Source organism: Pelophylax lessonae (genome assembly GCF_965119305.1).
Source record: "Pelophylax lessonae genome assembly, chromosome: 3".
In the NCBI taxonomy this organism is placed as follows: Eukaryota; Metazoa; Chordata; class Amphibia; order Anura; family Ranidae; genus Pelophylax; species Pelophylax lessonae.
In genome coordinates this window covers 604,831,666-605,054,579 of record NC_138770.1, presented here as the reverse complement: position 1 = coordinate 605,054,579, position 222,914 = coordinate 604,831,666, and the positions used below count along the sequence as shown (strand labels likewise).

At 43.6% G+C, this 222,914-nt stretch overlaps 1 protein-coding gene across 1 annotated transcript; it reads right to left on the bottom strand.

Annotated features, from left to right (window-relative positions):
• Window positions 1-51,675: 51,675 nt before the first annotated feature.
• On the bottom strand, window positions 51,676-180,976 carry TMEM63A (transmembrane protein 63A). Its single transcript, XM_082252075.1, has 23 exons — window positions 180,920-180,976; window positions 145,234-145,441; window positions 139,282-139,361; window positions 133,414-133,462; window positions 123,881-123,918; window positions 121,153-121,295; window positions 115,080-115,131; window positions 111,993-112,101; window positions 108,440-108,510; window positions 107,148-107,228; window positions 102,520-102,643; window positions 85,553-85,686; window positions 84,128-84,265; window positions 80,621-80,774; window positions 79,210-79,316; window positions 75,867-75,953; window positions 72,975-73,034; window positions 71,749-71,911; window positions 68,520-68,625; window positions 64,929-65,096; window positions 63,487-63,599; window positions 58,890-58,955; window positions 51,676-51,851 (listed from the first exon to the last, which is right to left on the bottom strand). The coding sequence occupies exons 2-23, from the start codon at window positions 145,423-145,425 to the stop codon at window positions 51,729-51,731; spliced, it is 2,358 nt and encodes a 785-aa protein (XP_082108201.1). The 5' UTR covers window positions 145,426-145,441; window positions 180,920-180,976; the 3' UTR covers window positions 51,676-51,728.
• Window positions 180,977-222,914: the final 41,938 nt, after the last annotated feature.

Sequence of the window (222,914 nt, the reverse complement as noted above, 5' to 3'; positions counted from 1 at the left end):
GCTTGTAGGAGGAGCTTTCATTCTCCTCTGGACTGTCCTTAGAGGCTGCATGACCCCTAACCCTCTGTCTGGACAGTGTTGATTGGCTAAGTGCTGATCACATGCACCCTCCCAAAAAAAAACTCACTGAGCATGTGCAGAGTGCCTCCTAGGGCTCTGTGCTATCAGCAGATGGATTACGGACAGTAGAAGAATGGGAGGATAAGAGAAGACAGGATCCACAGGTTGCAGGAAATAAGATCGCTGACTGTGTTGATGGGAGAATCCCTCCTGCAGCGCTGTTGTGTTCTGTCGGCGGCAGTAATCACATGCAAAAAAATCAGACAAACTGGCTGTGCTGAAGTTGATCGACTAGATCAACTTCAGTACAACTAACCTGCCCATACACAGATCGAACCTGCTAAGCCGGCAGAAATTAGATCCATCTATGGCTGGCTTAATGCCCCTTTCACAAAGGGTGGATTCAATTCCGATCAGCATAAGATCAGCTCACAGATCTCCTGCTGATCGGAGCAGAGCGGGCCGATGACACATCTGTGTCTGCTCAGTATCTGCAAAGCAGACATGGATAGAGCTCTAGACAGAGAATGAATTGGAGAAGTTAGGTGTAAAGAGACTCCGCTGTCAGTTTACACCCAATTACCTTACGTTAGACTTAAAGATGACGGATTCCCTTTGGGTTTTTTTTGTTTTTTTTTTTTTTAGAGGACCCAATCAGACCCAGAGGTAGGTGGGTGTAAACAGACACAAGTACGTTTGCACCTGCCTGTCCATAGGAATGCATGGACCTTTCGATCAGGTCTGCATGAAAAATTGACAGACGGACCTACTCAGATCACCTGTGTAAAAGGGGCCTTAAGCTGGCCATACACCAGTAGATTTTCCAACAAATGTCCATACAAAAGAATTCTCAGTACATTTGATGACTTGCAGCAGGCAGGTAGGTGTATTTTATTTCTGAAGAGAGTTTGCATGTCTGCTCTCTCTCCGCTCACATTCTTCTGTAGAATGTACATTGCACTGCACATGCCAACATAGTGCCTGTGTGCCAGGGTGACTTCACTCCTGAGCATGTGCAAGAGTCCCATCATCTTGCGCCAGCCAATCAAGAGCAGCACCTGGAAGAAGTCAAGGAGAAGATGTTGGCGCTGGCAAGGGACCTTGCATGCGTTGGACCGTTGAAAAATTTGTAGGTAAGGCTTTCAGGAATTCTCATGCTCCTGCAGTGCATTTACTTCCTCTCCTAAAGTGTTCTCTAAACCCCAGAACAAAGATAGAAGATATTCCTGCTTAGCAATTTTCATGTGTGGGGGCTGCATTCGTTTTTTTTTTTATTTTATTTATTTCAGATTATTATATAGCGCTGTCAATTTACGCAGCGCTTTACATCTATATTATACATTCACATCAGTCCCTGCCCTCAAGCAATCTAAGGTCCCTAAATCACATTCTTACATACACATAGTAAGGCCAATTTATACAGGATCCAATTTTTTTGTGATACGGCACTGTGTTACTTTAACTGACAATTGCGCGGTTGTGCGACTCTGTACCCAAAAAAAAAAGAATGTCTTTTTTCCCACAAATAGAGCTTTCTTTTGGTGGTATTTGATTACCTCGGTGGTTTTTATTTTTTGCGCTAGAAACAAAGAATGACTGACAATTTTGAAAAAATTATTAATAATAAATATTTTTTCTTTCTGCTATAAAACACATTAAATAAAAAAAAAAATCAAATTTCTTCATCAATTTAGGCCAATATGTATTCTGCCTCATAGAATTGGTAAAAAAAAAAAAAACCTCCAAAAAGCGTATATTGATTGGTTTGCACAAAAGTTATAGCATCTACAAACTATGAGATATTTTTATTTATTTTTTTATTTTTTACTAGAAATGGCAGTGATCAGCCACTTATAGCAGGACTGCGATATTGCAGCAGACAAACCGGACACCTGACACTTTTTTGGGGACCAGTAACATTATTACCGTGATTAGTGCTAAAAATATGCACTGTCATTGTACTGACACTGGCTGGGAATGGGGTAAACATCAGGAGCAATCAAAGGGGTAACTGTGTGCCTAGCTACTGATTTAGTGTAGTGAAGGAGGTGCTTTTACTAGTGGAATGCATGGATCGGTGTTTCAGAAACACAGGATCCATGCCTTCTGTACTGACAAAATGGCAATCTGCCTTGTTTACATAGGACCGAACGATCCGCTGATCAGCTCTCACTGTGTAAAATTACAGCTGGAGCTAGCCAGCGGCTGCGCACGCTCATGCCCAAAACGCGTAAGTGAGGCATCATGTATATATCCATGGTTCTGCACAGTGTGCCCGCCCTGTAGCAGTTGGCAAGTGGTTAAGCAGCCCATAGATTATGCGATTTTCTTTCCTTCCACCATGGAAATTGCTTGATTCCCCCTTCAACAGAGTCAGCGCCAGGGCCGCTGATAGGGGGGGGGGGCCACCAGCCCTCTTGTAGGGGGCCCCCAGCACACAGGGGGGCCCACACAGAGAGGAGGATTAGTGATGGACAACAAATACAGAAATCTTCCTCCAGCACCTGAATCTGATCTGTCCCTCTCCCTGCTATCAGCTTTTATCTGTTGAGAAAGAGACAGTTGTCCCTCCCTAATCCCCCTCCCTTGTGTGCCCCTCCCCCTCCCAGCACTTATCTCTGCTCAGGAGTTTATTTGTAAATTGTAACTTTGTTTCTCTCTCTCTCTGTCTCTCTGATCACTGAGCTCCAACTGCCCAGCCTGTATATTTTTCTCATCTTATCTTCTTTTTAATTTAACCACTTTACCACCGGAGCATTTTGCCGTCTTACGTCCAGGCCACTTTTTGCGATTCAGCACTGTGCAAATTTAACTGAAAATTGCGCGGTCGTGCGAAGCCGTACCCAAACGAAATTTAGGTCTTTTTTTTACCACAAATAGAGCTTTCTTTTGGTGGTATTTGATCACCTGTGCGATTTTTACTTTTTGCGCTATAAACAAAAAAATAGCGTTTATTTTGAAAAAATAACAATATTTTTCACATTTTTTTATATGAAATTCCCCCCAAAAAATATGTAAAAATCAAATCTTTTTTAAATTTTTGGCCAATTTGTTTTCTGCTACATATGTTTGGTAAAAAAAAATCACAACAAGCGTATTTTGATTGGTTTGCGCAAAAGTTATTGCGTTTACTAACTAAGGGAAAGATTTCTGTCATTTTTGGTGTTTTTTTTTTAACGAGTAATGGCGGCGATCTGCAATTTTTTTTGCGGGACCGCGACATTGCGGCGGACAGATCGGACCCTTGACTGACATTTTTGACACTTTTGGGGGTACCAGTGACATTACTGCAGTAATCAGTGCTATATATATATGCACTGTTACTGTAAAAATGACACTGGCAGGGAAGGGGTTAATTTTATTGGAGAGGGAGGGGTTAATGTATGCCTGGTGCTTACTGACGTGTGTGGGGGGAGGTGACTGAATGAGCCAGGGACAGATCGCATGTTCAGCTAAGCTGAACACTCCGATCTGTCACTCCCTGTCACTTAGGAGATCCGCCCGCTCTGTTTACACAGGCGGGCGGATCTCCAAACTAGATTCCCCAACGATCGCCGCCGCTCCTCCCCTGGCCCGACTCCCGCTGTGAATGAGAACAGCGGGAGCGCGCCTCCGGCGGCGCGCGAGCGCCGCCTACAGGGGGAGGAGTCCAGCGACGTAGGTCTACGTCACTGGACGATAACGAGCCACTGTGCCGCAGTAGCAGCACAGTGGCCAGAGGTAAAGTGGTTAACATCGTTTTTTATTTTTAGATATAGCAGGAATTATGCGAGTTATGTTATATTTGTGTCTGATAATAGTGATTTTGTTGTAATTTTAGCTAAATATATCTTTAATATTTTCTTGGGGGGGCCCTGCCAGGTAGTCTGTACGGGGCCCCGCGATTTCTAACAGCAGCCCTGGTCAGCGCTATTATGTTATGCCAATGGGGAGCCTTCACTGCCGGCAGAATACAATGATTGCTGCAGGTACTGCAGCTATAGCTGCCAGCAGTAATTGCATGTAAAAAAATCTGACAGGCTGGTTCTACTCAAGTCGATGGATGGATTAAATCTCGGCTGAACTGGTTGAGATTCAATCTATCTATGGCCGACTTTATGCCTCTTACACACAATCAGCTAATTGGACAACTTATCGTTCGCATTTTGCTGCATAATACTGGTATCGAATTCAACAATGCGTACTAAACTTATGATTTTTATTGTACGATTGTGGAAAAGCTTCCTGATTGCATAGCTACGTATCAGAAAACAATCGCAGCCAGGCTTTTTCCGGGCTATTTTCGTGTTTCTGATCATGCATGATCTTTGTCGATTGATTTTTAGCGAACCCATACTGTACTGATTAAACGATTGTCGTTCGCTAGGCTATCATACTACAAAAGTTTTCGTGTTTGTCCCTTCGGATTTTGTTGGACGAATTGTCGTGATCAGCTGTGTACTAACGATCAGATTATCGTGCGATCAATTTGAAAGCAATTTTTTTTTTTGTACGATTATCTGATCGTGTGTATGAGGCATTACACTCTTTTTCTCCATATTATAGGGGGATAGGGGGAGATGTCCTGTTGTCCACAAAGGGAACTGTAATGGATAAGAGTACAGCAGAGGCAGCATTTACGGAAGTTATCGGCTCACTGATTTTGCAATTATCAAACAGATACAACAAAATGCTTTCAATTATATTTTTAATAGACAAAAATATAGCAACGAAGAAAAGTTCATTGTTGGGGATTATACACACTCATACACTTTACCAGTCCCTGAGATATCAGCCACACAGGGGTACATTGTTCTCATTGCATTGCCTGACTTATATGTTAAACGTAGAAGGAAAGTTAAACACAATAAATACAATACCACTCATTGATAACATTCTTCACATTACGGTAATCTCTTTTTATATGCTTATGTAAAAAAAAAAAAAACACAATTAAAAGGACTGTACACTCCCTTTATTGTAATCCCCTAAGGGCTAATTTATACTTGTGGTTTGGGGAAGAGGGAAGGTAGGAATTGGTAGGAATACACAGTTGAGCCATGTTTTTACCACTCACTCTTAAGCTGGAAAGGAATCGGACAGAGGTGTATATATGACATGTCATGGGTGTGAAGTTTTGCTTCATGGCCATGGCAGGAATTAATCACCCTGTCACATTTGGCGAGGACCACTGCAGAGCACAGACAATTCAAGTAAATGGAGCCATCTGCGAAATAGTGCAGCATTTAGAGGGTTAAAACAGATGACTATAGCCTCCTTACCATCTGTAAAACACCTCTGAAAAGCACTTCAAGTGCAGAATGCGTTTCAGAGGAGCCGCAGTCCTTGCCACATGTGTAAAGGAGCCCTAAAATTAACTTTTAACTTTTGCCAAATATTCGATTATTAAAGCGATTCTTCACTGAATATGAACACCACAAACCAAATTATATTCATTTTTAAAATTCAAAGCAAACTCCCCCATCCATCCATGTCTCTATGTTTTATTTGTTGAGAAATCACTTTGAAAAACACCCCCCTAGCCTTTCTGGCTGTGGCCATCTTAAGTAAGGGCAAATTATTCCTGTAGCATTTACTTCCTGGAATCCATTTGCTCTCAGCTCAGGCATACATGCAGGAGAGTGTGGTTAGCTCAGAAAACCCTTCCTCCCCTCCTAAAGACTCCTGAAATGTATGACATCACTTGCCTATGCAAGAAACCAGGAAGTAACTGAAGAAATGTAAAAAAAAAAAAAGAAAAAGAAAAAAGTTTAAATCAAGTAAATATGATATACTTTAATTTCTATTTACCAATGCTAGCAGCATGAGGATTAGAAATAATCAATGTTGATTGAGAAAGTGAAGTTCCACTTAGCCCTGAAACCTAAAGCATATCTAATTCTTCAACTATTAATGGTTAAAACTACTGTCAGTTTTTTTTTTTTTTTGGGAGGAGATTTTCCATTGTTTTCTATCCTAGAGAGAAAACAGGAAGTGAGAAGAGATCGCTCCATAGTGAGGAAAATCCCCTATATGAGGCTCGATTTACATCTATGCATGTTGCTTTTGAGCGTTCCAGCAGTGCTGTTTGCTGTGCTTTCTGCTGTTTTTAACCAAGTTTTTACTGCGATTTTTGCAGCGAATTGCGTTTAGCTTTTTTTTTTTCCTTTACCTTGACTGTATATATCCGGTTGCAAAGAAGCGGGCCGGGAAGCCGGCTACCGTGTCCTTAACAACCGATGAGTCATCAACTGTCAGCAGGTCCCCTTGACAGTTGAATGTAAAAAAAAAACCAAACATCGGCTGCAAAAAAAAATTATGAAAAACACGACATGGAGTCCTCCCCCAGGTCCATACCAGGCCCTTTGGGTCTGGTATGGATTCAGAGGGGACAACCCCACGGCAAAATTAAAAAAAAAAAATGACGTGGGGTCCCTTACCAAAATCTACACCAGACCCTTTTCTGAGCATTCAGCCCAGCAGGTCAGGAAAGGGAGGGCACGAGCGAGTGCCTCCCCCCAAACCATACCAGACCACATTAAAAAGGTCTTCTTCCACCGCTCTTCTTCTTCCCACGCTTCTTCCTCCCCAGATTTTTCCTCCGGTCTTCTTCTTTCTCCAGGTGTTCTTCTTCCTTCGTCGCTGCTTTCTGGTATTTTTAAACTTCCTATAACAGACCAAGCTGTCCAGACAAAGTGGCAGCTATAGGGTCAAGAAAAAACATTTAGCACCAACAGGGGTGATTACAATGGTCAGTTTTTATTCATTAATGTAAAACCTTTATCCCAATTGGAAAAAGAACTGCTGTAAGTGCTAATAAAGTGTTCAGCTTCAATTTGTTAGTCAAGTTTGTGTAAATCTGACAGTCAGAAGCAGCCCTATGCTTGCTGTTACCCAGCCCTTGGGGCATTAATCTCCCCACTGTCAGCAACAGTGGGGCATAGCTCCTGCCACTGACACGGACGATGGGGCATTATTCCTCCCACTGACACCAATGATGAAGCACCATTCCTCCCACTGACACCAATGATGAAGCACCATTCCTCCCACTGACACCAATGATGAAGCACCATTCCTCCCACTGACACCAATGATGGGACACCATTCCTCCCACTGACCCCAATGATGAAGCACCATTCCTCCCACTGACACCAACAATTGTTTACTGCCACCAGGGCTCTTTCTTCTCCCACTGGCCACATTTCGGCCCTCCTATAGTTTAAAGGACAGTAAAATGGTCCTTTGTTTACAAAGTTTGGAGAACCCTAAACTGGATGGTTGGAGGAATCCACCTCACTGAGAAATTGTATTCTGATGGCAGGGACGCTCCACTGTCAGAGTAAACCGATCAGCAGCTGCAGTTAGCTGTTAAAGAAAATTTTTACAACATGCTAATTCGACAAACGTCCATCTGACAATCAACTTCTGTCGAGCAGGCATGCCTATCCTCTTGTTTATTACAAATAAGTCAGTGTATTTTAACCACTTGCCGTCCAGCCACCGTATTTATACTGCGGCAGGTCGACTCAGTCCTGCGAAACAACGTACCTGTACGTCGCTTCATGAGACAGCTAGTGGGGGGCGAGTGCACGCCTCGATTGGCCACAGGGGGAGACAATCAGCAGGTTGGGCAGATGCGATGTCCACTGGGCACCCGTGATCGCTCCCTGTGGAGACAGAACAGCGGTCTGCCAATGTAAAAACAGCTGTCAGTGATGAACTCAGGGATCCTGTGTGCCTCCTAATTAGGAACACCGGTCTCTGTATTCACCCAGCAAGTCCATACCCCACACAGTTAGAAAGCACCCCCTAGGGACACATTTAACCCTTTGCTCGCCCCTGGTGTTAACCCCCTTCCTGCCAGTGTCATTATTATAGTAACAGTGTATATTTTTAGCACTGATTACTGTAGTAATGTCACTGGTCCACCCAAAAGTGTCACAAATGTCAGTTAGATGTCCGATCTGTCCGCCGCAATGTCGCAGTCCCGCTGAAAATCGCTGATCATTGCCATTACTAGTAAAATAAATAAATAATAAAGATGACATAAATCTTTCCCCTAGTTTGTAGATGCGATAACTTTTGAGCATACCAATCAATATACACTTACTGGGATTTTTTTTTACCAAAAATATGTAGTAGAATACAAATTGGCCTAAATTATGAAAAAATTTGATTTTAATTTAATTGTTTGTTTTTTTTCAGAATTGTTTATAGCGCAAAAAATAAAAAAATCTGGCAGGTGATCAGATACCAAAGGAAATTTCTATTTTTAGTAAAAAAAGGACATCAATTTTATTAGGGTACAGCGTCACACGACTGCGCAGTTGTCAGTTAAAGTAACGCAGTGCCGTATTGCAAAAAATGGCCTGGTCATTAAGGGGGTAAAACCTTCCGGTCCAGAAATGGTTAAAGACAAGAACATATATACTGAATGCAGTTCATTTTTCAGTGCAGTGGTTTGCAACGCAAATTATCGCATTGCAGTGTACTTGTGTAAATAGAACTGTCACTTATAACATTTCAATAAAGTTCTAACAAAAAAAAAAAGTAAATAGTGTGATACGCTAACGTTAGCACTGTTTACTTCCAACGCACACCAACAGCATCGTGATCAGTGCAGCTTGTGGGTGTGAACCAATCCTAAAAATTCTACAGTACATTACATATATACAATATATCTACTAAACTTACTTTACTTGTCTTTTTGATACTGATTATAGTGACCTCTTCTGGATTTCATTTCAGGAGAGCCAGAATAATAATGGCTAAAAGAAAAAAAAAAAGAAAAAAAAAAAAAAAGACTATTCTATGTAGCACCACCCCCGCAGGAGCTGCTGATTAGATTATTGGGTCTACGTCCTGCCTAACAACCCACAGAATTGGCTCGAACCCTCCCTAGGCACAACTGACCCAGAATAGGACTGGAATACCAAATGGCTACACAGATTGGAATATAACACTTCAATAAATAATAATGACCTGTTACCTCTCTCCAGCTGCAGTCCTTCTGGGTAATACAAGGTGACCACACACAAGCTTGCTTTTAAACAGGAAAGTTATTTACTGTGAATCAAATAAACAGTTTCGATACAGTAAAATATGACTTTGTAAAAGGATATACTAATTAATTAATCAAAGATAAGATAAATACTGTGATATCACTCCTCAAGGGCACATTAATTGTTTCAGGAAATGTCTCAGAGCCTATAGGACCGCCATCTTAATCACTATTATACTTTTGGAGATAAGGCTCAGCATTCAGTTAGACACAGTATCAGAATGTCAGACCTATCTGAGTCCGCTGTTTCTTCTCTATATCTTCGCTAGCAACGTTGGTGCACTCGCAATTTGTAATCCACATTGAGGATGGGTGATCAATAGAGAGAATGGCAGCAAACAGTTAGTAATCACCGCGGGGTGTCTGTGCAGGATTGCCGGTAAAACTTCTGTGAGAGATGTACTGGGCCACCTGGTATATTGCCTTCTACTACTCTAAGGCTAATCCTGACTAAAGTTACTTCTTTGATAGATATAGTCAGTTTTTGGGCAGGTGCCCTCTCACCAACAGGACTGTCTCCCAGGAAGCCTCCGCTGCTGTCTCAGTCTCCGGCCTCTGTCACCAGCCGCGCTAGGTATTTGGGGTGGATGAGTCTGGTCTCTGTAGAACATCGATGGGACCTCCAGGAGGGATCCTCTACTGGAGATGAAACACTGCAACTTAGTCACTTAAGGCCCAGGAGTTTCGGCCTAGCATACAGCATCAGCCCACAGCACTGGCATCCTGCTTGTCTCACTGTGTCTTTCCCAAGAGAGTGAGCCTGGCTCCTCCCTTCCTTTATAAAGCTTCCCCCAGAAGGCTGTGCGGTGCAGCAGTGCACCCTGGTATTCTCAAAGCACTATGGGCGATGAAGACTGCTCAACTTCCTGAAAGGAAAATAACATCAAAAGACATTCCATAGCCGCTGCAATGTGTCCTTTTGGCCACTAGATGGAGCCGAGTTCCTCTCAAATGTCAAGCAGCAGTCTTTTAGAACTTGTATAATGGAAGACCCCGCTACACACTCCCCCCACTTGAGAAACTTTGGTCCCCAAAGAGGACAACAGCATGTACTCCAGTGCATATGTTGGCAGTACACAAAAAAAACATTAACATATGCATAACAGGGAATCATCTTCCTTTTCAGAAGCAGAGTTCAAACTTAACAACTGCATATTACAACACAGGTTCGACATAGGAACCTCCCACCAATTGTCAGGGGAGGGAAGGTAATTCTGTTCACAGACCCCTGACACTTGAGTGGCTTGTACAGATGTGCCTGGGGGTGAGCTAGGGTTGTCCTCCACCAAATCTGCGGTGGAAGAACTAGGCTGATCAAGAGTTCGTTTGGAAGTAAAGATAGCCTCTTCTGAGCATTCACCCAATTGGTCATAGGTCAGTCTTTTGGGCGGGTGAATGACTCTTCTTTCCCTCTGTTCTTTGGGATGCACGATCTCAGAGGTACTAGGACCAGCCACTTCTGGGGATTCTTCAATGTCCTCCTCCTCATGTTCCAACACACAGGAATCTGATGCTTCAAGAGCGGTCAGTTCTTCTTCAGAGGGAGGTGCAACCTCCTCCTCAGGATCTTCATCATCAACTACTTCTTCTGGAAGCATGTGGAAAGGTATGAATTCGGGGGCTTCCGCCCGAAGGGTTCCTCTGTCAGCCAATTCGGATGAAGACAGGGAGGCAGGTGTGGGTTCTGGTAACTGAGACGACCACATCCAGTCAGGTACCTCCTCTTCATCTTCCAGATCTTCAGATGGAGAATTTCCCTCCCTCGCATCTGGGAGTGTCGACTGAGATCTGGTGACTGGTCTGGACAGGCGAGAGGTCGAAGGGGTCTCTGGCGAATCTACGACAGGAGGCATGCGAACTGCTTCAGAGAGAGGCAGTAAATGGTTCCTATGCCAAGTCTTCAATGGACCCACACTTCCTTCAGGCCGAATTTGATACACAGGGAGGTTTGGTAGTTGCTTGCAGATAACATAAGGTTGGGACTTCCAGCGGTCTGCCAACTTGTGTTTTCCTGGGACACCCAAGTTCCTCAACAATACCCTGTCCCCTGGTTGCAAGTCTTGGATCCGAACTTTTAAGTCGAAATTCCTTTTATTCCTCAGTCCACGTTGATCAGATGTGGCCTGAGCTTTATCATAGGCCGATTTCAGACTCTTCCGCAGTCGGTCCACATATCCCTTGTGCGATGCTGAAGAGGTGTGATCGGGCGAGATGCCAAAGGCCAAATCCACTGGCAATCGAGCCTCTCGTCCAAACATTAGACGATAAGGGGAATATCCAGTAGCATCACTGACAGTACTGTTGTAGGCATGCACAATGGCAGCTACATGTTTGCCCCAATGCTGTTTCTTCTCTGAGCTTAAAGTCCCCAACATGTCCAAAAGAGTCCTGTTAAATCGTTCCGGCTGGGCATCCCCTTGTGGATGGTAGGGAGTAGTTCTAGTCTTTTGGATGCCTAACAGATCTAACAGTCTCTTGATCAGTCTGCTTTCAAAGTCTCTTCCCTGATCTGAATGGAGGCGTTGTGGTAACCCATAGTGTACAAAGAACTTTTCTACAAGAACTTTGGCTACTGTAGAGGCCTTCTGATCCCTTGTTGGGAATGCTTGGGCGTATCTGGTAAAATGGTCTGTTACCACAAGGACATTCCCTTGGCCACTCAGATCAGGCTCTAGGCAAAGGAAATCAATGCACACCAGTTCCATGGGTCCCTGGCTTTGCAGATGTCCCATTGGGGCTGCTTGACGTGGCAGAGTCTTCCTTTGTATACATCGGACACAAGAATGACAGTATCCTTCAACTTCGGCCCTCATACAGGGCCAGTAGAACCTGTCTCTGACAAGCTGAAAAGTTCTTTCAGGTCCCAGATGGCCATGATTATCATGAAGAGCAGCCAGAACTCTCTCCCTGTATTTAGCTGGTAAGAACAGTTGCCACTTCTCCTCCAGATCTTCAGATGGGCCTCTTCGGTAGGCCACCCCTTCTCGGATCTGTAACCGGGTCCACTCTCTATGCAACAGACGGGCCCCCTGAGGAGAGTCGGTGAGAAGCAACTCAGGGCGCTGGATCTCCAAGGCTTCCAAAAGAAGTTTTCCCAGAGGGTCTTCCAGCTGCTCCTTCCTCAAGTCCCTTTTGGACAGCCGGGGTAAATCTTCCCCTTCAACCTGGGTCACCCTGCAATAGTATTTGGGTACTCCGACAGCCGAAACCCCAATCTCTTCGGCTCTTGATCCTCCTCTGGATCGAAGTTCAGTTCCCTGATATAGGGCACGCACCCCTTCTGGAGCCAAATGGGTCCATTCTTCATCAGGTTCGTGTGGTGCATGCAACCTTCTGGATAGGGCATCTGCATCCCTGTTCCCGATTCCTGGCCGATACTTCAGGCTGAAGTTGAAGCTAGAGAGGGCAGCCAACCATCTGTGTCCTGTTGCATCCAGCTTAGCTGTAGTCAACAGATAGGTAAGGGGATTATTATCCGTCTTGACAATGAATTCAGCTCCGTACAGGTAATCTTTCAGTTTGTCGACCACTGCCCACTTTAAGGCCAGGAATTCAAGTTTGTGGGTAGGATAATTCCTTTCAGCAGGTAGTAGACTCCTGCTCACGTAGGCTACGGGTCGCAGGTGGCCCCCATGTTCCTGGTAGAGTACCCCACCCAGCCCATCTCGGCTGGCATCGACATGTAGTTCATATGGTTTCGTGGGGTCTGCGTAGGCCAACACAGGGGCAGTGGTTAGATTCTTTTTCAACTGAATGAAAGCCCCTTCACATTCTGGGGTCCACTGATCCTGGATGGACTCCTTGGCCTTCCGGGGTCCCATGGTGGACTTCATTGGCTTGACCAGTTCAGGAACGTCATCTTCTTCGTTCTTTAGTAACTCATTGAGGGGTCGGGCAATCTTGGCGAACCCCTCTACAAACCTCCTGTAATAGGAGCAAAAACCCAGGAACGACCGAAGTTCGGTCACATTTGTAGGTCTCGGCCAGGAGGCGACAGCATCCAGCTTGTCCGGGTCGGTGGCCACCCCTTCTTCAGACACGATGTGGCCCAGGTAATGGACCGAGGACTGATAGAATTGGCACTTCTCAGGAGAAAGTTTCAGGCCTTCTTCATGTAGCCTCTTCAGGACCTTTTCCAACCTCTCCTCGTGTTCTTCCAAAGTTCTGCCAAACACGATAACATCATCCAAGTATACCAGTACCTCTATCAAATTCATATCTCCAACGGTCCTTTCCATCAGCCTTTGGAAGGTAGCAGGGGCCCCTGACAATCCCTGAGGCATGCGATTGAACTCAAAGAACCCCACAGGGGTGATGAAGGCTGTCTTCTCCCGATCTTCAGGGTGCATGGGGATCTGATAATACCCACTCTTTAAGTCCATCACACTGAACCACTTCGCCCCTGACAGGCTCTGTAGGGCGTCTTCGATTCGAGGAGTGGTATACTGGTCTGGGATGGTTCTTCTGTTCAGTGTTCGGTAGTCGATACAAAGCCTCAGAGATCCGTTTTTCTTCCGGACTACCACTATCGGAGAAGCATATGGGCTCCTGGATTCTCGAATAACCCCAGTCTTCTTGAGTTCCGCCAGCTGCTGACGTAGATCTTCTAAGTCACCTAAGGGAACTCGCCGGACTCTTTCTCGGAAAGGTTTGTCCTCACTCAGGCGGATCTTATGAGTGGCACTCCTGGCGCATCCCACGTCGAACTCATTCCTAGAAAATATTCCTCGCCATCCAGCAAGTTGTGCCTTGGCCCTCTTCACCCATTCTGGTGGGAGGGCAGCGTTTCCAGAGCAGAGCTCTTCTATAACATCTTCACCCCTTCCCTCCTCTTTAAGATCAGATGGGACAACTGGGGTAGCCGGGTTAACTTGGCCCAACAGCACTCTGGCCGGTACCTTCACCGGTGTAGTAGAGGTGTTTCTGACACTCACTAAAACCCTTCCATGGTTTTTCTGTAACACCTTCAAAGGGATCACTTCAGGGATTACTTCTATCCCTCTCTCCTCTTCCCGTGGACCTGATTCAAAGATGATAAAAGGGCCCGGCTGTTTCCATGTGAGTTTAACGGAAGCTTTCAGACAAGCCACCTCTCCTGGCTGCAAGACCTTTTCCGTTCTGTCCAACTTCCAGAGTCTTCCAACTCCTTCTGCAGGAGTCTCTTGCTCCAATACTAATCGTTGATAGGCCTGCCGTAGCATGGGGTGAATCCTTGGCGCTGGAGCATCCTGTCCCTGGACCAGTTGTGTCAGGAGGCGCCTTACTAGGTCAGTGTTGGTCCCTACGATGAGAGAGCTTTTGTTGGCCCCTGGCGGACGAGGACAGACCACCGCTAGGGTGTCGAAGGTTTCAGCTTCACCAGCCACTGATGGGTCAAAGGTCAACTTGATTGGCAGATACCCGTCATAGGGAAAACTTTGAGTCCCGATACCCCATATCTCCAGATCTTCCAACTTCTGCAGAGGTAGATGGGTAAGGTGTTTATCATAGAAGTCTCTATACAGAAGAGTCACTTGGGCCCCAGTGTCAAGGAGGGCTCTTGTGTAAATTCCTTCTACCTGGACAGAGACTACAGGGGAAGGCCCGACCAAGTTAGTTGGGAATTCTCTTGAAGTGGCCTTGTTGTCTGATTCAGTTCTCTGCACCCAGGCTCTTTTCTTTTTTTTTCTTCTGGACTTCAGTCCCCTCTGGGCCCGGTGTGCATTGATTTTCCTTCTCTCAGTAGCCTGGAGTATAGAACTAGGGGCGTTGTACCTGGATCTGACTCCCTGACTCAGATTCCCTGAATCATTGAGTCTCTTGGATTCCCTTGAAACTGGCGGGCACCCGGTCGACTCCTTCACGGGTGCCCTCTGAAGTTTCTCCGCTGGCTTGCGAGGTTCTGAGGCGACATTTCCTGGGCTGGGACATACTCCTCTAACATGTCCTACTCCCCCACAGTTGAAACAAGTTAGCGATCTCCTAGGTCTCGGTTCCGGGTCTACTCTAAGGTTAGAAGGTTTATCCGGCTTCTCTGACACGTTCCCATCAGGTAGAGTAGATGCCTGACTAGTCAGGATGGACACCATTTCTATCAACTGGGACACCTGGGTCTTTAGGAGTTCAACTTGCGAGTCACTTTCTTTTGCACTTATCACTCTGACACGAGCAGTTGAGTCAAACTGCCGACTCTTCCTTTTGTTGTCTAACATGACCTCTTCTTCTCTGACCATTCGGATCAGGTCAGGGTATTCCAGAATGCCACCATCTTGGCGAGTTCGCAACAGTATGGCAATGGGATCTAAGGGTTGAGCCCCTCTCAGCACCTGCCGTGCACGAGTCTCATCTACCTTCCGGGGGTCTATCCCTTTCTTTATCAAGATCTGGTGGATGATCTTATCTAGGCGTCTAATAAATTCGGACAACTTCTCTTCCTCTTCTTGGTAACAGTGGTCTAACTGGTAAAGAAGTTCAGCCACGTTCTCCGTCCGACCAAATACATCTTGTAGAATGTCTAGATAATCCTGTGCAGTACAGTTCTTTTTGCTTAGCTTGAGATTACGTACGGCCTCTAGTGCAGGTCCCTTTAAACTTTCTGTGATTCTCTGTTTCTTGTGCTGTTCTGGTACCTCCCACTCTTCCAAAGCCTGAGTGGCGGTATCTAACCACTCTTCAAACCCATCTTCTGTCGAAGGCACAGGCTGTTTCCCAGAGAATGTCCTGAGCTTCCTATATTCAGTCATCAGATAGTTTGGGGAGTCCTTACTACATTTTGCTACGATTTCCCCGAGAACAGCACACAGTTCTGAGCTAAAGGTAGACAAAGGTGGTGACTCTGGACTCCCTTCTTGGACACCTTTTTCTTTGCTGGATCCCCCAGGAGTGGTGGATGAGGGACCTTCAGTAAGGACTTCTGGATGTATTAAGAAAAGTTCTGTTTGGTCAGTAGTCTTTACACTGGTTCCCTTAAAGTAATCAGGGACCCCCTTCCTCCACTCACACAATGCATACGTGTGTGGAACGGTGGTGTCTGTCTTTATGTCAGTCACCCAGAATTTCCTGTCTGTGGACAGTGCCCTTAAAACTGGGAGGAGTTTTTCCTCAGTCCAGACCTCTCCCTTGATTTCAACCACCAGGCCATTTTCCACTACGACATTCTCTTCCCTGCACCACTCGGCTGCAGCGGTAGGATCCATTTCTGCGTTGAGGGGGATTCTGTGGCTGAGAGGGTTGTGTTGCAGGACTGTAGATCATCCCGGACGAGCCCCCACGTGTAGCACCACCCCCGCAGGAGCTGCTGATTAGATTATTGGGTCTACGTCCTGCCTAACAACCCACAGAATTGGCTCGAACCCTCCCTAGGCACAACTGACCCAGAATAGGACTGGAATACCAAATGGCTACACAGATTGGAATATAACACTTCAATAAATAATAATGACCTGTTACCTCTCTCCAGCTGCAGTCCTTCTGGGTAATACAAGGTGACCACACACAAGCTTGCTTTTAAACAGGAAAGTTATTTACTGTGAATCAAATAAACAGTTTCGATACAGTAAAATATGACTTTGTAAAAGGATATACTAATTAATTAATCAAAGATAAGATAAATACTGTGATATCACTCCTCAAGGGCACATTAATTGTTTCAGGAAATGTCTCAGAGCCTATAGGACCGCCATCTTAATCACTATTATACTTTTGGAGATAAGGCTCAGCATTCAGTTAGACACAGTATCAGAATGTCAGACCTATCTGAGTCCGCTGTTTCTTCTCTATATCTTCGCTAGCAACGTTGGTGCACTCGCAATTTGTAATCCACATTGAGGATGGGTGATCAATAGAGAGAATGGCAGCAAACAGTTAGTAATCACCGCGGGGTGTCTGTGCAGGATTGCCGGTAAAACTTCTGTGAGAGATGTACTGGGCCACCTGGTATATTGCCTTCTACTACTCTAAGGCTAATCCTGACTAAAGTTACTTCTTTGATAGATATAGTCAGTTTTTGGGCAGGTGCCCTCTCACCAACAGGACTGTCTCCCAGGAAGCCTCCGCTGCTGTCTCAGTCTCCGGCCTCTGTCACCAGCCGCGCTAGGTATTTGGGGTGGATGAGTCTGGTCTCTGTAGAACATCGATGGGACCTCCAGGAGGGATCCTCTACTGGAGATGAAACACTGCAACTTAGTCACTTAAGGCCCAGGAGTTTCGGCCTAGCATACAGCATCAGCCCACAGCACTGGCATCCTGCTTGTCTCACTGTGTCTTTCCCAAGAGAGTGAGCCTGGCTCCTCCCTTCCTTTATAAAGCTTCCCCCAGAAGGCTGTGCGGTGCAGCAGTGCACCCTGGTATTCTCAAAGCACTATGGGCGATGAAGACTGCTCAACTTCCTGAAAGGAAAATAACATCAAAAGACATTCCATAGCCGCTGCAATGTGTCCTTTTGGCCACTAGATGGAGCCGAGTTCCTCTCAAATGTCAAGCAGCAGTCTTTTAGAACTTGTATAATGGAAGACCCCGCTACATCTATATACACATAATTGCATTTCTGTGTACTGTGGGAGACCAGATATGGTGAATGCAGGGTTATGGGTTTAACAGTATAAAACTAGGGCACCCATGTGCCCTGTGTCCACATGTACAATCATTCCTTCCCTCACTCATCCCTGCTACTATTGACGAGGTTGCTAAAATTTTTTCTAATGCCTACCTAACTACCTGCGCTCTGTTCCCTTGCTACAGTCACCCTCGGGCTCTATTCTACATCCTTAAAAAGCCCTCACTGGACCCCACCAACCTTAACCTACACCCATCTTCTTACTCCCCTTTTTCTCTAAACTCCTTGAACATCTGGTCTACAACCGACTGAGCGACCATCTGAATTAGAACAAACTTCTTGATCCCCTTCAGTCTGAATTTTGCCTTCAACACTCCACGGAAACTGCTCTCCTTAAACTCATAAACGATCTACTAACAGCTAAAACCAATGGACACTATTTTGTACTCCTGGACCTCTCTGCTGCCTTTGACTCAGTGGACCACCTCCTCCTCAAAAAACTCTACTCCTTTGGTCTCCGTGACTGTACTTCACTGGTTCTCATCCTACCTATCCCGCCACACCTTCAGTGTCACTTATAATTCTACTTCCTCCTTTCCTCTTCTCCGTTGGTGTTCCCTAAGGTTCTGTTCCTGGACTTCTCCTATTCTAAATCTCATGGGTCAGTTAATAATCTCCCATGGCTTTCAATACCATTTCTATGTTGATGGCACCCAGATCTTTCTCTCTACCCCTCAGCTCAGGCCATTTGTCTCCCCACACAGCTATTTTACTAACAGACATATCAGCCTGGATGTCACACAACTTCCTCAGACTCAATCTATCCAAAACTAAGCTCGTAATACAGTGCATTGCAAAAGTATTTGGCCCCCTTGAACTTTTCGACCTTTTGCCACATTTCAGGCTTCAAACATAAAGATATAAAACTGTAATTTTTTGTGAAGAATCAACAACAAGTGGGACACAATCATGAAGTGGAACGTAATTTATTGGATATTTCAAACTTTTTTAACAAATAAAAAACTGAAAAATTGGGCGTGCAAAATTATTCAGCCCCCTTAAGTTAATACTTTGTAGCGCCACCTTTTGCTGCGATTACAGTGTAAGTTGCTTGGGGTATGTCTCTATCAGTTTTGCACATCAAGAGTAGGGTTGAGCGGACACCTAGATGTCCGTGTTCGACGGGTTCGGCCGAACTTTAAAAAAAAGTCCGGGTCCGTGTCCCGGACTTTTACCGAACTTTTCCCGGACACCGAACCCCATTGAAGTCAATGGGGACCCGAACTTTAAGGCACTAAAATGGCTCTAAAACACCAAAGGAAAGGGCTAGAGTGCTGCAAATGGCAGCAAAACGTAATTAAGAGCATGGCAAGTGCTCTGCAAACAAATGTGGATAGGGAAATAACTTAAAACAACAAAAAAAAACAGAAAAATAAAACAATGTTCTTCTTCATCTCTGAAGGACGAGGCCCATATGGAGTAGGAGGGAGGTTGAGGTGGTGGTGGATGTGGCGGTGACATAGGCATGCGCACAGGGTGTGCCGGGTGTGCCTGGGCACACCCTAATCACCTAGGGCACATAGCATTGCCAGTGAGGAGATGGGAAAGATCTCCCTCGGACCTGCTCTGCTCTATTTCTCTTTGCCTACAGGTACATGGCCCCGATACATTACTCTCCCTGCTGGCAAACACATGCATGTGTATTTCAACTTTGGGGTGCACACCTTTATGCAATAGGCTGCGCACACCTATGGGCGGTGTAGGTGGAAGCGGCGGTGGAGGAGGACCAGGGCCGGATTAAGAGCATCATGGGCTTGGTGCTGAGGATTTTGAAGGGCCTTAAGGGCCGTGCCTTGCCATGCACCCAGAGGAGGAAGGGTGCAGCCATGCATGCCTAATTCAACATGGGATGCTGTCTCTGAAGCCCATAAACACATCCATGCATCGGCAACTGTCCCTCCTTGTCCGGCCTTCGCGCTGTGTGGGGAGGTTCTGAGGGTGTTGCCTGGGGAAGCGAGCATAGAAGCCAGACTTCTGTGTTTACAAGTGACAGAAGAGCGGTAACAGTGAATATGGCCAACCCGGGGCCTATATAAAAGGTAGGGGCCTGGAGCTGCAGCTCCAATAGCCCCTACGTTAATCTGGCCCTGAGGAGGAGGACGAGGTAGCCAACACTGCTTCTTTTCACAAATTTTAAATGAGGGTACACCCCAAAAGAGTGAGAAAGAGCAAATATGGAACAATGGGTGGGTAAGGTCGGTATCCATTGCTATTCTGCATAAGGTACGGAAAAGTCCCGTGGGATCCATGCCTGGTTCATTTTAATGAACGTGAGCTTGTCCACATTGTCTCTGGACAGGCGGCTGCGCTTGTCTGTTATAACGCCCCCAGCCGTGCTAAATACCCGTTCAGATAATACACTGGCTGCAGGGCACGCCAGCACCTCCAAGGCGTAAAGGGCAAGCTCAGGCCATGTGCCCAATTTGGAGACCCAGAAGTTGAAGGGGGCAGACCCCTCATTCACTACATGTAGGCGTGTGCACACATACTTCTCCACCATGTTGGTAAAATGCTGCCTCCTGCTAAGACGTTCCATCTGAGCTGCTGGTGCTGCTGTTTGTTGTGGCGTGCTGACAAAGCTTTTCCACATTTCGGCCATGCTAACCCTGCCTTCTGAGGTGCTGGCGGTGCCCTGGTTGCGTTGGCGACCTCCTCCTCCTCCTCCTCCTCCTCTGCCTTGTGCTTCCACTGCGGCCCCGCTGTCAGATGGGAATGCCAGCAGCATGGCGTCTACCAGCGTGCGCTTGTACTCGCGCATCTTGCGATCGCGCTCCAGTGAGTGAATTAAGGACGGTACGTTGTCCTTGTAACGGGGATCCAGCAGCGTGGCCACCCAGTAATCAGCACAAGTTAGAATATGGGCAACTCGGCGGTCGTTGTGGAGACACTGCAGCATGTAATCGCTCATGTGTGCCAGGCTGCCCAGAGGCAACGAAAGGCTGTCCTCTGTGGGAGGTGTATCGTCCGTGTCCTCTGTATCCCCCGAGCCACGCACCAGTGATGGCCATGAGCTGGCCTGGGTGCCACCCTGCTGTGAACATGGTTCCATCTCCTCCTCCAGCTCCTCCTCATCCTCCTCATCCTCCAGAACTGTGCCCCTGCTGGACAAATGTGTCCCTGGCGTTTGTGTGTGCAGGAACCCACCCTCGGAGCCCCTTGCGAATGACTGCCCTGAAAGCCTTGGAAATGTTACCTCTTCATCCTCCTCCTCCTCCTCATCCTGTGCCACATCCTCTTCCATCATCGCCCGAATTGTTTTTTCAAGGAGGCATAGAAGCGGGATAGTTAAGCTGAGAACGGCGTCATTGCCACTGGCCATGTTGGTGGAGTACTCAAAACAGCGCAACAAGGCACACAGGTCTCGCATGGAGGCCCAGTTATTGGTGGTGAAGTGGTGCTGTTCCGCAGAGCGACTCACGCGTGCGTGCTGCAGCTGAAACTCCACTATGGCCTGCTGCTGCTTGCACAGTCTTTCCAGCATGTGCAAGGTGGAGTTCCACCTTGTGGGCACGTCACATATGAGGCGGTGAGCGGGAAGGCCGAAGTTACGCTGCAGCGCTGCCAGGCGAGCAGCAGCAGGGTGAGAACGCCGAAAGTGCGCACAAACGGCCCGCACTTTCTGCAGCAGCTCTGACATATCGGGGTAGTTTTTAAGGAACCTCTGCACCACCAAATTCAGCACATGCGCCAGGCAAGGGATGTGCGTCAAATCGGCTAGGCCCAGAGCTGCTATGAGATTTCGCCCGTTATCGCACACCACCAGGCCGGGCTTGAGGCTCGCTGGCAGCAACCACTCATTTGTCTGCTGTTCCATGCTCCTCCACAACTCCTGCAGGAGTTGTAAAACTGCCTGCTGTCGTTTACCCCTGGCCGTGCTGAAGTTGGTGGTGAAGGTGTTACGCTGTCCGGATGAGGAGGCGGTAGAGGATGAGGAAGCGGAGTAGGAGGAGTTAGGAACAGGAGGCAAACTGAAGCGCCCTGCAATCCTCGGTGGTGGAAGGACATGCGCCAAATTGCTATCCGCCTCAGGCCCATCCGCCACTGCATTTACCCAGTGTGCCGTTAGGGAGATATAACGCCCCTGACCGTGCTTACTGGTCCACGTATTGGTAGTTAGGTGGACCTTGGCACAGATGGCGTTGCGCAGTGCACACCTGATTTTTTCCCCCACTTGGTTGTGCAGGGAAGGGATGGCTTGCCTGGAAAAGTAGTGGCGGCTGGGCACGGCGTACTGTGGGACAGCCACCGACATAAGGTTTTTAAAACTGTGCGTCTCCACCAGACGGAATGACAGCATTTCAAAGGCCAATAATTTTGAAATGCTGGCATTCAGGGCCAGGGATCGCGGGTGGGTAGGGGGTACTTCCTCTTCCTCTCAAGTGTTTGGGAGATGGAAAGCTGAACGCTTCCACGGGACATTGTGGAGATGGTTGTTGGTGACCCAGGTGGTGGTGTTGCTGACAGATCGTCTGTTTGCGGGGTGGCAGGTGCCGGTATCACTACAGATGTGGCTGGAGCGGCCGAGACTGCAGCAGAAGAGGAAGCAGGATGAGCCAGAGACGTTTCTTGGTTTTGAAGGTGTGTACTCCACTGCAGCTCGTGCTTTGCACTTAGATGCCTGATCATGCAGGTTGTGCTCAGGTTGAGAAGGTTTATGCCTCGCTTCAAGCTCTGATTGCACAGGGTGCAAACCACTCGTGTCCTGTCATCAGCACATTTTCTAAAGAACTTCCACGCTAGAGAACTCCTTTGAGCTGACTTTGGTGCGCTCGTTCCCTTGCTGCGTTGGGCAGTAGCGGGCGTAGTGTCTAGGGCACGGCCGCTCCGCTTCTGCACCCTGCTCCCTCTTCTGCTGTGCTGGTGGCTCTGTGCGACCACCGCCTCTTCCTCCAAACTACTCAGGTCACCTCAATCGGTCGGTCTCCACAATGCTGAACGCCGCAGCAGTTGGCACCTGCGTTTCGTCATCATCGGAGACGTGCTGCGATGATCCTTGCATGTACTCATCTTGAGAAATAAGTGGTTGGGCATCGCTGCACTCAATCTCTTCCACTTCTGGGGCAGGGCTAGGTGGATGGCCCTGGGAAACCCTGCTGACAGAGTCATCAAAAAGAAGAAGAGACTGCTGTATGGCTTGGGGCTCAGACTGCTTGCCTGATTTGCAAGGGGGTGAGGTGAAAGACGGTTGGACATCGGCTGCAGGTGCCAACTGTGACCTTTCTGCAGTAGACTGGGTGGAAGACAATGTGAAGGAACTGGAGGCACTGTCAGCAGCAAACCAATCTACTATCGCCTCCACTTGTTCTGGCCTCATCACTTCTAGGGGCGTATGATGCCCTACCAAATACTGATGCAGGTTCTGTCGCCTACTCACACTTGAGGAAGGTGTTTCACTTGTGCGTGTAGCTGGCACAGATCGACCACGTCCTCTCCTTGCAACAGGAGCTCTACCAGCAGCACCACGACCCAGGCCACGGCCCTTATTTGACGGTCTCCTCATATTTCTGTAATTTAAGATCTTGCCCTAGAAAGGTTTTTATTGAATAGCGGAATAGGAAATATGATCCAAAAAAGTGTATGTATCTTGCACGTACAAAACCACACTAGGCCCCAATTACTATTGTTTCTACCCCTAAAAGGATGGATGAGGAGTAAGAGGAGTATGGAACAGACAGCACCCTCAAATCTTCAGAAGTATGAGATGAACCTCAAAAACTTGGAAAGGTGGATCTCACACGTACCGACACAGACTATCCCGCAATTCAATTGATCCTCAAAGGTTTTTATTGAATAGCGGAATAGGAAATATGATCAAAAAGAAAGTGTATGTATCTCACACGTACACCACCACACTAGGCCCCAATTACTATTGTTTGTACCCCTAAAAGGATGGTTGAGCAGTAGGAGGAGGAGTATGGAACAGGCAGCACCCTCAAATCTTCAGAAGTATGAGATGAACCCCAAAAACTTGGAAAGGTGGATCTCACACGTACCGACACAGACTATCACGCAATTTAATTGATCCCCAAAGGTTTTAATTGAATAGCGGAATAGAAAATATGATCAAAAAGAAAGTGTATGTATCTCACACGTACACCACCACACTAGGCCCCAATTACTATTGTTTGTACCCCTAAAAGGATGGTTGAGCAGTAGGAGGAGGAGTATGGAACAGGCAGCACCCTCAAATCTTCAGAAGTATGAGATGAACCCCAAAAACTTGGAAAGGTGGATCTCACACGTACCGACACAGACTATCACGCAATTTAATTGATCCCCAAAGGTTTTAATTGAATAGCGGAATAGAAAATATGATCAAAAAGAAAGTGTATGTATCTCACACGTACACCACCACACTAGGCCCCAATTACTATTGTTTGTACCCCTAAAAGGATGGTTGAGCAGTAGGAGGAGGAGTATGGAACAGGCAGCACCCTCAAATCTTCAGAAGTATGAGATGAACCCCAAAAACTTGGAAAGGTGGATCTCACACGTACCGACACAGACTATCACGCAATTTAATTGATCCCCAAAGGTTTTAATTGAATAGCGGAATAGAAAATATGATCAAAAAGAAAGTGTATGTATCTCACACGTACACCACCACACTAGGCCCCAATTACTATTGTTTGTACCCCTAAAAGGATGGTTGAGGAGTAGGAGGAGGAGTATGGAACAGGCAGCACCCTCAAATCTTCAGAAGTATGAGATGAACCCCAAAAACTTGGAAAGGTGGATCTCACACGTACCGACACAGACTATCACGCAATTTAATTGATCCCCAAAGGTTTTAATTGAATAGCGGAATAGAAAATATGATCAAAAAGAAAGTGTATGTATCTCACACGTACACCACCACACTAGGCCCCAATTACTATTGTTTGTACCCCTAAAAGGATGGTTGAGCAGTAGGAGGAGGAGTATGGAACAGGCAGCACCCTCAAATCTTCAGAAGTATGAGATGAACCCCAAAAACTTGGAAAGGTGGATCTCACACGTACCGACACAGACTATCAGGCAATTGAATTGATCCCCAAAGGATTTAATTGAATAGCGGAATAGAAAATATGATCAAAAAGAAAGTGTATGTATCTCACACGTACACCACCACACTAGGCCCCAATTACTATTGTTTGTACCCCTAAAAGGATGGTTGAGCAGTAGGAGGAGGAGTATGGAACAGGCAGCACCCTCAAATCTTCAGAAGTATGAGATGAACCCCAAAAACTTGGAAAGGTGGATCTCACACGTACCGACACAGACTATCACGCAATTTAATTGATCCCCAAAGGATTTAATTGAATAGCGGAATAGAAAATATGATCAAAAAGAAAGTGTATGTATCTCACACGTACACCACCACACTAGGCCCCAATTACTATTGTTTGTACCCCTAAAAGGATGGTTGAGCAGTAGGAGGAGGAGTATGGAACAGGCAGCACCCTCAAATGTTCAGAAGTATGAGATTGTGTTCACTGTACCCCACAAAGATTGTGTTCACTGCACCCCACAAAGATTGTGTTCACTGCACCTCAAAAAGGATTTTGTTCACTGCACCCCACAAAGATTGTGTTCACTGCACCCTAAAAGGATTTTGTTCACTGCACCCCAAAAAGATTGTGTTCACTGTACCCCCCAAAGATTGTGTTCACTGCACCCCACAAAGATTCTGTTCCCTGTACCCCACAAAGATTGTGTTCACTGCACCCCACAAAGGATTTTGTTCACTGCACCCCAAAAAGATTGTGTTCACTGCACCCCAAAAAGGATGTTGTTCACTGCACCCCAAAAAGGATTTTGTTCACTGCACCCCAAAAAGATTGTGTTCACTGCACCCCACAAAGATTGTGTTCACTGCACCCCACAAAGGATTTTGTTCACTGCACCCCAAAAAGATTGTGTTCACTGTACCCCCCAAAGATTGTGTTCACTGCACCCCACAAAGGATTTTGTTCACTGCACCCCAAAAAGATGGTGTTCACTGTACCCCCCAAAGATTGTGTTCACTGCACCCCACAAAGATTCTGTTCACTGTACCCCACAAAGATTGTGTTCACTGCACCCTAAAAGGATTTTGTTCACTGCACCCCAAAAAGGATTTTGTTCACTGCATCCCAAAAAGGATGTTGTTCACTGCACCCCAAAAAGGATTTTGTTCACTGCACCCCAAAAAGATTGTGTTCACTGCACCCCACAAAGATTGTGTTCACTGCACCCCACAAAGGATTTTGTTCACTGCACCCCAAAAAGATTGTGTTCACTGCACCCCAAAAAGGATGTTGTTCACTGCACCCCAAAAAGGATGTTGTTCACTGCACCCCAAAAAGATTGTGTTCACTGCACCCCACAAAGATTGTGTTCACTGCACCCCACAAAGGATTTTGTTCACTGCACCCCAAAAAGATTGTGTTCACTGCACCCCAAAAAGGATTTTGTTCACTGCACCCCAAAAAGATTGTGTTCACTGCACCCCAAAAAGGACGTTGTTCACTGCACCCCAAAAAGATTGTGTTCACTGCAGCCCAAAAAGATTGTGTTCACTGCAGCTCACACACAGAAAAATGGATGTGAATCACTGACACCTGCCTATCTCCTATCCCACACCACACAGCAATATCGATTGTAGTTTGTAGAACACAGTTTCCCTAAAATTCAGCAGCAGCAGCCTCTCCCTAACAGGATTGAGAAGAGATCGTAGATCAGGATTGAGTGCAGAGTCACCCCACCCCCCACACAGCAATATCGATTGTACTTTGTAGAAGACACTGACCCTATAATTCAGCAGACTCTATCCCTAAAATGCCTACAACTCGCCCTGCCTAAACACTCCGACCTGTCCCTCAATTCTATCCGGACACAAATGGTTTTTTCCTGCCTGTCTTTCCCTAATCAGCAGCCAGCACGTTGATGTGTGCTCTGTCCCTGATCTAAGCAGCAGAATGAAGACGCTGCGGCTGCCTGGAACTTATAAAGACTTGGTCACATGCTTCAGACGGCCAATCACAGCTACTGAGACATTTGCAGGCATGGCTGGGATGGCTTAAGGCACACCAGTTAAACGATTGTTGATTGGCTGTTGAAAGCCCGCCATGAAAAGAGCGCCAAAGCATGCAAAACCCGGAAATAAAACGACCGAACACGGATTTTTACCCGAACATACAGTAAAGTGTCCGTGTTCGGGTACAAAAAATCCAATTATTCGGTACGAACACGAATAATACAGTCCGTGTTCGCTCAACACTAATCAAGAGACTGAAATTTTTGCCCATTCCTCCTTGCAAAACAGCTCAAGCTCAGTGAGGTTGGATGGAGAGCGTTTGTGAACAGCAGTTTTCAGTTCTTTCCACAGATTCTCGATTAAATTCAGGTCTGGACTTTGACTTGGCCATTCTAACACCTGGATATGTTTATTTGTGAACCATTCCATTGTAGATTTTGCTTTATGTTTTGGATCATTGTCTTGTTGGAAAACAAATATCCGTCCCAGTCTCAGGTCTTTTGCAGACTCCATCAGGTTTTCTTCCAGAATGGTCCTGTATTTGGCTCCATCCATCTTCCCTGTCCCTGCTGAAGAAAAGCAGGCCAAAACCATGATGCTGCCACCGCCATATTTGACAGTGGGGATGGTGAGTTCAGGGTGATGAGCTGTGTTGCTTTCATGCCAAACATAACGTTTTGCATTGTTGCCAAAAAGTTTGATTTTGGTTTCATCTGACCAGAGCACCTTCTTCCACATGTTTGGCGTGTCTCCCAGGTGGCTTGTGACAAACTTTAAACAACACTTTTTATGGATATCTTTAAGAAATGGCTTTCTTCTTGCCACTCTTCCATAAAGGCCAGATTTGTGCAGTATACGACTGATTGTTGTCCTATGGACAGAGTCTCCCACCTCAGCTGTAGATCTCTGCAGTTCATCCAGAGTGATCATGGGCCTCTTGGCTGCATCTCTGATCAGTCTTCTCCTTGTATAAGCTGAAATTTTAGAGGGACGGTCAGGTCTTCGTAGATTTGCAGTGGTCTGATACTCCTTCCATTTCAATATTATCGCTTGCACAGTGCTCCTTGGGATGTTTAAAGCTTGGGAAATCTTTTTGTATCCAAATCCGACTTTAAACTTCTCCACAACAGTATCTCAGCCCTGCCTGGTGTTTTCCTTGTTCTTCACGATGCTCTCTGCACTTTAAACCAGTGTTAATTTTGGCAGCAAATTTCAATTTAGTTTTAGTCTTAGTCTTAGGACTAAAATGGCATTTTAGTTTTAGTCCTATTTTAGTCTTCTGCAAGTGTTTTAGTTTTTGTCGTATTTAGCCGACTAAAACTCCAGTATATTTTAGTCGACTAAAACGCCCTACATTTTGGCCGACTAAAACTCATTTTAGTCATCTATAATCGAATGGGTGTAGTTCAATTGTAATTTGTAATGCATTATTTAAGCATTTCTCTACAATTTCCAAACTCATTATATACTACTGCTGGTCCTGGAGTGAAAAATCTAATATGTTATTATTTATGCTTTGAGCATGCACCAGTGTTAATTTTTGGCAGCAAATTTCGATTTAGTTTTAGTTTTAGTCTTTTGACTAAAATGCCATTTTAGTTTTAGTCGTATTTTAGTCTTAAGACTAAAATGCCATTTTAGTTTTAGTCGTATTTTAGTCATCTGAATTGTGTTAGTCGACGAAAACGTTTTAGTCGGTTTTAGTCGACGAAATTAACACTGCTTTAAACGGACCTCTGAGACTATCACAGTGCAGGTGCATTTATACAGAGACTTGATTACAGACAGGTGGATTCTATTTATCATCATTAGTAATTTAGGTCAACATTGGATCATTCAGAGATCTTCACTGAACTTCTGGAGAGAGTTTGCTGCACTGAAAGTAAAGGGGCTGAATAATTTTGCACGCCCACTTTTTCAGTTTTTTATTTGTTAAAGTTTGAAATATCCAATAAATTTCGTTCCACTTCATGATTGTGTCCCACTTGTTGTTGATTCTTCACAAAAAATTATAGTTTTATATCTTTCTGTTGGAAGCCTGAAATGTGGCAAAAGGTCGAAAAGTTCAAGGGGGCCGAATACCTTCACAATGCACTGTACTTCCTCCCCCACTAGACAATGAAGTAAATTTTTTGTTTATTGCGCATGGTACTTTGGGCCATATGAATGGAGCACTACTCAGAGAAAGGAGAGAGTCTGGAAAGGAGTTTGCAGTTTGATGCCCACTACCAGTGTCCACTTCACCCATAGCGCTGTTTAAAATCCAGTTGGCGGTGAGTGCGCATTGCATGGGGGTGGAAACTGATGATCGGTGATTGCACACTTATCTACCTGTATTGTCACCATACTCGCCTGGGTGCGATTATCGCTTATATAAAGCAGTATTACACTATATTCATTTATTTTTTGGATTCATTTTTTGAGTTCTATTATTGAAGATTAGTAAGAAGAAACATCTGCCCCCTGAGGGTGATGCTGTTTATGTGTGTTTGCTGCACTTTATTGAGCAGCCAATATTTCTGGTAAGCCTCTGATCTTAATCACTGCAAGAATATGCTTACTCTTCACGTTTGTCAACTTGAACCACAGCAGGATATTTTCTGTTTAACACAGGACACAGAGGGACTGTTTATACTTTTATATGTGGACCAGGCCCAGACTGGGACATAAAATAGGCCCGGGCATTTTAGGCTGAGCAGCCCATTTTTTTCTTTTTTTAACCACTTTACGTCTGCTCACAGTAATACTACTGCGGCAGAGTGTCTCGTTATCATCTGACGACGTAGTATTAACGTCGTCAGACACTCCCCCTTCTGGGCGGCGCTTGCGCGCCGCCGGAGGCTCGCTCCCGCTGTTTTCATTCACAGCGGGAGTCGGGCCAGGGGAGGAGCAGCGGCGATCGCCGCTGCTCTGCCCCGATCGCCGGGGATCTAGTGTGGAGATCCGCCCGCCTGTGTAAACACAAGCGGACGGATCTCCATAGTGACAGGGAGTGACAGATCGGACTGTTCAGCATAGCTGCACATCCCATCTGTCCATGACTCACTCAGTCACCTCCCCCCCTACACGTCAGTAAGCACCAGGCATACATTAACCCCTCCCTCTCCAATAAAATTAACCCCTTCCCTGCCAGTGTCATTTTTACAGTAACAGTGCATACATATAGCACTGATTACTGCAGTAATGTCACTGGTACCCCCAAAAGTGTCAAAAATGTCATTCAAGGGTCCGATCTGTCCGCCGCAATGTCGCAGTCCCACAAAAAAATCGCAGATCGCCGCCATTACGCGTTAAAAAAAAAAACACCAAAAATTACAGAAATCTTTCCCTTTGTTAGTAAACGCAATAACTTTTGCGCAAACCAATCAAAATACGCTTATTGCGATTTTTTTTACCAAACATAGGTAGCAGAAAACAAATTGGCCAAAAATTTTTTAAAAAATTGGTTTTTACATCTTTTTTGGGGGGAATTTCATATAAAAAAATGTTAAAAATATTGTTATTTTTTCAAAATAAACGCTCTTTTTTTGTTTATAGCGCAAAAAGTAAAAATCGCACAGGTGATCAAATACCACCAAAAGAAAGCTCTGTTTGTGGGAAAAAAAGGACGTAAATTTCGTTTGGGTACGGTGTCGCACGACCGCGCAATTGTCAGTTGAAGTCGCACAGCGCCGAATCGCAAAAAGTGGCCTGGACGGAAGACAGCAAAATCCTCCGGTGGTAAAGTGGTTAAAACAAAATGACCAATGATGAACAACTACCGGTTTCTCTATGTTTTTTAGTTATATTTAGCCTGCACACCCATGCGATCCGATTCTGCAAATCGCACTGTGTTTTGAAAAACGATTGCGGGGTGTCGTTAACCTAACATACACTCCGCAATCTGTTTGCATGGACGGGTTGCTATTTAGATGCAGTCCGCATTTAGTGTGAACCCAGGCTAAGAGATAACAGGTAATTTTAGGTTACATTAAAAATATATTACCCAATTTTTGGGTAAAATATAAAAGATGAGTTTGTGTCAAACCTTAAGACTATGCATGCCCGAAAATAGCAACACATTTCAGTACCCTATATTTTCCATAGGCAAAGCTATTAAAGATCATAGAGGTCATCAGTTCAGAGTTAACCATGAATAATGATCCTATAATTATTGCTCTCATTCCAATGTGCAGGGTCATATATTACACGTGTAGTAAAATCAAGGTTTTTGTTCACAGGCACCCCCAAAATGTGTATGTAGTTTCTTATGGTATTGGTGGGATAGGGATGACATCAGTAGCAGTGGTGGTAGTGGGGATAGGGATGACATCAGTAGTGGTGGTAGGATAGAGATGACATCAGTAGCAGTGGTGGTAGTGGGGATAGGGATGACATCAGTAGCAGTGGTGGTAGTGGGGATAGGGATGACATCAGTAGCAGTGGTGGTAGTGGGGATAGGGATGACATCAGTAGCAGTGGTGGTAGTGGGGATAGGGATGACATCAGTAGTGGTGGTAGGATAGGTATGACATCAGTGCCAGTGGTAGTGGGGATTGGGATGACATCAGTGGCAGTGGTAGTGGGGATTGGGATGACATCAGTGGCAGTGGTGGTGGGGATAGCGGTGACATCAGTGGTGGTGGGGGATAGGGGTGACATCAGTGGCAGTCGTGGTGGGGATAGGGGTGACATCAGTGGTGGTGGGGATAGGGGTGACAGCAGTGGCAGTGGTGGTGGGGATAGGGGTTACATCAGTGGCAGTGGGAATAGGAATGACATCAGTGGTAGTGGGGATTGGGATGACATCAGTGGCAGTGGTGGGGATAGGGATGACATCAGTGGTGGTTGGGATAGGGATAACATCAGTGGCGGTGTTAAGGATAGGGATGACATCAGTGGCGGTGGTGGTGGGGATAGCGATAACATCAGTGGTGGTTGGGATAGGGATAACATCAGTGACGGTGTTGAGGATAGGGATGACATCAGTGGGAATGATGAGGATAGGGGTGACATCAGTGGGAGTGGTGGTAAGGATAGGAATAACATCAGTGGCAGTGGTGGTGGGGATAAGGATGACATCAGTGGCAGTGGTGGTGGGGATAGGAATGACATCAGTGGCAGTGGTGGTGGGGATAGGAATGACAATGTCCACTGCCACTGATGTCATCCCTATCCTCATCACCACTGCCACTAATATCATCCCTATCCCCACCACCACCGCTACTGATGTCATCCCTATCCCCCCCATCACCACTGCCTCATGGGAGGGGGGGGATCAGACAGAGGGATGGCGGTGGGAGGGATGGTGGGATCCAGCAGAGGGATGGTGGTATCCAGAGGGATGGCGGTGGGAGGGATGATGGGATCCAGCAGAGGGATGGCGGTGAGAGGGATGGTGGGATCCAGGAGAGGGATGGCGGTGGGAGGGTGGGATCCAGGAGAGGGATGGCGGTGGGAGGGATGGTGGGATCCAGCAGAGGGATGGCGGTGGGAGGGATGGTGGGATCCAGCAGAGGGATGGCGGTGGGAGGGATGGTGGGATCCAGCAGAGGGATGGCGGTGGGAGGAATGGTGGGATCCAGCAGAGGGATGGCGGTGGGAGGGATGGTGGGATGCAGCAGAGGGATGGCGGTGGGAGGCATGGTGGGATCCAGCAGAGGGATGGCGGTGGGAGGGATGGTGGGATCCAGCAGAGGGATGGCGGTGGGAGGGATGGTGGGATCCAGCAGAAGGATGGCAGTGGGAGGGATGGTGGGATGCAGCAGAGGGATGGCAGTGGGAGGGATGGTGGGATCCAGCAGAGGGATGGCAGTGGGAGGGATGGTGGGATCCAGCAGAGGGATGGCAGTGGGAGGGATGGGATGCTCTTTCCTTACCTTGCAGCCGGCCTTGGCTTGGGTGGTGTGTTGTTGTCTGCGGTGCGTGCGTCTGCAGAGCCAGAGACACCGTTCCCCCTTCTTCCCATCCCGACAAGAAGAAGGGGTCCCCTCTAGCTCCACCCCCTTCACAGTGAGTCACGGTCACCTGGTCCACCCCTCCTGAGCTACGCTGGATGGCTGCGGAGCCGGCCGCAGTGAGCGGCCAGCCCAGAGACACAGTGCCTTAGGAGTGGGGAGTGGCGGGGAGTCGGGGACATACCTGTAACCCGGGGCGGGCGGCCAGAAGAATATGCGGTATCGGCCAGTAATGCGGCGGCCGGCCCTCTCCGCGGAATCGGCCACGGAGAGGCCAGCGGCAACCGGCATCAGAGCGGAGGGACACTACACTAGTGACAATCATGTGCCCGGAACGGAGGCCTCGGCCCACCGGGCATATGCCCGGTCTGCCCTATGGCCAGTCCGGGCCTGCTGTGGACCATTTTTTTTTTTGCACATATACAGTGCTGCATATATTTTATGCTTCCCCTACCCACATGCCTCTTCCTCAGATTTCTCTGTCAAAATCAATGGCTCAACTATCAATCCGTACCCACACGCCAAGGTTCTAGGTGTGATCCTGGATTCTGAACTATCCTTTCGGCCTCACATCTACTCACTGTCAAAAGCTTGCTGTCTCAACCTTCGCAACATCTCCAGGATACGCCCCTTCCTAACCAGTGACACCACAAAGCTTCTAATTTACTCCATGGTCATCTTCCGCCCTGACTACTGCTACTCCCTCCTCATTAGCTTTCCTTAACATAGGCTAGCCCCCATTCAGTCCATTATGAATGCTGCTGCCAGGCTCATCCACCTTTACAAACCGCTCAGTGTCTGCTACTCCTTTGTGCCCACTCTCCACTGGCTTCCGCTAAGAAATTAATCTCAAGATACTAATAAAATCTTACAAAGCCATCCACAACTCTGCCCCCAGCTACATCACTAACCTAGTCTCAAAATACCAACCAAATAGTTCTCTTTATTCCTCCCAAGACCTCCTGCTCTCTAGCTCCCTTGTCACCTCCTCCCATATGCCCCTCCATGACTTCTCCAAAGCCTCCCCCACCCTCTGGAACTCCCTACCCCAATCTATAAATCTATCTCCTACTCTGTCCACTTTCAGATGATCTCTGAAAACTCCTATCCAGCCCCCACCTAACAACTGTACATCTATTTCTCCATCAGCCCATCCTTCAGTTATTAACTTTTGTATCTCTTGACCCTCTCTCTTAGACTGTAAGCTCTAACAAGCGGGGCCACCTGATTCCTACTGTATTAAACTGTATTGTAGTTGTACTGTCTGCCCTTTTGTTGTAAAGCGCTGCCTAAACAGTCATCACTATATAAATCCTGTATAACAAGAATAATAACCCCCAGCATTGGTGTCCGTTTTAGCAATAATAACCCACAGCATTAGTGCCAGTTTCAGCAATTATATTCCCCAGCATTGGTGCCAGTTTTAGTGATAATAACCCCCAGCATTGGTGCCTGTTTCAGCAATGATAACCCCCACCATTGGTGCCAGTTTTAGCAATAATAACCCCCAGCATTGGTGCCAGTTTATGTAAAAATAACTGAAAAAACTGTTGCCAGTTTCTGCAATAACCCCCTAGCAATATATGTCAGTTTACAGAATAATAACCCCCTGCATTGGGGCAATTTTACACATTAATAACACATACATTGGTGGTCAATGGTGCGATGCTATTTAAATCCCCCTTTATTGTCAATGAAAATGGTATTAAAAATATGCCTCCCCTTTGGGGGTCAGTGGTGGTATTAACCCCTTCATGCAGTAAAGGCCAGTGGCAGTGTTAACCCCTTCATGGTGCAGCATGAAGGAGTTCATTAACACTGCAAATGTCAGTGTTAAATAAATCCTCCATGCTGCATTAGTGGCCAGTGGCAGTGTTAATTAACCCCTTCCTAATGCAGAATAAAGAAGTTAATTAGCACTGACAATGGCCACTGATGCAGCACGAAGGGGTTAATCAACACCATTGCTGGTCACTAATGCAAATTAACCATTTAAATTAACCACTTTGTATTGCAACATGAAGAGATAACTTTACACTGGCCCTGGCTACTAATGCAGCTCGATTGGCTTTTATTAACACTAATTGCTAATGCAGCACAATGGGGTTAACACTGCCATTGATGCAGCATGAAGGAGTCAATTAACTTCCACTAGTTACTAATGAATTAGTTGCCAGTGGCAGTGCTCTTTTACTCCTTCATGCTGCATTAGTGGACAGTGTTAATAGACAATGCCACTGGCTACCAATGCATTAGTGACCAGTGGCAGTTAGTTGACCCCTTCATGGTGCATTACTTGCCAGTGGCAGTGTTAATTAAGTAGCCCCTTCCCCCATCACAATGCATAAGGAGCTAATCAGTTTACAGCAAATGCATGAATGACTGCATCAATGTTGATCTGCATTTTATTGACTTGCCTGATCCAACAAACACTCCCACGCAGTGCTGCTCTAGCTCTCTTCTTGGCCTTGGAATAATGTCATTCAGAGGCTAGGACCAGCAGTTTTTCTGGTGGAGATCACTCTGCCTGCCAGAGAACTGCGGCTTCTTCTAGTGCTGAGTACTGGAATGCCAGTAGCGCTCCAGCACTAGACAGCCCGCTGTCACTCTGCAAACATAAGGTCTCTGTTCTGGATCATCCTCAGGTTTAGCAACTTTACTGTCACAGCCTCACTCCACTCTTCTTGCACCTTCCACCCTTCCTCATTGAACTGTTCTGCCCAGGGCTCTTTCCCCTTCTGCCCCTCTATCCTCCTCCTCCCCTCGGCCCTGGTGGCCATCTTAAAATATCAGATTTTTATATGCGATTATTGCCAGCGGGGCAATAATCGAATATAAAAATCTGACATTCTGGTTGTACCCAAGTTGATTGATCAACTTGGGTATAATCAGCCCGCCCTTACATGGTTCAAATCTCGGTCGGACAGGACGCGTGTTACTGGGAGGATCACTTGGTGAAATAAGGGGAAAAAAAAACCTATAGGATGGAAACCAAAGTATCCATAACATCTAAGGACTGGTAAGATGCAATATTTTACTATTCTTGTTTTCTGGGTTCAATATTGCTTTAAGCCAACAATACCACGGCATTCCCTGCACACATTTTAGAGCTCCATATATTGGATAGGACAAGACAGAGGTGTTTTTAACACTTAACAATTAACTCTGTCCTCTCTAGTTATATTTCCTGAAGTCTTCCATCAACCTGATCCTGTTTATTTTGCCCAGTAAAGCTGCCAGTAACACACTTCCTGTCCTAGGGTGACAACAAGCACTCTATAGAGGAGCTGCGTTGTCACTGTAAGAAAGGAAGTGTGTTAGTACTACAGAACACCTTACCTTCATCTCATTTCCTTAATTCTAGTATGGTCAACGGGTACTTTACACTTATATAACAAATATAACAATGCACTTTCAATGGTAAATTTAACAAATAAAATAAAAGATATTAATTATTGGGGTTACATACACTTTAACTGTAAAACTGGACCCAACACTAAATCCTAAACCTATAACTCCAACCTTATCCTATTCTTAGCAATAAAGCTGGCCATACAGTAACCCTTTTTTTTTTTTGTGCAACCAGCAGGTTGAATGAAAAAAAAAATGACCCCAGATGAATCCATCCACACATTTGAGGCCGATATGTCGGTGCATCCCTAATCGCAACACACTGATCAGTGTATTGCCGGCTATAGCCCGAGAGTGTGATCCATCAGAAAAAAATGGATAGGCTGGTATCATACAAGTTGATCGGTGGATCGACTTGTGGACAACCAGCCTGCCCATACATGGACTGAAATTTGCCCAGTCCCTGCTGAACCAGCTGACTTTTGATCCATGCTTAAGCCACCTGAAAAATCTGTAGCTACCTCTTAAACTGAAAGCTCCTGGTCCTCCAATGGCCTGTGCCAATATTACCAAACAAATAACCATCAGGATACATGTAGTTGATGGATCAGTAACTCTCCTGAAGGATGATCCTATTACATATTGATGATTGGTGATACAAATTTAAATTTTTTGGACTTGTAAACAGCAACATAGAAAATTAGAAGCCTTTCTCATTCTTTGGAGCCACATGGTGCCGTCATTTCCCTGCCAGCCAGACTCTACTTCTGTGAAAGATTAAAGAAACGAGAAGGTGGGGGCAAGGCATGGTTGGCAAAAAAGAGGATCGATTTGGTTGGATTGTCAGCCAAGAAACAGGCTGGTATGACACCTATTGGTCTCCATTTTTATGTATTTTATTGCTTTGGGTAGGTGCATTGGCAAAACAAATAACAGATGGGAAAAATGAACATTGAATTTTCTTGGCAATGGCATGTCAACACACCGCATATATGTGAATTACGTAGCATAATTTTGAATTTGCAAAAGCGTTTGCCACAGTTCCCCACGCACGGCTAATGTGTAAGGTAAAGTCTACTGGCTTGGAAAGATCAGTTTGTAAATGGATAGAAAACTGGCTAAAAGGTAGAATTCAGAGAGTAGTGGTTAATGATTCTTGCTCTGAATGGTCTAAGGTTATCAGTGGCGTAACCCAAGTTTCAGTATTGGGAACCTTACTTTTTTATATCTTTATAAACTATATAGAGTCTGGGATTAAAAGTATCATTTCAATCTTTGTAGATAACACCAAGCTATGCAGTGGAATAACTTCCATTACAGGAGGTCTCCAACTTACAAGCCGATCTCAATCCACTGTTTCATTGGGCAACTATCTGGTAAATGAGGTTTAATGTTGATAAATGTAAAGTTATGCACTTGGAGGCTAAGAATATGCATGCATCATACATACTGGGGGGGGGGGGGGGTACAACTGAGGGAATCAATGGTGGAGAAGGATCTGGGTGTTCTGGTAGATCAAAAGCCAAATAATAGCATTCATTGCCAAGCTGCGGTTTCCAAAGCAAGCAAAGTCCTTTCTTGGAGAGAGAGAGAGGAGAGAGAGAAGAGAGGAGAAGAGAAGAGAGGAGAGGAGAGAGAGAGAGAGAGAGAAGAGAGAGAGAGAGAGAGAAGAGAGACAAGAGAGAGAAGAGGAGAGGAGAGAGAGAGATCGATCATGTTGCCCCTGTACAAATATATTAGTAAGGCCTTATCTGGAATATACAGTTCAGTTTTGGGCACCAGTTCTCAAAAAAGGATATCGGGGAGCTGGAGAAAGTACAGAGAAGGGCAACCAAACTGATAAGAGGCATTGAGAAAAGATTAGAGGAACTGAATCTATTCTCTCTTGATAAGGAGATTAAGGAGGGATATAATCAAGATGTATAAATACATAAGGGGTGCATATAATGAACTTGGTGTTGAGGTATTCACTTTAGGGGACAAGGTGGCACTCTTTACGCCTAGAGGAAAACAGATTTCTTCTCCAAATACAGAAAGGTTTCTTCACAGTAAGAGATGAGAAAATGTGGAATAGACTCCCTCCAGACGTGGTTCTGGCCAGCTCAGTAGATTGCTTTATAAAAGGCCTGGATTCTTTCCTAGGTGTACATAATATAACTGGGTACTAATATTTATAGGCAAAATTGATCCAGGGAATATCAGATTGCCTCTCGGGGGATCAGGAAGGAATTTTTCCCTCTGCTGTAGCAAATTGGATCATCCTTTGCTGGGGTTTTTCACCTTCCTCTGTATCAACTGTGGGTATAGGATTGTGTATATGGGATTGTATGGTTGTTTTCTTTTTTGTTTTGTACTGGTTGAGCTAGCTTGTGTCTTTTTTTCAACCTATGTAACAACGTATGAATTAGGTACATAAAAAAAATGTCAAACAATTGCACATACAGTGATGTGCGTGTGACCTTATAGTTCCTTTTCAACAAGGACTATTGGTTATTAACCACTTCAGCTCTAGAAGGTTTACCCCCCTTCATAACCAGGCCTTTTTTTTTTTTTCGATATGGCACCTCAATATTTTATTCAAGCAACACAGGGAAAGCCGCTCAGGTGAGGCACAGATATCCAGGTGCTGGTCGGATCCGCCGTCCAGTGATCAAACTTCCAAAGAGAAAAAGTGACCGCACTCAGAGATGAATGAACTTGAAGTGTTTATTCCCATTCATAAAAGACAACGGTGCATCGAACAGACATGGACACGGTTGACATGTTTCACGACTCTATAGGTCGCTTACTCAGAACCTCAATATTTTAACTGACAATTGTGTGTCCTTTTTTCCCCCCACAAATAGAGCTTTCTTTTGATCACCTCTTTAGTTTTTATCTTTTGCACTATAAACAAAAAAAAAAAAACATTTTGAAAAAAAAACAATATTTTTTACTTTTTGCTATAAAACATATCCAATAAAAATAAAAATCAAATTTCTTCATTACTTTAGGCCAATATGTATTCTGCTACGTTTTTGGGAAAAATATCCCCATAAGCGTATACAGTAATCCCCCGCTACATTGCGGTTCCGTTTTTGCGGTCCCGGTAATTCGCGTTTTTTTTTGTAATGTTATTTTACTATATAAATCATTAAAAATGAAAGATTTTTGTGTTTTTCATAGCTCTTGCTCTGTCTCTAAGTATCTTTTATGTGTTTAAATGAGTTTCTATTGTTTTAAAAGTGTGTTTAAAGACCTTAAAATGCTTCTACACGTACAGTGACAGTAAAAAAATCATGCCTACAATGCATTTTAATAGGGTTTTTCTATTTCGCGGAATTTCACTTTTCGCGGCTGGGTCCGGAACGTAACCCCCGCAATGGAGGGGGGTTTACTGTATACTGATTGGTTTGCGCAAAAGTTATAGCATCTACAAACTATGGGATAGTTTTATGGAATTTTTCTTTCTTTTACTAGTAATGGTGGCAATCAGCCTTTTTTATCGAGACTGTGACATTGTGGCGGACAAATCTGACACTAAGTGACACTTTTGGGGACCAGTGACACCAATACAGTGATCAGTGCTAAAAAAAAATGCACTGTCACTGTACAAGTGACACTGGTAGGGAAAGGGCTAACATTAGGGGTGATCAAAGGGTTAAATATGTTCCCTATGAGTGCATGCTGTGTGGGAGGTGCTTTGACTGGAGGAAGACAGAGATCCGTGTTCCTGTTTAGCAGAAACACAAGATCTCCATCTTCCCCTCTGACAGAACAGCGATCTGCCTTGTTTACATAGGCTGACCGCTGTCCTGCCTCTCTTGGAAATGTTTTCCGGGTGCCAGACCCACTGATTGGCTCCCGTTGTGTCCACCCCAGACTGGGAAAAAAAGAAAAAGACCTACAGGTACTGGATTTCCCGCAGTATATGTGCGTGGGGCAGACCGGAAGCAGTTAAACCGCTTGATTAGTTAATCTTTTTCTGGTAGGTAGATAGAATTCTTTCATCAAAATAAACATAATGAAAGATTATGACATGATCAGCGTTAGAGGCATCCTCAAGGGTCAATTTATTTATTTATTTTAAAAGCAGTCACATCACAAGTAGAAAAGCCTGTCTCCTGCCAGCATGCTGCAGAAATCGACCCTTGCTCTCTGTAGAAGCAGTGGTCTCTCTGCAAAGGTCCAACATGCGCCCTGCAGAGTAAAAGAAAGAGATCTTCAATGAGCTAGGAATATGAGCTTTGCCAATTGCAAAGCTATAGGTCTGACTCAGCAGGGTATGGAAGAAAGTAACTCTCCTGCGCTGAGGTGTTATGCTTGAGGGAAGAACGTAGGTCTTATTCTTTGTTGACAATATCTTGCTGCCCTCTCAGGACCATGGGTATCCAAAGGTGCTACAAAACAACAAAAATAAGAGAAGGGAGCACCGATCGAGTGCAGTTCCATTATAAACATTTATTGAAAGATAAAAGATATCATACATAATACTCACAAAAGCATGTAGTACACATGCAAGTCAAAGCAGGCTAGGCTGACACGTTTCAAGGGAGAACCCTCTTCCTCAGAGACCAGACCAGATGTCATCTGCCTTGACAGCTAGGCTGACTGAGGGCTCTGAGGAAATGGGTTCTCCCTAGAAACGTGTCAGCCTAGCCATCACAGACACCATTTCGTCTCCTTGCATGACTGAAGTAGTCCAGCAGTCCTAGAGGCAACCTGTGTTATTGTGCTTTGACATGCGTGTGTACTACATACTTATGTGTAGCGGACCCCCAAAACCCCCTAGTGCCTAGTGATGACCCTCAGAGGCAGAGAGGGCCTACATACCTCCTGTGGGTGTGGATTGTCAGGCATGGTGGGTAGTGATGCAGTTAAAAGAAACGATGGGCGCCAGTCACTTTTATGCTGAAGTAACAAAATAGTTTATTTCTTTTCACAGGACAATAATAAACTGGGGGAGAGAGGGGTAGGGCTCAGGACACCCTTAGCGAACAGTCAATTAGGCAGACTCCGATTACAAGAACAGGTACTCAGACAGCGGTACAGGATAACAGACCTTGAGATTCATTCAGTATCCATAAAGCTTCAGATTGATCTGGGAGGCAACTCCTCTCCACCAGATTCAATCTCTTTTGTGGTCTGTACTGGCTGGACAGCTGTCTTCCATATGAAACAGGCAGGTTACTCACACAGGTTACTGGATGTTTGTGGATGTTCTTTTCCATGTGGGTCGCTGGTTCTCCTCAGCAGAATCCTAGGCATGTGACTAGGCCCCAGGCTTCAGGCCTAGTCAGCAGCAGCACAATAGCACACAGCCTCCCCGAAGGGGGTCCGGGCGGGAAGAGAACGATTATTGGACCTCCCCTCGCTTAAATAAGGTCTCCCAGAATGCCGCAGTAACACTGTAATTGGCTGAGAGAGACATGTGCATTAACAGTTTGTTTAACTAGAATTCTCACTCTAGTGTCAGAGGCAACAGTGCCACCTAATGACAGAAGGGAGAAATGCAGTCAAACCCAGATTAAGAGAGGAAGTTCAATTGACCACAGTATAATTACAGCCAGGCTAGTTACTGCCCAGCAACTAAATTTAACAGCAACCTTTCATTAAAACAAGATTCAAGGAGATGGGTGTTGGGCGCTAGTTACCAAAGAAGTGTCCACCAATGCACAGACAGATGACCAATGGGTGCTTGCAGACTTTCCAATTATAGCCAACATTCAGGGCAGCACTGGCAGGCAAAGGACAGGAAATCCCGCTGGCAGCAAATAGAAAGGAGAAGGAGCCGAGTACGCATGCTCCGAAACGCGTTACGTCACTTCCGGTTAGCCTGCGCTCCATCGCGGCTTCCGACTTAACCAGCTATGTGGTTTAGCTTCCTGGATCGTCACTTCCTGGCTGCAGGACGGCCGGAACACCGGAGACTACATCCGAGGAACTACCACCATACGGAACATGGACTAGAGTAATCCCCCATGTAAGTTACTACATTATGTTTGTTATGCAATAAAGCCTTGGCTAACTTCAGCGGCGCCTGTTCTTTTCTATTTGCATTAAAACAAGGGTGCTACATATGTATTAGTGTATTATGTATGATATCTTATCTTTCAAGAAATGTTTATAATGGAATTGCAATAGGTCGGTGCGCCCTTCTCTTGTTTTCATTGTTTTTCAGCAGGGTACGTGTTAGACTTATGCAGAGAAATTGCAGTTTCCATATAAAGAGCAAGGGTCTCTCTCTAAAGCATTCTGGTAGTGTACAGGATTTTCTACTCAAGCTGTGACAGCTTTCTAAAATCCTGTACACACAGACCGAATGTCGAGAGACAATGGCTAGTTCAAAAACAAAAATGGTTGCCATTAAGCCCGTGCGTACAGCACCCTGTCCGACAGAAGCTGCCTAAACGAGCATGCTGGAAGACAAGCAGCCGGCCGACTCCTGAACGGCGCTCTCCATCATCCATTGTGCAGAACACAATAGCTCAGCGGGGAAGATTGCAATACTAACGTCGCATAGTTAGTACAGCGGCTCCAACCGGAGCGGTCAGACACTTTCTTCCTTCAACGAAAAAAAACTCAGTGTGTGTACCAAGCTTAAAGGAAGCATACTTTGAAAAACTTTTGCATGTTTTGATGCACCTAGAATTTATTTAGTAGATTGTAACTAAAAGTTTTACTGGGTTTATAAAAAAAAAAAAGTATGAGCCAGTTAATAGGTTAATCCAGTTAGTCCAGAAAGCATATTTTTCATCAAAATCCAATTCAATGTATTTGGTGCCATGGCTACTCCAGATTGCATCTCCTTAAGCTGCATGTCTCACCGGTGTCCGGTAACCCTGGCAAATGGGACGTGCATGCAAAGGAAGGCCATAACAATCTGTGGGGACAGCAAAACTCACACATATGTAAAGGATATAAAGTGTATCAAAATAGAATGTAAACCTAACCAGAATATATACAATATTAATAATGGATATTCATCTCTGGGAAAATCTCTGTAAACCAAAGATATGTTTTTTGACCCTTAGAGTCTGTAACTTCAGAACATTTCCCTTTGTTATACATCTTATTACCCGTATCTTGCTTGTTTTATTACAAAGGGAAACATTGTGGGGTTATGAACGTAATACTGCTCATCTCAGATGAGGAACGACATTTCTATTCAAATTTATTTCTTGAAAAATTAACCTCGGTTAATAATATTGAGGGATTTCCTATGGCAGTTTTACACTGTATTTTGATCCACTTTGTAATCTTGCACTGCTTTGTATTTTTTTGTGCGCCTTTCAAGTCCATTATTTGTTATTTGGTCAATTGTTTAAAACCTTGTCACCAAGCACCAGCACTAAAGCTATTAGTTTCAGGACATCATATATCATCTTGCTCATGATTTTCTCAGGGTTATGTCTGCCCATGTATGGTAGCTAAAGTCGAATTGAACATTCAGTTTACAGAAGTTAAATACATTTTAGGTACATCAAAACAGGTGTGCAAAGTCTTAGAGTTTGCTTTCTTTAGAAATTAGCCTCAGACTGAAGTGCCTCTCCTCTACCAGCATGCTGCAAGAAGCATGTGCTCTGTATGGAAGCAGTGATCTCTCCGCAGAGGTTCCAACATGCCCTATTCTGAATAAGACCTATAGCTCTGCAATCAGCAAAGCTCCTCATGTACCTGGCTGATTGAAAAACTATCTCTGACCCAGCAGGGTTGTTTCAGACTTCTGATGAGAGACCACTGCTTCCTGAAAGTGAAAGGTTCCTTCACTAAAACATTCTTAGTTCTTGGTCAGGCCCAAACATTGGGGTTAATTTCCTATAAGGAGTAAAAAAAAAAAAAAAGGTAAAGCCGCGTTTACTTCAAGCAACAATATACAATATCATCCTAGCAAAATTCCACTTCGTTTTTCATTTCCCCCTATATGATTGGGTTTTCAAAGTTGAGCACAGGTTCACTTTATTTACTATCATTCACTTTGCAGAGAGAACTTACACTTTACAAATTTAAAAATCCCCCTTTCCTTTTGCAAAGCATCCCCAATGTATTTTGTTCTCTAATTTTATCTTGATCTATAATATTTTATGTAAACACTAACAGGGGTGTGTGGGTTGTTACATACCATTGCATTAGCCATCCATGAACTCTGTCCAGCAGCCTGTGTCTCCTGCCTTTCCTGCATTCCAAAATTGCAGCATCTAAAAGACTTTTTAGCATTCGTCACATCCAGGAGTGTTGGATGCCATTGTTTATTATGGTATGACTATTTTTTTTTTTTTTTACTGGCTCAAATTGTTTTAGAGCTGAACCCCAGACAAATGTAAAGGGCACAAATAGTGAACCTCTAAAAATTAACACATCATTAGGCTTCATTCACACAGGGTGTATGAGTCCGTACCCCACGGAAGGGTTGTTTACCTACATGGGGATGCACAGATGTCTGTGTGGGTGCACAGCCCTGTCCGCACTCATTTGGTCCAGCTCTGGAGAAGAGGGGACACCCTCGAAACACGTCCGCTATTTTTGGAGATCTTCATTCCAGGACTGTCTTTAAACATTAGACCATGCTGAATGGAAAACTTGGTGGACTTTTTACCTCGCTTGTAATTTCTTCATGGTTTGTGAGTATGATGTACATATTTTTTTGATAATAAATAGTTGCAAAGGATAATGCGCTAGGCTGGTGTGCCCTCTATATTCTTTTAAGAGCTTTACCTAGGTTATCTCTGACCTGTTGAGAGTGGCAGCACAGTCATTAAGAAGACTATACCGTCAAGAGTCACCATGTAAAAGATCAAGACGTACATCACTTCTCAAGCACAGGAGCATAAATTTCCTTTTCCACGCTTATTTGGGGCCATACACCATGGGTGTCACAATAGGAGCACAGCTGCTGCATCCCAACGGATGGCCATAGGACTGCCTGCAGGGGGCCTCCCAACTGACGGCAATGGGACTGACTGCAGAGGGGTGGCACGGAACACCTGTGCATTCCCTCAATGGGTAAACACAGGCCTCACATAGGGTCCGAAGTCATACTCCCTATGTGAATGAGCCCATCTATGTAGGCGGGCAGTGTACATGAATTTGACCTGGTATCAGCCTATTGCCATCTATGTACAGCAGAGCTGGAGCGTGAGAAAAAGCAGCACAAGGAGCCAATCAGTTAATATGCCGACAGCACCCATGCTAATAGGAGAGAGCAGAGTGACAGATAAGGAGAGGGCAGAGTGACAGATAAGTTCATCATGATTTTGCTTCTCCTCAGAGGAATTAGGTAAAATTATTCTGGCAAACAGCCTGAGGACATCTAGCAGCAGAAAAAAGTACTGTGGGGAAAATCCCTGCATTAAAAAGTGAATATTGCAGCAAAAGCAGTTTTTTTTTTCCATACCAATGCAATGCATTAGTACAATACAATGGATGCTGATGGCCACTAGGTTCAGGTATTTACTTCACAGATGCCTTAGACCTCCTATAAACTATATATACGGATAATCTGTTTATTAATCAGTCCACTATATGTTTAGTCACAGTCCAGCTATTATGGTCTAATCTTAATATTTATAGGAAGGTAATCATGGCTTTGTTTATCTCCTCTCAACCACAATGAGCAGATTCTCTCTATAGGGTACTCCTCTATCCTTTTGTTTTGAAAAGTGATCTTTGTGATTCTGAATATCTTACATATACATACATGATGTGGGGACTGGTATCTTGTTTTACACATACCATTCTCTTTTTAGAACACCCTCATAGGAATATACAGTATCTCACAAAAGGTAGTACACCCCTCACATTTTTGTAAATATTTTATTATTTCTTTCCATGTGAAAACACTGAAGAAATTACACTTTGTTACAATGTAAAGTAGTGAGTGTACAGCTTGTATAACAGTGTAAATGTGCTGTCCCCTCAGAATAACTCAACACGCAGCCATTATTGTCTAAACCGCTGGAAACAAAAGTGAGTACACCCTTATGTGAAAATGTCCAAATTGGGCCCAATTAGCCAGTTTCCCTCCCCGGTGTCATGTGACTCGTTAGTGAGAGGTGTACTCACTTTTGTGAGATACTGTATTTACCACTGAATGTGTGGAAAGAGAAGTGAGATAACTTCATCCTTTTATTTAACCTTTATCTATATACTCCAGGAGCCATCCCAGTTTCATGAACCCCACCGCCCACCCAGACTATGATGATTTTTTTCTATTTTACCATGATGGTTATGTATACTATGTTGATCATGTCATTGTATCTGTCAACAATTAACTGGAATCTCCTATTACCATCAAATATTATAATATACTGCATTATATTCAGCATTCATAAGGATGGATTTGCTTCCATGCTCGCCGGGGACGGTAACCTTGGTGCTCCTTCGGGTCTATTGCTTGGGTTCACTAGTCTTTTGAGGTAAATGTCCTAATGTACATATTTTGCAAAAACTGTAGAAACAATGATTAACTGTTATTAATACATTATGTTCTTATGTTTTTCATTGCCATTTATAGTATGTGGTCCCACTATTTTGCTGTCTTACTCTACTAAGGAAGCGGGTCCCTCAAAACATGTCGGGAGTTTGTACATCTACACTCACAACCTTTTGGGAGGTAGTTTTTGGTCAGCACCCTCTTGTAAGGGACTACATAGACGATCCCTTTTATATACACTCTGTATGTGCTTCTGTGATTTTTAAATTGGAAGTTTGTATTGTATATTTTCATAAAAAATCTTTTGGATTTTTATCTAAACTGTGTAATGTCTGAGGATGGTACCGTTAAAATCCCTTTGCCCCAACCTTCCAAACACATATTTCAAATACTAATGCAATAATAATATTGACAGGAGAATCCTTACCTAATTCTTTACTACCACTATACTGATAAATGTATCTGAACCCAATTTCTCTGGTAGAGCACTAGCTAATCTCATGCACTTTGATATCATTATGTCTTGTATCCTTTTTGTACAAAATGTACTTTTTCTCCAGTACAACTCAATATGTATTTACTGAATGATTTGCTGCACCTTCAGGCCCTTGCCTTTATAAAAAAAAAAAATTGGAGTTTTGTCCTTTTCTCTGATGGACACAGCTCCAGAATCTTCTTAACCATTGGGTTATGCTGCCCTCTACAGGAGTAAGACACTAGGCAGGAAAAAGCTTTACCACACCAATAGGGCCAGTCCCAGGGGATATACTCCCACTTCCTGCTATAGGCACTCAGTTTTGTTGTAAGCAGTGTCAGAAGAAATATAACCCAACTCAATAGAGGGGTGGGTGCTGTGTCCGTCAATGAACAACAGAAGAAAAGGATTTTACGGTAAGACAAAAATCTAATTTTCTCTTTCGTTCATTGACAGACACTGCTCCAGAATCTTCTTAACCATTGGGACATTCCAAAGCAGTGTCAAACATGTGGGAAAAAAACACAGCAGAAATTTTTTTTCCCAAGGCTAAACCTAGCTAGCCAGGTAACATGGAGCTCAACCAGGTACAACTGGAGCTCACCTGAAACATACACCCTCAAAAGAGGACTAGTCCACTCAAACAGCAGCCTGCAAGACCTTGCAGCTAAAAGCAGCATCCGCAGATGCCAGCACATCTAATTTATAAAAATGTGAAAGTGTGCACAAACAGCCAGGTGGCCGCCTTGTAAACTGCATCACTGACGTCTAATGGCGGAAGGCCCTAGAGGCACTAAGTGCCCGCGTAGAATGCGCCGTAACAGGGAAAGGAGGAACCTGATCCTTGATTGAATAGGCCTGCACCACCATCTGTCTGAACCATCTTGAAATGGTCATGGCAGATGCGGCCAACCCCTTGCGAGGTACATCCGTAAGGACAAATAGTGAGTCTATTTCCTAAACGACACTGTTGCCGCCAAGTACACCGTGAAAGCCCAAACCACATCCAGAGAATGCAAGGCAATCTCCTTAGGATGCCTAGGCTTAGGACACAGGGAAGGCAACACAATATCTTCATTCAGTTGGAAACCAGAGACAACCTTAGGAAGGAACGAATGACAAGGGCGAAGCACCACTTTATCTCAGTGAACCACCAAGTAATGTGAACGACAAGACAAGCTGCCAGCTCAGACACCCTATGAGCAGAAGAAATAGCCACCAAGAAGGCTACCTTCTGGGACAACGTAAGCAGAGGAATCTCGCAAATATTTTCGAACTGCAGTTACTGAAGAACCGACAGCACCAAGTTGAGATCCCACAGGGGCAACGGAGACCGCACTGGGGGAGCCAAGTGGTGAACCCCCTGAACAAAAGTGCGAACCAAAGAATACGTAGCCAAAGGACGTTGAAAGAAAACTGCCAAGGCTGAAGCCTGGCCTTTGAGGGAACCCAAGGCCAGACGCTGCTGAACACCCCGTTGGAAGAAAGCCAAACTCCGAGCCACCGAAAATTAGCAAGAGCCCCAAGAGATTCACACAACGCAAAGTACGCTCCTCAACAGCGATGGCAAATCTTCCTGGGAGTAGATTTGCTAGCTTTCAGCAGAGTGGGAATCACCGATTCAGACAATCCTCTATCCTTCAGCACCTGGCTTTTGACAGCCAAGCCGTTAAAGCCAGCGACTGTAAGGCAAGATGGAGGATTGGCCCTGGGCCAACAGATCTCCTCTGAGAGAAAGTCTCCAAGAAGCACTGGCGACCAACCATATCAGATCTGCGTACTAAGACCGGCAAGGCCAGCCTGGAGCCAATTCTGCCTCTTACGCAGAAGTCTTGGCAGAAGTTCTAGAGGAGGAAAGGCGTATATCAGATGATACTGGCCCCAAGGAGCCACCAGTGCATCTGTGGCGTCGGCCAGAGGATCCCGAGAGACTGTGCCACAAACCTAAGCACCTTCCTGTTGAGACAAGAGGTCAACAGGACCGCCTCAGGAGTTCCCCACCGGAGACATAACTGATGAAACACCTCTAGAGGAAATGTCCAGTATATTGATCGGTAGTCTGGATTCTTCCAGAGTCCAGACCCCCTGCCATCTGTGGTGACCACCGTCCAGTACAGTGAAGGAAACATTTTCCCTGTTGAAGCGCCGGAGAGCGAAGCCAGCGAATCAGGAACCCTCTTGTACCCCGGCTCAACAGGATCAGATTGTCTAGAGACTTTGGATTCCTGTCCCACATGGTAAGAACCTCTCTTTTGCAGAGGTCTCGTGTGGAACTGTGTAGACACGAAGGTAGACACCATCAGACCCAGCACCCGCATACAAGTCCTGAGAGAGGACCGACTGCTGGACAACAGAAGCCGAATTGCATCCTGCAGCTTCTGGAGCTTGTCCCATGGGAGGAACACCCTGGCTGAGGCCAAGTCCAAAGCAGACCCAAATAGTCCAACTTGGTGGAAGGAACCAGAGGTGATTCCTGGAAATTTGATTTCTAACCAAACTCCTGCACAGTAATCTCCCAGTTTTCCATCACAGCAGTCAGAGACTCTGCTCGCAGAAGATGATCATCCAGGTACTACAGTATCGCATTCCCCGCTGCCACAACAATGGCAACACCAGGGGCAACACTTTGTGAAGACCGGAGAAGCTGAGGCGAGACCAAAGGGTAATGACACGAATTGATAATGCTCCTCGCCCACAGCAAAAGCGGAGGAAGCATGGATGACCAACATATATCGGAATATGAATGTAAGCATCCTTGATATCGATAGAAGACAGAAGATCCCCTTGATGTAGGGATGCCACTACCGTATGAAAGGACTCCATTCAGAACATCTGTACCCACACAAAGCGGTTCAGAGCTTTGAGGTTCAAGATTGGACTTACCTTGCCTTCCTTTCCGGGGAACTGTAAACAGGTTTGAAGAAAACCCATGTAAAAAACGTTCCGATTCTGAAAATGTAACAATCACCCCTTGTAGTAGCAAGTCTTGCACCTCTCCGAAAAGACCTCCCAGGCGGTCTGGAGATAAACGCAGGTTGGAAGGAAAGAACCTCTCTGAAGGATAAGAACGAAAGTTGATCTTGTAGCCGGAGTGAATCAGCTCATTCACCCACTTGCCTTGAATCAGGGAGGTCCACGAGACCAGAAAGAAGCAAAGACATCCCCCCACCCCAGATACGGATGAGGGCACCCCTTCAGGCAGAGGGGGGCTTGTCTGCAGGTCTGGAAGGACTCGCTCTCAACATACCAGACCAGGTCCTCCTGGAACCTCCAAAGGAGGTCCTGATAGACCCTTTGTCTTGAGATCCTGCGGGACAAAAAGGCCACATATGAGCCGAGAAAAAAAGGCTCTGCGAAGAGACTCCTTGCCCCTGGCAGCCTGTGGAAGAAGAGTACTCTTCCCCCCTGTAAAACCCTTGATGATATCATCCAGGAAATATCCAGACAGGCAATCCCCCACAAAAGGGAGAAAAGATAAGGCCTTGTTGGAAGACATTTCCGCCATATCATGCGCCAAAGGACAACTGCTGTCACTGACAGCCTAGAAACTAAGGGAGCCACATCCAGAGAGGCATCACAAACTGCAACCCCTTGACCAACTGGTCCTCCAGCTCCACAAAGGCAGGGGGGAGCTGTTCCCCCTCCAGATCCTGGCGCAAAAGCCTTGCCCACTCCGTTAAAGTCTGGGACACCAAAGCTATGGTGAACACCGGCCTAAGAACCAAACCGGCCACAGTAACAAGTGGCGGACCAGTCTCGGCTCTCCTGTCAAAGGGATCTTTAGAGGTGGAAGACTCCTCCTCCGTGAATTAGAGGGGATTTATTCAGCCTGGAAACCTGAGAGTCCACCACAGGTGGGACTGTCCACTTATGCAACAGAGACTCCTCAAAGGGATACAGTCTATCGAAATGCTTAGGCACCTCCATATTGCATTTAAGACAACCCCACTGACAATTTTGTCCTAAACATAACAAGCAGGGGAAGCCGCCAGCAGTTGATTGTAGTTCACACGGGAACAGAAAATAAAAGAAGAAAAAATTCCATTTAAAAAGGAAAAAATGCTAGGACCAGAGATCCCAGCAAGGAACTAGGTCCTTACTCCTGACTAGGCAGAAAAAAAAACTGAGTGCCTATAGCGGGAAGTGGGAGTATATCCCCTGGGACTGCCACAAAGGCGTGGAAAAGCTTTTTCCTGCCATGTGCTACTTCAGGGGGCAGCATAACCCAATGGGTAAGAAGATTCTGGAGCTGTGTCCGTCAATGAACGAAAAAGAAAACTACATTTGCTCTTTCATGGGCTAATCATTTTACACTTGTAAATCTTTTGCCTGAAAATTTGCTTTTAATAGCTGGAAAATAAATAAAAGCAAGAACAAATATTCAACATTTTTAACAATAATAAAATATATTGACATATTTAATACACAGAGAAAAATATTAAATCTTCATTTCAAAAAATTATAGTATCTCCCAACGTCAACTGTGCTGCTCAATTTTTAGTGCGTTTGGTGAAATGGTCATACAAAAAATAAAAAAAAAAAAAATCCCTCATTTAAGTGTTACCAGTCTCTATTAATCCCAAAAAAGTAGTAATGTGCATGGACAGCTGGGAACACTGCTTGCTCCAGATGTATATACTTACGTATCAGCCTGGTCCTTACAAATTATCTTTGTGTAACAATAACAGATCCTAAAGACATTTCAACACTTATGCTGTTTGTGACCGAACTGGCTCAGAAAGGGCTGCAAAGCTCTTTCATGAATTATTTCGCCATCTCTAAACACAATTTCCTACTGCGTAGATTTATAGGAGCAATGTCTCCCTCCTGTGGCAATTCCTGCTTAATACATCATGTCTCAGAGTTACTCAGTAAAAAATGCTTGCTGGTCGTCTGTAACAGGTGCTGTTGACTCTTCCATGGTTCCATAGTTTCGTTGGGTCTCCTTTTCCGTATCCACAGGAAGTAATACACTGGGGACATACATCTGAAATGACATTTAATCACAAAAAACTGATGTGATGGAAATATAAAACATGAAGTGAAGGGACTTAAATCCCTGATAACATGAAACTATCTCAGAAACTTGCAGCAACTAAAAGGCTTAAAGTGGAACGTTAGTTTGAAACATTAAAAATAAGTTTCTATATGGTTTAAAATCCAGTAATACACTGTCTCACCCTGCTCTGCACATGCTCAGTTGCTCTCCATTTTTAGGCACTGCCAAGTTTGTAGAGGCCGATCTGCTGACAGCCTTAAAGCATAGTTAAACCCTCCTGTATACAGCATTAAGCCGCATTAAGCTGTATGAATTGGATTTGGGGGAGGAAAATAGAAGCAGGCAGGGAAACGCTGCAAAATGCAGCTAAACGCTCATTAACGCCAATGCAAAATGCTTCTTAAAATGCGTTTTTACAGCTGCTTTTTCCTGGCATCAGTACTGACTCGTTTTTTTTTTTTTTTGTTTCATTCGTTTTTATTAAAAGATAAGTATAATATCACATACTACAAGTAGTTGAGTATGTAGTACCCCAAGGGGGTAAACACAGCACAAAACATCAAGGAACCAGAAATTGGTTCCAGTTACTCAGGTATGAGGTACATGTTGCACAGGACATATAAACAGCAGACCAAGGGAAGGATGCCAAGAGAAAAGAACAGACAGTAAAACAATAAAACAATAAAGCAATAAAACAGTAGGACAGTAGAGCATTGAAACAGTATGTCGGTAGCAAAATGTGGTCTGACCAGGTACAATAGACAAGGAGCAAAGGAATAGTTAGCATATCATACAAAGCACAGTTAACGGTTAGCGGTTTTAGCCCATAGAATGCATAGACTCCAGTGATGATCAAAGAGTCATTTGTTTCCATGTCTTTATGCCAGTAGGCTTTCAAAAGCAAAATTTTGCTTCACAATATCAATCACTTCAGATAGGTTAGGTGATAAATTGGATTTCCATTTTCTACTAATAAGCATCCTAGCAGCTAGCAAGATATGAGTAACAGCTCTACGACAATCAGGAGGGGAAGAGATCTACAGTGCCATGAAAAAGTATTCACACCCCTTAAAATTTTCTACATTTTGTCATGTTCCAACCAAAATTTTTAATCTATTTTATTTATTTTTTTGTGATAGACAAACACAAAGTGGCACATAATTGTGAAGTGGAAGGAAAATGATAAATGGTTTTCATTTTTTTTTTACAAATAAATGTCTGAAAAGTGTGGCGTGCATTTGTATTCAGCCCCCTTTACTCTGATACCCCTAACTAAAATCTAGTGGAACCAATTGCCTTCAGATGTCACCTAATTAGTAACTAGAGTCCACCTATGTATATATGTAGAATATATGTATATATGTAGAATATATGTATATATGTAGAATATATATATATATATATATATATATATATATATATATATATATATATATATATATATATATATATATATATATATAAATGCAGCTGTTCTGCAAAGCCCTCAGAGGTTTGCTAGAGAACCTTAGAGAACAAACAGCATCATGAAGGCCAGGGGACACACCAGACATGTCAGGGATAAAGTTGTGGAGAAATTTAAAGCAGGGTTAGGTTATAAAAAATATCCCAAGCTTTGAACATCTCACAGAGCACTGTTCAATCCTTCATCCAAAAATGGAAAGAGTATGGCACAACAGCAAACCCACCAGGACATGGCCGTCCCCTAAATTGAAAGGCAGGGAAAGGAGCGTATTAATCAGAGAAGCAGTCAAGAGACTCATAGTAACATTAGCAGTGCACTCCACAAATCTGGCCATTTTGGAAGAATGGCAAAAAGAAAGCCATTGTTGAAAGGAAGCCTTAAGAATTCCAGTTTGCGAGAAGCCATGTGGGGGACACAGCAAACATGTGGAAGAAGGTGCTCTGGTAAGATGAGACCAAAAGTGAACTTTTTGGCCTAAAATCAAAACGCTATCTGTGACGGAAAACTAACACTGCACATCACCCTGAACACACTATCCCCACTGTGAAACATGGTGGTGGGCCTGGTGGCAGCATCATGTTGTGGGGATTCTTTTCGTCAGCAGGGACAGGGAAGATGGTCAGAGTTGATAGGAAGATGGATGGAGCAAAACACAGGGCAATCTTAGAAGAAAACCTGTTTCTGAGTTCTGAAAAGACTTGAGACTGGGGCAGAGGTTCACCTTCCAGCAGGACAACGACCCTAAACATACAGCCAGAGCTACATTGGAATGGTTTAGATGAAAGCATATTCACGTGTTAGAATGGCCCAGTCAAAGTCCAGACCTAAATCCAATTGAGAATCTGTGACTAGACTTGAAAATTGCTGTTCACAGATGCGCGCCATCTTGAGCTTTTTTGCAAAGACAAATGGGCAAAATTGTCACTCTCTAGATGTGCGAAGCTGGTGAAGACATACCCAAAAAGACTTGCAACTGTATTTGCAGTGAAAGGTGGTTCTACAAAGTATTGACTCAGGGGGCTGAATACAAATGCATGCCGCACTTTTCACATATTTGTATAAAATTCTGAAAACTATTTATCATTTTCCTGCCACTTCACAATTATGTGCCACTTTGTGTTGTTCCATCACATAAAATCCCAATAAATACCATTTATGTTTTTGGTTGTAACATTACAAAATGTGGAGAATTTTAAGGGGTATGAAAAACTATGAATACTTTTTCAAGGCACTGTATACCTATGTTAAGAATCGCCAAGCCAGGAGAGGGTGAGGTGATGATCCCAGTGATCTCAGAGATCGTGCAGAGTATCTTATTCCAGAAGCTGGTTAGATGTTTACTTGACCAGAAGATGGGCATGAGCTGCCCCACCATTCGGCAGCTTCTCCAGCATTATGGGGATTGTGACACAAGGTATTTAGAGATTCTGTATGGGGTAAGTTACCATCTTAGAGAATTTTTTTTGGGACAATTCCCAATGGTTAGCACATTGGGAGGCCTGGTAGACAGATTTGAAAGTGGATTGCCGCAACTCGCTTTTTTTTAAATGCCCTGTGTGCATGATGCCTAACTGCTGTTCAGGGGCTCTGGCTACAGCAAAATAGCAGCCTCCAGCAAGAAGAAAGACAAAGCCAGAGAAAATTCCCAGCTCAACTCACCAATCAGTCTGCTTACCAACCAAATTAACCTGTCCAACCGTATGTGTTACAAACAGGGGTTTAGTTAGCACACATTTGCAAACGTATGCGTAAGTTGCAAGGCCCCTTTATGGCAACCTGTATTACTTGCAGTCCTAACCCTTCTAAATGTATGAGTCTCCACAGTGGGAGCACAGGCATTCTAATGGATAGATGAGTTTGCAAATGTGTGCTAATTTAACCCCTGTTTTTAACGAATACTGTTGGACAGGTTCATTCGGTTGGTAAGCAGACGGGTTGGGGAGTTGAGCTGGAAATTTTCTCTGGTTTTGTCTTTCATGCATTTGCCCTTCCATGTGCTCCTTGCTGTAAAGGCCAGTTGTAGACGGGGGCAAGGACCATCTCTTTGTTACTAGTGTAAATATAATTGAGGGGACACACTGGACACCCTTGCTGTCATCGTGCTATGTGCAGGGTGTCCAGGGTGACCCTGAGCCTTTAAGGAGGACTGGGCTACCTCCAGGCCCACCTGCCCGTTACCTATCCATTCGAATGCATGTGCCCCCACTGTGGAGACCCTCATAAATTTAGAAGGGTTAGGACTACAAGTAATACAAGGTGCCGTGAGGGGGCCTTGCAGCTTACGCATGCGCTTGCAAATGTGTGCTAACTAAACCCCTGTTTTTAACGCATACTGTTGGACAGGTTAATTCACTTGGTAAGTTGAGCTGGGAATTTTCCTTGGTTTTGTGTTTCATGCGTTTGCCCTTCCATGTGCTCCTTGCTGTGAAGGCCAGTTATAGATGAAGGCAGATGCCATCTTTTTACTACAGCAAGGAGAAACAGGAGCAATGCTGGAGACAATTTACAGCATACACTAATTTTGGCAGCATCATTTCTTAATGTGGAATGTATGTTCCTTGCTAAAGAACATTATTTTTTTATGATATGGGTTTATTTGATTTAGATAAAAAATATGAAATTCTGTAACCAGCTGTGTACGATTTTATCAAAATTTATATAATAGGATGAGGTTGTGAATTTCATGTTTTTTTTTTTTTTGTTTTTTTTTAGGCAGGAGGGTGAGTTTTGATCGTTGATCAACTTTCAACTAATTCTAATAACTAAAAATGATAACTGAGCATATTGTTCATGAAATCAACTGCATTGAAATCAACTGCTTGTGTATACAAACAATCAGTTACAAATTTCTGCACGTATGGCCTACATTACTCGTGATGTCATCTATACAGTGCATTGCGAAAGTATTCGGCCCCCTTGAACTTTGACCTTTTGCCACATTTCAGGCTTCAAACATAAAGATATAAAACTGTAATTTTTTTTTGAAGAATCAACAAGTGGGACACAATCATGAAGTGGAACGAAATGTTTTGGATATTTCAAACTTTGTTAACAAATAAAAAACTGAAAAATTGTGCGTGCAAAATTATTCAGCCCCTTTACTTTCAGTGCAGAAAACTCTCTCCAGAAGTTCAGTGAGGATCTCTGAATGATCCAATGTTGACCTAAATGACTAATGATGATAAATAGAATCCACCTGTGTGTAATCAAGTCTCCGTATAAATGCACCTGCACTGTGATAGTCTCAGAGGTCCGTTTAAAGCGCAGAGAGCATCATGAAGAACAAAGAACACAGCAGGCAGGTTCGAGATACTGTTGTGGAGAAGTTTAAAGCCGGATTTGGATACAAAAAGATTTCCCAAGCTTTAAACATCCCAAGGAGCACTGTGCAAGCGATAATATTGAAATGGAAGGAGTATCAGACCACTGCAAATCTACGAAGACCTTGCCATCCCTCTAAACTTTCAGCTCATACAAGGAGAAGACTGATCAGAGATGCAGCCAAGAGGCCCATGATCACTCTGGATGAACTGCAGAGATCTACAGCTGAGGTGGGAGACTCTGTCCATAGGACAACAATCAGTTGTATACTGCACAAATCTGGCCTTTATGGAAGAGTGGCAAGAAGAAAGCCATTTCTTAAAGATATCCATAAAAATTGTTGTTTAAAGTTTGCCACGAGCCACCTGGGAGACACACCAAACATGTGGAAGAAGGTGCTCTGGTCAGACTGGGACGGAGATTTGTCTTCCAACAAGACAATAATCCAAAACAAAGCAAAATCTACAATGGAATGAATCACAAATAAACATATCCAGGTGTTAGAATGGCCAAGTCAAAGTCCAGACCTGAATCCAATCGAGAATCTGTGGAAAGAACTGAAAACTGCTGTTCACAAACGCTCTCCATCCAACCTCACTGAGCTCGAGCTGTTTTGCAAGGAGGAATGGGCAAAAATTTCAGTCTCTCAATGTGCAAAACTGGTAGAGACATACCCCAAGCGATTTACAGCTGTAATCGCAGCAAAGGGTGGCGCTACAAAGTATTAACTTAAGGGGGCTGAATAATTTGGCACGCCCAATTTTTCAGTTTTTTATTTGTTAAAAAAGTTTGAAATATCCAATAAATTTCGTTCCACTTCATGATTGTGTCCCACTTGTTGATTCTTCAAAAAAAATTACAGTTTTATATCTTTATGTTTGAAGCCTGAAATGTGGCAAAAGGTCGCAAAGTTCAAGGGGGCCGAATACTTTCGCAATGCACTGTATAACTTCCCATATCATGGACTGTATACTGTAGGGAAAATGTGCCATTTTATTTTTTGTGCTGATGTGGCTCTCTTTCAGAAAGGCTTGAACAACATTGGTGTATGCTTTATATAATTTAGGCCCAATTCACAAAGCTTTGCAAAAGAAATAGGATCCTTATTTTCAACTTTTTATCATTTTTAGTTTTAAATCGGACTTGACTGAAGATAACTGGCACAAAAAGAGCTCCTTATCCTGATATGTTAATAGAGATGGGCTCAGGCATGTTCGGAATCCTAGTCCCAACCCACATGCCCGATCCCGCCAGGAAGCCGACACTACACACCGCTATTTACAGGCAGTAAGACATTTTCTGGTTCGCAGCTGCCAAGACCGGGAAACATCTCAATGTTTGTGATTAGCGGTGTGCAGTGTTGGGTTCCTGGTGGGATCAGGCAGGTGGGTTGGGACTAGGATCCTGAACACGCCTGAGCCCATCTCTACATATTAACTTTGTAAACTGAGCCTGTTGAGTGCAGGGAGGGAGAAGGGGTTTGGTAGCTTTTCTTTGCCTCTCTGGCTGTCTTTTAATTTGGACCAATGCCCACTGTATTTTTTTTTATGAAGCATTTGAGGTGCTTCAATCATTTAAAACCGAATCTAAAGTTAATAAAAAAAGTAACTTACAAAATTGCTTGCCTAGCAATTGTATATGTTATAGTAAAGCTGAACTCCGGGAATATTCTATATTGTATACTTAACATTGATTCAGTTTTCCATGTTGTAAGTATACATATCTCATAACTGATGGATCCCTGGAGAAGCTGAGAAATCACTGCATTAGTTGGTGCTACTACAGTGACAGCAGCATTCTTCTAGGTCTTGCTCAGGTTCTGTGCATGCAGCTTCCTCACTGCACATTGACCTCCAGGGGTCGCTCACTCAGAACTGCCACCACTCATAGGATGTCTTAAATTTTTTTGGATGTGGTTGGGATGGTAAACGTCACTGACCCTCCTTTTCAGTTTGTCTAATCAGGGAATACCTTGGATTTAAAGGAAATATTTCAAGATGTCCTATAAATGATGGGGGGTGCCGACTACTCTAATGACTTTCAGCTTTCCCAGCAGCCCATCAGGTATGAGATATGCATACTCATATTGTGCCAAGCTGGACTAATGTAAGTATGTAATGCAGATAAATGCTGGAGTTCCACTCTAATTGTTTTTACAGACAATGCATACAACGTGGTACACAAAATGAATCGCCACTCTGTTGTATAAATATTAATTCTACTTTTATCTAGTGACTCACAGGTGACTGCCGGGGAATATCCTCTTCCTCTATGGGGGCCTCTCTGCCAATCTGCGATTCCACTATCTACAGATAGAAGAAAAAAAATACATAAATAAAAGATAATAGGATCACATACAAATAAGCCACAAAAATGTAGAGGGTTGCTTCTGATCAATAATATGCTATGACATGACAGCTAAGTCCTGGAGGTTAAAGTACATCCAAATGCAAGAACAAATATGTAATAAAATTGCAGCTTACCAAACCTTCGATGCAGTGGCTGCATTCGTTTTTTTGTTAAGGCTTTTTTTCCTGTGGTTTCACCTGCTCATTCTGCCATTAACACATAGTGGGGGAGATTTATTAAAACTGGTGTAGCGGTGCATAGTAATCAATCAGCTTCTAACTACAGCTTGTTCAACTTGACAATAAAACTTAGAAGCTTGCTTATTATGCACAGTTGCACCATATTGTTTGTGCTTCAGTTTTAGTAAATCTCACCCTTTATGTCCCAGCCCTCACTGACTATCGATGGGGGAACAGCATTGTCGCTGACAAGAAGTGTGTTAGGACTACAGAACACTTCTCATCTTATTACAAAGAGGGGAGATATTCTGTAGGTCACAAAGAAGACCTGGGCAAGGCTAATAACAATGCTATAGAGAACATAGAAAATGTGTACAGGACAAAACTGTATGTCTGCCAGGATCAACAAGCATTTGTTTTTTGTGCACTTATTAAACAGATTTACCAAACACTTTCAGTTATATAGACTAAAAGGTAGTAAATAAAAGATCACAGTTCGTATTAATATACACTTTAACTATAGTTTAGTTTCTTGCACACTGTGATGAGACCTATTTATGGTATATAGTTTTGTGTTTTATTTTCTTGTTGTTTGGAAAACGAAGAAAACTTTCAATAAAAAAGTGTTTTGGGAAAAAAAAATAGTTTAGGTATGGATTTCTTTTTAGGTACCTAATAACCCTCCTAAACTTGAGTTTTTATGGGGATCAAAACCTCCAGGGTGTCCCTTAACATATTACAATTATCGGTGATAAGAGGCGGATTTACGATTGTACTGCCTCGCTTCACAGTTGGTGTATGTGCATTGGAGAATGTTTTCTTAGCTCACAGGTGTCAAACACAAGCCCCGTGCGGCGAATATGGCCCTCCAGGCCATTTCATGTGGCCCTTACACCTCTCCTGCAGCTGCTGCATCTCCCTCATCTCTGCCCCCACCTTGTCTCAGCAGATGGCAACAGAGAGGACAGATCTCCTCTGCCAGATCCTGTGCTTCCCCCTATAGCTGCAGAGAGGACCCCCCAACTTAGCAGTTGGCAGCAGAGAGGAGGACACAACTCCTCCTACAGATCCTGCACCTCTCTGTGCAGCTGCAGCACCCCCTCCTCTCCACCTCCACTGGTCTTAGCATTCAGCAGGCTCCGGCAGCTGACTCCAGCCCTCCTCCAGACACTGCAGTTGCTGTTCCCAGCTCTGCCTCCAGCTTCTTCCCAGCAGCAGCAAATGGTAAAGGGGATACACTGTGATGCAAGGGATGAGAGGGTGGGGGCTGTTGACTTCTGATAGTGGTGGGCTACAGATAGAACTGGCCCTCTGAGGGCGCCCATAATGGGGATGCGGCCCGCGATGAAATTGAGTTGGACACCTGCTAAATAACACAGCATTGGCTGTTGAAGCAGCTGTGGCCAAATCATACGGGGTAGAGCCTTCAGAAGGGGGGTATGGAAGTATTGGCAGTCTCCAAAAGGACTCTTAAAATATGCAGCAGGTCACTAATACTACCATGCCTCTATCTCCAAATGCTCCACTCTAGATTAATCCTAATTTAGGGGAATTCTATAAAGATACTTGACGGGCCTCAGTGGGCACAATATGGAGTAAAATATGCTCATTAGTTATTTGAGGCAGGCAAACTTAAATCCTTCGCTCAACTGCAGGTGGAATGGCGTATACCGGGCTCCTGGCACTTTCAGTATGCGCAACCTAAACATGCTGCACTGGCCCAATATGATTCAGGTACCTTGTCTCTTAATAATTCTAAACTGGAAGTGCTTTTGTTGCGGCCAGAGCATACCAAGCTGGTTTTTCTAATTATAATTCAATACTAGCTTCCAAGGATAATAGGTAATGTCAGAAAGCACAGGAACAGTGGTTGGATATAGTGCCTGATCTGACCGAGGAGGTCCTTGATAGTTATGTAAGCATGGTTATTCCTTCCAGGGACAAAATGATAGTACATGAAATGTACTATACACCACAGCGCCTCTTTAAGATAAGGAAAAGGAATACAGATAGGTGTCGTAAATGTCAAACCGGTAGGGGATCATTTATACATATGGTATGGGAGTGTTCTAAAATTAGACCCTTGTGGTCAAAAGTTACTGAATTTATCTATGATACCTTTGATTTGCCAAATATATGCAGTTCTTTGGTTTGTCTTTTAGGGTTTCTGGAAGATGAAACAATGGATACGGCAACCAAGCTTTTCTTGAGGCTCTTACACTTTTATGTCAGAAAAGTTATAGCAATAAACTGGATACGTACGTACTACTCTTGAATTGCTAGCTTGGAAAAAAACTGGATAACTATGATATGACACTTTATGAGATGACATATCAAGCTAGAGGATGCCCAAAGAAATTTAGGAAGATATGGTATAGGTGGGTGGACTCTCCTGATACAGTTGCCGAAAACTCGTAAATAGAACATGGGAAGATTCTAAACTCTTAAGCAGTTGGGCAATGTGGTCCTATTCTATCAGCATTGGTTTGATAGGAGGTGCTATTAAAACAGGAAATTTAAGGTCGGCTGGGGGAGGGGGCTTCATCACTCTGGTACAGTTTTTGGCTTTATTTTATCTGTGGTTAATTTTTTTTTTTTTTTGTGTTTAGTGGATATTTTTCCACTTGTGTTATACAAATATGTTAATTGGTGGTTATATGCAGAAGTTTTGATACTCTATTTCCTCTGGTATATTGAACGTATGTACAACTATGTAAATTTTCGTATGTTACTGTATAATTTTTCGCATGTGACAATAAAAAAAGTTAAAAAAAAAAAAAAAACTTGAGTCATAGGAATTCTTCTGTTTAAGAATTATTACCATTTTACCTGAATATAATACACTATCCAAGCCTTTCTAGTTCCCTTCAGAAACAAGAAAGCTTTGCCCACTGAGTGTAGCATACAAAGTTTAGGGGTAAGAAGAAATAGTACACTCACAGAGGTCAACAATATGCCGGCATGGTGGGTATAACAGGTCATCTGCAAAGTCTCTCAACTGGTGAGGGATGGATGCTGCTGGGACAGTGTGCTGATGGCTGTCAGCGTCTTCGGTCAGCGTTGATGTTTGCAGAGGCACGGGTGACGTCACATCCGACAGCTGAGGCGGCAAAAAAATGCGCGTTCGGAGCAGGTGAGCCTGATGAAGGAGCATGCATGCTCTGAACGTGCGCTTTTCCTGCCTCCTCAGCCGTCCGATGTGATGTCACCCGCGCCTCTGCACAGACCTGGGTGCCGTGGAACAGCCGGTTCAGACTCGTTGCCATCCAGTTTTGTGGCTGCCTTTTGTTGTGATGACCTAAAAAAAGGACCCCCCTACCATACAGTTCAGATCATAGAAGGCTTGGGGAGCTGGCACATCATCTGACCATGGATTTGGATAAGTAAATAGGGCATTTTGCTTTTTTTTAAACTATTATCTTTTAAATCTAGTTGGGGGGAAGTACTTAGAGCAGCCTTTCTGAACCTTTTCAACAGTAAGGAACCCCTGAAATAACTTATAGGACTATATCAATAATGGTAAGATGTAGATATAATAAATAAATGAAAGAACAAAGAATGTGGTGTACTTCATGGAGTTGACACTCAGGGCTACCCTATGGAGCAAACAACAATGAACAGAAAAGATGTGCAAACCAGGAAAATTAGTAGTGCTTCCTCAAATTAGAGGTCAATGGAAAAGTGAACCCTTATATTGGTGGTCAGGGAAGTGCTTATTCACACTGGTAGTGAGTGACATGCCCATTAGATTGCTTGCTAGTGAAAAATGGCTCTTTTGGATTTATGACCAGTGAAGAATGGTACCCTTAGATGGTGGTCAGTAGAGAGGACTTCCTTACATTGGTGGTCAGTGAGAAGAATGCTCCTTACATTAGTGGTCAGTAAGCCCTTCTTACAGATAGCTAAAAAGATCATTGTGTCAGACGCAACATACCTGAGAGACCGATATCGCTCATTGCATAAGGGAACCCTAGCAACCTTTGGAGGAAGCCTATGGTTCCACTAAATTCTGGTTGAGAAAGACCAAGCTAGAGGGACATATGGGTGGAGTACTTTAGTGGGGGGAGAGAGGGGAATTTGTCTGAAGTTCAGCTTTAATAAATACTATTTCTTTGTATCTATCACACTGGTGTTCTTTCATACTCCGCTGAGAAGGTTGCAGGAAAGAGGATCGCTGTTGATAGGGGAATCCCTCCCGTGAAGGCATGGGGGGGGGGGGGGGGGGGGCTGTGCCCGCTGGGAGAAAACAGTGATTCCTGCCAGTGGCTATAACAACAAATTTTATCAGTATACTCTGAGATGTCCTCACCTTGTAATTGTGTGGGCTGAGATGTTTGAAGCAGCCAAAACAAGAATATAAGATGGAGACCAGAATGGTCAGGAGGAGGATGACCAGTGTGAACAGAGTGTGGGCATTCAAACCTGAAAAGAACAAAAAGACATAACTATAGAAAACACTGGTATGATAAACTACTGTACATAGACAATTTCAGGATGACTACATGAAAAAGGCAACCAGTGAGATAGATGGATGAATGTAATTCTGTTGATTTTTTAGGTTTGATCTGCAACAACTAAAGAAAAGCTTCAACCTAAGCAAAAGCTTGTCTATAATATATACTGACACACTGCTTTGTTCTCAATATATAAACAATTCCCAATCTTGTTTCCTAGTTTCTGAGGGCCGCTAATATGCAAACTAGCTTATCTCATACAGCAACACCCAGAATAACTTGTCACCTGTGTGCCCCTCTCCCCCTTTTTTTTTTTATCATCATTGGTAGTCAATGGTAGTCTTCACCCACATCACTGACAGCTATAATAAAGCTGAGTGAAGGAAGTGTTTTATTTACTGGCTGTTAGAGGGAAGTCCATAAACCATAGGTATCTTTATTCTCAGATAGGATTGCAATCACATTGTAATGTGTCTGTTTGTATATGAATTAGTGATCGACCAATATCGGTATTTCGTTGCCGATACCGATATTTTGGCCATTGCATATCGGTATCGGCTGATATTTTCATACACTTTTTTTTTTTTTTAACCTGACAGGTACTGTTGTGGAGGGACCTGGGGGTCTAAAAGACCCCAAACCCCTCCTCTGCACTTAAAAGCATTCAAAACGCCAAGTTTGGCTGTTTTGAATGCTGTTAATATTTTTAATCTGGCGCCAGTACCTGGAAGTGATGTCATGACATCACTTCATTGCTTATATCTTTCATTTGTACATATGTGAGTGGCATATTCAATAACATTTCTAAATGGAATTATGCCATGTGACATCATTTTACCCTTACATGAGCAATATTTAGAATATCGGCAATATCGGCCAGTTCCGGGGCCGATACAGATATATCGGCAAAAGTCAATATTGGCCCTCGATATATCAGCCTTGCCAATGATCGGTCGATCCCTAATATGAATAGTGCTCAGCAAAGTGCTTCTGTCCTGAACCAAAATGCCTGTGTGAAAAACATCAGATGGAAGCTGTAATTCGGTGCCTCCATGCACTAGATTGGAGCCAGTGAGGGTGACTAAGTTCTGCAGTTCTTCCTCAATCTGCTGTGATAGTTCTGGAACTAGTAAGCTGTCCAAGTAATCGAGGAGTGGTCTTTGCTCTCAGAAACATCTTACAGATGTTTTGCTGCAGGGAAGAGTGCTTTTAGGACATGCAATCGCAATTGATCAGCTGTGTTTGCATATTACCTTAGTGACACAACCAAATAAACTCTTGTCAGAATGCCACTTACCCATCCGAAGGAGAGAGAAGAAAAACAACCACATGATACACAATATGGGGGCAGCCAGGGACTGATTGACAGCTGCGAAGTGGATCTTCCTGTCCAGTTTGGTGGGCAGATAGGCATAGAATAGATTGTATCGATCCACCAGATGTTTAAGCAGCATGTATATTAGACCTGGTCACACCAAAAAAGGAATGTTAGAGAAGCACTATCTGAAAAACACTGCTGCAGTATATGTAAAGCCAATAAACTAAATCCCATATAAGCTTTACCATGTTAATGTCATTTCTAAAGTAGTTTTCAGTAAATTTAAATCTGCAGCTTTCATTAAAAGAATCTGTGGTGAACCTGCCATGAAGGTCTTTGTTTAGGCACTTTCTAGTATAGGGAGACAATGATCTTTCCCTTTCTCCTAAACATGCTCTTGCACCTGGGTAACAGCATGGCTACAAGTGAGCTATTTCCATCCACATTAGGCAGGCCATACCAACCACAGGTTGCAGGAAAGAAAATTGTTCAACTGTGTTGATGGGGGATTCCTTCCCGCAGCACTATTGTTTTCTGCTGGCAGGGAGCCTTCCATGTCGGCAGAATACCCTGATCACTGCTAGCGGCAACAGCCAACAGCAGCAGTCTTGCCAACCATCAGCATTTTTACTGGCAGCCAGTAAAAAAAGGGCACTTTTCTCCTGCCAGTAACAGGAAAAGGTTGCTAGTAAAAAATATGTCTGTGACGCTCGGCTCGGAAATGCGCATGGGCAGTTCTGGTCCTGGGGCCAGCCAAGACCATCAGAGTGCTTGCTACACTGTGTTCAAATGGTGATGGCTGGGGTGGGTCTGGCAGAAGTGGTGCGTGAGCAGGTTGTGTGAGGTCATGGTGCAAAGGTACCGAGCTGAGAGGCCGGAGCCTCGTGTGCGGGTCTGCAGGATGGGAGTAAGGCAAGCCGGAAGTGGGATGTCAGTGCTGTTTGGACTGGAGTGGACTATCTGGCATGGAGAGTGACTGTCACTGTGACTCAGGAGGGAATATGTCAGTGAGGTGTCATCATCATCCAAGCTGCTGCACACCAGACATGGGAGTAAGTCACACATGTGCAAGTCACAAGCAAGTCTCAAGTCTTAACCTTCAAGTCTCAAGCAAGTCCCAAGTTACAGTGGCGAAAAGCAAGCTAATCAAGTCAAGTCCCTGCTAGAAATCAAGCAATCAAGTCATTTATTTTGGTCAAGTCACAAATCAAGTCAAAATCCTGATCTACCCCAATTTTCACCTTTAAATCAGTTAAAAGTCAGTGGTCAGGAAAGGTTTTGTTTTATTTTATTTTCAACATTAACAAAACTGCTTAGTGCTTTTTTCTTGGCATATTAAAGAAACACTTTGAATGCCCAAACAGCTCAAAATCCTTCATCCGGTCATGTTTCAACACCACAGTCACTAAAAAATGTTAAGTATTTCCACTGTTAAACAGCCAGTGTCCTAAAAATCAGAACACACTGAGGTGTTTAAAGTGACTGTGGTGTCAGAAACATAACAGGCACATTCATTTTGCTTTAACACATCTTGAGAAAATGCAAATATTTAATATCTTAAAAAAGTAAAGTCATTTCGAGTCATATGTCTCAAGTCAAAGTCAAGTCTCAAGTCATGAATACCAAGTCAAAGTCAAGTCGAGTCTTTTATTAATTTTAGTCAAGCGAGGGGCGTGGCCTGGCGCGACATGCTGTAGGCTGTGAGTAGCGGGAGCTCCGTCGGCTTTGTATCCTTTCTCTAATATCCTGCAACCCGATAACAGCGAAAGTCACCCTAGTCTGCAACGGGGATCCGCGGGCACCCATTGGCCATGTCACCACCGAAAAATCCATCCACTGCGGCAAAAAATTGACAAATTCCGCCGCCAGGCGGGGGAAGCCTCCACCCAAGATGGCGCCGCTCCTCACACGCCGGCGAGCGATGTGGCGGGAGCAGATACAGCGACGGTACTCAAAGCCATTTCAGCCTGCCAAGCAACACTCACCTCTAAGATAGACGAGGTGAAGGTGGACATCTCCCTTATTCGTCAAGATCTGCGCCATTTGCGGGAGCGGGTGACGGAGACGGAGCGCAGAATCAGTGATATGGAGGACTCTCTGCCGCCCTTACAACACTCCACGGACGGCCTGCAGCGGCAAGTGGCTCTCATGCTGCAGAAGCAGGACGACATGGAAAACCGCCTGCGCCGCTGTAACCTGCGCTTTATAGGTCTTCCTGAGGGCTCTGAAGGTAATGACCCCACCACCTACCTTGAACAACTCCTGATCCGCACTTATGGTAGGGAGTCCTTCTCTCCCACGTTTGTGGTGGAACGAGCACATAGACTGGCAGGCCGTCCGCCTCCCCAGGGGGCACCTCCTAGAACCTTCATTGCTAAGTTTCTAAACTTCCGTGACAGTGATGCCATCCTCCGTCTGGCGAAAGTAAAAGGCAATATCCCTATAGGTAATGGCACTGTGGCAATTTTCCCGGATTTCTCCGCTGAAGTCCAGCGGAGGCGTAAAAGTTTTACTGAGGCGAAACGCAGACTACGTGTCAAACACCTGATATACGCTATGATGTATCCCGCCAGGCTCCCAGTAGAGGGGGAAGACCGGGTTCACTTCTTTGATTACCCTGAAGCACTAATTGCCTGGTTGGAGCTTCAGGAAGCCTGTGGATGATCCCCCCTGATGTGCTCCCAGAGGATACCGCACTGCCTGACGGCACCGCAGATGAGTACTGTATGCTGCTATCCCATCCTGCCCCCCCCCCCTGTTGCAAGTGCCTTATCCCCCCTTTTTTTTTTTTTTTTTAAAAAACAAATTTTTTTTTCTTTTTTCTCTCCCTTATGACTCCTTGTCCCATGTTGCTATGTGAATTTTAGTCAAGCAAGTCTCAAGTCCTCAAACTGGTCACTTAAGTCAAGTCCGTGACTTGAGTCCCCCACCTCTGCTGCACACTGCTGACAGTGACACTGTGGGAGTCAGTTTCATGTGTTTGTGCTGCCCATTCTAATTTCTTGCCCTCCTGAGTCCTGTCCCTGAGCTTACTATACTGACTATATTGAAAATAAAATAAAAATCTTTTTTGCCTTAACATTTACCTTAAATCACATGGCTAAGTGCATAACGTACTTGTTTGTAGCCTAAATACTGAAATTTGCACTTAAACTGTAATTTTGTAACTTGAAAACGGCAGTAAAAACTTGGCTGTGCTAGTAAATTTTGGTTCTTATGGCAGTAAATTTCAATCTGGTAGGTTGGCAACACTAAACGGCAATAAACATTTGGAAAACCCCCAACAGGCTGGTTGTACTACAATCGATCGATTGACTTCAATACAACCAGCCTGCCCCATAGATAGATTGAATCTCGGTTGGTCCCTGCTGAACTGACTGATATTCAAAAAAAATCTATGGTGGCTTTATACAGCAGGTGCAGCAAGACAGTGCACATTGGAATCCACACCTAGGAGATTGGCTCATCTAGGAACCAGGGAACAAAGAGCATTTAAATATTTGCTGTGATTTGACTACTTGAGTCATGGGATTCATCCAGCCCTAAAGACCTCTAAAAACTGTTACTTACCAAAAGGCATAATAATGGGGCACGTGATGCTGTAAGCCATGACAACTGTGAAAACACAAAGCATCCCAGCGTACATCGCACCGAACTGAAATTCATAAGCCTGGTTCTAAGAGAGAAGATGTGTCAATCACACTCACAAGCAATGAAATATCAAACTAAGAAAAAACAGAAACCTTTCCATTGTGTTCAACCAGCAGAAAAACAAATGATGGAAAAAACAACACTAAGAGAAGATCACACAGGAACCATTTTATTATTTCCACTCTCCCAAAAAGCAGGGTAAACCATGAGGTCTAATGGCTTTCTGTGGGGAACAAGAACTATTCCTCACGGGCTTAAAATGTGTATGTTAAGCCAAAAACATTTTTCTAGTTTTTGGATAGAGTAAGAAAAAATTAGAACCCCTGTCTGTTTTTTTTTTTATAATTGTATATTAAGCAATACAAGAAAAGATCAAAAAACGGTAACACACAATGACGTACAGCATCAGATAAAACATGTGAGACATAAAAACAAAGTATAGCTTGTGAATATTGTGTGGGTGGCCAACAATAGAGCAGGCTTTGCAAATGTTTTCTTTGGTCCTTTGTATTAAGGGCTGATTGACAGTCTGTGGGTTTCAGTAGCTAAGGCAGTGCTTGCCTGTCCATGCAGCTTCCGGGTTACTTCCCCTTGTTTTTCCTCTCTAGACAAATACCAGATATGACGCAGCATCGTCGCGTCACTTTCGGTTTTTCGTCACTTACGGTTCCTTGGCCGGAAGTGAACAGGTTGTGTCCTGGTTTCTGGCCAGGGGCCATAGTCCACGCTGAAACACCCTCAGCCTAGGACAGAGGAGGTGGGGAGGAACCCGCCCACACATTTCGTGCCCCCCCTATCGATTAACCTGAACCCAGAGTGTGTGATTGGCGTCACTGTGTAGGTGGAGCTTCCACCCAGATGGTATTTATTCTTGTGTGTAGCCTGGCCACAGTCTCTTTGGTGGTCTTGGAGACAGAACACGCGACGCATTAGGTAGCACAACAAGGCTAAATAAGGTAACTTGCGTAAAAAGTTTTCTTCCCCCTTGTCTTATCTTAAAGCAACTACTGTATCTTTAAGACATTTTTATATGATAAGTGCAGTGTTCTTCATGGATGTTTTTTACATCTGTTTTTACTCATTGAGCTACAACATTGGAGGGGTATGAGCTTATAGCCCCCCCCCCCCTTCCATCTTTCCCCTTTTTTAACACTTCAGGGTCTCTATGTTATTCATCAGTGTGGTTAATGCTCCTGGTGGAGCGGCCATCTAATCCTCCTGTCTTTGTATGTGCACTAATGCTGGTTGTGCGTCTCAAAGAATAATTAAAGGTAATTATCAGGCATAATCTTTGACCACATACCTAGCCCATAAACATGATGTATGGGCTTATGTACATAGGTATATATGTAGATTCTATTATAAAAACCATTCTAATTAACTATTATTCCCCTTCTTCCAAAGTCAGCAGTTTATTCACTGACTGGATGGTTATCCATCGTCTGTGAGGGTGGTGTGCTTCGCCTTCCCCCACGGGCCACCCAGGACCATACATCAGAGTAAACAGCATTGCCCTTCATTACATATCATGTGATATGTATAGTTATATTAAGGTATATTTAATGCTTTATTATGTGTTTGCTGCTCCTCTGTTACTTGAACTTATATCTTTTTTTATTGTAATCGTGTAAATTTGTGTTGTTTATGATCACTAATTACAACATTTTGTTCAATTACAGCTTTAATGATGTTTTGTTTTGTGTCATATGTGAGATATAAGAAAAGCTAAAGAGGTCCTGAGGAAGCGGTATTCCCGCGGAAAGCGTCAACCTCACCCCTTAGGCATCTAGGACACCTCCAGTGGCAAATCCTAGGAAGAATCTCTAGATGATTGTTTTTGAATACATGTATGAACATGTGACCAACAACTGGGTTGTTTTTAGAAATAATGTTTGAGTGTATTTGTTGTCTTCTTGATATTTGAATAAATTTAGAATTGTTATAAACATTTGTGTTATTACTTTTAGAGGTATATAGATATAAAGTCCCACAAATGTACTTTTTGTTTCAGGTTTTGCAAATGAGCATGTAATATTCCATAAACCTAGTACAGCTCAAACATTGGTCCATAAACAAATGTCTCAATACTACATCGACGAGAGGATACACATAAGAGGAGTAAAAAGAAAAAAAAAGGGGGGGGGGGCGGGACACACCATGGAACATAGATATAAAATAGATATACGAGGGTAGCTAATATAATAAGGAGGGAGGCAGCCATCCAGGGACTTTATGATAATGATTCTGGATTAAGCTTAGAACTTCCCTCAAATCCCAAACTTTGGAAAATTGGGGTAGACCCTGTCTGGTTTTTAACTGCTACCTGGGGGGCATAGTAAAGCTGGACATGGATGGCTAGCTTTTTTTTTTTTTCATTCAGCCAGTGGACTGAATCTTAAAAACTAACAGATTGCTCGATCCACACAGATGAGGTGGATGGAGGTATACCACCCCCCACCCCCAACAGCCCCCTCCCCCCAGAAACATGGACATTGTATTCAGGATAGACTGATCAGCTGCTGATCGAAAAAAGTTTTTTAGATACAAATCAAATCTCAGCTGGTTGAATTGTCAACTGTCTGTGGCCAGCTTTATAGGGATTCACCCTTACATCCTGTTCTACTAACAATGGTTTCACCAGACAGGAAGAAAAATCTTCAACAGGGACACGTAAATAAAAATCTGCAACGGGGACACGTAAATAAAAATCTGCAACAGGGACACGTAAATAAAAATCTAACAGGTTCTAGCCTTCCCTTAAGCTACTAAAGAAAATCATTTTTATTTTAATCCAAAACTAGAAAAGAAAAGTATTAATATGTATTGGGTATTTGATTTCTCAAACCAGCAGATACAGATTTAGGCGCCTTTTCACAGTGTTTTAGTTTCCTCCTTACCCTCCTGTTGAAAAAATCGCCCATCTTCAAAATATTCAGCACTGACTGAGATTTCAATCAGATGTAAAAACATCAGTTGCCATGCCCTTACAAACTTTACAAACTTTTGAACCCCAAACCATTAAAATTTCCTATTAAAAACTATTGTTTTTACAAAAGAGATATTTTTGTGGCAGATTAATGGATAATGCCCAATTTTTCTCTCATATTTGGTTTATCCTGTGTCTTTCACATCGGATACTATGTTGTACCTCTTTAATGTTCTGCCTTTCCGCAGCAGATTTGGCCATAATCATGCGTATGGTGTACAAGATCAGCCCTGGAAGCCTCATTAACTCCAGCCCGTTCCCGATAAAGGCCGATGCGATAACGTAGTTGACAAAGAAAGCCCCCTGGTCAGGAAGAAATACACACCTGAAATGGAAAAATAATTATTGGGAAACATTTTGCTTGCTAAAAATATATGCAAAAGGTTCACATACCTGTACAGAATGTTATATATCATAGCAACATAGCTGTGTAGCCAGGTGATTTTTTTTAGGATCCATTCCAGGATCTATAGGAGTCTGTATGTAAAGACAACTTTTTTTTTTTTTTTGGGGGGGATTTGGTTTTGGATAGAGTGGGGATGGGTTACAACTCCTATCAGTTTATTTTTTGCTCGTCTTGGATGCAACAGCAAACTCAACAGAATTCACACCTTAGAGAGCAGTCACAGAACAGGTCTACCTTTTGGAAGACTTTCCCTTATCTTTTGAAACTCCACTTGTGTTGAGAAAAATAAAACCTCTCTGGGTGAACAATGTACATTGCAGAGATTTTATGAACCATGTTGCAGATTCCTACCTGTTTCTGCTCAGAAGAAATAGCTGTTTGTTTTGTGCAAAGTGAATCTGAATGGGAGTGACTTTGTCGTTACTAATCAGCTGATGCACTTGCTGTTCTAATGAGGAAAATTGCATGGTCTGCATTCCTTTATAAGAAATTAGGCAATTAGTATTGCAACCAAAAATTATATTTTTGTTGCAGAGGATGCCTTTTATCTGACATGTATCTCTCCTGTAGAACACCGCTGGCAAGGACAGAGCTCATTCCAACTCCAATGATGCAAGAGACAAAGGGGTCCTATGCGCCACACATCACTAAGATCCTGTGGATAGGTTTCCACTCCACCCCCAATGCTTAATCATATCCCTAGGGTCTTGCAGTGATGTGCGGCACATAGGACCTTTTTTTGTCTCTTACCACCTCTTATGTTATGTGGATTAGGAGAAGGGGTTATTCTGTAGTCCTTCCTGTCCAAGGGTGACAATACTGCTCCTTTAAAAATACAATACAGTGAGTGATTGTATTTACCAGAGAACACAAAGCGTGTTACTGGCAGGATAATAGCTCTCAGTCTCATTCTGTAATATATTGAATAGAACGGAAAGGCTATATACAAAATGCTGGAAATGTTGGCGTAGCTCATACTTACTCCAGCCTGAAGGGACCATCCAGGGTCTTGTCAAATATCCATCGGAAGAAAACATCTAAGCTGCAAATAGACATTGTGGAAAAAATCTCTGAATGTTCTGTATATACATTGACCATAGAGGAATAGGAACCTGAAGCATTGCAGACAGAGTAAGGAACACAAATGAAAGGAAAAGCAGAGTACTTATACTGTGAACAGGTTGGGAGGGGGCTCAAGAAAAGGAAACAAGTACAATCAAACAGAAATGCAGACTACAAACAGGCCTATCTCCAAAGATTACAAAACCCAAGAGAATGAGCGCCAATGGCCTCCAAGGCAAATCAGAACTGGAGAATTACATCAGGACATACAGAATACAAGCCCAGACTGTGCCAATGGTGTGACCAGGGGAAAAGGGAAAGGGAGGCCCCCTTCCATCTACCTAGCCCCCAATATTCAGCAGTGACTGGCACTCATTTGCTCAGATTCTCCGCTCCGATATCACCTCCACAGAGAGGAGGGAACATCATATTCTACTGGAACAGAGCAGCCAAAAACATCTGTTCAGCATTTCATAGTCTGAGAGGTAGAAGTACACCGAAAGGAAAATTTGGTGGCGAAACCGAAAATTCAGGATGCACTTGGTCGAAACCGAAAATGACAGTTTCTAAAAAATGTATATATTTTTATATATAAAACTGTATTATATTCGACTTTTTATTTATTATCATGAATTTAAATGAATATGAATAGATTGTCGGCCATTATCAGCACTTTTAGCGCAAGAAAAGCTCAAGAAAAAATGCATTCCTTTAAGTTCTATGTATGTCTACACACTGGTCCGTTGCACTTCCGTTGTGGTGTTGAAAATCTTGCTTGCTGCGTTTTTAGTCAGTTGAAAATACCGCACCAAAAACGCGCACCTCCCCGTTGAAATGTATTAAAAACGCAGCAAGAACGCATCAATAATGCACCCGTGTTACGTTTTTTTATGTGGTTTTTGAGTCACATGATCTATGAAAAAACACACCAGTTTAAAACCACAGCAAAAAAGAGTGCGCTTTCAGCGCCATTATTGGCACCTTTTTCTCTATCGGCAAAGTGCCGAAATGATATAATTAGGCCCGCAATTTCGGTGCATCTCTACTGGGAGGTACAAGAAACATTATCTATTCCTTGCCCTGATAATGTAATGGCTCGAATGTCAGCAGATTCAACAGGAATCAACCCAAATTTGAGCCATGGGTGCCCCTGCAAATACCACCGTGTTTGAAAAACGTCAATTTAATCAATCAACGGAGCTGGGTGGAAAATTACCAGCCAAATGGCTACAGCATCCTACCAGTTACAATCGCTGTTCGGGTATTCAGGAAGCACCAGGTGCTGTGGCTGCTAAATACAGTGGACGGCAGTAAAGATACCTCCATTTACACTGTTTAGCATGAATGGGAGACTTAATTGATTTTTTCTTATTCAGCCTGCAGGCTGAAAAGGAAAATATAGCAGTGTACAGCTAGCGGTCTAAATGAAAAAAACAAAAACAAAAACAAAATTGGATTCCTCAATCCACATTAACAAGGTGGATGGAGGAATCCCCCCCCCCAATTGGGACATTGGCACAGTCAGAATACATTAATCAGCAGCTGTAGCCCCTGATTGACAAAAGCTTTCAACTTGTCTGTTGTTGTCTAAAGATCGACTTCTGTCAAACATGCTGCAGGCAATGAGTACAGGGCAGGCAATGAGTACAGGGCAGGCAATGAGTACAGGGCAAGCAATGAGTACAGGGCAAGCAATGAGTACAGGGCAAGCAATGAGTACAGGGCAAGCAATGAGTACAGGGCAAGCAATGAGTACAGGGCAAGCAATGAGTACAGGGCAAGCAATGAGTACAGGGCAAGCAATGAGTACAGGGCAAGCAATGAGTACAGGGCAAGCAATGAGTACAGGGCAAGCAATGAGTACAGGGCAAGCAATGAGTACAGGGCAAGCAATGAGTACAGGGCAAGCAATGAGTACAGGGCAAGCAATGAGTACAGGGCAGGCAATGAGTACAGGGCAGGCAATGAGTACAGGGCAAGCAATGAGTACAGGGCAAGCAATGAGTACAGGGCAAGCAATGAGTACAGGGCAAGCAATGAGTACAGGGCAAGCAATGAGTACAGGGCAAGCAATGAGTACAGGGCAAGCAAGCAGGCAGACTGAGGCAAATCAGGAGGTTTGGTAATCTGAAAGGACAGAACATGCAGAGATTTGGTGATCGGACTTAAAGGCAGCCATAAAGACAAACCTAAAGCCCAGATGAAGGGAGGCAGAGGAAAGGAGGGGAAGTGGAGATGCAAGACAAGTGAGCAAGCAGAGAAGCAGAGGAGACAGGTAGAAATAATAGGACAGGGCAGACAGGAAGTAGAGAGGCAGGACAAGAGAATAAAGCCAGCTATAGATGGTTCAAATCCTGATGAACAGGCCGAGATTTGAACCATGTATGGGCAGGCTGATTGTACCCAAGTTGATCAATCAATCAGCTTGGGTACAACCAGCATGTCAGGTTTTTCATGTGATTATTGCCAGAGGCTAATGCTGCTAGCAATAATCACTGCATGTTCTCCTGACCGGGATGGCTCCCTGCGTTCCCCCAGCTGGAAGAACACAATAGCTCAGAGCGATTTTTGCACTCTCTATGGCCAATTTAGGAGTAAAGATAAACAAGGGAAAGAAGGCAGGCACAGGACGGAGAGAGACATGACAAGTAATCAGGCAAAGTACAAAACAAAAGCACAGGCAGACAGTCACAAAGACTGCAGACCAGGCAGGCACAATAGGACAGAAAGCAGGACAGAAAGAAACATGCGTCACTCACGGAAAATTAGACAGATGCACATACCCCAGGAAGACATGACAGATAATCCTAACCTGGTGAGGCCAAGCGATGGCAAAATTAGGACCATGAATATCAGGAAGATGTATACTTTGTGCATCATAATTCTGTTTTCTGCAGATCTGTAACGCACATTGGTCAATTGTAAGTAGAACAAGAAATTACATTGTCACCAAAACAGTGTTTGACCTCGGTTATTTGGGCTCACACACCATTTTAAGCTCTTGCAGATGCATCTCATGTCTGGAAGAGCTAAAAATACATAATTAGTGTGTGTGCACTTTCAGGTGCCAGTTTAAACCAAAAGGTGTTATCAGATCTAGTACTAAATTTAGTTTTCATCAGTACAGATTTATAAGGGGATAGTATGTTCTGCCCGAGTTAAGCTAGGTACACACTATCACTTTTATTTTTGTTCAACCCAATGGGAACCTCAAGAGGAGCTTGCTGTACTAACTATACGATGTTAGTACAGCGATCTACCTGCTGAGCTATTGTGTTCTGACAGGGGGACTTACCACCATGCCAGCACACACAGGTCAGCGCTCTCAGCCAATGTTCAGAAGTCGTTCGCCAGATCTTTTTGGTCATGCCCCTTTGAAAGAAGCTGGACAGGCTGCAGTACACACGGTCCAAATGTCGGCCGGTTTCTGATGAACTGGCCGATATTAAGCCCATGTGAACTGGAGTCGGTCCAAAAGAAACCGGCCATGTAGCCAGCTTCTGTCAAAGGGACAGATTCAAAAAAGGTCTACCGATCGGCTCCTGATCAGAACTTTCAGCCAATGGCTGAGAGTGCTGATCGGAGTGTTCTGGTGGGGGGGGGGGGGGGGCATCCCCCTTTCAGAACACAATAGAACAGCTGCGGAAATCGTTACAATAATTGCGGATAGTTAGTACAGCGGCTCCGCCCTAAACTGCTGGGTTGATCAAAAAAAAATACTAGTGTGTACGAGGCTTTAGTCTTCCGATTTCTACTGGCTACCAAAAAATACTGATAAGTTAATTACCTTCTACCAAAAGATGATCACATCCCCTTGTCCCCCACCCTGTGAGCAGCCAGCCACAGACATAAGAGGGTGACCAGACAAACAGACACAAACCAACTGTCATGCTACAAGTGTATCAGCTGGCCTTTTCATAAAAAGGAACATTTGGCTTGGCAGAGTTTTCAAGTTTATGCCTATATTGGGAGGCAACAGCAGACAGCCGTTGCTGGCCTGCCTTAACTGGAACTGAAAGCAGTCACATTTTTTTTTTTATGCTGCCCAATGAAAAACGTTGTTCCCAAAAGTGACTAGCATATAAGACTTTGGTATTCAACCCAAAGCTCATGTCTATAAGAGCCCTGTAACTGGAGCCAGGACCTTTGCGGGTAGGGACTGTGAATAATACAATGCTTTCTGTACCTGCTGAAATGTCTGTATAGCAAAATATTTTTAGATAGAATGGGCAAGAGTAAAAGCCAATGTAAATGTATTTTTCTCAATCTGTGTCCCATTGCAAAGGTGTACAGTTTGATGGCTGCCATATGCCTGTTATCTCTTTAAAGAAATTAAACTGGAGACATAAACAACATTCAGTCATAGTAGTATACAGTAGTCATACATAGTAGTAGGGGAGGTTAAATAAAGACAATAGTCCATCCAGTTCAACTTTGTCATCTCTTTCTGAATGTAAATCTTTGCATGAACACCCCAGAGAACCCCGGAACCCAGGGCAATCTTATGCAAATTATGCTGGTAAGGTTGGGCGTGGGCCCACCCCCTCCCACTTTGCAACCCCCACTATTGGTAGAACTACCCATTATAGTAATAGGTTAACATTAAAAGTAAAACATTAAAAAATAAGTTCACCTTTAAAAAAAAAATAAAAATAATAATAATAATAAATGCACATTTTATAGCAGGTAAAAAATGTGCATTTATTTATTTTTTTAGTAGCCTGGAAAGCATTGCACCAGGGATCAGCAGGTTGCTGGAGCCATGCAGGACTCCTTCAGACTCTGAGTGTGAGCTACCTGCCTGTACATCGTACATCATGCGGCCAGGCAGTTTCACACTGACAGGAAGACTCCATGAACTATCAAAGCGCTCCACAGCACCGAGAACTACAAGCCGACATCTGCAAAGAATATCGGCACTTGTAGTTCAGAACTCTGTAAATGAATGATGTGGCCGTGTGGGCGGAGCCCCCGCACAGCTGAGCTCGTTTCAAAAAGTGACAGCTTGCATGGGGAACTTCTCCCCGTACTGCTGTCACAGGGAGAGAGGGAATTGACAATTGGCTGCAGCAGTGGGAACATGTTACATGTTTCACCCTAAAAATGTGTGGAACCAGGGCTGGGACAAGGGGTGGGCAGAAGGAGGCGGCTGCCCTAGGCACTGTGGTACCATGTGAGGTGGGGGGGCACTACAAGGCAGTTGGGGGGAGGGGATTTGCTTTGGGAGGGTGAATTTGAGGGGGCAACAGAGGATAATAATTGTTCTAGGAGGGGAAATTTGGGGAGGTGTGCGGATTTGAGATTTGTGTTGGGAGGCAGGATGGGGAAGATTTGTGCTAGGAGGGGGAATTTTTTGGGGGTTTCTGCAAGAAAAGGGGGGGGGATTGGGCGGTATTTATGCTGGGAGGGGAGGATTTAGAGTGGGGGAGAGAATTTATGCTCATAGGGGTAATTTGAGAGGTAGAGGATTTGTACTAGAAGGAGGAATTATTTTTAGTGGGTAGGCGACTGGATTTGTGCTGGTGGCATATGGGGAATGAGAAGATTTAAGCTGGGGGGGCAAGGATTCCTGCTGGGAAGGAGATTTCAGCATGAGGTGGATTTGTACTGGGAGGAGGAAGAATTTATGCTTAGTGGGTAAGCATGCAGATTTGCTAACACTTAGGCTCGGTTCACACTGAGGCGATTTCGTTGCCTGACAAGTCGCACTCCCAATTAGTGCAATGGAACCGTTCTAATCGGTTGCTTCAACTTAGAAAAAGGTTCCTGCACTACTTGTGGGCGACTTCGGAGCGGCTTGCGTTGACTTCTTTTAAAGAAGTCGTTTGCAAGCCACGCTGAAGTCGTGCTGTAAGAGGCCGCCTCAGAGCCAGGCGACTTTGAAGCCGCCTAAGTGTGTACTGCGCCTTATCCTTTAAGTCAAAATGGTCATCAAAGAGTGTTTAAGTTTGGAGAATTTCATGATCCTCATGAAAAGGTCTAAAAAGATACCTGCATGTACCTCTGAAGCCACATTTTCTTTTTCATGTTACCTGCTTAATTACATTTTACAGGTCTACTTGAAAAGCTTGAAATCTGACAGCAACCCCCTAAAACTGAAAATTAAGGTTTTGGTGGACACAGCCTTGAAAAGACACAGAAGTGGATCATCTTACTTTGTCCAGTGGGCCTCAAAGAGAGTGGAGTAGTAGACGACTGTGGGCAGCAGCGCAGAGAAAGACCACAGCAGCAAGGTTGGGAAGAACTGACTGATGATCGGATTCTGCAGAAATACAATGAAATGGAGGTTATGCTAACTGAGGTTTATCAATGGCAAGCAATGTGGGCACCATCCTCCCTCCGTGCCAATCACTTCTCTAAAGATCTAATAAAAAGTCACCAGTTCCTGTTTGGAGTTTTAGTAACAATACATAACTGCCGGAGGAGAGTCACACTTCAAGATAGTCTAATGTCATCATGTGATGGGGGTAATGAAAACATGTTGCCAGAACAGAAATTTCCAGGCATTTGGGCATAGTGGAGAGACTGCAAGCTGATGCAGTCAGGGGCCTACACTCTGTATTTGTTACCAGTTTTTTTCTTTTTTGTGACAGTCACTTTAAAGCGTAACTACACTCTTGTTGAGAAAAAAACATTCCCCTCTGGGTGATCTCTGTACATTACAACGGTTTTAACAAAATTTGTTGCAGATTCCTACCTTTTGTTATTCTGAAGAAATCATTGTTTGTTCCTCTGTGCACCTGTGCTCAGTGGGTCAAATGGGAGTGGTTTCACAATTATCTATCGGCTGTGGCAGCTGCAGAGCTCTAATGAGGAAAGCTACTGAGCCTGCATCCCTTTAGATGTGTTCCTATTGGGAATATCTCACCAAACAGGACATTTTTGTTGCAGAAATCTGACTTGTATCTTAGTACAGACTTCTGGGAAAATTGGTGAGCCAATCACACAAGCAGGAAATGATGTTTCTGGGGTGTGGTCAGTATACATTCTGTGTACAGGACAGCTACAGGTAGCCATATTGCATTGCAATTTTAGAACATTACAACAGCTGCAAATTGAAAAGGAAAGGTCATTTTTAATAACATTCAATTACAATATGATTTGTGTCGCAATTGTAAAATTTGCTATTTTTTACCCCACAAAAGTGGAGATACCCTTTAAAGCCCAACTCCACCCTAACAGTATACATCAAAAGGTTCTCCTTATTGCAGACCTTAACAGATGCAAACACTCGATTTAATCCACCTCCAATCCCCCCCAGTTCTGTACAGACCCAAACGCTAAGAAAAGTCCTATGTAAACAACAGGTGCGGCTTATAGCTTATAATTGGCCCAGTGCTGTCAAGTGGAGTTTGTCACATGCTTCTCCATACCCCGAAGTACTGTGAATTTTTTTCCATAACCAGCACTAAAAAGAATGGCAAGAAAGTTAAGGAAAGGTTTGCTGCTGGGGAGGCCGAGGAAGAGCGGGGGTGGTTAAAGCTAAAAAAAAGTATTGAATGAAGACTTTTTTATTTTATGGAATGTATTAAATCCCAGGCTGAGCTGCTGTTAGCCATTACTTACATTCAGGTAATAGATGGGTTTTGTGACGTTGAACTTGTCAATTGTAGTAATAATAATTGATGGCGTTGTTAGGAAGAACAGAACAATAAAGAGGATAAAATTGATGCTAATGAAACGGGCCCACCACTTTACTCCACTCACGGACAAATTCTCCCTAAAAAAGAAACAGCAAGGATGAAAAGATTTAAACTGCAGGCCTCAATTCCACAATGACTATTACACTTTATTGTAAAACTATTAGGAGGCGCTAAGCATCATACACATGAATACAACTTTCTAGCTCTTTCGACCTTGAAGAGGTCATATTTTTGATGAAGCAGACCAGGATTAACGGCTGGTTGTTTTTAAATATACTGGTTAACACAGTGTTGATATTTCACTATTTTCTGGTTTGGTTGTTGGGAATTCACTCTAGTGAGTGAATCACCAAAGGCGGAGAGGCAGAGGTGGGAAGCAGAGCGGCAATCAATCAGCTGAGTTGTGGAGTGTCAGACAAAAGTCTGGTTATGACACTGGAAGAATGGTTCAGGCCCGAGGAGTGCAACCAATACCACAGATCATCCGCAAGGCAGAGCTCAGATGGGCCTTTGTTTACAAGCTCTCCTAAAGGACAAATGTACCTTTGGTACAAGCTGCCTTTTAAGGCATGGTCCCACTCCCCATCAGCCCACCTGGTCTGATTCTTACCACTTCTCCTTATTTTCATCCTATGCATGCACGTTGCAGCCCTATTCATTCCTACAAGTTGTCACAACAGCCTCCAGAAGTCCTGCCAAGTACAGCTCTCCTGTACTGTGGTGGGCACGTAGAGTATGGAGAAGACTGAAGACAGGTTGTGCAGCTCTCATCAGGCAAATTTAACAAAGTACAATGAAGATCACTGAAACGAGGCCAGAGATATGTTTCAAACCAGGTGAGTTGCAGAGGGTTGGTGCCATACCCTGAAGGACGGTTGTCAAAGGTAAAGTTGTTCTTTGAGACCTGGCTCCTTTGCGGTCTATTGGATTAGGAGATTTTTTAAGATCCCAGTAAAAAAAGGAATCTCTTGAATTGCATGCGGGATGCTAAGAGGTGCTTCGTTGTTTTACGGTCTTCACAAGCTGTAAAGTGGAACTCCAGTTAAACAGCCAAATACATGCAAGGTAGTTTTCTTACTTGCCAAAAGGTTTTGTATTTATATTTACCCAGTCCTGAGATTTACACAACACTGCTAGACAGAAGAGCAGGTTGGTGATCGGATTTATTTTTCTTCTTTAGTATTTTTCTTCTTTAGTTAAAGTGATTGTAAACGATCACCTTGTAAAACAACCCATTCCAAGGCAATACATTTGTGTATGGATACAAAAAAAACATTACAAATTCCTTTTTCCATTTTTTAACTGATCACATTCCATCTGTTCTCAGCCACATATGAGCTGGGAGGAAGTGAAGCAGCAGCAGACTGAGCTTACCAGTGAATGGCTGAGCAGCAGGGGCGTGTCAGACCAAGTCTGATCATTGGAGGAGAGTACACCAAGTTTCCAGCATACCTAGAGAACTGACCATGGTGTGCTCCCCTGCTTAGTGTAGTCAGTATTTAATAGGAAAGCAGGGGGACTAACAGGAACACCAGAGATTTCACATATAGGAAGCATACAAAGAGAACAGGATACTTTCTCATACAAGTGCATGGCACAGCAGGCACATATCAGGAATATTATGTGTTGGGGTAACAAACGCTTTAAGCAATAGAGCCAGATGGCGTCACCGTCCCCAGCCCGTCATTAGACATTGAAGGAGCAATAGCAGACCTTATGATGTTCTACCTCCACACAATAATCCTTTTAAACATATTTCCACAATGCACGCTTGATTGCCAACTTTCCCCCCACATCCAATCAGAACACCTGATCCCATCGCTAGGGGGTTTCTCTTACCTTAGAAATATTTCCTTAAGTTTGCTGCTATATCTATGGGACAGGAACTGGAGGTAATTCTCTATGATGGGACACAGATGAAAAATAATAACCATGGCCAACACTTTTCAAAATGTATAGAAAAAAAGAGAGTTTGGCTTAAGATACACTTTAATTGGGGTTTATTTTATATCGGTCTTTGAATTGGTTGTAAACCCTTCACCCAGTGAAGTGACTGGCATTTGAGATGAAACCAATCCTTCTATATAAATTGCCAGTCACTCTACAGCCAACAATCCCCAACACCTATTCAAAGTGCAAAGTTTACACAGGATCTCTCAGTTCTGAAAAGCAGGGGGTGGAGAGCTGAAGGCACATTAGTGAGAAGAGCTCTGAGATCTGATTAGAGGGAAGGGGCACACCTCCGTTCACACAGCACACAGAACAGAGCTGAGGTCCCTCCCTTGTCACCTTTTTACTCTTGGTGTCAAAACTTGAAGAAGTGACTCATGCTTATAGAAGAAGAATGAGGCAGTGGCCAAAAATGACACTTAGTGCTCTAGAGTGACACTGTATGCCCTATAGAGGGATATGTTTTGTTCATATTTCATATCTGAGGTTTAAACCATTTTAAAGCGGAATCGATTTTGTGCCATCCGCTTGCTGAGTGTCACCTGAAAAACAAATGGATAATCACGATTTTTTTTTTTTTGTTTATTTGCCTTGTTATTGAAGATAATATACTCACCTTTCTTCCACTTCCTCCCTCTGCGGCCTCAGCCCTCGCCGTCACTTCCTCCTTGCATTGACTCCTGGGAGCTGAACGTCATCGCTCCCAGGAATCAATGCGCCTGCACCGGCCCCGCTCGTCACTTCCAGTGCAGGCGCGTCATTCCCTGCTAAACAGCTTCTGGGCGTGCCCAGAAGCTGTGCAGGGATGATGCGCATGCACCGGAAGTGACGGCGGGGCCGGTGCAGTGCATTGTGGGACCGAAGAGGACACGGAAGAGGAGGCAGAAGAGGACGTGCTGGCTTCAGCTGCCCAAACCTGAGATGGCAACGCTGGAGAAGAAATGTTCAAGGTAAGTATTTCTTCTAAAAGGTAAGTGCGACCCGGGACAGTTCAGAGGCTATTCACTGTGGAATGCACTAGCCCTGACTGCACTAGCCCTGACCGGTGGGGGGGGGGGGGGTATTTTTATTAAAAAATCATGTCCAAGGCCTGAACTCTGCTTTAAGGTATACAAACTTTGTCAGCATGTCCAACTGCCCTCACAGGTCTATAGTTTTAATTAACATAAAATGTTTCCAGGTAGCAGTAAAGCACACCAGCAAGAAGACAACCAAGAAGCTGAATTGTATGCTCATATTCCAAGGATTACAATTGTTTCTCGATCTCATATAATACAACAGAATTGTCTGTGCCATTTATTAAAACAAGCAATTTTTGAGATGAAGGAGCGCTGAACCTTATGCGGATGTGTTTCCATGGGATAGGTGGTTTGTGGTCCTAGAGGCTGCTCACCAAAATGTTTTAAAAGTTTGTACAAGGAGCTCCAAACGCTCCCCTCCTTTTTTAAAACTTCATTTATTAAAACACAACATAACATACCAGGAGATATTTTCTGGGTAGGTGGCGTAGGAGACAGACCACTGCAAGGCAGAAAGCTGACTGCTGAGACTCGATGGTTGGGGCTGGGTGGAACACTTGCATCCTTGACACTTGATGGCGTTGAAATCTTTCAGGATACTGAGGATACAAAACCAGGTCTCAGTAATCACTGCATCACATTAACAATATAGGTACAAAATGCATCATTGTGAGGAATTGAAAATTGTTAGGAAGTAACTAAAGCAAGCAGACAATTATTTTTAACCACTTGCTGACCGCCCAATAGCAGATTTACTACTACAGGGCGGCTGCACTGTGCAGAATCACACACACACACACACATATATATATATATATATATATATATATATATATATATATATATATATATATATATATATATATATATATATATGTGTGTGTGTGTGTGTGTGATTCTGCACTTCTGGGTTTTGGATGCGAGTGCCGTCGGCTCGCTCCCACTGTGATCTTACACTGCGTGAACTGATCAGCGGGTCCCGCGGACCCGATGTCCGCTGGCACCTGCTTGATTGTTCAGTACACTGACAGAATGCCAGTCTGCCTATGTAAACAAGGCAGATTGCCGGTCTGTCAGTACAGAAGACATGGATCCAATGTTCCTGTAAATCAGAAACACCAATCCATGCCTTCCACTAGTAAAAGCTCCTCCCCCACTACACTGAAACATTAGCGAGACACACAGTTAACCCTTTGATCACCCCTGACGTTAACCCCTTCCGAGCCAGTGTCATTAGTACAGTGACAGTGTATATTTTTAGCACTTATCGCTGTAATAATGTCACTGGTCCCCAAAAAAGTGTCAGTTAGGTGTCTGATTTGTCCGCCGCAATATCGCAGTCCCGCTATAAGTCGCTGATCGCCGCCATTACTAGTGCAAAAAAATAATATCCCATAGTTTGTAGACCTTATAACTTTTGCGCAAACCAATCAATATACGCTTAATGGGATTTTTTTTATCAAAAATATGTAGAAGAATACATATTGGCCTAAATTGATGAATAAATTCAAATTTTTACATTTTTTTTGGAATATATTCTTTAGCAGAAAGTAAAAAATATTATGTTTTTTCAAAATTGTGGGTCATTCTTTCTTTGTAGCGCAAAAAATAAAAAACGCAAAGGTGATTAAATACCACTAAAATCTCTATTTGTGGGAAAAAGGGACATACATTTTAATTGGGTACAGTGCCGCAAGACCACGCAACTGTCAGTTAAAGTAACGCAGTACCGTATCGCAAAATACGGCCTGGTCAGGAAAGGGGGTAAACCTTCTGGAGGTCAAGTGGTTAAAGGCAGAAACAGAACTTTTCAAATTTAGTAGAATTTGTTGCAACACCGCTTTTTATTTCCTCCAGGTTTTGCTTGCAATAGATAAAATACTTACAATGTTGCCATTGACTTGTCAGAGAATGTGATGAAGGCCATACCGAGTGGTGCATTTCGAACTATCTCCATATTTTCTGTATAATCTTCCAGCAGCTTATCTCTCATTCTTGTGTAATACTCAATAGCGTCCTCCTGTGTGGAAAATGCATAGTGAAATAGAAATCAATTGTTTCAAAGCAAAGATTAAAAAATGTGCTTGGCTATAGACGCAAAGCTGAATGGTGCGCAATCTTTATTTTACAAATAAACATATAATATGAGGATAAACCAAGACACAGGTACACCTTTATTGCCATAAATATGTGAGTACCTTTCCTGATTACTGAGTTCAGTGTACAAAACCAACTCCATAAAGACATAGTTTGAGGAGTTTGGTGTGGAAGAACTTGAATAGCCTGCACAGAGCACTGACCTCAACTCTACTGAACACCTTTGGGATGAACTGGAATGCTGATTGAGAGCCATGTCTTTTTATCCAACCAGTATCTGACTTCACAAATGCTCTTTTGGCTAAATGGCGACAAATTCCCAAAAGTACACTTTAAAATCTTGTGAAAAGCCTTTCCATAGCAGTGGTGGCTGTTATAGCTGCATTTGGTCACTCCATATTAATGTCCAGGGATTTTAAATGAGATGTCCAACAAGCTCAAATTGGTGTTATGGTCTGGCAATCAAAGACTGTTAACTATATAGTATATTACAAAGTAGTATGGATTTTCTAAAGAGAGAGATTAAAGCAGAAACTGTTATCTCTCAGACTTTTATTTAATGCAAAATCCACACAGACCTGTCTGAATAGAGCAGAAAGAGAAAGCTAAGGATGGGGCGTTCTACTGTTCTTCAAATTTCAACGTGACCTGGGAAATGTATGTGTGCCGCTCAGGCTCGATAGAGAGATAGTATATAGACAGTGCATCCCCAGCCGCTGCTAGAGTGCTGGCAGGGGATGGAGCCCATGCTGGCTCCTGCAATGATTCAAGCGAAGGAGAGTGGCCCCTGGAAGCCGCACATCTATGGTGTCTTGCAGAGATGAGTAGAGTGGCAACCTCAGCCAGGACTCTGAACCGGCGACACCCCCAATACATTTTGCTCCGCCACCCGAAGCTTAGCCATGGGAATGTCAGGGTACTTGGAAGGTTAAAGTACAGTATATCTGAAATTAAATGCTGTTCAGCAAATTTAAACTTTAGCTGTTGAGCTATGTAAACACCAGATGCTGAAAGAAGCCTAAAGCCTTTCTTGCTGGATGATCTTGAATTACAGTACAGGACACAGGCTTGATATTCAGAGACACTGGGTTATAGGCTATAACCCTACCACAATCTGTGAAACCTCAGTTTTGGAGCAGGTAATGCAGAACAAAAGATGAACAGAGGAGAGGGTCACCTATGTTCTGTACTGTACTTAATTTACAGGCAAGTCAAAATTCAGTATCATAAATAAGTACTGGACACAGGTTTGATATTCCTAGACCCTGGGATATCCCAAGGCAAAGAATAAAAAATGTGGGCAACAACAAGGCAAACAGAACTGTGCCAACAAATCAAAATAGAACAAAAGTCAACAACCCAACTCAGAGTGATATTGCAAGAACCTGTAGGGGGGTATGTTTGATCTCGGGAAAGCTGTAGTTTATGTCTGCCTCCGTCCCTGTATATCTGTAGTAGGGTTTTTTTTTTTGGTGCCTCAGGCCAAGTTGTGGGACTTTGTGGGCAAGTGATTAATACACAATTGTATATGTAAAATCTAGGATGATTTATTATATAAACGTATATTCAATAAAAATTATAACAGACAGTCATAGTGTGTATAGGTGTTGGGTTATAGACCCAAGGTGCATAGAGGAAAAGTAAGTTCGGAAACATATACAATTGTGTATTAATCACTTGCCCACAAAGTCCCACATATTGCAAGAACCTTGTAGAAGAAGAGGCTCACTGTTAGTTTCTCATTGATAGAGTCAGTGCGCCCTGTATGCTGCCTTTTACTTCGGCAAGTGTCAGTGATTTCCACACATGAGCGACTGTCTGTTTCATGGTCATAAAGATATGAGCGACAAGCAAGCAAGCAAGATGTTCTCTATTGGTTTGGGTAATAGGACTTCCCAGGGGTCTTTGTGTAGATACATTTGAAGAAAAATATTGACCAAGGTGTACACTCTAATCCATAAACATTTGACTTTGGGGAATGTCCACCATATGCGTTTCGTGTCCCAGTGCTTGACTGAGACTCAGATAGTGATGTATGTACCAGTATGGAGGCATCCAAAGGACAGAGAGAGGGGAACAGGATCGGTGTTAAGCATGGTTTGCTGATAGTTTTAACATATAAACGCATACTATTAAGGGTACACATAAATAGTTTAGTTTAAAGAAAGTAACCTATATTTTGTCTCATACTTGATGTGGGACTACAGTAATGGTCAAAGGCTACAGGGTGAGTTGTCCATGTTGCTGGACTTTATAAAGGGTATGGGCTTTGCCTGTCAACGTGGGCATACCCCCCAAGGAGTCTTCAGGGTCTGGGTTCCATATGGATGGACCATGGCCCTGAACCTGTATAGCGCCCTGGAGTCAACGACACATGTAGCACCAAGTGCCGAGGTGAGCGCTCATAAAAGATTCAGTGCCCAAAGCAACATTACAGGCCATCCATGCAATGTGTAGTCTGAGTATGGCTCCCGAAGTTTTGCACCAATTCAGATGCACTGCTTGTATTTGAAGACAAAGATGTGTTGATTGAAAAGTTAATTAAAGAATTTGAAGTAAAATTCTAAACTAGTGAATCTAGAAATTAAGAAAATATTAAAAAAGTTAATTTTTTAGTTCTGAATCCACCGTATAGAAATAAACTATATACAAAAACATCATGCATTCCATTTTATAAACGTACCTATAATACAAGGTGTGCAAAAAATGAAAAAGGCACAGATAAGCCCACCAAAGTCAGCAGAGCTGTGCCCTTCAAAGGGGGATTTGAGTGTGCCTCTAGAAAATAACTATATATGCATATACCTGTAGGTATCACACACAGAAAAGGATGTAAAAAATGATATAAATTTTATTTAAACATATAATGTAAAAAAGATACACATCAATACATCTACAAAAATCAACAGGGTAGACAGATTTGTACAAAATTATCAAATACGAAAGGTTGCTGGAGCTACGCGTTTCGCAATGGGCGCTTCCTCAGGGTCCAGCATTTGATGTATATAATTTAGAAAATGTATCAATTTTGATTATCTAAGGATACATAATGCATTTATTAAATATATGAACATTGTACTTTTCAACAATAAAAATATCTTTAATATAATCAAACATAGTATTTTTACTCTATTTATTCATTTTTTAGTCGTTGATAAAAGGTTATTACATCATATATTGTTATGAATTGCATCTCTTATTAAAGAGAAATTCTTTAATTAAGACATAGACGACATAAATTATAATTCATTCTATCATTCAAATTTCCTATATGTTATCTTAACAGTATATTACAAGGTCAAAAAGGAGACTGAAAGAGTCTCTTAGAAATTGTATGCAGATCTACAAAGAGGATAGAAAACAAAACAAAACAAAACAGACAAAAAAAAAAAAAAAAAAAAGGGAGAAAAAAGGGGGAATTGATCCATTAGGTTGTCCAAAAATGGTGTAGAAAATGAATCATCAGGTAGCTCAAAGGGGGGGCAGGAGAAAGGTGGACCAGTCCGCTGGGCCAAAAATTAGACCAGGGAGTAGTCAACCAACATCAGGGATAGGGCAGGAAGCCAGACAGATGAAAGGTCCTTATCAAAAATATTCAAAATCAAGGAGAAAATGAGGGAATATTTTTACCCTAGTTTGAAGATATAAGTAGATGATGTAGATGCTACTTGTTAGGTTTAAAATCAGATAAGAACGGGGAGTAAATCATAGAGCCTTTGGATTAAAAAATAAAGGAAAGGATCTTTAAATATTTATTCAAATGTGTTGGGATGTATCAGATAAGGGCAAAAAGGAAAGCCATAAGATATGTACTTACCCAAGAGTCCTTTCTAGTGAACTTATTTAAAGTGATGTGTGCAGTATGAAGTAACCAAATTAGTGAGAATAATGTCAATGTTAATATAAAATCCACATATCATTCATAGAATGTAGATAGTAGATCGTGATATGTGCAATGACATATATCAATGGGGCCAGGTATGATATATGAATTCAAGGGTTAAATATAGCAGAGTGCCCAGTGTCCAATGGATATTTATTCCGGATATAATTAAGAGGTGCATAGTTACTAGTGAGGTATTTCAAAAGAAAACGGTGTGTAAAGGGTCAATTAGGGATAAATGGATTTTTGTAAGATCTTACCGTAAAATCCTTTTCTCTTAAGCTCATTGACAGACGTAGTCTTCTTGATTCTCAAGAGCTGGGTTATGTTGTCTCCGCAGGAGTAGGACTAGGCAGAAAGACAAAACGTTCTGGCTCCACCTTAGGGGCAGTCCCTGAGGGTATATCCTCCCTCTCTCTGCTACAGGGAATCAGTTCTGTTCTAAAGCAGTAACAGAGAATTTAACCCAACCCAACTCAATGATAGAGGGGCGGGTACTACGTCTGTCAATGAGCTTAAGAGAAAAGGATTTTACGGTAAGATCTTACAAAAATCCATTTTTCTCTATCGCTCATTGACAGACGTAGTCTTCTTGATTCTCAAGAGCTGGGACATCCAGAAGCAGTGCCACAAATGAGGGGTGGGATTGACAAAAATCAAATCCAATCTAGAAGGCCCAACCGGTGCCAAACTAGAAGTTTTAAAGGCTCATTATAAACAAAGAATGAGACTCAAAAGAAAAATTTCCAACGGAAAAAAACCCTCGAGGCAGACCACTGGTCTCCTCAAATGGCGGCCTGCAAAACCTTGCGGCCAAACACGGCATCAGATGATGCCATTACATCAACTTTATGTTTTGTAAAGGTATGCACCGACGACCAGGTAGCCGCCTTGCACACCTGGACCACTGACGCCTGATGGCGAAAGGCCCATGACGCACTAAGCGCCCGAGTGGAGTGCGCCTTAACAGGGAACGGGGGCTTCCGACCCTTAATAGAATAAGCCTGTACTACCGTCTGTCTGATCCATCTGGAAATGGTCGCGGCAGATGCAGGCAGCCCCTTTTTGGGTCCGTCCGGGATCACAAAAAGTGAATCCGTCTTGCGAAACGAGTCTGTCGTTTTCAAGTATACCCTGATCGCCCGGACCACATCCAAGGAGTGTAAAGCAAACTCCCGAGGATGACTGGGCTTAGGACACAGAGAAGGTAACACAATTTCTTCATTCAGATGAAATTCTGAAACCACTTTTGGTAGGAAGGATGGATTCGGACGAAGAACCACCTTATCTCTATGAACCACCAGATATGGTGAACGACAAGATAATGCGGCCAGTTCTGACACCCTGCGTGCAGAAGTAATAGCCACCAAGAAGGCCACCTTCTGGGACAACGTAGGTAGAGGAATCTCCCTAATATCTTCAAAGGGAGGTTTCTGAAGAACCGACAACACTAAATTAAGATCCCAGGGTGGTAACGGCGCGCGCACTGGCGGAGCCAGATGTCGCACCCCCTGGATGAAATTCCTCACCAAGGAATGAGTAGCCAAAGGCTTCTGAAAGAAGATAGCTAATGCTGAGACCTGACCCTTGATAGTACTCAAGGCCAGTTTCTGCTCAACCCCTTGTTGAAGAAAAGCTAATATTCGACTAATCGAATAAGACCGTGGACGGAACCCCAGAGGTTCACACCATGCAATGTAGGACTTCCATGTACGATGATAAATCTTTCTGGAAGTCGCTTTCCTTGCTTCAACTAGAGTAGGAATAACTGAAGCTGACAAACCTTTGTCCTTCAGCTGACTAGACAGAAAAAAACTGATTCCCTGTAGCAGAGAGAGGGAGGATATACCCTCAGGGACTGCCCCTAAGGTGGAGCCAGAACGTTTTGTCTTTCTGCCTAGTCCTACTCCTGTGGAGACAACATAACCCAGCTCTTGAGAATCAAGAAGACTACGTCTGTCAATGAGCGATAGAGAAAAGTTGCTTACCAGTTACTCCAACCGTATATATCTGCAAAAGTTCGACAGTCTAGGTGTAGCCCTGCTTGATCTTGTTCCAAAAAACTTACCTTATATACTGTTTTCGTATGGGTAACATCCTCCCCCTCCCCTATGTCTCCCGCCCCCCACATCCGTCCGCCAAAAGCGTCCACGTGTGGACGCCGCGGGAGGATGTTCCCGCAAACCGGAAGTAGTCGTCACTTCCGGTTCTTAAACCGGAAGTGACGACGCATCAACGGAGACCGCACATGGCCAATACCACCAGACTTGCAGGGAGATCCCTAGCGACATCTAGTGGAAAACAAAGGTTAACACATGCAATTATTGCACAGATAAGAGGCATAGATAAAAAAGATCTGTCTCTAATGATGCTCATTCTGACAGAGATGAAAAAAATAGCAAATAATATGTAATGGCAACCTCTTAAATATAATCACTGATTTTCACACTATTATCCTTTATATTGAGACAAGATGCTAATTATTTCCCATCAGACAAAGGCTAAATTGATAAAATAGCTCAGCCATGTTATAAGATTTGATTTATGGCCATGTGGATCTCGGTATGCGGGACAATGAACCACATGATGGCTATATCTACATCAATTGGGAAAAAAAAAAAAAAAAAAACACAAACAAAAAAATAGTATATATTTTAAAGGGAAAAGGGAGGGGAGGGAAGGGGAAGAGGGGGGAATTGAAAAATTCTATTCTGGGTTTAAATAATATTAATCCTCCAGAAAGGGAGCAAAGCTCAAATGTTCATTTAATCCAGGGATCACACAAGCATTTAGGGGAAAGATCCAGCGTGCCTCTCTCTGTAGGATTATGTTATCAAAGGGTCCACCTCTGGGTCCAGGGTGGATTCTTTCTAGAGCAAAGAATTTAAATTTCGGACATTTGTATCTATGTGTTTGAGCTATATGCCTTGCTATTGGGCTTTCCAAATCTCCGCCCCGTGTATATGACACATGGTCCTTGATCCTTTCCCAGAAATGCCGCTTTGTCTTTCCTACATAAAAAGCAGGACATTCACACTTCCAAAGGTAAACAATACCGATGGTTTGACATGTTACAAAATGTTTCAATACAAAGGGGCGACCATTTGGAAGGGTTTGTTGACTTTTATTGGCGATAAATTTACAATATTTACATAGTCCACAGGGAAAAGTCCCATGAGGTAACTTAATACAAGGGTCCGTCTTTCTGTCTCTCTGATAGTGACTAGCTGTCACCATGTCTTTAATGGATTTGTTTCTCCTGAATATCATGTTCGGTTTGGTATCTACAAACTTGCTGAGGATATTATCCTCCGCCAACAGATGCCAATGTTTGGCTATGATATTTCTCAATTGTTTCGATTGTGAACAGTATCTAGTGATCATTCTGGTTTTATTTGGGGAACTGGTAGGTTCTCCCTGAAAGAGGAGGAGATCTCTCGGACTATCCCTTGCCTTTTTATATGCTCTCTTTGTACCTTTTCTACTATATCCTCTCTGTAGGAATCTTTCTTGCAATTGTAAAGCTTCATGTTCAAATTTAGTATCTTCCGAACAGTTCCTACGAATCTTGTAATATTGACCTACTGGTATTCCTTGAATTACATGTCTGGGGTGACTACTATTGGCATGTAGTAATGCGTTTGTAGCGGTTGGTTTCCTATAAAGTGTGGTGGCTAATATATTTTCCGGATTTCTATAAATCTCAAGATCTAAAAATGAGATCTTAAACTTATCGTAAACGTATGTAAAGTGCAAGTTAAAGTCATTTATGTTTGGCCTTTCCACAAATTCTTTTAGGGTGTCAAGAGGACCCGACCACAAGACGAAGATATCGTCAATGTATCTTTTCCATATTTCTATGTGTTCAAGAAAACAAGACATAGATTCCCGAGAGAAAAATGGATTTTTGTAAGATCTTACCGTAAAATCCTTTTCTCTTAAGCTCATTGACAGACGTAGTCTTCTTGATTCTCAAGAGCTGGGTTATGTTGTCTCCGCAGGAGTAGGACTAGGCAGAAAGACAAAACGTTCTGGCTCCACCCTAGGGGCAGTCCCTGAGGGTATATCCTCCCTCTCTCTGCTACAGGGAATCAGTTCTGTTTTAAAGCAGTACAGAGAATTTAACCCAACCCAACTCAATGATAGAGGGGCGGGTACTACGTCTGTCAATGAGCTTAAGAGAAAAGGATTTTACGGTAAGATCTTACAAAAATCCATTTTTCTCTATCGCTCATTGACAGACGTAGTCTTCTTGATTCTCAAGAGCTGGGACATCCAGAAGCAGTGCCACAAAAATGAGGGGTGGGATTGACAGAATCAAAATCCAATCTAGAAGGCCCAACCGGAGCCAACCAGAAGTATCAAAGGACTCATCGAGTAAACAGATGAGACCTACCCCACAAATCCTCGAGGTAGACCAACAGTCTCCTCAAACAGTGGCCTGCAGGAACCTTGCAGCCAGAAGAGGCATCCGACGATGCCATCACATAAACCTTATACAATATTGTAAAGGTATGAACCGACTACTAAACAGTCGCCTTGAAAGCCTGAACCACTGACGCCTGATGGCGGAAGGTCCAGGAAACTCTAAGCGCCCGAGTAGAATGCGCCTTAACAGGGAACGGGGGATCCCGACCCTTAGATAAAATAAGCCTATACCACCGTCTGTCTGATCCATCTAAAGATGGTCGCAGCAGAACAGGCAACCCCTTCTTAGGGCCATCCGTGATCACAAACAGTGAATCCGTCTTACAAATTGAATCCGTAGTATTCAAGTATATCCTGATCGCCCGAACTACATCCAAGGAATGCCATGCAAATTCTCGAGGATGATTGGGCTAAGGACATAGGAAGGACAATACACTGTCCTTAATCAATGAAACTTTGAAACCACCTTAGAAGGAAGGATGGATTCGGATGAAGAACAACCTTATCCCTATGAACCACCAGATCTGGGGAACAACAGGATAATGCAGCCAGTTCTGACACCCTGCGTGCAGAAGTGATAGCCACCAAGAAGACCACCTTCTGGGATAAAGTAAGCAAGGGAATCTCCCTGATATTTTCAAAGGGAGGTGTCTGAAGAACCGACAGCACCAAATTAAGATCCCAGGATGGTAACGGCGCGTGCACTGGCAGAGCCAGGTGTCGCACCCCCTGGATGAAATTCCCTGTAGCAGAGAGAGGGAGGATATACCCTCAGGGACTGCCCCTAGGGTGGAGCCAGAACGTTTTGTCTTTCTGCCTAGTCCTACTCCTGCGGAGACAACATAACCCAGCTCTTGAGAATCAAGAAGACTACGTCTGTCAATGAGCGATAGAGAAAAGCCAACGTTCCCACCCCCCCAGGTACAGGTTTGCGTAGGATGGGGCACACTTGGTCCCCATCGCTACTCCCTGTACCTGGAGGTAGTGGGAACCGTCGAATACAAACACATTATGTGTTAAGATGAAAAAAAGTAAATCTAGGACAAATTTATTTAGTCGTCTGTGGTCGAGTCCTCTTTCGTTTAGAAATAGTTCCACGATTTCCACACCCCGAATGTGCGGTATATTCGAGTACAATGACTCGACGTCTATTGACACTAAATATGTGTCTTCTTGAATCTGGACTCCTTCAATTGTTAGCAACATATGCATAGTGTCTTTTAAATATGAAGGTAAGGACTCCACATGTGGGTGCAAATATGCATCCACATATGAGCTTGCATTCTGTGTGAGACTATTTATGCCTGATACTATGGGACGGCCGGGAGGGTCTGTATGATTTTTATGCATTTTTGGAAGTGCATAAAATGTAGGTGTTGTAGGTTCTTTAATGATCAAAAATTCCATCAGATCTTTGGTTATAATTCCCCATTGGTGATATTGGTTTAGGAGTTTCAAAAATTCTCTTTGATTTTTTAGTAATTCTAAACTGCTTACTCTTGAATACCAGGCTCTATTATCAAGGATTTTAATGCACATTTCTGTGTATTGTATTTGATTCAAAATTACAACATTTCCGCCTTTATCTGCGGCCTTGATTACAATTCTTTGCGTTGTTGCAGATCTCGTAGAGCCTGGTATTCAGTTTCAGACAGGTTACTAGGGTTCTTTTGTATGTTCAATTGTTTAATGTCCCTTGTTACCATATCAATGAAAAGGTCAACTTTTGGATTTGTTTGACTAGGGAACCGTTTTGACTTTTTTTTGAACATTTGTGGCAGTTGTTGTTCTGTGACTTCTTCCGAGGTCGAGGGTGGGTCGGGTCCAGTGTCGATTGGGCCCGACTCATCCTCAAGCTCGGTCAGAATTTTAAGCATCTTGTAATCCTTTTTAGACCAGTCCCGCCACGTTTGAAGGAGACCTCCCAGTGGGGCCTCTTTTTGCTTAATCTCAGGGCCTTCAATAAGGCTCCTGAAATTAAGTTTTCGTGCGAAAAGATTAATGTCTTTTACAAATTCAAAACGATCCAGATCTTTTGATGGACAAAAGTTTAATCCTAGTTCAAGTAATTTGATCTCCTCCTCTTTCAGTTGGACACCAGAAATATTAATAACCTGCAAAGAGTTTATATCTTGGTTTGATTTGCTTCGTCTATTGTGGGTATTTTGAGGGGGCCTAGCAGGCCTAATGTCATTTGTTCTAAAAAAGCACTATCTTGGATATTGGACTGATTTTTCTTTGGAATGGTGCCACAGTGTGTCCCCTGAGCACTTGATGATAATGTGCCCAGTGGTCCAACTGTTGGACTAGCTACTGTTTGATTAGAGATTTTGGGTCCTAATTTTGGGGCCTTCGCTGTATGTACAGTTTGTGAACTTTGTTGTGTTCCTATCGTAATATCTCTTTCCTAATCTTTTCTTTTATCCTGTCTTATGCGGCTCGATCTATCCTGACGAGCGCTCCAAAAGTTTGAAGAGGTGGAAGATGTCGCTGATGAATCTGACCAGTTGCCATCTTCTCTATTTTGTTCAGGTTGTGGTCTAGGTCTATAAGTTTTATTCATATTTCTTTCCCATTTATAGGCTCTCCCTGTCCTAAAGGCAACCTGATCTCGATTCATCTTTTTATCTTTTCTTTTAATAATTTCTCCACTGTATTTTTCTACAGCAAGTTTGATTTCAAGATTTTTCTCTTTAAAGATAGGTTTATTTTGAAATGTTGCTAGTTGATTGACTATTTCTACTATTTCTTTATCCAATATCAGTGCCTCTGCCTCATAATATTCTTTTAAGATTTTCATCATTTCAATTGAACATCGTGTTAGATTATCTTCCCATTTGTTTTTTAGCTTAGAAGATACTGAGTGAATGGTTGGGAATATCTGAATACGAAGCCCAATCGGGATGATTTTTGTTTCTATATACTGTTGGAAATAGGCGGTATGCCAAAAAAAGGTTGTCTTACGGATCAAAAGTTGTCTTAGGCGGGTTGTTATTTGCGATATTTCGGAGTCTTCCTTATTTGAACCACGAATTTCTGTTTGTATTTGTAACATGTAGTTTGACCAGAGATTTCCCAGGTAGTCAGCCATTGGTCACTATCAGAGAGACAAAAAGACAGACCCAAAGAGAAAAAAAAAAAAAAAAAAGGGGGGGAGAGGGGAGGGGAGGGGGGAAGAGAGAAAGAAAAGAAATTGGAAAGCACACAGGAAATTTATCTGAACATACAATTTCTACTTGATCTCTATAGCAAATTCAGAATTTTTTATAATCTATTCTTTGCAATAGAGGAAAGAGATATTACAATAAAGGAAAGAGATATTACGATAGGAACACAACAAAGTTCACAAACTGTACATACAGCGAAGGCCCCAAAATTAGGACCCAAAATCTCTAATCAAACAGTAGCTAGTCCAACAGTTGGACCACTGGGCACGTTATCATCAAGTGCTCAGGGGACACACTGTGGCACCATTCCAAAGAAAAATCAGTCCAATATCCAAGATAGTGCTTTTTTAGAACAAATGACATTAGGCCTGCTAGGCCCCCTCAAAATACCCACAATAGACGAAGCAAATCAAACCAAGATATAAACTCTTTGCAGGTTATTAATATTTCTGGTGTCCAACTGAAAGAGGAGGAGATCAAATTACTTGAACTAGGATTAAACTTTTGTCCATCAAAAGATCTGGATCGTTTTGAATTTGTAAAAGACATTAATCTTTTCGCACAAAAACTTAATTTCAGGAGCCTTATTGAAGGCCCTGAGATTAAGCAAAAAGAGGCCCCACTGGGAGGTCTCCTTCAAACGTGGCGGGACTGGTCTAAAAAGGATTACAAGATGCTTAAAATTCTGACCGAGCTTGAGGATGAGTCGGGCCCAATCGACACTGGACCCGACCCACCCTCGACCTCGGAAGAAGTCACAGAACAACAACTGCCACAAATGTTCAAAAAAAAGTCAAAACGGTTCCCTAGTCAAACAAATCCAAAAGTTGACCTTTTCATTGATATGGTAACAAGGGACATTAAACAATTGAACATACAAAAGAACCCTAGTAACCTGTCTGAAACTGAATACCAGGCTCTACGAGATCTGCAACAACGCAAAGAAATTGTAATCAAGGCCGCAGATAAAGGCGGAAATGTTGTAATTTTGAATCAAATACAATACACAGAAATGTGCATTAAAATCCTTGATAATAGAGCCTGGTATTCAAGAGTAAGCAGTTTAGAATTACTAAAAAAATCAAAGAGAATTTTTGAAACTCCTAAACCAATATCACCAATGGGGAATTATAACCAAAGATCTGATGGAATTTTTGATCATTAAAGAACCTACAACACCTACATTTTATGCACTTCCAAAAATGCATAAAAATCATACAGACCCTCCCGGCCATCCCATAGTATCAGGCATAAATAGTCTCACACAGAATGCAAGCTCATATGTGGATGCATATTTGCGCCCACATGTGGAGTCCTTACCTTCATATTTAAAAGACACTATGCATATGTTGCTAACAATTGAAGGAGTCCAGATTCAAGAAGACACATTTTTAGTGTCAATAGACGTCGAGTCATTGTACTCGAATATACCGCACATTCGGGGTGTGGAAATCGTGGAACTATTTCTAAACGAAAGAGGACTCGACCACAGACGACTAAATAAATTTGTCCTAGATTTACTTTTTTTCATCTTAACACATAATGTGTTTGTATTCGACGGTTCCCACTACCTCCAGGTACAGGGAGCAGCGATGGGGACCAAGTGTGCCCCATCCTACGCAAACCTGTACCTGGGGGGGTGGGAACGTTGGCTTTTCTCTCGGGAATCTATGTCTTGTTTTCTTGAACACATAGAAATATGGAAAAGATACATTGACGATATCTTCGTCTTGTGGTCGGGTCCTCTTGACACCCTAAAAGAATTTGTGGAAAGGCTAAACATAAATGACTTTAACTTGCACTTTACATACGTTTACGATAAGTTTAAGATCTCATTTTTAGATCTTGAGATTTATAGAAATCCGGAAAATATATTAGCCACCACACTTTATAGGAAACCAACCGCTACAAACGCATTACTACATGCCAATAGTAGTCACCCCAGACATGTAATTCAAGGAATACCAGTAGGTCAATATTACAGGATTCGTAGGAACTGTTCGGAAGATACTAAATTTGAACATGAAGCTTTACAATTGCAAGAAAGATTCCTACAGAGAGGATATAGTAGAAAAAGTACAAAGAGAGCATATAAAAAGGCAAGGGATAGTCCGAGAGATCTCCTCCTCTTTCAGGGAGAACCTACCAGTTCCCCAAATAAAACCAGAATGATCACTAGATACTGTTCACAATCGAAACAATTGAGAAATATCATAGCCAAACATTGGCATCTGTTGGCGGAGGATAATATCCTCAGCAAGTTTGTAGATACCAAACCGAACATGATATTCAGGAGAAACAAATCCATTAAAGACATGAAGACAGCTAGTCACTATCAGAGAGACAGAAAGACGGACCCTTGTATTAAGTTACCTCATGGGACTTTTCCCTGTGGACTATGTAAATATTGTAAATTTATCGCCAATAAAAGTCAACAAACCCTTCCAAATGGTCGCCCCTTTGTATTGAAACATTTTGTAACATGTCAAACCATCGGTATTGTTTACCTTTGGAAGTGTGAATGTCCTGCTTTTTATGTAGGAAAGACAAAGCGGCATTTCTGGGAAAGGATCAAGGACCATGTGTCATATACACAGGGCGGAGATTTGGAAAGCCCAATAGCAAGGCATATAGCTCAAACACATAGATACAAATGTCCGAAATTTAAATTCTTTGCTCTAGAAAGAATCCACCCTGGACCCAGAGGTGGACCCTTTGATAACATAATCCTACAGAGAGAGGCACGCTGGATCTTTCCCCTAAATGCTTGTGTGATCCCTGGATTAAATGAACATTTGAGCTTTGCTCCCTTTCTGGAGGATTAATATTATTTAAACCCAGAATAGAATTTTTCAATTCCCCCCCTCTTCCCCCCCTCTTCCCCTTCCCTCCCCTCCCTTTTCCCTTTAAAATATATACTATTTTTTTGTTTGTGTTTTTTTTTTTTTTCCCAATTGATGTAGATATAGCCATCATGTGGTTCATTGTCCCGCATACCGAGATCCACATGGCCATAAATCAAATCTTATAACATGGCTGAGCTATTTTATCAATTTAGCCTTTGTCTGATAATAATAATAATAATAATAATAATTAGCATCTTGTCTCAATATAAAGGATAATAGTGTGAAAATCAGTGATTATATTTAAGAGGTTGCCATTACATATTATTTGCTATTTTTTTCATCTCTGTCAGAATGAGCATCATTAGAGACAGATCTTTTTTATCTATGCCTCTTATCTGTGCAATAATTGCATGTGTTAACCTTTGTTTTCCACTAGATGTCGCTAGGGATCTCCCTGCAAGTCTGGTGGTATTGGCCATGTGCGGTCTCCGTTGATGTGTCGCCACTTCCGGTTTAAGAACCGGAAGTGACGACTACTTCCGGTTTGCGGGAACATCCTCCCGCGGCGTCCACACGTGGACGCTTTTGGCGGACGGATGTGGGGGGCGGGAGACATAGGGGAGGGGGAGGATGTTACCCATACGAAAACAGTATATAAGGTAAGTTTTTTGGAACAAGATCAAGCAGGGCTACACCTAGACTGTCGAACTTTTGCAGATATATACGGTTAGAGTAACTGGTAAGCAACTTATCCCTAATTGACCCTTTACACACCGTTTTCTTTTGAAATACCTCACTAGTAACTATGCACCTCTTAATATTTATCCCTATAGATCTTATATCCGGAATAAATATCCATTGGACACTGGGCACTCTGCTATATTTAACCCTTGAATTCATATATCATACCTGGCCCCATTGATATATGTCATTGCACATATCACGATCTACTATCTACATTCTATGAATGATATGTGGATTTTATATTAACATTGACATTATTCTCACTAATTTGGTTACTTCATACTGCACACATCACTTTAAATAAGTTCACTAGAAAGGACTCTTGGGTAAGTACATATCTTATGGCTTTCCTTTTTGCCCTTATCTGATACATCCCAACACATTTGAATAAATATTTAAAGATCCTTTCCTTTATTTTTTAATCCAAAGGCTCTATGATTTACTCCCCGTTCTTATCTGAATTTAAACCTAACAAGTAGCATCTACATCATCTACTTATATCTTCAAACTAGGGTAAGAATATTCCCTCATTTTCTCCTTGATTTTGAATATTTTTGATAAGGACCTTTCATCTGTCTGGCTTCCTGCCCTATCCCTGATGTTGGTTGACTACTCCCTGGTCTAATTTTTGGCCCAGCGGACTGGTCCACCTTTCTCCTGCCCCCCCCTTTGAGCTACCTGATGATTCATTTTCTTTACCATTTTTGGACAACCTAATGGATCAATTCCCCCTTTTTTCTCCCTTTTTTTTTTTTTTGTCTGTTTTGTTTTGTTTTCTATCCTCTTTGTAGATCTGCATACAATTTCTAAGAGACTCTTTCAGTCTCCTTTTTGACCTTGTAATATACTGTTAAGATAACATATAGGAAATTTGAATGATAGAATGAATTATAATTTCTGTCGTCTATGTCTTAATTAAAGAATTTCTCTTTAATAAGAGATGCAATTCATAACAATATATGATGTAATAACCTTTTATCAACGACTAAAAAAATGAATAAATAGAGTAAAAATACTATGTTTGATTATATTAAAGATATTTTTATTGTTGAAAAGTACAATGTTCATATATTTAATAAATGCATTATGTATCCTTAGATAATCAAAATTGATACATTTTCTAAATTATATACATCAAATGCTGGACCCTGAGGAAGCGCCCATTGCGAAACGCGTAGCTCCAGCAACCTTTCGTATTTGATAATTTTGTACAAATCTGTCTACCCTGTTGATTTTTGTAGATGTATTGATGTGTATCTTTTTTACATTATATGTTTAAATAAAATTTATATCATTTTTTACATCCTTTTCTGTGTGTGATACCTACAGATATATGCATATATAGTTATTTTCTAGAGGCACACTCAAATCCCCCTTTGAAGGGCACAGCTCTGCTGACTTTGGTGGGCTTATCTGTGCCTTTTTCATTTTTTGCACACTTTCTACATATGGGGGAAGGTGCCACTATATCCTTTGTATCAATAGGCCCATAACTCCCCTTCCACAATCTTACCTATAATACAAGTAAAAATTATATGCAGCATAAAGAAGTAGGTAAAAAGGATAAAGCTTGATCTTTTTTCCAGAAATAAAATAGAATAAGTCAGTAGGCAGTTCAACTTTCCAGGTTCTATCCATATCTAAAACATTAATTTCTTAATAAAAAAAAATAAAAGCTCTGTACGTACCCTCTCACACCCGGGCGTCACACAGCAGCAGAACTGCCCACAGGGTTTCGGGTTTATTAATGCATGCACTCCAGTTTTGTTGAGGAGATCGTTGTAATAACCCAGACTCTTTTCAGCTTTCCTCCTGAGAATGAAATGGGAAAAATCCTTTAAAGTCCAAGTAAACCTTTTGTTAAAATCAGGCAAACAAAAGTGTACGTCTCAGTTTGTTTCTTTTAGAAAGCAGCGCCAACTTTGAGTGGAGAAGCCTATCCCCTGCCAGAATGCGGCAGAGGACTCTTGCTCTCTCTGTAGAGGTCTGACAACTTCTGCTGAGTCAGATCCAAAACTCTCAAATCAGCAGCGAGGATGAGCTTTGCTGGCTTGAGTTATGGGTCCAATTCAGCAGGGTGAGTGTCAGACTTCTGCTTCCCTACAAAGAACAGGGGTTCTTCTCTGCAGTATGCTAGCAGGGAAGAAGCCTTTCAATGGCTTCTTGAACTTTACCCGCCTTTTATTTTTATGCATTGGAAATGCAATTAGCTGATATAAACTGAACAATTAATTGGGCTTTAATTATACAGTGGGTGGTCAGTTGTTCATGCTACAAATCACTCTATTAGTTTGTGAGTTTAGCCTCCACTACTAAGGCCGATGAAGAGCAATCTTGAAGCTGGCAACAAATCACCAGCAATAGGATTGCAAAAAACTGCTCCCTTGCTAATAGGGCCAGCAAGATGTCACTCACGCGCTCCCCTGTCCTTAGAGAGCGGGATTCAGCACAGAAAGGGAGCAATTGCACTGGAGTAAGTGAAGGGCTCCCTTAGGTGACTTTGCCACTGCTGATGTGTCGGTAGCACTATAGTTGCCTAAAGTAGTGCAACCATGTTGGATGCAGTCTGTGCCTTGTTGTTGCTAGTAATAACCCAGCAGTTTTTTTTTTTTTTTAGTACCCCCCTATAACAATAACTACCTGTTGATCCTGCCAGATCTGTTTATGTAATATTTTAGGTTTGCCTGTGAGCTGCATTAGTACGACTAGTACGCTAGGTTGTGAGCTTTATCAGTACCACTAGTACTAGGGATGCACCGAATATTCGGCGGCCGAACATTATTCGGCCGAAAATAGAAAAAATAGCACTTTCGGTGTTCGGCCGAATAAGTCAAAAGGCCGAATAATTTTGTGCCGAACAATAGGGCTGAACGATAGTCGATATGATATAGACTATCGTTCTGTGGCCGTAGGCGATATTCATATCGCCGAGGTCACGATATTTACAGGGGGAAGGGACTCGGAGGAGGACTCACAGACTTCCGTGTTAGGCAGGGGAAGCCGGGACACTTCAGCGGTGAGCATACATACATTACTCACTCGTGCACTGCAGCCCGCCCCACACATTCAGTGAGTCTTACTCTCTTCCCTAGTTTTTTTAATGGCACATTCAGGAAGCCAATCACGCCGTGATTAGCTGCACAGCGAACCAATCACGCGTGCCTGCACACCTGATTGGTTCCGCTGTGCCGCTACTCACGGCGTGATTGGCTTCCTGAATGTGCCATTGAAAAAACTAGGGAGGAGAGTAAGACTCACTGAATGTGTGGGGCGGGCTGCAGTGCACGAGTGAGTAATGTATGTATGCGGCTGTGCTCCTTTCCAGGCTCCTACTAGTCCACCTCCAGCCTCCTACTACCACCACTATGAGAGACTGTCTGTCACTGTATAATCTGATCGAGTCCACACTGACACTGACTGACTTTCACTGAGTAATTGATGTTACCACATTAACCCTGACCTGCCCAGTGCCCTGTATCTGCAATTAAAATTTACAAGGCTGCCTGCATGCTTCCTGATTTCCATTCCCAGCATCCTTCCCAATCCCTACAGTGTCACTAACATTAACCCTATGGTACAAGGCTGCAGTGTGCACTGAATCCCATTCCCTACAGTAACATTTAGGGAGAGAGATATGAGAGGACAAGAGAGAGAGAGAGAGACATGAGAGGACAAGAGAGAGAGAGAGAGACATGAGAGGACAAGAGAGAGGACAAAAAATTGGCAAAATAAATGGAAAAAATGCGAAACACCGCGTTCGGTATTCGGCCAAACATTTCATTATTATTCGGCTTCGGCCAAGAATTTCATTTCGGTGCATCCCTAACTAGTACACTATGCTGTGAGCTCCATCAGTATACTGGATTGCATCAGTACACTAGGTTGTGAGCTGCATCAGTACCACTAGTATACTAGGCTGTGAAATGCATCAGCACCACTAGTACATTAGTATGTGAGTTGCATCAGTATCACCAGTATACTAGGCTGTGAGCTCCATCAGTACCACTAGTACACTAGAGTGTGAGATGCATCAGTACACCAGTCTGAATTGTATCAGTACCACTAGTACACTAGGCTGTGATTTGCGTAAGTACCACTAGTACACTAGTCTGTGAGTTGCATCAGTACTACCAGTACTGTACATTAGTCTGTGAGTTACATCAGTACCACCAGTACACTAGGTTGTGAGTTGCATCAGTACCACCAGTAAAAAAGGTTGTGAGTTGGATCAGTATCACCAGTACATTAGTCTGTGAGCTGCATCAGTGCCACCAGTACATTAGCTTGTCAGTTGCATCAGTACCACTAGTACAGTGGGGATAATTATTTGATTCCCTGCAGATTTTGTAAGTTTGCCGACTTACAAAGAAAAGAAGGGTCTATCATTTCTTATCATAGGTGTATTTTAAATGATAGAGACAGAATATCAACCAAAGTTCAGTGCGTAAAATAAGTATTTGTTCCCAAGCAAAAAACATGATTTGGAGGAGAAACCCTTGTTGGCAAGAACAGAGGTAAGACGTTTCTTGTAGTTGGTTACCAGGTTTGCAAACATCTCAGGAGGAATTTTGGTCAACTCTTCCTTACAGATCTTCTCTAAATCCTTAGGGTTTCTTGGCTGTCGCTTGGCAACTCAAAGTTTCAGCTCCCTCGTTAAATTTTCAATAGGATTAAGGTCTGGAGACTGGCTAGGCCACTCCATGACCTTAATGTGCTTCTTCTTGAGCCACTCCTTTGTTTCCTTGGCGTTATGTTTTGGGTCATTGTCATGCTGGAAGACCCATCCACGATACATCTCCAGTGTTCTGCCTGAGGGAAGAAGGTTCTCACTCAAGGTTTTACAATACATCCCCTCCATTGGCCCCTCAATGAGGCAAAGTCATCCTGTACGTTTAGCAGAGAAACAGCCCCAAAGCATAATGTTTCCACCTCGGTGCTTGACTGTGTTCTTAGGGTCATATTCAGTATTTCCTTCCTCCAAACACAGCAGCAAGTCGAGTTAATGCCAAAGAGCTAAATTTTGGTCTCATCTGACCACAGCACTTTCTCCCAGTCCTTCTCTGAATCATTTAGATGTTCATTTGCAAACTTCAGACGGCCCTGTACATGTGATTTCTTGAAGAGGAGAATTTTGCTGGCTCTGCAGGATTTTTAATCCATTGTGTTATCAATGGTTTGTTTGGGGACTGTGTTCCCAACTGCCTTGAGATCATTCACAAGCTCCTCCTGTGTAGTTCTGGGCTGATCCCTCACTTTTCCCATGATCATCCCTACACCAAGACGCAGAATTCTGTACGGAGCTCCAGACCGAGGACAATAGATAGTTATTCTGTATTTCTTCTATTTGTGAACAATTGCTCTAACAGTTGTCTCCTTCTCACCAAGCTTCTTGCTGATGGTCTTGTAGCCCATTCCAGCCTTGAGCAGGTCTACAATCTTGTCCCTGATGTCCTTTGACAGCTCTGTGGTCTTGCCCATGATGGGGAGGTTTGAAGAGAGGAAAGAAACTGTGGACCGGTGTCTTTTATACACAACAAGTTGTCGTTAGGAGCACCTTCTTAAATTGACAGGACTAATCTGTGTACTACATGATCACATACTGTAGCCAGTCCGCGGGAGCCAAAATTATTGTTGGTTGGTAGGGAAATTAAATACTTTTTTTACTCACTGAACTGCAACTCAATTTATAAAATTTGTATCATGTGTTTTTTTTATTGGATTTTTAGTTGATATTCTGTCTCAATCATTTAAAATACACTTATGATAACAATTATAGAACCTTCATTTCTTTGTAACTGGGCAAGCTTACAAAATCTGCAGGGGAATCAAATAATTAATTTTCCCCCACTGTATACTAGTCTGTGATTTGCATCAGTACCACTGGTACACTAGACTGTGAGCTGCATCAGTACCACTGGTACACTAGACTGTGAGCTGCATCAGTACCACTGGTACACTAGACTGTGAGCTGCATCAGTACCACTGGTACACTAGACTGTGAGCTGCATCAGTACCACTGGTACACTAGACTGTGAGCTGCATCAGTACCAGAAATGCTTACACATGATTACAGCAGTTTAAATCAGTCAAAAATATTATTAAAGAAGTGTGTGAATCAAACTGCATTGTGTGCAATGGCTATCTGGGCTCAGAACTACACAAGGCTAGCATGATGAGACCCTTTGTGGGTGTGTGGGCAGAGCAGAGAATTGAGATGCAGAGGTATTAATTCATTTTTAAAAGACATAAGCATTTGATTAGGAAAAAAAGTAATCCATGAAATAGGGATTTATAGTATATTTCTTATATACATTACCTCTCTCCGTTGATCCAGATTAGTTTGGAGACATTGTAGCACAAGTAGACATCGATCACTCGACAACTGGGATACGCCTCACTAAAATAGAGACAAATAGGGTAACCAGTTTTAAACTGAAGCAGGACTATAGCACCATGCTCCCAATTCATAATTCAAAATGTGCATAGAATTAATTCTAATATTGTCTGTACAAGGATAGGTCTGCAATTTGACCACATTGCTGCTTTAACTCTTTAACCTCACTAAATTTATTAAACTGGGCCGCCCCTGGGGGAACTCCTGGTAAGAGGGCGAGGGTCCAGGCCAGGTAGGTACCATAGGGCACCACTGTCAGTCTATGGTACTGCTTCTAGCAGCAACTAGGGGCCTGCGTGATTTTACTGCACAAGCTGTATGCAGTCTGTAGCCAAGCATAGCAAGAGCTGAATGAGTAAGTAGGTGTACATTACATTGTAACAGGATGACATTTAGCTTTTGGCAACACTTGGCATTTTTTGTGTTTGCAATTTTTTATCCTCTTTTGCAACTCTGCTGCATAAAGCATAACTCCAGCCCAAAATAACAAGATAAAAATGAACAGCACAAAACCAGCTCTGGCTGTAATATTTACCTTTAATTCATGGATTTGTGGGATACAATCTGTAGATGTTGCTTAATTTCAGAAGAGAACAATCAGGTTTCCTTCCCTGCCAGACTTGGTGGCAGTGCTGGATGGCAGAGCTGTGTAAAACCCAGGGCAGGATGGACAGAAATACATATGGAAGATAAAATTTCCCCTCATAAGTATTTAATCCGCGTATTTAGCAGCTTGTTGAAGTTTAGCTTTAAAAAGTTGTATCTGCAACTTTTATTAGAAGTAATTTTTTATTAATGGTAAGAACCCCAAATACATTTTGTAGTCCTTACCAATAATGAAACATGAGAGGGGGAAGTAAGGTGCAACCTCCAAGTTCAATCAAAATGTCCTTAGGATGCTTAAAGTGGTCTTAAAGTTAAAACATTTTTAGCCCTAATCCGCCCTCCTCCCCATTTACCTGGCTCCTCTCACAATCCAGTACTGCTCTCAGGAGACACAGGCAGCAGTAGGAGCATAGGTTCCTGCTGCGGTCAGTCAAATCCTGTGTAGAGGGTGCGTGGCCGTTCTGCGCTGTGTGTGTCTTTGGACACACACAGCCTGGCCTGGGAGCATGCCTGCATGGGTGCCCCCCTAGCATAAACCTCCTCTTTTTTTTTATTTTTTTTATAATATGGTTTAGCTTTACTTTACATAAACACAATTCCTCACATACGTAAAGTGTTCCTTGATAGAGTCCCTTTTGGCATCGTGTGGCAGTCCTGTGACAAACAACGTCTGTTTCACCTGTCAAAAAAAAAAAAAATTTAAGTCTAGGCACATGCATCTTTTTTTAGAAGTCAAATTATTTTTTATAGTCTTGGTGTCACACCCAACCCTCTTGATGCGCCAAATCACTAAGAATGAGACACTGAGGTCTGTGGATAGGGAGTAATCATTGTTAATATAAATAATTGTTGTATAATTAAATCTGAACTACTTTCCTTCTGTCTTGCATAGTTGTACAGGTGCCGCTCCTGTACTGAAATTGCTTACTCTGATTTCCCTGCACACTGAGAACCTCTCACAATGTGCATTAGAATCTGCAGCAAGTCATACAGAGCTCATCTCATTTCTCGGCTGGGGGGACATCCAGCATCATCCAATATTTCCCTCCCCAGCCTGACTTGTTCCTGGCCTGCCCCCTTAGTTCTTTCAATCATGGAGGCTGAGAATCACATGTGGGCATTACCTAACCTGCCTTGGAATGCTCACTTCTGCAGACTGAAACCAACCCATGAAGGCATTTTGAGATTTTAAATTCCTTCCAAGATTAAGCTCAATACATTAGGACTGGGGGCTCTTGAGTGGAGTACTATGGCAGCATGCTGTGATGTTTTCAGGAAGCCATGTACCGCACCCTGCAACTTCTCCCACTATCTATGATAGATCTAAAGTACATAGAGAAGCAAAGAGACCCAGTGATGACATTTAAAAAGGGGGGGAGAGAGGAACCAGGGAAGGCAAAATATAAAAAAAATCAACTTCAGGCTTAAACTTTAACGGAGAAGTAGAACCAAAGCTCCTTTGGCTATACTTCTTCTGAGGATTTAGCTTTAGCCTGTTGGCGACTGAAAATGGGTCACAGGAGTGCTAAAGCCTGCTGTCAGCTGACATCACAGAGCCGGTCCAGGCTCTAAAAAGTAGTCCGCTGAGAGACTTTGCCAGCCACTCCTATCCCCCTCCACAGCTCAGCTCTCCAGTGAGCACTGGAGGGGCAGGGCAAAGAGCCAGCGACTGACAGTCACTAACTCTCTGCTCATGAAACACTGAGGACTGAGCAATCAGCGGTCTTTAATCGCTTAGTTCTCAGTGTCGGCGGGGGACAAGAGGAACATCGGATCAATGCTGCATCCACCTAGGTATGATTTTTTTTGCTTGCTATGGGGGCACTGGGCAGGAGGGAAGAGCCAGAAGCAAAGGTGGGGGACCTGAGAAGAGGAGGATCAGGGTTGCTCTGTGCAAAACCATTACACTGAGCAGAGAAGTATGACATGTGAGTTAAAAAAAAAAAAACGCTTTATTATCATTTTTAAATAGTCATGGAGGATGATTTGCAGACTAATGAAGAATTAAACTAATGGAGATTCAACAACAAGAGCTTTTCTTCCTGTGCACTCCCACAAATTCAATCCACAATAAGTTAAATCTCTAGTAGTCTGAATTTCATCTAATCTAAAGTCCTGATTAAGGGATACCAGTATACACACTGGCTGATTAATGGATAATGATACACTATATTTGGCTTTACCAATGGCTTGGTACTTTACTTTTTGATCCAACAGGCATTCAATGACTCTTGGGTGCCATTTTAAGTGTCTGCATTGGTGTGGGGACATTCTGGGGGAGGGGGGTCAATTTGACACCAAGCCACACCTTAATATGGGTGTAACACGTAACCTGGTGTAATAGATACAGCTAGCCTCCCTCTTAGATTGTAAGCTCTAGCGAGCAGGACTCCCTGATTCCTACTGTACTAAATTGTATTGTATTTGTATTGTCTGCCTTTATGTTGTAAAGCGCTGCGTAAACTGTCACCACTACATAAATCCTGTATAATAAGAATAATAGTCCTTAATCCAGTTCTGCACTAAATGGCATAACCTGCAGCACCAACACAACCTTCTGTAAGACCCAGGGCCGTCTTTAATACTGATTGGACCCTGGGCAAATATTTTCTTGAGCCATCCCAAATCCACTAATCAACTATTTGCAGGCAGTGCAGGCTCAAGGGGCAGCTGCTTTGGGCCCCACAACAACGATTAGGCCCAGGGCAGCTGCCCATTTTGCCCTGTGTTAAAGACGGCCCTGGAAACACCTAGCCACTACACTGGCACCTGATCTCTCTACTGAACCTTCTGCACCGCCAATTACCCCCCTTATGAACTTTTCTGTTTCTGGGAAGCAGCACAAACAATATGTGAAATTCATAAAGTGTATCATAGATACTCATTAGAATAATGTCTCACAGAAGTGTGACAAATTGAACAACATGCAAAAGATTCAAGCACATCAGCAAGGTTTACATGAATCTGGTGCAGAATAGTCCCAGATGTATTTTGTCTCAAGCAGAAATTTGTCTGTGACACAATACTAACACACGAGACACAATTAACTCCGACCTAGAAGAGGTCTATTTCACCTCTGCTTTCCATATCACCGAAATGCTAGAATTTGTCACAACAGCGCAAATAAAAACTGCACAAATGTGTCGCATACAGTGGTACTAATATTAAATGTCACACAGGTTTCCTGAAATTGGCACAAAGCTTCCAACTTCATACACACCGCCAGAAATATATCATAAATGCCTTATTGAATCCCATCCAAATATGTTCCGTCCATTTTTCTATGGTTCAAAAATGTAAAAAAAAAATAAAAATAATGGAAACTTATGTTGGCAATACACTAGCCGAAATATCAGGCAAACTCATTTTTGAAAAACGAAAAATCGGCCGTGAGAGCGGACGATGGTGTCATCATGTAATGACCGAATTTCAAAAGATAAATTGTTCAATGGACATGAATGAATCCATTTTTTGTTCAGTTTGTCACAGATACCTAGCACAAAGAGGTCAGCCGAGAAACACATTAACCTTTAAATTTATCGTTCGTTTATCGTTCAGCTGGCAGATTTTCAAAACTGTTCATTTGATTTTTCGGCTCTGAAAAGTTAAAAAAGACTATTTGTGTCCATTAACTGGACGAAAAACGAACAATTGGAACAATCTTTCGGCTAGTGTATGGCCAGCATTAGAGTAGAACTCCAAGATTTTCCTATATGGAAAATATTTAAATTAGATCATTTTCTACAGCTTTCTATAAACTTGAATGCTTTTTTTTTTTTTTTTTTACTACTGCTTGTGTATCGATCATGAAAATTTCACCTCACTTCCTGTCCCACAGATAAAACAAGAAAGACGGGAGGAACTATTAAAATTTAGAGTAAATCACTTTAATCCCCTAAATTAAAATGAACATGTGTCCCCAACTGAAAGATTCCCTTTCACCTCCTGTTCTGGTGACAACTAAAAAATTTTGTCCAGCAAACATGAGATGCACAGAGGTCTTAATAGAAATAAAAAAGTAGCTCTTTTATGGCATGACTTTTTCTAAAGCTCATATACTCCAAGTGTGATTCACACTGCTGGAAGTTAATATTGATGAATAAAAATCTGGAGGTCATAAATTGGTGGAAAACTATTGCCCAGCACCGATTCTGTACATACCGTATCTTCATTTTTGTACTTGATGGCAGATGTATGGTGTCTCATGAGGAAGACTATGATAATCAGAAAGATCAATCCGACGACCGTATGAACCCACAGAAGGTTGTCACTGCAACAGGAGCACAACAAGTGATCAACAATTTATTTATAAAAAAAAAAAAAAAGTGAGCTATGGAAACACACATTTCTGTCTTGACATAAAACACAATGCTTATATGAGGTTAAATTCCTCTAAAGTGGACCAACAAGCAAAAAAGCAATAACACAGATAAAATACATGTGTGTGGATTGTTTTACCTGCAAATAGATGTGTAATTCTGTTCAGTTAGTCTTGTGATCTAGACTCCTGTTCCACACCTACCATTTGATCACTTCCTAATTCATATTACTCCATGATAACCTACCTGCTTATTGGGCAGAAGAGATTATTCAAATTCTCCCTCTCCCATGTGACAGCGCTAGGTGTCTCATGATTGGCCCAGTACAATTACAGGGGGCCAGGGAAGGAGCCAATAACCTTTCTATAAATTATGTTTTATTCAGTTGCAATGTGCCTAGCTAATTTGACTTTTACAGAAAAAGTAAATTCCCTAATACAGCCCCCTCTACCCCCTTGCATGTCATAGCCCTCTCCTCTCCTCAGGGTCTCTAATTTCTATCTGTGCTGGCACAGCTCCCCTGCCACACCCCTCACCTTCCTGCATAACAGTAACTGCTGGGGGAGGAGCGAATGGGAATAAAATAAAGTGTAACTTTAGTGACAGCACTGAGCCTGTTTGGGATACTGACATCACATTCAAGATGGTGGTGCTCAGCATCTTTTTTGGGGCTGACAAATATCCACACAAAGAATGTTTTTTACCAGAAAATAATATGCATAAAATATGTTATAGCGGTATGAATCCAAAAAAATAGATTTTATTGCAGCTTAGCAATCATTAGATGTGGTGGCTTCATCAAGTTTTTTTTTTTATTTTTTTTTAGGCTTTTTTTCCTCCTCTGTTTTTACCTGGTGATCTGACCAGAACATACCTCCGGTATTAGGATGCCTACACTCTGAATGAGGGAGCAATAGAGACACCTTTGGACAGCAGCATGGTCAACCATGGGGTGGAGGGGAGTGTTCGGTATACTAGCACATTTAAATACACTAACAAATTGAAGCCAAACTATTGCTAACCCTTTTTAAAATTATAAAATAAGCAAATCCCGTGAGCAGTTTTGTCTTGATAGATTTAATTGCTGCAGGCACTGATCACTTCCCTTTAGGTAGGTGCTAATAATCAAATGTTTTGTTGAAGTGCTGCGCATACAATTATAAGTGCTAAAAATCAAAATGATAAAAAAAAAAAAAAATATATATATATATATATATATATATATATATATATATATATATATATATATATATATATATATATATATAAAAATAATCCGTTACTAATATTATAAAAATATTCTTCAATATTGTGCGTAGTGTGTAATCAATGTGATGTGGGCCATATAAGTGCAAACAAATTCCTAATTGTGCTTAATTAAAAATCAGTGATATTTATAAACCAATAATAAAACCAATTGCCACTTGCTGAATAAAATAGATGTGTCATAACTCATAAACACTTGATTAAACAAGTGTATCTACTATAGTGATTTAAACAATGTTGCAAAGACTGTGCCTTTTTAAATATAGAAACACTGTGCAATGTGCAAGTTCACAGTTCTGTGTAGAGTCTGTGATGGTGATAAATCACCCTTGTTTGATTAATACTCCAGTTAGTGATCAGCGGTTATAAGAATGTAGATGAGCAATTTATGGATGTTCCTTCTTTTAATATCTCTTTCCAAGGGTGTGTGCTTACCTCACGGGGTGAATAAATGTGCTTGGATTTATTTGATGCTCTCCTGGATTTCCACCATTCACTCCTAGATGGTAATCGCCCAGAGGGATATATTTCCGAAGGATCGTTCAATTACTGACAAGTCGCCCCAGTGTAAACCGGCGCTAACACTGAACACAGAACTGTCTCTCCGTTCACCGACAATTGCCAAGCCCCTCCCCTACACGCGTGTCGGCACACTGAGGAAGGCACAGAGTCCTGGTGCCAACACGCACGTAGGGGAGGGGCTTGGCAATTATCGGTGAACGGAGAGACAGTTATGATATACGCAGCAGATTTTTTGAGCTAAGTGTTAGTGTCTCTTTGGATAAATTGTCTGCATCGACTGGTGCACTCTAGCACCAGTATAATGTGAGTGAATTTTAACTTTTTTAATAAAACATCCTTTTTATACATTATTGCACTATGGATCTCCTTTATTTTGCCCCCCACGTGGATGGCTGAGTAATTGAACGATCCATCGGAAATATATCCCTCTGGGCGATTACCATCTAGGAGTGAATGGTGGAAATCCAGGAGACCATCATATAAATCCAAGCGCATTTATTTACCCCGTGAGGTAAGCACACACCCTTGGAAGGAGATATTAAAAGAAGGAACATCCATAAATTGCTCATCTACATTCTTATTGAAGAATATTTTTATAATATTAGTAACGGATTATTTATATATATATATATTTTTTTTTTTTTTTTGTTATATTCATTTTGATTTTTAGCACGTATAATTTTATGCGCAGCACTTCAACAAAACTTTTTAAATGTAGGCAATTACAGTAACCGTTTTTTACCTTTTGGGATAAAAGTTTTACACAAATAAATAAAAGCTGTAAGTACCCCTTTCAGTGGTAAATGGTTTGTCTAAACCCTCGAATTGCTACATCTGCAGGACAGCTTGTTCTGCTGAGAAACAACAGACTTACTGGCAGGATCACCAGGTAGAAAAGAAAGAAGGCCTAAAAAAGAAAACTAAACGCAGTCATCACATCTAAGAATTGATAAGCTGCAATATAATAAAATAAGTGTATGCTTTGGGGTTTAATACCGCTTTAAATGATCATAAGTGACCAACTCTATCCTGCATTGACCAATGAAAGGGTCGCTTTAGGATTAACCATTACTTTACAATTGCAAAAATCTCCAAAGGATAAAGACAAAGGTAAACCGATGGAAAATGAGCCAACACTCACTCATGCTGCAGGTTAGCAATTGTAGTCCTCCCAAAGCTTAAAGGATCGGCATCTATTGGAGGAAGAGGGACACTTTAGTTCATACCACAAAAATAATACAACAAAGATGTAAACATTGCATTTGAAGGATACGTTAACATTAATATAAAGTGCATTTGTTCTTACCCTGACCTAACCTATCCCACCCTGGCGCTGCAAAAATTCATACTTATCTTGATTTATCAGTCGCAATCCTGCGATTTGTCGCTGAGCCTGTGCATTTGTGCCCCATAGATGGGGGCTGTGCCCAAGGCCTGAATCCATCAGAGATGGTCCCATAGAAGGCTATGGACTGTGATTCACAGGGGCATCCACAACAGTCACCTTTAGCAGTGCTGGATGTAAACAACAGAACTGCTGCTCCTGAGTTGAGCTAAGTGTCTTTGAAAAGGGGGAGGGGGACTGGATAAATCAGAAAAAGGGGGCAAAAAAGGTAAGCGCGCACTGTTTTCAAGTGCATTTGTCCTCTCGACTGCATTTACACCTCAGCGTTTTGAATTGCGGGCAGATTTGCCACTATTTCAAAGCGCCGAGATGTGAATGACAAATTGCAGATTGCACATTTCAGATGCTATTCATTTGAATGGCACCTAAAATGGCGGCGCAGTTCTGCTGCAATTAATCGCGCTGCAAATCTGCCCGCGATTCAAAACGCGGAGGTGTGAAAGCAGTCTTAGAAGAAACTATAATGGGAGAGGGACAATTGTATTTTCAATGTCCTTAAACAAATTGCATTAGATTTCTTTTCATTATTTGTATAAATCGTTTTACAAATAAACATTTAAAGTAAATGTTATGCTGGCCATACACTAGCCGAAAAATCGTTTGAAAATCTGTCATTTGGTCCGATCGTTCGTTTTTCGTTCAGTTAATAGGCACAAATATGAACTTTTTTGGTTTCATAGACTTTTTATTTGAAAGTTCTTTTGGCACTATTTGTCTTATATGCACGTATATAATACTTTTGCGTATACATATATATATATTTGTTTGGGGTTTAGCACAACACATATATTATCACCAAAGAAAAAATAATATAGCATATACAATTGCAACATAAGTCTTATTGTAATTCAATGTTTTTAAAAATGGCCTTTACTTTTTAATCTGCAGCCGCTGTAATTTTCTGAAATTGCAATGCAATATGGCTACCTGGAGGTGTTCTGTACACAGAATGCATACTGACCAGTGACCACACCCCAGAAACATTTCCTGCTTGTGTGATTTGCCCACTGATTTTCACAGAAGTCTGCCTAAGATAGGAACACGTCAAAAGGGATGCAGGCCCAGCAGATTTCCTCATTAGTGCTCTGCATCTGCACAGCTGATTGATAATTATAAAACCACTCCCATTAGACCCACTCATCACAGAGGGACAAATAGTGATTTCTTCAGAATAACAAAAAAGGTGGCATCTGCAAAAACAGTTGTTATAATCCTTGTAATGTACAGAGATCACCTAGAGGGGAATTTATTTTTCTCAACAAAAGTGGAGTTACGCTTTAGAATTAAAGAGAAGTTCATGGTTAGCCTTTATTATTATTATTATGCGATCTGAGCTGCATGTACACATCACAGCCCTTCACAACGTATAAAGCTCTCAGAGCAGAGAAGTGAATTAACCACTAATATACTGATCGACTTCTGTACAACTGCCCTGTCTGTATTTTGTCGCTCAGTGTCGCAGTCTCTAGCCACCAGCGCCAATCAGTGTATTCTGATGGTGGGGAAGTCTCCCTGCCATCAGAATACAATAGCTCAGAGGGAGGATTCTTCCATCCACATTGAGTGTGTGGATGGGGGAAATCTGATCAGGTATTTGCTTTGGTTATTTGGTTCATCCCCCTGGTTTAAAAAAAAAAAAAAAAAAAAAAAAAGGCTTATGTATGGGCTGCTTAAAAATTGACAAAATTATAGTTAACCACAAGATTTTCCCCCTTAATGACCAGGCCATTTTTTGCGATTTGGCACTGCGTTTCTTTCACGGACAATTGCAACACTGTACCCAAATACAATTGATTACTTTTTTCCCCACAAATAGAGCTCTCTTTTGGTGGTATTTGATCACCTCTGGGGTTTTTATTTTTTGCGCTATAAACAAAAAAACGAGCAACAGCTCTGAAAAAAAAAAACAATATTTTTTACATTCTGCTACCTCAATGGCGATTCTGGCATAGGCAATAAACGATTCAGTCTCGGAGTGTAGGAGGACACGTGACGTGGCCACTCGATGAAATTGGAGGAGAAGCGGCTTAACCTTAAACTGCTTAGGGGGTTTTTTTTACTGTCAGGGTGATAGGGACATGGAATTCACTTCCACAATTGGTGGTGTCAGCGGGAAGTACTGATATTTTTAAACTCTTGGGACGGGTATCTTATGGCGCTTTTCCACTGCATGGAACCGAACGGTTCGGCTCACTTTTGTACTTTTCCACTGCTGGTACCGCATGGTACGGTGTAGGAACGGTTCGGTACGGCGGCGCTTTTCCACTGCATGGAACCGAACGGTACGGCTCTCAAAAACAGTACAACCTTGATTGTGGTTCCAAGAGGTACCATACCCGTTACCATATCCCACAATCCTTTGCATGCAGTCACTACTAGCCACTGATTGGTCAGAGAATCCCACCCACCCCGTTGTTATCCCACCCACTTAACGTTAGTACTACTTTAGTGGAAAAGCAAACCATACCGTACCGTACCGAACCGTTCCAACACCGTACCATGCAGTACCAGCAGTGGAAAAGCAAACCGGGCCAAGCAGGGAGGAGTAGAGCCGAGCCGGTACTTGCAGTGGAAAAGTGCCATAAGTGAGCACAGAATACAGGGATATGGGAAATGATTACAAACACACACACCCACACAGGTTGAACTGTATGGACTGGTGTCTTTATTCAACCTTACTAACTACGTAAGTAAAATTAATAAACCAACTATAAGAAAGGTGCCATTCATAAATAAATGTGTTTTTATTTATATCAAGACATTCCTTTGATGCGTTACTGAGTGTATTTGTATTAGTGATCGACCGATATCAGTTTTTTGTTGCCGATACCGATATTTTGGCCATTGAATATTGGTATCGGCCGATATTTTTGTACATTTAAAAATTTTTTTTTTTTTTTAATCACTTGACAGGTACTCTTGCGGAGGGATCTGGTCATCTTAAAGACCCCAAACCCCTCCTCTGCACTTAAGTGCTGGTTCGCACTATTGCGCACAGCTCCTAAAATCACATGCGATGTCTGTGCAGGGCGAATTCCGCCATACAGTTTGTATGGCGAAATTCGCACCGCAATCACAGTGAACTCGCATAGGACCCTTTTTTTGGTCCGCAGCAGAATTGGATCGCATGGTGGTTCACACCAGTGTGATCCGATTCATGTGCAAACTGTCAGATCGCACTGTGATATGCGATCTGATCTGAAGGTGTCGTTAACTTTCAATTGACACCACCAGTGAGAACTGCCTGTGCTGCGAATGCGATGTGTAGTGGTTAGCACTTTCACCTAGCAGCAAGAGGGTCGCTGGTTCGAATCCCAACCATGACACTACCTGCCTGGAGTTTGCATGTTCTCCCTGTGCCTGCGTGGGTTTCCTCCGGGTCTCCCGGTGAGCCGCGGAAGGTGGCGGGAGGGGAGGACGTCCCCTCCCGCTCCTTGTAATGAAAGCCAATCGGCTTCTTAGCCGCATCGGTTGTCATTACAAGACAGCCGACCATTGGCTATGGACGCCGGTGCCAAGGTGATGCCTCTAGCTGCAGGCATCACTTCTGTACATGCACTTTTCGAAATATCGGCAATATCGGTCACCTTGGTGGCCAATTCCGATAAATTGGGGAAAGTGCATATCGGCCCTTGATATATCGGCTTTGCCGATAATCGGTCCATCCCTAATTTGTATAGCTTTAAATACACTTCATTACAAGTGTCCCAGAAATGTCCTCACGGTAAATAAAAACATAATTTAGGAATAGTCTCTCCTCACACATACATACAATGTATACACAAAATAATCCGTTCTAACTTTTACAGAGGCTGCGAAGCTGTGACAGAAGAAGCAGAGGCCATCATCCTCCTGGTTGCTCCTCACATTGTGACCATTTCCCTCTTCTCTCCCTGCTATGGACTTCTCTGAGGTGGAGAAGCAGGAAGTGAGATCATTTACACAGACGGCCAGTCATGTGCTTACATCACACCTTCCTATACTGGCCATTTATATTGACTTTCCTAGCGGCTTCTCTTTGAGCTGCGTTTTAAAGCAAAGAACATCGTCTCCACTCCTCATCACAGCTCAGATTACTCCTCATTTCCAGTTTGGTAAAATGTTATCACTAGACTAGGAAGTGAGGGAAACTCTCTCTAACCAAGACCTGGATAGAAGTAAAATGCTGACAAGGGTTCTAATCCTTCCCTGCTCTATCCAAAACAGAGAAATACGTTTTTGCTGAACATAAACTAAGTGAATTCAGTTTTTGGCCCTGCCACCCAAATGGACATTTACCCAGAAATCCCTTCACTTTTTGGTGTAACTTTATTGCAGCCATGGAAGTCTGTCTTGCCCACAGACTGTACTTACCAGACATGGGAGGAAGTCACACATGTGCAAGTCACAAGCAATCTCAAGTCTTAACTTTCAAGTCTCAAGCAAGTCCCAAGTTACTGTGGCAAAAAGCAAGCGAGTCAAGTCTAGTCCCTGCTAGAAGTCAAACAAGTCAAGTCATTTATTTTGGTCAAGTCACAAATCAAGTCAAAATACTGATCTACCCCAATTTTCACCTTTAAAATTAGTTAAAAGTCAGAGGTCAGGAAAGGTTTTGTTTTATTTTCAACATTAACAAAACTGTTTAGTGCTTTTTTCTTGTCATAGTAAAGAAACACTTTGAATGCCCAAACAGCTCAAAATCCTTCATCCGGTCATGTTTCAACACCACAGTCACTAAAAACATGTTAAAGCGGAGTTCCACCCTCAAAAGTGACTTTGGCCCATCTGCTTGCCCTAGGTCACCTGAAAAGGAAATGGATAATCACGATTTTATTTTTTCGTTTTCTTACCTTGATTTTGAAGAAAATATACTTACCTTCCTTCCACTTCCTCCCTCTGCGGCCGCGGCCCACGCTGTCACTTCCTGCTTGCGTTGACTCCTGGGAGCTGAACGTCATCGCTCCCAGGAGTCAATACGCATGCACCGGCCCCGCTTGTCAGTTCCGGTGCAGGTGCGTCATTCCCTGCTAAACAGCTTCTTCGCATGCCCAGAAGCTGTGGAGGGATGAGGCGCCTGCACCGGAAGTGACGAGCGGGCCGGTGCAGTGCATTGTGGGACCAAAGAGGACACGGAAGAGGACGCCCTGGCTTCAGCTGCCCACACCTGAGATGGCAGCGCTGGACAAGAAATTTGGCTATCCATTATGAAATGCACTAGTCCTGACTGTCCCGGGGGTATTTTTATCTCAAAAACGTTTCCGAGGCCGGAATTCCGCTTTAAGTACAGTAAACCCCCCTCCATTGCGGGGGTTACGTTCCGGACCCAGCCGCGAAAAGTGAAAATCCGCAAAATAGAAAAACCCTATTAAAATGCATTGTAGGCATGTTTTCTTTAAACACACTTTTATAACAATAGAAACTCATTAGTAAAATAACATTACAAAAAAAAAACGCAATATACCGGGACCGCAAAAACTGAACCGCGATGGAGCGGGGGTTTACTGCATTTCCATTGTTAAACAGCCAGTGTCCTAAAAATCAGAACACACTGAGGTGTTTTAAGTGAATGTGGTGTCAGAAACATAACAGGCATTAATTTTGCTTTAACACATCTTGAGAAAATGCAAATATTTAATAACTTAAAAAAGTAAAGTCATTTTTCGAGTCATATGTCAAGTTAAAGTTAAGTCTCAAGTCATGAATACCAAGTCAAAGTCAAGTCGAGTCTTTTATTAATTTTAGTCAAGCAAGTCTCAAGTCCTCAAACTGGTGACTTAAGTCTGACTTAAGTCAAGTCATGTGACTCAAGTCACCCACCTCTGGTACTTACCAAGCAAGCTGCCAGAAAGATTAACGGGTAATACGGCGAGCATGGCCAGGAGATTACCAACAACCAGGAAGCATATAATGTGGCGTTGGAATGACAAGTAGTGACAAGCATCTTCCCCACACCGCTCGTAGATGTCATCATCACTATGGTGAGAGGAAGGAAATTAGTTCTACAGGTTTTAAACACACTGAAAGGAAACAAATGCGTTCTCAATTAATACGTATTTTTCTTTATCATTGTTACCCTAAAGTAGCTATGAAGACAAGTCAACTCATACAGGTATTCTTATAGGCATTAATATAACTTTATAGTACATACATATAAATGTATAAAATGACACTAGATTACCAAAAGTATTGGGACGCCTGCCTTTATTCGCAGATGAACTTTAATGGCCTCCCAGTCTTAGTCCGTAGGGGTCAATATAGAGTTGGCCCACCCTTTGCTGCTAGAACAGCTTCAACTCTTCTGGAAAAGGCTGTCCACGAGGTTTAGGAGTGTGTCTATGGGAATGTTTGACCATTCTTCCAGAAGAGCATTTGTGAGGTCAGTCACTGATGTTAGCGAGAAGGCCTGGCTCACAGTCTCCACTTTAATTCATCCTAAAGGTGTTCTATCGGGTTGAGGTCAGGACTCTGTGCAGGCCAGTTAAGTTTCTCCACCCAAACTCATCCATGTCTTTATGGACCTTGCTTTGTGCACTGGTCCAAATCATTTGGTGGAAGGGGGATTATGGTGCGGGGCTGTTTTTCAGGGGTTGGGCTTAGCCCCTTAGTTCCAGTGAAGGGAACTATTAGGATGCCAGCCTACCAAAACATTTTGGACAATTTTATGCTCCCCAGTTTGGGGGTAGTCCCTTCCTGTTCCAACATGACTGCGCACCAGTGCACAAAGCAAGGTCCATAAAGACACGGATGAGCGAGTTTGGGGTGGTGGAACTTGACTGGCTTGCACAGAGTCCTGACCTCAACCCGATAGAACACCTTTGGGATGAATTTGAGCCCAGACTGCGAGCTAGGCCTTCTCCCCATCATCAGTACTAAATGCAAAAAGAACAAAGAAAGGGCGCACCGACCTAGCGCATTATCCTCAATAAAGGGCTTTATTTAAGTAACTTATAAAAATGGCTACTCACAGATGCAGATGAAAATAAAGCGTGTCAAGCTGGATTGCTCAAATGTCCGTGTTTAGTCCATATAGTCGTCCATGACCGATGAGATGACTGACGCGTTTCGAGGCTTAGCCTCTTCCTCAGAGCCACTCCATATAGTCGGTCATGGACGACTATATGGACTAAACACGGACATTTGAGCAATCCAGCTTGACACGCTTTATTTTCATCTGCGTCTGTGAGTAGCCATTTTTATAAGTTACTTAAATAAAGCCCTTTATTGAGGATAATGCGCTAGGTCGGTGCGCCCTTTCTTTGTTCTTTTTGCATTTAGTATCGGTGGACGACCCCAGTCCGACAAGGGCAGCAAGACTTTAGCCATTTGAGAAGCCAGTTGTCAGTCCCGTGAGGAGTGTGGTCGAGGGGCTTGGATACCAAGCGCAGGAGAAGGGTGGTTTCACCCTATTTGTTTCTTGGGTCCCCATCATCAGTGCCTGACCTCACAAATGCGTTCTGGAAGAATGGTCAAACATTCCCATAGACACAAAACCTTAAACCTTGTGGACAGCCTTCCCAGAAGAGTTGAAGCTGTTATAGCTGCAAAGGGTGGGCCAACTCAATAATGAACCCTACAGACTAAGACTGGGATGCCATTAAAGTTCATGTGCGTGTAAAAGCAGGCCTCCCAATACTTTTGACACATGGTCACGATTGCTTTTCCTCCTTGAGCGCATCTGGGTCCTGTGGGTGGGTGTGACCAAATCAGGGACATTGTGCTTGCACAGTATGCCTGTAATTCTTGTACGGGATGCGAAAGGATGCAAACCTGACCACACTAGCACAGATCAGCTTCCATGCATAGAGTGGTCAGTTTGCTACTAGGAAGTGGGGAAATGGCGGGATCAACCAGGTATAACAGAAGGGGCACAATTAGAAATGACAAATATAGAACACAACTGCCTTAAAAACATATTTACTACATTTTATTTTTAAGGTTACAAACACTTTAAAGCCCATTTCCAGTAATGCAAGCGTGATGCAACTCCTGCTTACCGCCTGTCAAATGCTCTCTGAATAGCAATCTGAACATGGATCGCTCTTCAAAGACCAGCAATAGTATGAATGAGCCCTTAGATGCTTTTTAAACATACTGAAGTTCGACATGCATTTCCCTTACCAGTGCTGCTTTGGGAGTTGTGACCAGTGGATCTGACACTGTAGTGGACTGGCAATATCTTTTTGACACAATCCCTCCATTGCAGTCCACTGAGGACCACACCACTGGACAGTGAATCAGAAGTGTCCACATAACCCAAGAAATTAGGATCCCTGAAGAAGGACCCAACTCCTCTATGGGAAAGAAAATAGACTCAGGAGCCAGAGCATCATGTGACCACGGATTCAGGTATGTTTTATTTGGGCATTTAGAACATTTTATTTAAAAAAAAACTAACTGCGATCAGTTGGGGGAAAGGGAAATTCTGAGTGACCGTGATCTGCTTTAAAGTTGTTTTTATTTTTTCAACCACTGGCTTACCATGGAAATGTCTTTATTTTTTGCACCCATGTTAAAATACTGATTAATTCATTTATTGCCTCCACAGCTCTTTAACTTACCTCATGCTAAAGGGGGCCGATATCCAGGAACAGAAGCCCTAAAAAACAGTACCAGGTGTATTATCAGTGCAAGAAGTGATAAAAACAAAAAGAAAATATACCATAATATTCATGGAGCAAAGTGTCACACTAGACATATGTGGTTACAATTTTGTTTGAAAGCGGCCATTTTCAAAACATGCTTTCAATTCTCTAATACAGGGGTCCCCAAACTATGGCCCTCCAGTTGTTCAGGAACTACATTTCCCATCATGCTGAGTCATGGCTGTGAATGTCAGAGTTTTCCAATGCCTCATGAGATGTGTAGCTCTGCAACAGCTGGAGGGCCGTAGATTGAGGATCCCTGCTCTAATAGTTATTATTATTATACGGGATTTATATAGCGCCTACAGTTTGCGCAGCGCTTTACAATGTGTGGGAAGACAATACAGTTACAATACAATTTAATACAGGAGTAATTAGAGGGCCCTGCTCGTTAGAGCTTGCATTCTAATAGTTAATGGGAAAAGCTTAAAGCGGAGTTCCACCCTAAAAATTATTTTTGGCTTGTCCACTTGCTTTAAAGTACCTGAAAAAGAATTGGATAATGTCAAATTTTTTCTTTTCACTCACCTTGGTTTTTAATGCAAATATACTTACTTCCTCTTCCTTCCTCTGTGGACACAGCCCACGACGTCACTTCCTCCTTTTCATTGTGTCCTGGGAGAGGAGCGTCATCAATCCCAGGATGCAATGGGAACGGCCGGCCGCTATTCAGAATGCCGATCGCAATCTACAGCGCATGCGCGAGATTGGGATCGGCATTCTGGGTAGCCAGTTCCAGGAAGAAGGACATAGCGGCTTCAGACGCCCACAACAGAGATGGCCGCGCTCTGCAATCAATTTTAAAGGTAAGTATTTATCTTTTTTTCTTTACTGTAATGACCTGTAATGTGGGGTTAGTGTTAGGGTAATTAGGGATAGATTAGGATTAGGGGGGTATTTTTATCTCAAAAAGTTGTATGTGGCCGGAAATCCGCTTTAAGAATCTTTTTTCTCGTTTCTTATCTGAAATAAATTTCTAACTGAATGTGGTTTCCATTTGAGAAAATTTGTACTTTGTGTATTGCGCAAGTGCTAAATTAATTTAATTCAAAAGATGAACTTTTGGTCACAAACATTTGTTCATTTTATATATAGCATGTGGTAGGGTCACAAGCATAAACATTGCATCACACCCACGCATCCCGAAATCCAATGTTGTGATTTGAACATTTGTCATGGAAGACAAGTGGGAAAGGTAAGTATCCTGTTTCTTTTTTACAGGTATGTGCTTGCTTGAGAGGTTATACTTATATGACTAAGCCTTTTTAAATAAAAGGGCAATCCTGTCTTTTCTGATAGCTGTAACAAAAGCATAATTCCCTAGAAAGGGCTACATGTCTTGATCGGTAAATAAGTCTCACATTGATCCACCACATTAGCAGGACATTGGGCTATGTGTGGCGCACTTAGGGCTCATTCACACGAGTGCTAATTATGAAGAATGAAGGAATGCTCATTAACATGCCTATGGCATTTATGACGTGTTTTCGTTGTGTTTGTGAACCGTTAAAAACGCTTCAGTAATGCTTGATAAATGCCCATGGAAGCATTGCTTTTCTAGTAGGAAGTGATGTAGAAGAAATTATCTAATTTGATATTTTGATTTAGGATATATTACAATAATTATAAAAAATTAAGAACAGCAGCCAAGTAATCATATGCACTATTAATCTCCTGCTCCCAAAAGGACAGTTTGTCCAAGTTTAAGGATAATGCCTGCTTGGTCACTTGTTGCCAGATCTTTTATTTTTTGCATGTGTCACAATGGTTTAAATACTTGGGTCATATAATTTGTGGTACTGTTCCACCTCTTCTAGAAGTACTGTTAAATTAAAATCAGCCTTTATGACACTTGCTAACACTGTCCCTTCCATGTACCAACACTTGCTGATGAGGTCTTTTGCTGACATAAAAAGCTTTACCACTGACAATAATGCTCAGCGCCTCTTCCTGTCTGGCAGTGTCAGTATTGCTGGTTTAATGCTTTTGTCTGCACACATAAGCAAACCGTGTTAGCACACAGCTGCTCTGTACAAGCAGGAAGTGACTGGAGCTGCTCTTTCCTAGTTCTTTATTATTTCTCAGTGCATTCTGGGACACAGGAAGTTCCACTGCCTCTCCTCCAATGCCCAGCTAACACCTTATAAATGCTTCACCAACACACCATAAATGTTCTAAGTGTGTTTTTGAAGCATCACCGATGAAATCAATGGAAGCGGTTACCAAGCATAGATGCCTCATGAAAGTGGGATGCTGCTTTACCTCTTCACACCCACGCTTAAGCCGAAAGATGGCTACAGCGTGGGCTCACATTGCCAGGAGGGCATCTATGGATGTCCTCCCCTGATCGTGCTTCCCATGTGCCCCTGTGGTACGCATAGGCAGGGATCTGTAATCACTGTGTCCTTTGGACACAGCTGATCACAGATCAAGGTAAAGAGCCAATCACAGCGTAAACAGTATTTGCTGGTTATCAGCAGCCCTCTCTTCACGCGTTGTCAGCGTGAGGCGAGGGCGGTCGATAACCAGAAAATCCACACAGGGGATATCTACACTGATAATCAGGGCACTGATCATCAGTGCAGCCAATCAGTGCTGCCTCATCAGTGAAGGAGAAAAGTTACTTATTTAGAACATTTTATAACAGAAACTAAGTTTAGTTTCAAAATTTTTGGTCCTTTTTCATTTGTTTAGCAAAAATAAAAAACCCAGTTGGTGATTAAATACCACCAAAAAAAAAGCTCTATCAAAAAAATAATAAAACTGTTGTTTGAGTACAGTGTTGCATTTGTCATTTAAAGTGCAGTACTGTGTGCTACCATTGTAATATTCATGGCATGCGTTGATGGAGAAATGCTGAATAAATGCCACATAAACACATAGTATTGACATGTATGAAAAAACTCTGATGTGGGACAGCTGCAGCATTGAGGCGAGTATGAATGTTTTCTTTTTTTTTTTCTTTATACCCCAAACTTCTCCTTTAGAAAACATCTTAAAGACCAATAAAAGAAGACTCCACTCCAACCCCTTCTTTATTATATAAAGAGAGGCTAGCTGACCTCCTTCCAAAAACGCCAGCTGCCTATCCATTATGTTGAATCACTGCCTTCAATTTTTTTTTTGAGTGAAAGACCCCAAAGGAACTGTGAAAAAAAGACCCAAAAAGACCCAGAACTAAGTATGCACATGAGAAAAGTCAGAGAAAAGACTGTAATAGGCTCGTCCTCATTAGGCCTCTTGCACAGGATACTCCTGTTTTGCGCAAATGCGCGGAAAAGTATTCTCATGTTCTTGTTTTGTGCATTGTGTAAATGGCCATTTGCGCACATTTGCACGCATGAGGTGTAAATTACTGCCCAAAAATTCAGATTTTTCTATTTTGTTTTTACTGAAGAATGCACGGCGCTCTTTTACGCGCCTGTGTGCATAGGCACAATGCAATGAATGGGCCGTATTTTAGCTCTGTAAAAAAAAAAAAAAAAAGCTGTACTGAGCTTTTTTAACCACTTTAAGACCAGGCCTATTTTTGACACTTGGTGTTTACAAGAAAACTACATATATATATATATATATATATATATATATTTTTTTTTTTTTTAAATAAAAAATAGGAAAACAGTCAAGTTAGCACAATGTTTTTTATAACGTGAAAGATAATGTTATGCCAAGTAAATAGATACCCAACATGTCATGCTTCAAAATTGGGCACGCTTGCGGAATGGCGACAAACTTTGGTACTTAAAATCCCCATAGGTGGCACTTTCTAAAGGTTACCAGCTTAGAGTTACAGAGGAGGTCTAGGGCTCAAATTATTACGGCGATACCTCACATGTGTGGTTTAAACACCGTTTACATATGTGGGCGGGACTTCCCTATGCGTTCGCTTCTGCGTGCGAGCTAACAAGGACAGGGCGCTTTAATTTTTTTCCCCTATTTATTTGATTTATTATTTTTTCTTTTTACACAGTTTTGAAAAAAAATAAAAATTTGATAATTTTTATTCCTATTACAAGGAATGTAAACATCCCTTGTAATAGAAATAGGTATGACAGGTCCTCTTTATTGTGAGTTCTGGGGTCAAAAAGACCTTAGACCTCACAACTACACTAAAAAAGAAAAAAAAAAAAAAAAAAACGGCCCTTTAAACCGACATTTGACGTCGCTCTGGTCCTCCAAGACCATAGACTTCCTGTCTCAGAGGATCCGGGACCAGATCGTTTCCCCACTGCCGGCAGGTCCGGTAAGCGGGGAAACCGGCCGGGATGCGGCGGGAGGGGGGGCACCTCTTCCACTGCACCGTAAGAGTGATCCGTCTGCGAATCCGCTGCTGGGACAACCCTTACCTGAAAGCCGATCGCCCGTCGTTTTAAAAAAATACCGGGATACCCCGGTATTTAGCATCAAAGGACCGACGTAAAACTGCGGTGGTCGGTCGGTAAGTGGTTAAAGAGGTTGTAAACCCACTGTGTTTACATTTACTTATAGGTAACCCTACATTAAGGCTTACCTATAGGTGCTATAAAAATCTCCTAAACTTGCACCATTTAGGAGATATTTACATTGAATGCAGCCGATGACGTAATCGGCGCATGCGCTCTGAAGGAACAGCCACCCGTGCCGTTCCTTCAGATCCCAGTGCCGTGAACGGTGGCTCCTGAGCGCATGCGTGGGAGTGACGTAATCGCGCCCCCGGCCAATCAGATGGCCGGAGGACGAGATCCAGGAAATAGGAAGGCCTAACATGTCGGCCGTCCTGTCGGCACTGCGGGGGCTTCGTTTTTATGTAAGTACTTCATAATGAGCTAGTATGTGATGCATAATAGCTCATTATGCCTTTGTCTTTACAGTTTTTTTTTTCACATTTTTTTAAGCGGGTTTTCTTCCTCTTTAACCCCTTCCCTACCGCGCCATTATAAAATGACATCGGCAGGAATCCTTTCTCGATCCGGGCGGACGTCATATGACGGCGCCCGGATCTCCCCGCTACTGCGCGCCCCCGGGGGGTGAGGCTCGTCCCCCGGACTGAGCCCAACCCCGATCAAGGTAAGCAGCCAATGAAATTGGCTGTTTACCACGTGATCGGCTGTGTCAATCACAGCCGATCACATGAGCGGCTCCAGCGCAAGCCGCTCGTTCCTTCCTCAATGCGCGCCCCCCCCGGGGGCGCGCAGCGTGGCGATCGGGGACGAGGCTCGTCCCTCGGACAGAGCCCATCCCCGATCTAGGTAAAGAGCCAATGAATTTGGCTCTTTACCACGTGACCGGCTGTGTCCAATCACAGCCGGTCACAAATGTCAACAGAGAACAGGTAACTAGCTGTCACCGTGTTCTCCTCCTCACACACTGATCCTGTGTGAGGAGGAGATTGTGGTAACAGCTAGTTACCAAGTACAGTGCACCCCAAGCACACTGATTGCCCCCCCCCCCCAATAAAGAGCACCTGTCACTAGCCCATCAAAGTACCCGAGTACCTGTCACCAGCCCATCAGGTACTCTGATGACAGGTACACGGGTACTCTGATGGGCTGGTGACAGGTACTCGGGTACTCTGATGACAGGTACTCGGGTACTCTGATGACAGGTACTCGGGTACTCTGATGACAGGTACTCGGGTACTCTGATGACAGGTACTCGGGTACTCTGATGACAGGTACTCGGGTACTCTGATGGGCTGGTGACAGGTACTCGGGTACTCTGATGACAGGTACTCGGGTACTCTGATGACAGGTACTCGGGTACTCTGATGACAGGTACTCGGGTACTCTGATGACAGGTACTCGGGTACTCTGATGACAGGTACTCGGGTACTTTGAGTACCCGTCATCGGAGTACCCGAGTACCTGTCACCTACCCATCAGAGTACCCGAGTACCTTCCACCTGCTCATCAGAGTACCTGACACCTGAAGTACCCGAGTACTTGCCACCTGCTCATCAGTACCCATCACTACTCATCAGTACCCATCAGTACCTATCACCTATCAGTATCAGTACTGATCATCCGTACCCATCAGTACAGTATCAGTATCACCTATCAGGATCAGTACTACTCATCAGTACCTATCACCTGCCTGTCACCTGCCCATAAGAGTACCCGAGTACCTGTCACCTGCCTATTTATTACTCGAGTACTGCCACTTGCTCATCAGTACCAGAGTACCTGTCACCTGCCCAGCAAAGTACCCGAGTACCTGTCACCCTTCATACAGCCACCATGTCTAAGTCCAAAAAGGTTTATATACGTCCTCCGTTTAAACCTAAATACCGGTGTTATGGCAGCAGATAGCTGCCATAACCCTGGTATTTTTTTAAACGGTGGATGGTTGACTTTCCGATAAGGGTGGTCCAAGCGGCAGATTCACCGCGGGATGACCCTTCCGGGGTGGCGGAAGAGGTGACCCCCCCCTCCCGCCGCATTCTGGTCCTTTTCCCCGCTTACCGGACCCGCCGGCAGCGGGGAAAAATATCCGGTCCCGGATCCTCACAGACAGGATGCCCTCACTCGACTCTATGGTCTTGGAGGACCGGAGCTACGGCAAACAACCAGTTTAAAAGGTCCCTTTTTTTTTTTCATTTCATTTAATTTTTTTTTTATTTTTTTTATCTTTTAGGGCTCTATAACACGGGCGGTCCGATCAGATCCGCCTGTCAGTTTTTTAGGCGGATCTGATCGGATCCTCCATGCAGCTCTATGGGGCAGCGGGTGTCAGCGGAGGTGACACCCGCTGCCATCCGCATCCGATCCTGTGCTGAAATCTGGACGGATGGAAACCCTATTTTTCCATCCGTTCAGTAATCGGAGCGGAGCGGATCTGATGAGAGCGGACAAGCGGTCCGCTCTCCTCCGATCCCCCATAGAGGGCAGCGGGTGCTGAGACACCTCCCTCTCCGCTCTGCAAGCGGAGACGGAGCTGTCATCCGCCCGGCTCGGCGGGGATCGCGGATCGATCCCCGCTGAGCAACACGGATCCGCCTGCGGAGGCGGACCGTGTGAAAGAAGCCTTAGTGTACTTGTGAGATCTGAGGACTTTTTGACCCCAGATCTCACAAAAAAGAGGTCCTGTCGTGCCTTTTTCTATTACAAGTAATGTTTACATTTCTTGTAACAGAAATAAAAATGATAAATTTATTTTTTTTTTTAAAAAACAGTGTAAAAATAAAAAATAATAAATAAAATAAATAGTAAAAAAAAAAAAAAATTTAAGCGCCCTGTCCCCGTGAGCTCGCGCCTATGGGGATTTTTAAGTACCAAAGTTTGTCACCATTCTGTGAGCGTGCGCAATTTTGAAGCATGACATGTTGGGCATCTATTTACTCGGCGTAACATTATCTTTCACATTATGGAAAAAATTGGGCTAACTTTACTGGTTTCTTATTTTTTTATTCAAAAAAGTGAATTTTTTCCAAAAAAATTGCGTTTGGAAGACCGCTGCGCAAATTCGGTGTGATAAAAAATATTGCAATAATCTCCATTTTATTCTCTAGGGTCTCTGCTAAAAAAAAATATATAATGTTTTGGGATTCTAAGTAGTTTTCTAGCAAAAACAACTGATTTTAGCTTGTAAACACCAAATGTCAAAAATAGGCCTAGGCAAGTGGCTAGGATGCATGATGATGCTCCTTGGATGTTGGGCCCCTCTATATGGCTAGGCTGTGAAAAAGTCTCACACATGTGGTATTGCCATACTCAGGAGGAGTGGCAGAATGTATTTTGGGGTGTCATTTTTGCTATGTACATGCTATGTGTTAGGAATATCCTATAAATTGACAACTTTGTGTAAAAAAAAAAGTTTTTATTTTTTTCCCACATTTTCCAAAAACTTGTGGAAAAAAATGACATGTTCAAAGGACTCATAATGCCTCATAGAATATACGTTGGAGTGTTTGCTTTCCAAAATGGGGTCATTTTGTGGACTTTTCCATTGTATTGGTGCTCTAGGGCCTTGAAAAGTGTGATAGGTAGTAAGAAAGTTTTATGTGTATTTATGCTCCTAAAACGCCTTATGGTGCTAATTGGACGTGGAGTCTCTTTTTGTGGCCAGGCTGTGTAAAAGTCTCACACATGTGGTATCACCATACTCAGAAGGAGTAGCAGAATGAATTTTGGGGTGTCATTTTTGCTGTGTACATGCTATGTGTTAGAAATAGCTTATAAATTGACAACGTTTTGGGAAAAAAAAAATATATATATTTTTTTTCTTAATTTTCCCAAGAATTGTGGGAAACAATTATAACTTCAAAAAACTCACCATGCCTCTTACTAAATACCTTGGACTGTCTACTTTACAAAAAGGGGTCATTTGGGGGGTATTTGTACTATCCTGACATTTCAGGGCCTCAAGAAAGGAGATAGGCCGTCAGTACATCTGGTGTGATCAATTTTCAGTAATTGGTACCATAGCTTTTAGACTCAATAACTTTCACACAGACTAAATAATATACACTAATTTGGGTTAATTTTACCAGAGATATGTAGAAGTATAAATTTTGGCCCAAATGTATGAAGAAAAAATAATTTTTTGCTAAATTTTATAATAGAAACTAAAAAAAGTGTTTTTTTTTCAAAATTTTTGCTCTTTTTTTGCTTATATCACGAGAAAAAAAAACCCCAGTTGTGATCAAATATCACCAAAAGAAAGCTCTATTTGTGTGAAAAAAATGATAAAAATTTTGTTTGGTTACAGTGTAGCATGACTGAGCAATTGTCATTCAAAGTGTGAGAGTGCTGAAAGCTGAAAATTGGTCTGGGCAGGAAGGGGGTCTAACTGCTCTGTATGGAAGCGGTTAAGCTGCAGTGTGCAAGAGGCCTTACAGTGACACTTTCAGATACTTGTCTAAGGCCCTGTTCACACCTGAGCGTTTTTCAGCTTGTAAGACGCTCAGCTCTGAAGCTACAAAACACCCAACAAGCAAAATCCCATTCATTTCAATGCCCCCTGTTCACATCTGAGCATTCTGTTACCTGAAGCAAAATGCCTGAAGCTTAACAAAGTACATCTTCTTTTTGGCAGATTACATGTGTTTTTGGCCCCATAGACTTAAACCCCTGACTTGAGCAAGAAAATGCTTGAAAAAAGCTCGTAAAACACTCAAAAATAAGCTCTCTACCCCTCCCCCTAGTGCTGTCTTTTGGCTAAGCAAAAATGCCTGAAGCTGGAAAACACTTGAAATACACTTCTGAAACGCTTTAAAAAAGCTTGTAAAAGCTGCAAAAACACTTAAAAAATAAATGCTTGAAAAACGCCAGTAAATCGATATGCTCAGGTGTGAATGGAGCCTAATGTTGATAGCGGTATATTTGACCCAAGTGGACATACGGCTTTTATTTTCAAGTGTTTAAAATGGCTGACAGATTAACTTTAAAAGCGGTGACAGAAGACCTCTGTACATCTAACACAATCCCTGAGGGTTGGAGGTAATTAGAAGAGTAACGTATACACTTACATACCTTGTCTCTTACCAACTCATCAATTGCAGGTGAGATCGCTTCATATGACCTGTTTGCAGAATTTTAAAAAAATGTTTAGTTTGTGACGTTTCCGTAATATCATCACCCAATATTTAAAGTGACTGAAAACTCTTTTTTTAATAAATAACAAACATGTTATACTTACTTGTTCCGTGCAATGGCACAGGGCAACTCTGATCCTCCTCTTCTGGGGTCCTCCGCCAGCACCCCTGGCTCCTCCCCCCCCACTGAGTGTCCCCAAAGCAAGCTGCTTCCTATGGGGACACTCATGCGGGCTCGCTCCTGAGTCAGCTCTTTGTGGCCATACACACAGAGGATGGCTTGGCCCTGCCCCCGTTGCTGTCTTTGAGCCAATAGGGAAGGAGAGTGCCAAGGCTCTCATGCACATTGCTGGATCAAGATCAGGCTCAGGTACAGTCAGGCCCATAAATATTGGGACATCGACACAATTCTAATCTTTTTGGCTCTATACACCACCACAATGGATTTGAAATGAAACAAACAAGATGTGCTTTAACTGCAGACTTCCAGCTTTAATTTGAGGGTATTTACATCCAAATCAGGTGAAAGGTGTAGGAATTACAACAGTTTGTATATGTGCCTCCCACTTTTTAAGGGACCAAAAGTAATGGGACAATTGGCTGCTCAGCTGTTCCATGGTCAGGTGTGTGTTATTCCCTCATTATCCCATTTACAAGGAGCAGATAAAAGGTCCAGAGTTAATTTCAAGTGTGCTATTTGCATTTGGAATCTGTTCCTGTCAACTCTCAATATGAGATCCAAAGAGCTGTCACTATCAGTAAAGCAAGCCATCATTGGGCTGAAAAAACAAAACAAACCCATCAGAGAGATAGCAAAAACATTAGGTGTGGCCAAATCAACTGTTTGGAACATCCTTGAGAAGAAAGAACGCACCGGTGAGCTGAGCAACACCAAAAGACCCAGAAGACCACGGAAAACAACTGTGGTGGATGACCGAAGAATTCTTTCCCTGGTGAAGAAAACACCCTTCACAACAGTTGGCCAGATCAAGAACACTCTCCAGGAGGTAGGTGTATGTGTGTCAAAGTCAACAATCAAGAGAAGACTTCACCAGAGTGAATACAGAGGGTTCACCACAAGATGTAAACCGTTGGTGAGCCTCAAAAACAGGAAGGCCAGATTAGAGTTTGCCAAACAACATCTAAAAAAGCCTTCACAGTTCTGGAACAACATCCTATGGACAGATGAGACCAAGATCAACTTGTCCCAGAGTGATGGGAAGAGAAGAGTATGGAGAAGGAAAGGAACTGCTCATGATCTAAAGCATACCACCTCATCAGTGAAGCATTGTGGTGGTAGTGTCATGGCGTGGGCATGTATGGCTGCCAATGGAACTGGTTCTCTTGTATTTATTGATGATGTGACTGCTGACCAAAGCAGCAGGATGAATTCTGAAGTGTTTCGGGCAATATTATCTGCTCATATTCAGCCAAATGCTTCAGAACTCATTGGACGGTGCTTCACAGTGCAGATGGACAATGACCCGAAGCATACTGCGAAAGCAGCCAAAGAGTTTTTTAAGGGTAAAAAGTATAATGTTATGCAATGGCCAAGTCAATCACCTGACCTGAATCCGATTGAGCATGCATTTCACTTGCTGAAGACAAAACTGAAGGAAAAATGCCCCAAGAACAAGCAGGAACTGAAGACAGTTGCAGTAGAGGCCTGGCAGAGCATCACCAGGGATGAAACCCAGCGTCTGGTGATGTCTATGCGTTCCAGACTTCAGGCTGTAATTGACTGCAAAGGATTTGCAACCAAGTATTAAAAAGTGAAAGTTTGATTTATGATTGTTAATCTGTCCCATTACTTTTGGTCCCTTAAAAAGTGGGAGGTACATATACAAACTGTTGTAATTCCTACACCGTTCACTTGATTTGGATTTAAATACCCTCAAATTAAAGCTGAAAGTCTGCAGTTAAAGCATATCTTGTTTGTTTCATTTAAAATCCATTGTGGTGGTGTATAGAGCCAAAAAGATTAGAATTGTGTCGATGTCCTAATATTTATGGACCTGACTGTAAGTATAAATAGTTTTTTTCCCCCTTAATGCAGAGAATGTGTTAAGGTAAAGAAAAAAAAAAAACCTTCAGCCTTTAGAACCATTTTAAACTGGTTGGATTTTTTTTTTGTTGTTGTGTGTGCAAAGTGTATCCAATGCCAAAACATTTTTTTTTTTTTTTTTTTTTTAAAGGAGTGGAGGAGGTTTCTACCTCTGTCACAAGAGTTTCCTTTCACTTCCTGTTTCTTGGACACAACAGGAAGTAAGATGAGATCTCTGCAAAGATAGGGAAATCCTCTCAGTCACAGTAACAAATGTTCCCATTGCAAAAAGTCCCCCTATTCCCGATCTGATGGCGACTCACAAATTGGGATTCTTTACTTTCTGTCCCAGTGATAATGGACAGACAGCAAGGCTCTATTTATCATAATGGTTTTCATGGCTCAGTGCCTAGGGCAGCAGAGTTAGAATGGGCAGCGCTAAGCCTTTGAACTATTTGTTGTAACTTTGTTTTTCCATTTTATTTCCCTCTTTTGGCCACCTTGGGGCATTTGTAGATGTATTCAGCAAGAGAATTGTAAGGGAAAGGAGGTGCAGGAGGTATCAAGAGAAGAAGACTCGCTACCATTAGCAAAGCATGAAACCACCTCTCTTTTCTTCCCTTTGGAGCTCTGCACAGATATCAGATAGCTTTACATATCTAAGCAGACCACATGCTGCCCCAAAAGCCCATTCCAGCGGTGTTTTTGTTGGGTTAATATGTGCCCACAGGCCCCACACATTCCCCTGGCATTGGTTAACAATTAGTGTAACAGTTCATGTAAAAGTATTACTTGCTGGTTGTCAGCTGAAAAATCAGAATCAAGCAGTAGTTGTGGCCTTTCCTTTAACACATTCCATGCTTCTTGTTTCACAACCCAAACCCTATTTTACTCATATTTAATTCTAGCAGTGCTAGTTTCGTATATTCTATGTTATTGTTGCATTACCCACTTTTGCAATTGTGACACCAATCCTAACTAATCACGACACGTGATCACACATCACATGATTTCCCCTCTGTTCCCATAGCTCATTACAGGAAATGTGCAGCGGCTTTGCATATACTTTTTTCTTTTTACAGCAAAAAATAAAAAATAAAAAATTGTAATTTATTTATTTATGTATCCTAATGGAGCAGTGACTCCACCCACCTCCTGCATTAGAAGGATGTCATTTCACCCTGGAACCAAGCACCTGAATAGAAATAAATTCCTAGTACGTTTACCTCTTTAGAAAAAACATGGTGCTCTGGAAATTATTTGTCATATCTAGTGAAAACGTATACAATATATATATATATGTATATATATATATATATATATATATATATACACACACACACACACACACACACACACATATATATATATATACATATACAAGTATGTATACACACACAAAAAAACACACACCGATTAGCCATAACATTAGTAAAAGGGGATATCTCGTTACAATGGCATCTGAAAATTAGTGGGATAGATGAGGGAGCAAGTGAACATGTTATCCCTGAAGCTGTTGTGAAAAAAGCAGAAAAAAATGAGGGTCGCAGTTTGTTGTGTATGGGGTTGTAAAGTCCATGGTGACCCATGTCCACAGCCAAAAGCATCTACAATGGTCTCATGAAAATCAGAACTGGACTACACAGCAATGGAAGAAAGTGGTCTGGTCTGATGAATCATGTTTTCTTTTAAATCATGTGGATGGGCAGATGATGGTGTGTCACTTACCTGGGGAAGAGATGGCATCAGGATGCGATATAAGAAGCCGGCAGAGGCATTGCTTTGGGCAATGTTCTGCTGGGAAACCTTGGGTCCTGCCATTCGTGTGGATGTTATTTTGGTGTCCATGCCTCAATGGGTCAGGGCTGTTTTAGCAAAAGGGGGCCATAATATTAGGTGGGTGGTCATATTGTTATGGCTAATCGGTGTGTGTGTGTATATATATATATATATATATATATATATATATATATACATACACACATATATACATACAAACACATCTATATATATATATATATATATATATATATATATATATAGATAGATAGATGTGTGTGTGTGTGTGTAGCACCCTACAGGTAGGTGCTAGGTAAATGCATAGAGGGCCTTGTCTGCCTAACAGCAGGGCCCTGATTGTTTTTTGGTTAGGGTGTCATGGCTTTCAGGTGTGTTTGCTGAGAGGGCAGTCTCCCCACTGTCTCTGTGAGAGGCTTCTCATAGGGCAGTGGAGGAAACCCAATCAGGGACACATTCAGGCTTGTAACTACCGCAGAAGGCAGATTTTGCTGCAAAGGATTCTGGGAGTGGGTATAAGTCTGAGGGGAGTGCGTGACTGAGCGTCTTTGGCGGGAGCAGAGTCCCAGGAGGGAGAGAATGGCTGTCTCTCCTCCTGTTAGAGGAAGTGAATGTCTCGGGGTTCTGCCTGAGAATCCAGAGGATGCTGAGTTGAGCTGCGTGGATCCGGTGTGCCGAGAACCAGCGGAGAGAAAGAGGGGTCCAGTCCCAGGAAAGCCTACACAGGTTGTGAGTACTGAGGATTGCCCCAGGGGGTCTGCCTAGTGTCAGTGGGGACCACTCCAGAGAAGGTTCTAGGATCCAAGTGTCAGCTAGCTGTAAAGGAGGTACCTAGGTTGAGAACCCTGAAGTGACAGAGGGGGTACCTAGTCTGGGGACCCTGAAGTGTGAAAGGGGGCACCTGCAGTTCGGGCCCTGAAGAGTCAGTGCACAGTGTGTAGGGCATCGGTTAAGAGTTGCAGCCATACAGGGATTCACAACAAGCTACCTCAAGCCAGTGCAAGGCAGGAGGGGGTAGTAAGTGACTATTGAGTGCAAGTATTGTCAGAAGTTCAATATTCTACGGTCCTGGATCTTCTGGACTTAAGTCGGAGTTCCAGCACAGCTTTCAGCGATACAGTGTGTTCAAAGCACCAGTGAGCGTTGGCTAGCGTCGGCTGGCGTCAAGACATCGCTAAAGTGCATTTTTGCTATAAAAGTCCCAGAATTGTACATAGTCGAGCCAAAGGAGTATCCCACTCATTCCCTTCTCCCATCCCCTAAAAATACAATAAAATAACCAAACAAAGATGCCGGGGTTGTCAATTTCTCAGTTCTCACACTCAGGGTCGCAGCTCACATGGGCTGGATAGGTAACCGGTAACAATGGCAGACCCACATCAGGCACAATGCCTGGAAAACCTGCTACATACATATATCTATATATACATACATACTAATATACATACACACACACACACATAGAACTAAAGGTAAAACTTTTTCCCCATTTTGGCTAGGGTTATAACCCCGGTCATTTTTGGTTTTTGCCATCTGTGTCCTATTGGGAGGATTTCCCTTCACTTTCCTGTCCCATAACCAAAACAGAAGTGAGAGAAAACCCCTTCAATACTAGAGAATCTCTTGTTGTCACCAGGGTCACCAGTACTAGTGTCCCCATTGGAAGATTTCCCCTCAATTTGTCCTGTTTACCATAATCACCAAAAGTGGTAGGCCCCAGATCATTAATAACTGAGCAGGGGGCATACCACTTTTGGCGATTATGGTAAACAGGACAAGTATAGAGGGGGAATCTCCCTAACAGGGGCACAGACATCGATAAAAACAGGACAGGTATTCTAATCCTTCTCCACTCCACCAAAAAAAAAAAAAAAAAATTGTTTGCCTTTAGTTATCCTTAAAAAAAAAAATGGAAAATAAAATTGACTCCAAAGCATAATGCTCAAAGAGTAAAATCTGACGTACCTGTCTGCATCATACACAAGGGCAACCCGGCCATAGTCCCAGAACTTCTTACGGATAAAAGAGAAGAGCAACAGTAACAGCTGAAACACAGAAATATACAGGAATTTACTACTTTTTATGTTAAACATTCTAAAGTCTGCTCACACCAGAAATGACCAAATTGTGCCCAACCATCCGATCTACAAATATCATTACACTCCCTGGTGTGACCATAAAGTGTATTTTACCTTTTTCAGTCAAATTTGAGAAAACTCCAATATAGATTTGATATGTGTTCTCATTCAACAAATACAGTATACATATTTCTTAATTTCTAGGTTTTTGGAGCAGGTCTTTGGCTGACTTGCAAGCTACTCTGAACAATCAGAATGGAGAGGAACCTCCATCTGTCCTCCATGACAAAGAGGGACAAACTAAAGGCCCGTACACAATTGACGAAAATCGGACGAAATATCCTCCGATTTTTCTCTCTCTTGCTCAGCTTTCATAACCGTTTTTTTTTTTTTTTTACAAACAAGGTTGCTCAGATGGGAAATAACAGTGCGCTAACAGCGCTCAGGTAAGCATGGTGGGAAAACAGTGCAAACATACAGTATCAAATATACAGACCAAAAGAAACCAGGAGAGAACCGGCAGACAATTGAACAAAAGTATATCAAAGGGGAAGTGAAATTAAATCGCATCATCCACCCAGGGCTGCCAAATCTTTTCGTATTTGTGGGGACAATTTCTATTAATATAGGTGAGTTTATACATGGGGAGAGCCCCATTCACCAGGGCCACCCACGCCGACAGCGTGGGGGGGGGGGGGAACCCCAGCAGAGAATAATCTCCTTCCTAGCGTAGTACAGCAACAAAGAAATCAGCAGCCGTGAGAACTTAGAGCGTCTAACTGTATCAGGAATACCCAGGAGTGCCAGCTCCGGGGTACACGTGACAGTGAGATTGAGACGATTGTTCATAAGGTCAAACACAGCGTCCCAAAACTCCTCCACCCGTGGGCAAGTCCAGAACATATGCAGATAGGACAGTCAGCCGATCTCGCAGGGTACATTCTGTGCAGTCTCAATGGAGTGAAATAGACTCTGTGCAGAAATTTAGTGTAAATAAGTTTGTCTCTAGAAGCGATAACCGAACCTGACCCATGACCCAGGCAGTCCTCCCACTCCTCTCTATCTAGGGTAGGCAAATCCGCTGCCACAGACGCTCCAGGGCAGGAGAGTCCGCAACAAGCAGGGTGGCGAAAAGGGCAGACAGAGGCTTGGGGAGCTCAGCCTGCGCGATGACATCCTCCAGACGATCAGTCTGCAGGACAGGGGTGGTCGGAAACTGGGCACGAACCGCATGGCGCAGTTGGAGGTAGCGGAAACCTATCCAGCGGGGGAGGGCAAAGGAGCCGCGCAAGTCCGGGAGCGTGCAAAGCGTGGTTCATAACCGTTTTTAGTTGACCGTGCATAATGTTCACAAAATTTCTCGTCCAATTTTTTTTTTTTTTTGGGACATTTGTTCCTAGACTTCCGGGGGGCGTCAGCAACTTTCGATCATGCGTGGTCTTTCGTATCCAATTTTTCGTGGACGTACTGCATACACATTAAACGAAAATTGGTCGTCTGGGGACGGACGATAAAAATTTTGATGTTTGTCCCTCCGTTTTTTTTTCATTGAAAATGTCGGCTTCGGTTGCTGAAAGTTGTGTACACACTAGCCGAAAATCGTACGATTTTACCTCGGACGGGAATTTTCGGCAGATTTTCTACTAGTGTGTACCCCACTTTTGTTTCTCCTCATTAGCATACACTGACAGAAGGCCAGCTTATAGATCTTTAACCCTTTGTTGGAACAGACAATATTCAAATCTAAAATGTGTAAAACTCCTGCGCCACCTAGAAAATCTGGGTAGTAGTGTGAAATATCTGCAACACAGTAATAAATAAATATTGTGATGAAACTAAAACCACTAAAAAACTAACAAAATCCTCAGTGTGAATCTTTCTGATTCTTGTGGCAAAATAAAGCTGTTGAAAAAGCTGCTGGTAATACACCAGATATGTATTCCCACAAATAATGCAAAAAATAATGTGTAGTGTAGCGCTGCCGAAAATTGTATTACTAATGTTAATATAAAGTTTAAATATATTAATATGCAATATTTGAACCACAATAAATGAATATATATAAAACAATCTCCAATAAAGTGCACAGTTACTGTCCATCCAAGTGAAAACATACGGTTTATATAACATTAAAAACATTTTTTTTTTATATAAACTGGATATTTTCATTTGGTGGACATGAATTGTGCACTTTATTGGAGATTGTTTTATTTATATTCATTTATTGTGGTTCAAATATTGCATATCAATATATTTACACTTCCTATTAACATTAATAATATAATTTAGGCAGCAATACATCACACATTATTTAAAGCGGTAGTATCCCGCTTTTTGACACTTTTACCTACAGGTAAGCCTATAATAAGGCTTACCTGTAGGTAAATATCTCCTAAACCATGCCGGTTTAGGAGATATTTACAGTGCATGCAGCCGCTCGCGCGAGCGGCGCATGCGCTCTGAAGGTCCGGGGGGACCTTCAATTAGTTTGCCGGGAGCTTGCCGGAAAATCACTCCCGCGCGCATGCGCAGGAGTGACGTCATCGCGGCTCCGGCCAATCATCGCGCCGGAGCCGTCTCTTCCGGCCAATCACCGCGCCGGAGCCGCCGAACCCGGAAGAGACGGCGAGGGATCATGGCAGCGCCCGCAGCGATGTGCGGGGGTCCGTGTCGGGGCTTCGTTCTAAGGTAAGTTACACATAATGGGCTAGTATGCAATGCATACTAGCTCAATATGCCTTTGTCTTGCAGGTTTTTTTTATTTTTTTTTATTTTTTAGGGTCTACAACCGCTTTAAAGCGAAGTTCCGCTTTAAGCACAACCCCCTCCCCCCCCCCCCCCCGCCCACCACCATATTTGGCACATTTTTTTTTTTTTCTTCAGGGGGGGGGGGGGTTTACCTTGCTTTGACAGGTACCCATTCCCACTTCTGCTCGGATTGCCTAAGTTCTACTCTCCCCCTCCGTGCCGGAAGTCTTCTAGGACACGTCACAGGTCTTAGAAGACTGCCCGGCCATTCAGGAGGCGCAGTGAGCACCCAGCTGTAAAGCTGCACACCTAGGTGCCCACAGTTGAAATGCCGGGGAGAGAAGAGGGAGAGATGTATCAGTTCGGGTGACCACATGGCTGGATCCTGGGACAGGTGAGTGTGTGTTTAGTAAAAATCAGCAGTTACACTTTTTGTAGCTGCTGACTCCTAACAAACATAAAAACGTGTGATAAATACAAGGTAGGTGTAATTCCAATTTGGCTTCAAAAGTGGGAATGCACTTTAACACTAAATACAGCTCTAGTCACATTGGCTACCAGGAGCACTGTTGGTATCTCACTTTAGCAACTGTGCAAAGTCGAATTTTTCAACCTGGTCTGGCAGAGCTGTAATGAGATATGAGGATCAGCAAGGCGCAGACATTGTGGCTCACTACTAAGCACAAAGCAATGTAAATGGAACATATGGATGTCCCCATGAGCACAAATTGTACATTTTAAGTATGGAACTAGATATTTAATACATTAAAGCAGAACTTTACCCAAAAGGGGAAATTCCACTTGTTTGCATCCCCCCCCCTCAACGGCACATTTGGCACTTTTTTGGGGGGGGGGGGGGTTGGGAGTGGGTACCTGGTTTTGACACTGCGGCGACCTGAGCCGCAAGTTCGCCTCCACCCACAAGGCTTCACAGCCAATTTCACTTACATGATGCCCCCCGAAGCCGATTGCAGTATTGGTTTTTGTGTGAAGACATCGCTTGATCTCTGGACAGGTAAGTGTCCTTTTATTAAAAGTCAGCAGCTGCAGTATTTGTGTGCAATAGCGCTGATAGGGCTGTTACTGGCGGCTAACGGAAAGCTCCCGTTCACTGCTTGCGATCAAGAGCTTTCAGATTATGTGACTCCTGTGACAGCCAATCACAGTGGTCATATGACCATAAGCCCCGCCTCCCGACATTCTAAACCCCTTAAAAGGGCCGGCAGGCAGTTAAAGGTCATGTAAACCCCCAGCAATGAACTTCTCCTACCTATTGCCTTTCAGTCTGGTAAATATACTGCTGAAAGTGTTTTATCTGTTCGATAAGAATCTCCATTTTCATGTGATGTCTGCAGTGTCAGAAGTCCTACCCTGGTCACCTGTGTGAACTAACGCACACCCCGCTATGTAATGGAGACGAGGATATGGAGCAGTGTAGTTGTAGCACACTTCCTTTCTTTAGGGGACAATGTGGTTCCTCCATAGATACAGTACAGTGCATGAGCATTGCTACCTGAAGACAGGAAGTGTATTACTGGCAGGATCACCATAAGGGAATAAAACGTAAACCGATAAAACAAATGCAACCACCACATCGAATATCTGATAAACTGAAATGTGTGTTCTTGGCAAGGCAAAGTGAAGGGGTCTCTACAAGTGGCTCCCTTGACCCCCTAATACTCAACATGTCTGCATTCCCTCGCCACCCCTTTCTCCAGTGCAGCCTCCACTGAAATCACTGGTATTGGCATTCAATAACAGCAATGATGTCACTCACTTGTCATAGATAATGAGATGAGCTGTCACATCTACCTCCTGGATGGACACAGTGGGCAGCACAGTGATGAAACAATCATATAAATCCTTATACAGTCACACACAATACCTCCTGCGCTTAGGAAAATGGACATGCTTAAAGCGGTAGTATACTTTGCTTTTTCATTTTTACCTACAGGTAAGACTATAATAAGGCCTATAATAAGGCTTACCTGTAGGTAAAATTAATATCTCCTAAACCTGCACGGTTTAGGAGATATTCACCCTGCACGCTGACACCAGCGGGGCATGCACTCTGAGCTCCTTGCCGGAAAGTGAACTCCCCCGCCGGCATGCGTGGGAGTGATGTCATCGCGTCTCCGGCCACTCACAGCGCCGGAGTCACCGAACCCGGAAGAGACGCAGAGGGAACATGTCAGCTCCCCCCCTGCAGTGTCCGGGCGACTGTGTTGGGGCTTCATTCTAAGGGAAGGGTTTCATAATGTGCTAGTATGCAATGCATACTAGCACATTATGCCATTGTCCTGCAGGGTTTGTTTTTTTGGTTTTTTTTGGGGATACAACCGCATTTAAATCTTCATTACTTTGGAAACGGGTACCATGGTCTTGCTGCCCTCAAAGACTTGGGGAAGGCTAACACTGAAACTATACAAAACACACAGAGGGCGCACCGACCTAGTGCATTATCCCGAGACAAATAGTTTATTGTATAAAAACACGGTAAGTATTCTGCTCACAAAACTAACAGTAAAGAGTGCATCACAGATCTCAGTAAGTTGCATCCAATGCATCAACACGTATACTGTAGATATAGCAGCCACTGAAGACCCCGTGATCTGACGCGTTTCGATTAATTCTTCTTCTTCAGGGCCACCTGACCTGTGATCTGTGATGCGCTCTTTACTGTTACTTTTGTGAGCAGAATACTTACTGTGTTTTTATACAATTAACTATTTGTCTCGGGATAATGCACTAGGTCGGTGCGACCTCTGTGCGTTTTGTATAGTTACATAAATCCTCAGGTCTGTGCAGCTCTTGGCTGTGTTCACAAATGTTTGACACAGATCAGCCTCAGCTGCACCCTTTCGATTTCTGACTTGCTACAAAGTTACAATACTGCAGTCTGATCACCGGAAGGGAGGAAACGGGGGAAATGCTGCTTCCTTCCTGCAGCAAAGTGATAACATCTAATCCTAGGGAAACAATCACAATACTAACGTTCAAGGAGGAATTTTTATTAATAAAGTGCTTTTAAAAAAAAAAAATACCTGCAAACTTTATTTATACAAACTTGTAATTAGTGAAAGGTACCTACCGCAAAGCAGGCCACATCTAACACCAAAACTGTAGGGATTCCACCAAAAGTAACTCCTTGCAGCACAGTGCTGTCCGTGTGCCCACTGTAACAATACGGCTGGGTTTGGTTGGAAAAGTTTCCCAAACGAAGCTCACTCCACGCGGAAAAGGAGGAGGAGATGTAACCCGAAGAAGAATAAAATAATCGCATGGTCCTCGGGAGGGATCTGGAGGAGAGGAAGGAAGTCAGCAACAAGCAATAACCGTATGAAAGGAACAATTCTTCTATACAAGGAGGAGGACTTCATCTCTATTCATCTCAGTCTCTATCTGGTTTCCTAGTTCTCTTCCTAAAGGGCTAAATTAGCAGTCTGGTGCTTTAAATTAACGATCAAAAGCAATGTAATTATATACGTTCGGTGCATGACTATGGCCTGATGACAAACATTATGTTCCAGATTTATTAACGGCATTTCAGCAACGATCTTCTCATAAGATAACATCTGCAATTCTGCATTTAACCACTTCTGGACCGGAAGGATTTGCCCCCTTAATGACCAGGCCATTTTTTGCGATTCGGCACTGTGTTATTTTAACAGAAAATTGCGCGGTCATGCTACGTTGTACCCAAATACAATTGATGTCCTTTTTTTCCCCCACAAATAGAGCTTTCTTTTGGTGGTATTTGATCCCCTCTGCAGTTTTTAGATTTTGTGCTATAAACAAAAAAAGAGCGACAATTTTGGAAAAAACTCAATTTTTTTTAACTTTCTGCTATAAAACATTCCCAATAAAAAAAATTTAAAAATTAAATTTTTTTTATCAGCTTAGGCCAATTTGTATTCTGCTCCTTTTTTATTGGTAAGAAAAAAAAAATCCCAAAAAGCGTATTTCAATTGGTTTGCTCAAAAGCTATAGCATTTACGAACTACGGGATAGATTTTTGGATTAGTAATGGCGGCGATTTTTAGCGGGACTGCGACACTGCGGCGAACAGATCGGACCCCTAACTGACATTTTTGACACTTTTTGGAGACCAGTGACACAAATACAGCAATCAGTGCTAAATAATATGCACTGTTACTGTATAAATGACACTGGCAGGGAAGGGGTTAATACTGGGGTTGATCAAAGGGGTTAATGTATGCCTGTATGCTTACTGACTGGGGGGGGGGTTCTGTGACAGGCACAGAGAGATCGCAGTTTCAGCTTAGCTGAAACTGCTGTCCTGTCCCTGCCTGTCTGAGAGAAGATCCGCCTGCTTTGTTTACATAAGCAGGCGGGTCTTCTATCGGTTTCCCGGATGATCGCGGGAGGGCTGCGGCAATCGCCACTGCTCCTCCCATGGCCCGCCTCCCGCTGTGTCTAAACACAGGGGGAGCGAGGCTCTGGCGGTGCACAGGCGCCGCCGTAACCACATGCACTCCAGTCACGTAGTACTATGTGACTGGACGCAGCCGAGCAGCCCTGCCACAGTAAAAAGGCGGCGGGCGGTCAGCAAGTGTTTGTAAATCTCTGACATGAAATATAAACAAATCATTTCTCTCTAAAATGTGGACTTGTCTCAGCTAAGAGCACTTCGCCTTTACACCAGAAGCGGTGCCAATTCACTGCGAATTCAGCACCTCATCTAAATCGCAACCCATTCATGCGAACCAATTTCAGGGTGTATGTTATGTCAGTGTTTCTCAAACTTTTTTTCAGTCAAGGCACCCTTTAAATTATGGAGAGTCTCCAGGCTCCCCATTCTAAAATGTAAAAAAATATTCTAATAGCTTCACATAATGCAGCAACATCCACACACAAAACACCAAATGTTAGAGGCGATTTATTCTTCCAAAGCAAATACACTTTTGCACATTGGTACTGACTACTATTCCAATGTTTCTCTTTTCCCTCAATTTCTCTCCATCAGTCGGCTAATGTCACCCCAGTGCTGAGAGGGTTCATTATGAAAACCTGTGGCTTTGTGTAATAGAAGGCAGACTTGACCCACCTGCTGGCTTGTATACAGTTTTTGATCAAATTTTAAGCATTTTGCCAAGGCACCCCTGAAGAAACCACAGGGCACCCTGGTTGAAAAAGGCTGTGTTAAGTTACCAGCATCCCACAATCGCTTTGCAAAACGCAGCGTGATTTGCAGAATCAGAATGCCCATGCGATCCGATTCTGGTGTAGACAAAAAAAAAGGATCCTGCACCAGTTTGGAGCGAATGCGGTGAGATTTGAGCCATACAAATCCCTGCCTCAAATCGCATCCCAGAGACAACGCATGTAATTTACACAAGAATGAGCGAATCCTGTGCAAATTACATGTTGTGTTTCGCATTGCAGCAGTGTGAACTCAGGCTAGGTGCCATTTCTCTCTGTTGTCTCCTTCCTCTGCATGAGTCACTTCTGACACATTTTTCTGACACCAAAAGGTAAAAAAAAGGTGACAGGGGAGGGAGCTCCAGAACACAGCCTGTGATTGACAGCCTCAGCTCTGTTCCTGTGTGCTGGGGGGGGGGGGTGCCCCCTCCAATCAGCTCTTCTCACTGAGTGTAACTTCAGATCCCTGCCCCCTGCTTTCTGAAAGTGGTTTAAATTCTGCATTTTGAACAGATGTAGAGAAGAGAGGCCACAGATGAACAGGTACAACTTATGTAGGAGGATTTGTTTCTTCTCTGAATCACCTGAGGCCAGTCACTTCACTGGTTATATGGAAGGGTTTACAACCACTTTAACATATTTTCTGCATGTTTTTAGAATGCCTCTCTTGTGTAGACATCCAAAACCCATGAGACTACAGCTGGACGCTGTCACTTTGGAGGTGATGTCAGCTGACTCGGAGCGGTCACTCATTGACACGCTATAGCAGGAGTCTCCAAACTTTCTACACAAAGGACCAGTTTATTGTTCCTCAAACTATAGGAGGGCCAGTGTTCTATCAGATTGCCGCTACCCGTCAGATCGTGCAACGGAAGTGACGTTCCGACCAAAAAAATACTCACTGCGCATGCGCTATAACATGCGTTCCACGGCGTTAGGAGTTCAAAATACTTCATGATCTGACGGGTAGCGATAATCTGATAGAACACCCAATCGGACATTTTACTACACCCAGCTACGTCTTGAATTAATGAGTAATAAAAGCAATAAGGGGAGCGTATAGAAATAAATATAGTATATTGATACCCGTGATGCTGTTTGGATGTGTAGTTTTAAAAAGTGTAAAAGTTCAGCTCTGAGCAGTGCAGGGTGTACCAACATGGCCTCCGCCACCTTCTTACTGCTGGCGTCCAGCTTCTTACAAAATGTAACATTCAAAACAGCGTCACAGATGTCAAAATACTATATTTATATATGCTAACTTCTTTATTGTTAAAATTACTCAGAAATGTAAGACGTAGCTGGGTGTAGTAAGATGTCCACATGGGTGTCCTATCAGATTACCGCTACCCGTCAGATCATGAAGTGTTTGGAAGGCATAGCGCAGTGGAACACATGTTGGCATGCATAGGGCATGCGCAGATAGTATTTTATTGGTCGGAAACGTCACGTTCGTTACATGATTTGACGGGTAGCGGTAATCTGATAGAACACCGGACTGTGGCTAGTGGAAGTAGAAAATGCCTGGTCGCTTGCTGATCAGTGAAAGTAAAAAATAAATAAATACAGTGTCCGTGGCCAATAGGAGGAGCAGAAATACCTCATCATTGGTGTCAGTGGGAGCAATTGTACCCCATCATTGGTATCAGTGGGAGCAATTGTACCCCATCATTGGTGTCAGTGGGAGCAATTGTACCCCATCATTGGTGTCAGTGGGAGAAATAGTGCCCCATCGTTGGTGTCAGTGGGAGCAATTTCCCCCCATTGTTGGTGTCAGTGGGAGAAATCATGCCCCATCCTTGGCGTCAGTGGGAGAAATTGTGCCCCATCGTTGGCATCAGTGGGAGAAATTGTGCCCCATCATTGGCATCAGCGGGAGCAATTGTGCCCCATCATTGGCGTCAGCGGGAGCAATTGTGCCCAATCATTGGTGTCAGTGGGAGCAATTGTGCCCCATTCTTTGTATTAGTCGAAGAAAAATTGTTCAAAAATGTATCAGTGAAAGAAGTATGCCCCATTGTTGGTGTCAGTAGAAGGAAAAGGGCCACAATTCGGAGACCACTGCTCACTCTACAACATTCCCCTTCACTCCTCTTACACAAAAAAGTTATACAAGCAGGCGAGGAGAGGAGCAGAGGAGCTGGGCCAGCACAGAGAGTATATAAAGAAGAGGAGAGGGTTATGACTTGCAAGGAGGGAAGGGGTTGTGCTAGGGAATGGACTCTCCTAGGGTAGTCAATGTTCTTGCAAGTAAATGAACAAAAAGAAAATGAAGGAAAGGGGAAATCACAAGTAAGCATTTAAAATATTTGATTTTCTGGGCTTTTACCAACATGATTTTTTTGCAATTGTGAGAAAAATGTCTGTAAAAACATATTGCTTTTATTTTCTTTTATTCAAGATAAGATAAAAATCCACCCAGACCACATTTTTCCAAGAGTAAGATATGTTTTGACAAACCATTTGCGATATGAAGAAACTCTGTTGATGTGCTCTGGTATATATATATATGTTAAATAAATCGTTTAAAGTTTGAGGGCATCTGCACTGGAACTTTGTAATCTAACTAATCACGCAGAATTACGGTTTAAAACATTTCTAAAGGCAACCTTTTTTTTTTATTAAAATAACATCCATGTTATACTCGCCTGCTCTGTGCAATGGTATTGCACAAAGCAGCCCTGAACCTTCTCTTTTGGGCTCCCTCGCTGGTGGTCAGGATGAGATAAAGGAACAGCCATTCCCTGATCTCCTCTGCTGTTTATGAAGCCGGAAGTGTTCAGCTCTGAATCATTCCCCGGCTGTGCTTGATTAGATATAGTGGAGAGCAGAGGAAACACTGGGAGGGGGGGTTCTAATAGATGCCTTATGTCTCCATAAAGAGGACCTGTCATCTGCCCAATGCTAATAAGGACAAAAATAAAAGTTGTAAAAAATGAAGATAAAATTTAAAAAATATAAAAAAAAATAAACATTACCACTTTGCATATGATTGCACCACGCGTGGGGGTATCGCCAGGAACATTAGAGTAAGAGCAATAGTTCTGGGGCTATAATACATGATTAACTGTAAACTGATAACCTGTAGAGGCGTCTAAAATGTTGTCTATGGAGCGTTTTGAGTATTTGTTTTTTTGGATTATCAAGGGTGCACGCAATTTTAAGGCTGGGTTCATACTGAATACGAATGCGGCTCACAGCAGGGGTCCGATGCATCCCTGTTCTCCGTTTCAGGGACGAATCGGGTCTGAATTTTTGCCTGAATTTGGACCTGAAATGGAGCCAAAGACACACAGGACCCCTGTGCAATCTGCTCGTGGCCACCCTGGGAATGTGTGAACTGCTCTATTGAGAGCCAGACACAATCTCCTGTCATGCAAATTTTCCCCACATCCAATTTCTATAAGTGTGAACCCAGCCTAAGACCTGACGTGTTTGATCTGTTTACTTGACACACCCTCTTATTAACCTCCTTGGCGGTATTCCCGAGTGTGGCTCGGGGTTAACTTTCAGTACCAAAAGCGGTAACCCCGAGCCACACTTGGGATTACCCCGCAATGTTACTCACCTTCCCTCCAATCCCCCCGCCATCCTCCCCGGCATCCTGACAGTCTTTCCCGCTCTGTGCACGGCCAATTGTCGGCATTTGCCTTCTGGTTCTCTTCCCTGCTAGCGTTGCGACGCAGGGGGGAGGAAGCGGCGGCAAATTCAAAAGTGTAAATACACAAAGGACATGATACAAAGCTGTGATCCTAACAGATTACACTGTATCATGCCATTTCACCACAGGATTTCACCTGGTGACTTTTCCAGTGCCCTGCCTGTGCTTTTCCAATGCTTTGTGCCTGGAAAATTTTGAACGCTCATGGCGCCCAAAAAGCGTTTTTTTTTGCGCAAAAGTGCTTTTAGACAAACTGGAAAGCAGCGTCAGCAAAACGGAGTTACTTGAAGAACTGAGCGATAGCGATTCATGGGAAAATTCGTCATCGGGTACGGAGCACATAGCTTGTGGAATTTGGAAAGAATATGAAATGATTCTTCAGAATTTCCAACTGAGCGAAGTGACAGAAAGAGACATCAGAATCGTCGCTGTCATCCCTTTCCGTACCGGATGACGAATTTTCCCACAAATCGCTCAGTTCTTCAAGTAATTCTGTTTTGCTGTCGCTGTTTTCCAGTTCGTCTAAAAGCACTTTTGCGCATAAAGAACGCTTTTTGGACGCTTGGACGCCATGGTCGTTCTCTATTTTCCAGGCACAAAGCACTGGAAAAGCACAGGCAGGGCACTGAAAAAGTCACCAGGTGAAATCCTGTGGTGAAATGGAATGATACAGTGTAATCCGTTAGGATCACAGCTTTGTATCATGTTATTTAGTGTATTTACATTTTTGAAATTGCCGCCGGTTCCACCCCCTGCGCCGCAACGCTCGCAGGGAAATAAACCGAAGACAGGTGCCGGCATTGGCCGAGCACACAGCGGGAGGACGGTGGGGGAGGACGGCGGGAGGACGGTGGGGGAGGACGGCGGGGGATTGCAGGGGAAGGTGAGTTTTAAAATATACAGAACAGATTTCCGTGCAAAATAATGGTACCGCTTTCAGCACCTAAAATCTGAAATAATCATACCGCCAGGGAGGTTAATATTTTACCAAAAAAATCTGTATTATAAAAAATAAAAATCTGTATTATAAAAAATAAAAATCTGTATTATAAAAAATTTAAATCTGTATTATATTGTATTTGTTAGCAATGAAAATCATTTTAGTGTATTTTATCCTGAAAATATGTGCTTGAAAATATGTGCATTTGCACAAATATCATGCAACACAAAAAAATAGCAAAAAACATCTTTCTAACAAGACCTCTGCTTTCATAAATTCTGTGTTGTTCTGGGGTTTTTTAGTAATCACCCAAAAATGAAGATTTTAACATTGGTCCATAAAAATGGCTCTAGAGGGGAACTGGGTAAAGGTACCCTGTCACCAGCTTAAAAATTGTATCCGTATTGTAAAGTATGCTTGCTTGCAGCGTTTTTCCTTTCCATAAATGATTTTGCATTCACGTGTAATGTGAACTTGCAGAAATATTTACCAATCCCCTAACACAGCCCCTCACCAAATGTAGACAGAAAGTGACTGCAGGACATCACCAGCACTGAGATGTAACAAAGAATGAAAAAGTGTGGCTCCCCGTGAGTTCGGGCAATTTTCTGCACTACTGGGCTCCCGCGTTTAGGTTGTACTTGATATATAAACTCTTCTAATCTTGGGATAACGATCATCTACATCCTTTTACATATACATATTGATTCACACAATATCATTTGTGATAGGTGTCATTGGCTCCTGAAAGACACTCCGGAAGTTGTGATCCTAGAGAGATATTCATGGAGTGTGTGTTCATTTTCCTTCTCTCGGCTGGAGTCAGTGTGTCCGGGGTCCCCCCGTTTTTTTCTGGGTGCTCCGTGTTCTATACTCTTCTTCCCCGCTTGGGGTTTGGGTAGGTATCCTGAATATATACATACGTCTCTTCACATTATAGATTTGTTGAACTCAAGTTTCTAATTTTTTGGTATACTTTGGAAATGTGTAATGTTATGTGTGATAATAACATGTGGTAACTAATATATGTAATTGTATACTATATCCCCCAGCAATAACAGGATCCCCTGATGAAGTTACGAGCGAAACGCGTAGCGATCCTGTAAACCCTCTGAGCTACCTGTGAGACCCGGGTATTTTCTTAAACCTATTGCAAGATTTGCGCATATATTTTGAACGGGTACTTCCTCAGGTCTCTCTGCTATATTAGTGTTATCACCGGGAGATACTTTGTTTCATAATGGGGAGATGTTGCTTTGTATGTTTTTCATGAATTGATTTTTTATTTATTTTTTAACCACTTTAAGACCGGAAGATTTTCCCCCTTAATGACCAGGCCCTATTTTGCGATTCGGCACTGCGTTATTTTAACGGACGATTGCGTGGTGATGCGACAATGTACCCAAACAAAATTTACGTCCTTTTTTCCCCACAAATATAGCTTTCTTTTGGTGGTATTTGATCACCTGTGCGATTTTTATTTTTTGCGCTATAAACAAAAAAAGAGCGACAATTTTGAAAAAAAAACAATATTTTTCACATATTTTTCTCATTCTGCTATATGACATTCTCAAAAAAAATTTAAAAAATCTAAATTTTTTAACATTTTAGGCCAATTTGTTTTCTGCTACATATTTTTGGTAAAAAAAAAAAAAAAAAAAAAAAAATCGCAATAAGCATATTTTGATTGGTTTGCGCAAAAGTTATTGCGTCTACTAACTACGGGAAAGATTTATGTCATTTTTAATGTTTTTTTTGTTTTGTTTTTTTACTAGTAATGGCAGCGATCTGCGATTTTTTGCGGAACTGCGACATTGCGACCAACAGATCGGACCCCTAACTGACATTTTTGACACTTTTGGGGGTACCAGTGACATTACTACAGTAATCAGGGCTAAAAATATGCACTGTTACTGTAATAGTCACACTGGCAGGGAAGGGGTTAACAGTATTGGTGATCAAGGGGTTAAATGTGACCCTAGGGGAGTGATTCTAACTGTGGGGGGTTGGGTTTCTGAAATGATCACAGAGACATGCGATCCTACATAGCAGGATCACATGGTCTCTGTGATCATTGCAGGGAGAAGGACGGATGGCTGTGTGTACATAAGCTGACCATCCTCTCTCAGTGGGAAGTGATCGCAGGTGCCGCCTGACACCCGGTTCTGATTCCCCGCTGACGATCGCCCCCTAGCAGCCTTCAGGCGAGTGACGTATACCTACGTCGCTTTGCCTGTAGGAGCCAGACTGCCGCAGTAAATATACTGTAGGCAGTCGGCAAGTGGTTTTAATGATGTTATAATAAATAGATTTTTTACTAAATCAGTACTTGAGTCCTTATATGGGGTTATCTGTGGCTACTTTTAAAAGTCCCACCTTTGTATACTTTTTGCTTCTACCAAATATAAGCTGTTCTGATACGGACCACTTTGTTTCGGATTGCCCTTGTTGTCATAGGGCAATCCGGCCCATATTCCTTCTTGCTCATTTTCTTACTGCCACTTACTGTTTTTTGTACCATTCTCTTGCGCTGTATGAAAAACTTTGAAAACTTTAATAAATACTTTTGTAAAATAAAATAAAAAAAATGTCTATTGTTTAAGATTTGCTGTAGCAAAATTAGTATCATTCATGTTAGGGTTTACATCTACTCTAAAGCACCATGGTTGGAAGACAAGAAAATAGCTTCATTTTCGACACTGACTGTGTTAATGGGGATTGAATCACTCCCGCAGAGTTATTGTGTTTTGCCAGTGGGGAGCCTTCCCTGCCAGAAGAACACAATGATCACTGTCTGCAGCTATAGCCCCTTGCAGTGATCACATGAAAAAAATCTGGCAGACTGGTTGTACTAAAGTCGATTGATGGATCAACTTCATTATAACCAGCCTGCCCATAGAAAGATCGAATCTCGGCCGGTCTTTGCTGAACCAGCCGGGATTCGATCCATCTATGGCCAGCTTAGGAAATTTCCATTCTCCATAAATAAACAAAATATTGCATACAAAGTTCTGATACAGAGGATAATCTTGCTCTATTTGCATATAAAGGAACATGGCGAGCAGCCAGGAAAAACGTGTAATGACATTGAGTAACATGGGAGGATTCTCCCAATGACAGATAAGGGAACTGGCTGCTACATACATTTCATTGTTATATCATTTTCTCTTAGCACCTTTACCTGCTTTAGGCATCTGCAACAATCTGCATTATTTATGACAACACAAATATAAAAATATCTTCAGCAATCTTTGTGCACATACTAATGAAATGGTGAGTTCACCAAAAGCTGATATTTCAGTTTGGTGGATGCGGGAGCGTTATAGCCAAAGTTCAGGTTCCACTTTGCAGCTCAGAAGTAATATTTTAGTGATAGGAGGAGGTGAGTGTCCTGCGTCAGCCCCAGGCTTTTTATGTATCCTGGATACTCCTGTAGCGATACATCTTTGCCTTATTTCTGGATTTATAATTCAAACAAAACCCGCGCTATATAACTATAAACCGTACTGATGCTGCCGCTCAAGGTATCGAAAACCCACTAAATCAGAGAGAATATTTCTGGCCCTGTTCCTGGGAGTTTTGGGTGTTCTTGCTCCTCCTGTTACACTCCCCGTAATATAAGCGCTAAACGCTCTGCAAGCAAAGCCAACAGAATACTGGGATGTATAAAAAAGGGGATTCACTCCAGAAATAAAGAGATTATTCTCCCGCTCTACAAGACTCTGGTCCGGCCACATCTGGAGTATGCTGTCCAGTTCAGGGCACCGGTCCTCAAGGAAGGATGTGCTGGAACTGGAGAAAGTCCAGAGAAGGGCAACAAAAATAATTAGGGGAATGGAGGACATCAGCTATGAGGAAAGACTACAAGCACTGAACCTATTCTCTCTAGAGAAGAGACGGTTGAGGGGGGATATGATATCAATGTACAAATACTGTACTGGCGACCCTAGCATATGGAAAAACCTATTCAGAGAAAGGAAATACAATAAGACACGTGGCCACTCACTAAAACTAGAGGAAAGGCAGTTTAACCTTAAAATACGCAGGGGGTTCTTTACTGTGAGAGCAGTAAGGATGTGGAATTCTCTTCCGCAAACATTGGTATCAGCAGGGAGCATTGATAGTTTCAAAAAACGCACCTTAAAGACCACAACATAGAGGGGTATACAATGTACGGTTAGCAGCAAACACACAAACACATCATAGGTTGAACTGGATGGACTGGTGTCTTTTTTCAACCTCACTATGTAACTATGTAACGCAGTGCACATTTTTGCAGGTATATGGGCTCATCGGTCACTACAGTGCTGTGTTCTGATGCACAAAAAACTATGTATAGTGCGCACCTAAATGGAATGTTTTTTCCATCTCTTGCTGGGTTCACACTGGTGCGATGTTAGACATCGCATGAGATGGTGCAGCATCACCATGCGAGGTCCTGCACCAAAATGGTGCAGGACCCTTTTTTTTGCTCCGCACTGGAATCACACCAATGCAATCCGATTCCTGCACCATTTAGCAGTTCGCACAGCAAACAACGAACTGTTCTGTCTGTGAGTATTTATTACTACCTTAATAAACCATTTATGTTTATGGAATCACGCTATGAGTTATTTCCATCTCTATACACCTGTGGTCACTGGGAACGTATTTCCAAGTGAAATGGCATTCGTGGTCCATATATTAAAGGTCTCCAATACTGGGCATATATAGAAGAAGCCATTTTATATTTCAATGTTTTTATTGTTTTCAAAAAGGTAGACAAGTGTACAAAACTTTCAATGGCTGTTAATATATTAGATGTGTTTTAGAACATCTGGCATAGTACATACTGTCAAAACATAACATTTCTGTCTTTCGTTGGTAAGTCTACGCAAGATAGTCTGTAGAAGTACTGGTTAGACCAGGCCGTATTGTACCCCTTTCCGACACCCCACTGGGAACAAACTGTGTCCCGAAGCAGAGGGCGACCCATCCAGGCTCCAGTCTTTATTTCCATGGTAATCTTTTAAGGTTTCCAACTATCCCAGTTCTAAATGGTTTATCTTCATAGTTGAAGAAGCCATTTTAACTGTGATTGATGCTCGTTACCCCTGTTAGGACTCGTCTCTCTGGTGAGTGCGGTCCTGGGAGAGAGGGGGAGTACATGTGCCTTCACCTGGGAGAGAGGGGGAACACATGTGCCTTCACCTGGGAGAGAGGGGGAGTACATGTGCCTTCACCTGGGAGAGAGGGGGGAACACATGTGCCTTCACCCGGGAGAGAGGGGGGAACACATGTGCCTTCACCCGGGAGAGAGGGGGGAACACATGTGCCTTCACCCGGGAGAGAGGGGGGAACACATGTGCCTTCACCCGGGAGAGAGGGGGGAACACATGTGCCTTCACCCGGGAGAGAGGGGGGAACACATGTGCCTTCACCCGGGAGAGAGGGGGAACACATGTGCCTTCACCCGGGAGAGAGGGGGAACACATGTGCCTTCACCTGGGAGAGAGGGGGAACACATGTGCCTTCACCTGGGAGAGAGGGGGAACACATGTGCCTTCCCCTGGGAGAGAGGGGGAACACATGTGCCTTCCCCTGGGAGAGAGGGGGAACACATGTGCCTTCCCCTGGGAGAGAGGGGGAACACATGTGCCTTCCCCTGGGAGAGAGGGGGAACACATGTGCCTTCCCCTGGGAGAGAGGGGGAACACATGTGCCTTCCCCTGGGAGAGAGGGGGAACACATGTGCCTTCCCCTGGGAGAGAGGGGGAACACATGTGCCTTCCCCTGGGAGAGAGGGGGAACACATGTGCCTTCACAGTCACCATTGAAGATTGATTAACCACTGGCAATTTGTTTATGTGTTGTTCATTTTTCATATGGACTTACTTTTTTAGGGACTTTTATGGATATTCATCTGTTTTATGCACAGATGTCACTTTGAGGTTTCCCTTGTTTGGGGTACTTAGTTATATTTACAACTTTTAGCCATAGCACCTTAATTGTTACAACTTTACTGCATATATATTTGGTTTATATATTTGCACACACCTTTGCTGCACCGTAAATAACGGAATTTTTGTAAAATCTTACCTGTAAAATCCCTTTCTCTGAGTCCTCCGACAGTCGCCGCCTCTTCATATTCGTCACATATGGGGTATTAGACTTTGCTCCGAAGGAGTAGCTAGGCAACAGAATATGTTAACATTAAAGCTTTTAACATATCCCACCCTCAAGGGGTGGTCCCCTCAGTCAATACCCTCCTACTTCCTGCAACCATATCTCAGTTTCAGTGGAATAGCAGTAGAGTATACAACCAAACCCCAAAAGAGGGGCGGGGGCGGCGACTGTCGGAGGACTCAGAGAAAGGAATTTTACAGGTAAGATTTTACAAAAATTCAGTTTTCTCTTACGTCCTCCGACAGTCGCCGCCTCTTCATATTCGTCACATATGGGGACGTCCCAAAGCAGTGCAAACATGAGGGGTGGGAAACGCATCCGCGCCGAAAGGCAATGCAGTCTCCACATCAAAGAAAGGAACCTTACCAAAGGAAGGAAACCAGCTGGGCTACAGGAAAAAATAATTGCTCAACAGGAGCAACAACCCAGGAAAAGACAAAGAACCAAGGGATAAAAAACTTATCCCAACAGCCAGAGGTCCCCAACAAGGGACCCTAGGGAATTGCCGCACTAAGAACCTTGCGGCCAAAGGAAGCATCCGCCGATGCCTGAACATCTACTTTGTAGAATTTAGTGAAAGTGTGCACGGTCGACCAGGTCGCTGCCTTACACACCTGGGCTACAGAAGCCCCATGACGACAGGCCCAAGACGTACTCAGAGATCTAGTAGAGTGCGCCTTCACAGGCACAGGGGGAACCTTCCCCCGCAAAGCATAGGCCTGTTCAATGGTCTGCCTGATCCATTTGGCGATGGTAGAGGCCGACGCCGCCATGCCCGTCCGAGGACCCTCTGGAAGAACAAACAAGGAATCCGTCTTTCGAAAAGACTCAGTCGATTTAAGGTAAACCCTTATCGCCCGAACAACATCCAAAGAATGTAGTCTCACCTCTTTTGGATGTTTAGGCTTCGCGCACAGCGAAGGCAAGACAATATCCTCATTAAGATGGAAGTCCGAAACTCGCTTCGGAAGAAAAGAAGGATTAGGTCGCAAGACCACCTTATCCAAATGAACAACCAGATACGGAGACTTGCAGGACAAAGCCGCCAGCTCCGACACTTTGCGAGCCGAAGTGATCGCAACCAAAAAGGCGACCTTTTTGGTAGAGCTGCACGATTCTGGCCAAAATGAGAATCACAATTTTTTAGCTTGGAATAAAGATCACGATTCTCTCACGATTCTCTGTGTAACAAAAAAAAAATTGGGATAACTTTACTGTTACGTTTTTTTTTTATTCATTAAAGTCTATTAATTGCGTTTGAAAGACTGCTGCGCAAATACAGTGTGACATAAAATATTACAACAATCGCCATTTTATTCTGTAGGGTTTTTGAAAAAAAATATATATAAAATGTTTGGGGGTTCTAAGTACTTTTCTAGCAAAAAAAACTGATTTTAACTTGCAAGCAACAATTGTCAGAAAAAGGTCTAGTCTTTAAGAGGTTAAACTTCCTTTCTCCCTGGCAGAGGGAAGGAAAAAATACAATGTAATCATTTTTGTTTATAGTTACTGGGAGACTTTGCTGATAGGCGTTTGCCGGGAGGCTTTTTTTTTTTTTTTCCACAGCTGTTCTCTCTGCTATTCAGCTATGCAAAGAATCGACCATATCTCAGGTTCAGATCGTCAGGGGGGGTGAATCGAGATCGCGATTTTCATACGATTAATCGTGCAGCTCTACTTTTTGGACAACATAGACAACGAGATCTCCCTGATCTGTTCAAAAGGAGCACGTTGTAACACAGATAAAATGAGATTCAAGTCCCAAGGGGGCAAAGGATCCCTCCTAGGAGGAACCAGATGCCGCACTCCCTGAACAAAAGTGCCAACCAAGGAGTTGGAAGCCACGGGACGTTGAAACAGAACGGCCAGCGCAGACACCTGACCCTTTATCGTAGCCAGCGCCAAACGCTGATCGACACCTGTTTGAAGGAAGGACAGCACTCGGGAAACCGAGTACGTGCGGGGTGAAAACCCCCTGGACTCACACCAGGCAAAATAGGCCTTCCAAGTACGGTAGTAAACCTTCCCCGAGGAAGACTTCCTCGCGTTGATCAAGGTATGAACGACCTCCGGGGAGAGACCCTTCTCCTTCAGGACCTCGGTCTCAACAGCCAGGCCGTCAAAGCCAGCGACTGTAAAGCAGGATGGTATATCGGTCCTTGAGACAGGAGATCGTCTCGAAGAGGTAGACGCCACAGGGCGTCGACCGCCAGATTCACGAGGTCTGCGTACCAGGACCGGCGAGGCCAGTCCGGCGCCACAAGAATCACCGTGCTGCGTTCCGATTGTAACCAGCGAAGGAACCTGGACAGCAACTGAATCGGTGGAAACGCGTACATCAGCTTGTACTGATGCCACGGGGCCACTAACGCGTCCGACGCGTCTGCCCGAGGGTCGCGCGTCCTTGCCACGAACCTCCTCACCTTGTTGTTGAGACGAGACGCGAACAGATCCACATCTGGAAGACCCCACTTCGCGCACATCTGGAAGACAGCCGGGTGGAGAGACCATTCCCCCTGATCCAGGGTCTGGCGACTCAGATAGTCCGCCTGCCAGATCTCCACCCCCGGAATGTGCACCGCCGTTACCGCCGGGACATGAGTCTCGGCCCAAGTCAGAATGTCGGCCACTTCTCGAGCCGCTCGGGCACTCCTGGTGCCCCCTTGGTGGTTGATGTAGGCCACCGCCGTGGCATTGTCCGTCTGCACCCGAACCGGGCAGCCCTGCAGCCGGTCCGTCCAGCGATGAAGACAGAGATTTATCGCGCGCAATTCCAGAATGTTGATCGGAAGGGAGGACTCCCCCTCCGACCAAGTTCCCTGGGCGGACAGAACGCCCAGAACACCACCCCAGCCCGACAGGCTGGCATCCGTGGTGATCACCGTCCACGAGATAGGACGAAGCGACTTGCCCCCGGACACCATCGGGGACTGGAGCCACCACAGAAGGTCTCTTCTGGTGCGATGACTCAACGAGATTTGAAGATCCAGAGATTGAGGTCGCCCGTCCCACATGGACAGGATCTCCGCTTGGAGACCCCGCGTGTGAAACTGGGCGAAGGGAATCGCCTCGAAGGCCGAGACCATCAATCCCAGACATCTCATGCACGTCCGCAGAGACGAGAGCTGAACGTCCCGGAGGGACCTGACTTCCTCCTGGAGAGTTCTGAGTTTGTCTTCCGGCAGGAAGACCTTCGCCTGCACCGAGTCCAGGATCATTCCCAGGTAGGGAAGACGAACCGACGGACTCAGTGTCGACTTTGGAAAATTTATCGTCCAACCAAACTCCTGCAGAGTTTGCATCGTGACAGACAGGTCCTCCTCCAGACCCTGGCTGGTCGCAGACCGAACCAGAATGTCGTCCAGATACCCCAGGACAGAAATGCCCTGGGCTCTCAATAATGCCAGAACCGGTGCAAGCACCTTGGTGAAAACCCGCGGAGCCGAGGCGAGACCAAAAGGCAACGCCACGAACTGGTAGTGATCCTCCGCAATGGCGAATCGAAGGTACCGCTGGTGACCCTCTAAAATGGGGATGTGAAGATACACATCCTTCAAAATCGATGGAGGCCATGAATTCCCCCGGAACCAGGGCAGCCACCACCGATCGCAGGTATTCCATGCGAAACTTGCGAACCCGCACAGAGCGGTTCAGAGCCTTCAAGTCCAGAATTGGACGAACCTTGCCCTCCTTCCTGGGCACGGTGAACAGATTGGAATAAAACCCCCGAAATCTGTCCCGATGAGGCACCGGAACCACCACTCCCTGAGCCCTCAGGTCCCGCACCGCCAGGTGCAGGTCCCGTAAACGCTCCGGAGACAGCTGAAGATTTGAGGGAAAAAATCTGCTCTCCGGCCGAGAGAGAAACTCGATCTTGTAACCAGATCGAACGATCTCCTGAACCCATCTGTCCCGCACGCGGGCCAACCAGGGTTGAAGAAAACCGAGCAAGCGTCCCCCCACCCCAAAACTGGGTGAGGGCGCCCCTTCAGGCCGCACTGTTATGGGCTGCGGATCCGGACTGACCGGACTTCTGTTTCCCAGACCAGGGCTTCTTTTGAGAGTCAGGCAGGGAGAGTCGCATACAAGACGCACAAAATGGGGGTTAAGAAACCGCACAGCGTCCAGTGAGGTAGCCACCTCACCAATCATCCCTGCACCGAACAGGGATGGGTCGTTCACTGTGCCAGGAGCGTTACCTGGCTGAACGCTCGATGGCAGGCTGGGAAGCCACTGACCCACGACCTGCGACCAGGGGGATCAGCCCGAGACCCAGCCCGCATGATCCTCTTCATCAGAAGAACTAACTAACGCTGACAAAAAGAACAGCTAAGTAAAGGCAGAGAGAAAACTCAAACAAAAAATCAAAAAAGAAGAAAGAGTCTGGGGCACAAAGCCCCAGCACAGAGAGAGCCAGCCACTCCTGACAAGCTAGACATTGAAACTGAGATATGGTTGCAGGAAGTAGGAGGGTATTGACTGAGGGGACCACCCCTTGAGGGTGGGATATGTTAAAAGCTTTAATGTTAACATATTCTGTTGCCTAGCTACTCCTTCGGAGCAAAGTCTAATACCCCATATGTAAAGAATATGAAGAGGCGGCGACTGTCGGAGGACGTAAGAGAAATATATATTTGTAATATTGATACTTTTTTTTTTTTTACTTCACTTTTTTACTTACTTTTTTTACTTGTTCGATTTTCTTCATTTTCCTCATTGGCATTCATCTATCCTGTCACCAGGCAGTGCCACTAACCCCTCCCTTTTCTTATTAATGATTGTATATCCCTTTATCGGGGTAATATATGAGGTAGGCTGCAGCCTGTGACGTATATCATAGCGCAGAATTTATAATTTTTTTTTAACTGATCTTGGGGTGTCACTAACTTTGCATTGACTCCCGCAGTGGTTCGCAGATGTCAGTGTACTGCCGGCAGGTGACATGCGATGCGGGAACTCGCACTGGAATCGTGCTGGTTCCTGCATCGCAAATATGTGAACCGGGATTTACTACTGGAGTATCCGGGAAACATAAAAAGTCTGCAGCTGACGCAGGAGACTGATCTCCACCTAGAACTAAAATATCACTTCTGAGCTGCAGAGAGGAAAGTCTTGAAACATGATGATATGACAATCATTCCTGCTCTAGCCCTCCTCTCCCAGTTCACCAGCTAATGCAGAACTACAGCTATTGGCCTGAGCTGAGATTTCCGTAAAATGTGGAAGAAATACAATTATAGAGAAGCTTTAAAAGGAGCTACATGTCATGCAGAAAACAAATTCGAAGCACAATGCTTGTGTGATAAGGCTCTGATAGATGCAGCTATTCCCCAACTTTGTAATATGTGGACTAAGTGAAGGTTCTATTATTCACTTTTGATTTTGGGTATGTGAAAGGTGTGCTTTAAATGTGTACTCAACAAAATAGACATTTGGTATTCTGTTTCACATGATTAGAGCAAACTCCAAATTTCAGAGAGCGGCTGGATAAGACGTCTAACACGTTAAACCAGATCTGTATCCTGTTACTTGGAATAAAACAAGAGGAAAAGTTAGTATAAGCAGTGAGAATGGCTCTGGGCTTATAGAAAAGGATCTGGTCCTATACAGAGGGCTCCAATCTAAAAGAAAAGGGCTCTGACCCTATACAGAGGGCTCGGATTCCTACAGAGAAGCCTCTGATTACTATACATAAGGCTCTGATCTTAAGGAAAATGGCTCTGGTCCTATACAGAGAGCTCTGATCTTAAAGTGGTTGTAAACCCTATTCATGAAATCTGACTTCGGTAAATATATCTTATATCTGTATTGTTTACTTATCGAGCAACTATAGACCAGTGAGTCTGACATCAATAGTAGGCAAATTAATGGAAACCCTATTAAAGGATAGGATTGTGGAACATCTTAAATCCCATGGATTGCAAGATGAAAAACAACATGGGTTTACTTCAGGGAGATCAAGTCAAACAAATCTTATAGATTTTTTTGACTGGGTGACTAAAATAATAGACGGTGGAGGTGCAGTAGACATTGCATATCTAGATTTTAGTAAGGCTTTTGACACTGTCCCACATAGAAGACTTATCAATAAACTGCAGTCATTGAGCATGGACTCCCATATTGTTGAGTGGATTAGGCAGTGGCTGAGTGACAGACAACAGAGGGTTGTAGTCAATGGAGAACATTCAGAACAAGGTCATGTTACCAGTGGGGTACCTCAGGGATCTGTACTGGGACCAATTTTGTTTAATATCTTCATAAGTGATATTGCAAAAGGCCTCGATGGTAAGGTTTGTCTTTTTGCTGATGACACAAAGATATGTAACAGGGTTGATGTTCCTGGAGGGAAACGCCAAATGGAAAAGGATTTAGGAAAACTAGAAGAATGGTCAGAACTCTGGCAACTGAAATTTAATGTGGAGAAGTGCAAGATAATGCACCTGGGACGTAAAAACCCAAGGGCAGAATATAGAATATTTGACACAGTCCTGACCTCAGTATCTGAGGAAAGGGATTTAAGAGTAATTATTTCAGAAGACTTAAAGGTGGGAAGACAATGTAATAGAGCAGCACGAAATGCCAGCAGAATGCTTGGATGTATAGGGAGAGGTATAAGCAGTAGAAAGAGAGAATTGCTTATGCCGCTGTACAGAACACTGGTGAGACCTCACTTGGAGTATTGTGCGCAGTACCGGAGGCCATATCTCCAGAAGGATATAGATACTCTAGAGAGAGTTCAGAGAAGAGCTACTAAACTAGTACATGGATTGCAGGAAAAAACTTACCAGGAAAGGTTAAAGGACCTTAACATGTATAGCTTGGAAGAAAGAAGAGACAGAGGGGATATGATAGAAACTTTTAAATACATAAAGGGAATCAACTCGGTAAAGGAGGAGAGCATATTTAAAAGAAGAAAAACTACCACAAGAGGACACAGTTTTAAATTAGAGGGGCAAAGGTTTAAAAGTAATATGAGGAAGTATTACTTTACTGAGAGAGTAGTGGATGCATGGAATAACCTTCCTGCAGAATTGGTAGCTGCAAATACAGTGAAGGAGTTTAAGCATGCATGGGATAGGCATAAGGCTATCCTTCATATAAGATAGGGCCAGGGACTATTCATAGGATTCAGATATATTGGGCAGACTAGATGGGCCAAATGGTTCTTATCTGCTGACACATTCTATGTTTCTATCTCTCTCCAAAGCTCTAAGTTCTGTGTATTTCTGCTGCTCAATTCCTCTGTAATCAGCATAACTTCTGTCAAGTTCACCAACACATGAGATAAAAGCAGCTGAAAACTTGTGCTGGGTGAGGGAGATTAGAGGTAGATTAGCAGAGAGCTGGTCTATTCAGACTGCAGCTGTGCATGTTTCTTCGTTCCTCTGCATATGTGGGGGGGGGGTTGTGCCTTTCCTCCAATCAGCTGTCACATAGTGTAAGCCCAGACTGCACACCCAGTGCCTGAAGAGGAAACAAGATTTCTAACACCAGCTGCACTTTTTAAAGATTTTTGAAAGCTGCAGACAGAAGATATATGAGTAAAACTTATGTTGGGAAATTTGTTTAATCTCTGTATATCTTCTGAGACGTTTCACTTCACTGGGTATATGTGAGGGTTTTTATCCACTTTAAAGAAAGGGAGTTTGGTCCCATAAAGAGGGCTCTGATTCCTATAAAGAGGGCTCTGATCTTAAAGAAAAGGGCTTGGGTCCCATACAGAGGGCTCTGATCTTAAAGTGGATGTAAAACCTCACATATAGTATATACCCAGTGAAGTGAACAGCCTCAGATGATACACCAATTAAAAAAATCTCCCTATACAATTTAACATGCATATCTGCTGTCTTCAGCTTGCTATAGTCTTTAGAAAGTGAACGTGTTACAATTTTCTGTTTCAGCTGTGGGAGCGGAGTCCTGGCATACACTGTGTGACAGCTGATTGGAGGAAAGGTAAACACCCCCCTCCGCATAGGCAGAAGAACAAAGATACTTACAGAGCTGTGCGGTGAATAGACCAGCTCTCTGCTAATCTATTTATAGTACCCACTGTGACACAAATTTTCAGCTGCTTTTATCTTGCCAGAAGTTACCATTCTGAAAACAGAGAAACAGAGCAGCAGAAAATCACGGAACTTAGTGCTTTGAAGAGAGATAAGTAAACACTACAGATATATGTGCCCAGGTCAAATCGGATTTACATCCGCTTTAAAGAAGAGGGCTCCGATTCCTATACAGGGGGCTCTGTTCTTAAAGAAGAGGGCTCCAATTCCTACACAGAGGGCTCGCATCAAAGAAAAGAGCTCTGGTCCTATACAGAGGTCTCTGATTCATATACAGCAGAGCTGCACAATTCTGGATAAAATAAGGATCACAATTTTTTTGCTTAGAATAAAGATCACAATTCTCTGTGTAACATCGTCTTTTACATTATACAAAAATTGGGCTAACTTTACTGTTTAGTTTTTTATAAAATCATTAAAATTTTATTTTTTCCCAAAAAACTGTGTTTAAAAGACCACTGCGCAAATACAGTGTGACATAAAAGATTGCAACGATCGCCATTTTATTCTCTAGGGTCTCAGCTAAAAACAATATATATATATATATATATATATATATATATATATATATATATATATATATATATATATATATATATATATATATATATATATATATATATATATATATAGGAGTTCTAAGTCATTTTCTAGCAAAAAATACTGGATTTTACTTGTAAGCAACAAGTCTCAGAAAAAGGCTTAGTCTTTTAAGAGGGTAAACTGCTCTCCTTTACAGATGGAAGTTCATTCCTTCGATCTAAAAGAAGGAAATGATACATTGTAAAGCATTGTGTGAATAGCTATCTCACACCCTTAACAATGTTGATAAACATTATCCGGAGGCTCCTTTTTTTTTTACAGCAATCAGTGAGCAGAGATCAGCTCTGTATAAATCGAGGAAATGCAGTTTTAATATCATGAGGTTGGGTGAATAGAGATCGCGATTTTTTAACGATTAATCGTGCAGGTCCTACTATACAGAAGGCTCCGATTCCTATACAGAAGGCTCTGGCTCAAGAAACTGCAGCCTGTTTATTTATTTTAACTATGCACATTACAAAAATAAGAATTCTCTAATCACGTAAACACCTACAATGCATTTGCCAACCCTGACCAGTTTCTACCGACCGATGAGCCCACCATCCCACTTTTTGGACCTATAGGAAACACTGTCGAGCCTACTGTTGATGGCCTTGGATTCCCTGGGGCGGGGCTTACTTTTTTTGCTTTGCTACTACCCTAATAGACCGTAATAGTACTGTGGCACCTTCACCTGATTAACTTTCATATTTCTTTGTTGTTACTGGTTATACTGGTGGAAACCTTACAAGCGGACCTGAACAAAATAACGGGGTGGGCAACTACATGGTAGATGAGGTTTAATGTTGAAAAATGTAAAGTAATGCACTTGGGTGCCAGAAACCAGAAAGCAAGCTACTCACTAGGGGGGGGAACCTCTGGGTGAGTCTAGGATGGAAAAGAACTTGGGGGTACTGGTAGACAACAGGCTTGGCAGTGGCATGCAATGCCAAGCCGCTGCAAGCAAAGCCAACAGAATACTGGGATGTATAAAAAAGGGGATTCACTCCAGAAATAAAGAGATTATTCTCCCTCTCTACAAGACTACAAGAGAAGGGCAACAAAAATAATTAGGGGAATAGAGAACATCGGCTATGAGGAAAGACTACAAGCACTGAACTTATTCTCTCTGGAGAAGAGACGATTGAGGGGGGATATGATATCAATGTACAAATACTGTACTGGTGACCCTAGCATAAGGAACAAACTATCCAGAGAAAGGAGATACAATAAGACACGTGGCCACTCACTAAAACTAGAGGAAAATCGGTTTAAAGCGGAGTTCCGGGCACAGAAGTCATTTTTTACTAAACATACCCCCGGGACAGTCAGGGCTAGCACATTCCACAATGGCTAGCCTCTGATCTGTCCCGGTTCGCACTTACCTTTTAGAAGAAATACTTTCCATAGCGTTTAAGTTATGTTCCTAAATACCAGTTTTAAAAGGCTGCCTTTATTTGCCTTGCACATTTAAACCTGACTTAACTTGATCTTTGTTTGCACTTAAAGGGAATTGCCTATTGTTTGTTTACAATTGTTCTAGCTGCTTCTTAACTTGAACATTGCACAGGAATCAGTTATGCAACCAAATATTACTATACAGAATATTGATGTTCCTGACTACAACTTGCACTTTAAAAGCACTATGTGATCAGTGTTTTATGTTGTCATGGATCCATAAATACAACAATAAATTGCCTGTTGACTGGCAAAAGCAGAATAAATGTCGGTATTTTTTCGCTATTATCATCACAAACACTATCATGAGCTATTTAACAATACCATGAGCTTTTCCACAATATCGCAATAAATATCGTACCGTGAGGTCAATATCGAAATTGTATCGTACCGTGAGATTTTGATATCGTTACATCCCTAGATGCCAATAGATCTACATCTTGGACCCCCCCAGCGTTGGCGTATCAATGCAAAGATCTCAGGGTGTAGGGACCATTCCCCCAGAAATATCTGTTGATGACTCAAAGTCTGCCTGCCAGTTTTCTATTCCTGGAATTAAAACCGCTAGTAGGCAGGGAACAGAATTTTCTGCCCAGGATAGGATGATTTCCACCTTCTTCTGGGCTGACTTTTAGTGCCTCCCTGAGGGTTGATATAAACCACAGCTGTGGCATTGTCGGATTGCACCCCGACAGGGTAGCCTCGAAGTCTGGGCGTCCAGTATTTTAAAGCCTGACAAACTACTCGGATTTCCAAATCATTGAATACGAATGTTTAGAAACTGGTTCAGAGCTTTGAGATCCAGAATAGGTCTCACGTCCCCGTTTTGGTTGGGGACTACAAAAAGGTTTAAGTAAAAACACCTGAATCTTTCATCCTCCGGGAACCTCTAAATCACTCCTTGGGACTTTAAATGGTTCGGAGAAAGAAAGAGAAATGATCTTTATAGAGGATCTGCGGGTATGTTTGACTTTACAAACCGAGGATGCAGGAACACCAGAAATTCCAGTTTGTACCCCTGCAAGATAGTGGAAATAACCCAGTTGTCTTGAGTCATTTCTACCCAGACCTCCGAGAACCGTAGCAGCCTTCCCCCCACCCGACTGAGTGGGGGGAGCCCCTTCACAAGGTAGGCTTAGAGCTAGACTTGGTAGGTCCCTGGGCCCAGAGTTTCTTCTGCCCTTGCCCTGAAGGCTTGGTTCTAGATCCAGACAGCTGGGGCCATCGCAACTGCCTGGGGTTAGAAGCACTGGGAATCTGGGTGCTGGGAATCATCAAAGAAGGACGTTTGCTTTTCCTCCTAACAGGTAGCAAGGCACTTCCCCTCCCCCCCCCCCGAAATCTTTTGTATATATTTATCCAGATCACCACCAAATATCCGTCCTCCATGAAAGGGAAAGCCAGCCAGCAAGCTTTGTTGCCATAGGATTCAGCGCATAAGCACTGTCAAAAGAGAAAACCGTGACATTTGCTGTATGGAGTCTTTAAGAGCATCTACTGCAAAACAAAGTGCGAGGTAGATCTGTCAAATCTTCCACAGACTCTCCTTGAGAAGGAACTGTCCTGAAAAATCATTTAATACAGCCTTTTAGAGACTGACAAACTACTATAGCTGCCACTGCTGTTTGTATCACAGGCCCTGCAAACAGCAAAGGAGGCTTTTAGCAAAGATTTCTACTTTTTATCAGCTGGATCTTTAAAAATCTGGGCATTATCCACAGGACAAGTTAAACTTTTGTTAACTGAAGAAATGGCAGCATCCACAGTAGGTATACTCCATTTTCTTGTGAACTTTTCCTCCATATAGGATACAAAAGAGAAAACCTTTTGGCAGGAACAAAAATCCTATCAGGATGATCACAATCAGCATACATTATCTGCTCCAAGAGCGGATGTAAGGGAAAAGCCAGAGGACTATGAGGAGGGCGCAATGAGCCTAGAGAGAAAAAAAAAAAGGGGCTTCTGACATCTCTAAGGGAGGTCGTTTTATCCAGACTGGACCATTTCAGCGAGAGATTGAACAATCTCTGGGATTGAGAGGCCGAGTGGGACTCCTCAGGTCCTGACTCCCCAGAAGTGGAAACCTCAGCTTGACCTTCTATAGGGTCATTTACAGCTTCTTCATCCACATCCTCTGCCCAATCCTGAACTAGAAAAGGGGGTAGCTTAGGTGAGGGGGGGGGTCTATCACGTTTCCTCCCTCCTTGCAATGCTGCAATCACGTCAGCAATCTTACCCTCAAGGCCGACCAACGCCAATGCCAAATCGTCCTTAGTGACGTAGGCTGAGACAGATGCACTGAATGTGGCTACTATGCCTGACAACCGTAATGGCTCAGATTGGCTAGTCACCTCTTGCCTTTCAGGGGAGGTAAACACAGAGGAAGCACAACTAGGATCTTCAAGTCCTGACGGCGGCACTACAGTGCCCCTTCCAACTGTAACCCCACACACACATCTCTTTCGGGAGGACATTGCTCTTAGGCAAGACAAACTTGAGGTACTAACTTCAGTGTACTCAAGGCTTGTGCCAAGCTTTACAGCTTATCACACACTGCACTAATTAACCTAAAGTAACAGAACCTGACCATGCCTGTAAACAAGCACCCAAGGTGACTCACGCAACCCAGCTGCTGCTGCTCTGTGTTCCCTCTAGCCTCTGACAGAGGCTTGCGTGCTGGAAATCCTTCCTAAGAAATCGCGCCGTTCGCGCTTGTACTGCACGTGCGCGGCGTGCTACGTGCACGCCAGTCACGTCATGACACGCCCCTCCTGGCTCCATGCGCACGCTTGTGCTTAAATGTCGAATACTCGCACATGGACAATCCTTCGCCACAGACACGTCACTAAAGGCGCTGCCTGATCTGGAGCTTTCCAAGAAGACGAATGCGCGAACACTAACGCGCCAAGGCTAAAATCTGCACGCCAAACATGGGGTGAGAGCAGTTTAAGCAAACAAAGGGCACTTTGTCACAGCTGATACACCTTTCTAGGTGATCAACACCTGGTGAAAGCAATATATTTAAACAAATAGGGTGTGCTTTGACACAGCTGATGCACCTACTGTTTTGCACAGGGAGCGTAAAATATGTTTACATAAACAAGGTGTGCTTTGACATAGCTAATACACCTACTGTCTACTGTAGAGACCAACATGGCACTCGGTATCTGTTATATTTAAAGGTAACAGTGCAAAAAAATATTTTTACAAATATTTTTAAACTGGACTTACCAGTCCCGCCGCAGGATTCTATCTTGTAACAAGAATCCAATCTTCACCCATCATGGTGAGTTTCTGTCACTTGCTGACCAAGGACTGGGTCCCCTTGTTTTTGAGGGGCCACTCCCTTGGACCTGTAGAGCACCCTGCCGGAGCGCCTTTGGGGTTTGGTTTTACCATGGGTCCAGATTCCAGGGTCCAGTGCCTAAAAGGGACAACATTACAGGCAAAACCTCATATCTACTTTCCCGAGGCTCAGGTAGCATCGTTTTAGTGCTTAGACTTTTTTGGATGGACCTGATTGCTAATCCCCTTAGATTTAGAGAGCTTTGATCGGGGTTTGTAGCATAAACTTCTTTCTTCTACTTCTTTGAGAAAACAAAAAGGTGTGAAGCGCCTCTCCACCGTGACCATCACCTTTAAGACACTGGTGAAAAAAAACTGGAGGTACTTTCCTGTGTGGGAGGGGTGATGTACGATAAAGAAATTTTTTTTTTCAGAATTGTTGCTTTGTTTATAGCGCAAAAAATAAAAAATGCAGAGGTGATCAAATACCACCAAAAGAAAGCTCTATTTGTGGGGAAAAAGGACATACGCTTTATTTGGGTACAGCATTGCACGATAAGTGGTGCAGTGCCGTATCCCAAAAATGGCCTGGTCGTTAGGGGGGTAAAACCTTCCAGTCCTTAAGTGGTTAGTGACGGTTCTATATTTATTGTGCGCACAGCAATATGCATCATGTGTAATGCATTCGTTTTCATATGTAGACAGCTTTAGAGAGCATTCCCTTCTTCCCTTCCTGTTGCATCTGTGAGACATGAAGTGAACATGAAAATCTCCCCAAAGAGACAAAAAAAAAAAAATAAATAAGGACATGTTTTAACAACCCCCCCACTCAAAAAAAATGGGATTTTGACTTCTTGTAAAATCCATTTCTATGATGTTCACTGACGGATACAGCTCCTGATTTTCCACTGGGTTATTCTGCCCCCTACAGGAGTAGGACACTAGGAAGAAAAAAAGTCTGGCTTTGCCTATAGGCAGTCCCAGTCCCAGGGGGTATACTCCCTCTCTCTGCTATAGGTAAGAATTACAACTCCACTGAGGGTGGGTGCTGTATCCATCAATGAACATCAGAGAAATGGATTTTATGGTAAGTCAAAAATCTCATTTTCTCCTTCGTTCATTGACGGACACAGCTCCTGATCTTCTTAACCATTGGACCGTCCCAAAGCAGTGTTAAAACATGAGGGGTGGGAACAGTGAAAAATAAATTCCCTAAGCTAAACTTTAGCCAACCAGGTAAACAGGAGCTCGACCAAAACAACTTGAGCCCACCTGAAACAAATAATACACCCTTCAATGAGGACCAGGTCCTCTAAACAGCAGCCTGCAAAACCTTGTGGCCAAAAGAAGCATCCGCAGATACCAACACATTCACTTTATAGAACTTTTTGAAAATGTGCCCCGACGACCAGGTAGCTGCCTTGCAAACCTGCATCACTGATGCCTGATGATGGAAATCCCAGGAGGCACTGAGAGCCAGAATAGAGTGCGCATTGACAGGGAAAGAAAGAACCTGACCCTTGATGGAAGAGGCCTGAATCATTGTCTGTCTGATCCATCTGGAAATGGTCGCAGAGGAAGAAGACAACCCTTTCCGTGGCCCATCCGCGAGCACAGATAGTGAGTCTGATGTCCTAAAAAGACTCCGTAACTGCCAGGTACCTCACAATTGCCCGGACCACATCCAAGGCATGCAAAGCAACTTCCTTTGGATGTTTTGGTCTCGGGCACAGAGAAGGCAACACAATGTATTCATTTAAATGAAAATCAGAGACAACCTTTGGAAGGGACGGCAGACACGAGCGAAGAACCACCTTATATCTGTGAACCACCAAGTAAGGTGAACGGCAGGATAATGCTGCCAATTCGGACACCCTGCGTGAAGAAGTGACAGCCACCAAAAAGTACACCTTCTGAGACAGCGTAAGCAGGGTAATCCCCCAAAGGTTTTCAAAAGGAGGCTTCTGGAGGACTGAGAGCACCAAAGGTGCTCAACGGAGACCACACCGGAGGAGCTAAGAGCCGAACTCCCTGAAGAAAAGTACGCACCAGGGAGTGTGTGGCCAAGGGTCGCTGAAAGAAGACCGCCAAAGCCAACACCTAGCCCTTGATAGTACTCAAGGACAGATCCTGCTCAACCCCCCATTGAAGGAAGGTCAAGATCCGAGCCACCGAAAAGGAGCAAGGATGAACACCAAGAGATTCACACCATACCATGTACGTCTTCCATGTACTTTGGTAGATCTTCCTAGAAATACATTTCCTAGCTTTTAAAGCATTGGAATTGCCAACTTTACTTTAACCTTTAGCACCTGGAGTTCAACAGCCAAGCCTTCAAAGGCAGTGACTGTAAAGCAGGATAGAAAGCTGGCCCTTGGGACAGCAGATCCTCCCTGAGAGGAAGCTTCCAAGGAATGTCAGTGACCAGCAGCACTAGATCGGCGTACCAAGCCCGGGGCCACCAAGATGACCGGAATCCCTTCTGCCTCGATCCAAGTTTTGGCAAAAGCTTGAGAGGAGGGAAAGCGTAAATCAGATAATACTGACCCCACGGGGCCACCAGATCCCATGACCGAGCCACAAACCTCTGCATTTTTCTGTTGAGCCGAAATGCCAACAGATCCACTTCGGGGATGCCCCACCAGAGACACAACTGATGAAACACATCCGGATGAAAGGACCACTCCCCTTGGTCCAACACCTGCCGACTGAGGGCTGGAATGAACTTCCAGTGTACAGAGCCCCTAAGCAGAATTTTTGCCAAGGATGCCTCCCCAGCCAGACAGGTTGGCATCCGTGGTGACCACTGTTCAATATAAGGGGAAGGATTTGCCCAGCCGATGCGCCGAAGAACGAACCCACCCTTTAGTCCCCGGCCCAGCCAGATCTGATTGTCCAGAGACTAGAGATTCTTGTCCCATTTGCTCAGAATCTCCCTTTGCAGGGACCTCGTATGGAACTGTGCAAACGGAACCACCTCAAAAAGGTAGATACCATCAGACCCAACACCCGCATGCAAGTCCAGAAGGATGACCATCTGCTGGACAGCAGGAGACGAATTACAGCCTGCAGTTTCTGGAGTTTGTCCCAAGGCCGAGTCCAGAGTCAGACCCAGATAGTCCAGTTTTGTGGACAGAACCAGAGCAGACTTCTGAAAATTCAGAATCCAGCTGAACTCCCTCCGAGTTCGTATGGTGATCTCGAGGTTTTCCACCAGAGCAGTAGGAGACTCCGCTCACAGAAGGAGGTCATCCAAGTAGCTCAGTACCGCGATCCCCCACTGACGTAACAATGCTAGCACCAGGGCCATGAAGACCCGAGGAGCGGAGGCGGGATCAAAGGGTAACGCCACAAACTGATAATGCTCCTCTCTCACGGCAAAGCGGAGGAAGCGCTGGTGACCGGCACATATTGGAATGTAAAGGTAAGTGTCCTTGATGTCGATAGAGGCAAGAAAATCCTCCTGAAGCAGGAATGCCACCACCGTGCGAATGGACTCCATTCTGAGCTTCTGCACTTCTTGCGCCTTGAGGTCCAGAACTGGACGCACCTTGCCTTCCTTCCTGTGAACTGCAAACAGGTTTAAGTAAAACCCCTGAAAATGTTCCGGAACCAGGACAATCACCCCTTGAAGTAACAGGTCTTGCACTGCCCCAAAAAGACCCTGTAAGCGGTCCGGAGGCAGGCGCCAGTTGGTAGTAAAGAACCTTTCCTGGGGGTAAAAACAAAACTCGATCTTGTAGCCGGACCGTATGGCTTTGTGGACCCACTTGTCTTGTAACAGGGAAGTCCATGGGTCCGGGAACCAGCAAAGACGTCCAGATATGGGTGAGGGTGCATCTTCCTGCTAAAGGAGCCTTGTCCACGGGTCTGGAAAAACCCACTCTCCACTTGCCAGACCAAGTTTGCTTGGATCCACCAGAGGCGGCCCTGAAAGGTTTTGATCCTTTGTCAGTCACAACTGAGGGACGAAAAAACTTCTTTAGACCCGAGAAAGATGGCCCACGTCTACAACGAGGGTCCTTGCTCTTACTAGCCTGCAGACGAAAAGTACTCTTCCCCCCTGTGAGACCCTAATGATGTAATCCAGGGTACCTCCAAACAGGCGATCTCCTTGAAAAGGAAGATCAGTCAAGGCCTTTTTAGAATTATGAGCCAAAAATGACAATTCTACCAAAATAGGAGAGGGAAAGGAAACCCCTTTGATGCTCTGGATGGCTTGGGAGTGCCAAAGGGAACCGACGCCTCCATCACAGCTTCAGCTGCGTCCTCCATCTTTAAGGTCTCATGCACCTTTTGGTACGCGGCTACAGGAGTGGAGGAATCATTCCTCACTATCTGAGAACTCAGTGTGCGTGGTCGCAGACCCAGCAGAGTGGCCCATGTCTACAGCGGCCGAGCCAGATTAAGGATCTGAGGAAACAGATGAGGCAGGGCAAGGCGGAGGGCGATTTTTGCTAGCCTGTCGCCCAAAAACTCCCCCACCCGGGACACAAAGGACTCCAGGACCGCCGTCAGTGCATCAATGGATGGATGGTTGGGACCTGGAGGGCCCTGCAGCCTCTGAGAGGGGATCGGGTGGGGAAATGTCCTCCAAAGACTCCATAAGTCAATAGGGGGACCACCCTGTTGAAAGTAACAGAGCACCAATCGATCCTCAGCAGAGAGGGAGAGGACCCCATCAGGCTCACCAACAGGCAGAAACAGGCACCTGCAGCCACCAGGATAATCTGTACTCCACGTGCGGCAATTAGGAAATGAAATTATCCAGGAGTCAGAACCAGGGAAGGAGGGGGGGTCCCAACACCGAAATCTCCACCCAGAGGCCTTCACTGTCATGGCCCCTGCTATTTTCAATGGCAAACCACCACAAAATGGCCACTGGACTACACCAACATGGCCGTCGTTCATTAGGCACACAGGCTACAACAAAATGGCAGCATCATGAGGATCCCTAGGCCTCAGAAAAAGGCACAGGCAGGAAGGAGGGGACCCTGGCAGGAGCCCCCACGCACATCTGATCGACCGCTCACCAAGAGCGCACCCCCCACACACATCGCCAGCACAGTACCCGGCCACCACCCCACAGCCCCAGCATAAGTGAAGAAGGGGGGGCAGATGGGGGACAAGATAGCCCACAGTGACCACCAGACCGATGAGGGGGAGGGTGCCTAACAGGAAGTAGGGGAACCCGGGAGCCTGATCGTCCCAAGGAGGGACCCACATCCACCCCAATACCCTCCAGGGGGAGAGGGAGGACAGTCACTTACCATTTTAGGAACCAGGCGGGCACCGCTCCAGACAGGATCTCCTCTGCATCGAAATGGGGGGCTGTCGGCCAGGAGGAATGCTGCGACTCGGGCCGAGACCCGGTGGTATGTGACCTCGCGAGGCGTTTAACTGGCAGGCCAGCCCCCATCCGGTAGGGCTAGGACTACGTGTGCTCGCTGGCCATGCTGGGGTGACCACTGGATCTAGATTATCTAGCCCGTCGCCCAGTCCAGCAGTTGAATGTAGATCTCACAGGAAAATAAACAGGAGAAAAAAAAATCTATCTAAAAAGAAAAAAATGCCAGGACCAGAAATCCCAGCAAGGAACTAGGTCCTTACTTCTGACTAGGCAGAAAGTACCTATAGAACAGAGAGGGAGTATACCCCCTGGGATTGCCATAGACTTTTTTTTCTGCTTAATGTCCTACTCCAGTAGGGGGCAGTATAACCCAATGGTTAAGAAGATCAGGATCTGAGTCCCTCAATGAACAAAGAAGAAACAACTGTTTTCTATGTAAATTTTCACACATTTTTTTCCCTTGCAAAGCCTGCTACACACGAACTTCAGAAAAACCTGAAAAACTAGACATGTACACTTATTCCTGAATGTATCCATTTCGACAGACTTCGGTGGACACGAGGGAAAAACCTTGCTACATTTGTAATAAGTGTAACAAACTTCAACTCATTGAAAATGCGAGAGTAGGTTCACACTATGAATTACACAAAAACCTCATGTACACATTGTTATTTGCTGTGTCATGTGTATGGATGCATTTTTTCAAACTCAACAATTGGCTTTCACAAGCATATGTCTATACGTGTGCGCATGTGAACAAAAGTACCAACTGAGGATACTTTTGAAGCCAGTATATTTTAAGCCAGTATATCCATATACAGCGTAATCTGTAATATATGTCTATGGGCAGGGCTTTTTTTCACAGAGAATAGGTGCAGGTACTCCCCCTTCTTCCACCCCTTGTCTCCATCCCCCCTTTTAGAAAATACAGAAACAGGTATCATTTTATGGTGCGAATTTGTTAATAACAAGAAAATCAGTAAAAATAGACCCCCCAGCAACAATAGACCCCCTGCAACAAAATACCCAAAGTACCAATAGATCCACTCCAGCAACAATAGATCCTTCCCTTAAGAGTAGATCAGTCCCAGCAACATAAGACCCCCAAACAACAATAGATCTTCCACCAGCAACAATAGCTTCCCCAGGAGCCAGCATTAATAAACCCTCCAGCACTCCCCAGCGCCCCTTGCCATTACTACATTCACTGCTGAAGGTGTCGGCACTGCGTTCCCTCACCTTCCCCCTGAAAAAAAGCCCTAAGGGCTAATTTATACAGCAGCTGCGGCTTCTGGGCACCACAAATATAGGTGTCTTAAAGGCCCCTTTTACACAGGCATCTCCGCTTGCTCAGTGGTGGATCACGCCACTGATCCCCGCTGAACAGGCAGATGACAGGTCCACCTCTGCTCACTGTGAGTGGAGACGGACACAGTCCTGCTCTCCTCTATGGGGAAATCAGGTATAAACAGCCTGCCTATTCATTTTCACATCATATCCGATCTGCCAGATGGATGGGAAAATAGGACCACCATCTGTCTGGATTTGGCAGACAGGATTGGAGCAGTGGGTGTCAATGGACCTGTCACCACTGACATCCGCCACTCCATAGGGGAGACTGGAGGGTGCGTTCAGGTCTGCATAATGTGTAACAAGTGAGCGTTATGAGGTTGGAGCCGCTAGCACAAAAAGGTGAATATATACCTTTTAAAAAGTGAAACAAAAACAAGTGCAGCTCTAATATGAAAATTATAGATAATAAATAGCAAAATAATATGTATAAATTTGCTCATAAAACAGAAACAAATTAAAAAAGTGCAAGTCTAATCCTCTATAGTAGTCCATAATCCACGGTGAAAATGAACGGTGATATACAGGGTGACAAAACACACACCAAAATATGCAATGTAAACAAGAAGTTCAGAAAACGGTGAATCCACCTCCGGTGACTAATGCAATGGGTGACAGGGCTCCTCCACCAGCATTCAAATGCACTCACCAGAAATCATGAAATCAAAGACCTTAGTTAAAATCCCATCGGGAGCTGGATAACCCCTCTATGATGCAGGGACGTCCTTTCAATCATGGAATAGTAGATGTGCCGATCTCTCCCGAAGTGTGAGATGGCGCACATGGTGCTGCTGTCACAGACAGACAAGAAGGTGAAACTTCGGGAGAGATCGGCACATCCACTATTCCATGACTGAGAGGACGTCCCTGCATCATAGAGGGGTTATCCAGATCCCGATGAGATTTTAACGAAGGTCTTTGATTTCATGTGTTCAGGTCTGGCTGAAAAACTGACAGGTGGACCTGATTGGACAACCCGTGTGAAAGGGTCCTTACTCTGTTCAGCCATACACCTTAATATACACCTGATATACAAGGGTCCCCATTATAAGTTTAAAGAGGTTGTAAATCCACTTTGTTTACATTCACCTATAGGTAAGCCTACATTAATGCTTACCTATAGGTGCTATAAATATCTCCTAAACATGTACCGTTTAGGAGATATTTACAGTGCATGCAGCCAATGACGTCATCGGCGCATGCGCCCCGAAGGAAGGGCCACCCGTGCCGTTCCTTCAGATCCCAGTGCCGTGAACGGCGGCTCCGTTATCGCGCCCCCTGCCAATCAGATGGCCGGAGGACGAGATCCAGGAATCCAGCCTAACATGTCGGCCGTCCTGTCGGCACTGAGGGGGCTTCGTTTTTAGGTAAGTACTTCATAATGAGCTAGAATGCAATGCATACTAGCTCATTATGCCTTTGTCTTTAAAGGGGTTTTTTTTCTCACATTTTTTTAAGCGGGTTTACTTCCTCTAAGATTCTCGCTAAATGTATTTTTGTAGAGCAGGCGGGTGTAAATAATGATTTGTCCTGGGTGCCAAATATACCCAGTATGCCATATTATTTATTCTAATATATAAAACATTCTACAATTTGGTCAATGCACTATACGAAAAAATCTATTTTGCAGACTGGTTCACTGAGACCAGTAAAATATTTAGAGGGTTCAACCTGTAAGACTGAAGAGGGAGGATGACCTCCTTGAAACCTTACTATAGAAGGAGATATAATATTGAGTATATACCCCACCTAACAACTGTACATTTTCTCCATCAGCCCATCCCCCACAGTTATTACCTTTTGTATCACTTGACCCTCCCTCTTAGATTGTAAGCTCTAACGACCAGGGCCTCTGATTCCTCCTTTAATAAAGTGTATTGTATTTGTACTGTCTACCCTCAAGTTGTAAAGCGCTGCGTAAACTGTCATCGCTATATAAATCCTGTATAATATTAGTAAGCGGGGAAGGGGGTCCGGTAGCATTAATAATTTCAGGGAGGTGTTACAGGTAAGTTCCCTATCATACCAGCTCTGGCTGCTTAAGAAGGTGCCAAATGCAGCTCTGTGCCCCATTATAAATCCCCCCCCCCCCCCATGAGGAGAGGGGTCCAGGAGAGGGGTTCCCCCCCAGTGACAGAGGAGAGGGGTCCAGGAGAGTGATTCCCCCCCAGTGACAGAGGAGAGGGGTTCCCCCTAGTAACAGAGGAGAGGGGTCCAGGAGAAGGGTTCCCCCAGTGACAGAGGATAGGGATCCCAGAGAGTGATTCCTCCCCAGTGACAGAGGAGAGGGGTCCCCCCCCCCCAGTGAGAGAGGAGAGGGGTCCAGGAGAGGGGGTCCCCCCAGGTGACAGAGGAGAGGGTTTCCCCCCTAGTGACAGAGGAGAGGGGTCCCCCCCAGTGACAGAGGAGAGGGGTCCCTCCCTGTGACAGAGGAGAGGGGTTCAGGAGAGTGATTTCTCCCCCCCCCCCCCCCCCAGTGACAGAGGAGAGGGGTCCAGGAGAGGGGTTTCCCCCCAGTGAGAGAAGAGAGGGGTCCAGCACTGTTCTAGTGTGATGATGACAGTGATCAGCACACTGTGCAATGCAGGAAGCACACACACATCACTGAACACATCACACAGTTGCAAAACTTCCCAGATCACATGCTGATCCCCAGAGCCCAGCACACAGACTCTCCGTGCCATTCCGGGGTGTCAGGGGGAGCCCAGCCCGGGATCCGTACCCCCCGATTTATTATCAGTAGAAAGGAAAGTAACTTGCCTGCAGCCAGCTGCTTCTCCCGGAGTCCTGGTCTGGGGGCGGAGCTACAAACTCCCAATCAGGGTATGTCCTGCGCATGCGCACTGTGTTATTCTGCTCTGTGCATTCCCTATAGCCAGTAATCTCTAGCAGCATGGTACATAACTCTGCTCCGCCCTGGGTGACCCCATTATACACACTTTATAGAGACATGACAGGAGGAAGGCTGCTACTGCTGACCTGTTTCTCTGAAAGTGCCAGTTGCCTGGCTGTCATGCTGCTCCCATGGCTTCTCTTATTTCTGTGGCAGTGATCAGGAGAAGGTGTACAGATCAGGACTTCTGACATCACCCTGAGCCCGGGTTCACACTGATGCAGTGCAAGAAATGCACGAGATTTGCTGTGTTTCCCTGCATTGCAATCGCATGGCGCCCATGCGATCTGCTGCACGTGTCAATGTTAGATTAATGACACCCCGAAACAGATTGCAAAATGCAGTGCGATTGGCAGAATCACACGGGATGCCATTCTTGCAATCACCCTGCAACGGTACAGGACCTTTTTTTTTACCCACACCTGAATCGCATTGCATGGGTGTTTACATGGCTCGCCATGGTTTGAGCCTGGGTTCACACTATTGTGATGCGTGAACCAGCGCAATTCCAGTGCCGGTTCCTGCATCGCATCTCCCTCGCAGGCAGTTCACGCTGCCCTCTGCAAACCGCTGCGGATGTCAATACAAAGTTAATGCCACCCCCAGATCGGTTCACAGATCAAAGTGCAAACTGTGAATTCGGACAGAAATCGGATCACACGGGTGTTCACACCCACGCGATCCAATTCCAGTGCGGGAAAAAAAAGGTTCCTGCGGCATATTCATGTGAATGCAATGTGAGTTTAGTCATACAAACTGTATGGCTGAATTTACATCACACAGACATCGCATATGATTTGCACGGCAATGCGGTGCGAATCACATGCAATGTCGGTGTTCACAATAGTGTGAACCCAGGCTAAATGGCTTAAATCGAACTGCACAGGCATCGCATGTAATGTGCAAAGGAATGCGGTGCGATTCCTGTGCGAATCACATATGGTGTTCCGCATGCACTAGTGTGAGCCCAGGATCACACTGATGCAGTGCAGGATTTGCAGCGATTCCTATGTGTTTCCAGCACCACATCACAGTCGCACTCCATTCATGCCAACCGCTGCGGGTGTCAATGTTAAGTTAACAAAGCCTCAAAAATGGTTCGCAAAACGCAGTGGATTTGGCAGAATTGGATTGCATGGGTGTGAACAACCATGCCATCCGATTCCAGTGTGGCACCTTTTTTGTGCTGGTGCAGTGTGATTTGGGCCATACAAAATGAATGGGCTCAAATCGCACTGCAAAGAATGGCATGTAATTTGAAGAGGAATGCAGTGCGATTCCTGTCCAAATTACACGCAGTTCCCCACACCAGTGTAAACCTAGGTTCCATCTTTAGAGCCAGTTCACACCAGAACACAAGCGGTGCGGTTTGACAGTCCATTCATTTTAATGGGCTGCCAAGCGCACGGGCAGTGCGAAAAGTATGGCAGGCGCAAATTTTAACGTTTAGTGGCCGCCAAACCAACAAAAGAATATGTTAGGGAGGGACTTTTTTTCTCTTTATATTTTAAGGTTGCACTTCTGTCAAAAAAACAATATTCTTGTAAGGAAACTTGGTTTTATTTATAAAGACGTTATACCGTACATTATAAGAGTCGGTTCACACTGGGGCGGCACGACTCTGTACTACTTCGGGGACGACTTGTGCATTCCCATGCACCACGACTTCGGAGTGACTTGCAGGGACTTCACATAATGGAAGTCTATGCAAGTCGCTCCGACTTCGCCCCGAAGTAGTACAGGACCCTTTTTCTAAGTCGGAGCGACTTGTGTCGCTCCTATTAGAACGGGTCCTGTAGCAGTCAATGGACCGCGAGGGAGCGCGACTTGTCAGGCTGACAAGTCGCGCTAGTGTGAATCGAGTCTCACAACTAAATCTGTGTCTGTGGTGCATGTTCAGACCTTACCATCAATAATAACATTTTATTAGATTTTTACTCCAGGAGTATATAATTAGTTTGAAAATTGTAGAGAAATTCTTAAATATAGCATTACCAAACCCATTAGATTTTAGTCAACTGAAATATACTGGAGATTCTAGTTGACTAAAATACAACTAACACTAAAATACTTAAGATGACTAAAATACGACTAAAAGACTATGACTAAAACTTAATTTGAAATTTGACATCAAAATTAACACTGTGCAAAACGCACACGTTTGCCAGATGCTTTTGGGTTCCAATAACAATTAATAGTACTTGTGCACATATGCAGATGGCAATGCTTTCCATGCGCATTTCCTGCAACTGTCCCCTAGTCTAGAATCAACTTGTGAGGGTCATGCTTGTGCATTTGCATGGGCATAGCAGCCCATTAATTCGAATGGATTACTGTACCTGCAAGAAACTCAGGAAGAAGTACCCAACCATTTTTAATAGGGCAGCCGCACAGAACCGCGTGGCACCATACAGTTTTGCACATGCAAAAAACATGCCTCATTTTCCAATGCGCGGGGGTGCTAGTAAAAAATAAAGGACTTCCACATTCCTGTTAAAGAGCTGACCATCCATTTGCTTCCTACATTACGTTGCAATGTTGTACATTTTTTTAATATGTTGCACTGATGTGTAGGTTTTTCTTTGTTCACAGCAGGAGCCAAAAATTATTTTTTACTTGACCTCTTCGCGCTAAACGCACGCACATATGTGGCCTCTCGGTGGCCAGGCCTTGGCGCAGAGCCTCCGCATATTTGTGTGCAATAGTATCGAGAGCGCACGCCCTGCATAGTTACCGGAGGCTAATGGAAAGCTCCTGTACGTTGCTTGCGATTAGGAGCTTTCCGATCATGTGACCGCCATGATGGCCAATCACAGCGGTCACATGACCTTAAGCCCTACCCTGCCTCCCAGTATTCTAAACCCCTTAAAGGTATGTTCCATTGAATTAAGAAGGAACTTGGCTTCAGTAGGAAACCATGATATACTGTAAACCTAACATGGCCATCAGGGATGAGCCCAGGCATGACTGGACACAAGTCCGAACCCGCCTGAGCTATCCCGCCAGGAATCTATCAAAGTGGACAGCCAATCATTGTTGGCGGAGGCATTCCCTGCCCTACCGCTGTAGGTATAGATACCCTTTGCCTCCATTGCCCATGATTGCCTATCCGCTTTGACAGCTTCCCTGAGGAATAGCTCAGGCCACTTCGGACTCGTGTCTGAACCTGCTCATCTCTGATGGCCATATTAGGTCAATGATGTCATAACATTGCCCACCCCTTTGTATATGTGCAGCTGCAGAGCAGAGAATACCCTGGCCATAGCTGATTGAGTTGCCACTAACAGCATAGTTTTGGGTTTGGACCGAACCCAAGCTAGTTGTAGCGCATTGCAGCCCTCTGCATTTAAATGTAGCATGTTATATTTCCATCACATTGGTGCACACCAATGTGGGCCTAGTGGAAACAATGGATTCCAATGTTATTGGGCATGCTTTGAGCAATGCAACCCAGAGGAACTGCTGACCACTGTCCTATATCTAGTCATATTATCCAGAGGGCCCATAAATATGAGATTACTGTTACCTGTTCTGGCTGATTGGGTCTGACTGTGTAAATATGTGGACTAAAGGCCCGTACACACGATAAGTAAATCTGAAGGGAAAATTCGTCCGACGACCGATCTGCCGATTTTCGGATTGTTAGTATGGTGCTTTCGACAGCCAACTCCGACTTTTCGGCTGACAAAATCCTGATTTGCAGACTATACATTTTTTTCGATTGTCGTCTCATTAGTACAGATTTCGACGGAAAAAAAATCTTAAGAGCAAGACTAGACATGCTCAGAGACTAAAGAACACATACAAAGCAATCCAACACATGACATCACTTCTGAAGTAGAATTCTGTCGTACGGGAAAATTCGTATGAAAATAACCTCTTCACTTCCCACATCAGACTAGCATGCCACAAAAAACGAACAGATCGTTCGATAATCTTATCGTGTGTACGGGGCTTTAGAAACTCCGTGGTTGATCAATCTCTGGGGGGAAATTGGTAGGCTGCCTTGGATTCTGCCAGAAGGTTGTGATTGTTTCCCTGATATAAGGAAATGTCAGGTGTGTGTGTTCTGTGTGCTCAAGCAATACGTTTATATATGTGTGTATATATATATATATATATATATATATATATATATACATACATATGTATATATGGAAAAAAATTCAAAGGATTGCTGCACAAAAATGTATTCAAATAAAGAACATACAGATAACAATCAAAAGTATTCCATAATAACAGTTTCAGGCTATCAGGATCACATCCTTCTTCAGATAGATGTGTTTCCTGACAGACTCCATGGCAGCATACGTATCGGGTTTGGCCCCGCCTCCAAACCTACCCATAGGACCTCACTCCCATAAATCTTTGCTCCTGTTCAGCACACGTGTTCTTTTTTTGTCCTCCAAAGGATTACCTGATATCCTACCTGAAGATGGATTCCGGGTGATGGATGGCTCTACCAGTCGGGTATGGAGCTCTCCAATAAGCCCCAGCTGCTGCGGGGTATGGAGTAGGGGCGAAGATGTATGCAGCCTTGGCCAAAAAGCCCAGCTGCTGCGGGTGGCCGGTACCCTAAGAATGAGATAAGTCCGGTGTGTGCATCCATCCCTGGTGATCTGCGGTCCGTGAGTACAAAGTCCTCCATGGCAGCTATTTTGTTTATATATTGCTTGCTTGTGCCTTTATGTCTTACCTGGTTTTTCTCCTGCCTTCCCTGGTGGCTAGTGGTCCGGGGCCGGTCAGCGATTCACTTCCTGACCGGCCTCCGGTGCGCGCTACTGCGCATGTGCGGCGCCTCGGGATCGAGGCTTGGTTCTCGCGCATGCGCAGTGTAAGCACGGCGCATGCGCAGTAAGCTGGCGTCGGTGGCGATCGCTGATGACGTCACCAGGCGCCATATTTAAACCCCAGAGCTGTCAGCAGTGTTGTGTTTGTACACACTGCTGATATTGGGTGTTACACATACGAAAATCGTTCGTTTTTGTGGTCATTCTGCTGTGCGCTGCCGCTCTGCCTGCTATCCTTGGTTCCTGGTGAGTACTGGCCCCAGTTTGGGAGCAACCCCCCCCCCCCCCCCGCGCTTTGCTGGTTTTTCTGACATGCTGTCCGGCTCATTCTTGTAGGTCAGCATCAGAATGGAAGCTACCTTGCCCTCCGGTGGTCAGCCCGCCCCTAACAGGTATTTGGGGCTTCTTGGTGGGGTTGTGGGTTATAGGGGGTGGGGGTAGGAACTCAAGTGTTCCTAGCTTCCTGTCTGTGTTTTTCTGTTTTTTCTCTTGTTCACAGCCCTCCTCGTTCAGAGACTAGGCACTCTTCTCAAAGAAGTGAAAGGCGCTCAAGCTCTCGCCACCGGCACTCTACTGGAAAGTCCCGTTCGGGCTCACATCATCGTAAAGCGTCCACTTCAGCCAGCCACGCACAGAGACCTGACAAAGCAGGTTGCAGAGGCTGTGGCGCTAGTGTCCCGGAGAGGAAGCTTTTCTGTGACAGATGTTTCTCCCAGGCTGCGGGAGAAAGGGATACTTCTGATCAACGCATTGAGGCTTTGGTCAAGAGAGTGGTAAAGGAGCAGAGTTGGGTGTCAGTCGTTCTCAAGACACTGCAACGGCTTCCCCAAGCCCTTCCCCTGTAGCACTACAGGTACAGGAAGATTTCGAGTCGACCCACACAAGCCATCAGTCGATGCTCTTGTCGGGTAGCGACTCTGAAGATGAAGATCCCTGCTTGGGTTTTGAATATTCCTTGGTGCCTTCCCTGGTTAAGGCGGTCAGAGAGACCTTAAATTGGGAAGAGTCAGCTGTTCCCCCTCCCAAGCAGAAGAAGTACTTTAAACAGCTCAATAAGGAGCGTGTTAATTTTCCCTTCCTGGGAGAGTTGGGTGAAATCATCTTAGAGGAGTGGAAAAAGGTGGAACGAAAGAATTCCTTAGTATCCAAGATGGCTAAACTTTACCCCTTCAAAGAGGATGACGTGAAACATCTTGAGTCTCCTCCCCTAGTTGACGCAGCAGTCATGAGACTGGTCAAGCACGTGACCCTTCCATTAGAGGATACGGTCTCATTTAAAGACCCGTTGGACCGAAGGATGGACTCTGATTTGAAGAGAATCTACCTTACAGCAGGTATGGCCTGTAAACCAGTCCTGGCTTTGGCTGCTCTATCCAAAGCCATGGAGTCTTGGGCTGATGTGGTAGACGAATCGGTCAGATCGGTTTCGGAGGAGGTGGCCAGAAGCGCTCCAATCCAGGAGCTTAGGCTGGGCGCTTCGTTCCTTGGGGAGGCTTCCATAGACTTGATCCGTCTATTGGCAAGAGTTATGCTGTCCTCGGTCACAGCTAAGAGAGCTCTTTGGCTCCGCCCTTGGGTTGCGGATCCGGCATCAAAGCAAGTTTGGTGCCGTATTCCCTTTGAGGGGTCCTCCCTTTTTGGGAATAAACTTGACGAGGCCATAACCCGGGCTACAGGCGGTAAGTCTGGGTTTCTTCCCCAGGATCGGCGCCAGTTCAATGTCAAGAAAGGACAGCCTACCAGAAAATTTGTGCCTGACCGGGCCAGGGAAGCTCGTTCTTATAGACCTGGTCGGGAGTTCAACCGGAACTGGAGATCAAGACAGTCTTCCAGGAAGACGACAAAGAACGTCTCCTCGGGGGACCGTGAGCCCACTAAGTCCTTTTGAAGGTGGGCCCGCTCAGACGTGTCGGGTGGGTGCGCGTCTACGCTCCTTCCGACATGTCTGGGCGGCTTCGATTCAGGACCCCTGGGCCGTCAGGACGGTGTCTTCAGGCCACAAGTGGGTGTTCAAGGAGAGGCCAGGCTCAAGGTTCCTGCCTACTGCCATACCATGCCTAGAAGAAAGGCGTCAGATTTTGTTTTCTTACGTCGAAGCTCTCATTGCTCAAGGGGCTGTCATCTCCGTTCCAGAGTCCGAGCGAGGCCAAGGAATATATTCTCCGCTCTTTCTAGTCCAAAAGAAGAACGGATCATGGAGACCAGTAATAGATTTGACCTTCTTGAACAAATTCATAAAAAAAGAAAGGTTCAAAATGGAGACCCTGTTGTCCATACAGCAGTCAGTCCAGCCGGCAGATTGGATGGTGTCCATCGACTTGAAAGACGCCTACTTTCATGTCCCTGTGGACGAAGATTTTCAAAGGTTTCTCCGGTTCGAAGTGGGAGGATTACATCTTCAGTTTATCTGTCTCCCATTCGGGCTCTCAACATCTCCACGGACCTTTTCAAAAATCTTATTGGCCGTGGTAGCCCTACTGAGATTGAAAGGTATCCGTCTTCACCACTATTTGGACGATCTACTCCTGTTGTCCCAAGACAGAGATCAACTATTAGTTCATCTGGAGCAGGTCGTGTCCACTCTCCAGAAGTTTGGTTGGTTACTCAACAAGGAGAAGAGTCACCTGATTCCAACTCAGTCCCTGATCTACTTGGGCGCTCTGTTCGACACAGAGAAGGCGACTATCTCTCTTCCAGAGGAAAAGATAGGGACTCTTCGAGACAGGATTCGCTTTGCCCTCTCATCCTCTCATCTTCAGGCACGTCAATGCCTGAAGGTGATCGGGACTATGGTCGCAGTAGTCCCCATGGTGAAGTGGGCCCTGTGGAGGATGAGACCCTTTCAGAAGGGATTCCTTCAGCAATGGGATACGTGGCATCTGGATCAACGCATCTTCTTAACCCCTTCAATGAGAGCGAGTCTCCCCTGGTGGTTATGCAGAGACCACCTGCTGAACTGCCACTCTCTGAAGCCAGCTCCGTGGGTAGTGGTTACCTCGGACGCCAGCAACATAGGCTGGGGTGCCCACTGTCTGTCGGAGGTGGCACAGGGCAGGTGGGAGTTTTCCACTCGAGGAATAGTATCCAACATACTAGAACTCCGAGCAGCATTCCAAGCTCTTCGAGCATTTGCTCACCTGACAAAAGACCAACCTGTCATGCTGCGCCTGGACAACACCTCAGCAGTGGCATACATCAGGAAACAAGGGGGAACACGCAGCTGGTCCCTATTGAGAGAAGTGGAGCCGATTATGTCCTGGGCACAGAAAAATCTCTCGAATCTTTCAGCGGTTTATGTTCCAGGAGTCCAGAATGTCAAAGCAGACTTCTTGTCCAGAGTGGATCTGGACAACAACGAGTGGTCCCTTCACACGGAAACGTTCAACTGGATCCTAACATTGGGGTTTTCTCCAGAGGTAGACCTCTTCGCCTCCCCCTGCAATCACAAACTGCCGAAGTACTACTCAAGATTCAGAGATCCACAAGCATCAGGGATAGATGCACTCTCGGATCAGTGGAGATTCCACAGGGCATACGCCTTCCCACCAATTCCGATTGTGTTGCAGTTCCTTCGGAGACTCAGGTCGGAGCCAGTGGAGGTAGTGGCGGTGATTCCCTTCTGGCCGAACAGGCCATGGTTTCCCCTTCTGACGCTACTCAGTGTCCAAGACCCAATTCCGCTACCCTTCAGACCGGATCTGTTGTCCCAGGGGTCTGTGCTCCATCCGTGCCCAGACCGTTTACATCTCAGGGTCTGGATGTTGAGAGGAGGAGGTTACAGGCTTTAGGCTGTCCAGAAACGGCAATCTCGACATTACTTAGTGCTAGAAGAAGCTCAACGAACAGGGTGTATCAGAGAATCTGGGAAAAATTTTCTGCACAACTGAATACAAGGCCTGATCCTCAATCTTCAATTAAGATCCAGGATGTATTGAGCTTTCTCCAATCAGGACTGGATTTGCCTCTATCAGTGAGTTCGCTCAGAGTCCAGGTCTCGGCTATTTCCGCTTTTACAGGGATCTCCTGGGCCACTCATGCCCTAATTCGTCAGTTCTTCCAAGGGGCAGTGAGAATCAGACCTCAGAGAAAACCCAGGTTTCCCAAGTGGGATCTGCCACTAGTTCTGGATTTCCTGGCGTGTCAGATTCAGGACATGTCTGATTCCTTGACCATAAGAGAGCTTACACTGATAACAGTGTTTCTAGTAGCTATAACCTCAGCAAAGAGAGTGTCGGAAATTGGGTCCTTTGGGACACAAGAGCCTTTCTTAACCTTTTTTCCTGACAGAGTGGTGCTCATCCCCATGCTGGATGCGAGACCAAAAAGGACTTCTGTCTTCCATGAAAACATAGAAACAGTATTACCAACCTTTAGACAGGAAGAGGAAGAATCTTCGGTTCATCCGCTGGATGTTGGAGTGTGTATTAAGAAATATTTAGATGCCACTTCCTCTTTCAGAAAATCAGAACATCTCTTTGTTACCTTCTATGGAAAAAACAAAGGTTCAAGAGCCTCGACGAGATCCATTTCCTCTTGGATCATCCAGACCATCCAGTGGGCTTATAGGGCTAAGGGCTTGACCCCTCCAGCAGTAGTTACAGCTCATTCGACGCGGAGCATCTCTACCTCCTGGGCAGTATCCAGACATGTGGCTCCTGAAGTCATTTGCAGAGCAGCGTCGTGGTCCTCTATTAACACTTTCTTATCCCATTACTGTGTTGAGCCAGCGGCTCTTTCTTCTGTGAATTTCGGTTTGCAAGTCCTGTCTGTTTGACAAAATGCATTAAACTTTTCTGTTCAGCACCTGCCCACCCTGTGTGTACGGCGAGTTATTTCCCGATACGTATGCTGCCATGGAGTCTGTCAGGAAAACGGAAAATTTATATCAAATACTTACCGTAATTTTCCTTTCCTGATGGACTCCATGGCAGCAGGAGTTCCCTCCCGGATTTCTGTGGAGGATAGTTACAGAACACGTGTGCTGAACAGGAGCAAAGATTTATGGGAGTGAGGTCCTATGGGTAGGTTTGGAGGCGGGGCCAAACCCGATACGTATGCTGCCATGGAGTCCATCAGGAAAGGAAAATTACGGTAAGTATTTGATATAAATTTTCCGTTTTCTATCTGAAGAAGGGCATGATCCTGATTCCTGATAGTCTGAAACTGTTATTATGGAATACTTTTGATTGTTTTTTGTATGTTTTTTATTTGAATACATTTTTGTGCAGTAATCCTTTGAATTTTTTTTCTATATACAACCTGTGTGATGGTCTATTTGCATTGCATTGCACATAGAGATTACCCAAGTGCTGTTCACCCCACCTGTTTTGGATATATACGGTATATGCTGTATATATACATAACATTTTTCACGGTTCTACTGGCTGATCCAATATTGTCACGGGTCCCCTTTGGTGGTGAAGGAAGAGGTTCTTACTGCTACACTGGTATGATATGGGCATCGCACAGTGCATTAGTCAAGGAGGTAAAATGACACCCATATGCAAAAGCCCTCAGAGCAACCTTTTTCAACATTGGTTCCTCCAGAATTTATTAGAGGTTTCTGAGCAATAACCAATTTCTGCCTCGCAGATAAATAACCTCTTACACCAATTATCTTTTTAGCCATGTGTAGTATGAACATTCTTACCACTGGCCACCAGTGTAATAGGACCCTTCTCACACTAACCACTAAACTAATAGTGCCCTTCTCCCCCTTTTCCCCAATGTAATAGGACCATTCTCCCATTGACCACCAGTGTAATAGGTCCCTTCTACCGCTTTTGGCCAATGTAATAGGACCATTCTCCCATTGACCACCAGTGTAATAGGTCCCTTCTCCCCCTTTTCCCCAATGTAATAGGACCATTCTCCCATTGACCACCAGTGTAATAGGTCCCTTCTCCCGCTTTTCACCAATGTAATAGAACCCTTCTCCCACTGACTACCAGTGTAATATGGCCCTTCTACCATTGATCACCAGTATCAGGGGGAACCTTTCCTCTGACCATCATTGTAAGCAGCCATTAATTCACTGACCACCGATGTTAAAGAACACTACCATTGTCATTGTCTGTGTTTCTTTTCTGGCCATTGTTATTTTTATTTGTTTCATTTCAATATTATTATTACTGAAAGCAAAGTATAACTAAAATATAAATAAATCCGCGCTAAGGATGTCAGAGGATAAATTAAATGCGTGCACAAGTAAGCTGCAGCCTCACTTAAAATATAGCCAAAGGCTATATAAATATGTATGTAAATATGAAGTGGTGGCGCTGCTTATAAAGTGCAAACAGGTATATATAAATATGTAAAACGAAAAATATAATGTAAAAACACAGATGTGATTGAGAAATAAAAATATAAATATAAATGGTGAATGTGTAAATAATACCACAATATAGTGAAATTCTAACATAAAATGGTATTGAGAATGAGTTAATATGAAATATATGAAAAAATATAAAAATATAATAAAATAAAGTGAAATATAAATAACCACCAGAGTGCGTAGTATGAAGAGCAAAGTACTAAAATATATATATCTCTTGGTATATACCTAAAATAATAATATCAGCATGTGGCAATAAAAATACATAGGCAATGATATAAAAGATGTGCAAAAAGTGCAACAATTAAATTGGGTGTGCAGGAAACTTTTACAGAAAAGAATATGAATAAAGTGCGGGAAACTGTTTTTACAAAGTGCAACAAGAAGTGATGTGATCTAGATTCATGTGATAAATAGTCCGTATAATAATAAAGGTGCAAACAATATTATGGGCAAGCTCAATGTGCAAAGAAATATGAACTCCAAGGTAGAAATGAGAAATGGTATTAGATCAGATCAGCTATTAAGATAAGTCCATATATAGATGGTTGTGCCCCGAGGAGTGGTGAATGGATAAGTATCCAGCGGTGACCCCCAAGGTGGGTGACTGGCGAGTGGTGGGGAAACCTCTAGTAGAAAAACCTACTCACCAGATGTACCCACCCCACACAGGGGTATAGGGCAGGTACTGTAGTAATATCCTGTTGGTCCTGGCTCTGGGTAGTGGTTCCCTTCCTGGGGGAGATGTAGTATAGGGTCCGCAGGGATATCCTAAAGTGAAATCCTATCCGGTAGTGGGATATCCAACGATCCGTGGGGTGAACTGATAGGGCCACTCAAAGGTATGTGGATGGAGGGATCATATAAATGGAAAAGAACTCGATAGTGTGATACCGTTTTTAAAGTTTATTCCTTCCAGCAGTAACATAAAAATGGGTACTCACATAGATAAAATCAGTAAACAGCTGGATACTTATCCATTCACCACTCCTCGGGGCACAACCATCTATATATGGACTTATCTTAATAGCTGATCTGATCTAATACCATTTCTCATTTCTACCTTGGAGTTCATATTTCTTTGCACATTGAGCTTGCCCATAATATTGTTTGCACCTTTATTATTATACGGACTATTTATCACATGAATCTAGATCACATCACTTCTTGTTGCACTTTGTAAAAACAGTTTCCCGCACTTTATTCATATTCTTTTCTGTAAAAGTTTCCTGCACACCCAATTTAATTGTTGCACTTTTTGCACATCTTTTATATCATTGCCTATGTATTTTTATTGCCACATGCTGATATTATTATTTTAGGTATATACCAAGAGATATATATATTTTAGTACTTTGCTCTTCGTACTACGCACTCTGGTGGTTATTTATATTTCACTTTATTTTATTATATTTTTATATTTTTTCATATATTTCATATTAACTCATTCTCAATACCATTTTATGTTAGAATTTCACTATATTGTGGTATTATTTACACATTCACCATTTATATTTATATTTTTATTTCTCAATCACATCTGTGTTTTTACATTATATTTTTCGTTTTACATATTTATATATACCTGTTTGCACTTTATAAGCAGCGCCACCACTTCATATTTACAAAGTATAACTAAAATCTAAACTTTTTCCTTTCTAGTTTAGGCATTGTTCATACGGGCGGTGTTTGCCCGGGGGGGGGGGGGGTGCAGAGATGTTCCGTTCATCTTTGTGTAGACAGTCTCATTCATTTCAATTGGGATGCAGTGGCTGCATGGACACAGCTGCAGCTCCCAATTTGTCAGTTGTGCAGCTGCATGCGGGTCCCCAGATGCAAATAGTTTGCACTCGGAGACCCGCGCCCACACAGATGTCAAATTTGGATCAACGGCTGTGCTAATAAAGCAGCTGAGTCCTAATTGACATGAATGGGACTGTTTGCACAGGGATATACGGAACACCTCTGCATCCCCCTTGCAGGCCCTTGCACGGTGTATGTCTAAATTCTTTAATGAAAACGAGACCTTAGGGGAAGTGGGATTAAAACACCTGTCAAGTTGAGAAAGGCTGCCTAATGCCCCGTATACATGATCTGAAAATCGGAAAATCTCTTTTGAAGCGATCGTATCATAATCTGTTAGTTAGTACAGAGCTTTCGAAAGCTGATCACGACAGTTCATCTGATGCAAGCACAAAAGGTTTCCTCGTACGATACCAGATCAAATGATTTTCATTTAATCAGTACAGTTGTCATCCAAAAATCCAATACAAATACACTACAACACATGACATCACTTCCGAATTTTTATTCTGGCGTATGAGAATTTTCATAACTTTAGTAACCTATTCAATCCCTACTTGGGAATAGCAAGCGAAAAAAGCTGGAAGATCTGTCGTCCGATTTTCGGATTGTGTGTACGGGGTATTAAAGTACTGTATATATAATCATACTGTACATATTAGGCTTCATGCACACCAGGGGCGTAACTACAGGGGTTGCAGGGGTTGCAATCGCAACCGGGCCCCATGCTCAAGAGGGCCCATGTGGCTCCCCTGTACACCTGAATAGGAGGGACGGCAGGGGCAGCATGTAGAAAAATCACTGTCCCCCTTTTTTCCTTCTGTAGCTGCAGGAGGAAAATGGAGGAGATTGGTTCCTCTGTACGCTGCCCCCCCGCCACTTCTCCTATCCAGTATACTTGTGTTCTGCTGTCTCTGGGCCCCTGTGTGCTCCCCTGGTCCCCCCCCCTTCTGTGCTGCCCCCCCTTCAGAATGCTCCCTTCCCTCTCCTGCCGGCTGCTGCAGATAGGGGATGTGTCACAATAGAGAACCAGGAAGGGGTCAGTAAATATGTAATTTACAAGCTCCTTCCTTTTCTGAATGGACAGAGTCATAGTCAGTGACATTGTAAAAAAATTAAATAAAATGATAAAAAATAATACAATTAAAATACCAAAAAAAAAAACTACTGACACCAGTGGGTGAACTTCCAGGATCGCAAAGGTCACACTTGCGACAGGGCCCTGGCATTCCACCACCGTGGGTAGGCCCCGAGATGGCAGGAAGGGGGCCCACTGCAGAACTTGTGAAAGGGTCCCGCTGCGGGACCGTAATAAAGGGCCCCGCAACTAAAGTAAAGGGCCCCAGGGGTCCAGGGGGCCCTTCATGGTTTCTTGCACCAGGGCCCTGAAGGTTCTAGTTACGCCTCTGATGCACACTGGGGCTTTTGCAAATGCTTTTCTCCTAGCAGGAGAAAAGCAGCTTAAAAAACACACCTAAGCCACATTTATACAAGCGTATTTAGTTGCACTTAGGTGCATCAAGTTCTAGGGAGTTTATTTTATTGGCCAGAACATTAATTTACATACGTTTATACGCATTTAGACATGTCAGGCATGGACTTGACGTTCTCCTTGCTGAACGGTATCAGGTATATGCCAATTTCCTTGGCCCCTCAGTTACTTAAACTCTATGCTGGGGCCATGGATGTAGGTGGCTTCCATATATAGCACTTATAGTTGTTCTGCCAAAACCTGGGAAAGATAAATTGTTATGTGTCTCGTATCACCAAATATCTTTACTGACATGTGACGTTAAGATTTTAGCTAAAATGCTCTCGCTAAGGTTAAGTAAAGTAAATTTTCTCAATTGTCTGCCCTGATGAATCAGGCTTCATGCCAGGCAAAGGCACATTAGATAATATCAGACGTCTCTGTCTTCATATTTATGGGGCCGTACAGAAGAGCCGCAGTGGGCTGGTGTTAGCCTTAGATATCAAAAAGGCAATTGATACTGTTAAGTGGTCGTTTTTGGGGGAAACACTGTCCAGATTTGATTTTGGACCTCCGTTTGTTAAATGGGTCTAACTCTTTTATACTAATCCATGTGCCAGGGTTTGCACAAATCATGATATCTTACTAGTTTTCCCTCTCCGGCGTGGTACTCTGCAGTGCTGCCCCCTCTCACCACTTCTATTCACCTTGGTAACAGAGATGTTGGCTATTTCCATTAGACAGACCCCTGGGGTTGGTGGTATCTGCCGGGGCCCGCTGGAGAAAAAAAATGTACTTTATGCAGATGATGCAGATGACGCATTGTTGTACTTGAATGGTACCCAGTCCTCCTTTTGTGGGCTAATGCAGGTGGTGAAGGGTATTAGAGTGATCTCCTTTCTGGGGGCAAGGTCGCCCTTACTCCGAATGCGCCATTTTGGCACAATCCAAATTTTAAAGAGCTGTATAATCATCCAGACACCTCCTGGTGGATGGCTAAGGGAATTATTTATGTATCTCAGGTGTATGTCAAAGGTACTTTCATCTCCTTTGATATTCTTAAAGCAAAGACTGGTGTGTCTGAAAAAAAAATTTAAATATATATATTTTTTTAAATCCTTGCAAATTAATAAAATAAAACAACAAAAAAAATGCCATTTACATAAGTATTCACAGCCTTTGCTCAATACTTTGTTGAAGCACATTTGGCACCAAATACAGCCACAAGTCTTTTTTTTTTTTTTTTTTTTTATGTAATCTTTATTTGTAAAAAAAATAAAAGACATGACTGTCAACAATGCCCTTCTTATGAGGGTCTGCAAAAACTATAACAGTGGTAAATACATCAGCACATAGAACTACAAACACATGAGGTATAAAAAGGGAGGAAGGGAGGGGAAGCGAGGGGAATATAGGCAAACATTTAAGCTACAGAAAACATAGGACCTATGTTGAAGGCCAACTTTAGCACTCCAGGGTGTCCTACCATGACCTGGACCCGCGGCGACTCCACTGGTCTCACCACCGGAGGAGGGGGCTATGAGGCCTCCATCAAACCTCCAACCAGGTGCAAAACCACCAGGGCTCACCCCAGGCCCACTATGGCCGCAGACCCAACCATTATAGTGGAACCATAGGCCAAAAAAGTGATCCATTGTAGTAGACTTAGCATAAAGGGAAAAGGAACATAAATGTATACATATACTAATTAACAAATAATGTACAATACGATCACCCACAGAACCGTTGGAAAATAAAAAACTTTCAACAGGAGCGAGAAAACTGTGTTCAGGCAATGGCAGCACAATTCAAGTAGGTACTTTCAAAGAGGGTTCCGCCAGCTCCAACAAAGCAAACTTCCAGGCTAGAAGGCACTGAGTCGGGATCAGCAGTGTGTTCCAACCAAGGGGCCCAAATACTTGTAAAGTGCTCATGTCTGTCCTTACACATCGCCACCCACTCCTCTGTTTTCTTGATCTCAGCCACTTTCTTATGCCACTCCTCTCTAGTGGGCACCTGTGGACATTTCCAGTATATAGGGATAAGTCTTTTAGCCACATTCAGGAGGTATGGTAGTACACTTTTTTTTTATAATGGCTAAGTGGGAGGGTAGGGACGTGGAGGAGGAAGTGAGCTGGGGACATCGGGATATTGACTCCAAGAGCTTCTTTTATCTGAAGTTAAACATCTAACCAGAAAGGGTGAATCCCAGGACAGTCCCACCAAAGGTGTATGAGTGTGCCCTTCTGGCCACATCCACACCAGCAACGGTCTGGGATCGAGGGGTAGATACGTGACAGAATCGCTGGTACCCGATAGCAACGTGTCGAGCTTGTAATTGGTCTCTTGTGTCTTAGATTCTATTGAGCTAGAGTGTGTGAATTTGCACATGTGTGATATTTGTTCGATTGAGAATTCCGTCTCAAAGTCACGCTCCCATTCCCGAATAAAGGCCGGTTTTGTCCTCATGGGGGTTGACCCCAAAAGCTTTTAGAGTACAGAAATCAAGTGAGACGTGGGCTCCTTTTCAATGAACAACTGCTCGTAGGGGGTAAGAGAAGAAAGCTCCCTGTTAGAGCCCCCGTGGGTCACAAAAAAATGGTGCAATTCTTTAAAGGCCCACCAGTCCATAGGGAAGTGCCCAAATCTATCTCTGAGAGTCTCCAGGGGAATCAGCATACCATTCTCCAAGAACTTGCCACAACTAGGGTTACCATCGTCAACCCAAGACCCAAATAAGGCAATGCGTTTACCAGGTGGGAACCACAGGAAGCCTCCTATTGGCATCAATGGGGATCCAGAGAGAACAACAGAAAACATTGCGTTAATAAGGTCCCAGGCACGCAAAACATGGGTTGTCAGTGGAGAAGTCATCGCTGATAACCCTCTGCATTCCCGAAGCAGCCAAAGGGTGTAGGATAAGTTGCGGCCTGCCAGACTCTTCTCCAAGGAGACCCACAGTTTGGTACGGGTATGAAAGCACCAGTTTAGAATACATTGGAGGACAATAGCCTTGTAATAGCGTTGTATGTCAGGGAGACCTAAACCCCCTACTTCTTCATATCTGTGAAGTAAGGTCATTGCCAACCATGGTTTTTTGTTATGCCATACAAACCCAACCAACAAGCTCTCAAACTGGAAAAAAAAAGTTTTTGGGAAGAGGGACTGGTAACATTTGCATGAGGAAGAGCACCCTAGGTAGGATGTTCATTTTAGATATATTGACTTGACCTAGCCATGTGAAGGTCGTCTTATTCAAGTTTTGCAAGTCTCTACGCACCATGCTCAAAAGTGTAGTGTAATTGGCCGAGTACAGTGTCTCAAAACGGTCGGTGCGTTGAACTCCTAGATACTTGATGGAGGATTTAGCCCAGGCAAAAGGTAAGGCCTCTCATAAGTTTGTAGCCAGTGTTTTGGGTATAATAATAGGTAACACCTCAGAATGAGCGTAATTGATTTTGAAGTTTGATAATCTCCCAAAAAGTTGAAGTTCCTGCATGAGGTTTGGCAACGAGACAAGGGGTCCGTAAGAAGAAAGAGGACATCATCAGCAAAAGCTGAGAGCTTATGTTCAGTGGATCCTACTGTTACCCCCTTAATGTCAGGGCTTGCCGGCACAGTCCGGAGAAACGGCTCTAGAACCAAGGCAAAAAGAAGGGAAGAAAGGGGACACCCCTGTCTAGTACCATTCAGTATCGGGAACCCAGAGGAGAAGAGGTTATTTACCCTGAATCTCCACGCTAGGAGTAGTATAGAGAGCCATAGTCCACTGAAGCATATGTGGACCTAAACCCCAGGCCTCTAAAACCGCTCTGAGGTACGACCAGTCGACCTGAGCGAATGCCTTTTCGGCATCTGTGGACAACATGAGGTAGGGTGTGGAGTCTCGATGAGAACGCGCTCAGTGGAAAAGCTGTGTGGCCCGGATGGAATTCTCCCTAGCTTCTCATCCTGAGATAAAATCTGTCTGATCCGGGCGTACAATGGATGGTAAAAGGTGCTTCAAGCGGTTCGCCAGAATTTTCGCAAGAATCTTGATGTCCACATCAAGCAGCAATATCGGGCGGTAGCTTTGGGGGAGGGTAGGATCTTTACCCTCTTTTGGGAGCACCGTAATATGAGCCAACAAGGCTTCGGAAGGAATCGGGCTGTCATTGGTGAATGAGTTGAAGTACCTACATAGAGGGCTTAGTAATAGAGGGGGGAATTTGACATAGTATGCTTTAGTGTACCCGTCTGAGCCAGGGCTTTTCCCACTGGGCAAAGATTTTACTGTAGCAGAGATCTCTAGTGGGGAGATAGGAGATTCGAGGTCTAATTGTTGTTCAGGTGTCAGGGAGGGGAGGCCACCTGATGCGAGATATTTGCTAATAGTGCGTAATTTGGAGGCCTTCTCCGCAGGAGACATGTCTTTGTCTAGATTGTAAAGATCTGCATAGTAATCCCAGAACAGTGAGGCAATCCTGGAAGAGTACAGGGTCGCCTCACCGCTAGGGGCCTGAAGTTTATGTATATGAGTGTTTGCACGCCTTTTCCGCAGCGCTCTGGTAAGCATCTGACCACACTTATTGCCATGTTCATAGTATCTGTGTGACAGATATCATAATTGCCTTTGAGCGCGACGGTCTAAAAGAGATCAGTCAAATGCTTAAAAGCCTCAGCATCTCCTTGGTGTTTATACTTGAGCTCCACCTGCTGTAGAGCAGACAGTCCTCTGAGAGTCAATTTGCCTTTCCTTTTTGAGTTTAGCTCCCAACAAGGTCAGTTCACCCCTTATCACAGCTTTATGGCCCTCCCATACAACTCCCTCGGATAAATTATCCGATGTGCAAGTAGTGAGAAATTGCTTCAGTGGCTGAGACATCATATAACAAATTTTGTTCAATCTCCAGGAACAGGCCCTAGGAGATCCACCTGGGAACCGTAACATAGCAGTGACAGGTGCATGATTTGAGATAGTGCCAGCATATTGTTTTTTTTTTTTTTTTCAGAATTGTCGCTCTTTTTTTGTTTATAGCGCAAAAAAATAAAAAATTGCACAGGTGATCAAATACCACCAAAAGAAAGCTCTACTTGTAGGAAAAAAGGACATCAATTTCATTAGGGTACAGTATTGCACAACCGCGCAATTGTCAGTTAAAGTAACGCAGTGTCGTAAAAAATGGCCAAGTCATCAAGGAGGTAAATCCTTCTGGTCCAGAAGTGGTTAATTGTACCTACAGGTAAGCCTATAATAAGGTTACCTGTAGGTACTGTGAATATCTCCTAAACTTGCACTGTTTAGGAAATATTTAGAGTGTATGCAGCCGATGACGTCACCGGCGCATGCGCTCTGAAGGTCCAGCTTACTGTGCCAGACATTCAGAGCCCATGCCGCACACAGCAGGTCCCGCGCATGCACGGGAGTGACGTAATCGCAGCTCGAGCATTTTACAACACCGGAGCTTGTGAACCTGGAAAAAACACTGGGGAAGATGTCAGCTGTTTCAGCAGTGAGCAGACGCTGCTGGAGGGCTTAGTTCTAAGGGCTCTTTCACACGGGCGTTCAGTTTATTATGCCCGATCAGTTCCTTTTTTTTTTTTTTTTCTTTAAACGGACACGGATGACACTTGTGTCATCCGGTCCGTATGTCCGTTTTTCATCCCAACCGTTTGCGGATGAAAAACGGACATAATGTATCTCTATGTAAATACGGATGTCAGCGGATGACACCACTGACATCCGTTTTTGCGTCCGTTCCGTTTTTTGAACGGAAGAAAAAATAGGGTTCTCCTCCGTTCAAAAAAACTGAACTGAACTGAAAGGACGAAAAACGGATGTCAGCGGATGGTCATCCGATGACATCCGTATTTACATAGAGATACATTATGTCAGTTTTTCATCCGCAAATGGATGGGATGAAAAACAGACATACGGAACGCCCGTGTGAAAGAGCCCTAAGTTAAGTATTTCATAACGAGCTAGTATGCGATGCACATACCTCCCAACTTTTTGAGATGGGAATGAGGGACACCTATTAACAAAAGTATGTAGGCATAGGACACACCCCCTGGTTACGCCCCCTTAAAGGAGAATTATACAAAAAAATAATGATTAGTTTAACCCACAAGTACTTTTTCCACTACTATTCCTTTATAATGGCTTTTTAAATTTACAAATGCAGCAATTTAGAAATTAGATGAAATGTTTACCACTGGGAAACACTTTTTGAAAAATAAAAAGTGCATTTTATATACAACTATGTAGATCAGACCAAAATGAGGGACAAATGAGGAGGAAGGAGGGACTTTGTTCCAAATCAGGGACAGTCCCCTGAAATCAGGGACAGTTGGGAGCTATGTGCGATGCATACTAGCTCATTTGTCTTTGTCTTACAGTTTTTTTTGTTTTGTTTTTTGAGGTTTACAACCTCTTTAAAAATATTTTGGATAAACATTATGCTCCCTCCTATGTGACCTGTGACCTAATGCCAATGTAGCTTAGATTCCATGGTCAGATTGCCAGGGGAAACAAGCATTGTGAGTGTTTCACATGATTAAAGCCTGATCTTTTCCTTTTATCTGTCATGCACATAGCTAAAACACTTAAATAGACGATCAAAATGAAGACCAGAGCCGTTCTCACTGTTTATATTGGCTTTTCCTCTCACTGTATTCCAAATAACAGGATATACAGTCAGGTCCATAAATATTGGGACATCTACACAATTCTAATCTTTTTGGCTCTATACACCACCACAATGGATTTGAAATGAAACAAACAAGATGTGCTTTAACTGCAGACTTTCAGCTTTAATTTGAGGGTATTTACATCCAAATCAGGTGAACGGTGTAGAAATGACAACAGTTTGTATATGTGCCTCCCACTTTTTAAGGGACCAAAAGTAATGGGACAGATTAACAATCATAAATCAAACTTTCACTTTTTAATACTTGGTTTGAAATCCTTTGCAGTCAATTACAGCCTGAAGTCTGGAACGCATAGACATCACCAGACGCTGGGTTTCATCCATGGTGATGCTCTGCCAGGCCTCTACTGCAGCTAATTTCAGTTCCTGTTTGTTCTTGGGGCATTTTCCCTTCAGTTTTGTCTTCAGCAAGTGAAATGCATGCTCAATCGGATTCAGATCAGGTGATTGACTTGGCCATTGCATAACATTCCACTTCTTTCCCTTAAAAAACTCTTTGGTTGCTTTCGCAGTATGCTTCGGGTCATTGTCCATCTGCACTGTGAAGCGTCGTCCAATGAGTTCTGATGCATTTGGCTGAATATGAGCAGATAATATTGCCCGAAACACTTCAGAATTCATCCTGCTGCTTTTGTCAGCAGTCACATCATCAATAAATACAAGAGAACCAGTTCAATTGGCAGCCATACATGCCCACGCCATGACACTACCAGCACCATGCTTCACTGATGAGGTGATATGCTTTGGACCATGAGCAGTTCCTTTCCTTCTCCATACTCTTCTCTTCCCATCACTCTGGGACAAGTTGATATTGGTCTCATCTGTCCATAGGATGTTGTTCCAGAACTGTGAAGGCTTTTTTAGATGTTGTTTGGCAAACTCTAATCTGGCCTTCCTGTTTTTCAGGATCACCAATGGTTTACATCTTGTGGTGAACCCTCTGCATTCACTCTGGTGAAGTCTTCTCTTGATTGCTGACTTTGACACACATACACCTACCTCCTGGAGAGTGTTCTTGATCTGGCCAACTGTTGTGAAGGGTGTTTTCTTCACCAGGGAAAGAATTCTTGGGCCATCCACTACAGTTGTTTTCCGTGGTCTTCCGGGTCTTGTGGTGTTGCTGAGCTCCCCGGTGCATTCTTTCTTTTTATGGATGTTCCAAACAGTTGATTTGGCCACACCTAATGTTTTTGCTATCTCTCTGATGGGTTTGTTTTGTTTTTTTAGCCTAATGATGGCTTGCTTCACTGATAGTGACAGGTCTTTGGATCTCATATTGAGAGTTGACAGCAACAGATTCCAAATGCAAATAGCACATTTGAAATTAACTCTGGATCTTTTATCTGCTCCTTGTAAATGGGATAATGAGGGAATAAGCACATACCTGGCTATGGAACAGCTGAGCAGCCAACTGTCCCATTACTTTTGGTCCCTTAAAAAGTGGGAGGCACATATACAAACTGTTGTAATTCCTACACCTTTCACCTGATTTGGATGTAAATACCCTCAAATTAAAGCTGGAAGTCTGCAGTGAAAGCAGTAAAATTTTTGTTGGCCAACAAAAAACGGCCAAATGTTCCTCAATCAGTACAGATTTCGGCAGACAAAAATCAGATGAGCAAGACTGGGCATGCTCAGAGCAGAAAAAACACAGGGAAAGTCAGCCATCACATGACATCACTTCTGAAGTTGGTTTTTGTTGGCCAACAAACGTCCAGTGCAAGTCTAGAGCACATTTCAACCAACAAACAACACTGGACAAAAGTTGGCCGAACAGTTGGCCAACAATCTGTGCGTGTCTACGGGGCTTTAGAATCAGGGCTGCCTTTAACACAGGGCAAAAGGGGCAGCTGCCCCGGGTCTAGTCATTGTTGTGGGGCCCAAAGCAGCTGCCCATTGAGCCCCCAAATAGTTGATAAGTGGATTCAAGAGGGGCCAAGAAAATTTTTGCCCAGGGTCTAATCAAGAATAAAGACGGCCCTGGTTAGAATTTGTATTATGGCAAGAAAAAAGCAGCTAAGTACAGGAAAACGAGTGGCAGAAGAGACTTGTTTTGGCTAAAGAACACAAGGAATGGACATTAGACCAGTGGAAATCTGTGCTTTGGTCTGATGAGTCCAAATTTGAGATCTTTGGTTCCAACCACCGTGTCTTTGTGCGACGCAGAAAAGGTGAACGGATGGACTCTACATGCCTGGTTCCCACTGTGAAGCATGGAGGAGGAGGTGTGATGGTGTGGGGGTGCTTTGCTGGTGACACTGTTGGGGATTTATTCAAAATTGAAGGCATACTAAACCAGCATGGCTACCACAGCATCTTGCAGCGGCATGCTATGCCATCCGGTTTGCGTTTAGTTGGACCATCATTTATTTTTCAACAGGACAATGACCCCAAACACACCTCCAGGCTGTGTAAGGGCTATTTGACCAAGAAGGAGAGTGATGGGGTGCTGCGCCAGATGACCTGGCCTCCATAGTCACCGGACCTGAACCCAATCGAGATGGTTTGGGGTGAGCTGGACCGCAGAGTGAAGATAAAAGGGCCAACAAGTGCTAAGCATCTCTGGAAACTCCTGCAAGACTGTTGGAAGACCATTTCAGGTGACTACCTCTTGAAGCTCATCAAGAGAATGCCAAGAGTGTGCAAAGCAGTAATCAAAGCAAAGGGTGGCTACTTTGAAGAACCTAGAATATGACATATTTTCAGTTGTTTCACACTTTTTTGTTATGTATATAATTCCACATGTGTTAATTCATAGTTTTGATGCCTTCAGTGTGAATCTACAATTTTCATATTCATGAAAATAAAGAAAACTCTTTGAATGAGAAGGTGGGTCCAAACTTTTGGTCTGTACTGATATATATATATATATATATATATATATATATATATATATATATATATATATATATATATATACACACGTATATAACTTTTTAATAGTTATTTATTATATTATAATTTATGATTTTGTGTTTCAAACTTTATCATACCCGAGATGTTATAGAGAAGAACGCACAGTAAAAAAAAATCATATGTAAATAGTTGGTTTGGGCTGCTTAAGAATTACATGCAAAATAATGGTACCGCTTTCAGTACCTAAAATCGGAAACAATCATACCGCCAGGGAGGTTAAGCACATTTCTCATATACGCAAAAAAAAAAAAAATCCCCTTTTGGAAGATTTGATCCGGCAATAACAGAAGGTGAAATAACCCAAAAGTGTGATGGATTCCATTGTATCCTGATACCTGTGAAAATGTTCAAATACTGCCCCCTGTTGTTCTACGTAAAGTAAAGTACTTCACCATCTCTCACAAGGGAGCGTGATCCAGAGACAAGTGAATATGAATCATTGTTGCAGAGCTAGAGGCTCAGGTTGGTATCAAAGTAACCAGACTACATCTACAGGGTGTTCCAAAAGTCACCATACTAAGAGAAAATGGGAAATTGTAAATAACTGTACCTTTATTTACAAAATATTCATTACAACATTTAAAAAAATATTAATATAATATAAAAATTAAAAATATAATTTGTTAATTTTTCCTATGTATGGAGACTTTTGGGACACCATGTATATCAGAGAAATGTGCTGATTGGTTTCCAAAAAGAAACATGTATAGGTATTTCTAATAAGATGATACTGCATGCAGAAAAGGTGTTGTGTTCTTAAATGTTCCTAAAATCCTTTTGCTTTCAGTTATACATAAAGTAGATTTTAAGATTAAAGCAAAAGCCAAAAAAAGAAGAAAGAAAATTGGGACTTTTGAGGCACATAATATTAAAAAGGATTTTATACTCTAATCCATACAATTTGTCATAGACTATCCATGAAACAGATACAAATATTAAGACATCAGTGCGATAGAGCATAACATAGTATCCAAACATAGTACATTGCTTTAAGCCGACGGGTTTCATGGACATGATCCACTTCTTTAGGAGCCATTGAAGCCATATATTTACAAAATACTCTAAACAAACATTGTTCTGTCTTCTTACACGTTCATACAGTGTGTATTCCAACATTCAGCATAAACCATTCCTGTCTTCCAAATAAGAGGCCTGTTGTTTGTAGTTTAACAGGTTTATTATGTGATGGCAAAACAGGGTTGTAGAAATATGGTAAAACTATAAGAATACAAAAGGACATGTATAAGTATAGAGTATAAGAACTGCATGCATCATACATTACATAACAGTGAGGCACATGGTACAATGACTGCATGGCTAGCTAACAGTCTAACATCTACACAGTTAACTTTCCTGAGTAGTAATACAAACAACTACACAGCTCTGCATACTAGATGCCCTAGTTACAGAGGTAAGTGACTCACCAGATATGCTGTTATACAGATGGTGGAGTTTTAGAAGAGAGACATGAAGAAGCAGCTCTGATTCTGTGTCCAGGAGACTGAGGACTGCCCCTTCCCCTTCCCAGAGTGCCTTGCAAGAACCCACAATGAGTAGGACCTCCCACAAGGCAGAATTCTTACAAGAAAAACAAGATGTAGTACAACTTAACACCACTAGATGGTGCTATAACCTAGCTAATAGACTATTGACAGACTATGGCAAATGGTTATGAAACCCTGGCTGGGCAGAACACTCCCCGCCTGGCGTCAACTGATGCCACTACTAGGTAGATTAGGTGAAAACAACAATACAAATTCCGCCACTGGCCTAAGGAATAACTTGCACTCGCCAAGCTTCCACACTTTGACTTTGGTTTTGCGTACGTTCCCATCTTTGCTTGGGAATGTGTTGGTGATGAGGATCTGTACTGAGCCTCTCAATTGGAAGACTTGCCATCTTCGGATTCTGGAACATGCCACGAAGTTTGCGACAGGTGACACAATTAAAGATGAGCTTGCTCACACACCTCTAAGCGCCAACTATCCATAGTCCGGCAGCTCGTAGATTCCCTTCGGTAAACAATCGGCCTTGATGTTTCACTTGAATGTGATGATGCCATACAAGCAAGGACGTGACGTGATGATGTCCGGGAATTATTACAGGATGTTTCTCCCCAAATTCCACTTTGGCTTCTCGAAGACAGCCTCCTATTCTGAGCAGCCCATTTTCGTCAATGATGGGATCAAACTTCTTCAAAGCGCTCTCCTTGGAGACTGTTTGGCCTTTGTTGAGGCAGTCTCTCTCTTTAGCATAACATTCACCTTGTATAGTGTGAATTATTAAGTCTTTGGACCTTTCCATATTTGGAACAGTAAATGCGTGCTTACAGTGATGCCAACCTTTGCATGGCTTCTGGTTCACCGGAAATGTCGACTTGTATGATTGAGCTATATGAACAAGACAGGCTATAGCACGAACAAGTGACATCCAGGTGGAGAACCTTTCAAAACGATGAGACTTGAGTTGGTGGTCTGAAGTCACCGTATGTAGAACCGATACTTCAGGTCGGATTTCTTCATCCGCATCCGGGTTTACTAAGTCGAACAAGTCAGATTCGATGTTGCAAGACATAGAACGGTACAGGAATGCAGGGCCCGTAAACCATGTTGTGTCTTCAAGATGGCTTGCTGCGACAGATCTAGTCGCATGGTCTGCAGGATTATGGTGTGTGGACACATAGTGCCACTGTTTAGGACAAGTGGATCTCCTGATCCTAAGTACCCGATTGCTGACATAGACGTAGAAGCGTCTTATTTCGTTGCAAATGTATCCTAGGACTACCTTGCTGTCTGTGTAGAACTCGACTTCCTCGATTTCCAGATGTAGTCCTGTTGTTATAAGTTCAGCCAACTCCACTGCAAGCACCGCAGCACAGAGTTCCAATCTGGGTATCGTGTGCTCGCGGAGTGGTGCCAGTTTGGTCCTGCTCATAACGAAACCCTCATGGCATTGTTCTTTGACATCTATAGTCTTTAGGTACGCTACAGCTGCAAACGCCTTGACTGAAGCATCGCAGAAAATATAGTCTTTGCATCTTGACTTCAGTTGATGACACGGAAGCATATGGTCGTGCTACCTGCAGGCTGGACAAACCTTCAAGAGACTTTCTCCATCCTGTCCACAGGTCTTTTTTCTCCATGGGAAGTGGATCATCCCAATCAGCCTTTTCTGTGGTGAAGTCTCTTAGTATAATTTTACCCTGGATGGTAACTGGCGCTACGAATCCCAGAGGATCATATAAGCTGTTTATGGTAGACAGGACTCCTCTGCGTGTGAAGGGCTTTTCGTCTGTGCTGATTTGAAAGGTGAATGTGTCTGCCTTTAAATCCCAAAGCAAACCAAGGCTTCGCTGCATGGGAAGGGAGTCTGTACTAAGATCCAAGTCCTTTAGACCACTTGAGTGGTCTTGGGGTGAGAAGGCCTCCATTAACTCACGGCTGTTGGAGGCGATTTTGTGCAACCTCAAATTAGATAAGGCGAGCATCTCTTGAGCTCTTTTCAGGAGACTGATTGCGGTCTCATTTGTGGGTGTAGATTTCAAACAGTCGTTCACATACTCTTCTGAATATTGTAGGGTGGGTGCCATCTCTGCGTGGTAGTTCTGAAATATTCTTTCCATGAAGGTGAAGAAATGTTCTTTCATCACTAATTTCCTCTGGAGTTTGTGTCTCAGGGAGCTAAATCGATTGTAAACAAGTTCCTTGTTGTTAGGTAGGCGCCGTCTTAGGGGTCTAAACGGTAAAGGTGCGACCCAGCTGTTTGATTTGTCTTTTACTATTCCTTGATCCATGATTTCCAAGAACAGCCTGTCTTCTATGGACATTGCAACCCTGTTGTCTTCTCTTGTTCTGTGGAAGACTGTGCACCCTAGGTGATCTTGTTCACCATCACAGGCATGATCTTCACAGGAGGAATCCACGTAAGGACAAGGCACAGGATCGCTGTGTGGAAATTCTTTTATCAGGAAACTACTCTGACATGGCTGGAATAGGGATGGACGTCCATTTTCAAGTGTGTTGGTGAGCATACTGTAGACCGAGGTCGGCTTGTGTACCCCTCCTAGACAGACGTCTCCTATGATGACCCATCCTAGGTCAAGTCTCTGGGCGTATGGAGCGTTTTGGGGTCCATTAATCTGTCCTCTAGCCTTGTGAACTTGTAGTATGTCTCTTCCAAGGAGTAGGACTATTGGAGCTTCTGGGTCCAGCTCCGATATCAGGTGAGCTATACGCTTCAAGTGGGGGTGGTGTGCTGCTACCTCAGGGGTAGGTATCTCAGATCGGTTGTCAGGAATGTGATTACACTCCAGTATGGTTGGCAGAGACAAGCAGGTCTGACCATCTATGGACTCTACTTTGTAACCAGCTGCCTTCCTCCCCGCCGTCTCAACGGTACCTGCACATGTTCTTAAGGAGTAGGGAGAACCAGGCCCTATGATGTTGAATGTGTTGAAGAAGGTGGATTTAGCTAGAGACCTGTTGCTTTGGTCATCCAAGATTGCGTATACCTTGATCGCCTTGTCTCGGTAACCGGCCGGGTAAACTCTGACAAGGCAGATTTTTGAGCAGGACTTCCCTCCTGTAAGTCCTTTACATATCTCTGTACACTGAGAAGTGACTATTGCACTGTCTACGTCGGTGTCTATCTGCATTCTGTCATGCTCCTCTGCTTGGGATGATACCTGAGAGGGTGGTCCAGCGTGCAAAGCCGTGTTGTGTTCCGTGCTCCCACATTCTGTGCATGTCACACTGACCTTACAGTTCCTGGCGAAGTGTGTTGTTGTAGTGCAGCACCTGAAGCAGATGTTGCTCTCTTTGAGGAATTCTTTGCGGTCCTCTAAAGACTTCTCCCTGAAGGCTCTGCATTTCAGTAGAGGATGTGGTTTCTTGTGCAATAGGCATTGCTTGCTAACGTCTTCCAGTTTGTTCCCTTCTTGATAAGGTTTGAACGACCTGAAAGGAGAACCTGTGGAAGCAACATTAGTTTTGTGGACTGCCACTGGTGTTTTGTGAGGTTTGACACCAGGGGCAGTAGGACATGACAGTGTAAAATCAAAACTGGGATCATTTCTGATCCTTGCCTGTTGAGCAACAAAGTCTACAAACACCATGAAGGGAGGAAATGGTACATTATGAGACTATTTATAATGAGAACCATGTGTGATCCACTTCTCCTGTAAGTTATAAGGAAGTTTTTGGACAATCGGATTAACACCTCTGGCAGTGTCCAGGAATGCTAGCCCTGGTAGATCTCCTTCTGCCTGAGCAACCTGTAACTCTATTAACAAGTCACTGAGTTCCCTGAGCTTTTGGTAACTCCTTCCAGCTACTCTGGGAAAAGTTTCAATTCTTTTATATAAAGCATTTTCTACAGCTTCTATTGACCCGTAACATTCATCAAGTCTTTCCCACACCATCTTTAGACCTTTGCCCGGGTAGTTTATGTTAATGTCTCTGATTCTTTTGGCATGTTCAGCAGATTCATTTCCAAGCCATTTTACCAAGAGATCTAACTCTTCACTACAGGAAAGATCTAAGTCCCGTATGGCGTTCTGGAAGGAGGCTCGCCATGACCTGTAGTTCTCAGGTCGATCAGTGAACTTTATAAGTCCCTTGGTAACCAGTTCCCGTTTAGCAAACAACTTCGCAAAGTCCATGACCGCATGGTTGGCGCCAACACTACCCGGTGTGCTCTTATGCTGCGTGTGTGGTGTATCACCATACCTTTTGGAAGTTTCTGGCTTAGGAAAGTCTGTATAATACCGCTCTGACGCGAAGGGTGTCCCTTTAAGTTGAAGCGAAGGTCGTAGCTTTTGTCCCGTAGAGCGGTAGTTGTGGTCGGGATCACTTTGCCGCATACCGTCTTGCTCGAGGTACTGTGATTCAAGGTAGGGTCTTTGACTCACTGTATACGCTGGCTGATATACCGGATCATAGGTGTCATTAATATTTGTCATCCTGGCGGTACAGTTCTCATAGTTGCATCTTTAAAACATATCAATCTGGAAAAGAAGGAAAGCTCCAAAGCCGGAACCCCATATGGGGTCAACAGTCAGCAGCACACCATACATTTAAATTAATTTTACTGTGATTTTAAACGATTTGCATGATGAAGCTCTTGTCTTTGATTTTTTGAGCGTATGTCCTGGAGAGCCTGGTATACTGTCATATATCTTACCTTGATGCATCCGGAGTAAAACTTACCTGAAGAAAAATTATCTGCAAAAAGGAAGCGGGGCAGGAGTGGATGGCTCAGACTCTCAACTGGCTCTGTGCCGTCAGCCGACAATGGGCTTCAGCTGCCTGCAGTGGCTTTGGGAGGGAGGGGGGCTGATCAGGGCTATAGCTGTAAGTACAGGAAGCGTGTTTTTTTTTTTTTAAGAATTTGACCACACCCATTTTGCCACGCTATGCACGCCACAGGTCACTTCTTCCTTCAAGTGTCCCTCATTCTGAAGTTAAAAAGTTAGGAGGTATGGGGCTATAGTATGCATTTTTCACACCAGCGCTGAACAGAGAGCAGGAGCTGCTGGAGTTAACTTTCCAAGCTAACCAGCAGGTGATTGGTTGCTAGGACCACCTATCAACTAATCACCTGCTGGTTAACTTGGAAAGTCAACTCTGGCAACTCCCGCTGTCTATCTAGCGTTGGTGTTTCTCTCTCCAGTTCTGCCTCTGTCCTTCTCCCTGCTCCACTCTCCTGTGTCTCCCCCTCTATATACTTGAATAAGGTAGGAAGGGGCAGAGCTGTGGGGGGCTGTGTAATGCAAAAGGGTTCCAGAGATGTGTGGGTGTGTCTGTGTAATGTAATGGGGTCCAGTGGTGTGATCTTTTTTTCATCAGATTATCTACCTGGCTGTTGGTCATACAGGAGGTTTATGCGCTGTTGGGTCCTTGTGACTGCGACTCTGTCCTCTCCCTGGGGCCTGCTAGTTCATATCCACAAGGGGTCCTTGATCATGCAGGTCCACCTGGCAGTAGCTATTCCTTACTCAGCTATAGTGATGAGCCAACAACCCCCCGGTTCGGTTTGCACCAGAACACCGCGAACAGGGGGAAAGTTTGTTTGAACAATTGAACTCCATTGAAGTCTATTGGACTTGATCCTCAAAAAACAAAAGTCCTCATTTTAAAGGGGGGGTCAGGGTACTGACCTGGGGAACATGTACCAATGCAAACATCTTCTTAAAAAAAAACATAGTTTTTAAAGGAGCAGTGATTTACTGATTTTAATGATGCTTAAAGTGAAACAATAAAAATTAATAATTCCTTTAAATATCATGCCTGGGGGGTCCCCTTAATGTGCCTGTAAAGTAGCGCATCTGTACGACGTATGTAGCCTGCTGCAGCAATACTGACATTTCTAAAGGAAAAAATGTCATATACAAATATAGATACAACATTTCAAATTGATAGAAAAATAGCCTAGGCTATATACAGCGCTTGCCGCAAAAAAACAATTAACTTAATGTATGTGAACAATGTTGAAAACTTATTTTTCAGTATAAGTGAAAATACAAATCAATTAAACACATGAAAATTAATAAAAAGTTCCAAGGAATTGATAAATAGATAAATAAGTCTTTTCCAGTGGTGATCAATATATGTGAATAAAATAAATGTAAAATTCAATAAATAAAGTCTTTTCAAGTAGTGATCAGGTGCAAAGTGCTTCGTGCTCAATAAATAAAATTTTGTGACTTTCGTGACGTGGATTCCACTTTTCCTGTGGCTTGTGGTAGAAATAAATGACTTACCAGAATTGTTGGGTCCTGTGTGCTGTATAGCACTAGGACCTACAGCGCTTGGAGGCCGTTCAGGCCGGATTGGGGATCCCCTTTGTGGATGATCCTGGTGGGATACAGGTTAGGATCATCCACAAAGGGGATCCCCAATCCGGCCTGAACGGCCTCCAAGCGCTGTAGGTCCTAGTGCTATACAGCACACAGGACCCAACACTTCTGGTAAGTCATTTATTTCTACCACAAGCCACAGGAAAAGAGGAATCCACGTCACGAAAGTCACGAAATTTTATTTATTGAGCACAAAGCACTTTGCACCTGATCACTACTTGAAAAGACTTTATTTATTGAATTTTACATTTATTTTATTCACATATATTGATCACCACTGGAAAAGACTTATTTATCTATTTATCAATTCCTTGGAACTTTTTATTAATTTTCATGTGTTTAATTGATTTGTATTTTCACTTATATTGTAAAGATAAGTTTTCAACATTGTTCACATACATTAAGTTAATTGTTTTTTTGCGGCAAGCGCTGTATATAGCCTAGGCTATTTTTCTATCATCCATTTTAAATCTACAGCTGCTGCCACACAATATATATTTTTATATTTATATCTCACTAATTACACATATTTTTATATTTTTATCTTATATTTAAACAAAACCTTTTCCGAGTCGCACAGTACACTAGTATAGTAGAAAAATAGTAGAGAAATAAGTTCCACGCTGTGGATATCTTAACGGATGGAAAAGAAGAAATCAGGTCGCAGCCTACCCTGGACTACAATCCTAGGATTGTATGAACAAGAAAGATCAGTGGGTGGGTAATTGGCGCTACCTGTAGTAAATGTAGTAAAGTGCAAATGCCAATAAATGTGTATAAATAGAGATCTCAATGAATATAAACGAAAAGTTAATGTTATAAAAATGGCATATATATATAATAAATAAGATTAAAAGATCAAAATGTAAACATTAGGGATAATAAAAAATCATAGTGCAAACGTGTAATAAAAGTGTAAAAATCAATATGAAATCGGTTAAAAGTGATAAGTGACCCAAGTACGAATGGTGTGAGCTGTACCAATATAAAGTGACCAGTGACTGAAAGGTACTATGTGGGAGATCAGAGGTATATAAATATATAAATATATTACCAACAAAAAGAGTATAAAGTATACGTGCAACAAATGTGAAGAAAAATAATCAATAGTATGCAATCAACAATAATCATAAGTTTAAAAATTGATGATTAAGTGGCCAGTATCAATAAAAATAATCCACTCATAAATAAAAATAGTGGAATAAAATGTGATAAGTGCAAATAGTGCAAGAAAATTTGTGCACAAAAAACAATAAGTATTTGATAACTGGCTAAAGTGATGATCGAAGTGACCAAATGAGTGAAATTAAGAAATAGTCCCAGAAAATAAGTCCAAATCCAGAAAGAATTGGTAAGTGGATGAAATTCAGGGTGACCCCGTGGTGGGTAACTGGTGAGGTAAGGGAAAAAAATCCCACTAGTAAGTAGCCTACTAACCAGATATACCCACCCCACACAGGGGTATAGAGCGGGTATTTAAGATGTAAATGGAAATCCTTCTTTTGGCTCCCAACTTCCTTCCAAATGGGGGGGGGGGTGTTGGAGGCTATCCCTGGGGGTCCTGGGTTTCACCAAGGAGATACAGGATATGTAAGTCCTCTCCGATACAAGCAGTATTAGATGCGGTGTCCGTAAAGGAAATGTAAATGGCTTGTCCGTGGGATCATACAAGGCAAAAAGCAAAAAGCCACATAGTGTAATACTGTATGGTTTATTGGAATATTCAAACAAAAAAATGGGTACTCACAAAGGAACAGGTAATGCAAGCGTGTAAACGGCGTCCCGGAACGCAATGCGTTCCAACAGTAAGCCGGAAACCGGAAGTGATGTGACGGCGCTGTACGCGTTTCGTCATCAGACGTCTTCTGCAGTGCTGCAGATGTCTGATGACGAAACGCGTACAGTGCCGTCACATCACTTCCGGTTTCGGCTTACTGTTGGAACGCATTGCGTTCCGGGACGCCATTTACACGCTTGCATTACCTGTTCCTTTGTGAGTGAACAGCCCACAGATTAAGCCATCATGAAAATTTATGCACATGGAATGAGGGTTCTATCTGGCCAAGCATAACGATTCGCTGAGTAACATCTGTGGACAAGGGAGTATCCTGGCTTGGTGAGCAGCGGGACAGAGATCATCCCTGGTGACACGAGCATTTGAGTGGTCCGATCAAAGCGCATTTCTGGTGAGTGTGCATTACCACAGGGGCTTCACAGTGGTGCGGTGGAGGTGCACTATAGATCGCTGAAGCACGGGGATTCTGTGATCCATTTACCTGAACTGTTTACGGAACTCTTATTAGCTTGGGAGTGCAAGCTGCAACAGCAGTGCTTTCACCAATATTATCGTGGACTCATTTGCATTTATATGTAGCGCTGCTAGTGTGATTTTGTTCTTATACTTGCACCTTGAGCAAATTTTGCACCTATGGGATATGTTTTTGTTTTAATAGCAGCAGCTTGGTTTTCCCTTACGGGATTTATTATTTTAATATATTTATTTTGTATTGCTTATAGCGCTGGGTGAGTGGGTTTATTTTATTTATACTTATTTGCACCTACTGCTTTTTCTGAGATCTCTTATATACTGCACTGCTGAATACACTTCACTATCTGATCTCTTAAATTGTAAAAAGCACAAATCTCTCTCCCTGCCTAACTGCCTGCTAGCAATGTCTTAACTAGACTACACTGCTGACTACACTGCACTCTCTGATAAACTACAAATCACGTTCCTCTCCCTGCCTCAACCACTTCCTCTTCCCCTTACACTCTACATGCCGCTGCTCTATGTGAGCAGCCTTATATAGTGTGGGGCGCGTAATTAACCCCTGAGCTATGATTGGCTAAAGGCAGCCTGACTTTGTCCAATCATGGCAGAGATTATTTAATTGGCCAAAGCATGGAAGTCAGGGTGCATGCTTTGGCCAATCACATAATGCACTGCAGGCGTGCAGTGCATTATGGATGAGGGCGCTCAAATTTCCCACGAAGAAGCCCATTTGTTCGCCATTCGACAAACGGGCGAACAACCAATGTTCGAGTCGAACTAACGAACACGAAGCTCATCCCTAGTGTTGAGCTGTTCACTTTGAGGTCAACACAGAGGACAAGGAGGCACACTTTACGTCTAGACTAGAGGAAAATAGATTTAGTCGCCAAATACTGAAAGGTTTCTTCACTGTAAGAGCTGTGAAAATGTGGAATAGACTCCCTCCAGAGGTGGTTATGGCCAGCTCACTAGATTGCTTTAAAAAAGGCCTGGATTCTTTCCTGGGTGTACATTATATAAATGGATACGAATATTTATAGGTAAAGTTGATCCAGGGAATATCCGATTGCCTCACGGGGGATCAGAAAGGAATTTTTTCCCCCTGCTGTAGCAAATTGGATTATGCTTTGCTGGGATTTTTCACCTTCTTCTGGATCAACTGCGGGTATAGGATTGTGGTTATGTGATTGTATGGTTGGGTTTTCTTTACTGTTTTTATTGGTTGAGCCAGATAAACTTGTGTCTTTTTTCAACCTGACTATGTAACTATATATTCCTGTAGGCCTCTTGGCAGCCTTCCTGACGAGTTTTCTTCTTGTCTTTTCATCAATTTTGGTGGGACTTCCAGTTCTTGGTAATGTCACTCTTGTGCCATATTTTCTTCACTTGATGACTGTATTTACTGTGCTCCCTGGCATATCTAATGCTTTGGAAATTATTTTGTACCCTTCTCCTGACTGATAACTTTTCAATGAGATCCCTCTGGTGCTTTGGAAGCTCTCTGCGGACCATGGCATTTGCTGTAGGATGCGACTAAGAAAATGTCAGGAAAGACCTACTAGAACAGCTGAACTTTATTTGGGGTTAATCAGAGGCACTTAAAATGGTGGCAGGTGTGTGCTGACTATTAAACGTGAGTTTCAATGTGATTGCTTTATTCTGAACACAGCTACATCCCCAGTTATAAGAGTGTGTAAACATATGCAACCACATTATTTTAGTTTTTAATTTTTACTTAACCCCTCTAAAAGATTTTAGTTTGTTTTTCAATTGAGTTGTACAGTTTATAGGTCACATTAAAAAGGTGGCAAAAGTTCTGAAATGATCTCTCTTTATCTCATTTTTTTTACATCACAGAAACCAGACATTTTAAACAGGGGTGTGTAAACTTTTTATGGCAACTACATGCATTGGTACAAGGCTGCACAGTGCAACCCAATGTACATGTTGTGATCAGGCCCAAGGAAGGGATTGCACTCACATTGGAAAGATATCCTCTCACTCAGTTTTGAGATTGCAGGACAAGCTGTAAAGGAAAAGCTCTCCAGTGAGACAGAATGCAAAGAAAATGCAATTTTAACCTTCCCCTACAACTCTATCCAAGAAGTTTTGGTTTTAGGCCCCTTTCACACAGAGAGTCCGTTCAGATCCACCTGTCAGTTTTTTTGGTGGAGACATGTCTGCTGACATCCGATCCGTCAAAAGCGGACGGACGGAAACATTTTTTTCCATCCGTCTGGCGGATCGGATGAGAACGGACAGACAGTCCGAGAAGAATGGGGACCTGACAGCTCTGTCTACGCACACACAGCGCAGAGACACAGCTGTCATCCTCCTGCTCAGCGGGGGAATCGGCGAATCGATCCCCCGCTGAGAAAAATGGAGTCCGTCTGACGGACTCCTTGTGTGAAAGGGGCCTTAGATATACTTTAGAGCTCCATTCACATCTGTACAACTCCAAAGTCATACAACTTTGACTTTGAACTGTGATAATGGACAACTGTTGCATGTATAACATTCCGGTTTTACTTTCATGTGACTTTTGACAGTTTACATTGCAGTCTATGGCACTCATGTTGCATGAAATTCAGACCAAAGTAGTGCATGAACTACTTTGAAGTTGCTGCAACTTTAAGTCGCACATGAATGGTTATGATTGTAAAACATGGGGTATGACTTGTCATGCGACTTTGATGTCCAAAGTCACAAGTAGCACAAGTTTGAATGGGTACTTAAGCCCATATACAGGGAAATGCTTCTTTGCAGCGGGGCTGCCATTAAATGCTCATTTAGATCTAGGGGAGCTGCAAAAATTTTTACTTCCTTGATTCTTCACTACACTGGCACTCTTCTATATTCCCCCCATGCTCTGGCATTGGACTGTCCCTCAGTGTCCTCACGTCCAGTGCAAGGCTATGGGCTCTGCAATTGAATGGTTGACATCAAGAGACATGCATCTGACAGAGCATAGGGATAAAATGGCTGCAGGGGATGGGGGGAGCCAAGGGTCAGGTAAGTATAAGGGCTTTTAATGCCCCCCCCCCTTCCCCAAGACTAAACAAGCATGTAACCCTTGTAGTTGCTGGGGCAGTCCCACTGCAAGGAAGGATTAAGCTTTCAGTCAATGGGTATTAACAAGCAGCTTGAAGCAGGTCAGAAGCTCAACTGCAGTGTAAACTCACCGATTTATAAATTCTGATCTTAGAAGTGTCTCAAACTAATGTCAAAAGCATGTCGCATTGGCTGTTATAGTGAACAGCTGCTCTTTAACCTCCTAACGACCGCCCGCCGCAGTTTTACTACAGCAGGTCGGCTCTGGCCCGAGAAACGACATAACTGTACGTCCCTTTGCGGGACCATTAGCGGGGGCGCTCGCGCACCCATTTGCCACAGGGGAAGCTGATCAGCGGGTCCGGGGGGCTGCGATTGCTGCCAGGCACTCACAATCACTCCTCGAGGAGACAGAATGGTGGTCTGCCATTGTAAACACAAACCAATCAAGAGATACAGTGCTACTGGCACATCACCATGTGCAAATAGGCAATAAGGTGCTTGAATGATCAATAAAGTGCTAGGTGACAACGAAGTTGCTAAACAATAAAGTGCTAAAATAGTGTAGACCAAGTAATATGCCGAAGTAATAACATGTAGGTATGAATAAGCCCACACTACACATCAAATCAAAAACATGTGCAAAATAAACAATAAATAGGCTGTGCACAATCAATTATAATGTACTAATAAATATGCAATTAATAATAAAAAAAAAAGTGCAATAACATCCAGTATAAAAGTCCAAAATATGGAATAGCAGTATCTTCAGTATCCAAAAGGTGCTCTAGTGCTCAATCAAAAGCTGTAATCAGTGCTTGTGATCCCACCACCGTAAGCAGATGGCCTGTCACTCCACCGTATCTTGAAATACCCTTTGAAGCTCTGCAAGAGTTAATCAATAGACTGGCTTCTTATTCCACACATTCTGTCAGCACCATATATTAAAAAAAAAAAAAAAAAAAAAGGGGGAGAAGGGGATCTAGTGCTCTCTGTAACACTCGTGTTTATTAAAAGTAAAAATTACAGCATCAATACTCACATTCTCCTTCACATCAGCTGTGTGGGCTGTAAAAGCTTCTCATATGGTAAGCTCGTGCGGTGGGAGAGATGCACAGAACCACCTCCTGTGTAGACTGCGGGTCACGACTGTCTGGAGTCTCTGCCCCCCTATACGCGTTGCGTCATGCGCTATGGGCACTCGACTTCCTCAGTAGGGGGGTGGTCCTATGCATCTCTCCCATCGCACGAGCTTACCATACGAGAAGCTTTTACAGCCCACACAGCTGATGTGCAGGAGAATGTTAGTGTATTGATGCTGTCATTTTTACTTTTAATAAACACAAGTGTTACAGAGAGCACTAGATCTTCTCTTTTTTTTTATATGGTGCTGACCGAGTGTGTGGAATACCAAGCCAGTCTATTGATTAACCCTTGCAGAGCTTCAAAGAGTATTTCAAGATACAGTGACCCTGTATATTACCTTAACCTCCCTGGCGGTATGATTATTTCAGATTTTAGGTGCTGAAAGTAGTACATTGTTTTGCATAGAAATCTGTTGTTTTACATTTTAAAACTCACCTGTCCCTGCGTTCCCCCGCTTTCCTCCCACTGTGTGCTCGGCCGATGCCAACACTTGTCTTCCAGTTCCCTTCTCTGCGAGCGTTGCGATGCAGGGGGGTGGAAACCGGCGGCAAATTCAAAAGTGTAAATACACAAATGACATGATACAAAGCTGTGATCCTAACGGATTACACTGTATCATTCCATTTCATCACAGGATTTCACCTGGTGACTTTTCCAATGCCCTGCCTGTGCTTTTCCAGTTCTTTGTGCCTGGAAAATAGAGAACGACCATGGCGTCCAAAAGCATTATTTTTGCGCAAAAGCGCTTTTAGACGAACTGGAAAACAGCGAAGCAGAGTTACTTGAAGAACTGAGCGATAGCGATTTGTGGGAAAATTCGTCATCAGGTATGGAAAGTGACGACAGCGACGATTCTGATGTCTCTTTCTGGCACATCGCTCTGTTGGAAATTCTGAAGAATCATTTCATATTCTTCCCAAATTCCACAAACTATGTGTAAGAAAGAGACATCAGAATCATCGCTGTCATCACTTTCTGTACCGGATGACGAATTTTCCCACGAATCCTTATCACTCAGTTCTTCAAGTAACTCCTTCGCTGTTTTACAGTTCGTCTAAAACCGCTTTTGCGTAAAAAAAAACGCTTTTTGGACGCCATGATAGTTCAAAATTTTCCAGGCACAAAGCACTGGAAAAGCACAGGCAGGGCACTGGAAAAGTCACCAGGTGAAATCCTGTGCTGAAATGGCATGATACAGTGTAATCCGTTAAGATCACAAATTTGTATCATGTCATTCGTGTTTTTACACTTTTGAATTTGCCGCCGGTTGCACCCCCCTGCGTCGCAATGCTCGCAGGGGGGAACCGGAAGGCAAGTGCCGGCAATCGGCCGTGCACAGAGCGGGGAGAGACTGTCAGGATGCCGGGGAGGATGGCAGGGAAGGGGAGTAAAGTTCTGGGGTAATCCCGAGTGTTGCTCAGGTTTACCGCTTTTGGTACTGAAAAATAACCCCGAGCCACACTCGGGAATACCGCCAGGGAGGTTAAGCAATTAAGCGTGTGTGACCCAGTGGTGTAACATGGGTCAGATTATGAGGTGAGAAGCCATCTGCTTACGGTGGTGGGATCACAAGCACTGATTACAGCTTTTGATTGAGCACTAGAGCACCTTTTGGATACTGAAGATACTGCTATTCCATTTTTTGGACTTTTATACTGGATTTTATTGCACTTTTTTTTTTATATTAATTACATATTTATTAGCACATAATTGATTGTGCACAGTCCATGTATTGCTTATTTTGCACATATTTTCGATCTGATGTGTAGTGTGGGCTTATTCATACCTACATGTTATTACTTCAGCATATTATTTGGTCTACACTATTTTAACATTTTATTGATTAGCACCTTTGTTGTCACCTAACACTTTGATCATCCAAGCACCTTATTGCTTATTTGCACATGATGATGTGCAAGTAGCGCTGTATCGCGATAGTTTTTTTGTTTACTTTGGATGCACAGTGATATGCACATTTTGATATAGCGGCTGCAACCATATGATTGATCACTTTATATTCAGTTTGCATTTAGTTTAAAAGTCGTGCTGACACTCATATTATTTTTGCATTGTAAACACGGCAGACCGCTGTTCTGTCAGTTATGAACACAGGGATCCTGTGCTCCTCTTCTTTAGGAACACAGGTCTCGCCCCCCCCCACAGTTAGAAAGCACCCCCTAGGGACACATTTAACCCTTTGATTGCACCCGGTGTTAACCCCTTTCCCTGTCAGTGTCATTAGTACAGTAACATATTTTACCACTAATTACTGTTATAATGTCACTGGTCCCCCCAAAAGTGTAAAAGATGTCAGTGAGATGTCCGTTCTGTCCGCAGCAATGTCACAGTCCCGCTAAAAATCGCTGATCACCGCCATTACAAGTAAAAAAAAAAAAAATTAAAAAAAAGGACAAATCTTTTCCCTAGTTCATAGACACAATAACTTCTGCGCAAATCAATATACACTTATTGGAATTTTTTTTACCAAAAATATGTGGCAGAATACAAACTGGCCTAAAATTATGAAAAAAAGTTTGATTTTTCATTTTTTTTGGGAATGTTGTACAGGCAGTAAAAAATATTTTTTTTTTAGAATTGTAGCACTTTGTTTATAGCGCAAAAAATAGAAATTGCACAGGTAAACAAATACCACCAAAAGAAAGCTCTATTTGCAGGAAAGAAAAAGGAACAATTTTGTTTTGGGTACAGTGTAACACGACCGTGCAATTCTCATGGAAATTAACAGTGCCGTATCGCAAAAAATGGCCTGGTCATTAAGGGGGTAAATCCTTCCGGTCGAGAAGTGGTTAAACCCACCCATCAATGAGATACAGATTGAAGACAAAAAGCATCTGTAAATAAAGACCGTTAAAAAAAAAAAAAAAAAAAAAGTGCACTTTAAAGGCAAAGAACACTTATCCTTTTTGCCCCATTCCCTAAACTAACCCACCCTTCCTCTTTACAGATGCATACTTACCTTGATCTGACAGCCGCAGTTCCACTGTCTCTTTACATAAGAAGTCTATGAAGGGGGAGGCTGGATTGGGGAAAATAGCAAAAAGTATAAGTGCACTTGTTTAAAACGCCCCTAGTCCAGTGCCTACAAAAGAAAACTTTGTTCTCTTGCAGAGCTTCACTGCCTGAAAGATCTTCACATTAAGCCCCCGTTCACGTGCAAGCGATCCGACTTCGGGTGGCGACCTCCGAGGTCGCGGTGCGAGCAGCGCGACGCGACCTCGGAGCGGCCGCCACGGACTTCATTACATTGAAGTCTATGGCGGTCGCCTCCTGGTCGCCCCAAAGAAGCTCCGGACCCTTTTTCTAAGTCGGAGCGACTTGTGTCGCTCCTATTAGAACGGGTCCGCAGCTTCCCTATGGGAGGCGACCAGGTCGCCTTAGTGTGAACGGGGGCTTAATATACTACTGATAGTGTCAGTTACCTGCATCTCTTGCTGCAGTCTGTGGTTCCTTCTGCTAGCGCCTCAATCACCTCTGCATCCTGTTGTGATGTAAGGGAAGGCAGGCAGAAGCCTAG

What these genes read in the sequence shown, in the direction of transcription:
- TMEM63A (XM_082252075.1), bottom strand. Translation starts at nt 145,425, where the DNA reads ATGCGATTATTTTATTCTTCTTCGGGTTACATCTCCTCCTCCTTTTCC. An exon ending in TCTTTCTGGCAGCTTGCTTG is followed by an intron (nt 115,132 to 121,152) that starts GTAAGTACCAGA and finishes TTCCTCCAATAG; the next exon opens with ATGCCGATCCTTTAAGCTTT. An exon ending in TTTGAGGCCCACTGGACAAA is followed by an intron (nt 75,954 to 79,209) that starts GTAAGATGATCC and finishes TGTGCGTTACAG; the next exon opens with ATCTGCAGAAAACAGAATTA.